The sequence below is a fragment of the Chelonia mydas genome, chromosome 15, assembly GCF_015237465.2.
Source record: "Chelonia mydas isolate rCheMyd1 chromosome 15, rCheMyd1.pri.v2, whole genome shotgun sequence".
Lineage (NCBI taxonomy): Eukaryota > Metazoa > Chordata > Testudines > Cheloniidae > Chelonia > Chelonia mydas.
Window position 1 is genome coordinate 14,677,698 of NC_057856.1, and position 288,358 is coordinate 14,966,055.

The 288,358-nt window shown below is 42.2% G+C and overlaps 4 protein-coding genes across 16 annotated transcripts; 1 reads left to right on the forward strand and 3 right to left on the reverse strand.

The window, feature by feature from the left end:
* Nucleotides 1–8,126: 8,126 nt before the first annotated feature.
* On the reverse strand, nt 8,127–66,957 carry LOC102941617 (clathrin heavy chain 2). 4 transcript variants are annotated; one of them, XM_037878736.2, is made up of 34 exons: nt 66,472–66,677; nt 50,140–50,347; nt 49,249–49,251; nt 44,708–44,976; nt 44,123–44,284; nt 42,870–42,983; nt 40,266–40,439; nt 38,655–38,852; nt 37,986–38,186; nt 37,679–37,831; nt 36,809–36,931; nt 35,782–35,919; nt 35,248–35,412; nt 34,046–34,226; nt 33,445–33,608; nt 31,778–31,903; nt 31,155–31,297; nt 29,155–29,389; nt 26,986–27,108; nt 25,559–25,704; nt 24,835–25,018; nt 24,102–24,294; nt 23,391–23,548; nt 23,058–23,222; nt 22,398–22,505; nt 21,821–21,988; nt 21,584–21,733; nt 21,010–21,141; nt 20,450–20,560; nt 19,476–19,646; nt 14,879–15,100; nt 13,296–13,316; nt 11,139–11,214; nt 8,127–9,542 (listed from the first exon to the last, which is right to left on the reverse strand). In XM_037878736.2, the coding sequence occupies exons 1-34, from the start codon at nt 66,511–66,513 to the stop codon at nt 9,427–9,429; spliced, it is 5,043 nt and encodes a 1,680-aa protein (XP_037734664.1). In that variant the 5' UTR covers nt 66,514–66,677; the 3' UTR covers nt 8,127–9,426. The 4 variants fall into 4 exon arrangements, with proteins under 4 accessions (XP_037734664.1, XP_037734665.1, XP_037734666.1 ...); XM_037878737.2 differs by lacking the exon at nt 49,249–49,251 and having other exon boundaries at nt 66,472–66,703; XM_037878738.2 differs by lacking the exon at nt 13,296–13,316.
* A 9,193-nt stretch (nt 66,958–76,150) lies between these two features.
* Nucleotides 76,151–101,377, reverse strand: SNAP29 (synaptosome associated protein 29). 5 transcript variants are annotated; one of them, XM_037878721.2, is made up of 7 exons: nt 101,060–101,314; nt 99,459–99,846; nt 95,000–95,196; nt 92,908–92,993; nt 88,948–89,052; nt 86,805–86,990; nt 76,151–77,856 (listed from the first exon to the last, which is right to left on the reverse strand). In XM_037878721.2, exons 2-6 carry the CDS (start codon nt 99,705–99,707, stop codon nt 86,833–86,835), a joined length of 795 nt encoding a protein of 264 aa, XP_037734649.1. In that variant the 5' UTR covers nt 99,708–99,846; nt 101,060–101,314; the 3' UTR covers nt 76,151–77,856; nt 86,805–86,832. The 5 variants fall into 5 exon arrangements, with proteins under 5 accessions (XP_037734649.1, XP_037734648.1, XP_043385709.1 ...); XM_037878720.2 differs by lacking the exon at nt 76,151–77,856 and adding an exon at nt 82,598–85,811 and having other exon boundaries at nt 101,060–101,375; XM_043529774.1 differs by lacking the exons at nt 76,151–77,856; nt 101,060–101,314 and adding exons at nt 82,598–85,811; nt 100,627–101,005.
* PI4KA (phosphatidylinositol 4-kinase alpha) lies at nt 101,375–196,671 on the forward strand. 6 transcript variants are annotated; one of them, XM_007054925.4, is made up of 55 exons: nt 101,375–101,660; nt 109,242–109,358; nt 111,435–111,528; nt 113,197–113,285; nt 113,830–113,902; nt 114,304–114,563; nt 115,290–115,356; nt 117,484–117,632; nt 118,351–118,416; nt 120,629–120,725; nt 121,136–121,327; nt 122,545–122,645; nt 123,807–123,936; nt 125,586–125,718; nt 127,358–127,453; nt 128,256–128,439; nt 128,984–129,087; nt 131,889–132,057; nt 137,445–137,495; nt 152,949–153,057; nt 153,752–153,888; nt 154,791–154,924; nt 157,538–157,620; nt 159,372–159,442; nt 159,554–159,678; nt 160,439–160,520; nt 161,393–161,476; nt 161,843–161,932; nt 163,174–163,293; nt 165,329–165,421; nt 165,885–166,041; nt 166,335–166,462; nt 167,523–167,681; nt 167,940–168,091; nt 170,010–170,117; nt 170,871–170,998; nt 171,084–171,203; nt 171,853–171,932; nt 172,098–172,291; nt 173,025–173,115; nt 173,784–173,951; nt 174,516–174,569; nt 175,483–175,603; nt 175,891–176,020; nt 184,513–184,583; nt 185,379–185,451; nt 185,829–185,899; nt 186,538–186,647; nt 187,330–187,434; nt 187,863–187,988; nt 188,286–188,406; nt 189,566–189,725; nt 192,283–192,372; nt 193,755–193,838; nt 195,995–196,671. In XM_007054925.4, the coding sequence occupies exons 1-55, from the start codon at nt 101,520–101,522 to the stop codon at nt 196,044–196,046; spliced, it is 6,294 nt and encodes a 2,097-aa protein (XP_007054987.2). In that variant the 5' UTR covers nt 101,375–101,519; the 3' UTR covers nt 196,047–196,671. The 6 variants fall into 6 exon arrangements, with proteins under 6 accessions (XP_007054987.2, XP_037734646.1, XP_027673103.2 ...); XM_037878718.2 differs by having other exon boundaries at nt 101,425–101,660; nt 125,589–125,718; XM_043529769.1 differs by lacking the exon at nt 101,375–101,660 and adding an exon at nt 102,026–102,133.
* Nucleotides 140,008–152,093, reverse strand: SERPIND1 (serpin family D member 1). Its single transcript, XM_007054923.3, has 5 exons — nt 151,830–152,093; nt 148,123–148,991; nt 144,775–145,048; nt 142,755–142,899; nt 140,008–141,925 (listed from the first exon to the last, which is right to left on the reverse strand). The coding sequence occupies exons 2-5, from the start codon at nt 148,973–148,975 to the stop codon at nt 141,734–141,736; spliced, it is 1,464 nt and encodes a 487-aa protein (XP_007054985.1). The 5' UTR covers nt 148,976–148,991; nt 151,830–152,093; the 3' UTR covers nt 140,008–141,733.
* Nucleotides 196,672–288,358: the final 91,687 nt, after the last annotated feature.

Here is a 288,358-nt window from a genome sequence, read left to right on the forward strand (position 1 = left end):
ATGGCATAATCTATGTTGTTGCTTTAAAAAAAAAAAAAAAAAAAGTTAAAGTTGACCAACCCAGGATTGAATTTACCCTAAACATGTCCATTTGTACCATCTGACTCAGAAGAGGGGTAGGGTGGGGAGGGGAATCTCTTTCAAAATAACAGCATTCCAAAAGATTAAAAACCCTCAAGTTGTCAGATGGGCAACCCTCCTGCATACTCCCCCAATCCAGAATCTTGGGTTTCTTTGCAGTCATACATTGTAATGACTCAGAACCTTGCCACTGGGCTAACGTACATGCCAGAGGCTCTGCTAGTCCTTTCTGGTTGCCCTTTTCCCACAAAGGGTTACAAACGTGATCTTAGAATAAGAGATTTTAAATCTTTATTAAGAGTCCACAAAATATTTCTCAGCTGGGACAATGAAACACCGCAGGAGAAGATTTGATAGATAAAAATTAGAATTTAAAAATGGAATGGGAACATTTCTAGTGGTTTAAGGTTTTTTTTAAAAAGTTACTACATTTTACAAAACTAATTCTAGGTCAACTGGTTTAAGCATCTCTTTAAGAGCAGGTAGGCTATGAATGTATGCAAACCTGATTTTCAGGAATTCCAAGTACCAATAACGCCCAAAGAAGTCAATGCATCTTTATACCTTGGGGCGGGGATGTGTGTGGGGGGAGGGAGCAGGGGAGCCAACACAGTGCCCCTAAATTGCCCAGTTAAGTTAAGGAAGCTTTCTTCTGCTCTATTCCTTTCAACTGCCCAATACTGCAAGGGTCTTTGTTCTTAAAGGCAAAGTGTTCAGTACTTTAAATGGATCAGAACATCTCATTCCAGATGTAATCTCACTGAGATTTTGCTACACAGTTTTTCTAACTCCCCAATTTCATTAATTCTCTTGTGCACAAAGAGATTGTCTTCCACCAGCCCTGGTCAAAAGCTAAACACAGAATGCAGCATTGAGCTGTTCGAACTTGACTGATAACAGATCGGTTCAGTTTAAAGAAAAAGCTCCTAAGGCGATGCCTACATCATGAGCTAGGGGTGTGGTTCCTGAGCTCACGTACACATGAGAGCTAAGGCAAGTATACACAGCTGTGTAACTGCAGTCGTACGCGCAGCAGCAGCGTGGCTTAGCTGTGCTAAGTACAAACACTCCTGAAATGAGAGGAGATATGTACCCAGTCCAGCTAAGCTGTGCCACCACTGTGACTGCAAATGCTATCATGACTACACCACTAGGTTACACCACTATTTATACTTGTGCTAGCTCTCCTTGAGCTACTGCAGGATGAGTGTGTAAGCTGGGAAAATCACACCCCCTAGTTCATAGTATAGATGTAGCCTCACAATCAATCATACAGGTAGGAGTTCAAATCAGTTATCACTACTGTATTCGTCTGCATTTCATATTTGGGGAAAGGATATGCCAGGAGAAAGTCATGCTCCTGCTTGTGGCCTTTTTTGCTAAGAGTTTGCCCTTCCCACCTTCATCTTCCTTCCCTCTCACCATGAAAAAATTGTTAAAATGTCCATTTCAGGCTCCAAATTCAAGTTTGTTAAGAAAGCAATGTTTTACAGACATCAGGGCAAAGGAAATGTTTCCATTATTTCAGCTGTTTGTAAAAAATCCAATTAAAACTTTTGTTTGGATTTAAACATTCCCAGTGCAGAGTTAGCAACCCAAAACACCTCAGCTATGTGCCAGTGTGAGAATGATAGTGAAACTGACTAGAAACAGAAGTGAAACTAAATGGGCTGTTTCTTCACCCATGTTAAAATTTAATTATCAGAACTTTTAAAAAGAACAGCTAAAATGTTTAAAAAAATAAGTCCTGAACTTTTCAGTGTAAACTGACACAGTCCCCTTCATTCGTATTACATGCGTGGCATCTTTTCCCCAGGATCCCAGACAAATATTCTCAATCCATCTCTGCGAGGTATTTTGGGGAAGTATCCTCATCACATCCGTCTTCAGTAACCACCCCAAGCCAAAGTCACTGAGTAGCTCGTCTGTGATGAGCTGGCAGCTTGCTCCATTAGGCAGGATTACGAGGAATACCATGAACACGTCACGTACACTTAGGAGTCCTAATGTCTTCTATTATGGCTCTGAGCTTTGTTGTGCAGCTGAATCTGCAGAATGTTGTATTGCACCTTAGAATGCTGGTAGTTAGGTGGGTGCTACACAAATGGCTGACGTGACATATTGTATTGTCAAGTTCATCAGGTCATACACATGCAACTTCCCATCAGCCTTCGGAGCTAATTGTTCAGGAAGGAGAGCCGTAGTACATCTCCTTTCACAAACACGCTCACAATGCTCCCCAAACATGAAGTCTGCTTTCACATTCAGGACACACAATGAAGCACAAAGAGAGGCAGCGAGGGCTGACAAACCAGTTATGTGCCTTTTCTTTGTGCGGACTTCAGCACCCAAATTAGGTCATCTTGCTATGAACAACCTTTTTACCACCACCACAACCGCTGATTCCTCCCAGGGGCAACTCTGCCAAATTTATCAAGAATCTTGTGCTATTTGGTATTTTTCTTGAAGCTCCAGGTCCTGGAGTCTTTTGGTTAGATGAGGCTCTTGCTTTCATTTAATAAGATTCTAGGCCTCTTGGTGGAGGAAAGTTTGGAAAACACAAAATCAAACCCTAAAGGCTCAAAAATCAGGAGACAGAGAATCCGAAGTGCATTTGTTTTAAAAAAAAATCTCATGATTTTTAAGCTAATCTCATAGTTTTCTGGGGCATGACTTGTGATTTTTGACAGTTTGCAGCTGGCAATACTGTTAATACTTGCTTCAAAAAAGCATAACTCCTGACTGTTTCATTCAAATATTTAACAGGCTGCAACACTAAAGTTCAAGGTAGGAATGGTCCTGTCTAGAAGAGTTTAAATCTTGCTTTTATGTTCATTGAGGCAGGATCCATGTCTGCCTCATGAGCACACAGCACATTATGAGCACTGACAGAAACTAACAAATAAGACCACTAGCTCACATCCATTATACTTAAACCTTTTCTGAAAGACTGAAAGTTTGCTGCAGGGTAAGGTACAACAACAGAGACAGTAGGTAGAATTACCATGCATTATGCTAGAATGATGCCCCTGCAGCTTGCAATAGCAAGTACAAAGCCACCCCATGTTACACAATTTAAAGATATATTCCAGTGTTATAAAGAATACTCCCATTGTTCCCACACAGCTGTGATGAAGCACTTCTCATATATAGTTCACAGGATTTTGTTACAGCTTCAAAATGCCCTAAAACTCCACTCCCTGTGGGAACTAATGGGATTCAAGCAAGCATTCTCCCGGGGTGTGTTCTAGGGTGAGCATACAAACACATTTAGATTAGGAGCAAAGTGATGACTCAAGCTATATATAGCAGAATATTGAGATTACAGCAATGTAGTATCAGAGTAGCAGCCGTGTTAGTCTGTATTCACAAAAAGAAAAGGAGTACTAGTGGCACCTTAGAGACTAACCAATTTATTTGAGCATGAGCTTTTGTGAGCTACAGCTCACTTCATCGGAATGCATCCGATGAAGTGAGCTGTAGCTCACGAAAGCTTATGCTCAAATAAATTGGTTAGTCTCTAAGGTGCCACTAGTACTCCTTTTCTTTTAGCAATGTAGTAGAAAATGCTATAAATGAGAAGGGCATTACATTGCCTAACAGTTTCCACTAACCTTCAGAACTGCTAGTTGTATGTGACCTGCTGCATGCAGGTCTAAAACCTCCAAGATCAGGTTGTTTTCTAACCTGTCATTTTGGGTCAGATAGCCTTTTCAATGCAACTTGGACTCACTGAAGTGCTCTGTTTTAGGAATGTGGTTTTAGCATTTCTAACACTCTTAATCAGCAAGTCAGATGTGGTCAGACATAAGGGTTAGCTATTTAGTTATTTTAGTTTTCCTAACTGGCTATACTCAGCTATCAGTTATAAAGAGATACAGACAATTTTAAAATTATCTACATCATATAAAAAGTAGCAGAGGACATAAGAATGGTAAACGACTCTTTCCTTTTTCCCCCCTTTCGATACAACAAATACAGGTCAAGGATTTGTCAAGCTGTTTTTGACATACCTTACAAAATGCCTGTTGCCAACTGGCTAGGAAAGGACAGCAAGCTGTCTTTGGCAGGGTTATTTGCACAGACAAAGTTGCATATTGGGCTAAATACTAGCTGTTTATATGTTAGGACTGCAGTGGCTAAAGATGACATTTTATAGAGAATATATTAAACAGACTGAAATGAACTCTGGTACCCGGGGGTAATTACTCCCATTTTATACCATGTGCACTTGGAACACTGCCATAACAATATCGTAAATCAAACAGATCTTGCCTGGCTGGAGTTCTTCAGTACTGTATGTACATTCTGCATTCCCCACTAGAAATGGGACTGAAGCACTTTAGAGCATTCTGGCAGGGCTTCTGCAGGACTGATATTCAGTGGTGCTGCTACAGTTGTACAACCCTGGAAAAGGTAAGTAAGCAGAACAGCTCCTGAAATAAACATTTTTTCTGTATAGCCAAGAAAATGGAGCTTACTGTTGAGAAATGGTCTTCCTGGGTTTTCTGGCTTAGCCCACGGGTTTGATACCAGAGCAGAGAGCTGGGTCTTAGAAAAGCCAGCCATCAGGAGCAACTTTGTTTCTGTGCAAGAGGCATCCTTCCACCTTCTACCTCCAGACTTGGCAGAGCATCACTTGGAACCAGTCAACCAACCTTCATTGGAGGGAACAGAGGATAGTGATGGTAGCTTCTATGCAAGTAGATACCCAACTAGCCCACCCCAAAAGGATTTCTATCAAGAGTACAAAGAACAGTACACATACCTTTCCACCCGCACAGGTGCCTTATAGGCTTGAGAGTTAAGCCATCTATTTCCATCTAGCCTGGTGAGTCACTTAACAGCCAAGATACAATGCTTGCAGAATCCCAATACCTTGGGCTAGGCTTTCCCTGCTGAGTGGGAGTAGAGAAAGTTTAATATTCTCCCAGGGCATATTAAGTGGAGAGGGAAACAAAGACCCCATGTGGACTGACGTATAGCCAAGGCTAATTGTAAAGAATGAAGCCCATTCTCAGACAGCGGAAGGACAAGGTGACAGACATGTATGTGAGCCCTCTATTATGCATCCTTTTCTCATATCCTTCCTGAAACAGCTTTCCCCCCACATGAATTATTCGTTACCCTAATGTGAATGGATATTCCCCTACAGCAGTAACTGCTGATGGGCTGCCTTAGTTACATGAAATGGATGAAGAGTCCTGACCAACAAGGATTGTTACCCTGTTAGAAGAGCAGAGAACTTCACACCCTCCTTTGCCAGAACATTATACATCACAGCATTTTTGGTGCAATTGTTGTATGGAAACTCGTCATTACTTTCTCAGTAGGAGCACTCTTCCCCAATACAAGTGAGGCAAGACTGGGAACAAGAAGACTGACTGGCTTAGTTTCCACTTTCCTACCCTTAAATAAGCTTGATTTTAAGTCTAAAGCAGGTGATCAGTTCAATTTCCTGCAGTGCAGCCTCTTTAGGGCTTATGGGGGAAGTCTATTATACTGGAACATGCATGTGACACTTGATTAAACAAAAGACTTGACTGTTCTATTGCTGGCACAGACGGCTTTAGAAACCTGCATTTTTATCGCAGAGAAGTTTGAGGTGCAGGTAGTGAAACAGTAACCCTAAAGCATGCAGGGCTGTCATATTTACACTGAATGTACAATTATAGTGGCTGCATCTGAAGAGTAACCCATTCCATATCAGCTACCTTCCAACAACAGCAAGAGATGGTCAGTTTTATGTTGAAAAGAAGTGCATCTAGGGGGCTATACTAGAAACATGACATTTTGGTCCTTCCTCCTATGCCTAAACACCTGTTGGTAATTTAAAAAGCAAGTACTTGCCAGAATTGCATTTAAGAGATTACAAATAACCCAGGGGTTTGCAAAGTGGAGGTTGGGAGCCCGGGGGGGGCGGGGGGGAGGCAGGGGGTCATGAGCTGACAACCTCCACCCCAAACCCTGCTTTGCCTCCAGCATTTATAATGGTGTTAAATATATTTTTTAAAAAGTGTTTTTAATTTATAAGGGGGGTTTCACTCAGACTTGGTATGTGAAAGGGGGCACCAGTAAAAAAGTTTTGAGAGCCACTGAAAAAACCCCTTTCATTTACATCTACAGACCCTTTAAACGGAGTACTTGTGGCACCTTAGAGACGAACTAATTTGAGCATAAGCTTTCGTGAGCTACAGCTCACTTCATCGGAATGTAGCTCAAATAAATTGGTTAGTCTCTAAGGTGCCACTAGTACTCCTTTTCTTTTTGCGACTACAGACTAACACGGCTGCTACTCTGAAACTTTTAAATTAAGGTTCTCTGGCTTAGGTGCTTGCACTGAAATTTTTGCCATAGCAGCATGGTAGGAGCTTTATTCCCTGCAATTGTTTCAGCTCCTTAAAGTATCATAGCTCTTGCTGGAGAAAAACAAATTTTTATATACCTGCCAAGGTCCAAATTAGGCTACAGTTAGGTTTAAGTCTATGTTACTAGTTGAAAATCTTACAGGTTTTTGGCACTTGTTTAAAAGTAGAATTCTTCTCTCCATCTCCCTTCCCCCATGATCTACACTGGTTACCTACATTTCATCTGATATTTATGCCAATAGTAAGTTAATGGGAAACTATCCCAAACAAAGTATGATTATAGCAACTCTCTCTATTTGGTTTTCAAGCCTTCTTTCCTTCCTCCCACTGCTAAAGCAAAGCCAGAAGCCATGACATCCTACAAACAGGAACTGTCACAATCAATACACCATATGAAGCTGGGGTCCCACTCTAAAGCCTGACGAGGTCAGTATCATTGCTCTCCTGAGCTAGCCAAGTCACATACGGACCGGCGACAGAAAACACTTATATTATGGTATATCTGAGTTTTCTAAAAATCTTAGTTTTAGGATTCAGTGTTTGTGATGGCTTTCACTGAAAAGTGAGATCTGGTTTGTTCACCACCCTAGAATTGATCCAGTAACAGCTGATGGCAAGACTTCTTTATAGGAGAATAGTGACTTACTGAAGAGTGTCTCCAAGTTATCTGCTCTAATAGTTTCCTCTTCAAGTTCCTGATGAGGAACTGAAGGCATATTTTATTAACCTATACATTTTTCTGTAAGCAGGATATACAAGTTAGAACAGTGGTTGTGCAACACCAGAGTGCTAGAATGGGGGGGAAGACACCTACAGTACCCTTATCAGCAAGGTTGTGAATTTGAGCTTGCCTATACCATTAGCCATCTTAAACAGCCCTTGATGAGAAATGTGGCTATTGATGGTTTGAATGCTTAAAGCCTATTACTTTCAGCCTTTCCAAATATGGCTGCTAGTTTCACATGCAGGTGTAGAGTTTTCCTACTCTAACATGCTCCTGTTTTGAAGGAGGCAGTTGTGTGCATTGTGTTCTGTTCTTGAATACTGGAGTGTGTAGAAGTGATGGGGAGGCAGTGCTCCAAGATGCACTGAACGATTTATAGCAGAGGATGTTTTACTAGTTCTTTTGGTAGCTTCCAGGGGTTGAGTTTCTCCTTTACTTAGCTCTGCTTAGTTTACATAGCTCCACTTTTGGGAAAGGCCCCACAAAAGACTAGTCTAGTATTAAGCTAGGCTACAGTACAACTGAAGTAAAGGATGCAAGTCTAGACTGGGCACTTCATGAAGCCCATGACTAAGTTTGTTCCCAAGATGAGAATGGATAAACAAATGCATCTAAAAGGTATATAGTGGAGACCCCAGAAGAATAAAAAGTTTAGGGCACTGTGTTCATAGCATAAAAGTTAGTTTCACCTGGGACTTGCAAGACACTCTGCAAGTGGTAGAAGAACTGCCTGATACTAGTATTTTCCTCATTCACTCCTCAGAATAGCTACAGGGGGAAAAGTACAGTGTAAGTATTTAGTCCAAAGTGCTCTGGACCTACTACAGTGCAGGTAACAGAGGGGAGGGCAGTGATCAAAGGCCTAGTCTAGCTTTGACAGTTGACATTTTGGTATCATCACTGTTGGTAGATGCAACTCCCCCTGCCAAAAAAATAAGACTACAACCACAGTGTACACCAGTTTTACATTTATAATTGGACTTTTATAATATTCATGATTAGCACAAAGTTCATAACCATAAATTATACATTGTTATCTAATTTCAGTACATAAAACGTTAATGATATATGTATTTGAAGAGTGGCACAAAGGAATACAGCTCTGTTGGCATTCTCAAAGAAAAAGGTGAGCGGTGGATGTGCCATTTATACTACTACAGCACAGCAAAACCAAGATTTGCCAAACCCTATCAGATCAGATGACACTGCTTCTAGTTGCCAGTCAGGGTCAGGAATTTGAGTCAGCCCAAGATGGTGGAGCAGAAAACCTTGACTCCAGCATCAGAGTTAATAAAGGTGCAAAACCAGGATTATATCCCTTTCCACTACCTCAAATATTTTAGCACTATATCCCTCCCCCATCCTGACACTGCACTCTTTGAATCATTGTTACCTTAGCATATGCTCATAGTACTCTGGCAGCCCACACGCACACATTCCTGCTCCGTTCAACTTGCCATACATATAGCTGAGATTTCCTTTTGTACCATTTAATGTCAAATGAGTAACATGCTCTCCCATCTTGTTAAACAAAAAAGCATCTGGGAAGTTTGCTTGCTCTCTGGTATGATCAGATTTATTCTCTTTCAGTAATTAAGACTCAAACCTACCCCAGATGGTACAGAACAGGCTCAATCTGCCCCCCCAAGAACTTTCTGCAAAAAATTTCCCCCATGTTCCTCCAAACAATTTGCAGAGTACTTTAAGAAATATTCTATAGCCCATTCTCCTTTTTGCATACAACATTGCAAACAAAAGGGGGTAGTCAGATTTAAGCAAACTTCTAACAGTCCACCAGTAAGAAGATGCTGAACTCAATTCTGAACATCCATGCTACCTACTTAGTAGCTTCAGCTACAGTACTTTAAAGCTTTAACGACTTGGTGCCAGGTGATTCCCCAGCACAACCACTGCTGGCAATGGGTTTGCAGCAAGGAACATGCACTCCCTCTTCCCCCTGGCCCCAAGTAGTTATTGCTGTATTCGGAGTTTTAGATAAATAGTGCCTTGACTTCAGTCAAGAGTCTTGCAACATAATTAACAAAAGCTGCCTTTGGAGGTTGAAATGTAACTGGACAATAGCAATAAATAATGGTAACAGGTATCCTCTGGAAATCTTCTCACTGAGTGGGACAGCAAGTATTCAACCAACCGAGGGGTCATCTGTGCCTTTAGGACCATTGTAAACTTCTCCAAGAAGTTAGCAGGACAGGAAGGGAGAAAAAACAGACTGTAGATCTGTCAAAGAGCTAGTTACATATTGAAACCATAAACAGGTGGCTGGGTGAATCCTGGAGCTGTGTATCCATACGGGAAGTTGGCCTGGGGAGGTACTGCGCTGGGGCCTGCTGTTAACATTAGCTGCTGGCCTGGAAAGGGAAGAAGGAGTTTGTTTAAACAAAGCTTTGCAAATGCCTGGAATAAAAAAAGAGATGAGGTGGTGTTAAACTGCCCAGACTTTAGAATGACTATATAGCTGGTTAACAAGCACATTTGTATTCTAACGAACAAGATGGGAGAACCTAAAACTATACCTCCTCCACTGAGGAGAGGACACAATGATGTGAAAAACAGGCCATCTAGCTTTTCTTGCCAGACAGATTTAGAGCAATTCACAGTACCTAGAGCTCGGTGAAATTCTGACTAAGACTTTAAGGTTTTTTATTTTGGTTGGGGGCTTGATGACTCCAAAACATGTTATGAATGTGTGTCCATTTAGAAAAAGCCTACAAGAATTTAAAAAACCAAATACAGAAAGTGTCTTGTTTCAACATTTCAGAAGGAAATGTTGAGAAATGGAAAAACCAAAAGAGTTTCAAAATTTGCTTTTTAAAATAAAATGTTTAAAATGCTCAAAATCAGAACAAAGCGTCTTGTTTTGGGTCAAAGTGTTAGACCCAAAGAGAATTTTGGGTTTTTGAAATTGCCAATGTAATGAAAAATACATTATCTGCCCACCAATGCCAGTGCAAGGTGAGGTAGGAGGTGCGGGTGGGAAAAAAAGGGTATCAATTTAGTTTGAAACAGCTACACAGCCTCCCAATAATACAGATTGATTCCTTGAAACACAAAAACAATGTATATTGTTAGGACTCATGCATGGTCAAAATTTTGACCAAAGCAATTCAAGCTATTGAATTTTCAGCAGCTTGTGTACGTGTACCACCACAGATTGCAAACGCATCTTATGAACGCCAATAGCGCACATGCCTCATGCAGATAAATCAACGCAGTGATAACCTTTCCATTAGAGAGTGGACCACAGAGCTTTCCCTGCCTCGGAGCTGCTTCAAGTCAGTGCTAGTGAGCAGAATCTATCTTGTCACAAAAACAGCCTATGAAGCAGCCTTCTGCAGAGTCCATTGTGAAAGAGACCTTCCATTTACCTGCTCAACATAAGGTCTTTCTAGACCAGGCCATTTAAAAAAAAATCCATTCACTGCTTGATTTGTCAAGTGGAAAGGCAGACTTCCAATCTCTTCGAAAGGTATCAGACAGGAAGTACAAGGAAGAACTGGTTTCTTCTGGAAATCCAGAGAGACTCTGGGAACCCAAGAGCCATGTGTATTTGCATTCACCCAATGGCTCCTTCTCCCTTCCCCCACCACTGAAAGACTTGGGATTTATGCTTTGTCTAAAGGAGTGGTATGGTAAAGGGTGGAATAAGCCAAGTTGGATTGTTTCAGCTAAAGTACTGCTACTCATTCAAATGTTTAAGCTGTAAGTGTTGCACAAAACTTTCCAGCATATTAATTAAGTACAACTAGACAGTTATCCAGGATAAGGGCTCCAAGTTGTGTTCCCTAGCTGGGAGAAGACAAACTGCTTCAAGTTGACTGGAGGTGGAGGATATCCATACTACAGACAGGCCACAGGAAAGTGACGAAAGCCCAGCATGAGGAGACCTAACTGTTATTATCTTGCTAGCAATAAAATAAAAATAAGACACCAAGTCTTTCACCTACCAAATACTATTGGAGTGGGTTCAGCTACTTGTTCCTCTTCTTTCCTTAGGCTTTCAGAAGCATCAAGTTTATCCACCTATGTTATAAAGTGAACAGGAGAGGCGTATGAAGGCCTTGCCTAAGTTATGTGCCACCTCTTAGTGGTAGGTCTCATACCAAATGCTTCAAGTATTAAAGGGTTGCCCTTGCAAGTCTTATTCTGAAGCCAATAGAACATACTTGTGTGTTCCAAGTTGTCCATGGGGTCTAAAACCCAAAAGGAGGGGAGACTAGTTCTGAAATAAGCATCAATATTTGCTTAGCTAAATACAACGAAGTCCACTATCTGAAGTACAGGTGTAATGCTTAGTAGCACTTGCTCTCCATCCATTGATAATGTGTTGCAGGACACAACAAGCTGCCAATTTCCATTTCAGAGATTCAGTGTCAAGTCTGCAGGAAGAACTGTCTGGCAGACAGCTGACTAACCACATCTTCAATAAGAAATTCTGAAAAACACACGCCTACAGTTTGCCTCTGGAAACCATACATCATGAAGCATGGTTTGACTAATCAATGCTGTATCTTATGTAAAGTGAAGAGATCTAGTACAGCAAATAGTAAGCTCTGTTCCTAAAAGTTATCTGGTGTGCCAATAAGTTGTGAATAGGCTACAGAGCCAATATTATAGGTATATTGATTTAAAATATTCTCACTAATTTAGAGGTAGTTTATTTTCTTTTAGATAGCAATGCAATCTCCTAGGACTTCAATGGGAAGACAGTTTGATGTGGTCTTACAGGGGGAAGTGGCTGAAGCTACAGGTACAGCACAAAGTCTTTATTTTGCTCTATACACACCTAGTTTAGTCTTTGATATCTTAGACAGCCACTGCTTACCACCACAATAAAACTACTAGCACTAAAATCCCTAGCTATGAATTCGGGGGGGGGGGGGGGGGGGGGAGGAGTTCCTAGTAGCAGGTCCTCTGCTCTGGAACTCCTTTTTACCCGATAGATTCATTTACATGTGCTATGACAAGGGAAGCATGTCTGGAATGGCCTGGTCAGCTAGCACCCATGCCCCCCCAAATCTGATGCTTACTGAAGTATCACACTTTCAGAGTTGCCAACTTGGGACTGAAAAAATATGACCTTTGTTAAATAAGATGGATGCTTATAACTTTTTAAGTGCAATCCACAGCATAACTAACATCTATCCAGAAATAGCAGATACTACTCCCTCTAGAGGGAAGCAACAGTATTCAGCCTATGTGACAGGAAGTACAGAATTTATCAAATTTAAGTAAAGGAAGCCCATTTTCTAATTCCACAAACTAAATTAGTTTCACTGCACATCAGACTCACCATGCACATTTCACCTTTTTTTTTTTTTTTTGGGGGGGGGGGGGGGGAGGAGGAGGAATCTAGCATTTAGTAGATAATGGTCACCTGTAAATCCAGCCAGCAGTTTAAAGTTACTATTTAAGCCTCATTTCTTATTTGAGAAATCCACTGCCCAACTTTTACATGCAAGTGGCATAGACTTAGTTTTATTTGAAGCTATTGTGCTGAAATTCTAAGATTTTGCATACAAAAGATCAGTCCAAAGCCGCTTCTGAGCATGCAGACAAGAGTCTCTGCTGGGAAGCTTTGTCCTGCCAAGTCAGGGGCCATCACTTCTCTAAAGAGATCATACTACTTTGTATGGTAAGCTGCTAGACTTGTTTACATGTAGCCTGAGTAAAGCAGAACACTTGGGAATCAGTTATCTAGATATTTCCTCCTCCTTCACAACTGATCTTGCAGCATAGTAAACCAGAAGGTCACAGGATTCCGATAATGGGCTATCTACAACAACAAAAAGAATGTAGTACATCAGACAGGAGTTAAGGATGGACTCATGGCAAAAAATCTATTTCTTTTTTGAATCATTAGCCCAAATGCTTATTAACAGTGTTCAGTGATTAGTTTTCCCGAGCTGAAAGTGAGCTAAGTCTGGCTGGATTCCCAAGTTGCATGTGAGAAGCTGTCTTTCTACAGCATTAGAAGTTAATAGGAAACAGACAAAGATTATGCTGCTCTTCTGGCAGAAGCTACAACTAGGTTCCAGTAAGAATCCTAGGATATATATTAAGGGACACAAATGAACACAAAGTTTAAAATCAGAGACTGTCACCTTATTAAACAGCCCATCAACCTGCAAGAAAGTTCAGAAGGGAATACTTATCAAGTGAGTATTCAAAAAAAAAACACAAATCTGAAGCAAAAAAGCCACAATCAAAACATTGGGACAATAAAGGCAAGAGATATTTAGAGCTCAGAAAATCATTTCGTCACTATTTTACAGTGCACAAGTTACGTATATGGATTATATATTACATCTTACTTACAATTGCAGACAGCTTATTTTGGCAGGTTATTTGGTAATTAAACAGCATACACAGACTTACCATATATAACTTGCATTTATCATGTAAATGGCATGTCTTAAACCACAGCAACTCCACCATTACATAGTATGCCATGTACTTAAATCATGAATTTCCATGTATGACAGTATTTGCACATTTGTGCACTGTAAAACAAAATGTTACCCATGTTAAGAAGGTAGAAAAGTGACTTCCACCTTGTGTTGATGTGGAGCCATGTATCCTCAGTATCTACAGGAAAGTAGCACTTATTTTCTTCTAGCTTTACATTTGTGATAAGTCAGTTTTGTTTCATTCTGTGGGATTTAGCAACTCCATATTTGCAGACAGATGGTTATGACTACTAAGGGCAAGATCCCCCTGCCTCCCCAGTATAGCTCTATTGAAGTGGTGCAACTATGATTTACATCAGCTGAGGCTCTTGCCCCAAGGAGATAAAGCCTGAAGTTGCATTCATGTTGACAGTGGCTCCTTCCCCTCTGGACATGTCACACAAACATGACCTGAACTACTGAAATGTCTCAGTAACACTGATGCTACAATTTCAGCAGAATGCAGAAAGCTTACAAGATTGGCAATGAAAGTTAAATATGAATCCACTGTGTATATATTAGCCTGAAACATTCTGTAGTCCCATAGGTCTACAACTATAGAGTCTATGTAGATGTATTCCCATAGTTCCTGATGTGGGAGGGCTTCAGAAGGCTAGCTGCTTCATGAAGTACTACCCCACTATTCCCATGAAGAGAACTAGTTAGGTCTCAGGCAAGATGACTGTGGCATCCTAAAATTAAGTTGGTAGAAGGCAGAGGAATGGTAAGAGACATCACATTTTGAAAGCTCCTGAGCCTAGGTTTTAAGAAAAAACTAACCCTCGTAGTTTTATGTAAAAGCTGGAAGGCAAAAGTAGTCAAGTAAATGGTTGGAACACTATGGAGAAATAGACTGCCCTTGTATTCAAGAAAGCAGCATGCACAGTATTAGCCCTTTTTGCTCGGAGTCTCGATTCACAGTTCCTAGAAGAATAGATAGCAGCTAGAGAAACAGTTCAGTTTAGTCTTATCAATTAACAGTTATAGCCTCAAAGCATCAGGTTTAATTCTGATTGGTTCATTATTATGTACTATGTAGCATGATCACTGAGGTGTGCTGAAGTTTATGTACCTCCACCTCAAACTGGTCTTTCTGGAACAGTTCAGTATCTCAACAATCCATGAGCACGGTCTTACCTAGCTCAGTTTGGACAATGCTAAAACGTGCAAGAAACTAGTACAAAGTACTCCTTTTCTTTTTACAAAGTAGTGAGTCTTTCAACAGAAGCAATACTCACTTTGGTAAGGTACTCCCTCATCACCTGGATGAAATAAGGCATTGCAAAGTCCATGATGTTATGCCTCCATGCCAGCTCAAGGACCACATCCGGGTGCAGCAAGTCATAGCATGCAAAGAGAGAGGCTGCAAAACACTCCTGTTTGCCTTCCTCCAGGAACCACTGGAGCAGTTTCTCTGCCAGCTCTGCATCTTTGGATTCTGCAGCATACTGCATGGCATCCTACAAGTGAAATGCCACATACTTTAAGAGTTGCCACCTGGCCACCTCAAAACTACTCCACCCCCCCTTAGCAAATTCTGCAGACAGGTTTCCCCAAGTGAAGTAGTTTGCAGCCTTTGGCATTCTCCTGCCTTAAGGTCAGCCAAAGGCTAATGTAATTGGTTTCCAAGTGAGTATTTTTAAATTCAGGCCACTGGTTGTGTGCACTAGTAGTCAATGCCTGCAGTATTGATCATTGGCTGATGTCAGTTAAACTAAACTAAAGCAGTGGCTCAACCTTTCCAGATTACTGTACTCCTTTCAGGAGGCTGTTTTGTGAGACGTGAGGTAAGTGCTTGCTTACAAAATCAAAAACCAAAAGTGTCACACACTATTACTGAAATAGCTTATTTTCTCATATTATAAAATATGATTGGAATATATACACACCAGACCCTCGCTAGAATGTGGGATTTGGGATCCATGCCAAGTACTGTGTTATTGCAGGGACAGTGTTAAAATGAAATTAAATTAAATTACTGTACGCAGTAAATGTCACATCCATAAAGTATAGAAAACTTTAGAAAATAAACTCCTACTTGAAGGAAACAATAAATGAGAAAAAATCTGCTTTATTAGAGATTTAAAGTAGACATTACAATAAACTAGTCTAGTTCTTAAAGTCAGAGTTGCTTTTGTTTCTTGCTGCTATGCTGCTTCCACTTAGCGGACTGCAAAAGACTATGTAGCTGCATAATTTTTATAGGCTCAACGTCTTGCCTCTCGAACCATCTCAAAGCAGTCTAAGCCAGCTACAGTCGAAGTTGACACTGGAACGTCTACTTCATCTTCCTCCTCTTCTTCCACAGCAAAGGCCAATTCTTCAGCTTTTGGACTGTTTAGTCATACTGCCTGAAGAATTTGGTCATCCATCCGTCTTTCAGCAACGGGACAAAATTCTTCTGCTTCATCATAGCCTCTTATCCAGGACTTTATATTGTGACAGAACAGTTACCCTGAGCCTGGACAGTTGCTGGCACAGCTCCTGCATCCACTCCATGTCTGTTCTTCCAACTTCCTTTTCTGTAAATCCCTCAGACTGATCTGCTTTCTTCATTTTATTCCAGGAGCAGGTGGCCAAACGACTCAGTCCCACCATCCAAAAGCGGTTTATTGTTTAGGTGTGTAATAAATTCCAGGAATCACCAATGTAAAAGTCTTTTATAGTCAACTTCAGGAAAAAAAAAAAGAGAGAGACAACTCATCATTTGTCATACCAAGTTCTGTCGATAGTGTTGCTTAAAAATGGCGATAACACCTTGATCAAGCGGCTGGATTTTGGAAGTAGTGTTTTTAGGTAAGTATTCAACCCAGATTCTACCATCACAGGTTCGAGTCTTTCAGCCGGAGGATGTGCTGGACAGTTGTCGAGCAAAAGAAAGGCCTTTTCTTCTAAGCATTTTTCCTGCAAATGCTTTTGCACAGAAGGGACAAGTTTGGTGAAGAACCATTGTTCAAAAATATCTTTTTGTCATCCAGGAATTTTTGGAGTTCTTGTACGAAAACAGCAGGCAATTCATTTACATGATGAAAGCACCGAGGCATGCAAGACTTTCCAATGCACAATGGTTTTAATTTATGCTTTCCTGTTGCATTCATGCAAAACAATAAAGTAAGGTGATCTTTTGCCTGTTTATATCCTTCTTACGTTCACCTGTTCTGACAGCCAGGGTTTTATCGGGCTACATTTTATAATAAATTCCTGTTTTGTCTGCATTGTAAACTTGTTCCTCCGAGTAACCCTCTGCCTGTACAATTTCCCTGAGCTTCGCAAGGTACAATTGCACAGCATCGGCATCAGAGCGTTTTTCTCCCGAAATGGCAATCTGAGAGATTCTGTATCTTTTCTGAAATCTCTGTAGCCAACCTACACTCGCCTTAAAATTGCTGAATTCACCATTAAGTTCCCGGTTGAATTTTTCCGCTTGCATCTCTATAAACAGACCAGAGATCAGAATGCCTTTCTGCTGTTCTTGCACAAGTCGCATGTACACTGGCATCATTTTCTAAACACGCTTGTTTTCTTTGAAGGACATCATCCAGGTTATGAATGTAAGAGTAAGTTCTGAGCTGGTTAGCATTCTTTAGCCATCCATGAAAGGTGGACTCGTTAAGAGCCACTGAACTAAAGCATTTACAGGAGAACCCAAGAATGGCCAGCACAGCTTCATGTACAAGATGCCAGGTAGTCCATGGATTATACAAAAGCAATAGATGGTCATGGAGATGCTCCATTCGACCTGGCATAGGATCATAGAATATGCTTAGACCATAGATTAGCTAGAGAGTTATCAGTATCCATTTTAAAAATCAGATTTGGTTTGTCAACTTGACCTTTCATCAGTTAATGGGATTTATAACAATAAATACCAGTTGCTGGCATTAAAGCAAGCAAGTCAGATGAGATTAAGACACTTCCTCCAAGAACTGAAAGTGAGGTTGTGATGTTGCACTCTATAGGATTTTATGAAAATATGCTAATGAGTGAATAGAATGTAACTGAAATATGCTTCAGGCAAAAGCTTATAATCTACTGACTGGTCATCCTATTTGTATAGATGTATCATTCTTGTATCTGAAACTAGAAATATGAAATATAACTGAGGTCCTATTGTAATTATGCAAAGTGTGGACCATTAATGGTGGTTTGGAATCTTGATGGCTCCTGTCAACTAGGACAATTGGTTGCAAGTAAACAGCCATTTACAAGCCTTCCTGTGAGTCAGGCCAGGAAGAATGAAGGCTTGGGGGTCTCACATGTCCTGTGAGACATGACCATGTCACCTGGTACCAGAATCCATCTTAAACCTGGTGCTTTTCCATTTAGAAGGAGGGGTGGGGACAGAGACAAAACTCCTGCCTTGTGCCAAAGCTATATAAAGGGAGTGGAACAGAAAAAGGACGCTCCAGTTATGAGAAATCCCCTAGTTACCACCTGAGCTGGAGCTAAAAAACTACCAGCTGAAAGGATTGGGCCCAGACTAGGAAGAAGTCTAGTCTGAAAGCAGCTTATTTGAACATCTGAGAGTGAGATTTTATCTGTAATCAGTTTCTTATTGTGTTTTATTTTGCTTGGTAACTTACTCTGTTCTGTTACTTGGAACCACTTAAATCCTACTTTTTACATTTAATAAAATCACTTTTGCTTATTAACTAACCCAGAGTAGGTAATTAATACCTGGGGAGCAAACAGCTGTGTATCTCTGTATCTGTGTTTTAGAGGATCGACAATTTATGAGTTTACCCTGTATAAGCTTTATACAGAGAAATACATTTGGGGTTTGGATCCCATTGGGAGCTGGATGTCTGGGTGCTGGAGACAGGAGCACTTCAGCTGTTTTCAGTTAAGTCTGCAGCTTTGGGGCATGTGGTTCAGACCCTGGGTCTGTGTTGGAGCAGACTGGTCTGTCTGGCTTGACAAGGCATGGTTCTGGAGGCCCAAACTGGCAAAGAAAACTGGCTCAGAGGTAGTCTCATCACATCAAGTGACAGTTCCAAGGGGGTTTCTGTGATTGAACCAGTCACAGAAGTCTCTGTCCAAGACAGATTGTGTATGGGTGCGAGTAAGGTGTTTTAAAAAAAAGCAGTAAGCCTTAGTTTCTGGCATCTGAGTGCAGTCTTTGTACTGACATTTTAAAATAGGGATGATGCCAATATGCAAAGTCACTATTAGAGAGTCTTCAACACAAAAATCAGAAGTGGCTTAGGCTAACCTATCATTACGGTTGGTAGGTTTACAGGGCCTTCAAGTGCTTCTCTACAATGTCTTGCCCCAAAGAGGTTGGCAAAGGCAGAGCCATTAGTTCCATCTTGGGTTCAAGTCTCAGAAGACAAAAGGTGTGTTCAGACTTGCGCATATGAGACGAACTAGTGTTTTTTGCTTCAGGTACCTACAGTGCTTGTGCTGTACCTCCACAGAATATAACTATCCACATCACGTACTGTTTTGCACTTAAGTTTTAATGGAGGCTAGAGCCTCAGTAATTGCACACTGATTCCACTGCACCAGGGCTCCCCATCTGAAGTACAATTTTACAAGATTTTTTGGTAAACACAGAAAGTGTACTCCTGTCAAGTGAGCATCCTAATCAGCACTAGTTTGTTACAAGATAACCACCTATGGAAAAAAAGGCAGGTGTGTGAAAAGGAATTTAGTTTTATTGACATGGCCTCTTAGATTAGTTCTAATCCTAGATTTGTAGCAATTTTGCAAAGGCAGGTGCAATCCATGCTACAGTGACAGTGCAGAAAGCTCACTGCTGCTTAGTTTGGAGATGCCTTTTAGAATAACCTCTTCCATACCATTAAAAAAGGGAAATGTTCAATGTTAACTGACCTTGTAGAGACGATCCTTCTTGCAGAGCTCCACACTCTGTTTCCAACGATTATTACCCTTGTACAAGTAGGCTGCAATACGCCTAAATTCAATCAACTCATGTTTCTCCAAGCGCTGAGCTAGTGTGATGTTATCAAAGTTATCATATGCATCAATAGATGCTCTCAACCCCTATTAGAGAAAAATTCTGTTAGCTATCAGAACAGCAAGTAAGTTTGACCACCACTGGAGAAACAAAAAACAAAAAATAACTAGAGAAGTATGGCTAGCATGAATTAACTTCGGTTTTGGGGACTGCTAGTTCTAGGTTACTGCAGTACGGACATGGCTGCATTCTAGCTGTTCAGATTAGAAAATTTCTAAAGAGAGGTGTTTGCTCCAAAGGAGTCAGTCCCCCAGGCTTAAAGAAAGCCATGATGCTGGTTTTGCCTAAAGGGATTACTGAAGTACAGAAACATTGATACAAGTGCTAAGTGTCCCATTAGCAGTGGACAAGTTATGCAGGCTTAAGTAACTGGTCTGTCTCCCTAGTCCACTTAACACAGAAGCCTGCAACCTGTCACATACACAAGGTGTTTTCTTTTTAACTAGACCCCCATACAGCAGCATACATAGTGTGCCAAGATGTAACAACTCTATTCTAATGCTGTCTAGAGAGAAGTAACCTGCTATTTATGTGAGAAGCGTTGTAGGGTATTTCTACTTATCACATGTAGAGAGCATTTACCTCATCCCGACCCTTGAAATATTTGGCCATGGCTGCTATTCCTCCAGAAGAGGTGGACTTACCCCGTCCCCTTTACATTCCAGCCAATACCTTTCAATCAAGTCAGTTTGAGACCAAGGTGAATAATTCTTACAATGTACGAAATGTGGCCGATTAACAAAGAGCAGGCATGTAAAGAGAAGGGAGAGTAAATTTGCACACCAAGGTGTTGTAGACCTGCTGTAACTCAACTGTATGGGAGACTCACCTGATAATCCTCCTCCTCTGTCAGGAGATTGTTTAGAGCCTCATTGACTCCTTTGTTGTTGTGGTTCTGGACTGAACGCAGGTAAGGCTTCACTAGAGGCAGCTGATTAACCTGGAAGCAGAACAGCAGTAAGAACATGTTAGATTAAGAGTACTGCTTTGAAGGAAATGAAATACTCTAGAGAGGCAGGCTCCCCAGTTTAGCCCTAGACTGGTTTTAAGCCAGCCCCAAAAAAGTCTAGTATAGCTGCCAGTGGCTCAGATATTAGGCCAATTTTATCCTTTAATTGCTGGCATAGAAGAGCTAGACAGTCAGGATTTAAATTTACAGAAGATATTTGGACCCATTTCCCATAACCATGTGGCCTACATAGACTGTGGAACAGCCCTATTCCAAGTGATTTGATGAGCAGCAGCAGCATGCTTGCTACTGCAAGAGGCGGATACATCTTCTAGACCCCAAAGTCTTCATCTGAGGGCAAGGACAAGAATGCACTAAGAAATCCTGAGGAACAGAGTGTAGTTTCTATACCTGATCCATTTATGACGACTATAGCTCACCTTTGAGAAAAAGCTTACTGTCCTGGTATGATCCAGCCGTGGAGATAATACGAGCAGAAGATCATTGATCAACAGAGGTTTGTAGTCCAAATAGAACTGCAGGGCTTTGTAATATAGCTCCACATTGGCCACCTGGATAGGGAAAACACTGATTTGATCAAAGGCTGCCTCTGCATCTGAAAGTTTAACTATATTGCAGGGAAAGTGAAATATCAGATAAAAGTGTCAACTCTGCAAAGTCTAAATGTCAGATTTCTGTTCGAGTGCTGGCCATGTACACAACTACAATATGAAAGCAAACTTCTCACTTAGATGGCTAGTACTGGTCAGCTTCCTGCTCTGCCTGATTCCAAGAATCTGTACAAGATTCAGATCCCAACGAGAGTGAGAGTGAGAAAGAGCTAGGCACAGGAAGCCCAGAAAAAGAGAGTTCAGCAGCTTCCTGCTTATTTCAGGAGTTTGTTGAACAGATACTTGAACCTTCGAGCTGTAAGATTAAAGCTCTTATCACTTCAATTTTTGCTTTGTAGTAACAATTTTCACAAAAAGTCCAGTAATTAGATCAGCTATTTACCTTAGCAATTATGTCTTTGAACTGCCCTTCTTTCCAGGCATCGGTGGGATGGTTCATCATTGTAATTATTGCATTGTCATACTCTTCATACTTGTCATAAAGGAAGACCAGTTCTCCCCAGAGGTGAGCTTGTTCTGCTGCTCTGAGCACCTAGGGATAGGAAAAGGATAATTAGGAGTTGCATGTTGCTCAACACTTGCCTAGGTGCATAACAGTTTAATGCAGCAAGATACCTACCTTTGGAATGTTGACTCTGGACCAGAAGAGCTCCAGATGTTCCCTCATCTTCTGAGGTTTGAATTTGGAGTACAAGATGGCGAGTTCTGTGAACATTCCCATGTGAGCACGCTCCAGGCCCAAAGCTGCTTCCAAGAGGGCAATCAGTTCTTCAAAGTAGCCGCGATCCTAAGATGAAGATGGCCAAGGTTATTGGTTGAACATCATCCCTTTTCAAAGATCCCTTAGCAGCACAGTAGGGGACAACATAGCAGGAACAGTGATTTGAAGTTTTAAGTTTGAGACAGGAGTTACAAGGTTGAAGTTTCTGAGAAGTACTGACCTTTTTACTTACTCCATTGCACATTGAAGATGCTCTCCAGTTTAAACCCAGCTCCCTGTTTAAAATGAGCTTGTTTCACTAGTGGTTAAAAAAATCCTTGAAAAGATTTGTTTAAGTACTGGGAATGACAACTGTTACCATGGCACTGTTGAGGGTAGTGTAGTTGCTGCCATCTCTGATTTTAAGGAACACTATATTAACAAATCCTGCAAAATCGGGAGCAATTATTCCCTTAGATCATTAAAACAAACTAACCTGGTAATAGCTAATCAGCTCTTCAAGCTCATCTGCATGGATTACTATGTGCAAGCCGCATATCTGTGCTAGGCGGAACTCCTTTCCATCCACACATGCAAAGCACACCTGTAACAAAAGAAGATTTTAGTCATACTGATGTTAGACACCACATTACCCAAAATGAATCAGATAACTGCAAGACTAAAAAGGGTTCCTTCTATACATTAGATCAAAGGACACGATCAGATGTAGGACAAATAATCAAGGTGCTTCAAAGTAGAGACTGGAAGCAGTACCAATTAAAAATCATGCACCATTAGGAGTAAGAATTATCCCATTTAAAACCAAGGTTCTAAAATGGCCATTGAGGCTTTGACTGGCAAAGTGTGGACCATATCTTGTACATATTGCTCTTGCGAAACCTCATCTCCTATTTGTGATTGCGTAACATATCAACTAAGAAGTTGCTCACATGGAAGAGTAATATTGAGAAAGCGTATTTGAGTATCTTGATGTGATCTAGTAGCTGGAAGCATGGCAAAACAGCATTACATGACCAGCAAGCGCTCTGAAGGCTAGTAGTCCACAGATTTGTTTAGAAATAAGATACCATTTCAAGCGAATATGAATGACACCCTTCTGGGAAAAGGAGCACATAGCTTTGGCAAGATGAACTACCTCTTTCCAGGTCCTGGTGCTGTTTGCTTTGCGGCCACTGTCTACTGCCGCCTGGTACTCTCCAAGATGCACCAAGGTAGATGCCAGGCGTGCAAAGTTAGATACATTGTTGTAGAGCAACTTTGCTGCATCATACATTCCCTCCTCATAGCAGCGATCTCCAACCTAGAGAGAAAACCAGAATAAACCGAGTTGAACTGATGGGGGCAGGAAAGGGGAATGAGCAAACTTTGAAAGCCTGTCCTGTTTTCTTTGAGCGTGCATCTGGAAATTTCTGACTTGACAAAGCTATTTGTCAAGGCCTTCCTATTTTATTAGGAACATAAGACATACCTGCTGAATGTGGGCATTGTTAGGGCCACTGACAAACTCTTCCAGCTCTGAGAGGCGATTGGTTTTTGCCAAAGCAAAGATCAGTTCAGTCTCTACGTAGGACTCTCTGGCCTTTTTTCTGGCCATTTGCAAGAATTTAACCAGATCCTCCCAGTTATCTTAAATAGAGGAGAAAAAAAAAAGTTTCCCATTCCACTCCTTTCATTCTGAAGTATTTCCCATTGTCTAAACTATGTTCAAGACAGTCAGTTAAGCAGTGAGCTACTCTGCAGAAACTGACACTGAAGAGCCATACTGCCCAGCTGGGACTAGCTGATCCCACATCCAAACAAAACTACACTAGGTACCATTCCCTGAGCCGATCAACTCTTAACATTCATACATCTCTTCTGGATCATGATTACTCAAGAATGAGTTGTGTGCCATTAGTATTTATGGTTCTCATTTTATGTAGAGATTTGAGAATGTAAGTCAGTGAAAGCACTTACAAATGGATCCAATGCTGAAACACTGGATCTGAAGACTTCATATATATCAATCAGTATTTTTATATTTATTAACTTTGAACTCCTTTGTTAATCTGGCTCAGTCCTCCTACCCATTGCTAATCCTTTAAAAAAAATTTCCCCAAGAATTTCTGTTATACTTGGTAAACCATATTCTCATTAACAAGCCATGCCTAACTACAGAACTGATGAGGCCTTAGCTTACTGTTTCTACCAGCTGCTTGAACAACCTCCATGTAAGCAGAGGGATCATCAGCTTTGATATAGGAGTCAATAGCTTCCTTCACCAGGTCCTTCTGGAGCTGTGCTCTGGCCAGTTGGCTCCATACAGCTGGTTCATTACATCTCTCTGCAAATTCATAGGCACGGTCCAGGTTGCCAATGTGCTCTATCAGCACCTGTGATATTAAGAGATAAGAACAGTTGCCAAGTATTAAGTGTGACCATCCAGTCCTTCAATCTTCAAACGCCTAGAGCTCGTCCCCACACCTGAGGATGAGCAACAACCACATATTCTGGATTTAAAGCAGCCCTTTCAAACTCATCTATATAAATGGTTGTGTTTCAGGGTGAGAATGTCCTTGGGGCAGAGACAACACTGATTAAATTTACTCATGTAAACTCTGAAGAGATTGGTGTCTGAATTACTTCATTTGGATGCTGAATAGTTATGTTCCCTATATTCAGATTCAGGATTTGTCTCCCCCACCCCATGCCCAACTTTCAAGTGCTCAAAGAGCAGCTTTTTCCCCACAGAATATTTACAATATATTGCATTGGTGGTAGGTTGACTGTAGTTTTATCTACATGTACAGTTTAGACTTTTCTAGAAAGGTCTACCAGCCACTCTAGAGTTACTTACCTGTTTTTTCCACCTGTTTTATGAACTGTACACCCATAGTAGGAAGCATGAGCTGGTAGCCATGACTGCACCTCACCTGTATTGCAGAAGTATTAACATCAAATTTCCTGAAGATAGCAAAGGCTTCTTCATATAGCTCATTACTGATGGCTATGTTTGCAATATCTGGGGCATCATAGTTATCCAGACGATTGATATACTCCATTACACGAGTGCGATCAGCTTTAATGGCAGTCAGAATCAGAAGATTCTGCAGGTTCCTGTAAATAGGATAAGCAGGACAAAAGTGATCTATAAAAAGGAGGCATTAGGTGCTACCTACTATTTGACCCAAAAATGCCACCGACAGGCAGTAAAGTCCAAAATTAAGGTTTTAAAATGAGTTTTACAGAAGTCTAGCAGATTGTCTGAAGCAATCTACTGTTTCTCCTGCAATAGAGAACTGACTAGCCTGTTTTTATAGACAAAATGGAAAGTACAATAAGATTTAGTTACTCGTTACAAAGGAATGCTAACTCTTATTACGCGTGAACTGATAGTATTAGTACACTGGCTGCACTACTTCAATTGCATTCAAGCATTTTAATTTTATCACTTCAGTGACTGCTCACCTTCTCTAGCAGGACACATCACCTAATGCTGCAAGATCAAATTTTGCACACCCAAAAAGAGGATATCCATTTAAAGACTGTATAGAGTGCAGAGCAGTCAGCTGTTTCAGAAGTTTAGGGGACAACCTAAAAAAGTCACAAAACACTTCAATATTTCTTCCAACAGAAGGGGTACCATCTTCCACCTACCTATGCTCGCTGAACACAGAGTTGTCCAAGACTATCTTCTCAAGAAGCTCAATTAGTTCATTGGGCAGATCAGCAGTCATGAAAGCTTTCACAGTAACAGAAACCTCTTCAGGATCTTGTGTTTCAGATAAGGCTGTCTGGACAACCTAATTTTGAAGATATTTGGAAGGAGTAGTTGAAAGGGCTTTTCTTAGTCTTAATTTAGCGATTCATAAAACAAGGTTATCAGCTCACTGAAGTAGGACACACATTAAGTCAGGAACCTCACAAGGTTCTGAAACATCGAACCAACCCAACACTGCAACTGTCAGAAGATTCTGGCTACCAAAGATTCCTTTTATTCTGTCAATTAGATGGCATTGAAATATTGATTCAGCAGTATTATTGTGAGATACTGGGCATTTCACAACCATTTAATAAAGCATACCACCATACTAGCCTTACAGTATGAGCAGTCTCCCAGATAAGATTCAAGATTAAGATTAAAGGATAGATACAACTACTTTTACAGCTAGTATTGCATTAGAGAAACCAGACAAGTGCTAGCTATACTGGACCCTGTCTGTGATGAAACAATCTGGACACTGTATAGAACGGGGTGGGCAAAATATGGCCTGAATCCAGCCTGCTTAACATTTCTGTCTGGTCCACCAGGCTCTTTTAGCAGCCCAGAGATAGCAAGGAAGCAGCCAAAGTCCTGCAGCACAGCAAGGCACTTGGGCAGGCTACCTGCCTGCTGTGGCCCCATGCTGCTCCTGGCCGGCTGCTGCTGGCATGTCTCTGTGCACCCCTGGCTGAGGAAGGAGGGGGGGGCGGGGAAAGAGAAGGCAGCTTCATGTGCTGCCCCTGTCCCTAGCACCGGTCTCACTGCAGGGGTGGTGCTTGCAGGCATGGGCAGCACCTGGATACCTGCTACCCCCTCCCCACAAAGGGTCATGCAGAGATGTGCCACAATGCCAGCCGCCAGCTGCTTCCGGGGAGTGATGTGGGGCCATGGCAAGTACCCTGCCTGAGTGCCCTGCTGGTCAGGAGTCATGTGTGGTAAGTGCCTCCTGGCCAGAGCCTGCTTTTCTCACCCTCTCCCACACTACAATCCCCTGCCCCAGGTCAGTACCCCCTCCTGCACCCAAACTCTGTCCCAGACCCTGCACCCCAATCCCCTGCCCCCAAACTCCCTGCACCCCCTCCATTATAGTAGAAATTTGCAACCCATGACAACTTACCAAAATTCATGGAGTGGCCCCCCCAGTGAAAATTATTGCCCACCCTGGTATAGAAAGATAAGTAGACACTGAAATAGAGAGGCTAATAGGGTGGGCACAAGTATTGGGAGGGTGTGCGCAAGGGATTCTGGAGTCATTCTGAAGTCAGAAGATACTGGATAACAGCTTTCATTTCTAATTGTATAGCCAGTTACTTCACTGTACCTGGTCGATGAGCTGTCGTCTGAATGGACTATTTTCCTCAAGGACATTTGCCCAAAGTTCTGGATCCTTTCTGCGTACCAAATAGCGAGCCTCACTCTTGAACAAGGAGTTCTCATTGCAAACCTGAAGAGAGAAAACCATCACCACATGTATAGTTAAGGGAACACTTACAATGAGATCCCACCCAAACACAAGTTTGGCTTTTGACATTAATGAGCCATGCTCAACGGACAATAGCTTCCAAATACAACTAGTTGTTGGCCATCACTAAGTGCCACACAGACTCAAGTTTGGATTCTTTCCTAGCCTCTGATCTAAAAGGCTCTCGGCAGACAGGATCTCTTGCAAAGTTTGAGCTTTTCTTGCTTTTGTCCAATAGAAGTGTTATGACAACTTCTCATGGTAATATTTCTATGGCTCTCTGAAGCCATGAACTACACAGGCTTTGACAAATTTCAGACCTAGAAGGGGATTCATTTTGGAGGGAAGGAAGTTCAGGTCAGTTTTATTTTATCTGAATCCTTCACTCAGCTTCATTGTCAAGGTCTTAAGAGGAGCATCAAGAAAACAGCATCAGGATGTTTCATTTCATACAATGTTTCCACAACTATAGGCTTCTAACTGTTTGTGGGCTACAGTTTTGTCTAATGGAAACATTTTGTGCAGCAGCTTATCAATTATACAGCAGAGGAAGTAAATTCTCACAATGGCTTTGTATTTGACTGATTCTAATTGCAGTTTGAGTCTTGTGACTCAACGTAACTTGGTTACATTTTGTCAGTGCCAGCTTCAATGGACAGCAAGGTAGGTTTTGTTTTTCAAACCATTTTAATAGGAGCCTACAGTCCAATTCTTCTTTCCATTACTGCTTAAGACTAGGCTGGGTACCAAGGTTAGCACTGCCTGACAGTTGGTGTTATACTCAGTCCATAAAGTTATATTTAAAATGGTTCGGTGTCTGAAGTCTGACCAGAGCTGGTCTCATATCATGTAAATGCAGATACAGCCTGGCAACCTCCCCTCCTGTCAAGAAGATATGTGCACTGAAGTTAAAGGCTGCAGTTCTCATAGCAGTGATCTGCACAGGTAACAGGTGGCCAAAGTAAGATTCCCAGTTCACCCTAGGAAAGGGCCTATGCCAAGAGGAGAGCCTTCAATTCTTGGGGGAGGAGAGGAATATCAGTTTCTGTAGTAGAAAATTTGGCTGTTGGAAGACAAAAAGCCCTTTGTGGAGCACCTTGGTTAGGAGAAAGCAAGTACCACAGAACTCACTCCCCAAGAAGGGAGCATCGAACAGTCAATCTGTCTATCTACTTCCAAGAGTGGAACCTGGAAAACTGTTTCTAACTTAAAAAAACTTTACTGTAAGCTACTCTTGATTCAATCTATTAAGACCACCACTTTTGTGGCTATATTCTCCCTTTCACACTTCTATAAGACAGCATGGGAAGACTAGACTCAACTGCTGCAGTGGACACAGCCAAGCTTTTCATGCTGAATCATTAAATTAGTGCAGTGTAACACTGATCAGAAGGGTAATCCCTTAAGGAACCACACCATGTTCCAGCAGGCAGCGATTCCAGGCTGGCACTGGTTGTGGAAGTGTGGACTATAGGGTGCTCCATATGCTGATACTACTCAGCAGTTTCCACCATAGTCTTGGCTTGTGCACTGGAATAAGTGATCAACTGTTGATGAAGTTGAGTTTGTTGAGGCTTATGTTGACCAGTTGGCAGAAGCAATGGGAAGAGCTGGCAAGGCATACATGGTAGAGGGAGTCCATTCCCATTTGGGATTCTGGAAACCAAGACAACCTATCCAAGGCTACTAATACTAGAATCAAATGTGTTCAGAGGCTTTTTTCCAGTTGCACCTGGTACCTTCTTTCTATTATGGACTCTAAGACTACTGTAATAGCTTTTATTCAGGGCTATTTAAACATAAATCCCACATCAGCTTAAAAAACTTAATGTACATAAATATAATCCCATTGAAGCTAGCAAGATTTGGCTAAATTAAGGCATGTAGGACTTGGTCAGTGTTAGAAAGGCTCACGCTTAAAATCTAATCAGAACATTGGTTACACCAATATTGACATCTGAAAACCCACCACCACTCAAACATTAGACTACAGCAGATATTTGTAAATACAAAACAAGTTTTGCTAACCTTGATGAGTTCAAGGTCACATTGCCCTCTCTCATAAGCAACACAGGCCAAATGAGGGTCCCTTTTTTCACAGTATTTGCCTACAACACAGCTGTCATAGTATGGGTTCTCCCGGAGAAACCGCTCAGGATTATTGTTACTGTCAATGTAGATTTTAGCCAGAGCGTTGTGGGTGGCAGGTTCTTCACAGCCTTCATGAATTCTAGATTCCAGCCATGGCAGCAGCAACTTAAGCCTTTTGGGGAAAATAAAGTTTGTTAAGTTTGCAGACCAAATGTGCTATTAAAGTGTTCAATTCTATTCCTTAATTTGAGAGGAGTGCCAGCAAACTTTAAGGTCAAGGTTGTTCCCCAGAAAGGCTGTGGTCCTAGTATAATCAGTCTTCTGGATCAAATCATTCTTACCTTGAATGACTTACAAAATAACCCCATTTAAGATTTAAAATACCCTTAAGCTTATTATTGAGGGGCATGCAGACAGACAATTTGGAGTTTCTCTGATCCTTTTAAAGGAAAAAAATCTCCCCTCTGTCCTTTCTATAAAGATTAGGAGAAACCTAGTCATGGCTCAAATAAAGAATGCTTCTGGAGCCATAAGTTACTCAAGAATGCTTGTTTAGAGTACAATTTAAACTCATGAAAGCAGTGTCAGTGTACAGGTGATCTGTGCAGAGTAAGTCCCTTTAAGGAGACTTCACTTTAAAAATATTGTGCTCATTTAACAAGTTGAGAGTAGGGCATGTGGAACATGCTATACATCAACTGGGAAACTGCTCCAAGCAAAGTGTGATGTTATAGCAGCTGTACTGGGAGAGGGCAGAGTCTGAAAAGCATTGATCAGTCAGGAAGCAGGAGTTTAAACTCACAGTTTAAAAGAGGGGAATTAGAGCAGAAACTTGGTGGCAGGGGAAGAAAAACCCCACCCTTAAAAGCAGTAGGAAAAAAAGAGTTTTAGCAACTGACTTTTAGGTTAATGACTACAATAACCTTCTGCTTAGGTAAAGGACAGAATTACCCAGACCACAGATATTTTCAGTAGGGCAAGACAGGAACAAAATGAATTTTGGAAGTGTTAAGAATGGCAAGGTTTAGTAGGAGAGAAGAGTGATTTAGGCTTTATGTTTAAATGATATAGTGACAGGATACTTCATGGATTATATACTTCGAGCACTGTAGAAATATAGTTTGTGGAAGTTTTCAGAACAAGATGATTTAGCAAATTCTTGCTTGTGATTAAGTGTCCACTGGGCTCAAAATAATATTTTCATAGCTAGTACACCCTATATGGTATTAGTTTCCTGGTCCCACTACTTGCAGAAAAACTGCAGCAAAAACCAAGTCCTTCAGCTGACAGACAATGCTCTGCGATGGCTTAGTAGACCTCCCTTTGTTATTTCTTTCCTTCCCTGAATTTGGGACGCAGGAGAGAGGAACCACATTGCCCCAACGTTTGCAATATGTTGCCCCTTCTCCATTCTTGTTCTACTAACCTAGTCACAGTCATTGTGTATTTCATATGTGTACACACACAGCCCCCCCCCGGATCTACCTGTATACTTGCATACAATAGCTACTGGTTTGTTCTAGTCAACCGTGTCAAAACTCAAGTCTAGACACAGGGTTGTTTCTTCTCCCATTACACAAGGCTGGGGTGATTTTCCAAGTTCCCATATTCATGAATGGGACCAAAACTCTATTCTCAGAATTGAAGACTGCCATACATGATCTGAATTATCAATAAATGAGATACTCTGACACCCTCTTACATGCCATACTCATGTTCTTGAAACTCCACATACAGAATTCCTTTGCTTACTCAAGAGAACTGCCTCACATTAGCGAGCACCAAATTAATTGCTTTAAATCATTTTTACTTTGATCTTTCAAAATGGGATTGACTTAGAGCAATGGATGCAACTCCTATATACCAAGGGGGAAGCCTTTTACTGGAGCCAAATGGAATGACTGTTTACACTGAGTACCTTTATATTCTATTCTTACCTATTTCTTTTTTCCACTTCAGCCACCAGCTCATCCGTTGAGAACTGGCCTCTAACCACCATGATCAAGTTCTTAATAACATCTTCAGAACAATCCACATCAAGCAGCCCTCCAATCACTGCTGGTATACGACTTGGATTCACCTAGAATAAACCCCCATAAGAATGGTTTTTTGGGCTATGCCATAACTGGAGAATTTTTAAAAAAATTTAATGTTTAGAAATGTAAGAAACAGGACCACCTCAATTAGTTATCTGAAGTGTTCTTAAGTGAGACTTAGCAAGTACAAGTTAATCACTAAATTGCTGTTAACTAGCAATATTCTACAAAAACCACCAAAAGAAGAGTCATAAGTTATGAGACTGACCCCTTCTCCCCCCTAAAAAAAAAAATCTAATCAAGAACATACTTTAGTGACAAGGTGGTGGGAGTGCTGGGGGATGAATTAAGTGACACTTTATTGAAATCTTGGTGTTTCATTCTGCTCTATTATCCAGTAAACAAGGTTTAAGTCTTATGGGGCTGAACCACTTCTGAACTACAGAACCTTAGGTAAACCAAAGCTCCCACTGTACATACTGGTCCCTTTCTAAGTTTATTCCTTAGAAGAGATTGCATTTTACCTTCTGAACATAGATCTCTATGTACTTCTGCAGGTTGTTGCGGTATAAGTAGAGAACCAGATCATGAACAAAGTCAAATCTGTCACAAACAATGATCAGAGGAAGCTGGTCTGTGAGCTTGGCCTCCTGAATGTTTGGGGAAGGGAAATAGAAAGGAGTTGAAAAGGAAGAAAAAAAAAAAAAAAAAAAAAAAAAAGAGTCACTATCTTTACAAATTATGCAGAGACATCAGCAGAGAGCCTTAACTGTTCTCCTAATTTCGGACCAGCAAAAGGCTACCATTCAGAAAAATGCTGACTCTAAATTGATTGCAGTCTCATCCTTTGATACCAATATTCGAGAGCCCATTGTATTCCATCACAAACAGCCAGCCAAATCAGGTGTATTTCTACTTTAAAGGGCAAGGGCTTTATTTTTGTTTTTTAAATTAGTGACTAGCAAATCCTGGATGCACATAGGTATCTACCACCTTTAAAGGTCTTGGCGGAGAGTGGATGCTTAGCACTTTGAGAGTCAGGCCCCTTAAAAAGGAGTCAAGTTGGACATCCAAAAAAAAAAAAAACCACACTTAAACCAAGGTTAAGAATCTAGAAGGCCATGCACCTGGGCTAAGCTGCATAAACTTCACACTTTTTTCCCATTCTTGTAGAATGGCCAGTAAAAGCAGCCTGATTTTACTAATAAGGTGAGTCACTGGAAAGAATGCTTGCTTCCCCACATCCAGAGCTGGAAGTAACTTTCCCCTGAAACTGAGGTAATCATAACACAGAAACTTCCTTGAGTTCTGCTAAAAAGGATCTGTGGGGTATAGTGGATCACAAATTGAATATGAGCTAACTGTGATGCAGTTGCAAAAAACTAATGCCATTCTTGGGTGTAATGACAGCAGAGTGGCATGCAAGACATGGATAGTTGTTCTGCTGTATTTGGCACTGGTGAAGTCTGGGCTGGCATAGAGTGTCCAGTTTTGGGCACTGAACTTTAGGAAAAGGTGGACAAAAAAATCGGAGACAGTCCAGAGGCGAGCAACAAATCTAGTCAGGAGGTCTAGAAAAATCTAGACTTCAGGAAAGGTTAACATACATCTGGGCACGCTTAGTCTTGAGAAAAGACTGGGGGGTACCTTAGAACAGTCTATAATCTGGCTACTACACATTCAGCAACCAATATAAAGGCTAAATATTTACAAACTGTTTTATTAGTTTTTATGGCAGACCAAAATTTGGTCACACTGGAATCAGTATACAGCCCAAGATAATATGCAGCTACTTTGTCTGAACTAATACTGCCTTATCTGTACAATTAGCCCAGGACCACCTTTTGGGCTTTAACGCTTCATATTTCATCTAAAAAGAAATGAAATTAGTTTTTACAGCATTTAGTGCCTAAGTCTACAGTAATACAAATTACAAGTTAGAGCTCAGCTATCTCTGGTAATGATACTGGCTAGACATCTAGCATCTCACTGCTGTGTAGAATTTGCACAACTAAGAGTTCGGTACTCCTTGTGAAAGGGAACTATTTGAGAGCCAAGACTGATACAGAATTAAGTGCAAATACAAGAGATGCAAGCACTGTATGATTCCTTAAGACCAATACCTGTACTTTTAGCTAATATTTTGGTCCCTCTATGCACTACTATTCTAGCCTCCAGTCAGGAAAGTTACCTTGAGAAAATTCTTCACTCGTTCAGGGTTATAGCAGTTACTTTCACGGCAGATCCTTTCCACCTCTTTAATTTGACCCGTCTTGCAGGCTGCCTGGATATATTTGAAGTGGACATCTGGATCCTGGCTGAAGTTCACAATAGAACCCAGGAAATAAAACAATCCTAGAAAGAAGCAGAGAGATTACCTACTTATAGCCATGAACATTTAGAGTTCAACTCATCACCTAGGTGAGGAGTTACATGCTTTGATAATTTATTATGAATAAGGAACAAAGCCACTAATAAGTGGTGAGACAGGATAGGTGAATTTAAATAGTCCCACAACAGTCTCCAAGGAAAGCTGCCAAAAGGAACACTCAGACTATTAGGTATATGGTTGCCCTCCTCAACCCAGATAGCGTATGATCTCCAGGAGATCATACACACTAACTAGGTATCTTCTGCAAAATAGCTGCAAGCACCAGACTACAGTAAATCTCATGCTCAGTTCCAACTGAAAGGCTGTGTACTAGTTCAGAGCTAGTACCCCACTCAACTCTTCTTCCATCTCAAAACAGTTTGAAAGGAAGTACCTCCCTCAGAACATAAGGGCACCTCACCTTCATAACTTTTGAAAGATTCAAAGAGCTCCACGAGAGACTGGGTGCCAAGCTGCTCATGGTATTTAGAAGCTACTTGCACACAGAGCTGTAGATTTTGTCGGATGTTGGCTGATAGCATCGCACGGAGACATTCCACAGAGTCCTCAACTGACAGGGAGCCAAAGAAGTTTACAAGCCACTAAGAACAGAAGTTAAAATGGTTTTAGTAGTTGTATACATACCTCACTGAAGTTCAGCAGGGAAGTGGAAGTTACATTCTGCACTGTTAGCAGGTGAAAACATATGTGCATGTCCTAGATGTGCAACAGGAAGGAGAGCGTACTTGGAAGAATTTGGGCATGACAATAGTGCTGATATGTTTAACCTGCCTCAAAATTGATAACAAGGACTCTGCAACACATTACCTCAATAGTTCATCAAGTCAAATACTTTTATTGTTTTGAACACCCACATGATGTTTGTTGTGGGCAAGAATTAGTTTCACCAGGTAGGTGTTTGAGCTGCCAAGAGACCAATTTCAGGTTTAGAATTGCCACTGGCAATATAGACTGAGTTTGAATGATTAAGGTTTTCCTGAAGTTAATTACAGATGCATGGCTGAATACCTACTGGCCAGTCACTGAAGGTGCTCATTTGAGCTGGTTGAGAGTCACTGCCCTAGACCTTTCCAGACTGTACCCCTTTCAGGAGTCTGATTTGTCTTGTACACCAAGTTTCACTTCGCTTAAAAGCTACTTGCTTACAAAAAAAAAAAAAAAAAGATACAGAAATGTTACAGCACCCTATTAGTAAAAAATTGCTTACTTTCTCTTTACCATATTATAATAAAAATTGGTATGTAAATATTGTACTTACATTTCAGTGTATCGTATATAGAGCAGTATAAACAAGCCATTGTCTGTATGAAGTTTTAGTTTGTACTGACTGCTATTGCTTTGTGTAGCCTGTTGTAAAACTAGGCAAATATCTAGATAAGTTGCTGTGCCCTGTGGAGCACCTCTGAATATCTCCAGGGATACACATACCCCTGGTTGAGAACCACTGGTCTAGGGGATTTCGTTATGTGTGCTTGCAAAGCTATGTATTACTTTAAGCTTTCCCTCTGAAAAGTGAATTAGTTTATGGATAGTTAAGTGACAGCACAAGAAATGTAGTTACATTTAACGCACAAAGTAAAATTCAGCTGAAGCCAGTCTTACCTCAGGGTTCAAGAGGTGAGTGTGAACTACAGCACGCTTTATATCGTAGAGATCAGTGTAGTGCTCCAATGCTCTCTGTAGCAAGCCTGCCTTTTCACATAACTGGGCAATGTGAGCACGATCATAGTGTGTAAACATCTGGTTTCCAAGAATGGCATCAGCAACCTAAAAGGGGATACAATTTTTTCTTGAACTTTAAGCCTCCAGTATCCATCCACAGTCAAGGAATATCATGATGCAAGGAAAACTACATAAAGAGAGTTACTGGGAACAGACCACACTGAGTAACAATTAAAGTCAGTCAATTGCACTGCACTTCTACAGATGTTTATTTAAAAAAACCACTCTATGACACCCTTACAATAGGTATCTCCATAGTAATGCTGTGTCTCAATGCTTTTGGTGGTAGCAATCTCCAGTTACAGGCATTTAAAAAACTGCCTGGAGTTCTAAAAATATGCTTTTTTTCAAGAAAAGGGTGAAGGAAATGGTGAATGAGACTTATTTTAAGAAGACTAGGTTGAGGAATCTTACCTGTGGTGCATGAATCAGATTCATTTCCAGCAGACGTGTCTGAAGGTGTCCTTCAGCAGGGCGATTATTCTTCAAAGCATCCAACAAAAAGGAAGTGCACTGCTGAATGAGACTGTTCTCCATGAATACATCTACAATCTGAAGTAGACAGTAATAAAAAAAGTCACTCACCCACATAAAGTTCTTATACAATTTTGAGTATAAGTCAGGAGTCTTGCAGCTGATTCTCAAAAAGGAGCCACCATGACATATGCAGCACCTCTATGTAATCAACTTGTTAACTTAGATTAAAGCTTCCAGCATTGTACTTCTGCAACAGTAGTGTTTCTACTTTACATTTTACCTTTTGAGAGAGAGAGAGAGAGAGAGAGAGAGAGAGAGAGAGAGAGAGTTCTCACAAACTGACTTACCTTAAAGTGTTTATTCACTCTATACCAGGGAGAATTCAGACCTGTACTTTTTCTGTCTGAATTTGATGACACGTCATTTTGGCTGATGTATCAAACAAGTATTTGATAACCAGTAAGTGGAGCAACTTTGACAGATTTACGTACAAGTTATAATATTCTACTGCATAAGAGTTAGACTATTTCCCTAAAGAAAAAGGGTTTCAGTGTCCAGTGCCCATTTGTTTTTACAATAAAGACCTCAAAAGTTATAATCTAGATTAGTCTTTGGGGACTAGTTTGCCCATTGAATGGAAGTCTTTCCCTTCTCCTGCCAATTAGGGCTAACAGCAGCAGCAGCCTTCCTGACTGAAGCTTGGCAGTCCCCATCAATCAGCATAGCAAACTTGCTATGTAAGACATGCTGTTCTCCTTGCGAAAGCCAAGAAGATCCACAGAACTCAATCTACAGCCATTTCTGAAGTTAGTGTTACTAGAGACACTGTATGCCCATAGGCCAGCCCAAATCAAGCTAATTCAAATCCTAGGAGTATAGCAAAGTTCACTGGATTGGACTTTATTTTACAAACACACCACTACATGTCCATTAAACTAAGTCATTACCAGCTTCACATTTTTACCTGGTTAATATTAGCCAGGGGCTCCTCATCCTGCACCAGCATCTGAGAGAACTGCAGTCCCTGTTCTGGGCTGACTCTCATCACACTTCTCAACAAGAAGATCCAGTCTGGTGTGTAGCCAACCTAGAACAATTACACACAATTTTAGTAGTCAAAGCTCCCTGGAAATGCTTAGGAGTTTACAAGATTCTGCTCACAATTCATACTGTAGTTCAGTGACACCTGTTGCAGACATGTTTATTCCCCGCACAATGCAACCTAGTCACACAAGACTATCACATCCCAAGCTGTGAAAGGAGTATTTAAAGTTTCCACATACACTAATAACTAAGACAGATTTTAAAAGCTTGTGCTAGTCTACATGATTATGTTTCCAGCTGGGGAAGAGATGCTCAGTCTCTACACTTGAAGACTAGTCTGTGGGGAATGCTTTAGACCAACTGCTGTCCAAAGTTTAAGGTGGGGAGACAAAGGACAAGTTACTGTATTTGTGATCACAAATGAAACTGCAGATATTATCTTCCCAGTTCAGTCTCCATTATATAGCTGGTTTCTAAGGCCATGTTCTCCAGTGTTCCAAAATAGAGAGTTTGAGAGTTCAGATTCTTCATGGGCTAAGCTGATGCTTAGTCCTGCTACATGACAGAACTGCATCAGGATTCATTTAGAAATGAGTGTCAACATGAAAATTGAGCAAGGCAGCTCTCAACTGATTATCAGCTTTACAGACTCTGAAATGTTTAAGTCCTTGTCTTATCTCATGAAAGATATCCAGAGTACGTAGAGGTTAGAGTACTGCACACAGATATGTACTAGGAGTCTAACAGTAGAGGTATTACACAATCTTACTCCTTTAACAAAAACATTTACCTTTTTGGCATAGAGCACTATTTTCTGGAATTGACCAGTTTCTGCAAAGCACTGAATGACTTTGTTTGGCACATTAGCACGAAGGTAAACACTGAGTGCAAGGGTTGGATCAGCTGTCTTCACCAGGTCTCCTAGCTCCTCAGAGCACTCCAGCTGAAAGCAGAAGTAGCATTTGATGATTAGGCAGAAAGAGAGATGAGATAGTGAAGATGAACCAAGTACTAACCCACTAAGTACATAAACATGTAACAGTCTACTGGCACAAGACACATACTGCAGCAAAGTTTAAACCAAAACATTTGCCTACCTTATCTTCCTTCAGCCATTTCTCCAGGAGCTGCTTGCGCCCTTGTTGCAGGACTGGACGGCAGAGTTCTAAAGATTCAAATTTGTTAAGTTGCCCTTGATCAAGCAAGATACCAAAATACTGCAGCAAAGGAGAGGCCTGCCCAGGCTGGGCTGGTACACTCTGGAACTTCCTGATAGTATCACTGGTACGCAGGATTCCCTGAAAGATACCGGGAAGGAGAAGAGAGCCATGATTTAAAAAGGGTTTCAGTTACATCCATCTGAATAACCCTTGCCTTTTTCTGTACCTGAACTATTTGTGTAGTAACCAACTCAAAACATGATGTCTTGGGTATTTTTAAATTTGCCATCAGTTTTGATCCAACAACGAGAGGCTTTTGATTATGCTCTTCTCTATATACTATGCCCAACCTAGAACAGAGCTGTTAGTGAAAAGCTACTTGTCTTCTGTAGGGTCCACAACAAGCTACATTCTTCAACTAGAAACATATTGGTATCAATTTACTTTGTACATTAAGTTAACCCAAATTTATCTTTAACTCAAAGATAAAAAGACACATTTGACTGAAAGTGCAGTAACTGCCAAGTGGCAGAGTTAGTTGTGTATTTAGGATGTTAGAATAATCACCACCTTTAATCCTTAGCCTTCATCTTTGAAAGCACTCACCTTTGGTGCAGATGCTGCCACTTTAGCAGCTTCTGCATAGCTTCCTTGTGCAAAGAGCGTATTGAACTTTCTGGCAAACAGTTCCTCTGCCCCAGCCAGGTTACTGCGGATAGCCATACGCAGACCCAGGTCTGGATTCTGGAGAACATTTGTAGCATAGTTCACGATGTTATCTTCTTCAACACAAACTGAAAGCACCTGGAAAGGACAAAAAAGCCTTAACAGGAGCATCCTGCTGAAAATAGCAGCTCAAAGTAATAGAGCAAAGGAATTAAGAGTCCAAGCAGCTCATCAATAGAGAACTATAGCTTTGTTTTGTGCCTCAGAACTCAGCTTGTCAGTCTACCCCAGGAGTTCTCAAACTGGGAGTTGGGACCCCTCAGGGGGTTGTGAGTTATTACATGGTGGGGGGTTCTGAGCGGTCAGCCTCCACCCCAAACCCTGCTTTGCCTCCAGCATCTATAACAGTCTTTAATATATTAAAGAGAGTTTAATTTATAAGAGGGGGGTAAATTGCACTCAGAGGCTTGCTATGTGAAACGGGTCACCAGTACAAAAGTCAGAGAACCGCTGGTCTTCCCACAGTCTAAAAGACAAAACCTGTAACGGAGGGCAATTTCACCATATTGTTTCTCCTTACTACTCTAAAGTTTTGTAGGCTTTAAGGCTAGATAATCTCTTTGAGGAAAGGGCATTCTGTTATGTTTGTACAGTGCCCATCACAATTGGGCTGAGGCCTCTACTATTACACACTGCAGTATGTAATGCTAATCTGAAGTTTGTGGAGTGCCCAATGGCTCACTTTACTGGATACATGCCAGCAATGAATACATCAATCAGCAACACTATCATGGCAAATAAGTGTTAAAACAGTTCCAGGTGCCAGATTTCCTTTGAGATTTAATTAAGGAAAGTTTTACATCGTAAGTCTGGAGAGGCACGTTCTCTAAGCAGCTATTCAGTGGCACACCTTTTGCACATTAAAAGGAACTTTTCTATTCCAAGTACATGCTAGTGTTGCAAGTTGGCATGCTGAGTGTCTTGAATTGTGGTAACAATTTTCTACACATGCATTATTTAGACCACGTATAGAGTCAACTGAAGTCACAGCAAGTTTCCTTGCCATTTCCCATCAGACTAAAAAGGAGAGGAAGGTGGAGAAGGGATTGTCAAACCACACAAGAAATAAGTGGCCAGATACAAGGAAGCCTGTTATTGTATTCACTAAACAATGAACAAACCATAACAAGCTTGAGCTGCTTGCCATATGCACTATATAGTTGCCTTTTAAAACAATCTTGCTCAAAACTGGGAGAGCAGTTTTCTCAAGTTCAGTAAGGAACTGTGGGAACAGAATGTTCGACTGAGTTTGAAGATTGTTCTCCTGTGCTCCTCCTTACACTACAAAACACTTTCCTGTACAGTTGTGGCAGTGTAAATCAGAGGTCTGATATCTTAACTAATCCTTGGTATATTATTATCTAAACAAGTGTGTGGTACTCTTGATTAGATAAATGGTATTGACTATGCCTTTAGTTGTCCTGCGCAGAAGTCACTAGAGTATTCCTATGCTCAGTTAAGAGGCTCAAGAGCCGACAGGACCCAATTTACCTGTCCTTTTTTATTCACACCAATAATGCCAGAGGAAGGTTCATGAGGAGCAGTTACAAAGATTGTGTCAGCACTAATACGGTTCATGTAAATACACACTCCAGATTCCAAGTCATACATGTGAATGTATCCATACTTTGTGATCAGGTAGATAACGCCATGCTTAGTTCCAATCTGCCAAAAGGGAAAAACAATTGGGAACATTTGAATATACAGTTTCAGTGAGCTGTCAAAATACAAGCTACAAGAAACCTAAGGCAGTGCTGTGTAGAAGGAAAGTATTTTCATTACATTGTTTGGTTGGCAAAAGATGAAGATGCAGCTGTAAGCTCTCAGCTTGCAAGGAAGGAGTGTAACTATCCTGCTGGTCACTTACAGAACTGCAATTCCATACTAGTGGCAGGTAGGAGACAAGACATCTGTCTCCAAGGCAGAAGTTAAGATATCCCAGGTGTGGCTAAGCTAGGATGTCGCATGGCTAAGCTTTAATATCTGCATTAAGAGTTTCAGTTAATGTTAACACTAGTACTACAATCCCATTGTTCTCTATTCAAATCTGGTTGGCCTTCGTAGAAAAGAAGTCGGTCAACTAACCTAAAACCTAAATATTTCAATGTAGTTGTAACATTATGCAAGTCTCACTTTTGGACATTAATTCAACGGAGACATGTTAAGCAGTGGTGTTGAGAGATGGCTTTATGACTGAAAGCCTCAAATGGAAGTAAAGCCACCAGTATACAACTGCTTGTGAAATTTTTTAATCCACTGATACTGTTAGGTTAAGAGGCAGCTGTCTATTGTTACCCAAGATCATAGCGCCAAATTTGCTCACTATAGCTAGTCACCTAAAATTAAACAAGCATCTTCCGCTAAAAAGTTGTACTATGCTAGCTGGCAATTTCACATCTGACAGCCAAAGATGTTATTTTGGCACTTTTGCAACTTCTAGTGGAAAACTACAAAAATTCAGAGACAAATCTGGTCAAGAGATAAATTTGACTCCTTATGCTAGTTCTCAAATCATGAGAGCTGAACAAAGGAAGTGGGAATTACATCCAGTAAGGAGCGGAGATATTGAATGACACCATCTAGAAAAATCTAGGACTCAAACGCAATGGCTTATTTGTTTTCTTGCACCATCATGTGCCTATCAAATCTAAGTGCAGATGTATGTATTTGCCCTGTCAAGACACACTAAGCAGCCAAGATCTTCTCATTAACTTAAAATCTCTGCTATGATCATTGTTTACTATACAGTTCATAATCTCTTGTCATATGCTTGGATTGCAAGCTCTTTGAGCAGAAGCTAGCACCTAACACAATGGGGCCCTGACCTAGGATTTTGATCCCTAGATGTTACTGTAGTACAGAGAGCAATTCTCAGGCTGTCACTGAAAGTAGTCAAGGTAAAGTCCGATACACCATTATACCTAACCTAAAAAATGAAATCCAATGTCAAGCTGTTAAAGTTGACTATTCTGCTAAGAGTTAGATTCCCCATCCGTATAAACAATTTAGTTTTGAGATTATTCCTCAAAGTGAATTTTTGGAGTAATATAGCACTAGGCTTGTCACATGTATGTTCAACATACATAGCTTAACATAGTCCTTTGGGTTGACAGGACTTCATGAGTTACTAAGCAATCCCAACAGATATGCAGGTGCAGGAACAGTACTTGTCTCCCCATCTTAGATGAGTAAGCATGACTTGACCAAGGAGAAATTCTGCAGTTCTTATTGCCAGCTTTATCCCTAAGTCACAAAACTACAGCTCATTTCAGCAGACTTTAAAGTTTGTATTTGGATAGGTAGGAGAATTTCTGAAATAGAACGCACGTGTGTAACGGCAACTTGAGGTTTCTATATCCAGTGAGGTGCTTTTTATTGCAAGTTCAATTTTTACAGAAGTAGATTAGAAGCAGTTTTGGAGTACTACATTTGAGAAGTAGGACTTATGTTGAGTGGTCTTCCTCAGGCTGCACTTCAGATCTCTACCTTTAGTGAGAGCCAGGCTTCCAGCATTGGTTGTGTTACAGAAGAATAAATCCACAGCTGATTCAACAGTGACTTCTATGAAGCAATGGTGAAGTCACTTTACAGGGAAGGCTCTGACTGATACTGTTTAACTCAGTTAAGTGAGGTTTGATTCCTAAAGGACTCCCAGCTAGTTCATAAAATGGAGAATTAGGTTTTTCTACACAGATTTTTTTGGCTAAAATTTCAATCAAGAGCGTGGTCAAAGTCTGTTCTTGTTTTGGTCCAAGTTCTTGTTTTTGGGCATCTGAAAGCCCAAACACAGTCTCCTAAAATTCCCAAACTTTTAATTCCCCATGAAAAGTGCTGGTATTTTTCAGTCAGCTCTCCATGTGCAACTCTACATAAAAAAGTGGATATCCCCACTGAAAACATGGCCTGAAGTGAATGCACCTTCTTGGGCTCAAGAAGAACAGAGGTCACTTACTCTAGGATTCTATTCAGAGATGTGCCATATACATATTACAACATATCCTCCACCACACATGTGAAATGCTATTATACATGCCTATGTTGGCCAGTTCGGGAGAAGCTTGACATGGGTTTCATGTGCCCTCTTGTATACCTTACCTGCATTGCCACAGGGAAGTCTGTCTGAGCCTCAGGAGGGAAAAACACATCGACAGCTTTCTTTACAAAGGGCTGGTTTCCAGCAGCAGGTTGACCTACTTCAATTACATGCAGCTGGGAAGAAGGAATTGCATGTCACCAAGACAAAGTTTGTAAGCAAAATCCTGCTAGGAAACAAGTTGTAGTTTCTATCCAACTATAGCTTCCCAAACAAGCTACAGACCAGGCAATTAACTGTTTCAATACCTTTTGTGCAATTTACCCATGAAGATTTTCAGCCAATATTCATGATTTTAGAACTCTAAAGTTGTCCAAAATGCTTGGTTTAATAACTTTTAGAAGAGGGTGAGAAGCTCTGTGCTTTTGACAAAACCATTTCTCATTTTCTAAATCATTAGTCAAGCACTGCCCAGACACATATTAAAAGTGGACCAGCCTTGTTCTAAGACACCATCGCTGCCATCTCTTGGATTAGGCAGTTTCAGTTGTACTCCGTCTTGACCAGTTCAATACAGGAACAAAAGGTTTGCCATGAACAGGGGTTGTCAAGATTTCAGTCCAAAAGCAATTTTTTGTTTTTTCCAGGGATGTTGCATCTTGTAAGCAGCTAATGATATGTTACTCAACCCATTAAAACCAAGTAGTTGTTCTCCACACTACAGGAGAGTTTAGCAAGTGTGGCACATCTATTGTATTCTGTGGTTTTGGAAAGTTTGATCAGAACTCCATCAACTTTTAATTTAAGGCACAAGGATCTAATTTCTTCAGAGTCATAATATCTGAGACTCAGTTAGGCCTTAAATTGATGGCAATTATAATTATTCCACAACGCTGCTAAAGCCTACAAGAGGCAGAGCGAGCTTGTTCAGCTGAGAATCATGCTACAAGATGTGACAGCTTTATTCAGATTGAGAGTAAAGGCACCTTTAGATTCAGGTATTTCACTGCCTTCAATATTTACATTAATTTTATGAAGTTCCTTAGAAAAGTGGAAGACTGTTCAGTCAAGGCTTTGTTTTACTGTGAAGTAAACAGCACCCACTTTAACAGCCACCATTCCTCAAAAAACAAGGGGTCAACTTTGTTTAATTTAGTCAGTGCAGCCCTAGTGAAGTCAATTGCATTAAATTAACACAATTAGAAGTATTTAACAACTGGTCTTAATTTGAAAAGCTTCTAGTAGTAACTAAGACATAAGGTTACTGATCATTTACATTAGCTTGAAAGTGGTCAGTATGGTTTAGAGATTTTACCTTGCCTCCTGCTGGGCTCCGCACAGCAAAACAGAAGAGCGTGGAAGGTTTGGAGTTTCCTTCTATTTTGAATTCTGCAAAGGCTGCTGCATGACCCTCTATAGGTTGGGAAACCTTCCTATCAACTGAGTACAATTGCATTGCACCAACCACACGATTTTGCTAATGGATTCGGGGGGGGGGGGGGGGGGGGGGAGGGGAGAGAGAGGAGAGGGGAAGAGAAAAGAGGGAAAAAAAATTTAAGCTGACATCTCCAAGTATTTAAGAGTTGCCCATGCATCAAGAGCATAGGAATTGAACCACTAAATACCTTCAGCACAATAGAAGCAAAAACAAAAAAATTTTTTTACTGTGTTGTATATCCTTCTGAAAGGCTGGAAAACATTTATGGAAAAAGGTCTCCCACCTACTGCAGAACACTCTTGAAAAAAGGGTTAAAAGTTTTGTTTAACGTAAGAAACTACAGTCAGTATGAGATGCAAACAAGTGCTTTTTCCAATTTGATCCTATTTTCCTGCATGGTCCTCTGATTTATACCTGCATTCATAATGCACTTTCTGTATACTATTCTGAAGAGTCCCTTACCTGGGCTGAAATTCCTATTAGGAGTAGCCATTTTTGGTGTTCATCTGTCCTGTAGTTGATGATTTGGCAGCCTGCAAGACTAGCATGCCTGTCAAACATCTTTTGGGGCTGAGATTCTCCCTCCATGCTCCAATGAAAGACTGCCGTCTCTGTCACCAAGGCAACTGTGTTTACCGATATCCACTTCCAAAAGATCACTTCCTCTGCCATAGTATGGGCTTTCATTTTACTTTTCATCTCAATGTTAAAGATCTGAAGCGTCTTCCCCGCTGGTGTGGGAGATACAAAAGAATCAGACCTCTGGACATTATACTCAGCCCTATAATTTGCATGTACTGGGAGGTATGCTTAGAAAGTTGAGCTACAATAAGCTAGTTTTCCAGTTTAAACATTCCAATAAAGATGAGTAGAATAAAGATAGTTAAGTTGCCATAGTTTTGCCCCAACAGAATGAGTTCAGCTACAGCATAAGCCATTTCAATGACCTTGTGACAGATGCTGCACCACACAGATTTAACATTAATTTCTGCACAGGCAATGAACACTTTATGGCAACATGTTTTACATTTAAATGCATGCAAAAAAAGTGTAAGTTTCCTCTTTATTGGGTCCTAGAGAAGGGAGTCAATGGACACAGACAAGTCCTGACTTAGAGGTAAGACTGGACTGACCAGGTAACACTTTACTCCAAGTCACAAGTAACTGCCCCATCAAGATTAAACTATAGTGAAGTGCCTACAGCTACACAGATATGAAGTTGCACTCAAAAGGAAATATGCACACACAAAGGGGTGTGGTAGAATAGTCAGTGAGCAAGTAGCACTGGCATATTTATGTGGACTATCTTGATAAGTGGTTCAATACTAAAGTTAGAGATCAAAGATATAGGTCATAGTTCATAATGTCTAGTGAAATTATGTACAGCATTCCAATTAGCATGCCTCTGCTTATTTTGGTATTTATCAGCTCACATTTGGAAAGTCCAAAGTTTATAGTAGTGTCAGAACCTAACATCTGCTTCAAAGGAGTTTTACTTTAAGACAACCTAGGCAGGCTCTCCGTCATACCATTTAAGTGGACTAATTAAAGATACTAGTGTCGTATATAAGTTGGAGAAACTGGGTGTCTGCCCATATTCCCCACTTAACAGGAAAAGGTACAGGTTCTGTAGTCACTTTTATAGACCCAGCTCTGCTCCAAAAACACCTATTTACAAGAGAGCACAATAGTTGGATGGGCTGCAATTAGCAGTTTGGAGGGCAAATATATTAGCTTCTACCAAGTAACAACAAACAAAAACATTGCCAGTTTAGGGGACAAGATTTCCAGGGATGAATCTACCATGCTAAATAGATGGGAGGGGCTTAGATTTTTAGGAAAATGCCTTGTTACCTTCCATGCAGAAGCCCCTGTAAGCTTGGTTTTAACTTCATTCCTTTCATCCAAGAGAAGTCAAATGTGAAATTAATTTCACATTTGTTTTAATTCCTAAAGGCCTAGCCTGACTTTTAGCTCCATAGCCATATCTAACCACTGTAAGTTGATTTCCATTCCAATAAGAGGGTTAGTAATATTTAACTATGATAGTGGGCAGCAATTAAACAGTAATTTAAGTAGAGATTTTCCTTTAATGTGGGGTGGGAAAGAGTAAACTGGAGCCATGACTGTTGCATGAGTGTGGGTCTCTTGGGAACAGAATACCAGATAGGACTATCCAGGGACTAGCAGTTATAGTTTAATAACTGGTGGAGTTATTTTTCCCCAAAACGAGTAAAGTGGACTTCGCTTTAATGAAACTGATACTCAAACACACATTACCCAAATGGCAGCTTATAATTGACAAAGCACCCCTAACCATCTAGAAGGGAAGGTATTTGAAAGAATATTGTCAAACAAGGCATTACCCAGAAAGACTTGCCTTTTTACTACAAAGGCTGAAGATTTGTTTCAAAGTCTTCTGCATAGCTATATACTAAAAGCCCTACACATGACATCAAGACCAAGTCACTATATCACTGAAGATATCAGAAGCCATATGAGTACAGAGACTTCAAGAAGCAGAACACTGCTACATTATCTCCTCTGGCAGAAGCTGCTAAGTGATTATGAAAGCATCCTACTCTCACCAGCCCCCTCTGTAAGCTTTAGTTTCAAATTTAGGAGGGCTACAGATATTTATAAATTGCTATATCCTCAACTGACGATATTAGCAGGATTAAGGCAAGCTGATTTTGCTCATGGAGTCTTTATGTATCATGTATATAAAGGAAGGACACGAAGACTGTGTCTTTGGGCTTAAGTTCCCAGCTCAAGTCATCCTGGCATCACTAATTCAGGATGGAGGATCTGGATCAGCCATGCCTAGAGTGCATATTTAATGTCTAATTTAGAAGCAATTCCAACTACTATGCTTGAATATCTGAAAAAGTACTTGTTTTAGAAATGCAGAATACTCAGCTAATTGATCCCTAGATCTAGTGAACAAGATGAGCAGTGGCAAACATGGTATTTCTTAAAAGGAAACTGTCAGACCTATAGTACAGTTTTTTCCCCCACAGACCCTAATCACCAGGTAACAGACTTGTTTAGGAGAGTCTTCTTCTCTTATATCCAGCACTGCATTAAGGGGCAGGTTGTAGTATGGTGTTATAGTTTTCATCTATTATCCAAGTAACATTTATTGGAATGGTTAATGTTCTGCTACAAGGAGTTAGGGTAGAGGCAAGCGTCATCACAAGGTTTTTGCTCTTCTACCCCCAATATCCCATTATCTTACTTGTCTAAAGACTTACAATGGATAGTATCCTTGAAGCCAAAACTCAAGTGTTTTGTTTTTAAACACTTCAGTTGCACTTTCAATGCAAGTCTGAATTTCATTAGTCTACTTATAGGAAAAGTTTTCTACTAGAGGTGGAAGAATGTAAATTTCTGTAAGACTAGAGCATGAAATTGCATTTTTACATTCCCATGATCAATGTATGGAAATGCAGTCTGAAAACATGGCATTCCCCACTTGTTGGGTGCTTTTTTGGTACAGAACATAGCAAGAGAAATACATGGATACAAGGACAAAAAAGTGTCAGAACACTAGGGGAATGTTACATGCAATCCAGAAATGCAATTTTTATGCATGTATACCACACCCCATAATAGTTGCTAATTTTAGAAATATTTCATTTCCCATTGGAGATTGAGATTGTACATTCTGTTGCTCATAATTTGAGCATTAGTGAGCAACTCTCAGTCATGGTGCATACTTTTATAAAAAAGGCACAGTATGTAACAGCTTAGACTGCTGTCTTCACAATCCATCAGCAGGGAAAGTTTGGCATGCTCCACCCTTTAGCCAGGCAGCCAAGTATTAAATGCTAGAGAAAGTCTGACCTAGTCTACATTTTTGGGAAACTGGATTTTTATGAAAGATTCACATGGTTGTAGTTCCATAATTTATGTACCATTGTCCAATGATAGCTAAGCAAGTGACAGTATCCCTGGTCTTTAAACACCAATTTTTCTTCTCCCCCTTCGCCCACATCCATTCTGGAGATACTGTATCGCCTGTGTCACCCCACAGGTTTGTGGGACCTTGATAAAACATTTTTATTCACACATTGTCTAATGACATCTCTGGCAAGACTACATTAGCTCATTCACACTGTAGCAGCAGGACAATATTGCTTCTGACTAAGTCTAATGTTGGTAAAAAATAAAGCTAGATTGTTAGAAGCTGGATGACACTAAACTCATTTTATAGTTAGTAGGTTAGTTTCAGTTCAGGGCAGGCTAAGTTTTCCATTTAAGTACTGGATGAAGTTTTACTAGTACACAGGATGCACTTTCCTTGCCAACAGGTTGCTTTACAGGGGTCCAAGACTACAATTAAGGAGAGTGGAGGCCAATCAAGGTGGTATTGAACCTCAAGGTAATACCAATAAAAAGATTAAGTGTATTGTTCAGCACCTCTGCCCACCTCTCATACATGGAGGCGGTTCTTAGTAGTAGTCTGAAGGAAATGCATGCAACAGCTGAAATACAATTTGAGTTTGAGTCAAAACATTGACTTGTTTATTTGCTTTAACAGCCTTGACCTCAAATCTAGGCTGATATGTTTGAGGTTTTCTATTCCAGTTTTGAAAACTAGATTTTAGACAGATTTCTTGGACCCCTAGATAATATCACCATGACTTCAGACTATATAGCACACTTAGGCAGAAATGACTGGCACACAAGACGTCATGCTAGCAAAGGTCTCTCATAAAAGTATTGCGACTCAGTTTTGTCTACCAACTGTACTACAATTACATACATATTGTCTTTAGTTGGTACAGTCAATAGTCAAAGCAACCAAATGGTCAATAGCACATCAATAAAGGGAGAAGGTTTTCTTCCCGCTGCAGTTACCAAGTTGAGGATTCAAATTCTCAATTAGCTGTAAAGTAAATAAGATACCAAATGGCTATTTGTAAATATTTTAGTACTTTTTATGAGATTAGACCATTTTGTACCACTAAAACGTGAAATGTCAGGACAAGTTAACTCACCATCTGTTTAAGACAAGAATGCAGGAAGAAAAGTACACAGTCAGTAATAGAGTGAAGCATTTATTTCAAGATTAAACACCAGCTAGCTTGCAAGTTACTCTGCTTTTCTGAAAGGCTGGGAAGCCTTTATTCCATGGCGCTCGGGTAGCTCATGAAGCAACTTAACTAGCTTAAAGTTACTGCAAAAACCCCTTTCCCAAGTTTATTATATATTCTGCATTCACAAGTTTTAGCACCAGAGACAATCTCCACTTTAAGTTGTGTGACCTCAACTAACTTTTAGGTATAAAATGTTTATTTAGACAATTATTTCAGCTTACAATAAGCTACTGGCTGTCCTTATGTGATTTCAACATTAGGATCTTTCCAGACACATTTTAAGTATTATATTTTAAGGTTAAGGACATTAATACATATTTAGACTTAGAATACATTTTAAGAAGCTGTACAGTGGCCTTCATTCTCGCATTCGTTACCGTGCAACAGTAGTCTGATGTGTTCTCTATACATGTTCTGCAAAGCTCACTCAGCACGCTGGTCTTGGCACTTAGAGGTCTTTTCAAAGACCTCTTCAGCAAATTTGTTTAAATAGGAGAGTCCAAAGTTTATGGACTCTCCATAGCCAATTCCCTCCCAGTTTCAGGATGGAATGCAGTCATGCATTTCTACAGGGGTTTTGGCTTACTACCTCTGTATTCACATGCTAAGCTCAACCGCTTAAATCCAAGCCAAAGAGTAGATACTATAACCAAGACCATACAGTCAAGAAACTTATGAGAAACTCAAGTCCTGCATAAAACTAAGTTGCACTACAGACTCAGAGCTGCCTTTTGGCTGAATGTTGCTCTATGTTTGGTTGCATTGTAGATATTACTGAAAACATCAACTCACCTTTTAGAGCAATGACTTTAGAAGCGGGATTCATGATGGCACTTTCTGCAGAAATTGGACGTCTGATGGGTGTAGTTGGATCACTCATGTCGATTATCACTACCTGTGCTTGTTCCCCTACTTTCTCTCTGATGCAGATGAATTTATCAGATTCCATTGTCAGGGTGCTAAATCCAATGTTTGCTGGGTTAATTCCCAAGTTTTGGAGCTAAATAAAAAAAAGAAAGAAAAGTAGTTTATGCTTTGACAAGGACTGTTTAATAAGTTGATGGCTTGTATAAGCTTATTTGGAAGGGAGGCATTTCTCCTTACTCAAAGAATCTGAATGCAAGCACAAAAAAAAAAACAAATAGAACACTGGCAGGTTGAAGAGAATCCCCATTAGGAAGCGTGGTTTTGTTGGCCTTCCACAGGGGAAAAAAGACTGACCACCACTTCAAATAGATTTTTTTTTTTTAAATAAATCAGTCAGTCATCTAAATTGGTTTCACTGTTTTTCCTATTTTGATTTTTTCCATCCCAATTTGGGATAAAAAGATTGAAGTGTTGGAATTTCCTACAAGAGAGACTTATGAACAGTTCTATTGGACAATATGAACCAAGGTACCAGATGTTTGGTAGTAAGCAATCAGTATTTTTAATTGGACTATGATTGTGCAATAGGTAACTGTCAGTGTACCATGTCTGACATTCTCCAATACAATACTCAGACACTCTGCTTCCTTCCCTAGACCTGAAGAGCTCAGTTTAGCTCAAAAGCTTGTAATTCCACCAACAGAAGCTGGTCCAATAAAAATCTCTCTCTCTCCACCTACCTGGTCTCATTCTCTAATAGTAACAGAGGAAGAACACCACAAATCCAAAACAGAACAACTCCAACAAAAGAACAGAAGTAGCTAGACTGCACGTCAAATTGCATGGTCTTAGTTCAGGATTTAGAAACTGGGATAAAATGCTAGTTAAGATGCTTAACCCCAGCTATAGGTGATATCCTACCTTAATGCCTATTTAATGGAGAGCTTCTACTAGCAGCTTGATAACAGACCTAGTAGTGCAATAATCTTGTGTATAGAAGATCTATCCTGGACTAGATTTTGGGGACTGGCAAATATCCGGGAAGTAACATTAGTATGGAGACTGAAGTGTCTACTAGCAGAAAGTTATGTCATGTAGTTTTAGAGTCTTTCTGGAATACTGTTTTTGGTACTAGGCTCCTAGGTACCAGAATGACAAATATGAAGGTGCTGAGAAGAGCAACAAGTTAGGAATTGGAGAGAGACTTTTATAAATAAGCGAAGGACAGAATAGAATTACTGAATATTCAAAGTGGAATTTTAGAATGGTAAAGATACAAGGTAGTACAACAGGATTAAGCCAAAGAGAAGTTTCAACTGAAATGGGGGGGGGGGTGGGAATTTGAGTGATCTCCATTCCTGAATAATCTAAGGGAATCAGAAGCTTCTGCACTTCTATTCCAACCTAGACTGAATAATGCACTTGGAACTGCACTGGGCAAGATTGAGTCAGTGTCAATCAATGGACTGTGTGTTTAAGGCAAGGCATGTGTGCTTGAGGAAAATCCCAGTCCAAATCTGAAGAAAGGAACAGCTGCTCACTCCCTCCCTCCCCAGCCCCCCCATTACATTTTCAGGCAAGTATCAGCACTAAAAAGCCTATAGTCAGGCTCTGAAGTGAAGTTGCCAAACACAGGTGACAACTGCTTGTGTCACTGAAATTCAGTTATGCCCAGCTCTGGTTCAGTTTGAGAACATCCATAAAAACCTCCACTGGGGGATGAACCAAATCCAGAAAAGCAATAACTGCAGTCATTCTGGTCAGTTACTTGATTACTACATACAAATTCATCTCCATGCTATTTAGTCTCCTATTGCTCAAGTAAAGCACATCTCTAGATAGGTTAACCTATCATCTGCTTAAAAAGTTGAACCTAGAGGCTGGGAGCCAAGAACTAGCGATGGCTTGGTTAAAGAAATTCCAATTTCAGTGGTTGTTCTAGCACAGCAGAAAGCACCACCTATAATTAAGGTTCAATCAGTCACGGTAAAAAAGGAGCCATTTCGATACTATATCTATTTAATACTCCTTTTACGATTCTCCTTCTAATGACTCAAGTTACTATAAACTTGGGGCATCTCCTGTAGATTTTAGCCCTTTAGGTTTAGTTTATAATTTGATTCCTTCTACTGTTTTCTACTTCAGAGCCCATCTTTTGGGGAGAGGTAGCCTTAAGCAAGTTCTAATTTTAATTAATATGTGAACAGTCAAATTTAGATACAGAGCCAAATGTAGCAAACTGCAAGTCTCATTTTGTCTCAACTAATAGCTTTGCTTATGGAGTTTTTGAATCTTATTGCTAATCTCTTAAAAGCTTCAACTAAAACTAATACGATTCCCTTTCTGACTGAATGAGATTGACACTAACACCCCATTCTGATTGTACTAGAAGTAAATAAAAACTGCCCTGAAGCCAAAGCATCATGGATACCACAACTGACATTATTACAATCCATTCCAGCAGTGCTTTTAAAGGGGAGACTGAAGTCACTAAGGCAATGAACAGCTCACATAGGTTTTGATCTGGTTGATCAGAGCTGGCTACAATTGAAGAGACACTCACTAAGCCATACATTAGTTATGTAATTGGTAACATTACATTTGTTGTTGGTCCAGTCCTTTTAGCTGTGATCTCTAAAGATGCCTCAGGGATCACTTCTGTACTCCCTATTAAATTGTTACTAATGCAATGCTGAAGCGCACTACTGTAATTCTGGGCTAGTCCTGACAGACCCATGTTTGCTTCAGAAGACTGAAGCTGTAAAGCAGAAAGCGAACGGGTGTAAAGCCATCTGGGAAGTCATTGAGACAGACTGGCACTAGCAGCAGTTTAAGGGAGGACCCCATCCCCACATTCTATACACGAAAGCATAATATCTAAATATGTCCAGGTAACTAACATATGCATCATGGGTCATTCATTCCAAAAAAGGTGTTTATGCAGAGTTTAAGTACTGGGAGCCTCTTCACTATGGAGTTTTGGAAATTAAGAGCTGTAAAAGTAGTTAGCATAAAAAAATTTATGCATGCATTAAAGTCAGATTTCAGGATTCTGAATCTGAGTTTTGATAAGACTTCTAATTTTGTATTTAGTCAGTATACTTTGCCAAGTATAAGATTGTAAATGGCAATCAGCCCCCAGTGTAATATGCTAAGGCCATTTACTACCTCTAGTAGAGATAAATAAAATTCAAATAGTTAATGCTATAGTTGCAATTCACATAATACTTCACAAGGCTATTGTAAGAAGTGGTGTTGGAAGCACATGGAGTGTAAAGTATTATCACCCTTTAATAAGTGAAGTTACACAGCTTGCCCAAGGCCACCAGGGCAGGGATTAGAACTCAGGAGTTCTGCTCCACGTCACATGCTCTGACTCGGAACTGTGCTCCCCTAGTGTACAGGGAGTGGGACAGAAGGAATCATTTGTCATTCTACATAAATATCCAGTTAAGCGCTTTCTTAGTTTGTAGTTTAGCCATCACATAGATTATGAAACTGACTATTTGTGCACACAGAATCTCTAAAACACATTTGCTTATTTGGAAGTAATAGTGTTTTTTCTCTTGGGCATTTTACCTCAACCCTCCATACTTAGCCAGAAGGGTTCAGAAGGGTTCAGGCCAAGTCAGGCGCCAGCTTTAAAAAGAATGGGAGGGCAGAGCAGAGCTGTTTTGCTTGGACTTCATTTGTTATAATTTCTATAAATGTTCACTGTAACAGTAAACCAGCACTGAACTTCATGTTCCCCTATATTCCCCTTCTTCCCATCCTCTATATTTGCTTTGTATCTTGTGAAATTACTATTCACTTCGACACCATTCTTCACAATGATTTACACACTGCTGCCCTCCTCCCCCCGCCACTTTCAGCATATTCTTCATGAGATGCCTCCCATTAACAATATAACCTTCAAGAGTCATTTTTAGTATCTAGAATTATGCAAGCTTAAATATGTTGTAAGAACCATTCCCATGGTGTTGACAAAATGCAGCACTCTAAATGCTGATTTAACTACTGTTACTCAGTAATCATACCACCAATTATGTATTCCCTCCCACACTGCATACCCCTGTACCTCATTTGTTCCCCAATAGCCCTCCCTTAAGCCACATACACCAGCAAGTGAGCTTTGAGAAGTTTTTGTCAGTGTTGGAGTTCAATTAGCCCCTTCCCCACTCTTTCAAGATATTTTATCCTCTAGATACGATTACATTATCCTGCAGACTCTCATGGAACCTGCAATCCTGAGTCATTATGGTATATCTTCCTTAATTTTCAACATAGTTTGAGTCTAAGTTATTAATATTAATTTTAGTCCTTAGGAATCCAATTGAGGTTTTAGAATTTAGAAATATCAATTTCTACTCCTCTCAAAAGAAGCCGGGAGGCCCTTATCTACTCTTTACAATATATATTTACTGCCTAGCAATAAGCAACAACCTCTTGGGACCTGCATCCTCTTTACAGTAGGAGATAGCAGTGAACTACTGCTAGATCTATCCCTTCTTTACCCAGGATATTTTAGCAGGCCAGTTTTCATTTTAGGCTCATTAAGAATCTTTGAGAGAATATTCAATTAGCATTTGATTTTCTTTTTTGCTCTACTTCTATTCACCCCACTTATACTCTAAAATGATGGTAAGAGTCCCTCCTGACTTATTACTCTTTCCTTTAGCATGTCACCCTCCTCCCTGATTAGACTTCAGTGATGTCATTTATATAGCTTCCCCCTCACTTAGTATAATTTCAGATACAGGATAAAGACTCCTGAAGACTTTGCTGACTTTTTCAAGTCAGCTTTCTGCCATCCAAATCCCCCCCCCCCCCCAGTTTCAAATGAAAAGCAATACTCAGAGGCACGTTCTCCCCTGTTCCATGTGTAGGTGTCAAGTTTCATGGTCACATTAACTGTTGCTCACTCTCTGCTATTAGGTTGCTTGGTATTGTCCAGCTAAGCTTTCCCATTCTATAAAGCATTTAGTCAGTGACCTGACGAGTTGAGCTATAAAGTCAAGTTATTCTGCACCCAACTCTAGAAACAGTTTTCTGAAGTTTCACCCTCCCCCCTCCATATTGATCAAGGAAGTTAAAATCCCCAGCAAATCAAAACTTTGGCAAACCTTAATGCTAAAGAGCCTTGTAGCAACGCTGATGATCAGTCTATCATTTCAAGCACAACATAAATACAAAGTTGTCTGAGCCAGAACTGTTTCAAGGTTCTCATTTGAATGCCCTTCCTTGGGCAGCTGAAGCAAGATAAAAATATATGGGAGTCTAAACCGTTCTTTGCCACGAATTACATTTAGGAACATAATCCTCATGTCCCCAACCTACTCAAAGGAAGAACTGTAGAAGTAATCTTCCATTATCCAAGGTAGAGTGGAAAGCTGTTTCTTTAGGTATGCTAGACAGCTTTCAAAGTATTTTCTAGCGTATGACCTTGGTACTTCTACAGCCATTTACTCCATCCAGTATGGTATGTTAGGCTGATGGGGTAGCTGCATCTTTCCAACACCTGCAGTACCACAGTAGAACCTCTGTTCCAAATGAAGGGTGTGGTTGACCCGTCAGTTTGTAACTGGAAATATGCAATCAGACAGCAGAGACAAAAAAAAGCACACACAATACTGTATTAAACTACTAAAAAAGGGAAAGCTTAAAAAATTAGACAAGGTAAGGAAACTTTCTGCTTGTTTCATTTAAATTAAAATGGTTAAAAGCAGCATTTTTCTTCTGTATAATAAAGCTTTGAAATGTTACTATGTCAATTTTCAGTTGTAAACTTTTGAAAGAACAGCCAGAACATTTTGTTCAGAGTTAAACCTCCATTCCTGAGGTGGTCATAACTCTGTATTGGCTCTTAGTTACAGTAGAACTCCAAAAAGTTTAGAGCAGACAATGTTCTGTTAGGACTGTTTACTAGCTTCCCACGCACCCACAACCAACACGTTTTATCATATTGTTCTCCCATGGGAGGAACCACCATCTCAAAGTAACTCACCAAAAGCTATCTGTCATAACTGACCCTATGTGTGGTCCGCAAGGCCAACTGAACAGTTAAAATTTGTATGCAATATGCAGAATATAAATAGTTATATTTAGAACACTAGCATTTTAATGTTGCCTCCTTCAGAGCCTGATAAGTCTGGTAGAGAAGCCAGCAAGAACCTACAGTTCAGAGAGAGCAAAACTATCATTCTGTTCTACATTTCTATTCTCAGGTCTGGTCTTTTTTTCCTTTTTTTTGGGGGGGGGGGGGGGAGGAGAGGGTCTAACCTAAGGTGGTGTGAATTTAAGACAATATAAATTGGGATAATCTCTGTAGAGGCCCTTATTTCAGTCCAAAAAAAGGGTTTGGGTTTAAACTACATTCAAAAATTGTACTGGAATAAGTGTTTCCACACCGGTATACCAGTATTTTTAAACTACTGAACTGTCCCCACATAGAAACCATTTAACCCCTTTGTTTATACTATTTGTCAGAATAACCTCACAAATTTGCAGTTCAGTTTTCTAAAAAAATCTTGTGGTGATGGTGGCAGCAAGTGCCTCCAGTGGTGAATACTGTACCAGTTGTATTTAATAAGCAATTCTTTTTTGGATTTGTACAGAAGAGTTTAGCCTTTGCAGTTCACTTTTACCTGCCATCTGAAGTAAATCTGGAGTGCAAAGAAAGCAATTACTACATTAAATAAGAAGCCAGATAGCACAGTAGGCTCATTTGGCTCCTGACAGATGGAGGAATACATTGGTCTCATAGCCTAGCAGCAAGTATCAGCAAATCAAGACTGCAATTGCACATAATTGACCCAAATGGGAATGGCCAGAGATTTGAGATATAATATTAGAATTTTAATACATTGTTATGTATAGGAAGTCTTGACATATCCTATTTTAAAATTAGGATTAGCCCTCAGTGAGCACCACAGCCCGCTGAACTAACAGATTATGTTTGGATGTGTTAAAGTACATCAGTAATACCCGTTTTGGAGCATGCACCTCTGAATAGAAAGTGGACATGTTTAGTAATGCTAACTGCTAGTTTGAATACAGAATTATGCTACACTGAAGTAGCTGTCAACTCTCCACAAAAAGTTACACTTGTGTGCTATTTCCTGAAGTTGCACTTATCCTTTTACAGATTATTCTGGTAGAAAATTAGCAGTGAAATTTCTACATGAAGTTTTGTTTTTGGAGTGATGACAATGACCTCTAAACAAATTTGTTAGAAGACAAATATGCTGAAGTTATGATTGGTATAATCTTCTCAATTCTGAAATTAGAAGACTTCCACATCTATTCAAGTTGGGGAAACTCCTAACTTGAGGCTATTTTGCTGAAGGCAAAGGACTTGTTTTTTACAATAGGTTTGTGAATATTTGAGCAGCCTTTATCTAGTGCCAACAGACCCAATGCAAGCCAGCCTACATCATTCTGCTACTGGCTCCAACCCACTATATATTCAATCCTAAACCTCTTCTGTAAGATGAGCAGTCTACTAAAATGCAGTATTTGTTATAAATTGATGCAGGAACTTCTACCTGATGGTACCAAGTTCACTAATTTAGTTCACTTGTGGCAAAACATCCCACTTGACTTATGTGGTAAGAAGCAAGGATAAGCTTTATTCAGCAGAACACGGTTCTTCCATGGGACACCCAAATCTAATTCTAAATATCGTTTTGATCTACTAGCAAATCTTTGTTTGCTGGTAAAACTCAGATGTACATTTCAGACATACTGAAGTCATTAGATTAGAACTGTTCTTCTGATAACAGAGCATGTTTTTTGCGGGACAGAATTACTATTCTAGATAACACTAGGCTTCTTCTCCATAGCTTTCTTTTAGAAGGGCAAAATTCAGAATATTAAGATGGGATATACAGTCAACATGCAGCAAGCCTGGAGATCAGCTCATGTTTGAGTCAGTTACATTCTAGAGCTTTTTAAATCTAAGCCTTCCATCCCCAACATAGATACAGAATATCTTTTACAGTATACCTCAAGTTGATCATAGCATTTTCAGTTTAAGGTGAAGTCAGTGAGGTAATGACCATCAGAACACGTTTAGCTGCTACATGTAAGGAACACAGCTTCCTATTTTGTAGAAGAGTACATTAATATATACCAGTTAAATAGTGGCAGTTTGTGCATCTAAGTTACAAAGTTCACTTTCAGGGGAAAAAAGTTATTTGAACTACTCCAGCTGGTAAACCTCCTCTAACATGTACCATGTTTTGTAAATGGGATTGTCATTGCGGGAGGACAAGTCACATGCCATCTATATGCTACCACCCAAGGCACCATGCATTTTTTAACCACAGAACTGACATGGCTAAAAGGCAACAAAAGGCATCACTTGGCAGACTTCATAAATGGTATCAAGTAATCCAGACCCTAGACTAGGCTCTTAACAGTCCTTCTTGCCAATTGTAAACCAAGTTACCTGGGGTTTCAGAGTCAAATTCTGGCTTCAGTCTATACCCTGCACTAAGTTCCTGCAGACAGCTATTCTGTCCTAGAATGTGATACAGCTACAGGTGAATGCCTAGAGTTTCATTGTATACTGTGAATAATTTGAGAAATTATGTAGTTTATTTTGTGTAGTGAGAAGTGTCAGGTTTGATGAACTCACCTGCTAAGTTATATTAATTCAGCTTTTTCCTGCTTCTTACAGCGCCAGCCCTGGAAGTTGTTTTTGTATGATCCAAGTACCTTTATTCAATATTACTTCCCCTCTATTATGCTAGACAGGATGCACACAGTTTAGCAGCAAATCACATTTATCAAAAAATATTTGTCATAGCCTAACTTCACGACACAGCATGATAGAAATAAAGGTCTTACATAATATTTAGCTATGAAGTGTAGCGACAGGGAAAAAATGTCTTAGACTATATCTGTTGTGTCTATTCTTGCTTAATTTCATGTATGTAAAATATTTGAGCTAAACTAGCCAGCATGAGCTACCTTCACTGTAGACAAAAATAAGAATTAGTTCCTAAAAGCTACAAGGCTACACTGGAGTGCTTGACTATGCTTTTTCCATCCTTATCTGTTTAAATAATCTCAGCATGGTGTCAAAGACTTATAAAGTTTACCCAATACCTAGTTAATATTGCATCTGACTTGCAGAACCCCTGTTATTTCAGTCCTAGGTCACTATGTGCTCTGCCAAACTTTACTTTTAATAGTCACTGGGTTTGATCATGTGGATTAAGGTCCCTTATTGGCAAAGCTGAGACCAACCACACAATAGCACCATATGTAGATCAGATTAGTCTAGAGATGGGCAAACTAAGGCCCACGGACCACCCTCCTGCCCAGCCCCTGAGCTCCTGGCACAGGAGGCTAGCCCCCGGCCCCTCCCCTGCTGTCCCCTCCCCTGCCGCCTCAGCACACCATGCTGCCAGTGTAGCGTATTAAACTGCTGCATGTAGGAATGTGCTACTGGTAGCAGTTACGGAGAGCAATTTACTACACTACACCGGCGCAATGCTCTGGGCAGCCGGGCAACGCTCTGGGCAGCGCGGCTATAGTGCTGCCAGCCACCAGTGCTCTGTGCTGAGCGGTAAGGGAGCAGAGGGGGTTGGATAGAGGGCAGGGGAGTTTGGGGTGGTGGTTAGGGGTGTGGACAGGGTTGGAGCGGTCAGAGGTTCTGGAGGCAGTCAGGGAGCATGGGGGGGAGGGGAAGGGAAGGGGCTGTCAGGGGGTAAGAAGCAAGGGGGGCTGGATAGGGGGCGTGGGCACAGCCTTCCCTAACCAGCCCTCCATACAATTTCTGAAACCCGATGTGGCCCTCAGGCCAAAAAGTTTGCCCACCCCTGGATTAGTCTGTTACCTAGAGACAAAATGCAACTGTTAGGTCCCAAAAGGAAAGTCTGAGAACCTGTGGGTTACTCTAAGGTCTAGGCATGTGCCATGAACTATTTAGAAAACTCTTGTGGGTCATTCCCAATCCCAGTTCTACTTCCACACCTTTTGCACTACACTTTAACGTGAGAGGGTGCAGGTTGTTAGAGTTGAGTGAAGGCACAGCATATGTGCGCTCTTTTGTAAAGGTTTTTTGAATACTGCTTTCAGCCCCTACCACTGACAAGTCCATTTTTGTTAATTTAATTTCATTCCATTCCATCATAAAGCTACTGTATGCCATAGAACCAAAGCAGTTAGTGTCCAGTAACTTTTCTGCACTTCAAACTACTTCCTATTATGTTGGCTGATCCTAATCAGGTCAGTTTATTTGCCCAGAGGATGTTTAAATCTAAATTAATGGTAGGACTAATACTTGCCCCCAGAAACTACCAGTAATAGTCAGCTAAATCTGAATGTCTACAGCCATAAAGTTTTTATTGGGTTATTGCCAAATGGGCTACTGGAGGGTCAGGAAACAGTGGGGGTGATTCTAAACTAAGAGCCTACAAGCATTTCAATTATAACCTTTAGATATGGTAGAGTACTTCCTCTGTAGGCATAACTTATAGTATGGTGATTCAAGATTCTAAAACCCTTAAATATTTGGACAGTAGAGCTAGCTCCCACCAAATACAGTGCGTAGCAGTTGTACAGAAGTGTAAGTTTTTAGTACTGTTTGCATACAACATGAGACTAATTACAATAGACGCTTAAGTCCATACTCACCCTCCTGCCTCAAAAAAGGAAGTTATGCAGAACTGTCAGACTCCATCATGCTGTGCTCTGACAGCTTAAGGCAACAGCCCTATGAACCACCACCAAAATAGATAAGAATGCTGCCTCTTGATTTCTGACAAGGCATCCAATCTCTATACATTTGTTATTGCTCAGTGTTAAGTGACAATTGCATAGGAGAGGAGACTGAACTGAAACCAAAACCCAATGCTACTGTCAGAAAACTGAACCTGTTTACTTGTTAAGTAGAGAGAGGTGTTCTCTTTATTATGCTTCACACACACTTTTCTATCCACTACAGAACAATTCACTCAGCAATCGTGACCTCTTGGACAGCCCAAAGTGCTTAAGATCAGAAGTATGAAAGTCAGAACTACATTTACGATAGAGTAACATTTAGTTTGTCATGTTTCCAAGTAACATGGATGTACAATTTGCAAATATTCTATGGATACTTTCCTCAGAGGTCAAATATTTAGCTATAGTAGATTCATGAAAGCCTTGCTCAGTCTAGTGCCACTACTGTTCATCTTGAGTCACAGGCCTGTTGCCCAACTGACAGTAATTCCTGCAGAGAGAGACTCTGGTCAGACAATTGTAATTTTCAGCCTACTTGTTCAGAAAAGTGTGCAGGCATGTTGGTGGTGTACTATTGCTTTATAATGAGAACAGGGGAACTTCAGAATCTTATAATGGTATGTGTCAAGATCCTCCAGCATAAGAGTCCAACAAAGCTCATGTATAAGATTAGGTTCAGTTCTCTAGTAGAAAACTGATTTGTTACTAGCCAATAGGTTAACAGATCTTAGTTTAAGTTAAGCTACTTCCTTACCAGACACGGAGCTTGCCAAGCCAATTTGTGGCAGCATCACCACCTAAATACAGAGCTCTCAGACCACCATCAAATCTGCTCAGAGGGCAATTGTTAGCAATGCAAGATAGTATATCTTTGACCACACTTGCATGTAGGATCCTCTCACTGGCCTCAGGTATGAAGGCTTCCTGCACATTGACCTTGTCCCCTTCAAAACTGAAGTGTCCATGAGTAGCATGGCAAATCAAAGATGGGTACACGCATGGTTGGGTCAGCTATAAGAGGTCTCTGACACCAGCTGCAAACCATTCTTCATGACACAGCTATGTTGCAAAGAAAGCTGGGTAGGGCAAGTGTGCCCATGACTGGTGCCTCGTATGACAAGAGTGCTCTTGGGTGACTGAAGAGGTCTGTGTATAGTGGTAGGCTTGGGGCCTGATCTTCTCAACCATTCTGGCTGTAGCAGCCTCAGAACAGATGTGTGGAAGAGTGATGTTGCTTAACACAGGGAATCATGTACTGGTGTGGGCTGGATCATCTCAGTTACAATGCACATGGTTAACAGCTGTGTGCCAAATGACTTGACATGTGATAATGAAGCCAGAACAGCGCATAGTATTCTGCTGCAGAGTAACAGAGAGCTAAACCAGATGATCATGGGGAGCAAACTCTGAAGTGCTCCTGATTTTGCGATTTGTTACGTGACAACCTTTGCCAGTTTTCACTATCCACTAAAATGGCTTTAAATCCAAAACAAGTTTACAGGACGATCAGTTAATTTGTTCAGACAGTTAAATCCCTGAAACAGAGCTCGTGTCTTGTTTTTTTTATAGCACTGATCATACCATTAATTCACTAAATATTGATTTTCTTCATTGCATTCACTCCCTCACAAGACCGTGTCAGTTTATACTACACTGTGGGAGCCACACTTGTGAACTATAGATATTTTTCACATTTAGTTTGCATTGTTTGTAGTTCAGCATGCACATGGTGTTTTAGACCAATGAATGTAGTGTGTTGAACAATATTAACCATTGCCTGAATGATCACTAGAATCCTCCATTAGATTGCTTTAGGTGTATTATATGTATATGATGCATCTGGGTAATGGGATACAGAACCTCCTGCTGTCAACAAAATATGTCACACAGCAGAATGTATCAATGGCATTTCAGCATCTTCAGAGGCCTGTTTGGGCAGTAGGATAGCTATGTGACAACTAAGATACAAGTGTTCAATACAATAGTGATGACAACTTACATGGAGCAGAAACATGGCAATTTAACAGCTCAGGAGAGGAAATTAAACAGTTCTCAGTGTCAAGAGTTAGAGAAAACTGATTTGTGATGAAATCAAACTAGTGAGAAGATATTTTGATAATCCAACAAATCACAGTTTTACACCAGTTGAGAATAAGACAACCACAACGGTGAGATCATGTCTAATGTGCAGAAGGTGGCAGATATGCTTTTATAGAACGTTTAATAGACCTAAGGTTGAAGAAAGCAGTTCAAGAGGCAGATCACAAATGAGGTTGGAAGATGTTATTTTGAGGGATTTAAGAAGCCTCCCCCAACCAATTCTTGAAGGAAGATGATGATTTGCAAGATACTGTTTGATATGGAAGTCCATTCAACAGGCCACCATGGCTACATCATAGCCACTTGAATCTGCTGCTGCATTTATTCAAAAGCAGAAGACATATTATTGAACTATTTTTGACCTGGCCCATTTCCTTCATTTTTCCTATTTATCCATTTCTAGCCACGTACAATTCCCTTTACAATGTTTTCATTAACTTTGATTAGCTAGTTTACACAATCTCTTAAAGCTTGTAATATTTCAAAGTTTCTCTAGAGATACATCTTTTCACCTATATTTTATCACTGTTCAAGAATAATGTTTTCTTTAAGCAGGATTACAGTTATATAGACTAACCCCATACTAGAAACGCACTGAGGCAAGTTAAAGCTATGTTTTGCTAACATTAAGCATGGTTTAGTCATCTTTTAGAATTACTCATGCCTGAAGTGTTACATCAATCATTTAATGTTTCAGAGTAGCAGCTGTGTTAGCCTGTATCCGCAAAAAACAGGAGTACTTGTGGCACCTTAGAGACTAAAATTTATTTGAGCACAAGCTTTCGTGGGCTACAGCTATATCCGACAAAGTGGGCTGTAGCCCACAAAAGCTTGTGCTCAAATAAATTTGTTAGTCTCTAAGGTGCCACAAGTACTCCTGTTCTTTTTATTAATCATTTAAATGGCCAAGTGTAAGAAGTCAGAAACATCTAGCAATAATGCAAAGTAAAATGTATAATTACAGATACTTTTTTTTTTTTTATGGTAGACTGGAAGAAAGTTTAGTACTATACAACTGCCCTATACATTTAAAAAAATTCAAGCAGCTATCAAAAATAGTATTTTACACCATGTCACAATATCCACTGCCACAAGTCTTTCACGCATTTTGTTTTGGTATTAGGAGGACAGTTAGTGAATTGACTAGCCAGCTCACTTCTTTTGCCAGAATTTGTAAATTTATGTAAGTTCACGATCCAACTTGGCAAAAGGATTTTAATCCAGTTTTGAGTGAAGTTAACAAAATAGGAGCAGAGGCTTCATTTTCTCCAATGAAATTGCCCCTTTTATCAATAGCCAATTTTACTTCAATTATTTAAAAAGCTACTCATTAAGCTCTGACTTTCAAATTAATGCCTCTAACAACCCTTTTCTTTTTATAAACCATATATGAAGTTACATCTACAGTGTACTTCAAAGTTGAAATGGTTGATTATTCAGAAACAGTTTAATATTGTTCTCACTCAATCCTGTCCCCACAGCAATGATTGGTTATCTAAAAAGGGCTGGCAATAACAGAAAGGGAGCCAGAGTCATTCAGGAAGGAGAGGTAATTTGAGATAAGTGTGCTTGCACACAAATTTTAAACACTTTCCTCCTGAATTAAAAAAGTAAGCCATTCAGGAGCACCTTCTAGTTTAGCTTGCTCAAATAGTTAAGTAACAGCAGACAAGAAGCTGCATATAGAGGCACACTTATATGTGTCCCTAATTTAGGGAAAGTTGTGTTTAATCATAATTTGTCCATACCAGCCCATTCGCACTTCCTGCCTCAGTATTATGTTCAAGTGTTCATGAACACAAACCATGAGGAGCTGGTTGGGATGGAAAGGGTTTGCTCCCTTAATGTTAAGCAAGGAAAAAAAGGGATAGAGTCTGAAGGAAGTTAGTCAGTTTCTGACCCATCCTTCCTGTTTTAACAATAAAAATCTCAAAAGATGACACAATATTAACAGTAAATAAAGTGTTTCTAGAGCTCAGTAGGGGGAAAACAAAAAATGCAAGTTTAAACACAAGTAGACAGGGGGAGGGTCATGTAATAAAGTTGAAAGATGCTGTAGAGAACAAGTAAATAAACCTGCACTGTGACAGACAATTGACATTTTGAAATGGATGCTAATTTGACAGCGACAGTGCAAAGACAAGAGCACTTGCCAAGTCCATTTCCTGTTCTCATTCGTTTAGTGAATTCCTGCCTTGAACTGCCTGTTCAGAAGCAGCTATTTTCCCCTCAGTTTTAGTTTACAAACACCATCCTCCCCAATCACCAATTCATAGAAAAATGTTAATCTATACATCACTGCTGTAGCTTATTCTCATCGTTCAAGCATGTTTGCTCTGTTATATTCATGGATATTTTCCAATGCTGCCATTATTCCTTAAGCAGGAAAAAGAAAATAGCTACAGATCATTTATAGGGAGGGTTTGAATGTTACTTTGTAGGAAGGTGGGCAGCTTCCAAATCCAGATTTTATTTTTTTCCTCCTTATTTTACAAAAATCCCTCCCAATTTGCAGCACAGGCTGCAAGATCCCCCAGGAATCCCTGCAACCTGGGACAGATGGTCATTTGTGAAACAGAGGGGCAAAATTAGGGAGCCCACCTAAACTAAAGCTCTTGCCCACAGCTCCAGAGACAAATAATGCCAATCCCTGTTCCTCACACTCTCCATTGCTGGAGTAAAGCCGACAAGCAGCTCTGAGACCTCCCCCTTCAGCCCTAAAAAGAGAGTCACTCAAGCAGCGAGTGACTCTGCACAAATAGCACAGGCTGCAACAAAAAGAGAGAGAAAGGGGAATGAATGAGGGGGCCAGTCCCAGAGCCCGCACCTGAAGCTGACTTGACTCCCACTCCCCATAAACCAGCTTCAACCCAAGCCCTCCCCTGCACTGGTCTCAAGCAGGGATATTTGGGCAACGACGTGGGAAAGTCAAGCCAAGAGGCAGGCGCATTCTGTGTGTATCATCCACATGGTCCCTCCCGCAGAGGGGGAGCCTGAAGGAATTGCAGAGAGGCCACCCCCCCCCCGCCCCCAACAGCTACTGGCCCCTCCACGGGGGGGGGGGGGGCGGGGTCGCTTCTCCCCATTCCCTCCCCCCCGCTACACTGGCCCCTCCACGGGGGAAGAAGAGGGTGTCGCTGCTCCCAATTGCCTCCCTTCCCCCCGCCCTACACTGGCCCCTCCACCAGGGGAGCTCTCCGCTCCCCATTTCCTCCCTCCCCCCCACACTGGCCCCTCCACAGGGGGGGTCTCCGCTCCCCATTCCCCCCCCCCCCCAACTGATTTTCTCCTCCATACAGCCCTGACCCCTGAGAGCAGCCTCGGCCGCCGCCGCCCCACCTCTCCGGCCCGCAGCCCCCACCCCCGGCGCCGGGCAGAGGAAGCTCGGGCGCTCCCCGCCCGAGCCCGGCAGGCCCCGCCGCTCACCTGGAAGTGCTCCTGGAAGCGAATGGGCAGGATCTGGGCCATGGCTGCGAGCAGCCCGTGGAGGGCGCCCAGGGCAGAGGCGCAGGACCCGGCCGCGGCAGGCAGAGGGGCAGGCGCTGCTGCACCCCACACACACACAGGCAGGCAGGGAAGAGGTGGCGCAGGCGCAGAGCGGCGTTCAAGGATCCCGTCTCCAGCCCCCTCAGCTCCTTTTCTGACTCAGACCTCGGGCCCACTCACCCTGTTCGGGATCCCTCCGCCCCTCAGCTTGCCGGGGTCTCTAAAAAAATAGTCCCTTCGCTAGCCTCACACCTCCGCCACCTTGTCACTCCATCTCCCATTCCCACTGGAGGGGGGAGACGGCATCACCGCGTTCATAACGGAACTGTGGAGGGGCTTCGTCCCATAAAGAGATGCACGACCCAGAAGAGAGGCAAAGTCACTCGAGAAGCCCTAGGTATCCTTCCGCAAGAGCCTGGGTCCTGTCCTGCCACAAGGTGTCACGTGACTTGACCCCCCGCCCCCGCCATCCTCCACCTAGCTGGTCCAGGATCCCTACAGTGGAACCAGCCCCAGGGATGCTGCCCAGGGCAGGGCTCTCACTCCAGCAGAGCTGCCAAGGCTCCCTCGTTTTGGGGGCAGAGAGGCTCCCTTCTTTTCCATGAATATTGATTACCTCTATGGTAGGGCACAGGTTGCATTAGCCTTTATTGTAAGGCAGTTTTCAGAAGCTGCACCTGTCCCATCCCATCCCTGTGTATTTCATGGAGACCTTTAAAATCGTACTGGCCCCTTTCTCTTTAAATCTCCCTTATTGTCACAGCTGATCCGTCAGTAGCAGCAAGAGGGTTTCCCTTGTGATTTCTTACTTAGGCAGTTAATTTCACACACACCCCCACTGCCAAAAAGAAAGGAAAAGCTTGGGGTTGGCAAAACACACCCCCATCCCGATCAAATTCTACAGAGTGGGTGATCAAATTGTTCACAAGCAGAATTCCCTCTGCTACCCCATAAATCTTTCTCATAATATCTACATCCTGTGCCGTACAAACGCCAAAACAAAAATCCCTGCCAGCAAACTGTTAATTTCCACCAGCCCCTATTTTTTTCAGATTTCAGGCAAACAGCTTGTTTTTCAAAGATACTGACCCCAACTCTGGTTGAAGTCAATGAGCACTAATAGCACTTAGTGTCTGTGAAAATCATGCCAAAAACTGGGTGTATCCCATTCAGTATGGCACGTTGTTCCCTTTTTGTGGTGGCTAGGCTACAGATAATGTTTCATGAGCTTGGTACAGCGTTAGCTAACAGAGCTGGGTTATTTCGCTCAGCTAGTAGTGGCTTTGGCTATTAAAAGTAGAGGTTGAGTCATAGTTGGAATCCCTGGTGCCCGCAACCTACCTTAGGGCAGGGTAATTACATTGGTGGCATGCTATCCAGAGGTGAAAGTAAGCCAGTACGTCCAGGTACGGCGTACCGGTAAGAGCCGGTGCACCGTACCAGGACCAGCTTTCCGAGAGGGCAATTAAAAGCTCTGGGGTAGCGGCGGCAGGGCTGCAGAGGGGATTTAAAGAGCCCCGGAGCTCCAGCTGCTGCTACCCCCCCCCTCCCCGGGGCCTTTAAATCCTGGTCTGAGCCCTGCTGCCCAGGCCCTGGGGTAGCAGCGGTGAGGCTCTGGCGGGGATTGCATTGCTATGTCAAATAATGATGCTGCATTAAAAATGTGGCTCAATAGTTTTATGACCAATTATTATTTATGTGAAGCACTGGGTGCATAAGCATTTTCTTTCTCTTTCCCTCTCTCCCTCAGTTGGTGGATTATCATCAGCTGGTAGAGAGGTGAAGAATAACATTGATCGCTGTAGTATTCATGCTCAACTGCAGTAATCAATTTTTATGCTTTGGGATGAAAGCTGATCGCTTAAGGCAGGGGTGATCAACCTGAGCCTGAGAAGGAGCCAGCATTTACCAATGTACATTGCCAAAGAGCCACAGTAATATGTCAGCAGCCCCCCATTAGCTTCCCCCCCTCCTTCTCCCAGCGCCTCCCACCCACCGGCAGCCCTGCCGATCAACGCCTCCCCCTCCCTCCTCGCACCTCCCAATCAGCTGTTTCGTGGCATGCAGGAGGCTCTGGGGGGGAGGGGGAGGAGCGAGGGCATGGCAGGCTCAGGGGAGGGGGCAGGAAGGAATGGAGTGGGGGCAGGGCCTGTGGCAGAGCCAGGGGTTGAGCAGTGAGCACCCCCCGGTACATTGGAAAGTTGGTGCCTGTAGCTCCAGCCCTGGAGTCGGTGCCTATACAAGGAGCCGCATATTAACTTCTGAAGAGCCGCATGTGGCTCCGGAGCCACAGATTGGCCACCCCTAGCTTAAGGGTTCTAAACTGATACAGTTAAATAGGTCCAAAAACTGTGTGTAGACAAATCCACTTGCAGGACATAGTCTATTGATTCACATGCATTACATATTCCTAATTGTATCTGTCTGACCACCTCCCGCACATTCAAACTGTTGATGGTGATTGCCAAAATCTAAGGGCTGGTGCTCCCACCTCTGTTTCGTACTTGGCAATTTTGGAGGGTGCCCACTCCTGTCCCCTAAATTTGAAGCTAGCCAGCTCTGGTAAAAAATGATTATTATTTTTTAATAGGAATTCTTTAGTTCACTAAAGTGGCACAGTCATGGCTGCTGCATGATCAGCAAGTTTAATTTCTTTTGGACTCCCTGATTGCACAGTCAAACTGAATGGAATCAAGGGGCCTGTGATTTATCATTTACAGAGAACAATATTTGAAAGGGTTGGAATCATAGGCTTGCAACATCAGCCATTTTACAAATCGAGTAGGGACTTGACTCATTTTAAATATTACATTTTAAAGAAACTAGTAACAAAGACAAACTTGATCAAATTTGTCTTTGGGAGCTTTATAAATACTCTCCAAAATGCAAGCAAGTCCAAAATATGCAGTAATGTAACTTCTTCTAGAGTCTACTTTTAAAACTGCATACTATACCCAATGCTGATTATGGTGCTATGACTCCTGAGGACTGATACAGGGAATGTAAATCAGGGGCTCAAAAATTTGGGGAAGCTCAAAGTATTGGAAGGACACAGAATCTCAAGCTTTACAGGCAGAAATAACTTTATGAGCAAAGATTACAAATAAGCAAATATTTACACTTTTAATGACAAAGACTTAAAATAAGTGGGCTCTTTTAGTCTCTTTCTGCTCTCCAATCCAGGTTCCCAAATCCAGGAATTACCTAATGCCCAATACCGATGGACACTACCAATTAGCCAAGTCCTCCCGATTCCAGCATTGCATTCTTTTTCTTGTTAAATGGACACCACCTAAAACATCGTGCTCAGTGTTTACTAATCAAGAGAAAAACCACCTTTCTTCATGTGTGCTCTGTTGCACATCTCTCTCTAAGTCTATTACCCTTCCTACTGGGCTGCTGCTTTGTTGGGGGGACTTAATAGTCTTAAGCATCTGATTTTTAAATACATAGACGCTCTAGCTACAGGGGTTTGATTCTTGACAGAATTGACCCAGCTCTTCTTCCTTCCAGGTAGAACTGTCTGAAAGTTTCTGAAATTTTAACAAAAAATAACCTTGACATTTTGTGATTTGTTTTCTAAATTTTTCAACTTCCTGGACTTTTCTCAGGTAGATACATTGAGTTCCACACAGCCTACTGTATATGGGCATTTCAGATGAGACTTTGAGAATTGAGGTCTGGTCTGCTCTGTGTGGACATTATAGATCCTATGCTACTTTTTATAAGGGTAAGGATTTACCCTGGTGTCTCTGGCTAGAATTTCCTGTCCTCCCAATCCCTGTGCATTATGCTGTTGTGTTGGTGGTCTGCCGAGTGCCCTTCCACTCCAGAGATGGTGGCATTTCAGAGATGAGGACAGCGATTCTGGTGTGTATGTAATTTGGGATCCTTTAGGAGAAAAGCATGATCCAAAGTCTATTGAAGTTTGCGGGAGACTTTCCATTTACCACAATGCAATGGGGTAGTCTTGCCTATCATTCACCAAACTGCTTCCCCCTCCAATTTGGGGCATCTGCTCTCCTCTGAATGCTACTTGTTCTTTGGCCTGTAGGGTGCCAATCTTTCACAGCCCTTAGAAGAACAGCATTTATTCCTTGGAAAAGCTTTTATTTAAATGGAGAAACTAATAGCACTAAAAAACACCTCACCCTTCTTCCCAAAAAATCAGCCAAGTCTCTCTTCAGAAGATTCATATGCCCCTTTAAAGTGCTCCTTCTTGAGTCCCCACTTCACCACAACACTTCAGGGTCGCTTTGTAGCTAGAAACTGTTTAATTTGCAGATCTCTAGTCCCCTTTGCTAGTTTGATGACATATATAGCACTCAGAAATGTCCCGGGTAGTGTGTATGATTGCCAGTGCCTTCTACTGGACAGAACAGAAATGTCAAAATCTCAGGAAAGTAAAGTGTGCCAGTGCTTCATGGTACTGACATGTTATGATACAGCAAGGATCAATAACATTATAATAGTTCCAAAGTCCCTGTTCTAACACATGCAAGAAACATGACACCCTGTCCCACTTAAGGAGGTCCACCATTCATTTCAGGATCCAGTTCAAAATTGCCTTGCTTGTTCTTAAAATCACCTCCCGCTCTGAAAAGACTTATTTCCAGCCTATGTCCTGGAGACTTGGGAGCCCTCCCCTTTTCTTCCACTTGTCTAGCACTGGCCTCTTCTCTAGGGTGTCCAGAGGGCAAGTGTGAAAAATCGGGACGGGGGTGAGGGGTAACAGGTGCCTATATAAGAAAAAGCTCCCAAAATCGGGACTGTCCTTATAAAATCGGGATATCTGGTCACCCTACTCTTCTCTCTCCTTCTCCAGAAACTCATTACTACTGGTTCAAGGACTTTCTTCTCTGTATATCTCCTGCTATCCAGAAACTTTGTGCCTGTTTTTTCCCTTAGTGGCTCTCCAATTAATTGCAAACCTCCACTGGAAACTTATTTTTCTCCCTTGCTTCTACTTCTCTCCACCTCTGCTATTATTTGTTACTATTATTGAAGTGTTATAATTTTGTCTTACCATTGAAGGCAGTAATACTCAAGCCATGGCTCTGGAGACCTGTAAGGCATTTCAGGAGCCTGTGAGGCTCTCTTCTGAGGTTTCTAGAAAGCATTGTGCACAATCCTGACAACTAACTGTTAGTTTAATGCTCTAAAAACAATTTGGAAATTAAAGATACTCTGATAGGATAAAAGCAAACATGCATTCTCTCCCTCTCTGTGTCAGACATATACACACACACACACGTATATGTTTAAATAAATAAATTACAAACATATGCTAGTGTGCTCACTCTCTTTTTTTTAAGTTTAATTCCAAGCATAATATTGGTATAGCTCACTTTATGAATTGATACCATTACATTTTTTCAGGTGCAGTCCTTACTCAGTTAGGCAAAGCTCCGGCTCAAAAATATTCATAACTATCCCTGACATATTTGACAAACTTTGATGGCATTTAAAGTCTAAGCAAATAGTAATATCTCTAGAGCCGGTCACAATGCAGGCAGCAGCTATGTAAGCATCCCCCACAGAGCTGGCTCCATGATGGTATGTAATTCACTCATGACTTGCAAGCAATATCCCTGACTTTTCTCCCAGAAGTGTTACCACTTAATGAACACATATTCATCCTGCTTTGTACAATGCACTGACATGCAGGCCCTCTGTAGTATTTGCACTATAGTTTGGTAATTTGTCACTAGACACTAAACTACTTACATTCTCGAGGGCTTGCAGCACAGATCCTGAATTACTTGCATGGCTGTGTATTAGGCTGCTGAAATTGCAGCTTCTGTGTCCTGACCTTATAAAACAGAGGTCGACTGAACAGTGATGCAAAACAGAGTGAAGGACATGCATGGGAGTCAACGTCTGTGTTCAAAATCACAACAGATGGGTCATGGCCGCTCCCTACGTCAATCCTTTTAGAAACTGGATTCCTCCAGAGTATTTGCTGCGGCAACCCATCCCTCAGAAGGATAGATGTTAAACCTGCCTTTTGAACAAATAACTAATGAAAAAAAATATGAAGTAGCTAATATATCTCAAGCATGCAGCTCTAGCTAATTCTTCTAGATCTAGAACAACAGAATGCTAGCTCTACTTACAACAGACTAGGTGAAGAGCCAGCAAAAAGCTGAGGAGTTAAATACAGCTCAGGAAAAAAAGGGGAAGTATGCATCGAAGCAGTCGCTGTTTTCTACCATAGATAAATAGGTGATTTGTGAAATAATATATATTAGGAGTTTGGCTTGTGGGAGCCTGGGTGTGGCTGGTGTTTGCTGACAGGATGTTGGAATCAGAGGTTCTGGACCAAGGCTGTAGCTGCACACAGACACTTGGGGAGTGAATTACATGCCAGCAGGCTGTTTGTGAGCAATTCAGGGGAGAGCTGCAAACAGCAAGGCATCGTAAGGCACCCCATGTTTCAGGGCAGGTGGCGACAGCACCTCACTGTTCTGGATTGCACCGTGGAAGGTCACAAGTACATCTTCTATCTTCCATTATAAGATGCATAGAAAATTATGATGGTTAAAAGAACCTGGGTGACTTCTACATTTTGCCATGTCTCCAAACAGGATGGAACCCTCCAAGCTAATGGGAAGAAACAAGACCTCACCATAAGCGGAGTCCACATTTCTTTTCCCTTTCTCCAACATCATTTGTGGAATAGCATTCAGTGTCACTTCTCACTATACCTCCTCCATACCATGCATCTTAATGAAACACATGGTCTAGCTATAGTATGGAATCTCTTTTCTATAACTTAGCTCCGAGCTGGGATTCTCAGGACTAGTGTCTCTCACAGAGATTATTCTCAAGGAGGCTCAGCAGCTAGGAAACTGTTACTGAGTTTTGATTTTGAAGAAGTTTCAAGCCAAACTGCTAAGCAAGAATAAAATCAAGTTAAGCACAGATGTGTGACAAACATCCCCACACAGGCCTGGCCTATACACTCTTTTAAAAAATGCCCTACTGATTCTCACACCAGGGATAGAGATACAATGGACAAAGCATAAGCAGTTTAGCTACTGTGCATCTAGAGCTGCTTTGAGCACATATAGATGACCGTGATTAAAATGTCTCTGCCCCATCGATACTAGTGTTTTCAGTATTAATATTGCTGATAGAAGTAGCACAAAAAGGAAAAAAAATATTTAGTGCAGACACAGCCTAACCAAGATATTGAGGCAATTTGCTACAGAAGTCTCTTTAAAAATATTTTTCCCTTCTACAAGAGTTTTTGGCAATTCCTGCTTTTTGAAGAAATCACAGAAGGTATCGTTTTGTGACATCAGACATGCAAGAAGTCTTATTGCAAACCTCGTTATTTGGGATGTTTCAGAATAGGCAGGGCTTCAGCAAGCAAGGATGTGCAATGCTAATTTCAGAAAGGGGAAAACATTTTTAAAGGGCTAGTTAAAACATTTATTTGATGAACACCCTCCAAAGCCTGGTGAATGGAGCAGTACAGAAATCTGTACTTACCTCAGTCTTCATTTTTGCTTTGTAGATCACCTTTAAGGATGTGGTTTGGCTGTTGCCTGAGCTAGCTTACCCTTACTTTTCCAACTCTCCACTCAAGATGTCCAGGTAGGTGGCTACATGGCCAGGGTTTCAGGCTTATTTCCACTCTCCCTCATGGAAGATGGATCTGAGAACTATTTGTTTCAAAAGATTTTTAGGGCTGCCAAGCGATTAAAAAACATTACTTGCAATTAATTGCAGTGTTAATAATAGAATACCATTTATTTAAATATTTTTGGATGTTTTCTACATTTTCAGATACATTGATATCAATTACAACACAGAATACAAAAAGTGTACAGTGCTCAGTTTAAATTTATTTTTGATTACAAATATTTGCCCTATATAAAACAAAAGAAATAGTATTTATCAGTTCACTTAATACAAGTACTATAGTGCAATCTCTTTATCATGAAAGATGAATTTACAAATGTAGAATTTGGTTAAAAAAACCTACATTCAAAAATTAAAATGTAAAACTTTAGAGCCTACAAGTCCACTCAGTCATACTTCTTGTTAAGCCAATCACTCAAACAAGTTTGTTTACGTTTGCAGGAAATAATGCTGTCTGCTTCTTGTTTACGTCACCTGAAAGTGAGAACAGGCGTTCACATGGCATTGTTGTAGCCAGTGTCACAAGATATTTATGTGCCAAATGCACTAAAGATTCATATGTCCCTTCATGCTTCAAACACCATTCCAGAGGACATGCGTCCATTCTGATGATGAGTTCTGCTCGATAACGATCCAAAGCAGTGCAGACCGACGCATGTTCATTTTCATCATCTGAGTCGGATACCACCCAGCAGAAGGCTTATTTTCTCTTTTGGTGGTTTGGGTTCTGTAGTTTCTGTATCAAAGTGCTGCTTTTTTAAGACTTCTGAAAGCATGCTCCACACCTCGTCCCTCTCAGATTTAGGAAGGCACTTCCGATTCTTAAACCTTGGGTCCAGTGCCATCGCTATCTTTAGAAATCTCACATTGGTACCTTCTTTGCGTTTTGTCAGATCTGCAGTGAAAATGTTCTTAAAACAAACAACATGTGCTGGGTCATCATCTGAGACTGCTAAAACATGAACTATATGGTAGAATTCAGGTAAAGCAGAGCATGAGACATACAATTCTCCCCCAAAGAGTTCACAAATGTAATTAACTGATTTTTTTTTTTTAACAAGCGTCATCAGCATGGAAGCATGTCCTCTGGAATGGTGGCCAAAGCATTAAGGTGCATACGAATGTTTAGCGTATCTGGCATGTAAATACCTTGCAATGCCAGCTGCAAAAGTGCCATGCAAATGCCTGTTCTCACTTTCAGGTGACATTGCAAATAATAAGCAGACAGCATTATGTCCCGTAAATACAAACAAACTTGTTAGTCTTCGTGATTGGCTGAATGAGAAGTAGGACTGAGTGGACTTGTAGGCTCTAAAGCAGGGGTGGCCAACCTGAGCCTGAGAAGGAGCCAGAATTTAACAATGTGCATTGCCAAAGAGACACAGTAACACGTCAGCAGCCCCGCATCAGCTCTCCCCATCCAGTGTTTCCCACCCACCAGCAGCACCGCCGATCAGCCCCTAACCCTCCATCCCTGCGCCTCCAACCCACCAAAATCAGCTGTTTTGTGGTGCGCAGGAGGCTCGGGCCAGGGGGAGGAAGTGGAGCAAGGGTGCAGCAGACTCAGGGGAAGGAGTGGAGTGGGGGTGGGGCCTGAGGCAGAGCCAGGGGTTGAGCAGTGAGCACCCGCCGGCACACTGGAAAGTTGGCACCTCTAGCTCCAGCCCTGGAGTTGGCGCCTATGCAAGGAGCCGCATATTAACCTCTGAAGAGCTGCATGTGGCTCCGGAGCCACAGGTTGGCCACCCCTGCTCTTAAAGTTTTACATTGTTTTGTTTTCAAGTGCAGTTATGTAACAACAACAGCAAAAAATGTACATTTGTAAGTTGCACTTTCACACTAAAGATATTACACTACAGTACTTGTATGAGGTGAAATGAGAAATACTATTTCTTTTATCATTTTTAGAGTGCAAATATTAGTAATTGAAAATAATATAAAAAAGTGAGCACTGGACACTTTGTATTCTGTGTTGTAATTGAAATCAATATATTTGAAAATGTAGAAAAACATCCAAAAATATTTAATGCATTTCCGTTAGAATTCTATTGTTAACAGTGCAATTAAAACTGCAATTAATTGCAATTAATTTTTTTTAACCGCGATTAATTTTTGAGTTAATCGTATGAATTAACTGCGATTAATCGACAGCCCTAAAGATTTTACATAGGTCCTCTGGTGAGGCGGCTTGCAGTTGAGCCACCATCTGTCAGCACTGAGCCGTGCCGCACTCAAGAGCGAAAGGAAAGTGGGGAGAAAATGTTCTTGAGTCCGACTTTGACCTTTCAGAATTCCATCTGTTCTGTTATGACCTTCCACACATCACTCTCTGATTCAACAATATCTTAATGTGAGCATATGAAAAAAAAAACAACTGCATCAAGTGAAATTGTGTAGCCAGTGTCAGAAATGAATCTGCTCCGTTTTGTGTCAGGCTCTGCTTATTTTCATTTTATGAAGGCTGAAATTTAACTGTTAGTAGTAAACAATTCTTCCTATTCTACTAGGGAGCCTCCGTTCTTAAACTGATATTTGGTTGCCTTTGAAGAGGAGAAGGGGTGTGTGAAAGGAGGAAATTAATTTTGACACGGATAGTTATTTTTAGAATAAATTATTTTCATGGGTCCTCCCAAAGATACCTCAATAACATCCAGATCTTCTTCTAGCAACCCTGAACACGAATGGCCCTGCTTAAGATGTGGCTCCTGACAGTTTGACTGCTACTTCTAGTTACTACATACTGGTAAGCCTTGATTAGGTAGTGAAGTGAGCAAAGCCTGGGCTGTGATTGACCATACTCATTCACAAAGAGAAAGAACAGAGGTAATTTCCTGGGAATTGGGGAGGGGAAGTTTATTGCACTTTTAAACCCATTCTACCCTTGGATTAAAACAGGGATGGCAAAATACAGCTCACAGACTTAAAACAGAGCCTGAATTTATCCTTGTATTACAAATGAGGACAGTCAGTCAAGGCTACAGATCCCAGAATGCTCTGTTCCATCCTGACCAACATCATAATCTTAAAAATGAGGCAGATGCAATATGATCCATTTTGTACAACTTGCTGGGCCCTCATGAACCTGGCAAATTGCCAATGTGGCCCTCAGTTGACTAGCGTGGGTTACTTGGTTAGTCTCATGGGAATGTTATCCTTTCATTTACTGTGTTAGGAAGAAATAAGCTAGTATGTACTAAAGTGCTTGTCTCAGCTGTCATTGTCTGCTCATATCTACTCACGATCATATATTACAAGCAAAATTGTTTTCAGTTATATTTGACCTACATTGAGGCTAACTTTTCTGCTCTGTATTATAAAAATATGAGAGTGCATAGATGCTTTTAATCTCCTTATTTTAGGGAAAAGATATTTTGAACATCAATATGGACACGTTCCTGAAGATCAGACTCCAATTTGTCAGTCTGCTCACACATTTCACAGTCCATCTGTTTTATTTTGATGATAGCTGTGCAAAGCACCAGAGAAATTCACTTCAGAGACACGACGGTAGCTGATATTTATTTTGATACTTCTGGCGAGTTTCATCATTTTCCATCTTTCACTATATCCCAACATTGCCTTTAATTGCTTCTTGTCAGCAAATTTTCAAGTTATCCCTCTTGGCTGTTCTCTCCCAGCTCCTTCATTATTTGACAACACTCCAGTCATGATATACTGCAGAAAGAGATATCAAAATGGGAAAGCAGTTGATGAAATTCAGAATAAAACAAAGTCAGGTAGGGCTATGATAGTACATGGCCAATGGCTGACTGAATAGTTTAAAAATCATCACAGAAAGAGGGTAAGATATATCTCAAGAATGAATCTCTTTTCTCTGCTAAGACATCTCATTTTATATACAGCCCCAACAAAAGTACTCAACAATTTCACAAAGCTTCTCAAGTTTCAGTCCAAATCTTTGAACTGTTCAAATTCCATTATATGAAAGAGAACCACAAAAGGTCAAAAAACAACAAAAATATGTTCTCACAAGAACTGTCTCCACAGTACTGACACCCACCAAGCCTGGGGGAGAAAAAAGTTTCCTTTGAAATTATTGAAGATGCTCCAAGATACCAACACACACAGGTCCTGAGTGACTCAGCAAGTATGTAACCATGTGTCTGACTAAGGATGCGAATAACCCCATTGACTTGTATTGTACTATCCACATGGTGAAAGTTAGGCACATGCCTTGCTGAATTAGGGTGATAGGTTGCTGCCTCCTTCATCTCTGTTAAAAGGGCACAGTCCAGAACAGAGCATTATTCCATCTTAACCAGAGTGGGCTTTGTTATTGCCTGGTAGAAGCCTAAGGTTTCAGCTGAAACCATGTGCTACATATGGGGAGGGGTTATGCTCACCTCCCTTGGACACATGTGAAACCTTCAGGCTCCTGAGAGCTTGCCAACGTAAACCCAGCACTGGAGCACACTAGCTGGAGTGGGAAATGTACAGTTTAGATGCAGATCAGTAAAACAAACATTTTTTTTTAAATCGTTTATTTAGCTTATGGAGATTGTTGAAAGGAAATGCCTCTCCAGAAATGCTAACCTAGAAATGCTAGGAAAGCCAGTGTAGCCAGAGTTTCTAAGCATTTGTGAATCATCTTCATCTCCTTTGCTTTCAGCTTGTGATGAAAGCACCACTACAGTATTGGTCTGCCTCAAAAGAACAGCTCGGCAGCAATTGTGGCTGAAGAACTTTTCCCCCCCAGACACCACAACCCAACCACCAACTGTTCAATGAGCTAAAACAGCACAGGGCTCATCGAGAAGGGATCAATCCAACCAATAACAGATCAGCATCTAGCATGGACAGCTTTCTAGCTAGCTATGGCCCCCATCACAATAGCATCCAAGCACCTCCCGATCATAGGTTAATTGAACCTGACACGACCCCTGTGAAATAGGGGAATATTACAATCCCCATTTTACAGAAAGGGAATTAAGGCACAGGATTTGTCCAAGGTTACACAAAGAAACTGACAGAACCAGGATCTGAACCCCATGTCTCCTGAATTCCAGCCCACTACCTGGGCTGAGAAGAATTTGGACTCAAGGGAGGGGCAAAGGGAAGAGAGGTCTACTTATCAACAATCAGCAGAACCCCTTTCTTTTCCACTGGGGTAAGGTGGGTAGGTACAATGAAAGGAAGGAGATAAATACTGGGATGGAGGAATAGGGAGGAAGCTGGGGGGAAAGTTAAGGATCCCAGTGCCGAGACACGGGGAAGGGAAAGTGGGGTATAGGGACAGGATTAAGTTAGAGGAGGAGAATACAGAATTAAAATGACCATAGGAAGGGAGTAAATAGATTGGTATTGGTGAAACAAAAACAAAATACATAAACATTAATCCTTCTCTGTTTTACTTAAACACATCTGATAACAAGTCTGGGTACAGCTTTATATAAATAAAGGCAAACGATAAACATTTTTAAATGAGAGTTTCAAAACATCTCATGCAACATCCTCTCTTTCACCTACTGCTGCGTGCATGCATGTTGTTTATGTAGATTATAAACTCTTAAGGCAATGTCCAGCACATTCTAGGGACAATGGACATTTTGGTTACGTTATTTATAAATTCCAACCCCTCTCCAAATCCCTTCCTTGCCACAATGAAGGAAAAAGAAACCCAAAGTGTCTCTGTCAAGGATCCTTCCCCAGTCTGAACTCTAGGGTATAGATGTGGGGACCTGCATGAAAACCTCTTAAGTTTACTTTTACCAGCTTAGGTTAAAACTTCCCCAAGGTACAAACTATTTTACCCTTTGCCCTTGGACTTCCACTGCCACCACCAAACATTTATCTGGGTTTATTTTTATTAGGAAAGCGTCGTTTGGAAACATCTTTCCCCCCCAAATCCTCCCAACCCTTGCACCCCACTTCCTGGGGAAGGTTTGGTAAAAATCCTCACCAATTTGCATAGGTGACCACAGACCCAAACCCTTGGATCTTAGAACAATGAAAAAAGCATTCAATTCTTGAAAAGAAACATTTTAATAGAAGAAACAGTAAAAAGAATCACCTCTGTAAAATCAGGATGGTAAATACCTTACAGGGTAATTAGATTCAAAACATAGAGAATCCCTCTAGGCAAAACCTTAAGTTACAAAAAAGACACACAGACAGGAATATTCATTCTATTCAGCACAGCTATTTTCTCAGCCATTTAAAGAAATCATAGTCTAACGCATATCTAGCTAGATTACTTACTAAATTCTAAGACTCCATTCCTGTTCTGTCCCCGGCAAAAGCATCACACAGACAGACACAGACCCTTTGTTTTTCTCCCTCCTCCCAGCTTTTGAAAGTATCTTGTCTCCTCATTGGTCATTTTGGTCAGGCGCCAGTGAGGTTACCTTTAGCTTCTTAACCCTTTACAGATGAAAGGATTTTTCCTCTGGCCAGGAGGGCTTTTAAAGGTGATTACCCTTCCCTTTATATTTATGACAGTCTCAGTAGCACATATCACATCTCTGTTGCCCCAATTGCTGTGAAAAACAGAAGGATGCCAGGCGCACTGACAAGACCAACCAAACACTGTTGGAGGCAGAATGTAACCTGCTTATATAGAGTGCTGGGCTCATCTTTGGATAGAACTGATTTTCCATAAACAGGAAAATCATATTTACAAATAAACTAAATTAAAAAAGCTATACAAACCAAGAAAAACAGAATTAGGATGTCAATGAGGTCAGTTCTCCCACGAGGCATCAATGCACAGCAATGGGAATCTGTTTGCTAGGGACGTCCACTTGGTCTCTGGTGTAGTCACAGCCTGATTGTTTTCCAGCTAGGCTCTTTATAGCTGGTGCAGAGCTACCAAGTTATTGTATTTAGACAACCCCTGCCCCTAGTGAGACATCTAGACAGCTTCCTAGTAATAGTTTGGGAGCCATCTTATTTTGGGGCCAACTGTACCTTTCTTTCAGCCCCAGGATTCTATAAATCTTTTGTTCCCTTGGGGAAAAGGCACACTGAAGGAAATGAAAAATGGGAGAATTCCCTCCTTCCTGGAGGTTTGTGTGGTGGAAGGGGGGAGAAAGGGGTTGTGGAGGACGAGAAAGAAGAAGGAGCGGCGGGGAGGAAAAGAGACAGACAGCGGAGGTTAGGGTATCTGTTTCTTCCAAAAAGGACAATCATTCCATTTTTTTGCCTACATAACTGCATGAGCATCTCTCCTTCACCTCCCTTTCCCTTTCTCACTTCCAAGAAAGCCAAGGATTCAGTTGTGGTCAAGGAAACCCTTTAAGAGAGCATAAAAGGGAGAAAATACCTGGCTAGCCATAAAGAAAATACCCTCGTATCTTCACATGAAGCCAGATAGATTTTTTCCACAATTGCTAGAATTAAGTTTGCACATAAGTACAGTGAGCTGAGACCCAGAAGAGACTAGAGTACAGAGTGCTTCTAACTTCTCTCCAACATCTCTGCTGTACTCCTTAGGAATTGTCTGCCCCATTTACTAGGTGGGAGGAGAGGGGCTCTCACCTCCTACTTGTAGGAGATCCATGCTGAGGGACACAAGTGGCAGCTAGAATTGCAGTAGATACTTCAATTCTAAGCACCATTCTGATTCCTCTAAGAACTAGCTCCTCATTTCTACTGAGAATTTCTTGCAATAAGACCTTCAAAGGCTCTTTCCTGTGGCACTAACTTGCACTGAGGTATTTAAATCCCTATCATACAGAGATTTCCAAACACCACATTACTCTCCCCAAACACAAGTACTATCACCACCATGGTTACAGGCACCTTGGAAAATACTGGTATGACCAGACTGGGGACCATGCGCTAAACTACATTCCTGCTGGTTTAAAGCTTGCAGCACACTGCATAATTTGATTGCCTTATTCTCTAAGCGTTGTCCCTTACACAGAATGTAGCCAACCTGTGATATTCACTGCTAGAGTCAAATACTGTGGCAGGATTTTGATGTTTTGAAATAAAGTCTACATTTTATTACCAACAATTAAAGCTATGCATGTTAATTGAGGGCATGCCAAACCCCAAGATTCAGGGTGTAAAGTGACCACCACAGGATCAGGCAGAAATTCAACTCTTTCACCCCACTCTCAAAAACATCTGCTACCAGTCACAGCAATCCCAACAGGCCCATGCATTGGAAATCCTAGTTTTCCTATATAGTATTAAGGGTTGTCGTTCAGCAGCAAATGACTGGTGAAGTTACATGATTTGCTAAAGCATCTCCTTCCAGAGTTGTAGCTCCTAAGAATGACACCACACTATAGCAACTTTTGGGAGTGGACAGGATTTTATTTATAATGGAAATATCCTCAGTTAAAGAATATACTTTTACTGGAAAAAATCCAATCATTATACTTTGATGGTTTCCAGCATCTGGTAACGATACTTTCACCCTGGAAATAAAATGCAACAAGTCTTCATGTACAATAAGCACCTTTATTAAGCATCTCACCATTCAATATAGATTCCATTTGACATCTTAAATTGCTGAATTATAATCCAGTTTAATCCTTCATTAAAGAAAGACAGACTTCAATTTTGCTTGTATAAAAAAAAAAAAGTATTAAATCTGTGTGGTGTATGTTACTATTTAAAAAAAAGCCAGTTCTGTAGTCAAATCATCACTACCTGTAATGCTGATGTCACACAAATTTCAAAGCCAAAATCATTCTCTTTCCTATGGACGTATCCATGTAAAAGGAACGACAAAAGTCAGTTTGTTTTGAAGGCTGAATGGCTGGAAAAAGTATTTTCTATTTCTTAGTTTTACATAAGGTGAACATTCACAAAAGCTATTAGACAGCAAAATATTTTACATTTCAATCATGTAAAAAACTGAAATTTTAGACAAACAAGCTAAATTTTCAGAGTACTGTTTGCATACAATCTAAATACAGTAGCCTCAATACAGCCAAAGAGTTTCTTCTAGACATTCTGTATGCACACACAAAGTCGTAGGCCACGATCCTGCATGGAGTACCATGCAGAGCCCTGTGCCCAGGCAGAGCCCCAGTGATTTCAGTCAGACTCAGCCCGTGCAGTTCCCAGTGCAAGAACTGGGCCTTAGAGCCTATATCTTGGCTGCCCTAGGTTATTTAGTGCAGTTTTGGTTCAATGCTCAAGAACAGTTTTATAGGTACAATTTATTACAAACCAATAGCCACATTTAATTTTTTAAAAGAGGGTTGTTTATTGTCAAATCTGTGGTCAGAAAGAAAAAAATTCTGAATTGTAATACCCCTAACCTCATTTAAAGAAATAAATCTTCCTATGAGGGAGCCTGTCTTACTTTGTAAAGATGCCTGCATAGAAGTTTTTGCAACCTTATTTAGATATTTAACACTAACTGCCACTCAAGCCATTAAACGTTGCCTAGTCTACAGTATCACCAGTGATGCTCTGCTGTAAAGAAAGGGAGCTACCCTGCTAACAGGCACACTTAAGCAGAATAGCTGGTTGAACTGGCACTCAAGGGTAAGCTTGCAGAATCATTTTTAAAAAGCTTAAGCCAACACGAGAGGATAAGTTTCTCAATGGTACCTGAAAGAAAGATGAAATGGTATTTTAGACAGGATCTAAAAGACTAGTTACAAAAATTAAGCCTTCAGCAGCATGGGAAGGCAGAAATTTCTAGGAAAGAAAGAAAAAAGTCAGCTTTTCAGTTATTTCCTCTTTTTGCAAAATAGTTTTTAATCAGCAAGAGTTTCATCACTGTATTACAAAACACAGCATTGCTCTCTTCCCATTGTGAACATTTTATGTTTTTTAGCAGCAGACAGTGTAAAGCATTTTCTATGAAAGCTAGGAAAGGAGTTCGGCTTGCAGCAGATTTTAATTTATGCTTAAACACAACTGTCATCCCCACAAAAGAGCCCGAATGTGGAAAGCAATCCTTTAAAACAGGACCACAGAAGTTAGTAGAGCAGGAAGCCCGTAAACAATGAGGAAATAGCAGATGTCACCGACTGGCAAGGGTGAACGGGGTTGAGTAAAGAGATGAGAAATTAGGCCTTTGTAGAACTCCCACGTAATTCTGAGTTCTGATTTGAAATGTGTAATGATCAAAATGTTTTAAAAGCCAAAGTAGATTTCTTATAGCAAAGATCTCCCCTAAGGACACAAGCAGCTTTTAGCAAGGCTGATAAAACTACATTATTAAAAAAAGTCTGGTCTGTTTTGTGAAATAAATTCTTCTATTTCTTCTTAAACTAAATTATGTCAGAAAGGCATCCCTGTTAAACTAACAAATCTATTGCCATCACTGTTCGTATCCAAGTCTCATCTTCCTCTCGTTTTTCAACATACATGACCACATAGCTGGATCTTCTAGCTACATTTCTTCTCCATTAGCTACAACTCAATGGAGAAAACTATTCAGCCTGCACACTGATTACCAAGGTCTTATTTTAGGAAAAGTCTAGTTGTGGGGTAAGCATATACACGTGAAGGCAGATTTCAAATAAGTTAATCGTGTTACTAACTGGTAGTGGAATTTTCCACAATTTTTAAACTTGGGATAGAATACAGACACACAGCTTGGACCCAGAAAAGAAAGATGCCTCTGTCAATCAGCACTGTGTTCTGGAAGTTCCTATAGCAAGAAAACAAAGCACTTCCCCCCTCCAACCGCTATTTTTTCTGACGAGTACTTAAATAAGCCATCAAAGGTAGGTAGGACAAACGTTTCAGTCTTCCTTCCCCTCACATGCTTTCAGCTTTTTACAAGTTCAAGATATGTTACTTTCTAAATAAATGCCTTAACATTAAAATGAGACAGCTAATCACTCATGAATACCCTGGCAATGGGGAAAAAGCGCTAGTAATGGTATGTATACACAAGGGCAGAAGATGTGTAGGTAGTAACAGGCTTTTTCAAACTTTCAGGTGGGAGATAACAAGAAAATTAAAAGGTAATGAAGATCTATGGCAGAATACTCTCATAATTGGCACCTGTGTGTTTCCTGCTGGTGGCAGCCACTTTCTTTGCAAAGTGATATTTGTGACACCAGCAGGGCAGCATGCAGCATACACTAGTTTTCAAATGGTTTCACATCAGAGAAATGTAATTGCCAGGAGCACTAGAGGAGTTATTTTCCAGTAACATTGCCCCCAACAGCAAGGAAGTTCAGATGATTTAATGCTTTACTTTCCTACACAGACTGTATAGAGAATTTTCAACCCTCTTGTTCTAAGTCCTTTATGCGCCAGAGGGAGTATGTTCACACCAAGTCAGAAGATGGGATTTTTAAGTGTTTGAACAAGCCTTTTTTTAAAAAAGGGAAAAATGTGTGAATTTAGCGATTATGAAAGGTGCTGAATCAACAGACCTAGACACCAAAGTTTTCCATTTATCAGCACACCATGCAGCATAGGCAGCTCTATGCAATGCAAGCTTCTCCACAGTGCTCATCGATGTGCCAGGACAATCTGGAGGGACCAGCTGCAGTGACCAGGGTTTTAATTTGCTGGCCTCTCTGCTGGAACTGCCAACTAGGTTCTTACTGTCAAATGTAGTGGTGAATTTTGCGATATGGACACTTGTCCAGTAAGATCTGAATTGTTATTATCGGCTCGTTTTAGAGACGTCACCAACCAGGCAGATAGATGATGATCGTTTGGTTGTTACCTTCCCACAGCTGTAGAATAAAATAAGTTTTGTTTAACAGTGTTATTTACAAAGACATAAGGGGGAAAAAAAAAAACACAACAAAAAACTAGTAGGTGGATTCCAGTTTGGATTTTGAAAACTGGAAATAATTAAAACATTTGTCATCTGTAGGAACTAAAAACTGCAAAGCCAGAAAGCTGGAGAGCATGTAGGTATAGGTGCAAGTTTAATTTCTCAACAATGGTGTTGTGGGTGGAAGAAATAGTTATCACATAAGACTATGGCATGAACTCCCCCACTCCACCTTTCCTATTTGAAAAAATTAAAATTTTTAAAATTGAAATACTAGTCCAAATCTCCATTTTTAGGAGAGATGCTGCTGTTCAAATAGCCACCTACTCAGTTGGCTGGCAAAAAGCAGCACATAAAGGACAACCATTACCATCAGTGGAGGATTTTTGAGCATGCAGCATCTCTTCCCCCCTAGGCAGAAGGGGACCAACACAGTTTTAGTAGCAGCATCATTGCATTTCACATTTGACAGCTATTCCAGTTGTTTGGAAACCTCTGAGATTCCCTAGGAGCGAACACAGAAATGCTAGGGGATAGCATTCAGAATTATTTTTACAGCTGGTAATCTGTATGTTTATATATAGCTATTTTTAAATTCTTAAACAATTCCTTGCAAAACAGGTGCAAAATTTAGTTATTTTCTTTGCCACAGTTCTAAGGATAAGGGCATTGAAACATGTAGACTGAAAATTCCTATATGCACATGGCACATAATATAAATGAGCAGGAATCCAGAGTGAAGGATTGCAACCAGATGCAGAAAGATGTGCTGTCCAATGTACACATATGTATATATTAAGAAGTGTTTTAAGATCCTATGCTGCACTTAAGATTCTGCAATTTTAATGAAGCTAAGCCACTGACAAAGTAAGAAATGGATATTGTCCAAGATTTACAACAAAAAAACAAAGGAAACCCCCAGCAAGATAAACACCCAGGAAGATCTTACACTGAAGGAAAGAATTTCTGAGAAGTCTTTACAGTTGTCGGACTTTTCTTTCAGTGCTTGTAATATTGACATCCAGTTTGTCTACTTTTCCGGTTAGCCGGTCAAGAATGTCATCCTGCTCATCAATTTCTGTCTGCAGACCCAGAGCCAGGTTTTTCAGACGGCCAAGCCCAGAAGACATGTCATCTGCCAATGGAGAGAGAGGGAGTATGAAGGTTCAAAACAGCAGGAATTACAAGATATAGGGTGCCATTTAAATGGGTGCTGTCAAAATTCCCCCAATTTCCCCCAAAACCTTAAATTAAACCAAGTGTCAGTGAAAGCTGCTTAACTATCCCCCTACAATATTTGCAATACAAATGTTATAACACTGGCAGTGCATTAGTACCAGAAAAGTGACTTATCAGTTTTCGTTGCTCAAAGTGAGTACACTGTAAAGTAAAAGACACAATAAATGGTGAAAACTAAATTTGATCTTTATAAACTAACGTATTTGTCGGGTCTAAAATATATTTAGACATGTTAACTTTCTCCCTTTACTTTAAGGATGGATATATATTTTTTCTTGCCTCTGTACATTTGACACCCTAACATGAGCAGTCTCTCAACACAGTTTGTTCTTTAAACTGATATTATCAAGAAAGATCAAAATACACAGGCGTAAAAACGGTTAATTCTATAAAGCTCCAATCCTTGCAATACACCCCCTTTCTGTACATGGATTTTTAGAGCATTTCCTTCCATAAGGTACAAGTTTGTTTAATGTGGATGAACAGGTTTATTTGTTCCTATATCCTAGAATGTGTTCTTTGAAGTAGTTAGCTGCAGAAAAGAAGTCTACTGCACAATTGGCTGGCATCAATGTTTTGGAAACTAACAAGTTCAGAATGGAGTGGGAGTAGAACAGTTGTTATATCTATCGTAACACTTATGGCTCAGCATCCTGATTCTTCACGTATTTGTTTTCTTCCATATCACTCTTTCCAGGTCAGACAGAGCAGACAAGAGGCATACAGAGGCATTTTATACAGAATAAAACAGATTACGATTGTATTTTCTTCAGAAGTACTAACATATGCAGAAAGAGGAAAAAATCCACACCTTAAGGATTTCATTCCTTCCAATTTTTTCCATTTTCTTCAGAACTTTAAGCTCATTAAAATAAAGTTTTAAGCATTTGTTTACGAAGGCTTCAGAATCCAAACTGATGCACTACTGACATTCACATAAACCAAACATACTATGCAAAATAAATGGTACTTTCTACATTACAGGAGACTATGGTATTCATATTTTTGATATTTAAATGCTAAAATGGATATTTCCTTACTGGTATCATCATCAGTAATACCCAGCAATGTGCTTTTTCAGCATAGCTGGATGATCCTGCTTGACCCTGTTCCATCCATTTGGAGATGTTGCCTAGGAATGTCTGCACAGTGACTGGTTAAACATGCAGCAGATATTATTTTGATGTAGTCAAAGGCAAGATATTTAAATTACGCAAAGTGGCAATTGGTATCAGGTTAAAAAGTTTTAGGATAACTGTGGTGTGGTTTTCTTTAAAAAATATATTGTTCAGCAGTTCAGTAACCAAAACATCTTTGAATAATTGTTTTTGTCTCAGTGGAGTCCAATATTGAAACAAAAGCCATAGGAGCACAGAGAAAAGAAAATACTGAGACCCAGCAGGGATACCCCATTGCAGATGTTAGCTTCCATACAGATTTATATTATTGCAATAATCTTAGCCAGTTTCAATCTATAGCTGGTTTTACATTAAAAGCATTTTTAACTCAGATCTATTACTAAACTGTGTCTTCTGTCCTACAACAGTCCGCCATCTGGTCAAAATCCATTTTGGACAAGAAGTGGACTACTAAATTCATAGTATGTGTGAAACATGATGGGACTTAATCATGAAGACTGGCCTAAAGCATGTAGCAGATCTACCAGGCGGAAGCTTTTGAAACAGAAACTGCATACACAGAGGAGCTTTTATAATCAAAGGTCTGTGTATGAACTAAACGCAAAGTTTTAAGGACACAGCTAGTTGGGAACAGACTGCTCTGAATTCTCTCAGGCTATAAATAGCAAGATATGGAAATCATGTTAAGTCACATAGCTTCAATTTCTAACTCACCCAAGTTGCTGTCAATTTTCTGGTGGTAAGCTCGGAGATGTTGATTCTTTGGATAAACATCGGGTTGGACAGAAGATTCTGAATTGGTTCCACTGAAATCGTAATCTGTTAACAACATAAGACATTTTTAGTCCTCATAAACAAACAAACGATTCAGAACTATTAAGAATTGCTCTAGCTGACTGACAGCTGGCTTTCTGTCATCTGACTCTGTCAGTGAGACCGAATAGATTCAATCCAACATCACTATCAATAGGTCTGGCTTTACGATATGCAGAAATCCATGTTTGCAAGTGGATTTCCTGGTTGTAAATTAAAGCAGTAACTAAAGTTATGTGTCAGGTTTCGGAGTAGCAGCCACCTTAGTCTGTATCTGCAAAAAGAAAAGGAGTACTTGTGGCACCTTAGAGACTAACAAATTTATTTGAGCATAACTTTCGTGAGCTACAGCTCACTTCATCAGATGCATGCAGTAGAAAACACAGTGGGGAGATTTTATATACACAGAGAACATGAAACAATGGGTGTTCATACACATTGTAAGAGTGATCAGGTAAGGTGAGCTATTACCAGCGGGGGGAGGGGAGGGCAAAAACAAAACAAACCAAACAAACAAAAAACACCTTTTGTAGTGATAATCAAGGTGGGCCATTTCCAGCAGTTGACAAGACCCTGTGAGGAACAGTGGGGTGGGGGGAAATACCCATGGGGAAATAGTTTTACTTCGTGTAATGACACATCCACTCCCAGTCTCTATTCAAGTCTAAGTTAATTGTGTCCAGTTTGCAAATTAATTCCAATTCAGCAGTCTCTCGTTGGAGTCTGTTTTTGAAGTTTTTTTGTTGAAGAATTGCTGCTTTTAGGTCTGTAGTCGAGTGACCAAAGAGATTGAAGTGTTCTCCGACTGGTTTTTGAATGTTATAATTCTTGACGTCTGATTTGTGTCTATTTATTCTTTTACGTAGAGACTGTCCAGTTTGGCCAATGTACATGGCAGAGGGGCATTGCTGGCACATGATGGCATATATCACATTGGTAGATGTGCAGGTGAACGAGCCTCTGACAGTGTGGCTGATGTGATTAGGCCCTATGATGGTGTCCTCTGAATAGACATGTGGACACAGTTGGCAATGGGCTTTGTTGCAAGGACAGGTTCCTGGGTTAGTGTTTTTGTTGTGTGGTGTGTGGTTGTGGTGAGTATATGCTTCAGGTTGGGGGGCTGTCTGTAAGCAAGGACTGGCCTGTCTCCCAAGATCTGTGGGAGTGATGGGTCGTCCTTCAGGATAGGTTGTAGATCCTTGATGATGCGATGGAGAGGTTTTAGTTGGGGGCTGACGGTGACGTTCTGTTATTTTCTTTGTTGGGCCTGTCCTGTAGTAGGTAACTTCTGGGTACTCTTCTGGCTCTGTCAGTCTGTTTCTTCACTTCAGCAGGTGGGCATTGTAGTTGTAAGAACACTTGATAGAGATCTTGTAGGTGTTTGTCTCTGTCTGAGGGGTTGGAGCAAATGCGGTTGTATCGTAGAGCTTGGCTGTAGACAATGGACCGTGTGGTGTGGTCTGGATGAAAGCTGAAGGCATGTAGGTAGGAATAGCGGTCAGTAGGTTTCCGATATAGGGTGGTGTTTATGTGACCATCGCTTATTAGCACCGTAGTGTCCAGGAAGTGGATCTCTTGTGTGGACTGGTCCAGCTGAGGTTGATGGTGGGATAGAAATTGTTGAAATCCTGGTGGAATTCCTCAAGGGCTTCTTTTCCATGGGTCCAGATGATGAAGATGTCATCAATGTAGCGCGAGTAGAGTAGGGGCATTAGGGGACGAGAGCTGAGGAAGCGCTGTTCTAAGTCAGCCATAAAAACGTTGGCATACTATGGGGCCATGCGGGTACCCACAGCAGTGCTGCTGATTTGAAGGTATACATCGTCCCCAAATGTGAAATAGTTATGAGTGAGGACAAAGTGACAAAGTTCAGCCGCCAGGTTTGCCGTGACATTATCGGGGATACTGTTCCTGACGGCTTGTAGTCCATCTTTGTGTGGAATGTTGGTGTAGAGGGCTTCTACATCCATAGTGGCTAAGATGGTGTTTTCAGGAAGATCACCGGTGGATTGTAGTCCACATATCTATTCAGGGGACACCATCATAGGGCCTAATCACATCAGCCATGCTATCAGAGGCTCGTTCACCTGCACATCTACCAATGTGATATATGCCATCATGTGCGAGCGATGCCCCTCTGCCATGTACATTGGTCAAACTGGACAGTCTCTACGTAAAAGAATAAACAGATACAAATCAGACGTCAAGAATTATAACATTCAAAAACCAGTCGGAGAACACTTCAATCTCTTTGGTCACTCGACTACAGACCTAAAAGTGGCAATTCTTCAACAAAAAAACTTCAAAAACAGACGCCAACGAGAGACTGCTGAATTGGAATTAATTTGCAAACTGCAAACAATTAACTTAGGCTTGAATAAAGACTGGGAGTGGATGTGTCATTACACAAAGTAAAACTATTTCCCCATGTTTATTCCCCTTCCCCTTCCCCCCCCCGCCTCTCCCCAGCCCCCCCCCCCCCGGTTCCTCACATGTTCTTGTCAACTGCTGGAAATGGCCCAGCTTGATTATCACTACAAAAGGCTGCTCCCCGCCCCCACCTCCGCCAGTAATAGCTCACCTTACCTGGTTTCAGAGTAGAAGCTGTGTTAGTCTGTATTCGCAAAAAGAAAAGGAGTACTTGTGACACCTTAGAGACTAACCAATTTATTTGAGCATAAGCTTTCGTGAGCTACAGCTCACTTCATCGGATGCCTTACCTGATCACTCTCGTTACAGTGTGTATGGTAACACCCATTGTTTCATGTTCTCTGTGTATTTAAAATTTCCCCACTCTTTTCTACTGCATGCATCCGATGAAGTGAGCTGTAGCTCACGAAAGCTTATGCTCAAATAAATTTGTTAGTCTCTAAGGTGCCACAAGTCATGCGTGTTGCTTTCTGTCGTTCTGCTACTTAGCTGGGAAAAAAACTGGGCCAAAGCCACGAAAGCCGAACAGTGCCCCTTCCGGGCAAGTCATAAGGAAGCTCTTGTGCCTTCTAGTGGTCAGCTTCCATATGTTGCCAGTGGAGATCTATTTAGACGTTTTAACACAAGAAATTCCAAGTTTTGTGTTTCTTTTTAATTAATTGAAAAGCTTCTAGCCTTCTTGTTGTAAATTAATGGTTTGCTATTTTCAGAGTGAAGCTCTCTAATCTGTTGGCAGACAAACAATACAGAGCCAGAAGTATCATTTCTGCACCCTATATAACAGGGTAAATGCGAAGTGGTGAAATTAACCATTTAAGTGCCAAACACCAAGCTCACACAATTATACTCAATTGTTACATTTTCAGCATGCATTAGATCAGTAAGGTATAGTGTTGCTTTATTTATAGATCTATTTCAAAGACAACAGTATTTTCTAACCCTCACAAATATAAATGAAGACTAGTTATAAAATGGGCCCTTATTTAAAGCAGGCTATGGCCATTCAGCACCAACCAACATTAGCTGAAGTTTGCTTAATACAAAAGCTAGGGAAAGAACAAAAGCCTACATGCTATTTTGTATGAATAAGACACGTGTCTCCTGGACCAGGGTTAGCTACATCTATATTGATAAGGGAGTCAGCCATGTTTGAAAGCAGTAGAAACACAGGGTTCAAAAGTGCTCCTTCTGAACCATTTTTAATCATTTGACATACACAGGATATGGCTATACTTGAAAACATTAGGTAGGTTCTTGTACACTGCTTAGGTTGCATCTGCATGAGGAAGGAAAGGTGCTGAATCTTGCAAGCCTCTTTATTGTTAGCGTCTATATGTGATGATACTCTTTCCAGGAAGGCTAAACAGACACAGCTCTAAGCTATGTAAAGTACACCCAAAGTGACAGGCAACATCAAATAAATTAACAAACCAGAATTACGCAGCTTCCTTAAATTTGGATGACTCTCCTGGTACCTTGATTCCTGTTCTTTACTAAAGACCATGGCTTCTTTTAATCTGGTGAGAGAGAAAAAAAAAAAATAGAGGAAATATTCTTGGTGCCCATTGGTTGAATTCTGTAACGACTGAATAGGATTAGGCCCCAAATTCCTTTAAGGATAGCGAATTGCTTCTTACTTAGAACCAGTTCCCCTTCTCTTGACATTCATTTTTAATCTTACAGGGCTCAATCATGCTCCCACTGAAGTCAACAGCAAAATTCTTATAAACTTCTGTGGGAACAGAATCAAGCCCCCAGTCTTTACCAGTAGAGGCACTCGCCAAGACATATAGCCAAATACTGTACAGTAACCTGCCCTCTCCCCTGAAACAACAATACACATACAATGTTGCTGTGTTATTCACACATTGCTGCACTGAAGGTGAATGTCACATGGTTCTGCTCTAAGAAGTCAGTTTGCTTAACTTTTGTTTGTTTTTATTCAGAGTTGTTAGTAAATTGGAAAGAGAAAGAGTATAAGACCACAGGATAAATAGGACGGAGTTTTTCAGTATGCTTGATTATGGCAGGGGTCCAGCTCTGGATTTCCTAATGTATTTATTTATTTTTTTTTAAAGCTGGTACACAAATTTACAAGGCTGTACAGCTACAAACCTCTACACAGTTCTCATTAAACTATCTAGATAATATGAAATTATTCTTACCACAAGTACCAAAACAAAAGAAAAAAAAAATTTTAGCAAAAGCATCAGAGAAGAAAATAGTCCCCATCTTGCAAGTTTAGAACATACAATTGAAAGAACCTGCTTTCCCATTACAAGTCACTGAAAAATTGGAACATTTCAGAATAAAAGTTATTCAATTTTAGACCAGTCATATTTAATATAGTTTCTTACCATCCTGTGATACTGATTTTCTCTAGAGATCACGAAAAACACTTAGCTCAGATTCAGCGCTTTTGTCTTCAAATGCTTTGAATATTAACGTCCTTATTACCCCATGAAATATAGCTGCACGTACCAGTACAAACTCACAGCAATATAATTTCCACGACTAAGGCTTAAAAACATTCTTTCAAATTTTGAAATCAAGTTAGAAAATTAAAGATTTAGCTGCCTTTAACATATAACCAACTAGTTATTTTGCAAATATTTTTTGCAATATTTGACTGATTGACCATTTAAGTATCAAAAGACTTTTCATGTTGAGTGGGCAGAAACGCATGCTGGTTTGATCAAAATTCCAGAGGCTTATATTTATTAGTATAGAGTACTGAAATATGTGCTAGGGGATCACAATACAGATGAAATACTTGGTCCTTGACCTGAGGAGCTTACAAACTAAAGCCTCAACGCTGCAGTCTGGTCTGTGCTGACTCTAGTGGCTATGCAGACTCAAGAGCAGAACTGGGGTTCAATATCAGACATAGCACAACAGAGTAGAAGTCAGTAAGATGACCATTACTCAGGCTAGTACACAGCATGGAATAAAGGAGAATGGAGGTTATGTTATTTAAACTAAAATGTGTTGGCTACTTCTAAATTGTGTAAGTAGAAGATTTTAAGAAGGGATCGGAATAGAGAAGGGGATAGCGGCCTTGCAGACCATCTCAAGAAAGCTATTCCAGCCATAGGGGTGGCATGATGGAGTAGTGTTCTTTTTGTCTACATCCTGCAGTGCATGGGATCAGTTTGCAAGACTTCTCTGCTAAGAGGCAGGTCTCCCTGCCAACCATAGATGACTCGTGCCTCCCCATACTGGGCGAACGGTGGGGGGGGGGCACAATTGAAAGAGGAGGACACATGACCACCCCACGTGTCTCCTTTGCCCAGGGGACTCCCCCCGCGTGTTACATATGGGGCTGCCAGGGACAGGGGTAAAGGGTGCTTGGGGGCAGGTGCAGTGGAACAATAGAGCCCTTTCTCCCTCCTCTGCAAGCCAATCTATGGCAATGGCAATTGTGAAAAAGGATTAATAAAACCCGACATGCCCCACCTATGCGTCGCCTCTGCTGCCAACTCCAACTGACCACTACCACTCTTAAAATTCTCTTTCTACTCACCTGCTGTTTCCTTGGTACTCAGGGGCTCCATTCTGCTCAGGCTTGGTCTCTGGAGGTTTCGATTTGAAGTAGTTTACAAAACCACCGAAGACACTCTTAATGCTGTTTATGTGTCTTTGACTAATCTTTAAATCCTGGTCCATTTTATCCACCATTCGTTCAGTGCGCTTTAGTGCCTCACCCTGACGTACAAGTTCCTAAAGGGAAATTAACAGAAAAATGGAAGTTAGTCAAGTCAAGGGATAGATTGTGATGTCAATGGTTTTAACATTTAGGAATAAGATTTCAAAAGCTGCATTTCCCCTTTTCAGTCTGTAGTGGGCTGTGTTTTATGGATAATTATATAGAATTGCTATACGACTCCTTAGCATAAGAAAGATCCTCTTTGTTTATCGTATATGCATTTGAAATGTCACAGCTTTAAGATATTGCTCTTACTCAGGAGATCCAGTTAGATGGAAACAGGAAGCCAGAATACTGAATCCTTCCTGAAATTTGAGTTAAGCCCTCCTTGCTTACATATGTCTAGATTACTGGACAAGTTATATTCACCCCTCTCCATGACATGCTACTTCCAATATTTTGTAACCTTATCTTTTTTCCTCTAATTTATATTATATATGTGGAAATTTTATATAAAATTTCAATTTCCTGGCCCATCAATAACTCTTAAACACCCCTTTTTGACTACTACTATATACCACAGATTTGTGAAATACATGTAGATTTAACAAGTTTATTTGAGCATAAACTTTCGTGAGCTACAGAAGTAGCAGAGTAGCAGCCACCTTAGTCTGTATCTGCAAAAAGAGAAGGAGTACTTGTGGCACCTTAGAGACTAACAAATTTATTTGAGCATAAGCTTTCGTGAGCTACAGCTCACTTCATCAGATGCATGCAGTAGAAAACACAGTGGGGAGATTTTATATACACAGAGAACATGAAACAATGGTGTTACCATACACACTGTAACAAGAGTGATCAGGTAAGGTGAGCTATTACCAGCAGGAGAGCGGGGGAAGGAAGGGGGAGAGATGGATCTTTTTTAGTGATAATCAAGGTGGGCCATTTCCAGCAGTTGACAAGAGCGTGTGAGGAACAGTGGGGTGGGAGAAAATAAACATGGGGAAATAGTTTTACTTTGTGTAATGACACATCCACTCCCAGTCTCTATTCAAGCTTTTTTGTTGAAGAATTGCCACTTTTAGGTCTGTAATTGAGTGACCAAAGAGATTGAAGTGTTCTCCGACTGGTTTTTGAATGTTATAATTCTTGACGTCTATTTCCCCATGTTTATTCCCTTCGCCACTGTTCCTCACACGCTCTTGTCAACTGCTGGAAATGGCCCACCTTGATCATCACTACAAAAGGTCCCCTCTGCCCCCCGCTGGTAATAGCTCACCTTACCTGATCACTCTCGTTACAGTGTGTATGGTAACACCCATTGTTTCATGTTCTCTGTGTATATAAAATCTCCCCACTGTATTTTCCACTACATGCATCCGATGAAGTGAGCTGTAGCTCATGAAAGCTTATGCTCAAATAAATTTGTTAGTCTCTAAGGTGCCACAAGTACTCCTTTTCTTTTTGCAGATACAGACTAACATAGTCGTTACTCTGAAACATGTAGATTTAAGAAGCTATCTTATTCTCATTCTACCTGCAGAATTTTCATTAATGTCAATGGGAGATTTTCACAAGAATCAAGGATAAATATACTGTAAGTTTTCTTACATTTTAAACCCATTGTTCTCCAGGCTCTAACTTTCCTTTATGTAATTGTTATTTATTATTTTTTATGCTAGTGCCTAGAGGCCTCAGCTGACCTTGAGGCCCACTGCACAAGGCACTGTTTGAAGTCCCTGAAGAGATTACAGTCTAAAAGAGACAAAGGGTAGATGGAAAACAGAGGCACAAAAAGAAGTGACTTGGGCAAGATCACACAGCAGATCACTGGCAGAGCCAAGAACAGAACAGAGCTCTCCTAGGTACCAGCCTAGTGTTATATCCACTAGACCATGCTGCCTCATACCACATTTAATTATGCATGCAGCTATTTCTAATGTGGAAGATGAAAGTGACAAATAGAAATGGTTCAGATTTGAACCACTCTACCTGTTAATACAAATGTTTGTAAATCTTTACCCTGCAGTTGTAAGCAGTAATCAAACCAGCATCTTGCTAAGCTCTCTGGCCCTCCACCCAAAGGGACTGCTTCTTATTGCTTCATGAAAATGGAGAAGCAGAATTAGTTTCACTTTCCTATTCCTTAATACAAGCTCAGTAGAAAAGTGGAAACAAGATTCCTTATTAATTTAATTTTGTTTTCAGCATTAGATGCATGCAAACAAAAGTGACAAGAACTTGACAATTACATTTCAGGGTGGTGGCAATTGTAAAAAAGGATGATTAAAAGCTTCCAGGAAGAGGAGGAGAACCAATAAAAGAGAAAGCAAAAAATGCAAAGAAGGCAACAGGCATGCTTGAACAAAAAAGTGCCTCTTTCTCCCTGAGATATTTCTAAGGTGTCTAGCCCTGTGGCACTAAAATCAATAACTGCCAACTCCAGCTCAAGGCAACTGTAGCCTTCATTAGCTCTACAGTTCTTAATAAGAAATGCCAACTTCCTGCCACCTATTGTGAACAAGATCTAGAAACTTGTTAGTCACCATTTTTATCAGGTCTTAACACCTTTATCTGCCCTTGCTAAGGTATGTTACATTTTACCATGGAAGTATAGAGATGAAAAGAGATTACCATTGCAGAATCTACACAAGTGAGGCAAGTAATGCTGTTAGAATTATTTCAGTTCCACATTTTCACTAACAAAGGGTATCATTCTCACACGAATAGTCTGCACTAGGTCATTCAGAAAGCATCCACTGATAGAAAAATGTTAGTGCTATTTTCTTATAAGAGTCTTTTCTGCATTAACTGATTCCTACAGCCTATAGTTTTAAAATTCTAAAGCACACAGGTATGCAGTTTAAGACATTGAAATATCAAAGATAATCAGCCAGAATCCATCTGCTTGCAGTTGCATTAATGAAAAATAGAACTGCTGTCCATATTCTTTCCTAGATTTACTAAATTTTAGATAAGCAGTCTTGCAGTCTCTCTTTTTACTTTATGTTTCCCCACTCAAGCAACCAGTTCTGTGCCATTCAGACTCTACCATTAACACTAAATCAGGCCTACACTGCAAATTTCTTTCAGATTTTCAGTAACAGACCAAACTGTTTTGTGATAAAGGTTGGATTTTTCCTTCCACTATTAGAGAACATTTATTACCACCTCTCAAAGTGCGTATATTGAAGAGTTTACTATCTAAATAAAGTTACTCATGAAAGTTATTATAGACAATTATATGACTTGTGTCTATGCATTCCCTCAGAATTATATACGCAAACCAATTACTACCATTTGAACAAACATCCTCCCTCAACAGATGATGCAGCCCGGAAGACCAAATGAGTGACTCTAGATACATTTGTAATAGGTCTCATCATCACCTATTCTGAAACATCCCCATCAGACTAAGGGAAATGATTAACAGAGATGAGCCTGAACACATTGGATAGTGTGCTATATTAATTGCAGGCCACAATTTAACAGGAAAAAGAAGGTCTATCAGACTTTACACAGTTAGAACAATCATTTTCATTAAACAATTGTGGTAACAGAATACCTACACAGGCTTTGCTAATTTTTAATTGGCATTTTTATGAAAATACAGTTACACATCAGATTAATGTTATCAGAGTCTTAATCAGACCCTATAAAGGAAAGGTTTATTGCGAGAACTCAGATACACTCTCCTCAAGACTTTAAGGCAGCCAAGGAAGCTGCTACTTGGATTTAAAAACAAACAAAAACAAATTAACTAACAGCTTCATTGCCAGTATCACCTCCCAGCCCCTGCAACAATGAACAGTTTCTACAGACTACCAAGATAAACTAATAGGAGTGTTTGATAAAAGACTTCTAAAAGTTTTCAGTTTAAATCCCCTGAAATACAGTTTATAAAGCAGTTCACCATGACAGCATGCAAAATATCAGCAGGCACTTTTAGTTAAGGCTTTTTAAGGTATTGAACTAGATTTTTTTCCTGGTTTCAGGTGTTTTTGAAGTTTATGTAGACAACTCAGACATTTAATAAGACCAGTAGGCCAATATGGACCTTTTTTATATGGTTAGTTAAAAACTGAAGGCACTCAGCATGAAAATATTATCACAATCAAACTTGTCTCCTGATCATGCACTCATTTAGCCTCATGCTACTCTACTGAGGAAAGTTACACACACGTTTACAAGATCTGGGCCTTACCGATCTCTTTATGTTTAGTGTTAACATTGCTGAGTCAGTTTAATAATGTGACTAAATAAACCAAAAAGGCACTTATGTAAAGTTTTGATTATATCTTGAAAAAAACCAGTATTACGGTCATTAAGAACTTACCTCTGATGTGGCTACTCCAATTTGCTCAGATTCATAAATAAGGGAAAGAGATCTATTAGTGCTGTCCTCTGTGGCCTGAGCCCGCCTCAGAACTTCCTGCTGAAGATACCTCTGTTTATTTGTAGCCTCCCTATGTTGCCTGTCAGTAGGGTCATCAAAGATATCATTTCCATTGTTCCACTTGACTGGCTTCAAACCATCATCATCATCATCATCAAAGGGATTATAGTTTTTTGTGTAAGATGACATAATGCCAGTGTGTGTTTTCTCCCTTTGCTATAGCGTGAGTGAAACTAGAGAAAAGTGAGGTTGGAGTCACACGGGCATTCCCAGGGCCTACAGCAATTGTTCAGAGGGATTGAACCGCAACAGAATGAAAAATCTTTACCTGTAAAGGAAACAGTTTTTATTTATCTTTAGAACACTGAGTTAAGAAAAACTGTTCACTAAGGTATAAAAATATAAGCTGTGATATGAACCACAGAAGATACATAAGGGAGAGAGGAGCAAATACATTTTTATATCTGGGTGGGAAATTGCATCTTGGTATTTCAGTTCTTTTCCCCCCGTATAACAAACTCTGCTTCTGGGACACAATGGATCTCTCCATTGCACGGTAAAACTCATCTGTGCAGGCAACTGCAAATTCTCAAGGGCTAGTTCAAGACTGTGGAACAGACTCCCACAGGATCTACAAGCCATCATAGATCGCACTACCTTCTGTTTCAAGCGTCACAGGTACTTATTTAACATTGCTTTTGCTAATACTTACTCACAGCACAGCGTACGTATCATTTATCAAACAAAACATTACACTGCACATTTAATTTTCCCCTGGGAAAGAGGATGAGAGAAAGAATGAGCCACACATGACAGATATTAGTCACGTTGCTCAATACATTACTACAGGGTGCTCGGATACTATGGTGAGGAGGCAGTATAGGAAGCTGTAGGGAATAGACTAGACAATTCACTGTAGATTTAACTCTCCGTTGCGAGGAGGGGGAGGGCGGGGAAAGGAGTCAGCATTCCCCTTCGACAATCATTCAAGTAATTCCAGACACAAAGCTACTGCAGCTGCACGGGCATTCACCCCTCGTTTTAATGGATATACGAGACAGCTAAAGCCCCCCCGCCCATATGGAGCCTCCTGCTCTCTAGCCCTTGCCTTCTCCTCCCGGGCCTGCCGCAGGGCAGATGGGAGAGCCTCCTCCTCGGCAGCTTCCCGGTCGCGGCCCAGATCCCCCGCCCTGCCGCGCCGCGGGCCGCTCTCAGGCATGACGCCGCAGGGGGACACACTCCGCAGGACCGGGCCGCCCCCGGGGTGTGGGTGTATCCTCGCCCCGCGCCGCTAGGGACCGGGCCTGAGCGGGGGGGCCTGAGCCCCGGACAGACGCGGCGGGGTCCCCCCCGTCTCCCATCGGCGGAACCCAACGCCTCTTCCGTCTCCGAGACGCCCCCACTCCTGTCGCTGCGGGGAGCCGGGACACCGCCCCTCGCAGGGGCCAGCGAGCCGCTCCCCCGAGGGGCCCCGGGACCTCCTGGCCTCGCTCCCGCGCTGCGGGGCCGGAGCCGCGCCGCGCGCGCCAGTCCCCACTCACCAGCTGCCGCCCGCCAGCGACCCCGACGCCCGCCTGAGCGGTGCCAGCACCCGCCGGGCTCCTCCACCCCGTGACTACTGGCTTAAACCATCGCTGCCCCCTGCGCAGGGGAAGCGGCTGGGAGAAACTATCATGACTCGCTGTTGAGGGGGTGTGTGTGTGCGTGTCTGTGACGGAGAAGCGGGCCGCTATGGAACCTTCAGGCCGGGGCTAGGATAATCCATTTCCAGCACTCGAGTGGGGGGTATGGTTTGAGAGTTGGGATAATCCATTGCCCGTGAGAGGATGGGTACCCAGCCCGGAAGTGAAGTCAACGTAGGCGCCGCCATATGTGTTACCTGATTGGAGCCCGGCGCTCCTGCGGGGAGTGGGGGATGCTCGCGAGAGGAGCGGTGAGGGAGCGAGGGAGAGGATAACATCGTCGGGTGCGCTCCGCCCTGCCCTGCGGCGCGCCCGCAACATGTCGGCCCCGGCGGTGGCGGCTCCTGCCGCGTCTGCCGGGCGGGGAAGCGGCTCCGGCTCCTCGCGGGGCTTTTACTTCAACACGGTGCTGTCGCTGTCCCGCTCGCTGGCCGTGCAGAGACCCGCTCCCCTGGAGAAGGTAACGGGGTCGCCTTTGCGCCTCCCATCCCCCTTGGGGCGGCAGGTGTCCTGCCGGTGGGGCGCCAGGGCGTGTCCCGTATGTGAGATGTACGTCATGCCTGTGGGGTAGCGTGTGCCCCTTGTGGGGGGCCCGTGTCCTGCGTGGAGCGCGGTGCGCGCCCGGTGGTAGGTGTTTCATGCCTGGGGGTGTCTTACGTGTGGGGGACGTGTGAGGCAGCGGGTGTGTCATGCCTGGGGGTGGAGCCCGTGTGTCGCGAAGGCGGAGTGTCAAGGTTTATGTGTGTGGACGCTGGATCTATGCGTGATGTTTGTGTGGCTCACCAGTAGGGAAACCAAGCTAAGAGCTTGACTGACATTGGTTTCAGGTTATGAACGTTGATGAATGTTCAAGAAGATTTTAAAAATATCCCGGTGGTTTTGTTTTTGAAGAACACTTGTCCTAACAACCTGCTGAGAGAAAGTTTTCCCCAGGTACCTAAGGAACCTAGTTTTTTAGGGGGAATTAGTATAACAATAATTAGGTCTGTTTTTATGGTATGTATAAGAATCAAGTTCTTTTCCCCTGTGTCATGTCAAGTTAAAGCAACGCTCTTTGTTTAGGTTTCAGAGTAGCAGCCATGTTAGGAAACGCAGTGGATCTAATTTACCTAGATTTCAGTAAGGCGTTTGATACCGTGCCATATGGGGAATTATTAGTTAAATTGGAAAAGATGGGGATCAATATGGAAATTGAAAGGTGGATAAGGAATTGGTTAAAGGGGAGAGACTACAATGGGTCATATTGAAAGGTGAACTGTCAGGCTGGAAGGAGGTTACCAGTGGAGTTTCTCAAGGATCAGTTTTGGGACCAATCTTATTTAATCTTTTTATTACTGACCTCAGCACAAAAAGTGGGAGTGTGCTAATAAAGTTTGCGGATGATACAAAGCTGGGAGTTATTGCCAATTTAGAGAAGGACCGGGATATCATACAGGAGGATCTGGATGACTTTGTAAACTGGAGTAATAGTAATAGGATGCAATTTAATAGTGAGAAGTGTAAAGTTATGCATTTATGGATTAATAACAAGAATTTTAGTCATAAACTGGGGACGCATCAATTAGAAGTAATGGAGGAGGAGAAGGACCTTGGAGTATTGGTTGATCATAGGTGACTATGAGCCTCCAATGTGATGTGGCTGTGAAAAAAGCTAATGCGGTCTTGGGATGCATCAGGCGAGGTATTTCCAATAGAGATAAGGAGGTTTAGTACCGTTATACAAGGCACTGGTGAGACCTCATCTGGAATACTGTGTGCAGTTCTCATCTCCCATGTTTAAGAAGGATGAATTCAAACTGGAACAGGTACAAAGAAGGGCTACTAGGATGATCCGAGGAATGGAAAACTTGTCTTATGAAAGGAGACTCACGGAGCTTGGCTTGTTTAGCCTAACTAAAAGAAGGTTGAGGGGAGATATGATTGCTCTCTATAAACATATCCGAGGGGTAAATACCGGAGAGGAAGAGGAATTATTTAAGCTCAGTACCAATGTGGACACAAGAACAAATGGATATAAACTGATCATTGGGAAGTTCAGACTTGAAATTAGATGAAGGTTTCTAACCATCAGAGGAGTGAAGTTTTGGAATAGCCTTCCAAGGGAAGCAGTGGGGGTAAAAGATCTATCTGGCTTCAAGATTAAACTCGATAAGTTTATGGAGGAGATGGTATGATGGGATAACATGATTTTGGTAATTAATTGATCTTTAAATATTCATGGTAAATAGGCCTAATGGCCTGTGATGGGATGTTAGATGGGGTGGGATCTGAGTTACTACAGAACATTCTTTCCTGGGTATCTGGCTGGTGAATCTTGCCCATATGCTCAGGGTTTAGCTGATCACCATATTTGGGGTCGGGAAGGAATTTTCCTCCAGGGGAGACTGAAAGAGGCCCTGGAGGTTTTTCGCCTTCCTCTGTAACATGGGGCATGGGTCACTTGCTGGAGGATTCTCTGCTCCTTGAAGTCTTTAAACCACAATATGAGGACTTCAGTCGCTCAGACATAGGTGAGAGGTTTTTCGCAGGAGTGGGTGGGTGAGATTCTGTGGCCTGCGTTGAGCAGGTGTTTGGACTAGATGATCATAATGGTCGCTTCTGACCTTAGTATCTATGAATCTGTATCCGCAAAAAGAAAAGGAGGTCTTGTGGCACCTTAGAGACTAACAAATTTATTTGAGCATAACCCTTTCGTGAGCTACAGCTCACTTCATTGGATGCAAATAAATTTGTTAGCCTCTAAGGTGCCACAAGTACTCCTTTTCTTTTTACTCTTTGTTTAATGCATGGTACTGATATGTAATGGAGGTAGGAATGTGTAAGGCTAGGTTGATGGCAAGTGTGCTGTTACAGCAGGTTTTAGCATAGTTGGACTACACATAGGACATCTCCCAAGGGTGCTGGGTAGGACATGGTACCTGCAGATCATCAGTTTGGTCTAGGCCTTTAGGCCTCTGGGTATGTCTGTGTTAGGCTTCTTACCTTGAGTTAATTAGCAGTCAGTTTAAAAATGTTTAGTGAAAGCAAGCCTATGAGAGCAAAGCCTACATATGTGAATGTTAGGTCCTTAACGCGGGTGTTTAATGCTCACAAAGAACAGTTAGCTCGTCAGAGCTCTTTTTCTTTTGTAGTACATAACAATGATAAAATGAGAAGTTATAATTTACTAGATTATTACTGCACATAAAGCTAAACTAAAATAAATTAATGGGTAGTTGAATTTTCCAAAATGAAAATTCTGCATTAATGTAAACAGTATCTGACTTGTCCCTAGCCAATACTTGTACATTTTTAGAATTAATTTTGTTTGATGGACCACCAAGATGTCTATCTCTGATGTGGTAATCCACTAAAAATAAAGTCCTCTCATTACAGATTCACCGGTATTTAAAGTATTTTATGGGAACCTGAGTTAGGGTTATTATTTGATTTTAAGGGATACTGTCAGATTATTTATCGGTGAATACATTTCTTGTGTTGTTAAAAACTACCGAGATTATTAAAAATAAAAGAAAATAACTAAATTTATTTTTTTACTATTTGAACAATTTTATGTGATGCAGAAGATTAACTGTGAGTACGCTACGAATAATGTAATTAGGAGAAAAGGCTGTGTTTGTAGGATCACTGGCAGTATTGTGATGGTTAAGGTTCCCAGAATTAGATCAGTTTGTGGATGACAGGGGATGGATCACTGGAGAATTGCCATGTTCTGTTCATTCCCTCTGAAGAAAGTGGCATTCGCCACGGTCGGAAGACTGGATACTGGGCTAGATGGACCATTAGCCTGACCCAGTATGGCCGTTTGTATGTTACAATGAACAACAGGTGGCAGTCATAAGATACAATGCATAACTTCTTTCAAAAAAACAATTTAAAATGCAGGCACTTCGTTAATATAACAAAATTTTACATTTATGCCTGGCTTCAGAGTAGCAGCCGTGTTAGTCTGCATCCGCAAAAAGAAAAGGAGTACTTGTGGCACCTTAGAGACTAACAAATTTATTAGAGAATAAGCTTTCGTGAGCTACAGCTTACTTCATTGGATGCATGCAGTGGAAAATACAGTGGGGAGATTTTATATACACAGAGAACATGAAACAATGGGTGTTACCATACACACTGGGGAGGGAGCGCGCGCGGAACCTTTTGTAGTGATAATCAAGGTGGACCGTTACCAGCAGTTGACAAGAACGCGTGAGGAACAGTGGGATGGGGGGAAATAAACATGGGGAAATAGTTTTACTTTGTGTAATGACACATCCACTCCCAGTCTTTATTCAAGCCTAAGTTAATTGTGTCCAGTTTGCAAATTAATTCCAATTCAGCAGTCTCTCGTTGGAGTCTGTTTTTGAAGTTTTTTTGTTGAAGAATTGCTGCTTTTAGGTCTGTAGTCGAGTGACCAAAGAGATTGAAGTGTTCTCCGACTGGTTTTGAATGTTATAATTCTTGACGTCTGATTTGTGTCTATTTATTCTTTTACGTAGAGACTGTCCAGTTTGACCAATGTACATGGCAGAGGGGCATTGCTGGCACATGATGGCATATATCACATTGGTAGATGTGCAGGTGAATGAGCCTCTGATAGTGTGGCTGATGTGATTAGGCCCTGTGATGTTGTCCCCTGAACACATATGTGGACACAGTTGGCAACGGGCTTTGTTGCAAGGATAGGTTCCTGGGTTAGTGTTTTTGTTGTGTGGTGTGTGGTTGTGGTGAGTATTTGCTTCAGGTTGGGGGGCTGTCTGTAAGCAAGGACTGGCCTGTCTCCCAAGATCTGTGAGAGTGATGGGTCATCTTTCGGGTTAGGTTGTAGATCCTTGATGATGCGTTGGAGAGGTTTTAGTTGGGGGCTGAAGGTGATGGCTAGTGGCATTCTGTTATTTTCTTTGTTGGGCCTGTCCTGTAGTAGGTGACTTCTGGGTACCCTTCTGGCTCTGTCAGTCTGTTTCTTCACTTCAGCAGGTGGGCATTGTAGTTGTAAGAACGCTTGATAGAGATCTTGTAGGTGTTTGTCTCTGTCTGAGAGGTTGGAGCAAATGCGGTTGTATCGTAGAGCTTGGCTGTAGACAATGGACCATGTGGTGTGGTCTGGATGAAAGCTGAAGGCATGTAGGTAGGCATAGCCGTCAGTAGGTTTCCGTGTTATGTGACCATCGCTTATTAGCACCATAGTGTCCAGGAAGTGGATCTCTTGTGTGGACTGGACCAGGCTGAGGTTGATGGTGGGATGGAAATTGTTGAAATCCTGGTGGAATTCCTCAAGGGTTTCTTTTCCATGGGTCCAGATGATGAAGATGTCATCAATGTAGCGCAAGTACAGTAGGGGCATTAGGGGACGAGAGCTGAGGAAGCGTTGTTCTAAGTCAGCCATAAAAATGTTGGCATACTGTGAATACCCCATCAATGACTGTGAAGTCTTATGATAAATCGGAAGCCCCAGCATGCAATATAGTTCTGTGCAGAGGACCAAACACACTGAAACTACCAGGCACAGAGTTTACTAATGTGAATGCTTACTTCTCATTTACGTAAACTACTCAGAATATGAAGCAATATGCCTGATGTTAACTGTTGGCAGGGACACTCTTAGACTGTAAGCCCAGTGGAGTAAATTTCAAGCCCCCCCCCCGCCCCCCGTTTTCTTTACAGCACCAAACACACAAATGGTGCTTACCTGACAATGTCACCTTCAATTTTGACCCAAAATAAAAATAAATATTTTCCCGAAGTGCTTGAGACCAGAACTATAACAACTAAAGAATCTGAAAGTGAAATTCAGTGGGGGGAGGAAAGAAGAGTGAAACTGATTTATTTTCTGTTGTCCTTAAATTGTGGGAAATGCAAAAAGTAAACAAAGAGCATAAAAATAACAAACTGGATTTTTTTAATTTCACATAATAACCTATGGTGTTCTTTTAATGACATCAGTCAAAACAATGTCATTTGTGTGGATATGATAAAATATTTTAACAGTAAGCAATGCTCAACCTTAACCATAACACCTGAGTGGTGTGGAGAAAGCGTTTTTGGTGGTCACTGCACATTGAGCAGATGTTACCAGACAACTATCGACGATGACTCCAAGATCTTTCTGGTTTGATAACAGCTAATTTAGACCCCATCATTTTACATGTATAGTTGGGATTATGTTTTCCAGTGTGCATTACTTTGCACTTATCAACACTGAATTTCATTTGCTATTTTGTCACCCAGTCATCCAGTTTTGTGAGATCCCTTTGTAAGTCTTAGCTAAATCCAAAGTGGACTGCAATCTTGAGTAATTTTAGCTTGTCTGCAAATTTGCCACCTCACTGTTCCCCCCCTTTTTCAGATTTTTTTATCAATATGTTGAACAGCAAAAGATCCTTGGGGGATGCTGCTTTTATGTTTCTGTATTATAAATTAATGCATATTGTTTGTGAACCTGTTCAGTGTTAGAGAAGTTTGGATGAGAGAACCATGAAACACAGTGCTTTGAAAATCTGAATTGCAAATGAAATGACACTTATCCAGTAAGACATATTGAGAACTCTTATATAATAGTTCATAATAAAAATAACTGTTTTTTCCTTTCTGATCTTACAATAGAAAATACTCCTTTTCGGATATTAAAAGACTTGGTCAACATTTTTTCAACCTGACTGCCTAAAGTTAGGCATTTAAATAAGAAGTGACCTGACAGACAAAGGTTCTGAGCACCCCTTTTCAATAGCATCAGTGGGATCTGTGGATGCTCAACACCTTTGAAAGTCAGGCCATTTTGATGACTTGTCTTTACATGTTTCTCCTTTTAAATAATGTCTCCTTTCAGTACGTAAAGCAGACATCTGCGAGATTTGATATATTCTGTGATTGCATATTCAGTAGATATGGAAGCAGATACTACAGTAGTAGGCAAGGTAATGGTAGAATAATACTTAGGTCTAGCAACTTATTCTGTTACATGGTTACAAGGATTTGAACAATCCGTCCCACCCAGCTAGGCAATACAGCTTGCTTTGGCAATACTGTGTATGAAGAAAGCATCTCTGTCGCAATGACAACATCTACTTACACCCATGGTTAAGAAAAGGTTTCTGTATTCAAGGGAGATGAGCAAATATAGTGATATATAGCCCTATTGTGCATTTATTGCACATCCAGAAACCCAGTGAATTCAGTGGAAGGGAGTTTTCAGTGCACAAGGAATGCAGGATTGGGCCCTGTCATATACTGTGTGATGTTTATGCAAAGTTTCAACATTTCCAGAAAGACTTCTTGGAGACCTAAAGACTATACAATTGTAGAAGAAAATTGTTAATTTACCCTAAGTATAAAAGTGGACAGTAGACATCCATTCTTTCCTTCCTTACTAAACATCATTCTTCCCTTCCACTGGAACCTGGTTATTTTCATTAAAAGGCTGAATAATAAAGGACATTTGGTGTGGAATTGACTCTTTGAATTGACATGATGCAGTAAACTCAGTGTTCTGCTCTGAAAAACATTAGCGATGGCACTGGGGGCTACCCAGAGGAAATTGTGGAAGCCCCATGGCCCGGTATGTTTAAAAGACTAGAGAATGTACTGTATGGAAGAATCCTGCTTTGGCAGGGGAATGGCACAATGACCTTTTAGGTCTCTTCCATCTCTGATTTCTAAGAATGAAAAGCCAGGGCTTTTAATTTGGTTTTCTTAGGCTAGGTCTGCATTACAGATGAGAGGGGTCATTCCTGTGCTTGTGTACACATACTCAAAGTAATTCAATGAGAGCTAGCCGACATATAAAGAGCGGTAGCCCCATGGGCAGTGGCAATGGAGGCAGTTTCAGGTGGGTTTGTACTTTGCACAGCTCAGCCAGGCCTTTGCTGTTGCTGCCCATACTACTGCAGCTATGCTTTCCCATGGAACTAGTGCGAGACTGTGTACGTGAGCTAGTTCAAAGTGTAGACATAGCCATAGGATCGCTTGTGGGTATTGGCAGTCATAGTTTTAATGTGTGCATTATGCTTTCCTCAATGCGATGTTTTAACATTCCATTTTTTTTTTCTTTCTGCAGGTGCAGAAGCTGCTATGTATGTGCCCTGTGGATTTCCATGGGATTTTCCAGCTAGATGAGCGCCGCAGAGATGCTGTGATTGCTTTGGGAATTTTTCTCATTGAGTCTGACCTTCAGGTACAACTTTCCCTCATTTTAATTTTCTTCAGCTGAAGTACTTTTGAATAAATCTTTAAATGGGGTTGGTTGGTGAATGAAATGTTAGGTATGGATGTTTCTTGCTTGAAATAAGACATGGCAAAGTATGAAAGTGAATGTAGCCTCTATCTAGGCCTACGGGACCTGACATTTAGAAGGGTTTGCACAAAAATGTAATGTGTAATTGCTTGCTTAAATTTTCACACACATTATGTTTAAACATATACCTACATCTGACAATCAGGCCCATAATTTCCTTTTTATGCATGGGAGGGATTAGGATGAAAACCTATACACATAGTGCTGTTTATGTTCTTCACGAACATTCATCTTAAACATCTGGCCTCTCTGGGACAGGCAGCCATGATGTTTCCATGAGCTGATGCGAAGGCTTCAGCATGCCCTAAAGGTGGTATCATCTCTAGAAGGAGGGAGATGTGATGCCGTAAGTGCCTGATCCAAAATCCATTGAACTCAATGTGAATCTTTTAATTGGCTTCTGTGGGTTTTGGATCAGGCCATAAGACACTTTTGTTTCAGCCTCCCAGTTGATCTAGATCAGAGGTGGGCAATCTACGGCCCGCGGGACTGTCCTGCCCGGCCCTTAAGCTCCTGGCCCCTCCCCTGCTGTGGCTCCTCCCCCACAGCCTCAGGTTGCCGTGACGCCAGTGCTCTGGGTGGCGGGACTGCGAGCTCCTGCCGGGCTGCGCAGTTGCGAGAGCTGCCGGCCTGCTCCGGTGCTCTTGACTGCGCTGCAGCATGGCTGGCTCTGGCTGGGCAGCACGGCTACCAGTCCTGGTGCTCTGAGCGGCATGGTAAGGGGGTGGGGAACGGGGGGGTTGGATAAGGGGCAGGAGGTCCTGGGGGGCAGTCAGGGGACAGGGGGCGGTTGGATAGGCGTGGGAGTCCCGGGGGGCCTGTCAGGGGGCGGGAGTGTGGATAGGGGTCTGGGCAGTCAGGGGACAGGGAGCAGGGGGGGTTGGATAAGGAGTGGGGTTCCAGGGGGGCATTTGCGGGAGGGGACAAGGAGTCCTGGGAGGGGGCGGTCAGGGGACAAGGAGTGGGGAGGGGTTTGGGTGGTTAGGGGTTCTGAGGGGGGCAGTCAGGGGGTGGTAAGTGGGAGGGGGCAGATAGGGGTAGAGGGCCAGGCTGTTTGGGGATGCACAGCCTTCCCTACCTGGCCCTCCAGACAGTTTCAGAACCCCAATGTGGCCCTCAGGCCAAAAGGTTTGCCCACCCCGATCTAGATGAATGCAATATTATTAACAGCTTTGCTGTTTTAATTTTGTGATGTGAACTCATTACCAAGAACTGGGCAAACCACATCACTTGTAATGGAACTTGGCATTTATATGATGCTTTATGTATTCAAAGCATTGAACAAGTGTTAATCCACCCCTGTGGGGGAAGTTAGCACTGTCCCCAATTTATACATTAGGAAACTGAGCGCCTGTACTGAGAGGTTAAGTGATTTGCTCAAGGCTATGGAGTGCGACAGAGGCATGGCTGGCATTAGAATTTGGGAATTTCTACTCTGTTTTAGGTTTTAGAGTAACAGCCGTGTTAATCTGTATTCACAAAAAGAAAAGGAGGACTAGTGGCACCTTAGAGACTAACCAATTTATTTGAGCATAAGTTTTCGTGAGCTACAGCTCACTGCATCCGATGAAGTGAGCTGTAGCTCACGAAAGCTTACACTCTGTTTTAGCAATCTAGCAAAATGATTTTCTGCTTCTTGTTAGACTCAAATCAACATACTAGAGACAAAATATCAAGACATATAATCATCTCCAAATTGCATGATAGACCAACAGTGTCCTGTCTCATTTAGCAATTGGTAGGATGGAACAATTTTATTTATAGCATTGAACTAGTTACATGATTTACCTTATCTGTATTAAATCAGTTATGCGATATTTAGGAAGCCTGTAAGTAATCATTAGATGACTTGAGTTCTATATATAGTCACTATACCCTTCCTCTGCATGACTCAAGTATATTGAAACTGTTACTCAATTTTTATCCTCCATTTCAAACAAATGTTTTCTCTTTCAGCACAAAGATAGTGTGGTCCCTTATCTTCTCCGGCTTCTGAGGGGTCTTCCCAAAGTACAGTGGATAGAAGAAAGCACTGCACGAAAAGGCAGAGGTGGTTTTAAGTTTTACTCTTCAGAGTATGTGCTTGGGAAATAGAATTAAGTTCTGGGCTGAGGACGAAAGGATGTGATTAGCCCCCTTGTGTTTTTAGCTGTTGACATAACTGCCTCTATTGGAAAGATACAGCAGTAAAATTGATTCTTCTTGAGAGGCCAGAAAGGAAGTTGAATAGCTCACACCTTTCCTGATGTCAGCTTAGCTGCTTTCCAAATAATTCAATACCAGTCAGTCACATCTTCAGGGCTAAGTTGTTAGGAGACAGTATAATGACTAGAGTGGAGAGTGATGGTCAAGATTCTTGGGGGCTATTCCCAGCTTTGCCACTGGTTTGTTGTTCAATCTTGGGTAAAACACTAAACTTCTTGGAGTCTTAATGTACCTATCTTTAAAATGGTAGAGAGAGTACTTCTCTACCATGTAGGGGTATGTAAGGTTTAGTTTGCTAATGTTTGTAAAAGTATTTTGAAATCCTGAAAAGCTCCAAATTAGAGTGCATGCTGTTGTTCGTTTGTTTATTTTTATTAAATTATGCTTGACATATTTAGGATTTTCCCTTTTCACAGCACGGCTATAGAGACTGGAAACTCCTGTTTTTCCCTTCTTCAGGAAAGACTAACCCCACCTGTCTGATATGTTTTTCTTAGGGCATTTGGCTCTCCTCTCGAATCTCACTTTCGTACCAGGGAACAACTCTGAACTTCATAGTTTGCAATTTTCTGACGTCAGCTGGTTTTTGTACTTTCCTCTCCTGCTGAGAATGTCCAGCCTTCTCTGTTTAAATCCTCTTAGAATGAGTTACGCAGGTTCTTTTCAGATTCAAGCTTAGTTTCAGCAAGGATTGGTCGGAGTCATTTATTAAAATCTTTGCCACCTGAAAGGCGCATTTACTCAAACACCGTTGGCTTTTTTTGTCCAAGAGATTCAAATGATGCTATTGTCTTGTCTGCACTCCAGTCTATTATTGGCACCAGTGGATAACCTGTCAGGGTATAATGTGGCAGTTAAGTTGTTACTTGTCAACATATCCTGCCTTGCAGCGTATGTCAGTCTTCTCCTAGGGCCTGATCCTTCAGCCTTATGATTATTAAACAATAGGGTTTCTCCTGCATGTTGGGAAGACACTGTTTTTTCTGAAACAGCTACACTAGCTTTATAGGTTGTTGCAACAATGACTATTCCATATTAGCAAATCTGTCCGCTTCTGTTGTGCTTGCTTGTTTTTCTTTATTGCATCTTTCATTAGTTCTCAGACTTGGAATCAGTATGCCTTTCTTGCTTTCTTTCTCGCTTTTTTTCAACACTTGAATTTGTTTATTGTGTGAATGTTAATGCCAAATGACTACTTTCTTTTCAGTCTTTGTCTTCTGCCATGACTTATATATGAAACAAGAAACATGTATTATTCCCTCTAAAGCAACATATTTCTCTTGTTTTTCGCTAATTACTGGCTCAAGGGTATGATTTAAATCTTTGTGTATATGTCAGTTACTCAGCCGCTGACTTGCTTGATTTAGCTGTGCCATGGGGCATTGCTGAAAGGATGCCTTATGATTTCTTGTGACAATAATAAAATACTACTTCTTATTTTCAAATGGCTGACCCAAGTACTATTGTAATGTTGTCTCTCCTCTCTCCACCCTTTCCCTCCCCACTTCTGTAGGCATGCTTCCAGTTGCAGAAAACTTCAGCTTCTGCTTGGTGACTTTGTTGTCAGATGTTGCCTATAGGGATGCCACTCTTAGAGAACAGGTAGAGTTAACTGAAATATTTTGATGTGCACTCTTAGATCTCTGCTGCTTAAATAACTATCTCAAAAAGGTGAAAAAAGGGTTTAAAATAAAGAATACCATGGCAGCTTTTCTTCACAAAGAATGCGATCACATAAACACTGCAGTTGAATAACTTTACTTCTGTGAATAGTCCTGTTGTGCTCAAAAGTTACTCACACGTGTCTTTTGAGGTTTGAGCCCAAAAACATTGCCCATAACAAAGTCAAGTGACTTAAAATTAATGTGTTTGATACCAGAGTTGGAGATATTGCTTTCTCAAAATGCTAATACTTATGAGTTTATTTAGGATATTACTTTAGCTAAGGAGGCTTCTTCAGTTAAATGAATTAGAGAGAAATATATCTTTGTTTCATACAGTATCAAAAACCCATTCAATTTAAAATATGTGAAGTTCAAAATTAATATTCGCAAGTTTCATTTGACGTAATGTAATGATCTGGCATGTGCTAGCTTTAAAGTGTTCACTGAAGAATGTTTTTGTATGTCTGTCTTGGTTGTTTTAGGTTTTAGAGGCAATTCTGCAAGTGATGCAGTTCCTGCTGGGAATGTGCCAGTCCCCACAAAACCAGGAGAAAGGTATTAGGACAGTTCTTTAAATTGGTGTTTCATCTTTATTGTAGCTTCATCTGAACTTCACTTACTCTCTAACCTTCGCCACAATTCTGTTTAAAAAGTGTATTATATAACTAGCATTCACCATTGGGTCTGTAATTGATGACAGAATGCCATAATTGGTGAGAGTATTCTGACTTTTGTTTGTATGCTGACCGGTAAATTTTGAGCTAAGCTGGAAAAACATACTTACATATATGACATAAATTAGCTATTCTTCCCCTAATAATGCAAGTCTGGCTTTGTGAAGTATATTGTGCTGTAATGCTTTTAGTGAGCTTGTAGCAAAGCTGGCAACTGGAAGTCAAAAACTGCTAGTAGCATACTGCAGTAAGAAAGAGATATGGCCTAATTTTGTTTTCCAGAATACTTGTGCAAATATGCAGTGCCGTGTCTGATTGGAATTTCACGAGCATTTGGTCGCTACAGCAATTCAGAAGAGTCTCTCCTCTCAAAGCTTTTCCCTAAAGCTCCTCCACATTCCCAGAAAGTCCCAGAAGAACTTGAAGGAATTCGCAGACGTTCTTTTAATGATTTTAGATCAATTCTTCCCAGCTCTCTTCTCACTGTCTGTCAAGAAGGATCCTTAAAGAGAAAGACCAGCAGTGTGTCCAGCATCTCACAGGTTTGTGTGGCCACCTTTAAAATGAAGACAGCACTTAAGCCCTTTTCTGTTCTTTGGTGGAATTAAGAGATGCTCAAACTTATGTCCACTGACAGTCATTCAATGTTATACTTGAACAGATTCAAAGCTTTCTCCCTGAACCACAGAATAATTGATGACAGTTAAGCTAGTTACCTCCATATTAATAGTTTTCACTTGGAAGATCTCAAAGAACTTGCAATCATTAAGCCTCACGCTATCCCTGTGTAGCAGGTATAATAAGGCATACCTGTTTAGCAGATGGGAAAGTTAGAGAAGTTAACAGTTTGAGTTTTCAGAGGTGATGAGCACCAACAATGCCCTCTAAGTGTGCACCCCCTTTGGAAAATCAGACTTCAGATGACCTGCGCAGAATCACAGAATGAAGCCTTAACAGAGTTGGGCATAGACCCCAGGAATCCTGATAACTCCTGCATTCCCTTAACCAGGACACTCATTCCCTTCTTCATCCGTGCCCCTTTGTTTGAAGTTGTGGCCTGACTCAAGCCTGATTCTGAGAGTTACTGAACACTCAAAACTCCCATTGACTTCAGTAGGCATTGGGGACTCATCAGCACCTTTCTGGATATATTAATGATGATATGCATTTTTTAAAAGAGAAAATATATTTGAGTCCACATCATCTTAAAGTTCTCAAGGCTTCACCAGCCTTTAATGATAAAATACAACTATTGCCTTGTGTTTCAGGTCAGTCCTGAACGTGGAATTCCCCCTCCCAGCTCCCCTGGAGGATCTGCCATTCATTACTTTGAAGGTAAAGCTGAAGCTTCCAGTCTTTACTATTTTGCCAAGGAGCAGTGTGTTTTTTGTCACTCTTTACCAATAGGAAGGCTAGGGAACCCAAACCTCCATGCATTTTCTTTGCCTTCAAGGTTGCTGGTAGTAATTCTTTGGCATGTAAGTGGTAGAGTTCTGATACATTTTTGCATTAACAAGTTGTTGGATAATCTTTATTTCCAGCAACAGTGGTTTCCAACAACAATGTTTTTTTGTCTAGCTTCCAAGAGAGACGTTATTTTCTGACTGCTAAGTAGTCTATGCCTAGTCCTAGAGAGCTTAATCGCACTGGGGCAAAACATAGTTTAGAAGATTAGGCAGCATAACTTTACATAACAAATGTTTTATATTGTACAGCTAAAATGGCAGACTGAGGATTGGAATCTTGAATCCTGTTTGATGGCAGGTTGCATAAGCCCAAAGTAACGTACCTTACTTGAAGTAAATTTGGTATGTGTAGGTTATAGGAAGTCTTACTTTGTCATGGAAAAGTCAAAGGTAAAACTCACAAAAGGGAGATTTTAAAAGGCTATACTGACTATGTATGTACTCATTGCTATGGATTCTAAAATCAAATGGTAGAATTCCAGCTGCGAATGAGATGAGCCTGTCACCTTTCAGTGGGCCACTTGCTGGGCTGAAAAAATAAATTGGTACCCTTGATGAAATGGGAGGAGAGTGAGCTCTGTACTTATTGGATCTTTCATTGTCTTTTGGCTTTGTTTAGCCCTTTTGGGGGCCTTATTGCTTGGGTTCTTCCCAGCCTTTGACTGAATGGTGTTCTCCCTCTCCTGGGCAACTGTGGCTTAGGTTTGTCTCCTCCCTTTTATTTCTTATCTGTCCTTCCTATTAATAATTTCTGGAGGACCCTCCCTTCAGGATCAATAGATTGGACAGGGGTTTCAGAGGAAGGCTGGCCTAATTACCTGGTCATGGGGCAGTTCATTTAATTCCTTCCTGTCTTAGGTCAGCCTGTATAACCCGTCATACCCACCTACCCCTCTTCAGCTCAGGCATTCTCATTTGGATTAAAAAAATAATAGGAAAGGGAGAGATAGAGAACTCTTCTGCCGTTAATGAAAAATGTAGATAAATGGGGTATACTATGGATTAGGCCATATGTATCTGGAACTTCTTAGGGGCTCTCTTTCTGAACCATAGGAACTATAATACTGGAACAGGTCAATAGTGCCTCTACTTAGGTATTTTGCTTTCACCACTAGCTTCTATCAAATGCTTTAAAGGCAGATAAACCTTGCATTATTCCCCATAATGCACCTGGACAATTACACACCTGTATATTATGTTTTTACCGACCCGGGTTTGTGGTAGTCTTACTTTCTGGTGCAAGAGAATTGATGGCCTTTGTTGTTCTATCCAAGACACAGGAGTTGGAAAAAAAATACTTTTTTTTTTTTTTTTTTTTTTTTTAAAGTTCATCAGTACATTTTGAGAGTCTGTTAATCACAAGAAAAACACTGCATTAACTCACACAGCTGAGGGGTTACAAAAAGCAAGATTGTGATGCCAGAAAGGGAATGGAGTGCCAAAAGTTCATACCTGGCTTCTTGATGAACAGTGTACTCTAGTAATAAAACTATATATTAATGTCTCTTGTACCTTCAAATTGTAACAGTATCTTGGTTTCTATTTAAGATGGAAGGTGTAGTATGACTTTAAACTTGTGTAGTTTTGCAAGATTTGTTAACCAGTATTTTTACATTTCCATGCAAAATCATGTGCACACAGGGTTTTTTGAGGTAAACATATTACAGAAGTTGAGCAAAAGTCCTACCAAATGCTATTTACAAAATGAATGCAAATATTTTTAACAGAATTTCTTCTCTAACCTTGTATGTATTAAATGGCTGAATCTGTAGTTCTAGTTTACATTAGATTATAGATTGATTCAGCTTCTGTGGGAACTGGATTAAGCCCTTCATGGTTTATCAGGGATAGATCGTTACCGTATTGAAAGTTAAGATCAAAATATCTTCTCTTTTCATAGTTTTGCCCCAGAGTCTTCCTTCATATTTAACAAAGAACACAATAAACATTTTGAATTACCTAATGTTATAGTGTTCTCGTCTGTTCTTGTCTGCAGGGTCCTACCTACCTGATGGGAGTGCATTGGACCCTGATTATTACTTCTCTACAATCAGCTCTAGCTTCTCAGTTTCTCCTCTCTTTAATGGTATTAGTAACAAGGAATTTGATATTCCACTGGAAATGCTCCGCCAGCTGCTGCTCATGGTACAGTATGAGCTGCTTTAAAGATGACATTAAGGTCTGGGTTTTATATGCTCATGTTAGACACAGCAGTTGAGGGTATTTTGTGTAAGCTGCAGGGTGAGCCCCTTTCAGGTGTGTAAGAGGAGATGCCTTGTGTAATTAGGCAATATAAGGGGTGGGTGGGTGGGTGTGTGTGTATGTGTGTATATATATATATATATATATATATAGGTTGTGTGCATGCTGTGTTTACCTTAACATATAAATGGAAGGATATTTTTTCTATGCTATTATTAACATCAGGCCTTAATGGTTAATACTGGTGATTAATATTAATATTGCTCATGAAATGTTAGTAATTTAAAGTAATAAAGTTAGTATTGAAACGTTTGCATTGGCAAAGCCGTCTAGTTTGCACCTGACAGGCAAATTAATCGATGTAACTTGAGAACCGTGCCATTTTCTAATGGGGATGGTTTATTGGGACTGCATCTGATGGCAGAGCCTGGTGCCTCTTCTAGGCACATTCTGTGTTATTGCTCAGGGCCTCTTTGCACCATGGTAATACAAATGATGATAATAGAAATTACTATATAACTTTTCATTGTCTTAATTTAGTCTGATGTTTAATATTCAAATGATTGAGTGCTTTCTTTGGCCAGCCTAAATTGTGATTGTAAAACAAACCCTCTACCAAGATAATGCCAATGATAACACCTGACTTCTATTTTCTGTGTAGGTGAAACAGATTGTTGGGGATTCTGTTCTCAAAACCTTAGATGCAGTTGTAGATGAAGTTGCAGAGGTACGTCTTAATTTAATTTACCATTTGAAATGTTTAAAAACCACCTGGGATTCTTTTTAAAGTCCTAACTATTGTGAAATTAAAGGTAAGAGATGACTAAAAATAAAATGAATAAAAATAGGGGATGTAATAAGGGACACTCAACTAATATTTGGTTTATGCTTTTGATTGATAAGAATTTGTTTTTTCAAAGCCTAAGACCAGTAGAAATATTTAATAGATTCATAGATATTAAGGTCAGAAGGGACCATTATGATCATCTAGTCTGACCTCCTGCACAACGCAGGCCACAGAGTCTCACCCACCCACTCCTGCAAAAACCTCTCACCTATGTCTGAGCGACTGAAGTTCTCAAATCGTGGTTTAAAGACTTCAAGGAGCAGAGAATCCTCCAGCAAGTGACCCGTGCCCCATGCTACAGAGGAAGGCGAAAAACCTCCAGGGCCTCTTCCAATCTGCCCTGGAGGAAAATCCAATCTGCCCTGGAGGACTGTTGTTATAGCAACAGTCACTAATGTCATACACATTGTGAGTCACTGATGTTTGATCATTCAGGATGAAACTAATTTCCATTAATTTATGAGAAATCTGTGGAAATATTTTGTTTTTAAACACACATTCCCCTCTAGCATTGGTATCCTAAGCACTTGAGCATGGAGAATTTCCAACTAGTTATTAAAATTCTTTGGAAAGAGATTTTATGCTTATGTCCAGTCATTAGAGAGTATTGAGATGCATTTTGTAACCAAATATCACAAATTGTTGGATATATATTACCAAATGATCCCTTGGTAATCCTCCTGGGGCTTCCCAGTGGAAGTGGTCACACAAAAGAAAAAAAATTATTAATCTCCCATCTGCTAGTAGCTGCTAGGCTACTCAGAGCTTCTCATTGGAAAAAGAAAAGTAGTCCACCTATAGAAGAATGGTTAACAAATATGGGAGATGGCACTAATGGAATAATTAGTGCAACAATTATGTACCCAGCAAAACAGACTGAGGACAAATAGATACTTAGATATTTGGATACTATTTATTCAGTACCCAGACAAAGTATGTTCATCTGCAATAAAAAAAAAAGAAGAAGAAAAACTCCAGCACACCTGTCCATTTTTTTTTGAATATTAACATTTGGTAGACATTTAAATATGCATAATCAGATATTTCACTCAAGTTTAATAAAATCATTAGAAATTACATGTCATAGTTGTTGTAATCATGCTCATCCTGTAATATGTAATACCCTGTTAAATAGAGAGAGCAGATGATTATAATACTTTATAATGTCTCTTAAAAAAAAAACAAACAAACCCTCACCATTGTAATTATTGCTTTGTTTCCGATATTTACATGGCAAGGATGTGTAAGCCTGTTAATACTTCCTAAATAGAGTAAACCAAAAGATTTTTTTTTAAAAAGGTATAACTTAGGTAAAGGCCTTTAATTTAATTCCCATGTATTTCATTCTCGCTTCCTGAAAAAACAAAAATGTGTTGCCATTCGTTTGCTCTTCACTGTTTTCAGCTTGGAAGTTCTTGATACTATTGTATTTTAAAGATGTCCTCCTTAAAGTTTAGCTGCTTCTGACCTACTTTCAGTGAACATATTTTGCATGGAATATAAGTCCTTATGGGGCCAAATGATTGCTCACGCTGTTTACAATTGCACAGCATCCTCTATCAACATCACCTCTCGTGGGTCTCAGAAATTTTAGACATAGAGCTGTTCTGAACTAAGTATGGTCAGAACTATAGCCAACTCATATATTTTCATCTGTGGAAAAGAACTAGGCTCTTGTCTACAGCCTTTCTTGCTAGTGCAAAATGTAAGTTTTGATGGAAACAGCTGTAGTCTCTGTTCCTGCTTTTCCAATTAAAAATGATTTTGGATTCTCTCATTAGACAGAATTTTGTTACAGTATGTGGTGTTTAAATAAAGGGGATAGCTAAGTACTATTTAATGCATTGAACAGGTATAGTTTGCATCTTGATTAACTGTGAAGACAAAACAACAACAACCCCAAAACCCTTTCCATATGGTGTGCGATTATAATGTAAACAGTACCAGTTATCACAATTACATCTCTAGTATAGAAAATGACAGTTACCTGATCTGAATAAGGGGTTTTATTTGTTCTTCAGTTTACTATTTCATAAGAAAACGTTGTTTTTTGTTTCCTTTTGAAACGTATAGCTGTTCTTTACCTTTACAGATAAGTCCTAATGCAGATCTCTATTATAAAACATTCAGTGACCCTCTTTACCTTGCCCAGTTTAAAATGTTAAGAGACACGTTATACTACATGAAAGGTACAGTACTTATATTAATATAACTTTCTACTAAGTAATATGATGGGGGAGAATATAAAGCACTGTGTGCATTGTTTGCTGTGTTCCAAGTGGCTGGGAAGGGTGCAGTGTTTCATGGGTGCTGAATGTATGCTATACAGTTTGTGAAGCACTTCGGTATGAAAGTTGCCCTATAAAATTTAATTATTTAGTCTGTTGTCCTCTGCCCGAGGGAGGGACAATCAGCATCCAACTTGTTAATTTCCCAGTGGTCTTTGCTATGAAATTATTCAACTTCTCATTTGGAAAGAAATCTTTTTATGAATAATGTTTTATATTTAATATAAAAATGGATTGATCTTATGTATATGCTATCTGGGGCACAGCTACTTTCTTTCTGCTAGAATATATTTTCCCTCTTATTCCTGCAGATCTTCCAAACTCATTTGTTAAGGAAATCCATGATTTTGTGTTGGAACAGTTCAACAGCAGCCAGTCAGAGCTTCAGAAAATCCTGCATGATGTAGATCGGCTACACAATGAACTGAGCCCTCTGAAATTGCGTTGCCAGGCTAATGCAGCCTGTGTAGATCTCATGGTGTGGGCTGTGAAAGATGAGCAAGGTGAAAAATACATACTTCTGTCTCTTCAGAATCTTTTGTCTTGCAGAAGTGTTTTGTACAACTCATTCTCCATTGTCAGTAGTTGATGGAGGGTCATTTCTATTACATGACGCTTGTCATAAAATGCATTTAATTATAAACTTCAGGAATTTTTTTGCTAGAGAAAGCCAAAGAAAGTCAACGTTTTCAGAAAAATGCACGGGTCGTTTTAAAATGCTTGTAACTCATAAACTGGTTAACTGACTTAAAGTTCTCAGAAAATCCCTTCTGAATTCAGAGAATAAGTTCTGTAAGTTTGGGGAGAATGCACTATGTTATTGCACCATGAAGTGCAAATTTGAATTCATCCTTGCCTACAGAGAGGCTTTGACATCTCCATAATGCAGAATCTGTTAACAGTAGTTGCTATAAGTCATTCTGAATATCTCTTTAATATAGACCTGATTCAGAAAAGCACCTAATCACGTGCTTTAAACTAAGAAAGTGCTTTCCTGAATAGGGATTTTTCTTGACTTAGGCTCATACTGTGTTTGATTCCTCTAGAAGTGATATTTGCATTAAATCTGACACATACTGCATATATTGCCTTTAAATATAACTTTACAGTATCAGAACTATAGGCAGGGACATGCAAGATCTTCTAAAAATCTTGCAAAATTACTGATAGAAATCATGTAGAAAAGGCCCATTAGTTCATCCACACCATGAATGTCTCAAAAAGATGCTTCCACTTTTTCATAGATATCATTGTCAGGAAGCTTTTCCTGATATTTACCAGAGTTTTCCTCCTTTCTTTAAATTTAAACTTCTACCTACTAATCTATTAAACATTTGTTTAAATATTTTAAAATAGTTGTAGATGGCTATCAAATAAAACAAACAAACCCACAGCTGTCTTTGACACCTGTAGCTATCTCAGTTCAGAATATTTGAAAGAACTGTTTATTGCAGATATTAATAAGATTCCCAAACTTTTTACCAAAATGTTACCAACAAAGTTCAAATAAACCCTTCAAGCCAAATCAACCAAATCAAAACACCATGGATAACATTCTGTAAAACTTAAACCATTCGGCGTCTCTGTACTCTGAAGTAGGTGAATCCTGCAAATTCTCTACCTGTTTGATGGTCTTCAGTAAGCACATTGTACTAGGTAGGCTAATAAATTCATATACATTCTTCAGATCTATTATTGATTTCTTTCTTTTGGAACAAAGGTGCAGAAAACCTGTGCATCAAACTGTCGGAGAAGCTGCAGTCCAAGACCTCCAGCAAAGTCATCATTGCTCACTTGCCGCTGCTGATCTGCTGCTTGCAGGTCTGTCTTTAAAGGATTGAAAAGGAGTGTTTTGATTTCAGCAAGTCACTTAGTAAAATTGCTTGCGGGTTTACAGACTAATTTAGCAGTTTTCTCATCTTCTGGTTATATTACTCTTGCCTGTGTCCTCTGCATCTGCATTTTAGGGGCTTGAAACCACAGTGAGGTGGTGCTTCCCAGAATCTACTTGTCTCAGATTTTCTTTGTGGGATGCAATCAACAGGTTATTGTACCAGCCATTTATTTCCGTCAACCCTGGGTTCCTGCTTGTTTTACCTGACCAATTTAAAAAAAAGTAGTGGGACTGGTTGGCTCCTGGGATTAGTCCAGATATGAAACCTTTCATCTCTTGTTCACCAATTGAAATCCAACACAGGTTAGTAGTGATCAAAACCTGAGGCCATCTGATGATGTTTCAGTAGCCTGTGTGAAATTAATTAAATAGGATGCAAACCAGCCTGGAAGGTAAGGTGTCCCATTCACAAAGACCCTACCACATTTGGAACTAATTAACCTCTTTGTTGGCAGTCTGTGTAGAGGGCAATGTGGAAAAAGTCATGGAGACTGACCTTCCTTCTCATTGCTATGGTGGTTTCTTTTCAGGTCAGGGTTGATTCGTATTGGCAGGTTTAATGTGCAGAAACTTGCCCAGGCTGCACATGATCTGTCAATAAATGTACATGATCCTTTAGGATTATCAATGTGGTGTTATCTTGGAGTAGAAAATTCATTTTTAAAAGGGAAAAAGGAACGTGGTGTTATCAGCGCCATTCTAGTTGGACACTTATCCACTTTGCAAAACCAGTCCACAGTTGTCATTCTGTAATCAAGACCAGAATAGTAAAGACATGTTACTCCTCAGGGCTCTTTAAAATGTGTTTATCCCATAACTTCACTTCCAGGGAAGGCTGTTCGTTAGGTATACTAAATGCTATCTTCTGCAAAACCCCTGGGAAGAAAAGGGCAAGAAATTGCTTACTTGTCATGCTGTCAGTGTGATCCTTTAGATCAGAGGTTTGAAACATTCTTTCACTGGAGTACAAATCCCTCAGCAATGATTTATTTTTTTTTAAAGCCATGAGCGCACAGTTGAAATAAAAATAGGTCTGCTTATGCAGCAGGAAAGTTAGAAGTTGTAATGTGTCAATTATTTCCTTTTAGGGTCTAGGTCGTTTGTGTGAGAGGTTCCCTGTTGTGGTTCATTCTGTGACTCCATCTTTGAGGGACTTCCTCGTTATTCCTTCCCCAGTGCTGGTAAAACTTTACAAGTACCACAGCCAATATCACACAGGTAAATGAAAGCAATATTAGCTCCAGCTATGGTCCAGTCATGTGGTGGACCACAAACAACACTAATTTGCTCTTAAATTTCCTTTTATTATTGCAACTTACTTCTTAAAGGTTTTTTCATTTTCTACCAAGTTATTTATTTGTGGTTTGGGTTTGTTTGTTTTATTTTGGAGGAAGAGAGGGAATGCAAAAAAAAATTCATGCAAATATACACCCTGATGTCTTGGTGCTACCAATAACCGTACAAAAATAACCAAGTCCATAGCATCCTACTCTCTCAACCCTGCAAAGTCAGTTTTGCCTAATACTGTCATATTTTATAATTTCAGTAACTTTCATTCTTTTAAATGGTTAGTGTCCCCCAGCAAAAGGAGGGTTGAAATCCCACCACTACTTATATACAATATGTGTGCAGCATGAGTTGCCAGCAAGCTGTCTTGGGCTGCTTTCAGTCTGTGTTAGGTAGATGAAATAGACCAATAAGGTAGGGATGGGTTGGGAGGATGAGAACCACAAATCACAGTTTAGATGGAAAGCAGAAGTGTATGCTCATTGCTGCATGCTTGTATGTTTAAAGGCACACTTAGACCATTTGGCGTATAGACGAATGAGCCAGAGTTATGACTCATAAGTTCCCTGACAACCAAAAATTTAATCATAAACTTTTGGTTTTTTTTTTTACATATTGGATATTGCTGTGATTACTTTCAGAAAAGCAACTCACTGACGACATGGAGTTCCATTTTTATTTGTTCTCCAGGATTTCTATATTGAAGTTTTCAATTTCAAATTGAATGTTGATTTTTTTTTTTTTCCTAACTGCTAGTCCTGCAGAATATCCCTGGGTCTGAATGTGAATCTGTGTTCCTTCTCCCTCTTACAGTGACACAACTAGTAAAGAGTCGGCAGCTAAAATTTAGATGGCAATTTTGTTAGTGATGCCCAAAGCAGAATAGCTTGCTTTTCCACAGCCTTATTGTCTATGCAGTGTTCAAAGGAGTGAAAACTTGTTTTGTCAAGAAAAATAGATAGCTTGGACTTGAAGGTGAACAGGGAGCAGGTATGTCAAGTAGGAGACTTCATTTTTACCCGATAGTTCTTTTATGTTCTAACCATGCTTTAAAACACACTAAGGGAAATGAATCCCTCCTGTAGCTCTGTTTACTTCAGAGGTGCACCAGGAATGAATCTGGCTTAAGGTATTTCAGAGTGTTAGCGATACTAAGGTAGATGCAAATATTAAAAGTAAGGCAATGTAAAAATCCGTTTAATAAATTGTTTACTGATTAGTCACATCCAGCAGATTTGATTTGAAAAATCCTAATGTTAAGTTTGAGTATTCTGCTTTGAGACTGCCAATTAAATGATTTTAGCTAATACCAAAGCAATATTCAAAACTATGCAAAGTGAGAAGGGTGGAGGTTTCTGAAAACGAATTGAGTAATGAAATAAATTTATAGCTCACATTGGTAGCCAAGCTTCACATGGTACCAAAGTTCTTCAGAGCACCTGTCTCTCTCCCTCTCCCTCTCTCCTGTGTCCTAGTCTGTTTTGCATTCACTTGCCAGGTATTTCTCTACCTATGTATACACAATTCAAGGAAAGATATAGCAAAAGACACTGTCTCTTACGCTCCATCTCTGTTCTTAGTAGGTGGCAATGACATCAAAATCAGCGTAACAAATGAGCATTCAGAGTCCACTCTAAATGTAACGCCCGGCAAGAAAAGTCAACCATCCATGTATGAACAGCTTCGAGACATTGCCATAGACAACATCTGCAGGTAAGAATTGTACTTAGAAACACTCAAGGACTATCAAAAATGCAGTTTAAGGAGACAGGCGCTGATCTCACTGAAGTGGACAAACATTACGATCCATTAAATGGAGAAGCTGTGTAACGCAGAGTGTTTTAGATGGCCCCTGCTACCTTTTGTACAGCTGGAAAGTATTTGTCTAGCCACTGGGCCACTTGCTTTACGTACCCTTAACTCCACCTGGTGACCTCCAGAGTGCTCAGTAGCTCTCTGTTGCTTCTGGAGGTTTGCACAGTAAGCTCTTCTGGAGCAGATGCACTGGTAAACGCTCGTAACCTCGGGCAATGGAAAGTCACCCCCTTCCCATTTTTCTAAACCATTACACTAGACCATCTGCCCCTGCAGTCTGGAGTAGCTGCTGATTGGATGGATGGAGAGAGGAAGGCTCCAGCAGGAGCAGGACAGCCTAATCCCATTCGCTTCCTAAAAGATACTTCTCCTGAGCCCTGTTGGGTGCTTATAAAAGACCTTGTTTACCTCCCTCCCCATCCACCATCTGGTGCTTGGGAGGACGGTGAGCTGGGCCAACCTGTCAAGGATATTTAAAATGCCATGGAAGGTACACTCCATACAGCCTTTCTCAGTCCTTTTGCCTCCATTTGGAAGAAAGAGGGTTGAGGTAATTCCAGCTCTGCAGATACAAACACTGGAGGGCAGAGAATCAGCTACGAACTACAGGAGTGTCCGAGAAGTGTTCATTGTTGCTTGTATTTCAATTATGATTTAAACTGGCAAGTAGGAAAGCTTGATTTAAATAACGGATTTTAATTTTGTTTTGCATTTGTACTTCTGTTCTTTTCCTTTTACAAAAAAAATTGATTCTCGTTGGTTGGTAACCATTGCAGATCAACGTATTTTAACTAAATATAACATTAACATTTACGCTTACTTTGGCACACAATGTCTATTCAAATTCCAGTTGGTTTCTTAACTTTGAATGAACTAGTCATTGAACTGCACTAGCTGAATAAATGGAAAATATTTTCTTCGTACCTGCCAAAGAGGCTACCGCTGTCAAAAACTTCTTTAGCATTTCAGCCAACTGTGGTTCCAGGTGCTTAGCCACCAGTTCAGTCATTTGTCTTTCTTTAAAACTTTGGCAGCAAACTTACTGGTTAAATATTTTTTTTATTTAAATGATTTTAATAAATCATATTAAATTTAGGCCTTCATATAGCTTGTCATAATTTCAATTTTAATTTTAAATAGGTTTATTTTTAAAAGAAAAATGTATTTAATTTAAATAACAAATCAATATTTCGTTTTTTAAAAAATCATCAATGTTTGTCCACCCTGCTTATATTTCATATGTAAATAAGCATGAACATGTAAAGAATGCTGAACTCGTGAAATAAATGTGAAATAATTGAACAGCATCTTCTGAATGCCAGGGTCTCATGAATATTTTAGGGGATGCCAAATATGTGCTAATGTGAATATATTTTTTTTTCATGAGAATCATTTTCTGACTGAACACAATTCCGACTGTATCAATTTTATGTGTAGGGGTTTTGGTATTGGATCCTTTCTCTCCCATAGTGAGGTGTGAAAATATAACTCTTGCTGTTTGGCTGTCCTGGCAAGTTTTGTGTTTAATGTTCTGTAGGTGCTTGAAAGCTGGCCTGACTATAGACCCGGTGATTGTTGAGGCTTTCCTAGCCAGTTTGTCTAACCGTCTGTACATCTCACAGGAGAGTGACAAGTAAGTTGTTAGGCATAATATTAATTCTGTTCTGCCTTCAGTCAATTTAACTTAAGACCCACTCCTGTTAAGACATTCAAGCATGAGGAGCCTTTCTCCTGTGTGAAACGCTGCTGACATCAGTAAGAATACATGTGGGAATATGCATCAGATCATGCAGATTTCTTTGTGGGATTGGGCCTTTATTTCAGTATTGATGGGCCTACATACTTTACTGGATAAAAACACTGCTTTCCTGTCTGCAGTGAGTATTAAAGTCTATTTGAAGTACTAAGTGAAATGAGGTGTCCTCTGCTAAGTCTTCAGTGGGCTGTACAAGCCCATCACTTAATGTTTGGCACAATTGATTACTGCTTGTGGAATCTGAATTGCCTCTCTCCTATTGAGAGGTTGGTTTGCCAAGGCAGAGCTAAGATAGTTGACAAGGCATCTCCAACGGAAACTCCCACTACGTTTACCCCACTGTACTGGGACTGTTTTAAAAAAATAAAAATAAAAATGGAAAGTCGTTCCAGACAAGCCTTTTATCTTTTTCTACTGATTCTACCATAGTGATTGGTTAACAGATCAGTGTTGGTACTATAAAAGCAATTGCTTTTAGTTCCTGTACTAAGTATGCTTTTGATTATAATAGAAGGGAAAAAGAGCATTAAGGGGTTAAAATGAAATTAAGTGATATTACAGTTTACTGGATGCATCAGTGTAAGTTGTTTCTCAGGCAGATTGTAGTTCAACTTGTAGAACTAGATGTGTAATTGTTTCTGGATGTTTATATGAATGTGGCTTGTTTATTTTTTGTTAGGGAAGCCCATTTGATTCCTGACCACACAATTCGAGCTCTGGGGCACATTGCAGTGGCACTTAGGGACACTCCCAAAGTGATGGAACCTATCCTGCAGATCCTGCAGCAGAAGTTCTGCCAGCCACCATCTCCACTTGACGTACTCATCATTGACCAGCTGGGCTGCTTAGTTATCACTGGAAACGTAAGGAGAGAAGAGCTGGCCAAGAGAACAAACCAGACTAGAGAGACCCCTAAATTACAGTTGTCTATTTCCTTCAGTTAAAGTATTGCTGTCAACTTTGTTTAAGCCCGAAAAATGTTTCCTTAAATGCAGCATTTCAGCATTTATCCTGTCTTCATAGCATACACACACTTATACAATCATTTGTTTGCATGTACCTTTTTGTACAATGTCACTAGTAACTAGCAAAGCCACGCCTCTCCAGCAAACCTTAGTTCCCACAGATATATACTAAAAGAATTAATGTAGAGGAAAAAATGTGAAGGTAACGCTTACAAAAGCTCCTAAGTGACTTAGGACACCCAGGTCCTATTTAGGCCTGAGGAACCTAAATCCTTTTTGAAAATGGGATTTATGTTCCTAAGTCACTTAGGTCCAGATTTTTAAAGATACTTAGGCATTCTATATAAGATTTTTATTTAGTTGGATAGAATTTATTTTTACAGGTTTATTCCTTTAAGAGGTGTTGTATTCAATGTACTCCACTTAGTTTGTTTTCTTACAGCAATATATTTACCAGGAGGTATGGAATCTATTCCAGCAAATCAGTGTAAAGGCAAGCTCAGTTGTTTACTCTGCCACTAAAGATCACAAGGATCATGGATACAGGTAACATAGATATAAGTGCCTCCTTAGAATTCATGACTATTTAAATCAAACATCTTCCTTTAAGCATGGTTATGCACTTTCACTTTTTTCCAACAGACATAACAGCTTTATTTCTTTCGATCTTTCTTTGTTGTATTCCAGAGGTTTGTTAATGTTAATTGTCCATTTCTGAGAGGGTGGGTGTTTTGAATATATGCAGATCTCATATAGTCTCCTATTCCTGTATTGTTTAGAGTAACACTTTTTAATATTTAAAAACGACTGGTGTGTATGTCTCACTTCCATTAGTTGGATTTAAGAATGAACAATGTGCTTGTGATTTTATTTTTCTCTTGATGAGCTGCTGGCAATTATTTCTTCACAGTGATGCAATGATGCCTTAGCCAAAAGGTGCTAGAAGTTGGCACTGAATAATAATGGAGACTCCTAGATCTCTTTCAGAAACTGTGTTAGCATCAGGCAGTACCAACTTCTGTCACAAAAGATTTGTAGCCGTATCAGTCCCAGGACATTAGAGAGACAAGGTGAGTAAGGTAATATCTTTGATTGGACCAACTTCTGTTGGTTAGAGAGACAAGCTTTTATGTTTACACAGCGCTCTTCTTCAGATGTGGGAAATTTAATCAGAGTGTCACATGCAAGATGGAACAAATTGTTTAGCATGAGTAGTTACCACATATATCAAAGGACCATTCTAAGGAAAAGGTCAGGATATACACCTTAACACACTGAAAACTGCCTTCACCAAACAAGAACACTCCACCAGAGAAATGGATCACATCATGGAACAGCCACCGAGATACCCTGAGAAAATCTGCTTCAATACAGAAATAACGCCCCCACCCCCCACTGCACATCCCTAGTTGTCACCTGCCATCCCATACTTGATGGGGACCCCATCCTGAAAGAAATCTTTTCTGAATCCCCTCTTCTGGCCTTCAAACAATGCTCCAGCCTCTCCACACTCATCGTCAGAAGTAAGCCCCGCACAGACCAGGACACCAGCTCAAAACAACCCCAGACCCTGCCAGAAAAACAGATGCAAAACCTGCAGATATGTCTCCACTGCTACAATGATCAACACCCCCAAACAACACACCTTTCAAGATCCATGGGTCCTAAACATGCATACCACAACGTGTGGTATACCTTTCCTGTGTGCTAAATGCCCCAACTGCAACTATGTGAGTGAAACCAGACAGTCACTATGCTCTCGAATGAACTCACGCAGGAAATTGGTAAGACAAAATATCATATCGCCTGTGGGGGGAACACTTTTCACAAAGTGATCACTCTATATTTGACCTATCAGTCTCATCCTCAAAGAAAACCTGTTGAACACTTTCAAAAGATGAGCCTGGGAGCTTAACTTCATAACACTTTTTTAGACACTAAAATTCAAGGACTGAATAGAGACACTGACTTTATCGTTTATTACAAGAATCTGTAATCCACTAACAAATCTCCCACAGCGGCTTCCTCCCCACTTCTCCTTCCTTTCTTCCCTGTAACTGAACAGGTGTGAAGGGGCCACTTCACCTCGAATAGTTCCTTGAAATATATGTTAACTGCTTGTGCTAAACAATCTGTACCATCTTGTATTTAGCTGTGACACTCTGAGTAAATATCCCAGACTGAAGAAGAGCTCTTTCTAAGCTTGAAAGCTTGTAAAAGATATTACCCCTCCCCCTTGTCTCTCTAAAAGATTGATTGATTGGCAAATTCTAGTTGGTGTCAAAAACTTCTAATGCATTAGCTGTAGTTGCAAGCTATCCTCTTAATAGGCCTGATCCACAGCCCAGTGAAGTCAAAAATTTTCATTGGCTTCATTAGGTTTTGGATTGGGCCCAGTACTCTTAAGAAGTATTGAATTCCTTAAGAATAATTTATCGAAGAATGCTTCATAACTAGGCACTCCATCCAATTCCTATTACAACTAATAGAAAATATTCCAGTGACTTCACTGGGAGTTGAATCAGGCCCTATTTGAGTAAGGTATTGAAGTATAAAACTGCATAGCACAGAATTCCTGCTGTATTCATCATGTCATATGATGAGTTAATTATTTCTTTTAAGTATTCAGGAATGTGAAATGGTCGTTTGTATCAGAGTTATGTTGCATTATAATTTTAACCTTTAAAATATGCTTGAATTCAGTTCTAACGAGGGTGAAGGATTGACAATAACTACAAACGAGCTTACTGGTACACCCTCATTATACAGGCTTTCACTCACTGTCCTGCCCAGTGCACGCCAGTAATTAATTGCAGCTGTTAATTTGAATTTCTCTGCCACCCTACAACTTTTCCAATCCAGAAATACAATATGTTTCTTCTGGTTTAGGTTTAGGTTTTCCATGCCAAAAATGGTCAGTCCTGGTGAATTGATGATGGTGGCAGCACAGACAAAACATTCTCTAGAGCCGAAATTGAGACCATGAATTACATTGCATTTCATTCTTTACACACCAATGTTGGCGCAGAGGGTGGAAATTAGTTTATTCCATTCCTCTCTGTCCTTTGGTGCTGCTTCCATCTGCTCTCTGTTGCTGAGACCACTAAATGCATTTTAATTATGATTCAAGCAATATTTAATTGGCTTTTTGAATTGGAACGCTAATGCATTAACCCAGCGTGCCATCCATTCTCACTAAATCCTTGATGTACAAAATGTGCCTGCCACTGTCAGTATTATGCAGATTTGCTGTTGAACAGTGTTAGTGAGAAACCGTTATAAAATAAATACAAACCTTTTCATCAAAGAGTTGGTTGTTTCTAATTTCTCTCTTTCTTTCTTGTCAGACACTGTTCCTTAGCTGTCATTAATGCCTTGGCTAACATAGCTGCTAACATTCAGGGAGAACACCTTGTGGATGAATTACTAATGAATTTGCTGGAACTGTTTGTACAGCTTGGACTGGAAGGAAAGAGAGCCAGTGAGAGAGCAAGTGAAAAGGGCCCAGCACTCAAGGTAAGGAATGATATAAAATGTGTGGGTTTTAATTCCATACCTCTTTGCACTGATATGGCTAATGTAAACGTATTATTCTGATCTCCTCTGAACCAAGTGTATACACTTAAAAATTGCACATGTAACTACTGAAACAAATGAGAAACGTGTGTGTGTTATGGTGCCTATTAATAATATAGAGCCTACATAACTTTTTACATATCAATTAAGCCTCACATAATATCTGTAAGCTTAGGTAATTAGTAGTGGTGTACCCATTTTTCAGATAGGTTAATTGAGACATGGTAGATATTAAGTGAATTGTCCAAGGCACAAAGCAGACTGGTGACAGAGCTGGAAACAGAAACAGGAAGTCCTGACTTCTAGGCTCCTGCTATTACCACTTCTTAAGAAATAGTGAAGTGTTATAAACTTGCAGTTCTAATCTCAGCTACCCCAGATGTTAATTTATCCTGAATAACTACTATTGTGATTACACATATGTGGATTTTCCAATATTAGAATTGATGGAGGCCTACATAACTAAATTTACAATAGACTCCATAAAATGGAACAGTCTGGTGTGAACTACAGATGTAGTGAGATCAGTGCAGATTACCCTGACTGAATAAGCATTAATTGGAATTGGTTGTAAAAGAGAAACTGACGGACGTTCTCACATGAATGATAGAGAAACCATAATGCTTTGCTGATTAGAAGTGCAATCTCATATGCATTGCAAGTGTAAGAACTGCAAAGCAAAACTGAGCAGTACAAATTCTTACAGCTGGAGATTACATTTAACAAGATATCTGTCCATACCTACAAATCCTTGTGATCATTGTATTCTCGCTAATGTTACAGGAATTTCACTAGTATGTTACCCTACTGTGTGGGGGGGCTGCGGGGGGGGGAGGTAGCAAATCAGTACAGCTGATTTACATTCTGAGAGTGCAAGGTGACACAGGAAAAGAAGTGCTGGACATGGCTGGGAAATCAGAAATGTTAATTGACTGGTGGTGTCAGTGATCTCTAACAGAAAAGCAGAGTGGGAGTGCTGGTTTTCTTTAGTGTTGGGAAGGAATGTGAAAAAGTTCAGTGACCTGTTTTCCAGGGGCCATTACTTGTATTGCTGATAAATTAAAATGAGAGATTAATGCTGATGTTATAATCTGGATCTCCAGCTTCCAAGTAAGTGCTCTGTTGTATTTTAAGATCTTGACGACGCACAAACTATCCGTTATCCTCAAACTGGTTAAGTTAAATTGGTGCGGACCCCTGTGTGGGCACTCTTTTATTTTGATTTAAGAGCAGATTGTTTAGGCATAGCTTAAACTTGTTCCTGAGTGATTTAAGCTAAGTTACTCCTGGGGGAATTCTGCACCACTGTGCATGCGCAGAATTTATGTCCCCCGCCAATTTCTTTGCTTCCTCACAGAAAAATGACTTTCTGTTGGGGAAGCAAAGGGAAGCCACAAGAGCAGCCATGCGATCCTCCCCAGCAGTATGTTTTGGGTGCCCAGGGCAGCCAGCAGAGAGGTAAATCACTATGCGGCAGGGGACAGGACTGTGGAAAACCTGGCTGATGGCTCCTACCCTGTGCCAGGCTCAGCTGCTAGTCCCAGCTGGGCTGAAGAGGACAGGACTTCCTCTTCCCCTGCACAGCATCCGGGGCTGGGTCAAAACCAGCCCAACATTTCTCCCCCAAATTCAGGAAGCTCTGCAACTCCTTTTCCCCTCACCCCCCGCTTCCTGCACCCATCGCTCTTCAGCTGCAGGGGGAGGGATCCCTGTATAGGGAGCTGCTCCCCCATCTGCCCAACCGCTGTGCATCCAGACCCCCTCATACCGAGAGCCTCCTGCCAAGCCTCACCCCCTGCCCCTCCCACACACGCTCAGAACTCCCCCAAAGAGCCCTACTCCCCTGGCACCTTGGCACCCTGACGAGCCACCTGCACCTGGATCCCTACCCCACCGAGCCCCAACCAGCTGCACCTGGGTCCCCACCCCACTGATCCCCACTCCCTCTGCTTCTGGATCCCCCCACTGCACCTCCCACACCCAGACCCCCCTGCTGAGCTCTATTCCTCCTGATACCCAGACCCTCCCTCCAGAGCCCTGACCACCTTCACTTGGATCCCTCTGCATAGTCCCATTACCGTTGCACCCAGAACCCCCCAACAAGCCCCTGTGCATCCAGATCCTGCCCCTGTACCCAGATCTCCCACTGAGCATCCTGCACCCAGATAGCCCCACACTAAGCCCCTCCACACTCGGATCCTGCCTTGCTGAGCCTGCCTGCCCATACTTGGTGCACCTGGCACAGAGGGGCACGGCCCTGGGGTGTTTCTGAGTCTGGCCTGGTCCTTGTGCTATATCAGGATTGGGTGCAGCCTCACCACTGAATCAGTGTCCCATTGGGGAGCTGCACAGTGATCTCCAACCTCTGTGCAGCTGGTGGTCCATGGTCGCCAATGCCATGCTGGAGCCTCCACATTTATTTGACAAATAAAACTTGCAAAATTTTAAAATATCGTGCACAGAATTTATATTTTTTGGTGCAGAATTTTAATTTTTTTGGTGCAGAATGCCCTCAGGAGCAGCTAAATCAAAATAAACCTGGATTAAATTGAAACTAAAGTGTGTACACAGACTTTTGCACTGATCTGACTGAATTGGTTTAAGATCACATCTTAAGTAAACTGCTGCAAGCAGACTGCTTCCAGATCTTTATGATCAGCTGCCTGTATAATGTAAACTAATCCTTAAAGAAATACATGCAAAGGGTCTAGAAACTCCCATTCACTTCAGTGTGTTCTGGTGGAATGCAAGACTGGGTCTATAATGTATTAGATTTGTGTTATGACATGAAAGGGTTGTAGACTATAAGTCTGTCCAGCAGTTGACTCTTATTAAATAGCTGCAATATTTTAATTTAGGAGTAGTTCCAAAAAACCTTAAAATAGATGTTTTTAAACATACATATGTACATTTCAATTTTGTTTGAATACTCTACCATAAGATTTCTTTCCTGATTGTTTTACAATCTCACCTAGTATTTACGGGATAGATTTCCAAAGGTGAGGTGAATACAGTTTACGTCACTTATTGCCTGTTCCTAAAGTGCTGTGCTCCAGAAAGTCCCACTAAAATCAAACTGACACCACTCAGGATTAGGCATTTAGTGACATATGAATAGTTTTATTGACATGACAGCTAGGTGCTAGTTACAAAGATATCGAGGGAGACCATGTTAACTTATACCTCTAAGTGTGAAAATGAGGAACAATAAATGAGAACAATGTTTCTCTTCAAATGGGTGGGAGGATATAAAAATATGTTACAAGTTATGAATTTGGTTTGGCTGTGAACTGAATTGCAACACCTTCATTTTGGAGGCAGGGGGGAAGGAGGGAGAAATCCTACTTTCGATTATAGACCATCACATTCACTGCTCAAGAATGAAGAGTGAAGTTAATTGAACGTTTTGCTTGTCGGGGATGAACTAACACTTCACCATTTGTGATTTTATATGGCTATTCCAGACACTCAAACCTCCCAGATGTTGATGTGGAGTGACTTTGTAATTAAAAAAAAAAAAAAAAAAGAAAAAATTATTGTGAAAAGTTGAATTTCTTTCCATACCGTGTATGTCTATATTAGTGCCATGTTTGTGGCTAAAATTATAGCTAAAGCTGTGCTAGCAATTCAGTAAGAGTTGTTTTTCTCTTTTTAACATCCCCAACACAACACCCGCCCACCTCCCACACACACACTTCAAATTTTAATAGCGCAAAGTTCCTTTCTTATCCATTTATGGGATTGGTGAACTCTCTTGGCAAATCTCTTTGAAATGAATAGAATCTCTGTTTGCTTTGAAGATAAACTGCATCTGTAACCAGTAAATGCCTTTTATGTCACTGACCAACTCAGTAAAGCTGCTGGGTTACTTGTTTCATAAGGATAAGAGTTTCTAATCTGGGGTGCCAGCTCAGCTCCTGTGTGGGAAACCAGATGAATTCACAGTTTGTTTGTTATTTCAGCAAACCCAATGAATGCCATCATGAAAAATCCTGCCTGTGTCCAGGTTTTTTAGATTCTGGTCTCACAGATAAGTGACTGTGATGCTTATAAATATAACTGTTCTAAAACAACACCTTTATACTGGATTTCATCATCCTCATCTACGTCATAACCCAGCAATTTCTGTGTCTCTCCCATGTTCCACCTCTCAGTAACTAATATCTGAGCTGAATTCACACCCTGGCAAATCCACTTTAAGCTTCATCTGTGCTAGAAAACAATGTTCCTTTATTTTAAAAGTATTAAATGGTTTGGGTTCTAGTACAATCTTGACCCCAGTGTTCAGGGAATAATTTGCTCAATATGATTCTGAAAATCGTTCTTAAGACTGTTTCTTCTTACCCTTGAATGTTTTTAAAAATAATTTATACTAAATTAGGCCCTGTCCATGCTGGGGTCCAAACTGTGTTGCTGAACCATTTCTATATTTAGGTTTTAAAAGCAGAATTCTCACTTTTTTGATAGCATTGACAGGACTTTAATGTTCTATTATTTGTTAAGTCTCCTGTGCTTCTTAACAGGCTTTTTATTATTCCAGATCTGTTTACCTGACTGTTAAACCACTTTGCATTGATTCTTTTTGCTTAATTAGTTGTCAGCAGATTTTGCAGCCAGGCAAAATTTGTTTTTTGTTAGAAAAGGAAATTAACTTGTTAGGATTAAGTTGGATGGACAGTGTTTTCTGTTGGTGTGAGTCCCTTAAATTCCTTATCCTTTACAGATTCATAATCTTGGCTTTAGTTCAAAAGTAAAATCTGATTTCTGCAAATATTTGACAGCTAGCTTTGGGCATGTAGAGTAATAGGAGACTTTTCAGTTTCTGGATGTTTCGGAATACAGATGACAACTGATATGTTTTTCTCCCCTGAACTGAAAGTGTGATGTTTGATTTGCAGTTATGACAGAGCTGTGTCTGTGGAAGAAAGCCCCTCAGCTCATCCATTTGATTAAAAATAGTGTTTTTCTTTCCAACAGTAACACCCTGAGGGGGGAAAGTGTGCATATTGTCAAGTTCTAGATCCTGATCCGGCTGCTGGATCGATGTGGGCAGACTTTTTCCCTGTTTAGAACCCCATTAGGGATTCATGTAGACTTGAGCCCTGTGCTTATGCATAGCCCACTGGTTTCAGTGGTGCTCAGGTTGGGTGACACAGTGGTTTTGTAGGCTCAGGGCTGTGGTCTGCGATGTATTCGTATTTATGCATATGTACAAGTAGCTAAAGCACATGAACCATTGGAAGTGAGCTTTGTAGTAAATATTACTTCAGATTGCTGTGTGTTTCTTTGACATTTTCACATCTTTTAAAACCTCTCTTCTTTTTCAGGCCTCCAGTAGTGCAGGGAACCTGGGAGTGCTTATTCCTGTTATTGCTGTGGTGAGTGTTGATAGACGGGGCATTTGTGAGCTGAATGATGATTTCCCCAAAAGCTCAAGTATCTGTGCGGGGGCGGGGAGGGGAGGGGCAGCAGATGGGACTGATAAGTAGCCATGAAAGACAAATACATGTTATAACTTCTTACTTGCTAGAAGTTTAAAAACAAATGGGCATTTGTTGATGATGACATCTCTCTTAAAGCAGCTAATCTTTTGTTATTCACTGAGAGTGTCTGTTGTTAGTCATGAGTTCAAGAAATTCGTGATCCATATTAATACCAGAGGGGATATTATACTGACTAATATTTGGCAGCCAATGTAGTAAGAGATATGTAACTGGAAAACAACAGCGCCTGGGGAGAGGACTGAAAAACAAAAGTTATTAAAAAAAAAAAAAAAAGTTAAAAATAAATTTCAGAAGGCAGCATAACAGAGTCTGTAAAGCAGATTAATTATAATAAAGGAGACAGGAAAGACTCCATATCTTTCGTGGATATTAATTAGCTTTCGTGATATACGCATTTTGTGAAATGTTCACGTGTGCTGAGGTTTGAAGACCATTCTAAACAAAAGTAGCGCAAAATAGGAGTGTGTGTGTGTATCTACAGTTTGCCCTCTTAGACTGAGAGGATTTTTCGAGCCAGAACAACTTCTAAACCTAGTCCAACAAGTAGTCCAGCCAAAGACTGAATTGATTCATGGCGTTTCTAGGTGAGCAGCTGCAAATTTAATAGTCTAGGCTGGGATTGAAAAGCAGTGGGAAGAGTTGCGTGCCTAACTCAGTTAGGCCGTTTTGAAATCTGAGCCTTAATATGCTAATGGCCAGATTCACGGGAGTACCAGAAATGACTGTGACTGCCTTCCCCTCTCCTGTTGTTGAATTCTCTGGGTTCAGAAAGATTATTTTATACAGCTAGTGAGAAAAAAGGAGATCGTGTCAAATATTTGGAGACCGATGCTGCCACGACTAGTTGTTGCAGCTCTAACACATTAGGACACATTTTGTTATTGTCCTGGCTTTAGAGTTGCCAACTTTCTAATCACACAAAACCGAAAACCCTTGCCCCACCCCTCGTTTCATGAGGCCCTTCCCCTGCCCCACCCCGCCCCTTCTCTGAGGCCCCACCCCCTGCTGTCTCCACCCCCTGCTCTCTCCGTCGCTCACTCTCTCCCACCCTCACTCATTTTCACTGGGCTGGGACAGGGGGTTGGGGTGCAGGGTGGGTGAGGGCTCCGGTTGGGGGTGTGGGCTCTGGGGTTGGGGGGCAGGTGGTTTCAGGCTCCGGGAGGGAGTTTGTGTGCCGGAGGGGACTCTAGGCTGGGGCCGGGGGTTCGAGTGCAGGAGGGGGTTCAGGGTGTGGGATCCTGGTGGCGTTTACCATGGCTCAAAGGAAACAGCCATGAGGTCCCTGCAGCCGCTAAGCACATGGGCAGTCAGAGAGACTCCACGCACTGCCTTCGCGCCCGCAGGCACTGCCCCCACAGCTCCCACCGTCGTGGTTCCTGGCAAATGGGAGCTGCGGAGCCGACACGGTCCCTTTTCGACCGGGCGTCTGGCAACCCTACCTGGCTTTACAAACTTCTTGGCTCAGATCTCAAAAAAAATAAGAACGTAAAATTAGGCTCCTAAATCTGTCTTTCAGCACCCGCCTGACTTTCAAAAGTGCTGAGCACCCAACATCAGCTCCCACTGAATTCATCCATGATTATAAAGGCTAGATCCAGAGGTTACTGGAACATTTACATAAATATCTTGGGCCCCTACTAATATAGAAGCTATTGCTACAAAAGGTAGCTTGCTCAAAAATAGCAACTTTTAAATGGACTAATTGTAGTCCTAATTGAGGCCTGTAGTCCAATGGTGACTGGTGTGTTGCTTTGCCCTTTCAGGTCCTGCTCCATCTCCTATTGAAATCAATGGGAATTTTGGCATTGACTTCAAAGGGAGTAAGATCAGGCCTTTAAAAATGATCTTTCATTTGTGACATACTGCAAGGGGCTGTTTTCTGTTTCACATGTTGGTTGACAAAATGCATTTGATTTGAATATTTGATGTATACTGCATTTTTCTTAACCAATGTGACCTTTACATGGAGTAAAATAAACAGTGTCAGAAGCTGTAGCAAGAGTTAATGGTTACATTATGGGTGCAGAAGCAAATATTTGATAGTCTTGCACAATGCATAAAGATCATGAGTTCTGAGCTGCAGCTACATTTGCTTTTCTGTTTGTCCTCTTTCCCTGATTACAGGAATTGGTCTTGGCCTCAAAAATAACTTTTAGAACTTTGTTTCCAGCTAATGTAGGCTTTGATAAACTCATTCTTGATTGCCAAAGGTTTCTTTCAACTTCTTGATTTGATTATTTTCTTTAATGTGTGTTGTGAAGAATAAGATAACCTTCCCATACTTGCATTTATTCTTTAATGTTTTCTTTGGCAAAGCTTTTTAACACTGAAAAAGTATGTGTGCGCAAAAAAGTTTTGAACAAGGACTGTATATGAAGTCGGAATATTGAAAAGGGAAAGGCTTTATTGAGTTGAATAATTTTTTGATATCAGCTCTTCACCATGCTATTTCCTATACAATAGGTATTTTTCACTTACTTGAATGTTTAAACAGCTTCATTGATGGTTGGGCACAAAATTCAAAATGACACATGCTGTATAAAAGCAAAACAGGATCAACTACAGATTGCATTTTAAAGACTTCATTAAAGACTTGTAAATCCATCAAAGTACTATTGTTTTTTCTTATGCTACCAGAGAAAATATGCAAAGGAAAGTTTAATATTGAAAACATTTAGATTTTGTCTAATATTAGATATTCCCAATAATACAGTAAACTTGTGAGAGTACAATATGAATTCTTGAAAAGGGAAGTTTTGAAATGTGAATACATGTGGTGTTAGTACTTATTTGACAGTTGGTAGAAAAAGTGTAAATTTGTTCCTCCTGTCAAATGGTAGCATTTTAGAATGGAAGTATGTTGCATCTACGTGGATGTTGAGAATAATAAGACAGTGTTTCTCTTCCTATTATAAAGTCTGAAAAAGTTACCAGTAGTTTATTATTTATCAAGTTTTTCCCACTAAATTTTATTAGATTGAGCCTGAGATGAGCTTTAGTGCCCCTATTTTCTGCCTAAATGCTTTGTTTATATAAATGTTTTTCTGTAAAGAAATGGAGAAAATGTGGCAGAAAATGTAGCTTTGGGTATTTGAGGATATGGTGTGGGGGAGAGTATTTACCTGTCTACTTCATTTATATAAAATGCCTTTTTGTATATAAGCTGTGTTATGGATCTTATGCTCCCCACAGATGTGTGTCTATACCTGATAGCTAAATTTGGTGACAGTTTACAGTGGTATAAATTACCCATTTGGACTGACTCTGATTTCACACTACTGGAAATCAGGAGTAACTGTTGAAATCATTGGTGTTATGCCAGTGTAGAACTGGTATGAAATCAAAACCAGACCTAATGGTATCTTACTTTTCCTAAGTGGTTTTTCCTACAATCCCTCTTTTCTGCCTCATTGGTTTGTAAATTTCATGTTTTATAAACCTGTTGAATGTGAAATCAGTACAAGTTTCTCTACTTCATGATTTATACCTCTATTTAGATTGCTGCTGGATTTGGCTGAGACTTCCCTGGGATCTATGAATTGTGCCAGTTTCCCCTAGGATGAATTTGGCCTATGAGGTTGATCAGAGGGCAGAATCAGGCTCTGAGGGCAAGATTTTCAAAAATGGGCACCTAACGTTAGGTCCCTAATTCTATATTTAGGTACCTGGAAAGATAACCTCAGAACTGCAACGTGTTCAGCACTTCCTGAGGTCTGCCTGTTTGTAGGTGTCTAAATACAGATTTAAGAAATTAACTTAAAACATTAGACCAGGATTTTTAAAAGTGGATGTCTAATTTGCTGGTTAAGTTCCATACATTGAATACAACACCGTGTAAGTCATTTAATGAGATTTTTAGTACAGATATCAGTGCCTGGCATTAATCTTTATAAATTGCAGTCAAATCATCTACTGCTGTGAGTCCATTCATATATATACACTGATATATATCCACATGAATGGTCTCATATATATTGCATTTTCCACTGATAAATGGTGAGTCGTGTAATGACAGTAACCTCTGACTAATGTGATAAGTAAAATCTTCCTTTCAAAAATTGCTATACTAAAATGTAATCCTACAACCTGGATATGAGAGCACTCCTCTGTTTTTAAAACTTGCTGGGGTTGGCGACTCTGCCCAGGAACAGCAGGCAGCTGGTACGATGCTCGTAGATGAGAAACAGAAAGGGGCGGTCAACGACAAAGCGAATCTGAGTGGAAAGGGGCATGAACCCTACTGTGGTCACAGCTGCAGCCTCTGTGCCTTCCTCGTTCACAGTAATCGTGCCTTGGTGATTGAACTGTAAAAAAGAAAAAAAGGGACAGAAAATGCAGAATCCCTTTGGTTAGACTTTGAAGTCTTAGTATTTTGTCTTAGGTGAATTGCACTAGAATTAATTTGCTGAAAGCATGGGGAACTTTAATTACAACATCACATCTTTTGTATCCTGCACGTGGCTTTCTTGTGTTTTCACTGGTAGCTCCTATAAGGCATCAGTCCTCTGGTTTTGGCAAATCCCTTTCCTGACTAGTCATGACCTGACCCCTCCCAGAAATGTATAGTCTACCACCAGTGGTTCTCAACCAAGGGTACGTTTACCCCTGGGGGTACACACAGGTCTTCCAGGGGGTACATCAACTCATCTAGATATTTGTCTAGTTTACTGCAGCCTGCGTAAAAAGCACTATCGAAGTCAGTACAAACTAAAATTTTACACAGACAATGACTTGTTTATACTGCACTATATACTATACACTGAAATGTAAGTACAAGATTTATATTCCAGTTGATTTTATAATTATATGGTAAAAATGAGAACATAAGCATTTTTTCAGTAATAGCGTGCTGTGGTACTTATATTTTTGTAAGCACGTAGTTTAAGTGAGCTGAAACTTGGGGGTACGCAAGACAAATCAGACTCCTGAAAGGGGTACAATAGTCTGGAAAGATTGAGAGCCACTGGTCTACCACTATGTACGGAAAAAAAACACAGACTCCCTATGTTCCAGGAGAGGCAGGTATATTGTGTTATTTGCTTAGGTAAGCTGTGAATTATTGTCCTTTGTTGCCACACTTCAGATGACAGGAAATAATAAGTAGAAGAATGAGTGTAGAAGGGGAAAAATTACCATATCAATGATGACTTTCTCATCTGATATTCCAGAATAGTCGCCATTGTTGCCAAACAGTGTTTCTATTCCCATGGATTTCAGATAATCCGTCAGGTCATAGCTCTTCTCCAGCTTAAATTTAGGCAGAACTACCTCTCTTGTTCTAGTTAGAAACAGAAATATTAAAGGTCTTAGAGAAATATACATCACATCCCTTAACTATGCATGTCAGTTCCATTCTTATCAAGCAGGCATGACACTGACATATACAGGAGTCCTGCTCTATGTTCTCCCAGGCTTAACTTACTAAAAGGTAGGGCATTGTCTGTCTAAGCAGTTTTTCTAAATCTAAGGTCAAAAAAAAACAAAAAACCCAAAACCCTATTAATGTATTACGTGCTTATAATGCTTAAAAGACTTATCAGTTGTATTTCTACAGTACATAGTTCATGTTGAGATGACATAGGTATTATAAACATATGCATCTATCTGTTATGGAACTCCCTGGCACAATAGGTTAGAGTTTTACCAAGTACATACAACAGAGGTAATTTAAAAAAAGAGAGAGAGTTCATTGTTTGTTCATAGATTATAAGGCCAGAAGGAACCATTATGATCATCTAGTCTGACCTCCCACATAACACAGAACATAGTTTCGCCAAGTTATTCCTGCATCAGTCCATAACTTCTGGCTGAGCTAGATTAGTGGTTCTCAAACTGTGGATCAGGACCCCAAAGTCGGGGGAGTGGCTTAGGCTTGCTGGGGCCCAGGGCCGAAGCCCCAGCGCCTGAGGCCGAAGCCAAAGCCTGAGGGCGGCGGGGCTTGGACTTTGCCCCCCTTGCTTGAAGCGGTGAGGCTCTGACAGGCTCAGGCTTAAGTCCCTCTTCTTGAGGTTGTAGTAATTTTTGTTGTCAGAAGAGGGTCATGGTGCAATGAAGTTTGATAACCCCTGAGCTCGACTATATCTTCTAGAAAGACATCCAGTCTTGCTTTAAAGACTTCAAGTGATGTAAAATCCACCGCATCTCTAGGTAGGTTGTTCTAATGGTTAATTACCCTCACTGTGGAAAAAAATGTGCCCCTCTTTACTATTCTGAACTTGTCCAGTTTCAGCTCTCCACCATTGGATCTCATTTATGCCTTTGTCCACTAGATTGAAGAGCCCTCTGCGATCAGAAATCTCTCCATGTAGGTAGCTATAGACTGCAGTGAGATCACTTCTTAACCTTCTCTTTAAGCTAAATAGATTGAGTTTCTTTAGTCATTCTTGTGTCCCTTCTGAACCCTTTCCATTTTGTCAACATCTTTATGAAGTGTCAACATCAAAAATGGACACGCTGTTCCAGTAATGGTCTCCCTAATGCTTTATATAGTGGTAACACACTGTACAAGCTCTACTCTACATCCCCCTGCTTATGCATCGAGGTATCACACTTGCTTTCTTACCCACCACAAAGCATTATGAGTTTATGTTCAGTTGGTTATCTATCATGACTCTGAAGTCCTTTTCTAGGTCATTGCTTTCTAAAATACAGTCCCCCCCCCCCCCTTCCTATAACTATGACCTACATTGTTGGTTGCTAGATGTATAACCTTGCATTTAACTATATTAAAATGCATATTGTTCAAGTGAACCCAGCTTAGCATGTGATCCAGATTATTCTGTAGAATACTCTTGTCGGTATTATTTATCCCACACCAATTCTTATGTCGTTTGTAATCTCTACCACCTACTATTTTTGTTTTCTTCTGGATCATTGGTAAAGAGATTGAATAGCTTTGGGTCAAGAACAGATTCTTATGGGATCCCACTGGGAATTCTCCCACTGGATGATTTTTCTTCCTTACAATTATTCTTTGAGATCTATCTATTTAATATAGACAACACTGATCTTTGTTTAATGCTAAGTTTTTAAAATCAGAATGTAGTTCAGTACTAAGTTAAATATCTTCCAGAAGTCTATTATGTCACTGTTACTTTTATCAATTTAAACGTCAAGAAACTATATCAAGCTTGTTTGACAAGACCTATTTTACCTGTTTGTCATGCTCTTTTGCCATCTCTCCACCACCTGAGGGGTCAGTTGCTTTTCCAGTGCTTTCATGCCAGATAGTTTGTTTGGAAGCACAATCAGCATGCTGATGTTCCCCACATATGGCAGCTGGAGCACACCACAGTCTAGCTCATGGTCTGCAGCAGCCAGGAAGTTTCCTTTGGTCTGCATCATAGGAACCTTTATTGTTTCTCTCTCATTCAGTCGGAAGGTCCGTTTGTTTGTCATTTCCACTGGAAACTTGTTTTCCCAAGTTCCTGTTAATATAGCAGAAAACCTCATCCTTATTTCTCTATATAATTGTAGTTTGTAAATGAAAGATGTTAAAATATAATTTTAGTGATGAAGGCTTATTTGCAGATATCATTGCAAAATGTAGCCTGGCTGATCATTTTAAGTTGTGGGTGGAATGAGAGAATTTGTTGTGGCAACTTTAGAAGTAAAAGCCTACTTTTTAAAAAATGAACATGGAAAAATGTAAGCACATGATTTGCAATTGTGTGTAGATGCCCGATTTAGATGTTTGTCTGACTTCACTGTACACATTTAAAGAAGTTCAAATGCACATGCTGGTCTCAAAAAAAATCACTCTAAAATATAAAGTGGAAATCATGTCAAAGATATCGGGGAGAAAATGTAATTCTCTGATTACGAGCTTTAAAAGCAGATTGAGCTTTAAAAGATCTGATGCTGATGTTTGCAGATCAGTGTAATTCTGCTCAAAATTAGAGTTCATCTTATAATATACTGTCTCATCAACATAACTAAATACAGCTACATTTTAATTTCCATGTGAAACAAAACATTTACATTTTGCATATCAAAGCTTTGACTTCATTAAACTGAGAACTTTTAAACAAATATGCTACTGCCCGGACCGTCACTGGGGTTAGACTACCCAGTTCTGTGAGGTGCTGCTCACTCTTGGCTCCAGTGAAGCTGAGGAAGTTCAGCACCTGGCAGGATCAGACCCGAAGGACCTGATCCAACTCCCGTTAAAGTTAGAGGAAGTCTTCCTATCGAGTTCCAGGGGATTTGGATCAGGGCTGGTGAAGACACTCTTAGGGTCCCAAGTGTGCATGAATAGTCCAGTGAAGGTATGATATTAAAAGAATATAGTTGATGATCTGCCTTTTTAATGTAATGTTGTATTCATAATGATGGCTCTGGAAGGAGTTCGTCTTGTTTCTTTGTAGATGGACAGGCACAGTTAGAATTTTATATATTACATTTATTTTGGCTATTGGTATCTCCTTTTAAAATCAGGGGCATTAGATGTAAGTGAGCAAATAAGTGTAGAGCACAACAGTAAGTGCATGGAGAAGCTAATACTGTAGAACCTTTTTAATAACCTTGTAATGGTGTGCAGTGTTAGGAAGTTGGTACCTTAATTTCGCTGCTGAAATTCCACCCACTAAACACATTTTCTATAACATGCATCCCATGTGATTAAGGAAGTCTGTCTGTCACCTTTGATCTTCACCTAGAAAGGCTTGGATAAGTCTGCCATTGTGATTGCTTTTGGATGGCTAGTAATGTGGAGGGGATCAGATGCCTCACCTTTCATCCCAAAGTGTGTAATCATGTTGCCAGAGAGAACCTGGGGCTGTTTGCGTAATTTTTAATCAGCAGAGTAATAATGCATTGTGCAACAGGCATCATTAGTTAAGTTTTGTGTTCTAATATTTATACTAAAACTTTTCTGTAGCTCCTCCCCATCTATGGGTTTGTACTAGAGTTGTAGAATGTCTAACAAAAATTGTATGAGACAAGCCACATTACAGTTCAGTTTTATTTTTAAAAGCCCTTCAGGTGGATGGGTCTCAAAGGTGAAGAAACGGGAAGTATTGGGCCAGTAGTAGTTAGATTTAAAATTTAAAAAAAACAAACTCACTCCCCTTTTGGGAGGACTTTTTTTTTTTTTTTTTTTTTAAGATTTTTTTAAAGAACAGGGGGATGTCAAAGGGAAGCAGTGTGCTAACGCTAGGACTCATTCTAGGAAAGGCATGATAGCTTGCTGACCTAATACAGGGTGGTGGATTCACTGAAGGGCCGGGGTGTGAATGAACGAACTTCAGGATAGGGCTTAAGAAAGAAGCCCCAGACTTCTGTTACACCTTTCAAAGGGTTTAAAAACCAGCTGTGTAGCAACTTAGTCAGTTTGCCGCTATAGAGGCGCCCACTGTAAAGAGGGTAGGGTGGGTGTGATGAGTCCTGCCTGTCCCCACTGACTCCTTGCCCCATTCCTGTCTTTCCCCACTGGCCGTTTGCCCCAGTCTCTTCCTCCGTTCCCCCCACCCCTTTCCCACCCCTTCCCAGTCTCTCTCCCCAGGTTCTTCATGCTAGTCTCTTTCCTCTCTGCCCCTCCCCTGCACCAGTCCCAGTATTTTTAACATGGCCAAAACCATCATATTTCCTCTTAATTTTCTTCCTGAGACAGCTGAACCATTTTTGCTGAAATTCCCTTCCCCCAAAGTAGCCTGCATCAGATACCCAACATTGAAAAGTTGCCAAACTTTGTTTGGGCTGAAAGTTATAAGAAACTGAAAACCATTTCTAATGTGAGGTTTCGGGTAGTTTAACTCCAGGCAGCACTACCAGCTCTACCCATAATTAAAAACCGTACAAGAGACCACCTTACAAAACCACTACCCCCCAGTTCACCCAAGGTATTCCAACCATAATGAATGCTGTTCTGCTCTACCTTTTATTAGAAGACCACTTTTGTTAAGCTTGTAACTTTTGTCAGGCCCTTGAGTAGACCCTGGGTACAGATCACACTCTGCATACATTAAGCTCAGAGTCTTTGACCCTGGCTGATTCTCTGGATTCTGAATACTTTAAAATTCTTTATAAATGTGTGGGACTGAATTCAACCCACTTGTATCTCCCTTGAAGTTAGTGGAGTTGCACCTGCTTACAGTAGGACTGAATTTGACCGTTATAACACACACTGCAGTGATTCTTCCTGCGAGAATAGTTTTGCATAGAGTCCCTCAGCTATGACTGTTTTTCCTGAGGTGATGGATACAAACCATATATTGCCTCCTTGTATTATATTTGGATTGTAAGCTCCTTGGGGAAGGGACCGTCTTTTTGTTCTGTGTCTGTAGAGTGCCTGACACAGTGAGGTCATGGTCCATTGTAGTAGTGGTAATTAATTAATTCATACAGATTCTTAATACCTAGTAGGACTATGAAATAAAAACAATTATTGTGGCCTAAGCTGTAGTCTAGGTTTTTGGTTCATTCTTGGTTCCTCAGATTGGTGTGCTGCAAAACATAAGTTAAATTAACCCATTGCTGAAAACTGAAATAATGATTTTTTTACCTTTAAAGTAAATACAGTTGAGAATCATCATCATCGTTGTCGGGTTGATGTTCACCAGAGCTTCTTTTATTAACCCTTTGGTCCGTTTCAGGATGCGCTCATTGGTTTTAGTGATGAAGGCAGGGTCTGAGAAGTCAGATGATTGGGCCTCAGCAAAGTAGTAATTTTTCGTGTTGTTTCTGAAATCGTCCATAATGGAAAATTGCTTCCGAATATAAAGATCATTAACTGACCGCAGTGTGTAACCGAAATTGCGTCTGAAGAGCCGGTGAGTTAGTTTACGAAAGAGGTTGTGAATTGTCATAATCTCATACTTGGAGCTCGCGTTAATGAAATCTCTGAAGCCTAGAACAGACAGTACCTCCTGGTGTGTTTGTCCCTTCAGCCCTAATGAAATCATAGCCATTGCAGTGGAAATACCAACAGGAGCCATCAGAATGTTATCTGAAGAATTGGCTCTGTCCTTCAGACTCCGATAAAGGTTGAAGCCAAAGTTTGCATTGAGGATATTAAGACGCTGGATTCTGGTTTTACCGTGGAATAGCTCAAGAATATTTCCTTGCTGAATTTCAGAAACTGGATACGGATACGGAGAAGCATCAATTATGTCACCATAATCATAATCACCAAATATCTTTTCCCAATCTAGGTAGTCTTCCTCCTCTTCTTCCTCAGCAATCAAGTCATTGGTTATAGTGTTTTCCTTATGGAACTCTGGTGGAAAATTAGGCATATCGTGGGTTTCATTTTCACGGGGATTTATAGTTCCAAAGTGCTTATTAAAGTCTTTGATCCCACAAAACGCAGATGTTATGATGAGAGAGAGAACAAACAAACGAAACAGGAGCTTCATTGTGACAGGTCAGAAGCTGGAAGACAATATATCATAGTGAGAAACTGTATAGTATCTGAGCTTTAAGAGGTTACCCTTTTCTTCAGTAGGTTGTTTAAATTAATGTTGAGTCCTACATTGGATAGTTGGCTGGCTCCTGCAAAGATTTTTTTGGTGTGTGTAGCAAAGTTGAGACTCACCGCTGTGGCGCCTCCTGCTGGTCATCTTGAGAATTAGCTCTCCAGCATACAGCGCGCCTCCTCCTGGCCGGTGTCTTGCCTGCTGCTGGCCCCGTGTCCCTCCCGGACCCCGGTGCCTGTTGTCTCGGGGTTCTGCCCCAGTAGTACCCCTTTGCTCTGGGTCTCCCCTCCCAGAGGAACCCCCCAACCCTCTAAACCCACCTTGCCTCAGTGGCTACTGCCAGTCATCATCTAGCCCCCGCTCTCTGGGGCAGACTGTAGTCTGTCATGGGCACTTATCATTGACAAGGGGGTAGCACCTGCTGCCTTTTCCTATCCCTGGTCTGTATCTCTGCAGCCCCAGTACCTTTAATAGGCCTACAACAAGGCCTGCAGCCTGGGGGTTTACCAGGCTGGAGCTCCCTTTGCCCTTCCCCAGCACTGCTCCACTTCTGGTACCTTGCTCCCAGGTCCTTCCCACTCCCTGGCTAGAGTGAGACTCCTTCAGCTCCTGGCCCTCAGCCCTCTTATAAGGGTCAGCTGGGCCCCAATTGAGCTGGCCACAGCTGTGGCTGCTTCCCCAATCAGCCTAGCTTGGCTGCTTTTACCCCTGTTCCCCAGGAGTGGGGCAGCCACTCTGCTACAGTGTGTGATAGCCTTTCCATTTTAGTGGTGCCTAGTATAATTAATTCTTGCTCATGTAATATCTCAAGCCTGGACCTGTCCTGGTCTGAGACCTTCAAGTTCATTAAACAGCAGTTGATTTCTGTCTATGGAGAAAGTGTCATTGCTTTCCAGCTTGTTTTACACACAGTTAGCTCAGGTCTCTACTAAAATGCCCAGGTCTCTTGTATATTATAAAGCTTTAAGCTGTAAGAGTATGTGTACTTAAAAAAATTTAAAAAGCTGAAGTCTGATAGACAATAGCTTCCAAATGTTTGAATTTAGTAGGAAATCATTAATTTAGAGCACATCAGAGAGATGCAAAGAAAACATGACAAATGTTTTATATTTGTAAAACATACTTTAAACATAAACCAAATGGGATTTTTATGGGCAGTTTCTTTGAAAGGATGGAATTGAATGAGGATGGAATAAAAGAGATCTATGGACATAGCACAGTCCCTCAAGACATACACATTTGTTTAACTTTATTTACTAAGATTAGTGTCATTGGGACATGCATGTGACTTTGCCAGAGCAGGGCCATATTTAGGTGCATGGTTCCGTAATTGTACTGGCTTTTCTGTTCCAGTCAGCTTCATCATTTACCCTTTTTTTGCCTAGATTTTTGAGGGAATTGTTTGGTTTTAATTTTTGGTTTTCTGGGCATTGTACCTATTATTTATTTGATTTATGTGTAGGATTATACAATATATGATACTCCTTTTCCAAAGGTGGGATCACTATATAATTAAAACTAGAGCAGCAATAGTTTTTGTAATTATTAGAAATGCCAATGTTTTTCTTAGAAGAAAGGGTTTAGGATCAAATTAAAATGAAAGTAGCCTCGGTTATTTCCTCAGGGAAGGTGCTTTGGTAGAATCTGTTTTTCTTATGGAAGATTGTTCCTCAGTTATATGCACGCAACTCTTGTTGATCCCACTGAGTAGCATGAATGTCTCAGAGGGTAGAATTTGGCCTTATGGCTTTAAAATCAAGAGCTGCGCTTATATACATATTGTGTGAAGAGACTAGAAACCTGGCTTGCCAAGATGCCGGGTACCCACAGCTCCCAGAAACAGTCCCTAGATGTTTAAGCACATGATCATATTGATTGTCTTGGTTAGTGACCTAAAATACATGCAAAAGCTGTAATTCACTGCTGTGATATCAACTAAGGATGGAATGCAAGGATTTGATAATATGCGATTCTATGACAGAAAGGGGTGAAAGCAGTTTGAAAGTCAAACTCAGGATTTCTAAACCAGTATCCCATGGCTACACAAATTAACTCAGATTTTGTTAAAATTAATTATTTTTCTTGTTCCAGATAGGATTTATTTAGTTAAAGGTAAATGTTTAGAACCTGCAATGTAGGATAGTACCATTGAATGCCATTATTTCAAAGACCCTTATTTAAAACAGACAAAATGTTAAAAAACAAAACAAAGAGTGGGGGGAAAAACCCTTGGAAGAGGTTTTGAAAGAAGAGAATGTAAAGCTGTTCTTAAACAATGAAATAGAGAACTAAGAGGGAGGTGGAAAGAGAAATATTTAAACATTTTTGTAGCATCCAGGTAATATCAGTCTCTCCTTTTCCCGTCTGTTGATGTACATAAAGAATGAAAATGAATTATTGACACATTGGGAACCTTAAAACCATTTGAGATGAATATTCTAGATTGAAACTGAACATTGTACAGTACTAAAACCTGTGCTATATAGTGAGTGAAGTACTGTAGTCTTAATAGCTCACTTTTTTAATTATTATTATTTTTAAAGAGACTGATGGCTACATTTTTTGTTCCATACTGTTAGAGGTTAAGGTACTTCTCTGGAAAACCACTTCTGTGCAATAATCGCTAACAAAAGACAATGCTGTCTGTGGTTCCTAGTTTTATAGTCTCACCTTTTCCATAGACTAATGTATTGTTTACCCTCATCTTATTGTGGGCAAAGCATTTCCCCCGCTATTGGAATATATTTTTCTTTAAGATTTTAAATCCAGTTCAAACGATAATAATGTTCCTTACCTCCAAGCCACTGTGAAGAGAGGGATACGTTGAATAGCTAGAATAAGGCGAATTGCTGGGTTTAAATCTGAACTTTGATGCTAGTAAATTGTATGGCTCCCAAAGTAAACAGGCTCTAAATCAAACACTGCTAAATTTGCTTTGTCAGCCAAAACCCCTTTACTTGCTTAGTAGTCTCTGCCAAGTGATTTGTTGCTTCTTCCATGGATCTTTTGTTGAGGTTTTTATGGTTTTGTGGAGTGCTTACTTGCTTTTGCTCTGTCTGTGGGCTTGCAGGATGTGAAAGATTTTCTTCAAAAATTGTGTGTAAGAATGTGTATACTTTTGGATGATATAGCTAGCTCTCTTTCTGTAGCTGTGCACTGTATATATGCATATGACACATACAAAACAAAGTTAAAATAACATTATTAAGGTTTCAATGTCAGTCACTTGAAAGTGACTGCTGTTTATTACACTGGTCATAATTGTTTCACAGTGACTTTCTTCTCTCTCCATCTATTAGTTGTGTCGACCTGTTGTCTTGTCTCTTCTTAGATTGTAAGTTCCTTGAGGCAGGGACCATCTTTTTGGGACTGTGGGAGTGTGTGTGGATGTGTGTAGTGCTTGATCCCTGATTGGGTTCTCTAGGTACTACTACAAAACAAATAATAAACAATTATAGTAATACTTTGATAGAGGACTAGAAATTGCTGCTTGTTCGAGTTCATCAGCAATAAAGTAAGCTGAACAGCACTGTCTGCACCTTACAGGTTGCAGGAGGTGGTGATCAGAATCTGCATTTAATCCTTAAGCCACACGTTCTGCAACTCTAAATTATCTTTTCTGTTATAGTGAGTCTATAGCTCTACAGTATTTTATCTGTAGCAGAAAGTGAGATGCTGTTAAATCAGCTTTGAAAATTAGTATTGCCAAGGCAGTGTAACACAATCAAATGGTTTTTCTTCCAATATCAGTAATTTTAACAGTAACTACGTTATTATTAATATATTGAAACAGATGGAGAAACTAAATTCTGAAATGCTAGAACCACATCAGAATATGAGGCTATATTGACTGACTCTTAACAAGTGATTAAATTATTGAAATCGCCTAATTATTTTTTCCTTTTCACGTTAGCTCACCAGACGTTTACCACCCATCAAGGAGGCCAAACCCAGGTTACAGAAGCTCTTCCGTGATTTTTGGCTGTATTCGGTGCTTATGGGATTTGCTGTGGAGGGATCAGGTAGTATACTGTCCAGTGGGAAAAGATGCATTAATGGTAGACCTAGGTTTATATCGTGTGTAAGTGCAAATCAGCTGTTTAGCACAGACTACAGAGATCTAGAAGGACTAGGGGTAACTGGGAATGGACCACAAGGCAGGTGTCTTACCAGGCACTCCTCTGATGACAGATTGCATTGTGTCCAAAGTGCCCTACTTTGCCGTGGACTAGACTACAGAAGCGTACAATTTATTATTGTTTACATCCTCAGTTCACAAGTGGCACGGGCTAGTTGGACTGTGCATGAAAATATAAGTGTGTGATGGCTCTGATCTAGCATGGGAGGGTCAGGGATGACACACAGGCAAAGTAGAAACTGCTTATACGTTGAGAGGTTTCACCTGCAGCCATCTGAACAGGTTTATTACATGTTTGGAAAGTGGGACATTAGTTTGAATGTATATACCTGAATGTGTGAAAAGATGGTTTAAAGAGGTAGCACAAAACTTGGTGATACTTATTTTCATGGATTGAATCTCTTAATATCTGTTGGCGATAACCAACTGAGGATCAGTAGAAAAATCACTGCACTAATTTTAGGTTTCTATAGTAGCCTCATCAGTTGACCCAATATAATGGGAGTATATTAGGATGTTTCTCCTAGACATGGTTTGTCTTTCTCTCCCCTCCCTGCGCCTCCAAATTTCTACTACAGGTCTTTGGCCAGAAGAGTGGTATGAAGGGGTATGTGAGATAGCCACTAAGTCTCCACTGCTCACATTTCCCAGCAAAGAACCTCTTCGATCTGTCCTTCAGTACAACTCTGCCATGAAAAATGACACAGTGACTTCTGTAAGAAACTGTTTCTTCCATTATGCCCCTTCAGACTTTAAATAATATATTGGATAGTAACCAGCAGATGCTGCTTAGGACAGCAATATAATGTTTTCATAATATAATGTTAAATAACAGCAGCTTTCCAAATGCACTGCTGCATCCTGTAAGCTGTGCATGACTTAACAGAACGAAAAGCAAGAGTATTAAGTAGTACAAGTGTGTTTTTGTTAGCGGCAGCAATCCTCTGTTGGCTAAATCAGGTCTTTGTGGGAAGGGAAACCTAATGATGTTTTTGTGTTTTCTCCTTTTGTGTCTGGCAGATGAAATCTGCAGAACAGTGATGGGATGAATTTGGTTTTGGAGTAAAATGACATTCTGTAGTTCTCTCTATTAAAGTGGCTCCTAGCTGAGCCTTCATCTTTTGCCATTGCCTATGGCTTTGTACTTGTCCGCTTTTTTCTCCCTATGTTTGCATGATAGACTGTAACAGAAATATGTGAGTTATTGTTTACAATGCAAGATAAAAAAGTCAAGGATGAATGACAAGTGTAAAACAGAGTCAAATTCTTTGCTGGTATAACTTCATTCGTTACTCCAGTAGACGGTTTGTCCCTCACTTTTAATGAACTGTGTTGAGCTCTTGAACTTGACTTCTTCTGAGTAAGAGCATTGATGTTTCCTGCTGCCACACGAATGCATCTTATGCACTATTCCAGTACTTCACTGTGTGCCACCAATAAGTGCTATGTGCCTTTTTTATCTCTTCTTTACTTGGATGCAAATGAGCGTGAAGGCTTTTTGTTTTTAAAGGCATGGTATAATCAGTAGTGTGACCTAAATTAAACCTTTTCAGAATGCAAATAAAGAGAGTGCCACCACATTTGCTCGCTCCTTATTCTGAAGTTGCTTACCTTTAGGCTGAACTGAATGAGTTACGGAGCACCATCATAAATCTCTTGGATCCTCCTCCAGAAGTGTCTGCTCTGATCAATAAGCTGGACTTCGCTATGTCTACCTATCTACTGTCTGTTTACCGTCTAGAGTATATGAGGTATATTTTTATTACTACAGGTTGGTTTTCTAATCTTTGGTTTCTGGCATTTCATGAACCCTTCGGCCAAACTTGGGGACACAGGGTGAAATTCTGATTCTGTTTGAGTCAATGGGAGTTTTATCTTTATTTATCCGGGAGTGAAATCTTCATCTCTGCCCAGGCCCCTTTAGGGCAGGCAAAAGGGCTGCAGTGACATAAAGCGACCCAAAACCCCCAAGCCCCTGGTGCAGGAACAATGGAAGGCAGCTATAACGCTGTCTTCTGAGGAACCTCTTGCGAGTTTAAAACATCCTCAGCTCTGTCTCCCCTGGACTGCGAGTCCTGTACTGAACCTCTTGGAGGCATAGCACAGACTGTCATCCATGATGCTTCAAAGTTATCATGGTTACGGAATCAGTAGATCCGATATACAGTTGTTGCTCTTGACTGGTGCATTTCGGCATTGCAAATAAAAATACACAGAAATGGACACTGGCAAGTCAGTACATTAAATGGATACAAAATTCCTAATGACTAAAGAATGACTGTGGGTGAGAGCTAAAGAGGGCTCTTACTGGAGAAGGTGGGAACAACCGCTAAGTTGTATGCCTGTTTGGCATTAAACAATAAGGACAAATACTTTTATTCACAAAAGCCTTTCAGACATACTGTAAGTGCAGTTTTTTAAATACTGGTAAGCATTGCCATATTGAGCAAATGCAGCATGTAAAGAAGAGTGGGGTCTCTGTTTGTTTGTAGAAATACACCAGAAACAACTCCCCAAATTGGTGAACTTTGTGCAAGTTTTCCCATTTCCAACAGCAATGTGAATTGCTTGCCTAGTAGCAAAAAATGTTTCCCCCAAACCCTTGTTAATTGAAAATAGACCCAAAGGCTCAGGTGTTAAATCTTATTGTAATTTAGTTTCTTGATGTGTGGGTATGTACTATAGCAGTGTTTCTCAAACTGGGGTCCCCAAGGGTATTCCAGGGTGTCCGCGGGCCCCGCTGATCAATTCCTCCCGCTGCCTCCCAGCGCCTCCTGAACGCTAAAAGTCCGGCGGCTCAGCGGGGCTAAGGCAGGCTTCCTACCTGCCCTGGCTCCTGGAAGCGGCTGACATATCCCTGTGGCCATGGGTGGGGGCGGGGGTCTCTGCTTGCTGCCCCCACCCTGAGTGCTAACTCTACAGCTCCCATTGACCAGGAACTGCATCCAGTGGGAGCTGTGGGGGCGGTGTCTGCAGGCAGGGGCAGCACGGAGACCCCCTGGCTCCCCTGCCTAGAAGCTGTTGCCAGAGGGATGTGCACCCAAACTCTTTCCCTCCCAGAGTCTGAACCCTGAACCCCCTCCCACACCCCTACCCCCTGCCCCAGCCCAGAGCCTGCACCCAAAATCCCTCCAGAGGCTGCACCCCCTCCCGCACCCAAACTCCCTGCCCAAGCCTGGTGAAAGTGAGTGAGGGTGGGGGAGAGCGAGCAATGAAAGGCGGGGGAATGGACAGAGTGGAGACGGGGCCTCGGAGAAAGGGTGGGGTGGGGACTCGGGGAAGGGGGCAGGGGAGTGGAGAGGCATGGGGGTCCCTGAAAAATTTTAAATCAAAATGAGGGTCCTTGGGTTGCTAAAGTTTGAGAGGTTTCAGAGTAGCAGCCGTGTTAGTCTGTATTCGCAAAAAGAAAAGGAGTACTTGTGGCACCTTAGAGACTGACAAATTTATTTGAGCATAAGCTTTCGTGAGCTGCAGCTCACTTCATCGGATGCATTCAGTAGAAAATACAGTGGGGAGATTTATATACATAGAGAACATGAAACAATGGGTGTTACCATACACACTGTAATGAGAGTGATCACTTAAGGTGAGGTTTCAGAGTAACAGCCGTGTTAGTCTGTATTCGTAAAAAGAAAAGGAGTACTTGTGGCACCTTAGAGACTAACCAGTTTATTTGAGCATGAGCTTTCGTGAGCTACAGCTCACTTCATCGGATGCATAGCATATCGTGGAAACTGCAGAAGACATTATATACACACAGAGACCATGAAACAAAACTTTGGTCTCTGTGTGTATATAATGTCTTCTGCAGTTTCCACGATATGCTATGCATCCGATGAAGTGAGCTGTAGCTCACGAAAGCTCATGCTCAAATAAACTGGTTAGTCTCTAAGGTGCCACAAGTACTCCTTTTCTTTTCACTTAAGGTGAGCTATTACCAGCGGGGGAGGGGGGGGGGAAGAGACCTTTTGTAGTGATAATCAAGTTGTCAACTGCTGGAAATGGCCCACCTTGATTATCACTACAAAAGGTGTCCCGTGGTCTCTAACCCCCCCCCCCCCCCCCCCGCTCTCCTGCTGGTAATAGCTCACCTTAAGTGATCACTCACGTTACAGTGTATATGGTAACACCCATTGTTTCATGTTCTTTATGTATATAAATCTCTCCGCTGTATTTTCCACTGAATGCATCCGATGAAGTGAGCTGTAGCTCACGAAAGCTTATGCTCAAATAAATTTGTCAGTCTCTAAGGTGCCACAAGTACTCCTTTTCTTTTTAAAGTTTGAGAATCGCTGCACTATAGGGATGAGGCATGGTTTCCATGTTTAGTTTTGTCTGATTGTGTTAAATTATCCTCCTCCTAGGGTATTGCGTTCAACAGACCAAGATCGCTTCCAAGTGATGTTTTGCTATTTTGAGGATAAAGCTATTCAAAAAGACAAATCTGGTAAGATTACCTCAGCTATATGCTACCTGAGAAAGTAAAATTTGTCTGGCTAATATCTTTTAGAACAAAATTAATGGAATTAGGTCAATTTTAAGTGAACCTGCATTACATGGATATGCTTTAAAGTATGAAGTATTTTGAATTGTGCATGTCAGAGATAGTCTTTGACTTTATCAGAAGTGGACCGTACATTTTGGCTTGGTGGCCAGAAAGCCATTGCAAATGAACTCTTTTTAGATCACAGCTGACTGCTAACTGCTTATTTCTCTTACAACATAGCATGTAGGCAATATCTGCTTGTGCTCTCATTTCTTACTAACACTTACTCCCTTTGGGGGCAAAACACTCTGTTACATACTTTCTGTTGCGCTAACCTCCTGTCTCTTAACCTGTAATAAGGCCAGATGTGAAATGGAAAAAAAGTGGTCTAGCTGCTTTGCTCCAGGGTAGGGTTGTTGCACAGTGTGCACCTGTTTCAGGAGGCATGTTAGGCTATGTCTACACTACACAGCTTTTAGCGATATGGCTGTGTCCCTACAGCTGTGTCTCTACAGCCGAGCCGCTAAAAGTTGTGCAGCACAGCTGCTGTTTGTCGGGTCTCCTGCCGACAAAAAATGCCCCCCCCCCCCCCCCCCCCAACGAGCCGCGTTTGTGTTGTTGGCAGGGTGGTGTTAACACCGACAAAAGACACAAATTTTGTCATTCAGTTGCCAGTATAGACATAGCCTTAGAGAATTGCAAGTCACCTTTATGTTTAGAGTAGTCTGGTCATTATTAAAAGTTTTGACTTGAGTCAGTGCAGTGTGTGCATACCCAATGACATAGTCCTAGTAAAAATAGCCGTATGGAGTAGGTATACTCAGTGTTTCAGTCAAATTTCCTATAAATTGTGTCAGCGTAAACTTTAAGCAAATAAAAAATATCCATCAGCTGATACTAGCTGAAAACCGTGAGGAGAAGAGGACTAAATCAGACAGGACAGTCTTCTCCATTAAAATTTCACTGATGAAACAGCATTATGGTCACTTGTGATTATATGCATAAAGAGGTTTGATTGCAATTTATGGAACTAGTTTCTGGTTCTCAACATATTTTGGGTAGTCCATTGAATCAAAACCATTGCCAAAGATTTGTATTCAGAGTGAGGTTTTGTAGCAACTCCTGCCCAAGTGCTTTTTTCTGAAACTCCTGAAGTTGATAGTTGGTCCCATCAACACTCTTTGTTGTTGGGTTATTAATAGCTCTAACTTAGTATGCAAACGTGATTGCAATTACACTTCCTCCCCAGCTGCCACTGAGAAATGTACATGTTTATCTCTTGTCATTTCGTCTGGATTATATAGAACTGCAGCAAGTGTAAGGTAGTAAATTTGTAGGAAGAGTCCCTTGAGTATAAATGCCCCCTATTAAACTACAGTATAACCTGTAGAAACCACTCTTACCAAATAGCTAAACTATTCATGTTTTAATTTGAGATATTCTATTGATAAACAAAGTGACTATTTTGCAGAGCTGTGGCATATAAGAGGAGGAGGATACTGCTAAATGCTATTTTCAACTGGTGGTGGCTTATTTTCAACTTTAAAAAAAAAACTTGCTCTTGCTGGAATGAACATTATTTAGAATTGTAAAGCAGCTTGATTCAGTGTTGGCTGAGTACAAATAAACATGTTTAACTGTTAATGGTGCAGTATCCAAGGAAAAGTTAATTCTTATAACAGAGCACAAAATTTTTCTTGATTCTTCTCCAGGGATGATGCAGTGTGTGATAGCTGTTGCAGATAAGGTGTTTGAAGCTTTCCTTACAATGATGGCTGATAAAGTAAGCTACGTGGGAAGGAGAACTGCAGTGTAAAGTGTGTGTGTGTGTGTTTATTTTGTGAAAGTCTTTTTAAAAACACAGAAGTGTCATGCCTCTCTTTGGAATATCTAGGCTAAAACTAAAGAGAATGAAGAGGAGCTGGAGCGACATGCTCACTTTCTCCTAGTGAATTTTAACCACATTCACAAGAGGATCAGGAGGGTTGCAGACAAATACTTATCTGGTCTTGTAGATAAGTGAGTATAGACATCCCTGCTATATTACCTTTTTCACACTGCCTACTTGGTTATCAAGAAGAAGAATGCATTTGTATAGGGCATTCATTTAGATTTCGTGACTGCCAGTTCTGTCAAACAGTCATTTTGTACATAGCAAAGATGAAAATTTCTGATGATTAAAAAAGGCCTAGAGGGCTACTAAAATGTTATCCTGGTTCTGAAATCCTTGCTTAGTTACTATTGCAATCCTCTTCCTAGTATCCACACAAGATGATCCACATCGCAGAATGTTAAATAAATGCAAAACTATATTCTGCTTTATCATGCTGTGTGTAATTCAACTAAGCTTTCAGTGCCCTCTGCTGGCCAGTAGTGTGTAGTGCATTTAGTATGTGTGTGGACAGAAAATACTGAAAATCAAGAACAAAACAAAATGTAGGTTAAAATGGTAATCTGCTCTTTAGTTCCCTTTCCTTTCCTCCTTGGCACACATGGGTGATATGGAGCTGAAGTCATGTAGCCTGACGTTATTGCCTTGATTTTCAATGGGAGTTGTGTACCCGATTGCCTCTGTGCCCTTGGAAATCTCCCCTCTGAGTCTGCCTTCAAAGAGAGCTTTTGACAACTCCAATCTGTTGTGAGCCATGATCAACTTAATCCCTTATGTTTGGTATAGGTTTACACATAGAGACATTGCTCTGTGTGTATCTTCTGCGCCTTTTGGTGAAGGCATAATTTTTTTCACCTGTCTATTCAGTGTGAACTTGTTTTATTTTAGGTTCCCTCATTTACTGTGGAGTGGAACTGTGCTCAAGACCATGTTAGATATTCTCCAGACGCTGTCACTCTCTCTCAGTGCGGTGAGTACTTTATTAAGTACTTTATTATTACTTTTATTGCTGATAGAAAGTGCATGTATATTGACCAAAGTTTTCATAACAGTGGAACAGAGATACCAGATACAACTGAAGGTGCATGTTTGCAAAACATACCTTATGCATCATTCAACAATGAAGTGGCTAAGTGGTGTAGTGTTACCCTCTCCCCCCCCCCCCCCCTTTTTTTCTTTGAGTTAAATTATTCATTTCACATTGATAACGATTTTGCCTGAAGATCTGCTTATTTGGAGTTTTAAGTTGCTTGATAATATCCAAGAAAAGACACCTTTCATAGTAAAAAGAAAAGGAGTATTTGTGGCACCTTAGAGACTAACCAATTTATTTGAGCATAAGCTCAAATAAATCGGTTAGTCTCTAAGGTGCCACAAATACTCCTTTTCTTTTTGCGAATACAGACTAACACAGCTGTTACTCTGAAACCTTTCATAGTAACTTACATTTCTGAAATCACCTTAAATCCAAAGATCATAAATTATGTTACAAACATTATTGATCAGTTAAAACTCAGAATTCCTATGCGAGGTAAGAAGTGTGCAGTTTGATTATTTTAATTTAGGATTAATGCATTATTGTATGTAAAGTGTTTTGAAGAAAGAAAAGTTCTATAGAAGTACTATTTTATTTATTTTCTCATGTTTCGTTTTAAACCATAAGATAGTTTATAGTTATGGTCATGTTGAAAACAAAACCAAAATGCAAGAGTCTGCTTTGTGGGATGGATAGTGTCACTAGCAAACTGACTTAACAAAGCAAAAAGTGTAGCCTGTAATGAACAAGTCAATCAGACATGGGTGAATTGCTTCTTTTTGAGACTTTAACATACTTTATTTTAGGACATTCACAAGGACCAACCATACTATGACATTCCAGACACCCCGTATAGAATCACTGTCCCTGATACATATGAATCAAGAGAGGTAAGTGGTGTCTCTTGGTGAGGTGGTCAAAAGTAGTTTAATTGACTTGTCTCAGTCAGCTACTCTGAACAGTGTTGTTTTGAAGGTGCCTTCTAAGGTAAGGCTCATGAGCTGTAATTTAGCTACCAGACATTTTGAAGTTCATTCTGAATTTCCCTGTTTCAGAATTGCACCTTACTAAAGCATAACAGTTCTCTGCCTCCCAGAACACACTTTTTGTAAATAGGCTGCAATATCCTAATGCCATTAAAAGTCTCTTGAGCTGTCTCTGGCTGGTGCCCTTAATGTTGCTTACTATGCCACTAAGCACAATGCTGTTTGTGGATTATTGGCTGGCTGACTGGTGTATCAATGCACTTTTCCTAGAGTATAGTGAAGGACTTTGCTGCCCGGTGTGGGATGATTCTTCAAGAAGCAATGAAATGGGCTCCTTCTGTCACAAAGTCCCACCTTCAGGTAACTAACTTGAATTTGTGAAGAAATAATTTGTGATCCTCAGAAATGTACAAAGTTCACCTACCTTGAAATCACAGTATATCATTCGACTGAATGCATTTATACTTATTTTGTAACTTTTTGGCTATTCTGATTCCTTATTTTGCCCTGCCCCCCACAATAATGGAAGCATCACTAAAATCAGTAGCAATTTAATTTTGTTTTTGAAGTAGTCTTCAAACAATATCTTTGCTAAGTTGTTCAAATTAATGTTCAGTACTTCAGCCATTCTGTTCCGCTTTGATTCTATGTTAAGAATGCAGAATGTTGCGGAGGTTTAATTACTCTCTGATTCAGTGTTATGCGAGTGATACATTCTGATTAATGTGCATAAAAATTCATGCATTTTTAAATTCTCAGCAGGTGATCAGAATGCAACATCTTTGCTGCTTTGCTATTAGAGAGCGGTTTTCTCAGACTTTTAATTCTCTTTCAAATACAGTAGAACCTTTGCTAACTTAAAAGACCATGGTAAACTACTGAATTTTGTGACTTAGCAAGTAAGGACTTTATCCTGCTGCTAATACCTTTTGCTGAGTCGTGGTAGCATGGGAGCAGGATAACATGTCTGTTAACCCTGTCCTGGGAGGTGGGGGTTAATCTTTAGTGCAGGTTAGAGTTTCTAGAGTAACCTGCTTTCTGTTACCTCTCTTCCTCCCTCAGCACTGATGTGGCAGTTTCTGGAGAGGCTCAAGAATAGTTTTTAGTACTTCAGATCTACGTGTTACATTTGTATTCCCGCCTGTAAAAGAAGAGTGGACACTAGTTTTTCAATCTTCATTCTAGCAGAGCAAGACAGTTAGTGTTTCCATCTCACTTCATCTTACATGGAGTGTAACATGCCTCTTTTTGCAGAACATTTGTGCTTGGTTTTCAAAATCACGATCTTTGCTTCAGACTTTAGATCCCTATTAGGTTTGCTTCATCCTCTGTACAAAAGAGAGAAAAATCCCTTTTTATTTTAGGCTTCTAGGATGAGAGTTTCAAAAGGGCCTAACGTCTTAGGAACAAAAGTCCTGCTTTCCTAGTGCTGAGGGAGCAATATTTAGAAAGGAAAACAAGGACTCAACCTAATTAAATAGATTGTCAGATGTGTGTATAATAAATCTTTTGGTAGTTTAATGTGTGTAATACTTGAAATGAGCTAGCTGCTCTTGAAAATTACAGTGCTCTTTGAAAGAATCTGATTCCTTGTCTCTTAGGAGTATCTAAACAAACATCAGAATTGGGTGTCAGGCTTGTCTCAGCACACCGGGCTGGCTATGGCTACAGAAAGCATTCTCCACTTTGCAGGCTACAACAGACAAAACACCACCCTGGGGGTGAGTATCGGGCATCAACAAAGTAATCCTATATGCTGTAAGTCATGCATATCATAAATAACATACCAGGTGTCCATTCTGGAGCATCCCTTGTTTTGAAATGAAGAGGAATGTGTCTTTTAAGCATGTTCTTCCTCCTTTGAATGGTTGGGAGGTAAGAGATACTACAAGTTAAACTGTAAATCTTGTGTGTTTAAGCACAAAACTGTATATTAAAGTCTTTGATGTACTTTTAGCAAGGGTTTAGTATTACATATGTCATTTTTAAGTGATAGCGCATTTCCATTTATATAACTATTTGTAGAGTCTGAAAAGGCCCGTGTGCATGTACGTATGTGGACTTTGTTACATTACACTACTTCATGTGTACTGTTAAGCTGCATTAGATGTTTATGCTCTGACAATATACTTTCTCAAATCAATAGATGAAAGTCTTCCTTTAATGATCATCTGAGTGAGTAAGGCCCTGCACATCAAAATGAAAATAAAACCCTTTCATTGTTAATCAGAAAGGCAGACTGTCTTTTCCTCATCTCTTGTTTTATTACTTTGGACCTCAGTTCGCTGCTGTAAGCAAAACCATGGTTATTACACAAGCATGACATCCGAAGTATGTAGTACAAATAGTTGTGACAAGTTTATCTATCTGCCAGTGAACTGAGCAAGCCCTAGGCAGGACTGCGGAAGACTGTTATTAGCTGAATGCTGGATTTTCAGTGTTCTTGCTGAGCCATGTGGATTTTCCGTTGAGACTCAATATCAGGGTGGTGATTTTAAAATAGAAATTAGATGATTCTTGCCTGATTGCACCTAGCTAATCCACACTGATTTGTAATCCATAGGAATTTTGGCCCTTTTGAGAAGGGGAATGTAGAGAAGTAATTGTATTTTTGCTTATTTGTTTTGAAATTGCAATACAAGTAGTTCTGAAATTTTGGCTGTATCAAACTTGTCCTGAGTTTGGGGCATAGATGTACTACCCCAGGAGATCCCAAACAGAGTAGTGACTCGGAGTCATATTTCTCAGGAGCCCTTATGTTATGCAAAGGGGTAGGGGGATGGTGAGTGCATGACAGTCTATTGTCAGAGGCAGAATGCTCCCTCCTTTGCACCTAGACAGCTCTGCAAGCTGGCACATGAGGAGGGCTCAGCCATGGTTCTGCATGCTCCTTGCCCCTTTCCCCCTCTTTGACGCTATTCATCAGAATAGGAGTCACAGCCTCATGGAGGCTGCTCTTCCCTATACCTAGGGCCCTGCCAAATTCAGGTCCATTTTGGTCAATTTCACGGTCATAGGATTTTAAAAATCGTAAATGTCATGATTTTAGCTATTTAAATCTGAAATTTCACAGTGTTGTAATTGTAGGGGTCCTGACCCCAAAAGGAGTTGCGGGGGGTGTCACAAGGTTGGCGGGGGGCACGGTATTGCTACCCTTATTTCTACACTGCTGTTGGTGGTAGCGCTGCCTTCAGAGCAGGGTAGCTGGAGAGCGGCGGTTGCTGGCCGGGAGCCCAGCTCTGAAGGTAGAGCTGCTGCATGCAGAGCTGGGCACTCAATCAGCAGCCACCACTCTCCGGCCACACAGCTCTGAAGGCAGCAGCGCAGAAGTAAGGGTGGCATGGTATGAAATCTGTATAGTACAGGGTAAAAGCATACAAAAGTCCAGATTTCATGTGGGGGGAGACCAGATTTCACGTTCCGTGACGCATTTTCATAGCTCTGAATTTGGTAGGGCACTACCTATACCTGAACTCCTGATCCAGCGAAGCCCTGCGTGGCTGCAGGTGTTGGGGAAGGAGCTTTGTCACAACCGATTCCTTTATTTCCTCATTAACACCAGCATGACGCAGTATTAGGGAGATCAACCTGTATGCTCTTTGATACTGTTCTGGTAGCCATGGTGGTAATCCAGCTGTTAGTGTTCTCAGTTTTTGATACTGAATGGATGATCTGTTTAAAAGTCCAGACAGTGTATATGGATAACACAATATTTGTATATTAACAGTTGATAACCATTACAACTGTTGTTTATAGGCAACCCAGCTAACTGAAAGACCAGCCTGTGTGAAGAAAGATTACTCCAACTTTATGTCTTCTCTTAACTTGCGCAATCGCTACGCAGGAGAGGTAACTATAGAATTTTTCCTGAACTCATGGAGTTCCCCAGTTGGCCATGTTGCTTTTCTCACTTGTACTTGCTTTCAAATGGAGGATTAAGTAGAATGCAGCTATAATAGCAAAGAGGCATCATCCTGTACATCTAAACAAGGACTCTAATGAACATTATCTTTTCTAGTTTTAGGGCATAATAGACACAGTTCATTGAGGAGATCATTTCACTTCTGGTCTTGTAAAGATTTTTTGATATTTCAGTTGCAAATAAAACCCTTGTTCTTCTTTGAGTTTACTCAGTAATGTTAGCAAAATGTAGTATCAAGAAACCATCACGAGGCCTGCATTGGATCTCCATGCTGAGTTGTGAATACTCCCAGACTCCAGCATGTGCCAAACAGTTTAAAAAAAAAAAAAAAAAAGTCAGCCATGTAGAGATTTTTCTCATCGCCACTGACCAAAGAAATATGTTTTACAGGTGGCTGGAATGATTCATTTCTCAAATGCTACAGGTCGGGTATCTGACCTGAATAAACTGATGATCAAGCAACTAAATGATGCACTAGAACCAGGCCAGCCTCAAGTCTACACCCAGGCCATGTTTATGTTGACTGCAATGCTAATAAGTAGCAAAGGTAATAAAACAAATGGAACTTTGTTTTGTACTTCTGAGTGCTGATGCTCTTAGCACTAAGTTACAATTATAGATGCTTTATACACAAATCCAGTGAGTATAAACTGAAGCAGAATGGTGTTATATCTAGTAAACTTAATTCAGGGAAAACCTCTTGAAGTCACAGCTAGACGTTATTTGTTTGGAGTTGATTGTCACAAATTGTGCAGACCAATTTCCTGCTGACTTGAAAACTTTTTCCTATTTTCTCTGTTAAAGAAATCTGTATGAATGTTTGTTTGTTTGTTTTTTCAGACTGTGACCCTCAGCTCCTGCATCACTTGTGCTGGGGCCCCCTGCGAATGTTCACTGAACATGGCATGGAAACAGCAATTGCTTGCTGGGAGTGGCTACTTGCTGCTAAGAATGGAATAGAAGTACCGGTAGGGAGCTTCAGTCAATGTTTCAGGTTTTTCTTCAAGAAAAAAAGAGAGGAGTGAAATCTCATTTAGAATAAATCCATGCAAAATAGGCATGTTAAAAACAACTGTTGATCTCTTGAGTCAAGATTTCGCAGTGTGCTAATGAGTTGATGTTGTCATGTGGATAATCTCACTCTCTGGCTGTACTGCTGGACGTGGATTTTATTTACACATCGCCTGCTGTACTTTCAGCCAGTTCAGTTGAGAAGCTTTATCACTTTCAGAATACATTATGTGCTGGCAATTTTCCCTTATATAGCATTAGTTATGGACTCGAGATATATACCTTCAGGCTCACGTCATATCTGCACACAGAAGTCACACCAGTTTAATTTAATTAGGTTTTTAAACCAATGTAATTAAACTGTTGCAAACCCCAGTATGGACACTCTTATTTTGGTTTCAAAGTATCTGATTTCAGTTTAGCTTAAGTAAATCTGGTTTAAACTGAAATAAAAGTGTCTGCTAAATCAGTGCAAAACGGTTGTACAAACTGGTACAACTTTTGTACATACGAGGCCTGAATTTTTCTTTTTCCTGCTTTGCCAGAACACCTCTTCTGAGGAGTGAAAGGAATTTGGCTAGCAATGCCATTTAGTTTCTGGCATTAATACCCTGAATGACGAGCTATGTGTGTTAGAACTATTATTGTCCTGTAATGGGCTAAACAGCTGTACTTCCTGAAATGTGACTAAATCTAGCAGTAATGATGTGGTAACTGCTGCGGTATAGTGGCTGAAACCACTGCATGTCGAAATGGCTACAATGACGGAAAACCAGCACTTTCTCTCAGGTAATTTAGGGAGAAGTTCCCAATATGTGCAGGGAGTTATGCTGAAATGGAGAAGTAGGCTTAGTCACAGTGATGATTAGCCCCAGACCTTTCTAATGAGTTTCAAAGTTTCAGATATTGTGGGGTGTTCAGAACTAGTGTGCTCCATGCTAATATAAAGAAGGAGGTTAGGTCCTGCAAACAAGTTAACGCACTTGGAGCAACAAACACTAATCTTTATTTTCACAGTTCATGCGAGAAATGGCAGGAGCCTGGCAAATGACAGTGGAGCAGAAATTTGGCCTGTTTTCCGCTGAGCAGAAAGAAGCAGATCCATTAGCTGCTTCAGAAGAGAGTCAGCCAAGGCCTTGCCCTCCAGAGGTCACACCACATTACATCTGGATAGATGCAAGTACCCCCTTTCCGCATTGTTACACTTAAGATAATGATGGGATGGGAGGATGCAGGCAACAGGCGCCAAGACTGAGCTGCTCTGTGCCTTTGGACTTCTGTTTTTGGACCAGTAGCACTGTTCATGGTTGTAGTACTTTTGTGCCTAGTGTAGGGTGATGTTTTCATGTTTGCAGAGGTGCATAAGAATGGGAGAAATGCAAGGTTCTGGTTTTGTTGAGCTACATTTTCCTTTGTTTTTTTTTGTTTCCTCAGTTTCTGGTGCAGAGATTTGAAATAGCCAAGTACTGTAGTTCTGATCAGGTCGAGATCTTCTCCAGCCTGCTGCAGCGATCCCTGTCTCTGAATATTGGAGGGGCAAAGAGCAGTTTGAACCGACACGTGGCAGCTATTGGACCCCGTTTCAAGTGAGTGATATTTGTTCTCTTAGAAGGAGCGTGGGGTAGGAGGACAAAGAGCTAAATGCTGAGTATAGGAATTGTTCTTCATCTCAAAGGATAAAACTTTCAGAAGTGCCAAGAATGACATAGTAATCTAAGTCCCATTTTCAAAAGTGACTCAAGCACGTAGGAGGCTAAATCCATTAAAAGTCAATGTGACTTAGCGTCTTAAGTCATTCTAGGCACTTCTGAAAGTTTTTTTTTTTTTTTTTTACCATAAATACCAGTTTTGCATCAGTCTCTGGTGTAATTCATACATCACCCCAGAGATCATCTAGTAGAACCATTGTATCCATTTTTCTGGATTACTAGCTTGAAGACTTTCATGTCCCATTGTTTTCCAGCCGTAGTTTCAGGTTGATGGTGAAGGAAATGCAGTTTGCCCAGAGCGTCTGAATGAGAGAGATCTGGCCCCCATCTCTTCAGATAATTCATCCTGCATCAATGCCAGTGAAATACGAAAACCTACCACCGCATTCCAATTATGAGAGAATAGAACGATAACGTAATAAAGCACTATCTTTGACTAGTGCTGCCTTCATTCCAGCAAAACAAATTGGCAGCCTTTATGTAATATGTATGTCACATGCCTTGGCCAGGAAGTGCGATACTAAGCAAACATTGCAGAGTAAAAATGTTTCAGGATTTTGTTTTCTGCTTTTTTAAAAATAAGGATTTTTTCCCCTCTTTTAGTTCAAATTTGCATTGCTCTGAAGTACTCTACAGATAAATATGTAATGTCTGAATTTGGCTCTAACTATCCCTAGACCTGGTAGAAGTAACTCAACTCTGAAGAGAATTGAGTTGCACGCACATACACCAGATTTCTGTTCAGCCCATGATATGTAGTTTTATTTTACTTTGTATCCTGACATAGTCCATCTTTTGCTTAAAAAAATCTGTTCGTGTTTGGCTTGGGCAGAGCCATGGTTATTAGTATGGTCCGACATCCACTCCATGTACAGCGGCAGTTAAAAAAGCAAACAGAATGTTGGGAATCATTAAGAAAGGGATAAATAATAAGACCGAAAATATCATATTGCCTCTATATAAATCCATGAGACGCCCACATCTTGAATACAACATGCAGATGTGGTTGCCTAGGGTGACCAGACATCCCGTTTTTAAAGGGACAGTCCTGTTTTTTGGGACTTTTTCTTATATAGGCACCTATTACCCTCTACCCCCGTCCTGTTTTTTCACAGTTGCTATCTGGTCACCCTATGGTTGCCCCATCTCAAAAAAGATATATTGGAATTGAAAAAGGTTCAGAAAAGGGCAACAAAAATAATAGGGGTATGGAATGGCTGCCATATGAGGAGAGATTAATAAGACTGGGACTTTTCAGCTTGGCAAGGAGATGATTAAGGGGAGATATGAGAGAGGTCTATAAAATCATGATTGGTGTGGAGAAAGTAAATAAGGAACTGTTTTTTACTCCTCCTCATAACACAAGAACTAAGGGTCACCAAATGAAATTAATAGGCAGCATATTTAAAACAAACAAAAGGAAGTATTTTTTCACACAACGCACAGTCACCCTGTGGAACTCCTTGCCAGAGGATGTTGTGAAGGCCAAGACTACAAGAGAGTTAAAAAAGAACTAGATAAGTTCATGGAGGATAGGTCCATCAATGGCTATTAGCCAGGATGGCCAGGGATGGTGTCCCTAGCCTCTGTTTGCCAGAAGCTGGGAATGGGCAATAAGGAATGGATCACTTTGTGCTTGCCTGTTCTGTTCATTCCCTCTGGGGCACCTGGCATTGGCCACTGTTGGAAGGCAGGATACTGGGCTAGATGGACCTTTGGTCTGACCCAGTATGGCCGTTCTTATGTTCTTAGCAATTTAAAGTGCAATATATGTTCTGTATATATTGAACTTTAGGTTGCTGACACTCGGGTTGTTTCTGCTGCATGCTGATGTCGTTCCAAATGCAACCATTCGCAATGTCTTGAGAGAGAAGATTTATTCTACTGCCTTTGATTACTTCAGGTACTATTTATTTTCTTTTCACCAATTCCTCAAGAAAAGTGTGGGGGGTTCTTTGGATCTTTTTTTTTTTTTAAACCTCCAAGAATACTTCACAATAGGAGCTGTTTTTATTCTGATATTTAACTTAATTCTTTTCTCTGTTTATCTATTAATATAAAAAAGCCACTTTCCATTTCACCTGTGCTTCTATGCTGTTCATTATATATACCCAAGAAGTCAAAAAGGAATTAATGGTTTGATGTGCTTTGTACCTTGTTACTAGGGAAAATCCAAATTTCTTTTAATCTATTTGGTTATGAAGATTACAGACCCTACTGGGATAAATTTTTTAAGTGTTTCAAAGGATTTTAGACATGAAATTCCTGTGAAAGCCATTGAGAGTGTGTGGCTGAAATTTATACTCCGATTTGAAAATGTACCCCTACACAATATGTGGGCAAATGTTCCCTTTTAGTATCTGGCCTGGGTGCAATCTAAAGTAATATAAGTGATAGCAGCATGTGACAGTGTTAGGATGTTGAGAAGTATATCAAAGTTTTTAATTCTGCATTATTCATAGACACCAAGAGGCTGCTTTTTCACTCTTCAGAAGTTGATAGGAGGGCTGCACATCCCAGTGCAATAGATTTAAGGTGTAAGGATAAAACATAATGAGACTTATACTGTGCTCACTCATTGCCCCTGGTCTGAAATAAAAACATAAAGCTTCTTTTAGTATCTTGCATTATAATTATTTACATATATATTTTTAAGTTATCCCCCAAAATTCCCCACACAAGGGGAGAAGAGGCTACGTGAGGATATCAGCATATTGATCAAGTTTTGGACTGCCATGTTCTCCGATAAGAAGTATTTAACAGCCAGCCAGCTGGTGCCTCCTGGTGAGTTCCTTATGTGCAGTCTCAAAACCCCTTTTTGTTTCTTTGATTATTTGGTTCTGCCTCTAAACATTTTGTTTTATTTTAGATAATCAAGACACCCGGAGTAACCTGGATATCACCATTGGATCTCGGCAGCAGGCCACACAGGGATGGATAAATACTTACCCATTGTCCAGTGGCATGTCAACCATCTCCAAAAAATCAGGTCTCTTTCTTTAATTGTCACTAGCTACTTGTCTGACGATAAAATACACATCCATTCAATGTCATTTAAGGCCAATATTTGCCGTTAACATTTTGGGTCAGGTTTTACTGATGTTACACTTGACTGTTATTGCAAAAGGCTGAGGAAAGACGTGCCTCACTCAGAGAAAAGAGCAAGGTTTTGAAACTAGCAAATTTTTTTTCCTCCAGACCATTTAGTTGTATAATGCAGATAATGTAAGACCAGGGGCTATGGTAGCTTAAATTCCTGAGAGGAAATTGCTTATTCTTCATCCATGTGCCAGAGCTCTTGGACAGCAAAGTGGACATGAGCTTGTGAGGTGCCTGAATGTACGTTTGTACAGTTGCAGGCTGCAGGTTATTATTTTTATAAGTTATTAAAGTGAATGTAATGCTGGTGAAGGTGCCAGATTGATAGTCCTGTAGACTTAAGTACTTGGCATATTCATAGAACAAGCACTGCTTCCTCCCATCACCCTGCCAGTGTACTCAGTCTCGTCTTAGGAGCATTCCATGCCATTTCAGTCCTCCTCCTGTCTGCTGAGACTGCCAGTAAGGGGACAATTTGAAAGCTGCATTTAATGTATTTGTAGAAAAGCAACTGATTGCATTTTCTCCCCCTTCTCAAGGGATGTCTAAGAAGACTAACAGAGGTACTCAGCTACACAAGTACTACATGAAACGGAGGACACTGCTGCTCTCGTTGCTGGTAGGTCATCCTTTGTTTCACAAGAGCATGGATGTGAAGTGGATTTCTAACATTTTGTAGTTGTTGCAGTACAAATAGACTAGACTAGACTAGACGAGCATTTGAGAAAAACCTGGAATGTTTTATCTACGTCCAGAAAGCAATTTGTTTTCGTGTTGTCCTCAGGCTACTGAGATTGAGCGTTTGATCACCTGGTACAACCCGCTCTCCTCCCCTGAACTGGAGTTGGATCAAACTGCAGAGAACACCGTGGCAAATTGGAGATCTAAGTACATCACTCTAACTGAGAAACAGTGGAAGGATAATGTGAATTTGGCTTGGAACATTTCCCCTCATCTTGCTGTGCAACTGCCTACCAGGTGAGATGCAACTCAAAACAAAGAACCAATATAATTCCCTCTGCTGCATAGTAAATACTCAAGGCAGGCATTCACATTTACCATCTCCTTACCCCTCTTGCATCCCTGCACTGCTGGCTGAGACCATTAAACAATAAGAATTAATCTACTGAAGATTGTAACCCATTTCAGTAGTAATTAGGAGGCTTTAATGGAGCCTGAGTTCAATTCTTTTACCATAAAGCCCAGATGTAATGTTTGAAGACCATTCCAACTAAACCAACTTCAAACTGTTTCACTGGCCAGTGGGCATAGAGTTAAAACTGTATTAGAAACCTCTTTGAAAAGAGTGTTCTAGCCTTAAATTGGTTTGAGCCTTAAAACAAGTAAGATAACAGAAGTAGCTTGCTTAGCCCCTGAAGGAAAAGGAAGTACTTTGCCTCTTGCAATATAAGCAAAGCTGTGGAGACAGGCTTCCATAGTTCCACAGAGAATTCTTCATCCAGGAAGTTTGTAACTGGCTGAGCCAACTAGTGGTGTGAAGAGAAGCACTAGCAGAATGAGGTTAGATGTTTCCGACCAACTTGTAAGTTTTGCCAGCATGTTTGTCTCTTATTGTACATGGATTTTATGTGGGGTATTTCTGTTAAAGCATGTGTGTTCCTGTTTCTAGCTGTTCTCTTCACATAAATAGAAGTGAGAATTGAAGCTCACCTTGATCTACTAACACATACACATTCCTGGTTACACTTAGATTTAAAAACACTGAAGCTATTGGAACAGAAGTGACCCGCCTGGTTCGGCTGGACCCAGGAGCTGTTAGTGATGTACCTGAAGCAATAAAGGTAATTAATTTTAAGAGTAATTTATATTACAGCAGTGCCCAAATTCTGCTAAGATCTGCACAGACATACAGAAACGCACAGTCCTTACTCTGAAAAACTCACATTGTAATTGTGAATATGATTCAGGAAGTGAGAGCTGCAGCCATAGGTAGGGAAATAGGATGTGCAGATGAGGGTTACGGAAACAAGGTTATGTGGGTGCTGAGTTGTGCTCAGATCTTGTTACAAAGTATGTTCCCCAATGTGTATGAAACTCCCCACAATACACTAAAATTCATTCATAAGTGATATAGCCAATGGACCAGCTACAGTGCGGCGGTGGAGATTTGATTAGACAGCTGTATCAGTGCTTTTGTTGACCTGAACTCCAGTTCAATATGTGTAAATTACTGCACCTGGTGATTTTCAACCTGAGACCAGTTAGTGGTTAAATGGTACAATGTTTGTGCCTGAAAATTAAATGCCTTATACTGTTCAATACAGCATCTAAAGATGTAGAACATTTAATTTGCACAAATAGATTCATGCATCACTTTTTTTCTCTATTGTAGCAGGCTAGGTTATGGGTTTATAATTATACATTGCGAGCCAAATTTATCCCTAGTGTGTGTTGCACCAGAAATTATTTTGGGCCTGTAAATTCATACTGCTCCTTGTTCTGCTTACAGTACCTGGTTACATGGCACACAATTGATGCAGATGCACCTGAGCTCAGCCATGTTCTGTGCTGGGCACCAACAGATCCACCTACTGGCCTTTCCTATTTTTCAAGCATGTACCCACCTCATCCTCTAACAGCTCAGTATGGAGTTAAAGTCCTGCGGTCCTTCCCTCCGGTAAGAGACTATGTTCCAGGAGAGATCTGGAGAGAACACACTCATGCTCAGTTAGGACTTTGGGTTTTTATGCCCACATGTCTTAATTTCATTTGTGTGAAGAAATAAAAGAAATTTGTTAAATTGACTCATTATATTGGGAAGATAAAGTAGATGAAGCTGCATTTGGAAATCAGCATTGATTGTCCTATATAATCTTGGTTCAGTTGTTTTGCAATGTGTTTGCTGTCAGTCATTGTTCTGTGCTGGAGTACTTGGTCTGTTTCTTTAAAGACTCTGTGTGTCTCAAACTGCTCCTATGAGTAAAACTGCTTTCTTTCAGTGAAAGGTGTTTCTGGAACTGTGTAAAGCTGGGGTTTTTGAATACTTGTCAGAGTAGTTACAAGGGTCTGTAAAATACATCAGCCCTGTTAATAGCATTTCTGCCGGAGCTGTGTGGGCAGATGGAAATGGGCACGCACTTTCAGTTGAATGAAGAATGAAATTCCTGATGCCAATGCATTTTTAAAAAAACATTTTTTCCTTGACACTGGCAAAAAACTAACTGATTTCTCTTTTTTCTAGGATGCCATTTTATTCTACATTCCACAGATTGTGCAAGCCCTTCGCTACGATAAGGTGAGAGCGTATAAATACTGCATGATCCAGACATTTTGTTCAGAATGTTTTCAAAAGATGTTTTATTAGCTCTGAATTAAGAGACAGGTGTGTTTGTTTCACTGCTTAGCTCATGTATATTAAACTTATAAGTAGCCCTCAATAGATGTGAGGCTCTTTTGTATCGCTAACCCATTATAGAATCTGTGGAGTCTGCATGAGAAAGCTTTCTGTACCCCTGCATGTAGTTGGCAATAGCTATTACGAACAACAGAGAGGAGCTAGAGGTTTAAAAAAATGCAGTCTTCTGTTCCATTGCAAAGTGATATGTACACAGATGCACTACATCGATACCAGGTCATATCCTGTTCATGTCAGAGCTCCATGGTAGACCCAGGAAGGCAAGCATTCCCATCCACCCACAAACTATTCATAGTTTGGTCCATGCAATGTCCTTAAACCAGTAGTTTCGGTGACCATGTGTAGTTGTTCTCCAAGTTTAGTGCCAGTGGGTCCAGATGTCCTATTGTCATTGATTGTGCTGTGGTTTGCATTAATGCATCGTATCAGGAAGTCTTGCCCACTGAAGTCATAAGACTCAAGCCACAGAAAGCACTTTAGAAGGGACTGAGTTAACCCCTCTCCTGAACGGAGGAAGGGAAACAGGCACAGAGATTGAAGTGACTCTTCCAAAAAAACAGGTCAGTGACAGAGCCAAGAGTAGAATCTAGGCCTCCTGACTCCTAGTGCAGTGCCCTGTCCGCCAGATCATGGTGCCACCTTTCATGTTCCTAGAAAAGCACTCAAAGACATCGCCATTGTCTTCTTTTTCCAGTCTCTAAATATATTCAGATGTGAAGGTTAGCCACTGGTGCTGATGGGATTAAGTTGTGGCACTAGTCTTCTGGGTGATGGTGAATTTGTACTGTTACAGATGGGCTATGTCAGGGAATACATCCTGTGGGCGGCTGCCAAATCCCAGCTTTTGGCTCACCAGTTTATCTGGAACATGAAAACGAATATCTTCCTGGATGAAGAGGGACACCAGAAAGATCGTGAGTACTGCATGCTTGGGCCCATTAGCCTAATCTCTCCTATTCCTTATTTCACAGATTGAATCCCCTCATCTTTTTTTCCTCGGGAGTTATGAACCTTCTATTTGTGCATATAAGACCCATTTTGTTGAGGGGTTTTTCCTTGTGGAATTCCATGAAGTAGGTCCATGCATGCTTGTGTTTGTGATTCAAAGGAAAATCTCCCTTTTTCCCTCTTATTAGTTGTGTCTTTCTGGGTAGGTGCCCAAGATTTTATTCAGGCTTGCTTCTTTTGGTTACATATGCAGCTGACATCGGGGAACTGCTGGAGCAGCTAGTAGAAGAGATGACCAGTTCATTATCTGGGCCAGCCAAGGAGTTCTACCAACGGGAATTTGATTTCTTTAATAAAATCACCAATGTTTCAGCCATTATCAAGTAAGTGTGGGAGTTCGGGAGAATGAGCTGTTGTATAGCTCCCTATTCTGCAAATAACTGTTGTCCTGAATAGGAAGTTTTGCTTTGCATGGGATCTGAGACCATGAATTCCCAGAAAGATTAAAAAAAAAAAATACTGGTGTATCAAAAGCTAAATACATTTTCCCAACAGATTATGGATCTGTGCTAGTGAGATACAAAAGCTTGTTTTGCTTTATATTTCTATAGATTAGTATCTAGTCAGACCTGGGTAAACTATAAGTGAGCAGTGACTGTTTTACTGACCCCACCATCTGAAATATGCATTGCAGTTTGGGCCATAAAGAAATGGTGATAGATTGAACTTTGGTTTTAAATTAATCTGATTTATCTTGGTTTTGCAAGCAAGCACTGGGAGTTCAGTGTTGGTGGAATGACGTTGCATAGGAAAGTGCAGCTAGGCAGGAATGAAAATGGTAAAACAACCAATGCTTTTGCGCCAGTAGAACCAGTCCCACAGGCCTAGTTAGTGTCACCTGCCTCATTAAAATGGGCATTTGGAGAGGTTAGAGGCATTCTTCTGGAAAGTTAGCAGGAAAGTCGCTTCACGCAGGAAAAGCAGCACTGAAGTATGTAGGTATGTCAGGGTTTTCCATTATTTTCTGCAAATTACAACTTGCTGGAAACATTTTGTTTTGGATTTAAAGAACCTCAGATGTGCTCCAGCAAATGATACACGTTATATTTTACTAAAATCTCCATGAAAATGTCTGTTTTCACAAAGGCATTTCTGTGTGTACTGTAAATAGAAGCTTTATCCTGAATACGTAGCCGTGTTCTGTCTTACTCATAAAGTGCTGTTATAATTCGTTGTTTCTGGAGCAGCAGACCAGCTTTAATGGAGATAGATGGTGATGTCCCACACTGGATTTTGTTATCACTTAATGAACGTGAAGCTTCTGTTCAGAGGTTCTGGAAACCAGTAGTAACAATAGGAAGGAAGTGCAGCGAAAGTACCTAACGTAACTTTTTTTTAAAGTTTGCCAGAGGATGGCAGTGGCTTAGCACGCAAGCTTGTAACCTAAGCGTGCGCTTTTGTTAAACATTTTAAAACATTCTCAGACATAGAAAATAGCAAAAGTAATGAAGAGTATCTTCCCTGTAAATGAATTGGTTTAACTTTTTAAAATATTGCTAATTGTTAATCAACATTAACATTTGTTAATACAGGAAGTTCAGGCCAAGTGGTACAGCTGTCGCAGGAGTCACCAGACATTAGGAGACTTTTGTGTGTGTGTTGAAAGGTTGGATACGTTGGGATGGCTTAAAGGGGCCATTTCTGTCTTAGCTCCTGAAAGCTTTGGTGCCTGAGTGAATGTCCCACTCATTTTTATTGTTTTAAAGTTATGAGTAAATAGCTTAATAGCACTGGCTTTAACCAGGTAGGCGTTTTGCAGGCACTTCCATCTTCTACTCCATTCCAGGCACCTCTTGAGCAAAGAGTTCAGATAATGTTATGGATCACGTGGGGGGAGGGGGGTTGTAAAGGGCACAAATGTGAATGAAGATGTGACCTCGAATGATTTGAATGTCCTAAGTGCTATACTCTGGTCTCCAGAAATGAAAAGCTGGTGCAGTAACCCACTGTACCACCTAGCTGAATACCATAAAGAATGCCTTTCAAGTGCTTGACTTCTACATCATTTTATGTGTGCAATTTCATGCCTAATGTCCACAGACATTTGCTATGACTGCATGTGCAAAAATTGGGAAATTTCCATGCTAATTTATAATTGTTTTCAGTTATCCAGTTTTCACCTCCAGTTGTGGTAACTGTGTGAACAAATTAGGATAAATTACACAGACATTTTGCCTGTGTGTCACTTTGAAAGTGGTCTAAACTAAACCAGAAAAAGGTGCTCTTATTCTGGAATAAATGCCCATAAGGGAAGTTATAGTGGTTGAACTATAAGGGGTATAATTATACTGGTAAATTTCCCTGAATAGACAAGCCTGAACTTGTTTAATTCAGGCCTTTGATGCTATTTTGCTATTTACATAGCTTACAACCTGTCAACACACAGGTTTTGTATCACTTTAACTATCTTGGTTTAGACAGCAATATAGATAAAGCACTACAATTCCCGAGTGCAGATGCAGTTATTCTGGTAAGAAGGTCCTTATGCTGGATATATCTTATTCTAGTACATTTATAGAGTAAGCGATGCCAATAAAAGACCTTTTTTCTCCTTCAAGTGATTGCGCACATATGCCTTCCACTGCGGGTGTATCTACGCCCAGTGCACTTGAGTCAGAGACTTTTGCCAGCAGGTGGTGCATAAGCCCCTACTTTCCTCATCCTCTCAGAGGAGGACATAAAAGAGGTGTATTCACTTCCTCCCTCTTAGTTCCTTTTCACCATCTGTTGTGAGAGTTGGGGCTTCCTATAACATTTGCTTCAGTTAGCAAGTGTTTCAAAATTCCTATAGTGTACATATTTCAGAGTAGCAGCCATGTTAGTCTGTATCCGCAAAAAGAAAAGGAGTACTTGTGGCACCTTAGAGACTAACAAATTTATTTGAGCATAAGCTTTCGTGAGCTACAGCTCACTTCATCGGATGCATTCAGTAGTTCAGTTATAGTGTTTGGTATAGGTACCTAATGGACTTTATTACAAAAATATCCCCAGGTTTCAAGCAGCGTGCAATGTGCAGGGCTGTTTTCCCTGTTATGGATAGGCACAAGAGTGGCCTGATTTGCCTTGGTGAGGGCCTTGTGAGAGACGAATGCCCCATTTGTACCTCCTTCCCCACCAGCACAAAAAAAAAAGAAAGAGGGCTTTCTACCTCAAAGTTCACTTTATGAAGGAGGTGATGCACCCAGCGTCAGAACCAAGCCCCGACTGCCAAGTAGCAGATTCAGAGTCCATGGGGAGCGTCCTTCCAGCTGCCCATGATTCGACGTGCAAGTCTGGTTAGAAACGTCACCCTTTGCCCTCACCATTAGCCTCTTATAAGTGCTCAAAATCTAGGTCTTCTCCTGAAAAGACTTCCAGTAAGTCCTCTGGTACTGGTTCAAGCCACCACAAATCTAGACAACCACCGGCTCTGTCTGAGGTGGCACCATTGACTCTTGCCCCTCTGGGGCTGTTAAGACTGGTGTCTTCACCCTTACTGTCTTCCTTTTCAAAATTCCAACGTATCCTGTCTATCTCAGCACTGCCGGACAAACACTTACTTGGTTCGGTATCCCCTGGTCCGCTGGCCGCCTTGTCGGCAAGGGATGTTCTCTGTCTCCCCCTACTGGACCCTCCTTTACTACCATCTGCTCCGCTTAAAGTATCTTAGGCACTGGTGGTCCACTTGGTTTCATCAGTACAACACGGCTGCTACTCTGAAACCTATCAGTATTGCTGACACCCTCAGCACTGCTGGTGTACTTAGCATCATCAGTACAGTGGTTCATTCAGAACACCTGACTCCTCCGAAGACAGCACAGTCTCTTCGACCGATTATGCCAGCCCCGATCATTTTGTTGGCATTCCAGGCACCTCAAACCTAAGTTTTGTTGGATCCCCAGGTGCCGCCCATACCCAGACCACTTCGAACCCCAATGGGGACCGCTCCTCCCTATTCTGAAGAAATCTACACTTATTCTTTGGACTCCGCACTGGGGGAGGAGGAGACTTCCCCCGTGCAGGAAACCTCTCCCCAGAATATTGCTACCATCCCTCTACCCACTGTACTAGACCCTATAGAGGAAGGAGAAATAATAGAGGAACCTCTGGATGTTCTCCCTCCATATTTCATCATCCTCTCCAGATGAAGAAGCTATTTCAGAGTCAGCGTCTCCCTGCCAGAGGACTGTAAGATCTTCTAGGACTCGGGAGGAGGGTAGTTACTTCCGTAGTAGTGCAGGTGGTACTTGTGTAAGGAAAACCCACGCGCACTCTGTGGTATTTTACAGACTCCTGCCCCGGGAAGGGTTGCCTTGCCCATCAATGAAGCCTTGCTGGAGCCAACGAAAACCTTTGTGACAGACCCTAACCTCTACACCAGCCGTTCTCAACAGGGGGTCCACAAAGCAGGGCCAGCATTAGACTGGCTGGGGCCCAGGGCAGAAAGCTCAGAGCCTCGGCATCCCGGAGGGGGGGAGAAGCCCTGGGGTCCCACTGAAGCCCTGAGCACCCCCTCCCCCTGTGCTGGGCCCTGGAGTTTTTATGTCATATTGGGGAGGGAGGGCCTCAGAAAGAAAAATGTTGAGAAGCCCTGCTGTATACCATCTGTGGCCAAGGGAGTGGACAGATGATATCAAATCCCTCAACAAGATTTTGATTATTTTTTTAACCGACCCAGTTCCCAGTTCCTTGTGGTCATGGCTGCTAATGAGTAGTCTCGTCAGTCCCATCCTAAAGCCACTCCCGAAGACCAAGAATTCAAGAGACTGGATTTATAGGGTCGAAAGGCTTATTCCATCATTGCTCTTCCAAAAACGGGTGGCTAACTGTCAGGCTTTTATCTAAATACATTTTTTTTTCTGTAATTTCTAAGTTTGCTGACAAGTTGCCAGAGGAATATAAGGGGCAGTTTGAGGCTTTAGTTTGAGGCCACTTCACGGTCTGAACATTCCTTCAAGCAGCTGTTGACGTTGCTGATACGAATTCATGGTCAGTGGCCACTGTGATTTCCATTAGGCGCTCTTCCTGGCTGCAGTCTTCTGGCATTCCAAAGGAGTTGCAAAATGCAACAGAAGATTTACTCCTCAAAGGATCTTAAACCATCTCCCAACAAAACGGACCAGGCTGTGCGCACCCTGAGAGACTCTTGTGCAACAGTGGTGGTAGCGGCTTACCAGTGCTGTTTAACCACTCGGAAATTTCCTTACCTGGATGATTGGCTAGTTTGTGGAACATTTAGTGACCAGGTCCAAAACAGCATCCATGTCATCAGACAGGTGTTCTTTCGTCTGGGCCTGAAAAGAAAAAAAAGGACAAATTACAATTACAGTCAACACAGTGTATAACCTTCATGGGTGCAGACCTTGATGCCATGAACCCCCTGGCTAACCGTCTTAGGGGAAAGGTTTCGCTCTGTAGCCTTTCTTGAAAGGCCCAACATCATCCGCGTGTGCCTGCCTACAGCTCCTGGGCCACATGACCTCATGCACTGAGCAAACTTCACATGTCAGACTTCACCTTCGCTGTCTGCAGTCCTGGCTCCATTCAGTGTATCATCCTTCTAGTCACCCTCTGAACACGCGGATTTGTGTACCTGCTCAAGTGCTTCAGACTCTGAATTGGTGGTTAGATCCACAGAATGTATGCAAAGGAGTTTCGTCTCTGTCCCCAGAACCAATTATGACTCTGGTAATGAATGGATCTACCAAAGACTGGGAGACCCATCTCAGTCAGCTTCAGGCACAAGCTCTTTGGTCACCCCAGGAAGTTTCTTTCCATTTAAATGTACTGGAACTCAGAGCTGTTCATCAAGCCTGTGAGATGTTTGTCCACCATCAAGACCCAGGTGATCGAAGTTTTTTGTGGACAACGCCGCCATGTTTTATCTGAACAAGCAGAAAGGTGCAAGATCATCTCAGCTATGCCAGGATGCCATCCTCCTATGGAACCTGTGTATAAGAAACTGCGTCTCCCTGAAGCTGTTCTCCTTCTAGGAGTGAGAGAAACAACTGGGCATTCCCTCATCAGGGATTTCATAGCCCAACACAAGTGGTCAGTCAGAAAGGACATTCTCCTCTAGATTTTCTCCCCGTGAGTACCCAGTAATAGACTTGTTCGCCACCAACCTGAACAACAGGTGGAGGAGATTTTGCCCCATGGCGGGCCACAGCCTGGGCTCCATCACAGATGCTTTCCTTCTCCCTCGGTCCAGTCAATTTCAGTATGCTTTCCTCCTGGTTCCTCTCTTTCCAGGGATACTCAGGAAGCTGAAAAGAGACAAATCAACATTAATCCTCCTGCCACTGGCATGGCCCTGGATCTACATCACCTCTCCATCTGGTCACTGATAACTTTTCCTCTAGTCGAGGATCTCCTCTCTCAGAACCAGGGCAGGTCTCTTCATCCCAACCTCCAGTCTCTCCACTTCACAACATGGATGATCTCTGGTTAAATTCTAATGAGAAATCATGCTTCCAAGACATTCAGACCATCTTGATGAACAGCAGAAAATATTCCACTACAGCCACATACACAGCAAAGAGGAAGAGATTTTTAATTTGGGCACAATCTCAACACTTACTGCTCCATCACCCAGAGGTTAGACATGCTGGACTATCTGTTGCACCTGATATCATCAGGCCTTTCGATTAGTTCTGTGAGAGTTCTCCTGGCTTCCATATCTACATTACATCCACCAGGGTTTTCCATTTTCTCTCACCCTCTGGTTTCCTGATACTTGAAAGGTTTACTCAACACTTACCCTCCTGTGTCTGATCCTGGACCTATATGGGATCTCAGACTAGTCCTCTCCAAACAGATAGGATCCTCCTTTGGACTTATGGTGACAGCCTCATTACCTTTACTGTCTATGAGGACCGTGTTTCTAGGTGGCAATCACTTCTGCATTCGATTTACTCTTGTGCGTCGGGTGCACATATACCTTCAGAGGAATATACATCTGCATAACACATCTCTAAGAACAACATTTACTTTACAGGTAAGAAACTTTTTTTTATATCCATATACAGTAATCACATCCACGCTAGGGGATGCTTCACCTATATCTATCGTATAAAATCATTCCAGCCCCCCACCACCGGCACAACCAAAATACTTAAAGTGCTACAAAATCTGTGTATAGACCAGGTCTTCATTAGTTCCTTGAGCAAGGAAAGAAACATCAGAACTTCTGCTATTTATCTTAATCCTCTATGTAACATCCAAACCAAGAAAAAAAATCTTTCATTAATCAAAGTTTTCAGTCTCCTGCTGTTCAGATTGAGATTTCACACATTAAGCAAAAAATAATTACAGTGAACAATGGAATATTCCAAAACCTTGGCTTCAGTTCTGTTGGTACCAACCTTTTCTATGTTTTTGGCATTTTACTGTTAAAACAGGAGACAATTTTAAGGTCATATCACCTTTTGTACTATATGTTGTAACTCAAACTGTTTAGCCATTTGCTATGTGGAATTCCTATGAATAATCATAGTAATTTATCTACTTACAGGAGTTGTTTCTATAAAGAATCATTCTCCTTATCATGCTCTGAAAAAAAAATTGAACTTTGACCATGTTTTTTAAAAAAAATGCCAGAATTTAATCTTTACCATTATATAATACCTATAACCTCTATAATCTATAATACCTCTAACCCAAAACTTTCCCTCCCCTTCTTTCCCCATACAACCACAATTCCTGCACGGTAGGACATATGTAATATTTTCACATCCTTCACCTTTCCCCAGTTGCAATACTTAAAAGTTTACCCTATGGCTTATGTGGATGGATTGTGGAAACTCCTGGGATGTTCAGAAATGTTTTGTCATCTTAGATGTGCAACACTGTCTGAGCCAAGGTTCTGCAGAAGGGGATGAAATGTTTTTCATGGGGAGGGTGAAATCAGCAGTCTTATCAGAGATTGTGCATCTCCTCCAGTTTTCCCCATGTTAAGCCTTATTACTCTTCTTGCCTCAAATCACAGCTGTGATCATCCGTGGCTGAACAGAACTCTGGAGCTTATAAATTCATTGTTTGATCAACCAGAGTCGCTGTTAAGTGTTGCAAAGTACTTGCTTCCCCTTGTGCTGAATGGGAGCCTGGATTGAGAATTCAAGAATCTTGGTTTAGAGTGTATGTATTATTTGGCATACAGGCAGATTTCCTGTTTTGTCTGGGCAGCTTCACATTAATCACGTTAAGTTGTTCTATAGAGCTTTTCTATGACTGCCAGGGAAAGGCCATTTATAATTGCGCACAGTTTGGTACTGTATAAACTACGAGCACTGAGAAGGGCTGCAGGCCTTTGAGAGGGCTTTGAATCCAAGGATTTCCTGGGCAGTTCTGAAAAGGACTTGGAGCCTGCGCATATAAGAAGCTGTTCCTCCTGTGATCATGTATTGTGGGCATGTAGCTCAGCCATTTAAGGATCTGTTTTATATCGTATGCTTGACAAACATGCAGTGCATTTGCCATCAGATTGCTAGGGTGCTAGCTTCGCCCGCCCACACAAACTTAGAAAATAAAATTATAGTCCAGGCGGCCTTTCAACCGGGGAGAGAAGGGAAATAGACTACTAAGGCTTGTTGCCAGCTACTATACAGTACGTGACTACCTTTCCTATCCAGTGTTCTGCACAGAGGTAAGAAAAGAGTTTTTAGAAAGGAAAAGGCTTTAAAAAGGAAAAGGTTCAGACTCGATACTGAATTAGTGTGTATAAAGCTGCAGCAGTGTAGTAAGAGATTGTTTGTTTGTTTCACATTTAAACAAACAAAAAGTTTCTTCCTAGAATAACGGCAGACTTCAGTAAGTAAAATAAATTCTTTCTTCCCAGGCCATTCCCTAAAGGAGATGAAAGAAAGAAAGCTTGTTTGAGTGCTCTATCTGAGGTGAAAGTACAGCCTGGTAAGAAGTGGTCTAATCATATTGTACGTTCCTTTTGCATTTAGCATGAATACTGTACTTTGTAGGAGTGATTCATGGGAATTTCATAACAAATGGGCTCTTCTCTGCCTCTTTTTTTTTAAATATTTTTGCTGCCTGGGGCTAAGAGGTGACTTGTTCTGTTGTTGTTCCTTGTCAAGCTAAGCATGAACATGATAGCACAAATATTTGTATAGTACCAACAGTGTGCATGGCATGTCACAATCCAGATATGAAGATCCCTGCCCCAAAGAGCATGAAGGGAGCAGTACAATTGAAGAGCAAGGTTAAGAAAACCTTTTGCTTTGTGTCATATGTTTTTGGTAGATGATGGGCGGGCAGGCTATGCATGTGAAGAAATAAGTTTTCAGGGATGAGACACAACCATCTAACTGCCCTTCCCTCTCCGTGTCCTCTGTCCATATCCCATGCTTTGAAAGTCTCTACTGCTCCAAGACCCTTTTTTTTTCCCCCTCTGAATCTGACCTTTAAAACTTATTCGGGATTTTTGAGGGATAAGTTTTATCTGTGTCTTTCTGTAATCTGTTTTCTCTGGCAATTAATGACCAATCTAAAAGGTATCCTGTGACCTTTACAGGCTACAGCCTATAGACTATCTTATGGTGGTAGACCGTAATGTATCCATTTCTAACTTCAATATAGATTTTAAAATTACATGAATCAATGTATTATCAAACTTCTAGAACTTCACTCTGTCACGCCAGCTGGTGAATTCACTTCATGTCTATCAAGTTCTCTTCTCCCCTTTTGTTGTAGGCTGTTACTTGCCCAGCAATCCTGAAGCGATTGTTTTGGATATTGACTACAAGTCTGGAACTCCTATGCAGAGGTAACTTGCAGTGTTGTTGTAGCCTTGTTGGTCCCAAGATATGAAAGAGACGAGGTACGTGAGGTAATATCTTTTATTGGACCAACTTTTTTGCTAGTGGAAGGTACAAGCTTTCATGCTACACGGAGCTCTTCCTCTGGTCTGGGAAAGGAAGCAGTGTGTCACAGGTGTAGCTCGTGCTTGTACCTACCACCAACAGAAGTTGGTCCAATAAAAGATATTGCCTCGTCTGTCTTGCCTCTTTCCTGTGCAGAGGCAACATCATGTTGTTTTATACCTCAGATAATCTTAGTTACAATATTTAGGTCTTTTCTAGGACGTTTTGTTGGTTGGAAACCTCAAACTCAACTTCCTTATGTGTGTGTTTGTACTTTCAGTGCTGCAAAAGCACCATACTTGGCCAAGTTCAAGGTTAAATGGTGTGGAGTCAGTGAACTTGAAAAAGAAGGTCAGTAATATAGTTCTTAATCATTTATACTACTAATTAACAGTCAGTGACTCATTGCAGTTTCATGCTTTTGGTGGATGGTATCGTTCCAGTAAAACTGGGTTCAAATTTTAACGTAAGGCATGTTAATTCAACCCAGAAATTGAATTCTGTAAATTGTGGGGGGGGGGAATAAGCTTGTTGTTTGAGTTTTAAGAGGCAAATCAGATCTTGTAAAAACAGAGCAGATATTTGTGTACTAAAGAAATTTTGCCAATGACTTTAAATCCAGCATGTAAATTAGGTATATTTGGGTAGTTTAGAAAACAAGGAAACTCAGGTTAATGCAGCTGTGCAATGCTTTTTTAAATCATAAATTTCAGAAGGATTTTTAGCTCCTGGGCTTGATTTGTACATGTAATTTTCCGGCAGACCATGAGGGCTATTTTGGAATCTAATTTGTATGTATAAATGCCACCTGTACTGCAGGAAACATAACGTCTTCAGGAATTCAGTGTTACTCAGTGCAATTCACCCTGCAATGCAGAAAATCTCCTGTAGACAAGTGAAGGGTTAAGTTTCCAGTACTGTCATTTATTGTGATTCAAGGCTGCTAATTAAGCTCCATGTTCAAGTTTTGCTTTTTGCTCTATTTGCAGGTCTGCGTTGTCGCTCTGACTCCATAGACGAAAGTGGAGAAGAAGGGGTTGACCGTAAGAAAATCTGTTGGCAAGCAGCTATCTTTAAAGTGGGCGATGACTGCAGACAGGTAAAAAGCTTCTATAGTAATTGAAAATTGATTGACAGAGGTTGTGTTTTAAAGGGGAGTAAAAATCACACTGGAGTACCCTTCTCTCTGGAGCTCCTCGGGACAATGTTTAGCTTATTACAGAGACATAGTGAAAGGGGAGAACTACATTACCCACTCCTGGAAAAGTGGTGGAAAGAAAATCTCATACGTTCAAGACACAGCTTTACCCAGTGCCAAAAATGCCTGTTAAAGCCTCACACTCCAAACAGCAAACTTTATTTTAAAAAAAAGTGTAGCTAATGGTAGTTCAGCAGTGGCTTCCAAAGTGATGTGTGTTATGGATTCAAACCGGTTTCTTTTTAACTGAGAAGGGGAATATTGGCTACGATGTTGGAGTTACTCTTACTCCTCTCCTCAAGGAATGCCAAGGATTTTCATATCCGTCAGAGGCAAGCAGATAAGTCTTCAGTGTTAACACCTTATCTGAATGACATCTGTGTACATTGACTTCCTGCCCACCCAAACTACATTTTCCATCTGTTTTTCCTCTATAGATATAGTGAGTGCAACACTAAGTACACATCTGCTAACTTTCTGTGGGGTGTTTGTTTGCTCTGTTGTTCTTCAGACCACTTTCATAACCAGTTGGATCTTGTTGCATGACCTCTCTAATACTTATGCCCCTTTTGTTGTTAAACAGGACATGTTAGCTTTACAAATCATTGATCTCTTCAAGAATATATTTCAGCTGGTAGGCCTGGACCTGTTTGTGTTCCCCTATAGAGTGGTGGCCACAGCCCCAGGGGTAAGTGGATGATAAACTATTCAGACTGTGAACAGAATTAAGCACTGTTGAAAGGGGCATCTCTCTGTCAGCCCATATTCCTCTAGAGCAGGGAATTTTTATCCCCAGATCACCTTCCCCTAAGCTTCTGACTGGGCACTTGCCATCTGTGACACTCCTATCCCCTCTCCCTTGAGAATATGTTGTCTGAGCAGCAGAAAGCGCCAGAGAGAAGTACCTCTGGGAAGCAGTCATGAATCTCCTCTTCAGTTAGTTATAGGAAAGGTGGAAAGTTTGGGACATTCTTTTTAATGAATAAATGGGAAATGTATATTCAGTGTTCTAGACATTTTTACCCATATGTCCCATGGGATCTGTATAGCTGCCATCAGCCATGAAAAATGTATGTTGGGAACGTGCTTTGCAGTCTTGTTTGTCTTCCCCTTCAGTGTGGTGTTATTGAATGCATTCCTGACTGCACCTCCCGTGACCAGCTGGGCAGGCAGACAGACTTCGGAATGTATGATTACTTTACAAGGCAATATGGAGATGAGTCAACCCTTGCTTTCCAAAAGGTAACATACCAACTGGCCAAACATAGCAAAATATTGACTTGAGAAGCATTCTGGCTATAAGAAATACCGTGACACTATATTGTATAATTATTACCATAATACGGTACCTGGTGTCGGATGCAGATAATCCTGTGAGCAGGCTATGCACAGAAGCTGTTGCAGGACTGGAGAATGTCATTCATTTAAAATAGTGTAAACATGAATGGAAGAAATTCTTTCAGATTATATCTGCTCTTGGGATGGTGTAGCACACTAGCCCTCCTCTTCTGAATTTGCTCTAATTTCTCATTTATGCAGGCTCGATATAATTTCATCCGCAGTATGGCTGCCTATAGCCTCCTGCTGTTTCTGCTCCAGATTAAAGACAGACACAATGGCAACATCATGCTGGACAAAAAGGGGCACATCATTCATATTGGTCAGTTGTGTCCCCTTGGCCTTCTGTATGTCTCTGCCGTTTCATTCTGCTGCAAGATATTGTTTAAAAAAATTAAAAAGCCAGTTCTCCTCCTCTGAAGTCATTCTCTGTTCAGTGATTTCAAGATTTCCAAAAGGATGGGAAGATTTCCTGATGTGTGAAAGAAGTGTGCATTTCCATACAGTATGTGTGATTGTGTGCTGCTTTGTAATCCAGACTTGCAAATTTCTACCTGCCTTAAGCAAGTACTTGTTTGTTTGTTTTTAATTTTAGATATGCTAGTGAAGTATCATTTCATTTCTTTCATCACTGTATGGGTGCATTTTAGATTTTGTGCTTTAGCTGGTAAGTTTACGTAACCAAGTCGATGTAACCTCTGCACAGAATTTGCATTTATGGAAATCCACTAATGCGTCAGTGAGAAGCTTACTTATGTAGTGAGTTGTGAAACACCTCACATTAAGTTTCATCTTTACTTTTGTATTTGTGCAGTCCAAGTTCATCTGCAAACACGCTTCAGAGGAGGGCAATAGGAGTGCATACAATATGTAGTCATAATGTGAGGTCTTGGGCCCACCTCTGTTATCCCTTTCAGCTGTTACTCTCACTGGTAGGGGAGCCAGATTGGAACAGCTCTATGACTGGTATCCTCATGGGCAGAGAAACCATGGATTTTTGTGCCATACTTTGGGGACAGTACCAGGAAGGACAAAGAGTATTTCCGGGAGAGGTGGGATACTGAGGGGAATTTTGCACTAATTAGAGATTCTGGGCGGTCTTGAAGGTAGCCCTTAGAGGTGTGCATTACATAGTCTAGCCTGGAGGGATGGAAGTGGTCTGAGGTCTGCATGGGAGAGGAATGGTCACAGTCTCTGGTCAAATATGGGTAATGAAAGGGACACGATCTGTCACCACTAGCTAGGCTATTGTCACATAAGGCTTGAAACCACAGAGAAACTCCAGGCTGTACAGAAGACAGCCGGCCCTTCTTTAGGGGGTGAGCCATGATAGGCTGACTCCATTTACTCTCAAGTCTCCACATGGATTCCTGGTCTCTCTTTGGATGTAATTGAGCATTTAGTTTCTACAGCAATCAGTGCCCTATTAACCAGTACAGTACATTCACTGGTTTATTATATGTTTGTATGTGTGTATGCAGATTTTGGTTTCATGTTTGAAAGCTCACCTGGTGGAAATCTGGGCTGGGAACCAGACATCAAGCTGACCGATGAGATGGTGATGATAATGGGAGGAAAAATGGAGGCCACCCCTTTCAAGTGGTTCATGGAGATGTGTGTCAGGGGGTACCTAGCAGTCAGGTGAGAAGGCTTTGCATCTCTCCTCGTTTGTTCACAGCCAGGAGTGCTTCCACATCTAATAACTGATATTTAGTGGATAATCAGCAATTAGCTTTCTTTACTACTTAGTGCATTTGAATCTCATGCTTATCTGAAGGCTGTGTCCTGTGCAAATGGAATCATTGCTCCCCAAAATAGTGAGAACTTCCCTTAGATAATAAACAGGACTCTAGAATCTGAGACCTTGCTTTGAAGTATGAAGAACTGTGAAAACTCTGCCCTTACCAAAAGGCATCATCCTGTATTCAGCAGACAATGGATATGATCTAAAATCTGGGAAGGGAAGAGTACTCTATCATGGGCCTGAGCCTATCCCAACATGCATTCCTCTTCTCTAATAATGCCAGAGTGTGAGGCAAGGTGGCTTCTTACAAAGTTTGCATTGACTTCATATTCTGATTGAGCTTCCTGGTTTCTTGTTCATTTCATACTTGTACGTCACATGGGGGAATTTCTTGCATGTTGATCTTTAAGTTTAGCCCTTTCCTTGCTTCGCTGTACTTCGTGTGTATGGTGTTAATAATCTGGAGTATGGAGAAAACTTTTGAATTCCTCTAGAACCTCTGCCATCAGCACTAATAGGACAACCACATTGAGCTCCAGCTGATATGATGCTTATCAGGTGGGGCCAGAACTTCCATTGTAAACCACGTAAGCAGTTTGAGCCCAGCAATCCAACTTGCAGCAAGGCAGTCACAATGAAGATTTCTTAAATCTTTACTTTGGTGCTAGCACGAGTCCAGCACCATCTAACTTGGGCTAGGGAGGCAGTCTTGCTTACTGAATAGGGCATTAGGCACTGGCGGTTAAGAGAACTATATTCTGTTCCCCCTTCTGCCACTCTCTCTCAGAGCTTGTCTATACTTACAGCTAAATCGGCACTGTTGCGATCGATGCAGCGGTGTCGATTTAGTGGGTCTGGTGAAGACAAGCTAAATCAATGACAGAGCACTCTCCCATCGATGTCTGTACTCGCCTTCTGGGGAGGTGAAGTCGGCGGGAGAGCGTCTCCTAAGTTACGTCGACTTGAGTTATGTAACGTAGGTAACTGAAGTAGCATAACTTAGGTCGACTTACAGCTTTAGTATAGACCAGCCCTTACTGTGTATCTTTTGGGTAAATCATTAAAGGTATATTTTCAGACAGGTTGAGGCCACTCTGATGAAGATTTACCCTTTAATCTCTCTCTCTGTCAGATTTTTTCTGTCTAAAATGTGGCTGATATTTCCCACCTTTAGTAGAACGTGTTTGAGATGCTTCAGTGGGAAGCCCTCTGTGGATATGTCTTCAATGTAGAGTTTTCTCAGGTGATTGGCACCTGGCTAGCCTACCCCAAGCCTGAGCTGCTGCACTCACTCATGGGTGTCGCTAGGACTTCTGATGGCATATGCTGTTGTTTTCTGTGCTGCACTAAGTGGAGCCAATTCTTATTCATTTAATTGTGAGAAACTTGCCTGCCTTCTAGGCACATTGGGGGAATTGAGGGAAGGCACTGGAGGATCATCAGCACTTGAGTGATTTAACCTGCGTCCTAATTTCAAAGTGGGAAGGTTACCAGCCAAAGTGAAAGCCAACCCGAGGATTAGTCTGTCGTCCCAGGTTAGCCAGGTAGCCTGGTTTGAAAGCACCACCCCACTTGGGTGAGAGTGTTTCATGTGTGGACAGGAGGCGGGTTAGGGGCAACACCCAAGTAAAATAGCCTAAGTTAACTATGCAGTGAAGATGTACTCTATAAGTGCTAAGTATTATTGATGCTAACTTAAAAAAATCAAAGCTTCCTCAGTTAGTAGCCCAACCTGTGTCTGTCTGGGAGCACTCGTCATGTCAGCAGAGTTCAGTGTGTTAATTTTGGCAGGCCTGGGAAGGCACTGAAATGGAGGCAAAAATATTATCTGAATGTTGGGAGTATTCACATCGTGGATGGTGGGTAGGGTTGCCAACCCCCCATGATTGTCCTGGAGTCTCCAGGAATTAAAGCTTCATCTTTAATTAAAGATTATGTCGTATGATGAAACCTCCAGGAATACCTCCAACCAAAATTGGCAAACCTAATGGTGGGGGGTAAGTAATGGTATAGTCGTAGAGGGCTACATGGAGGCGTTAGGAAATAGTACCACGCTAAGGGATTTCCCATGCTGTTTGCTTAAGAGCAGAGTGCTGTTGGATCCAGCTGATTACATTTTTACTATTGCCAAAAGAATGTTACTTTGCCCAAATACTGTTTAGTACCATTCTCCCCAAGGTTGTTATCCATCTCACACCCTTCTGCTTATCTGGCTGCCAAACACAGGGGAGCGAAATGGCCTTTGTCGCAGTAATTTAATTAGGGCGACAGACTGTGAACAGCAGTACAGCTCCATCAGCAAACATAAGAGGATTAAACTGTGTAGATTAAATTACAATAAAAGGTGTGATCCAGTCCCCAGCTGAATTCCTCAGTTTATGCTCTGTACCCAGCAAAGGCAGGAAAAGTTTGAGAACTCTAATTGCCTTTTGCCATCTCTTTCTCTCTCTCTAGACCCTACATGGATGCTGTAGTCTCTCTGGTTACCTTGATGTTGGATACAGGGCTCCCCTGTTTCCGAGGGCAGACAATCAAGTTGTTGAAGTAAGTCATGCAGATATCTGTTAACCCTTTCCTTATTTTTTCACCATAGGAGCATTGCCTCTACTGTTTGTCTTAACGTAGCAGCAGGTGTAGTTTGACCCTAGCCAAATATGGCCTAATAAATGTTTTGAAGGAGAATTTGATTGTTTTATAGCGTCTCTCATACAATAGGGATTTCAAAGCACTGTGCGCAAACTGAGTTAAATTCAACTAGTGCTGTGACTGTGCAGGTAAATAGAGTAGTTTTTAACTGCTCAGCATAGGTGCCGACTCTGTGGGTGCTCCGGGCTGGAGCACCCACGGGGAAAAAAATAGTGTGAGCTCAGCATCCATCGGTGGCCCTGCCAATCAGCTCCTCCCCCACCCTCACCGCAGTGCTTCCTGTCCACTGGCAGGCCCCAGCGATCAGCTACTCCCCTCCCCCCAGCACCTCCTGCCCACTGGTGATCAGCTGTGTGCAGGAGGCCAGGGGGGTTGGGGAAGGAGCAGGGGCAGGAATAGGTGGAGCAAGAATGGATGTGCTCAGGGGAGGGGGCAGAAAGAGGCGGGGGTGGGTCCCTGGGGGAAGGTGTGGAGTGGCGGCGGGGCCTGGGATGGAGCCGGGGTTGAGCACTCCTGGGGAAATTAGAAAGTCAACGCCTCCACTGCTCAGCATTGGCAAACGCATAACCATAGAGGAGAGAACCTGTTTGAAGAAGAGGGATGTTGTCCAGGATCTAAGATGATCCTCTGCACTCTTCTCAAATGCCATTGAGATCTTTAACATTCACCAGGACAGGCACTGAATGATTTAACCTGCATCCTAATTGCTAAGTGGGAAGGTTACCAGCCAAAGTGAAAGCCAACCTGAGGATTAGTACCAAGGATTGTTCCTTGGTCGTTCTTACAGTACAGCACTCCCCTAATACTGCATTGCAACATCAGTAGTTTGGTGTACGTCCAGCTCCTGGTGTGGCACTTAAATCAAACCCACAACCTTCTGACTCTTGCGTTAGCTCTGTAGTCACCACTTCCTACAGTCATTCATTCATTCCGTGTGGTGGGGAGGTGACCGTCTGAGCCCCAACTTACACTATCTCCAAAGTATAGATATTTGAAGGGCAGGAGCTGCAAGAGAAAGGGTGTTTGATTAGGTCTCTCCTCTTCCTAGAGTTCTTGCTGGAAATCCAGCCACAGTTTTACAGTATTGATGTCTTCTCTTGTGAGTACCAATACTCAGGTGATTCTTCAAGTGTCACTGTCTGTGGAGTACACTGGGTGCTAATAATTACTACAGGAGAAAAGCTGTACAGAACTAATATGCAACTCTTCGTTTTTTTCCACTGTAAGAACCAGAGGAGCACAGCTAATGTGTGTGCTTTTTCCCCCCCCCCCCGATACAGGCATAGGTTCAGCCCCAACATGACGGAGCGGGAGGCAGCAAACTTCATCATTAAGATCATTCAGAACTGCTTCCTCAGTAACAGGTCTGGCATCTTCTGTCTGTCTTCTCCCGGTCTCTTCCCTAGACTGGACACTAGTTGGTTAGTCTTTTGAGGGGGTTAAAGATCTTGTGCCATAGGTGGCATAAAGCTCGGTAGTTGTTGACCTCACGGTAATGCAAGATAGCGGCCCTAGCTTGTGACCATACTATACCTTACCATATATTCCCTTTTGTGGGAGTAGAGTATTGCTAAGCTGAGGCAGCTTTTTCTGTTGCCTGGTCTAAAGAACATGGGATTTTCCGTGCCATCGTAGACAACGGCCTAATCAAGTTCAGCATTTTGCCTCCAGCAGTGACTTATGCCTGATGGCTTCCCAAAGCAGCCCAGCACCCCACCCCTATTATTGCATCTAGCTAATTGTGCTATGCTGTTTGAGGGTTGGGAATCCTTTCTGATTTATGCAGGGATAACGTTGCCAAAGAATGGTATTGGCTGGCAATAGGGATCTCTTGCCTACTTTTCTGAATGAAGAGAGATTGTGACCTTCGTGCTCTTTGCCTTTTAGAAAGCTGGGAATATATATGCAGAGGAAGCTGCATGTACAGCCTACTGGACTGAGCATGAGGCTTAGGGACAAGAATGCTGGGATTTAAAATAATTTTTGCAACCGATTTGCTGTGTTGCCTTGCCCAGTCACTTAATCTCTGCAGAAGACGGAGTAGAACCTGCTGTCGGCACAGCAGTTTGAAGATGTAAAGCACTAAATAAGTGCTAAATTATTATTTGTGGAGAAAAGTATAACCTACCCTTCTCTGTGATGACCGTTCCTCTCTTTCCAATCAAACTTCTCTTCATACCTGTGTATCACATTGATGCATTAGTCATCCGACTACTTGACATGACATTGCATAATGCACAATGGTTCAGAAAGAGAACAGCACCTTGGGGAGCAAAGACAGCAGTTTGGCAGCTTGGCTCGCCCAAGCCAGTCTGGATGGGCTTCGTTCTCTTGGGATGTGGTATTTAGTGTACTGAATAGAATAAAGCACTGCATTGGCTTCACAATAAGCCCCAAAAAACCTTGTTAGCTAATTACCCAGTGGTAACTGTGTTCATGCCTCCTGATACAGAAATAGTTTTACAGTGTCCTATGAAAGATTTGAACAGAAAATGAAATTAAATGCAAAACATATATTTTAAATATTAGGTTTAGCTCCTATTGTAAAAGCTGATATTGTCATTTACTCACCCTTGGCCTCCTCAGCTCCTTCTACGATGGCATAAGATACAAGATCATGTCAGTTTCATGTGTGTCACAGACATAAAAGTAATATTTAGGTTTGCTTGTTAATATTTCCACTACTGCCACTCTGGTTACTTCTATTTCCATTGTTGTTCCTGTTCTATTTTAGGTTACTTGGATTTTTATGTGACCCTGCCCTTGTGCAATACTCTGAATACTACTTAAATGAATTATGTATTTCTTTCCCCTAAACAGAAGAGTTGAATCGATCTAATTTGCCTAAGGTGCCTCTTGCAAGTCTAAGCACTGAAAGTTTGTTTCCTGCTATTGCATAAAATAGTAAAAGAACTGCAGACTTTGCCCCCTTTTTCTTGCCTTAGTAAAGTGCAAAGAAGTTATTCTCTTTAGCCTAGCAATAGTGGAAGGTTAGTCAGAGCCATGCTTAGCCAGTCCAGTTAGTGAGGATGTAACTCTTACTAAGTTATAAGTCAGTCTCTCTTTTGATGTTGCTGCACAAGTCCTAGTGTCAGTGACAAAGCGTCTCTCAGGTTAGCCTTATAGTCACTAACGTGCCCAACTGTAATATAGTACTGTAGCATAGTTTCCACTTAATGGAATTCAGCTCAGGATTAAGAACTGGAGAGGGAAGTAGTATGAATTTATTTTTTAACAAAGGACCTGCTGATTTAATCATGAAATTATTGAATGATTTCTCTATGTACTCTCAGCTGACTGGCGTCAGGGCCAAATGAGCTCTGCTAGTTTAAACTGGAGCAGACTGATGCGTTACTCGTCATGACGCTGCTTTCACAGTGCCTTCAAAGTGGAGGTTTAAGTTTGATTACAGGTTATCATCCGTGCATCTTCATTTCTTTGAGATTTCATTTTTGCAGTTGATCTGCTGATGCATTTCTATAGCCCCTCATTCACCCATGATTCTTCTGTTGTTTTGTAGGAGTAGGACATATGACATGATCCAGTACTACCAGAATGATATCCCATACTGAGAGACAAGGAAGATTAGTCTGGGGAAAATGATACTCGTCACATCCCAATGCCTTTTCTCCAGACTAGTAATAGGAACTGTTCAATCACGCTTCACTGTCTCCAGTCTCTCGTGTGCATGTACACATTTTACTGGACCCTGCAACAATCAACAAATCCAATTAGTTCCTCTCTCCACTGGGATGTATATTTTTTTCCTGTGGTTTTCTTGGAGTTGGCTGCAATCATAAATGAACATCCTCCTCTGGTTATGAATGTGTAAATTCTCAGAGGTAAAGCTGGGACGTACAGGAGTTTTTGTGCAATGCAAGGATTTTATAGTGAGTTTAAAAACCCTTAACGCACCATCCAGTAGAATCCCCTGAAAGTGAAGGGTTTGAGGTTGGAGCGATGAAGAAGTGTTGATTTGCTCTAATTATACTGTAGAAAAGTAATGATAATCGTCCAAGGTGGTGATGTCTCTGCATCTGTGTTAAGACTTTGCACTGTCTGTGGTCCCTGCTACATGGTCAGTATTTCATATGTACATGAAGAATGTATTTTTTTCCCTTTTGTGTTTAAAAAAAAAAAAAAACTCTACTGAAGATATATTTAATCTATAAAATGTAATAAAGATCTTAGACTTTATTGTGCCTGTATTACAAATCCTTTGAAATATACTCTTCTTTCACCCAAGGGTTGTAAGCTGCTTGGGTTTGGTCCAGCACATCATTTTGCAAGTTCACGCAGTGACTAGTGTTCATGTTCATTGTGGGTTTTTCCACCACCTATCTATAAGAGGAGTCTCAACCCTTCTTCAGCCTTGGGCATATTCACTTTTAAATGGTAGATTATTATTTCTGTAAAGGTATTTTCTGTGCAGGTTTCTCGCACCTGGATTCAACTCTGTAGATTGACATAAGCAGAGCTCCTGACATGCTTAAGGATTTTTGGTCCCCGAGGGCAGCAGTAGTATGTGTCATGAACCAGGACACAAGAATGGCCATACTGGGTCAGACCAAAGGTCCAGCTAGCCCAGTATCCTGTCTTCCGACAGTGGCCAATGCCAGGTGCTTCAGAGGGAATGAACAGAACAGGTAATCATCAAATGATCCATCCAGGATGTGGGTGGTCAGGCTTAATAGAGAAGAGGCAGTCAGGCCAGGAACAATGCTGAAGGTCAGAGCCAGAGTCCGGTACCAAAAATCAGAGCCAAAGGTCACAACCGGAGTCAGGAGTGGAGCGGGAGGGACAGGACAGTAGCATGGCTGTGAACAAGGCCGGATCAGGCCTGAAGCAAGATTAGGAACAGGCAGGCACTGGTGAGATTGTAGCTGCGGGAAAGAGCATTGAGCTGCCAGAGATCAGTTGTTGCTGTTGGACCTAAGAACAGGTTTGCTGACTTCCTCAACCAGTCAAGTGGAGTGGTCAATCAAGTGGCTCTCATGAACTGCCCGGAGACTGGGCAGCTGCAGCAGCAAGTCCTCATTCTGACAGTATCTACGTTCGCCAATCACCACTTTTTCCCCCTATGGCCACCACGGAACTTAACTGTGACCTTGGAAACTTCCAGTAGGTCCTTTCTTTACCTCCCGTTTGAGTTCAGCAAAACAGCTGCCATCTCAGCTTGCTCAGGGTCAGTCCTGCCTTGAGTAGCTGATCAACCTGCGTCCCTTCCTGCTTCCAAGTCAGGTCTGAGTGGTAGTTAAGGCCTACCCTCAGAAACTAGCAGTGCTTGTGATCCTCCGTTCCCTAGGTAAATGATTGGCTGATCAAGGACACTGCTCTGCAGGGTGTCAGAAGATCAATCGGCCTTCTTACCAGGGTGTTGGCATTACCAGCGTTTGTGGTAATATACCCAGTGTCCCAACAGACAACTAGGGTACACAGGAGCCCAGCTACATGTAACTCAATTAAAACCTCGAGGTAGGGTGCAGGTCATCGCTAGTCTGGCAGAAAGAGTATGCAAGGGCCAACAGGTGAAAGCTGAAACCATGCTACATCTATTGTGTCTCGTGGCTGCAGCCGTGTTTTTACCCATGGGGTTTTGTGGACCTCTTATCTTTCCCTTGTTTAAAAACAAAAAAGCATGTTCACATTTTGGCATGGGTCTTGTTCTTTCCACTAGCTGTGGTTCTATTTTCCTTTTTTTCTGAGATTCCTTGAACGACCAGCTTTGCAGCAGTGAGAAACCTGCACAGATGGTACTTATCGAGAAGAGATAATTATTTACCTGACATCCTACTTCACTGAAGATACTGAGCCGGATCCTCTAGTCCTGCGGAGCACATCTCATCTAGAAGGCCACAATTGGCTTTCAGCCACCTGTACGCTCTCCTGATCCAGACCCTGGTTCAAATTGAATGCTGCTCTCATTTATGTGTTACTACCCACAGCCTCATTCCGGCAGCCAGAGGTTGCTGTGGGATAGAGGCAACCTGCTGCTCACTTCACTGTGAAAGGTATAGATGATGCCACAGTAACTCATGAGTCTTCAGGGGACCAGATTTGCTTTTTTTATGGCCACTTTGCACCACTGGAGTAGGGCTCAGAATTTGGCCATCATATTTTAGGATTTGCACTCACTTCCCCATACATCTCTCCTCAGAGTTTGCAGGGGAACTTTATTCAAGTGCTGTTCATCTTTATACTTTTTCTAATCTATCTTTTTGAGGCATTGTCTCTTTCAAGCATTTTGGCTTACTTTCCCTTGGGGAGTCTTCACTTTCTGCTATGTCAGGAAGGATCCAAGGGAAGTGGTTACACTCTATGGTGACATACAACCACCAGTGGGTCTCACACGAAGGAGACATATTAGGGCAGGGGTGGGCAAACTTTTTGGCCCGAGGGCCACATCAGGTACAGAAATTGTATGGAGGGCCAGGTAGGAAAGGCTGGGGGAGGCTATGTCTCCCAAAACAGCGAGGCGTGGCATGGCCCTGCCTCCATTCCAGCCCCACGGAACTCCCACCCCCATCCAATCCTCCCTGCTCCCCACTCCTGACTGCCCCCCGGGACACCTGCATCCTATCCAAACACCCCTGCTCTCTGCCCCCTGGCCGTCCCCCTGAGATCCCCGTCCCCTATCCAATCTCCCCTGCTCCTCACCCCCTGACCACCCCCTCTAGGGTCCCCCCCACCCCCTATCCAACCCTCCCTGCTCTCCCCGCCCCACATTACCTGTGGGGTCGGAGGAAGGGGGGACTCAGTCCTTTCCCTGTGCATTTCCCCTGCTTGTTTGGCTGCTGTCCCTGGCAGTCAGACAGGACTCGCTCCCTGTCTGGGCTTGGCTGCTGGGGACAGGGGCCAAGCATGCTGGAGGTGGAGGGGGGCCCTGGCTTGCTCTGTCTCTGTCCCTGTCCCCGGCAGCAGGGCCCAGGCCCCTTGACCACCCCCCCCCCCCCCACAACCCTCCCCTGCTACTAAGGGTCCTAAGATCTCCTTCAGTCAGATGTTGGACTTGGGTGTGACATGGGCAGTACTAATTTGGCTGGTGTTGAGTAAAGCTCTGTTGACATGCCAGCTGTCCCATCACCATTGCTCTGATCCGCCTGGGGTGGTTGCTTGGCTTTCCTGGTGCCTGGCCGGAATCAAAGCTTGGATGGGAGCCAAGGCAGACGCTATGGTCTTTCCAGCTAGGCAGAAAGGAGGAGGTATCTGATCCTTTGGCGGCATTCACACTCACTCGCTTTGGGGATCCTGGTTCTTCAGGATACCCCAGATAGCAATTGTTGTCCAGACTTTTTTATCATTTGCCTCCATCTCCACTTGGCTAGGACGCTTGCTGCTGCTGTTGGAAATGAAGACTTTGACCCAGTGTCCTGTGCGTTCGCTATCTAGTGGGAATTACTGCAACACGCTCCCTGTGGAGCTGCTGTTGAAGACCATGTGGAAGCTGTAGTTCATGCAAAATGAGGCTACTTCGTGGTGTCTGTTGTGGAGAGAACACTAAGCCTGTGCTATATACACTGCAATTTAAGGTACTGGCTTGAATCTGCAAAGGGCTTCGTGGGATGGATATTTTAAAACACACACTTCTACCTGGCTTAGCTCAACAGTAAATTCAGCTGGGCTGTGACAGGCCTTAAATTAGCATACCCTGGAGCTGAGGCAGGGCATTCCCACTGACATCCCTAGCCTCTACAGTTTGTTTCCCATGGCTGAGTAGGAGTTGATTGACCTTTGCAGCAAAATCTGTTTGTTCAGGCTTTTTTGAGGAGCTGGATTGACAAGGGAAAGACTTGGATTTCCTTTTTTTAGGGGATCAGGGAGTTCTGCGAGAGTTAATTGTGGTTTTATTTTTATTGCTTATGTGTGTGCATTTTCCTCTCCTGCACCTTGGATGATTAAGAAATGCACTGTGTAAACTGAAAGTTTTTAAATAAAAATGCCTCAAGCAAGGATACAAAGAGGGAGAAGCAACTGTTTTAAAAGAAAGCAAGGAAAGTTTGGGCTAATGAAGAAGAAAAAAGCCCTGACTGAAGACAATTAGACAATAGAAGAAGCTATCCTAAACTAGTGGAATTATTATTAGAGAGATTTAAAGCTAGACACAACAAACAACTGCTGGGAATTCAGTCAGGAATAATGAATACGGTCCTGCCATGTAGAAGGTAGATTAGCTTAAAAGGTCACTTCCAATCACGTAGTTGAACCCAAAGATGTGAGAATGCAAGTAGAGCATTCAGTGGTGTTGCTCAGAAGGAAAATGAGCAATTAATTTTACCAGTTTTGGTAACACTAGCAAGTAAATGATTGATCAGTCTGCCCTGAAATCTGGCAGGCTCCTTTTGTGTTGTTTTTTGGTCAAATGCAGACAGAAAAATAAAATCTGTTGGAACACAATGCATTCTCAAGGACATCTGTTGTCTTCATTCAGTTCACTCATATGTGCACTATATTTAAAAACAGAAAAGGACCTGTGTTTAGGGTCACTCCGATGTAGTTTTATTTGCTGGCATGAAATCTGGTGAACACAATGAACTCCTCTTCTTTAATAGGAAGTTGCAGGAGTGTTTTTTCTTTTCTCCCCACCCCCATTTTCCAAGCCCCAGTGCATTCCAGCTGCAGATCTCATTTTCATAAGTCAAGTGTGCATCCCTCTGAAAGGGTAACTGCCCATAGCAGTGTCTTTGGTCATTTCTCTGGCTTAAACTGACAGCAATGAGATGTGAAATGGAGAGAATTACTCCGAACTGAATCCCCTCCAAGAAGTGGAGAGGATTAACTAGTTTGCATTTGATCATGCAAATCAGCACACTAGTGCCAAATCTTTCTAACTCTGTCACATTCTGTACCTTCACTTTCAGACTCTGCTAGGTTGAGGAGAGAAGGAGAGGAAAATGGGGAGATGCCTAAGAATATTCCAGACACTTTCGAGGCATTGAATCAGCAGTCAGGCCGGATAGTTTCTGAGTGCATCTACCTGCCCCAGCAGGATGTAGCAGCCTAAGGGACTATGTGGGTAAAATTCTGAAAAGTGCTTAAATCCTGTTTTCAAAAGGGACTAAGGTGGTGAAGCCTCAGTGACTTCGTCTCCTAAGTGCCTAAATCAGTTTTGAAAAAGAGACTTAGTTGAATTTTGGGTAAAATTTTCAAAAGTGCCTATGTTCTAGTGCTTCAGTTGTGTTGGGATAGAGGTATTAAAATTATATATCTATTCCATCCAGGCAAAGATGCCCCTCCCCCACCCTCAGGAATTCTAGGTCCCAGTGAGACCTGAGTTTCAGGGTCAGAGTCAGCTGCAGTTCAGTCTGTGTTTGCAGTGCAGGAGAAAGGAACAAAATTTATAGCCACTCATTTGCATCTGCTGGACCCAGGGTTTCGTGCTGCTGGTAACTAGATGGGCACTCTTCAAATGCGTGTGTGTGTGTGAGAGAGAGAGAGAGACTGAAACAGAGCAATCTGGCTGTGTAATGTTGTGGCTGGTATGCGGTGTCGGAGTACCCCCTTCGGATAATCAGCACATGCTGCAGCTTGTCCAGAAAATGCCTGGAGCCAGCTGAGGTTGATCTGCTAGGAGAATAAGGATCCATGGGTCATCGAAGAAGCTGAGGAGCTGGATTCCACTTCGTAAAGTGTTCAGAGGAAATTCTGGCTGTGTTGCTGGCAGCGTGGTTTGGATTATATCCCTAGTAAATTGGTGCTGCTGTGTGTGTGGGGAAGGTGTTTCACCACAGATTTACACATGCATTTTTACTCCCCCCCTCCCCAACACACTCACACACACCCCCTTATAAAATCACCATTGTCAAAGTGGGTCAAAACAAGTGTAATAAAAGGATGCTCCTAACTGCAGGCTGAGCTTGGAATCATTTATAATGATGAGGTTTGACCTGTAAAGGAAAAGATGCAGCCCCAGATTCTGATCTCAGGCTGCACTATCTCCACATATCTGTACATACACTGGTATGCTGGAGCTCAGAATCTGCCCCACACTGCATTTCATTCCAAGCTAGCCTCAAACTGAGCGCGCATAACACCACTGCTAGAGTAGAGTGGCAACGGACCAGTACAAAAGAGTGTAGAGGGGAAGCTCATGGCGAAAGGCCCTGGGGCAAACCCCTGTTGTTCAAAGGGCCCTAAGATCTTTAATGTCTGTGTATAGCAGACAACCTGTGTTTCCAAGGTGTCAAAGGGCCCCACCCCAGCACTATTTGCTTGCTGTACTGGCACTCCGTTCTAGTGGCTCCAGTCACTTTCCCCTGAATGCTGCATTTTCATGGCGAGGTGAAAGTGAAAGCTTTGCATCGCTATAACTTGTAGTCCTGTGGTGACTGTTGTGAACAATGCCCTATAGCAGCTACTGCACTTTGGTCAGGGGCCTATCACCTTTGTCATTCCAATACTGTCAGAGCCATCCCAATGTGCTTTTTATCTGAATCCTCATGCCCGTGGTGCGGTAAACCTCTTTCATGCTGCCAGACAGGCTAGGTCCATCCAGGAAACACGCTCCTTGAAGGATATCTAAAAAGCATCCTACATTCCATTCATTTGAATCTCTCCCCCATTTTAGAGCTGCAGTTCCAGTACTGCCAACTTCAAGCTTTCAAAAATTGTGAGTCAGGCCCCAAAATCATGAGATGGCTTTAAAATGTATGAGATTTTTTTAAAAATAAAGAATACATTTGGGTTCTTTTTATTCACTTTTTCTGCATTCTGAGCCTTTAGGTCATACTTACTCCACATTTTGGTGGGTTAGAAACGTGGAGTTTTTTTGGTTGTTCTTTTTTTTTTTTTTTTAAATGAAAGCGGAGGTTCTCATACAGTCCCCAGATTCCAGAAGCTGAGGCTTTAAGAAAAACAACCGACTTGTTATAAAATTGCAAGAGTTGGCAACGCGGCAGGCAGCTCCCAAGACAAATGCATGGCAAGGCAGCAGGGAAGGAGCAATGGGCTGAGAAGACTCCAAAGCAAAATCTCATGCCTTCGACTTGACAGACAAGCAAGGACAGGTATGAAATGGGAGTTCCAGCGCTTTGCTACGGAGTAGCTCGCTTTCTCTAGCCAGGGCTCAGTTGGATGGTATTTCATTAACAACTTTCAAATCAGGCATCTTCAGAGCCTCTGTGTTTCCAGGTGATGAGTCATGAATAGGAATTAGGCGGTGGTACTATTCTGAACAATAATCCAACTGCTCCACAATGCCCAAGTGAAAGTGAATCCTACACACATCATAAAGCTGTTTCCAGCCCATGGCTGCGCTGTGCATGCATGGCAGCCAGGTGTAAATTAACCAGTAATCTAAGTACATGATGGTATTTATGGGTGTTCTCTTAGAAGTATTTTTATTATTTTAATTAAGTAACAAATTTACAAGAACAGCTTGTGCTCTGAGCAGAGGCTTCAGGAGCCCTGAACTCCTGAGTTCTGATCCTAGTTTTAATTAACACTGGCTGTCTGTGCCAATCTCTCGGGCAAGTCACTTAACCATTTGGCCTCGTTTTGCCTATGTGTTAAATGAGGATAATGCTTGCCTGTCTGATCGCAGGTTAGTGGTTGTAAGACTATGGAAGGTTCCTGTGTTTTCTGATATACCACCACACAGGTGGAAACTGTGTCCAGCTGTCTGAGTACTCTGCAAGGGATTCCTGACTCTCTGCCCAGTGTGCAGGGACAGGATGAATGTCCACTCCCGTCTGAGGAATAGGGGTTACTGTTTATGGCTCCTCCACAGCACAAAGTCAGGAGAGGGAAGAAAACAAACTCCACATGAGAGGAAGTGCAGCGGCCTCAGGGAAATAGCAACTGGATGCCCATCTCCTACCAGGCCAAAAAGGGGCACGAGGAAACGAACATGCTGAGGAGTTGCCGGGGGAGTGGAGGCGACGGTCAGATCAAATTGCTCGTTTGATCTGCTGCTTGAAGAAGGCTCCCACTGTACCACCTGTGACTCAGCCTGGCAGGATTCCCAGCCTGGCTGCAAATAAGGGTAAACCTGGCTCGTGCAGCCATTATGGAAGTGCCTTTGCGCAGGGATGACCCTTCTGTCTAGAATTCCAACAGGAGAAGTGAGAGGAACTGGGAGAGGCTTAGTAGGCCATACATCAGGCTACTGTTCCTCCAGGGATCTGAAGAGAGGAGACGGAGACCAATCATCCCGCAACAGGTGACTAAGCTCCCCAGAGATACAAGGGTTTGGAGAATTGAATTTGGGTCTCCTACCTAGCAGCACAGACTACTAGCACAGGGCCAACCTATGAAAGCATTGCTTGTCCATTAACTGCTGCCTGGCTTTATATGGATCTAGCAAATTTCCTCAGCCTTGTTGATTGTAACCTCATAGCAGCGACACAAAGCTGCCAGTAGAGGACACTCCACAACAAGCTATAATGGATGTGAAGGAAGGCTGTTAAGGGGGGAACAGAATCTCTGGCTTTACTGGGACCAGTGGGGGAGCCTGCGACCTTCAGCGCGACACACCTGCCAGACAGGGCATCAAGCTGGTGGTACTTAGACCCCTAAGCTGTCCCCCAGGTTTGGCATCACTGGACACTCTCACATCACAGAGGTCCTATCCTGGCATGGTCAGATGGGCTTGTTGACCTTCCAAGCTAAATCCATGCAGCTGACTCTTGTGTTTTCTCAGAGGAGACCTTTAAAAACATGGGTCCTGTCTGCCCTGTGTGAATAATAAAGAGTCTAAAGCACATTTACAAAGAGCAGGGGTTGAATTTAAGAATATAAGAATGGCCATACTGGGTCAGACCAAAGGTCCATCTAGCCCAGCATCCTGTCTTCCGACAGTGGCCAATGTCTTGGATATTGTGGCCAAAATCTCCCTCTCGCTTGTGCTGGGTGCTGGTTGTCTGTCTAGCAATTGCCCTCCACTACAAAGGTGGCTGGATTTCAATGGTACTATACATATGTATTTTGTAAGTGCCTTGGGATGAAACGTGCTCTATAAATGTAAGGTGGCATTTGCTTTCTTTAATCCTGCTCCCTGTAATACTGCTACCATTATCAGCTGAGAGGGCATCTTCTCAATGCTATACCCTGTGTGGTGACCCTGCTGTGGAAGGGATGAGACCGGCTTATGAAATCCAGAACACCCTGTCGTAAATAGAGCAAAGGCTATAGGATGGGGGAGAAAACAACTCTATGGGTCACAGGAGAGATGGAAACCCTTTGAATGAACCCAGCTCTGAAGAGCTCTCAGACTCAATGCAGGGAGATTTCCCCATGTTATAAAGAGTATATTAAAGGCACAGAACTACTTCAAATCCAGGCATGAAGGGGTTAAGTCTCTCCTCTCCAATTTTATATAATATGGTTGAGATCAGATGTTTGGAATTGCCTGACACGAACATGACACCTGATCAGTGCTATTATCATGCTTAATACCTTCATCTAGGGATGGGCCCCAACAACAACCTTGGGGTTAGGCAGACCCTATTCCCACCCCTGCATGCCTACCCCCAAAACCTTTGGGCAAGTTTGGATCTAAATTTATGAATTTTGTGCCTTCGGCCTGTCTCTGTTTTCATCATCAAGCCCTACACCTACACTGTGACAATGATTGATAAAGGGGAGGCAAGTACTATCGTAACCTGCCAGTTGTGTCTAGCTAGACAGCTAAGAGCTACAGGGAGAGAGGTTCATTGCAGAAAGTGTATGGGAGCATGCAAAGGGTAGTCTACCCCTTGGCAGGCAGATATGACTGTGAAGAGAATCAGACTGGATTAGAAGGGAAGGTTAAGCCTCAGATAGGAAGACTGAATCAGAAAAGTTTCAAAGGGTTAGCTGTGTTAGTCTGTATCAGCAAAAACAACGAGGAGTCCTTGTGGCACCTTGGAGACTAACAAATTTATTTGGGCATAAGCTTTTGTGAGCTATAACCCACTTCATCAGATGCATGGAGTGAAAAATTCAGTAGGCAGGTATAAATATACAGCCCATGAAAGGATGGGAGTTGCCTTGCCAAGTGGGGGGTCAGTGCTAACGAGGCCAATTCAATTAGGGTGCATGTGGCCCATTCCCAACAGTTGACAAGAAGAGGTGAATATCAACAGAGGGAAAATTACTTTTTGTAGTGACCCAGCCACCCCCAGTCTTTATTCAGGCCTAATTTAATGGGGTCAAGTTCGCAAATTAATTCCAGTTCTGCAGTTTCTCATTGAAGTCTGTTTTTGAAGGTGTTTTGTTGAAGAATGGGCATCTTTAAGTCTGTTATTGAGTGTCCAGAGAGATTGAAGTGCTCTCCTACCCACTTGATAAGGCAACTCCCATCTTTTCATGGGCTGTATATTTATACCTGCCTACTGAATTTTTCACTCCATGCATCTGATGAAGTGGGTTATAGCCCACGAAAGCTTATGCCCTAATAAATTTGTTAGAATCAGAAAAGAAACACCTAAGACAGCTCCATGATGACACCTTAAAGGGACACCAGGACCCTGAAATCCTAGTTAGATTCAAATACCAAGCTGACCTTGCAGGTTCTCCCCCTGGTTCCCAGCCCCTCTGGCAATGTGGTGGTTTTCCAATCATGTTTTTCTGTCTTTCACTGCATTTTTCTTTCCCCTGTTGCTGTGTGGGAGACCCATACCAACCACAGGGGAAAGTGACTAAGGCCAATGTTTTCAGAAATGCCCAACCTGGGGCACCTTGATTTTCAGAAGAGCTGAAGTAAATTCAACAAAGTTGAAATAAATTGGAACTGTGACTTTCGGTGCTTATTCAAATCAGGTCCAAAGTCCTCCAAAAATCAGCAACTACCTTTGAAAATTGGCGTATCTGTTTGACTGCACCGCGGAAGTCATCGAAGTACAGAGTGCAAACAGAAAGATTCATTTTTCCTCTAATATCTCTGTTATAGGGTTTTTAGGTGTCACTTGTAACAATAGAAGTAAATACAAACGTTCAGACAAGTTGTGACTTTAAAGCTGATGTTGACCCTTTAAAACGGATTTCAGATAGAGTTCGATGCCGGCTGCTTTCCTTCAAAGCTACTGTAGTTAGCTCTTTCCCCAGGAGACCGTGTATGCTAATTTCATGAAAATGACAGGGAAAGCAGAGTCTGCCCTGACTTTATTAGTGAGCACTGAATGATTTTCACGGGGACTGGAAAGCTGTGCCATCTCTCGAATAATTCATGCACCACTGGAGAGATTTATTGACTAACAGTGCAATTACAGCCCAGTCACGATTTATGCAGGGTGTGTAGGGGGCAGCATACATGTGGCATGTGTGCTTACACAAGCCAGTGCGGTCTGTCACCACTAGGTGACACCATGGGCCTATTAACTAGATCCATATTAAAGCTTTGTAAAGCACCCTAAAACCAACAAGGTTTTGCCTAGTTTGGGGTTTTGTTACAAACCCAGAACGCCGGCTGGATTTACAAACCTTTCAGTGAACCTAGGTCAAGTTTCCCATGAACGCAGGCTGAGGTTTGGCCATGTTTGGGCTAAATTCCAGGTGACAGGGTGGGATTTATGATTTGGGGTGGAAGCCATGTGAACATTGGACTTGAAACAAGGCTGATTGTGGCTGTGGTTTGCTTGCAGGGCCTGCATGCGGTTGAAACAAAATCTCATGCTGAGATTCAGGCAATATGAAGCCAGGAGCAAAAAACCAGGAAAGGGTTTGTACAACCCTACTGTGAAATGCAGCAATGAGGTGCCATGTGACTCTCCTATTAACAAAAGGTGGCCCTAGTCTTGAACCCAACCCCCTGATCCAAATGTGCAGCTTTGGGCCCCACTTTACTGTTAATCAATTTTCTAACACTCCTTCTACGAATATCTTCTCTTTGCCATAGCTCCTCAGATTAAGGGGGAGTTTTGTTCCCTTTGGAAAGAAAAAGTAACGGACTTAGGGCCTATTCTGCCCCTCTGCTCACGCTGAGTAGTAGTTTCTTCTGTGAATAGTTCCATTAATTTCAGTTAGACTACTAGACAGCAAAGCACACAAATATAGGTCACAGAATGGGGCCCTTACCAATTAGAAGAAGAGGCCAGCAGAGTGTCAAACATATTCTGCAGAATCTGTAAGAAGATAAAGAGGTATCCACCCTATATGAATGGGTTGTCTAATTGAGTATGGATGTACATCATCAAATTGCCTTACAGGGATACTTTAGAGGGAAGTGAAACTGGACAGACCCTCCCCTCACTGACTAGAGATCAAATTCACTACCTCCTGTCCTCAGGAAAACACTGGGAGCAACCTCAGACAGGCAGCGAGCAGGTCTGACTCCACCGATGATGCACCCATTCTAAAGTCGGCCCTGGCTCTTTGCAGCCTTCTAGAGTAAGAGCTGCAGTCTCAGAAAACTCACATGTATCTCGAGCACCCAAATGGGTCTGTAAGATTGAGGGACGTCCTATCCATGGAGAGATCTAGCTTCCTGCTGGCAGATAGCCATGCTCCCGTTCCTGAGAAAGATGCTCCTGCCATGAGAGCAAAGCCACCTCGTTCTCGAGGATCCTTGCCAGCAACCCAAGCTCATACATTAGAAGGCTTTAGAGTCAGTGCAGAGAGGCTTGTAGCTGGATGATGTGCCATATACTGAGGCTGGTTTAGAATTTATACTGACAAGATTATCTGCTGAACCTAGCAACCTTCTCTGGTCTTTACAGTAAACATGGAATAGCAAGTAGCAAGGGATAGGAAGGAAGAACATTGCATCCATGCAGCTTTGCCAAGTGCATTATGGGAGGTCATCTTCCTGTGAAGCATCCAGTCTTCGTTACTGCTGCCACACTTGATGAACTAGTTCTGTGATCCACTAAGAAATCAGCCAGCCCCTCTTTGTCAACCAACCATAGCTGAGAGCACCATCTCTAACTGACCACACCATTGTGGCACAAAGGTGGTTCATACAATGCAGGAGCAGCACCGTCCCCAGGAGCACTGTGCTTTGTAACTATCTGGTTCCTACCAGCTCTCCCCACATGCTTTCCCCCCAGCATGCCTTTCTGGGTTCTGGCCCTTTAAATTTGGCAAAGGCAAGCAGTTGCAACCCAAAAATGCCCATTTGGTAGCTGGCTGCTGCTTGTTGCTCTGTCTTCCTCTTTTCTAGCTGGGTAAATGTTTTTAGCTGTTGTACTGTTTGCCCTTTCTCATTCCTGGAGCGTGGCCTGTTCTCACAGCCACTCTGTACATACAGCTCACGTCTCTGTTATTTCACTTCCCCTTCCAGAATAACTTCTAGGATTCTCTTGATAGAAACATGTGACATGCTAAGAGGACTGTTAGGAAAGTGAGCCATGACCATCCTTAGTGTTTGCAGGGCGGATTCCAGCTTCCAAGAGATTTGCAAACACTAGCTGCTGGCTTAGCTTCCTGGCAGGGCTGTACTGATAAGGATTCCCCAAGATAGTCTTGCGCTCCCTTTTCTCCCACTGTGTCCCCAACAACAGCCCTCCTGCCCAAACCAACATAATAAGGAGCCAGCTTCATGTATGTCGTTTGATATAGGCATTTCCAAAATGACTGCATTCTGAGCCTCCCCCACATCTTGCTACCCATGTGTCTACCTCAACACGAGGCAGAGGGCTAACAGCAGCAGACGACACAACCAGTTCGTTTCAGCAATCCCCTATAGCCAACGAGCCAGCCTGCTGATGAGTGGCAAAGTGCTCTGTGCTTTCAGTGTAATCTCTTGCTCTCAGCCTTGATTCAGTGCCCACTAAAGTCAATAGGAGTTTCAGGGGGCATTGAATCAGAGCCCACAAGAACAGGAAGGACTGTTCCTTCCCCAAGTCCCCACACAGCTCTCTAGTTGCTATCTGTTCTGTCCTTGTCTGTGACTTTTGAATGTAAGCTCTTGGGAGCAGAGATGTGGGTGAGGTTTTGTTTTTGTTGCATAGGGTGTCCCACCTGTTGTAAAGTCTTGTGGATGGTTACAGTGCTGTGCAAAAAATAAATAATGCGCGATTTACCACCTATGTGTACCATATTGTTCACAGCAGGAAAAAGGGACGCAAGTTCAGAAAGTGGCCCAAAATGTGCTCCCTGTTTATCTAAAATCTGAATCTAACCCGTCACAAAGCCATCTAGTTTTCATGACTCTTGTGAATTGTGTGCCCATTTTCACAATGTGCAGGATGCCCGATGAGGGTGACCTGGTGGCAGAATCTTAGGTAGATTTGTGGCCTTTAAACCATCTACATTAATATACTCAACTGTGACGGTGATGCTCGGATACTGCTGTCATAAATTTTGGCTTGGAAAGATAGCCAATCAACAGGGTGCTCTTGTGAGTTAGACACCAGAGGGGGAGTCAGGAGACAAAGGGTCCTCTTGCTGACTCACGTAACTGTGTGAACTTGGGCAAATCACATTGCTGCTCCATACCTCAGTTTCCCCATCTGTAATATTGGGCATAGTGATAGTTACCCCCTTTTGTAAAGAGCATGGATGGAAGGTGACATGTAAGGGCTTAAGTTTATTACTATGGTCAGTGTTTGAACTTCTAATGGTTATGAATATTTCCAAAGTTCTTGCTTAATGAGCGTGTGGATAAAGATTTCCTTATAGCAAGTACTCTCTGCACCCCCTCTTGCTGGTGACATTGGAGCCCCTGTCCTTTTACAGGCTCGTGCTAACTGAGGCACACTGGGAGATGCAACAATTAACATGAGGCCAATTCAGTCTCTAAAAATGTACAACATCCTCATTAACCCCGCGCAGCAAAACAACAACTGAAAACTAGGAACGGGCGAGGAGCTGACAAAGCGGAGGGAAGTTGCAGCGTGACAGCCCTGCCATACCCCAGTTTGTCGACCTGACACTTGTGAGAGATGAAGGCATCTCCCAGCTGTGGGGCCTGCGCTGGGCTCAGAATAGCAGCAGCAGAGAGCGAGTGCTCTGATGCTCAGCTGACACTTCAGCTGAGCACTTGGCTTGCCTCTGCCCCGATTCCATGGTGACAGAGGAGCGATCCCTCCACAAGGCTTTGCCTGGAAGGGGTTTGTGCATTTAATTAAGCCCTGTGTAGCAAACCCTTCCCCCACCCACCCCTTCTCTGCTCCTTCTTGCTGGCACAGTCTCAGGTGGGATTCACACGCCTGCCTTTGCCACTTCTCAATTCAACAAGGCTGGTAAATAATTCAGCAGGCGCACGGCCAACGAACAGGCATGCAGGAATGCTGGCCGGAAAGGGGAATGGAAGGTAGATAGGGAAGGAGAAAGATCAAGTGAAGAGGAATAGGGTATGCAGGGGCTTCTCCTCATACGTGATTCCAGTGTTTCTCCAACTAAGAACCCACTCTAGCCTAGTGCATCCCCTCCAGCAATACCCCCATTCCACCTGTGTCCCAGGGACCAGCGCAGGTAACCCACCTTAGTTGATCACTAGTTAAGGACTCTTTTCAAAGAGGCCCTCAGCCTTCTGCTGAGCCTTCAGTGAAGTGCAGATGTCCCCTGCTGCTTCAGAGCCCCTGCTGGAATAGGCACTATATACTGGTGGCTGTGGGCTAGAGGCTGCAGCAGGGCACTCGGATTCAGGAGAAGTGGGTTCTGACCCGGCTCTGCCATGGATTTGCTAAGGTACTGAGGCAAGTCTCGTTGTTTCCCTGTCTGTAAAAGGAGGGTGATAATCTGTCCCCACCAGCGTCTTACAGGGCATTGTGGGTGTTACTGTATGTCCAGTTCTCCCATATGAAATAACAGTAATTAACACTTAGCACTGACATGGTGTTTTTTGTCCCTAATAAAGTGCTTTGTGAACAAGGGTGGGCTAGTAACTTTATCCCCATTTTACAGCTGGGAAACTGGACACAAAGGGTTTCAGAAACTGGCCCTAGGTCACACAGCAAGTCAGTGCCAGAGCTGGCAACAGAATCCATCTCTCTTGTCTTCCAGCCTGGTCTCTGTTCCCTGGACGAAAGGCAGTACACTATTGCAAAGGGGTGGTGTTTTATTCTCCAACAGCCTCTCTGGAGCACTTCCCACCAGCAGGGAACCCTCCTCTTGAAGATGGAAGCTCTATGATACTACATTCACAGAAATGAAAGAGGCACATAGATGGTTAGGAGGATATTTGCCAAATCCTGATTTAACCGAAGGAAACAGTGCCCTCTTTGTCTCAATGGCAGATTTACTACTGTTGTGGATCCTTGAGTGCCAGGTTCCTATTCCACATGTGGCTCAAGTTATGGTTAGGTACAGATGGCTTGGAGGGATGTTCCAGAGTAGCCATAAGATTACAGTGATAATCAGACCACAACTACCTTAGGGCAGCTTTCCGGAGTCTGTATCTTTCTCGTGTCTGCTAGAGGCTTGCTTGGTGCACATAGGTACCATATACTGGTATGCCTTGTCATGACACTGGCAGAGTAAAAGGATGGCAGTGAACAGGGTAATGGCTCATTGTTTGGATCTCTAGCAGCCCAAATGGGTTTGCCTAGTTTAGTTTCCTACCACAACTGTCGGGGGCTTAGAACTACCTAAGTCAGAGAGTGAAGTGGCTGAAGGCACTAGTGTGCTGATGTGTCAGTTCTCATGCATGGTTCCATCCCCAACCAAGCAGAAAGTAGTCAGATTCATGACATGACATGACAACTGGTGGAACAGCTCCAACTGGGCTTGCTGAAATGACATCTCACCCTACTAGGCAGCATTGTTGGGGCTACCTCCAGGACTCTCTGGGTAAGGGACAGTCTGTCCAAAGAAGCCCTAGAAATACTAAACCAGGCCTCTTACTAAAAGTCAGTCGCCATGTGACTGAAATCCATGTTTGCAACAGCTGCTGGCTTTGCAACAACGTTGTTTGTCTATCAGGGATTGCCAATAAGTTTGTGGTAGCTGTGAGTCTGTGCTTAAAGCAAGACAGCATCATTGAAGTGTACAGTCCACAGTGCCAGTGGAGGGGCTTTTCTGCTTCCAGACACTGGGTAAAGCTGGCTTAGCCGTCTGTGAACCTGAGAGATGTCTTTCCCTTTCTCCCTCCTGCTCTGTGTTGTGTGTGAGACAGGGAAGGGCAAGAGAGGAGGAGCTACACTTAACATTCACAGAGACCTCCATGGCCTATTAATTCTGGAGCAAACAAAGCTGAGCAGAGCCCTTGAGGGTGCTTGTGGCTTCTTTATTTGGCTCCCTTCCCCTCTGTTCCAGAGGTATTGCAGGGGCAGTGCCTTGGGTTTGGCCCTCATCTTGTTGCACCCCCACCCTCTCTGCTCAAGGATTTCATAACTGTACCAATTATAGCTTGTAGCTCTAAGGGAGAGAGAGAAAGAGCAGGGATTCTCAGTGAGAGAGCACATAACACAGGAAGTGGCTTCTGAGATAATAGGAAACTTTGCACAGGCTTTGTATGATAAACATCTCTGGTGCTGGTTTGGGAAGAGTCCAGATGGCTCAGTCTTTCATCAGGGGATGCGTAATGCACTATTATTGCAGTCACTGCCTTACTGCTAGGAGCTGTATGGCCTGAAACTGATAGAGACCAGGAACAAGAATGATAGGAACATGGAAAAAAAAATTCACATGTAGAGGGACTGAAATGATTGGGACCATTTACCTTAAAGTGGAGACTAATAAGAAGAGGGACCGTCATAAAAGGATACAAAATAATGAATGGTCTAGAAAACATAGATCAGGAACTACTATTCCCCCATCTCATAATTAAAGAAAAATGGGCCACTGAAAGGTGGCAAATTCTAAACAGATAAATTCTTTTCATACATTGCACAATTCACCTGTGGAACTCATTCTCACAGGATATGGTTGAGGCCAAGAGCTGAGCAGGATTCAAAAGAAGGATTAGATATTGTTATAGATAACGAGACTATCCAGCTACAACAGGAAATATTTTTGAAAAACCAAGAGTTTTGGAAGGGATATAAAGCCTCAAGCTACATGGCATAAGACAATCTCTATCGAAAGGGGGTTAGGTTAGGAATTATTGCATAACTGCCTCCTGCATGGTTTCTGACCCTTCTTCTGAAGTACCTGGTTCTGACCATGGCCTGAGACAAGACATTGATGGATCTTGGGTCTGATCCACTATTGCAATTCCTATCGTCCTATGACCATGACACTCATTTCACATGTCACCTGATTTGGGGCAAGGTTCGCACAGGTAAAAAATCTACTAACATTACTTCTTGGTATTTCCTTCCACACATTGGTCCAGTTGCCCCCCCTGAATTCTCTAGGGCTGGCAAATTGCAAAAATGAAGACCACAAGCAATCATGAAAATCTTTACAAAAGACATATCACCTAAAAAATTTCCCAAATCCAGAAAAAACTTCATCCCACCTCCCAGTAACTCATTCCTGTAGCAAAATCCCAGAATAACAGGCAAGTCTTACAACATGCCCTAAAGGTCAGTCACCGAATTCAGACTCTGGCAAACCAAAGGGAAAGAACACCCTGGAACCTCCCCTCCCTATTTAAATCAAGAGACTGTTAGTTCAAGTCACTCGAATAATCACAACTATCATGGTATCATGCAGGGAGAAAGATATCAATTATATCCAGTGCAGATCATGGGGCTTGGGTGTAATGCACTTTCTGGGCAAAAATACTTAATGAGAGGGCATCAGCATTCCTGCACTACCTACACTTTCCAAGTGGTTTGGAGGCATAGCCCCATACAGACCTTCAGTGAAATAATCCAACCCCTGATTAGGGCAGGAAGGCTGCTGGTTGGGGTTTTTTTTTGGGGGGGGGGGGAGGGGGCAGGGGGGGATGTGTGTGGTAAATATAGCTTTTCAGTTTCCAAATAAACTCTAGCCTTATTTTAAACACTTAAGTCAAGTCCCATGAAAATATATTCCACTCAAGATGTCAAAACTCAGTGATGATCCAAGGTAAATACTCCACTGTTTAGTTTTAAAACACTTAAATACTAAAACAAAACATTGGCATCCGGGACTTTTGCAGTGTTAAACTTTCAAGAGTGATGAACCTCATCGGTGTTTTTTTGTAAAAGCTCTTACACAAGTGTTGTGGAAATAAATTAGCATAGGATAACTGTATTAATGTGACTGGTTTATTGTTTCAGCAAGTCTGCTGGTCACCTGACATTCCTGACTCTGGGAAAGCACTAGACTGTGGAGTTAATAAATCTGATAGCCTTGACGCAGCAAATGTATTTACAAAATACAAATCCAATGAGAAATAACACAGGATCTACATGAAGCCATCAGTGAAGGCTGCTCCTCTGTTATGCCTGGGAATGGGTTGGAGGCTCAGGAGGGGAATGAATCTTCCATCCTTAAAAGCAGCACTACTTAGGTACACAGGGCTTTATCCTGCAAGCTGCTGAATTGGGCTGGGGGTCAATAGAAGATGAGTTGACAGCTCTCAACTCCTCAGACCTGGGTCCACAATGAGGTGTTCTATAAATGGAAGTAGAACTTGGCAGCCTTAATTCTACAAGCAAGCCAGATGGTCACTAAAAATCTGAATCTGAGTGTGAAAGATTCCAGGCTGCTAAACTGTGCCCTGACAAGAGATAATCAGATGCTTTTCTATGTCTGCTGGAGCAAGAGAAGACCATCACGGAAATATGCCCTCCAGAAAGATTCAGTTTTCCCAGACTCCTTGGTTCAACAGAAGATACACCTGAACTGAAATATCTCTGGAAGCAACCACCCGTATTTAACCAAAGGTCACAGCTTTTGTGGGGTTAAGGCATGTCCATTACAATGGGATCCTGGATGGATGAATGCAGACAGCTTCATCTCCTCCCTTCTCTGGCTTTAGGTGTATATGAGTCACATGCCCTTTTTCCTCTCCGTATAGAACTTGTAGCCATGATAAGGATAGGGAGGGAGAGACGGAGTTGAGAATTGAGAGCCTGATCTAACTCCCATTTAAGTTAATGGGAGTCACTTATTCCACTGACTTCAGTGGAAGTTGGTTTGAGTTCCTTTATAAAAATTCTGACAGTGTGTTACGGACTGTGCAAGCATTTGGAAGGCATTCCCTGTCCCAAGAAGCTTACAAAGACAATAGAGTTAAACCAGTGGTTCTCAACCCACAGCGTGCTTGCAGCCCAATCAACACACAGCTGTGGCCCAAGTGACAGCCTCAGGGCCATACAGGTATTATATATATTGTGTGGCCCATGTAACACATAGAGAGCTGCATATATGGCCCACAATGGTGAATAAATTGAGAACCACTGAGTTGGACACTTAACTGTAAGATGTCAGGTACTGGAACAAGTTCAAATGGGTGTAGGAATTTAAAAGCGTCTTTACAGGTCCACAGGAATTAGAACTATGCAAAACTGAACATGAGTGCACATATGTCTGCAGTTTTTGCAGCTAATTGAAATTCTTTCCCCTCAGTCAAAATTCTGCTTTGACAATTAAGCATGTTGCAAAATTTAATGCATTTTGTAAAAATAGTACAAAATTTCTGCATGACCTTCTGTTTCTCGTCCTGACTCATGGCTGGTTTGTGAACTTTGCATGTGTGTAACAAATCCTGGAGGTAAGCTTGATGTTTTCTCCCTAGAAATCTTTACTTCTGGTGAACACTGATGAACTTGCCCCAGTGAGTTGGGATATTTACTCTTGCCTTTATCTTGCAAAGCTGCATAGAAATCTATATTTCTGTGTCTCTGAGGTCATGCTCATCTCACCCTTCTGATCACATAATGGTTTGTCATTTGCCGCTTCCATAGAGAATAATAATATACTTATTGCTCTAATGAGTTAACCCAAACACTCTGAGATGTGGATGAGTAAGCGTTATTATATCCATTATGCAGATGGGCAAAACTGATGCTGAGTGATTACGTTTTCATCCAAGGTCAGACAGCAAGTTAGTGGTAGATGTCATATTCAAGCTGACAGCCTCTTGATTCTCAGCCTGGTGCTTAGTCTTTCAGACCACGCTGCTGTTTGTAAGCTCCAGAGACACCCTAGCACAGCAGTGAAGGGAATCTGAAGAGACCCTATGAAAGGCCTCTCTTGGTATAATTGACAGGAAACACTTCCTCTCTTCATTATCACCTGTGACTACAGCCTCTGTGCACTGGAGGAGCCTTCCCAGGCTTTGTTACTCCCTCCTACAGCATTCAGCCTCCATGGGATGGTTCAGGAAATCTTGTTCCCTGCTTACCAGGGCTAAGGGGAGGGACTGAGAGAGGCACGGGCCTAAGGAGCCTAATTTGCTGAGAGTTTGTAGTACAGCGAGTGTCCTTGTTGCCCTGTGGTTTATTTTTATTTTGCTTCCCAGACAGGGGGAGGGATGAAGCTAGGGTGACCAGATAGCAAGTGTAAAAAATCGGGACAGAGGGTGGGGGGTAATAGGCATCTATGTAAGAAAAGGTCCCAAATATCTGGACTGTCCCTATAAAATCGGGACATCTGGTCACTCTAGATGAAGCAGAACTTAATTTCTCATTCCATTTCCTGCACCTTAGTTTGCCTTTTATCTCCTCTCCCTTCTTGGCAGGAGGTATACTGACAGCGCTGCAGAGATCCCTGCATTCTCCAACCAAAAGCCATATTAACCTGCATTAAGCAGTTCCAGCAGGGAGTTCCTTGATGACTGCAGTGGGGATAGGGCATGTAAGTGTGCATGGCACACACGCTATGCTCTCTTTAACACTCACTGCTCTGCTTATTTTCTAAGTGCTAGGTGCTGTGCAAGGATCAAGGCAGCCCCTGTGCTGCGGAGTTTGTAGTCTAGTAGGCAGACAAGGAGCCCAGGGGGACCCAGAGTAAGGAGTCACATTGGATGTCTCCCCGTATACAGTCTACTGACACACCCTTATATAACATAGTCCTGTTGCTTAGAGATGTGCACAGGAAATTGAGGTTATTCTGCCATTCTATAGCAGCTGGAGAAGCCAAGGATTGCAAAGCACTTTAAAAACTCTAAGGGTTAGATTTTCAAAAGAACCCCAGGCACTCAGTGCCGGTCTCCAATGTAAGGGCTGAGCACATGAAAATCTGATCCTAGTTATTTAAATCTCTCTGCATCTCTGTGAGGCCAGGAACGATCATGATCACAGCCCATGGCTGGGGAAGCAGACACTGAGGTTTACGTGTCACGCAGCAGAGCCAGGCTCAGATCTCCTGGCTCAGTCCCATGCGTTAGCTGCAAGACCTTCCTTTCCTCCCCTGACACCTATTTGAAATGAGAGGTGGGGGAATCAGCTTGGGAAACTGCCCACCCTGGGACATTACGTTGGTCTACGATCCCCAGAAAGAGCCTCTTCCTCTGTGACCGCCACCATAGGGTTGCCCTCTTATAGAACCTTCATTTTTTCCCAGCATGCCTTTCTGGGGCTGGTTCTTTAAATATGGCAGAGCCAAGCAGCTGCACTCCTGAGGTGGCCATTTTGTAGCGCTTGCTGCGCCCCCCTTCCCTCCCGGCCGGTGAGTCTCCTTTACCTCCTCCCACGTCTCCCTCTTTCCTGAGGAGCGAGCATGTTCTTCCCCTCCCCCAAGCCCATTTCTGGAAATGCCTGAAGATTCCACATCACTGAGGGAGGGTTGTTTTCCCTCCCTTTCCCCAGGTCTGGGGTCCTGTCGGGAGTGAAAGGGGAAGTGCGGGACACCCCCCCCCCCCCGAGCCCCATCTCCTCTCCCTCATTACCTGATGGCCAGTAGGGTGCTGCACCAGCTGCGAGCCCGTTCCTTGCGGAGGGTCTCTATCTATTGCAGTAGCCAGCCCAGGCTGACAGATGGGGCTCTGCCGCCCATGCAACAATGATTCATACGCAGCCAGTCCCTGGCATTAGAGCTGATCTCATCTTCCTCTCATGGTTGTTGTTCGTTTCCAGTAGTGGCCACAAGGCACTGGGTATGTTGCTACCCTCAGGAGCAAGCAGACTAAAGACAGAGAGACGGTGGGTAGGGGGAAACGGTACAACACAGACCCAGAGAGGTTGAGGAGGCAATCGGGTTAGGTCACCACAACAGTGTTACCAAAACCACATATTCAAAAATCATGAGATTGGATTAAAACGCAGCTTTTTAAAAAAAATCAATAACAAATTTTGGGTTCTTTTTAGAGGCTGTTTTGTCTCTGAGCCCTTTAGGTTGCCCTCAGGCCACATTTACAAGCTTTTCTCCCCAAACATGGGGGATAGAAACTTCATTTCTTGATTTTTTTAAAAATTTATTTTTAAAGAAAGCTGAAATTTTCACTTAATCCCATTCCTCCAGAAGATGAGGCTCTATGAAAACCCCTAAATATTGCAAGGCTCATGATAAAAATCACAGGAGCTGGTAGTGCGGTCACAATGGTTATGTTGTGTTTCAACAGTGTGTGTCTAATCACAATCGCCCCTTGCACTTGCTATTGTCGGCCACCTGGTTTCCCATAGATATTGCACAGCAGTTGGTCTTTGGGGAGGTGGGACTTGAATGTGGAGAGAGCAGCAGCCTTGCAGATGAGCATGGGAAGGGCATGCGGGCACTGTGGCAAGAGAGCTACACGTGAGAAGAGCTGACAGACGGCTGAGACTGAGGTCAGCGGCAGAGGAGAAGGAGGCAAGACTGGATGAGCAGAGTGCAGTTATGTAGAAGATAGTGACAGGAACTTGGTGCAGTGGGGGAGGAGGTGCCAGTATGGAGCCATTCAAAGTGTGTGTTTGTGTTGTGTTATCTTGGCAGCAGAGTTTTGTATAGACCACAAAAGGGAGATGTGGGTGTTGGGAGGCTGAAGAGCAGTAAGTTGTGGTAATCAGAGGACATAATGAGGGTCTGGGACAAGAGTTTTAGCTGCGGGGGTAGAAGGGAAAGGCGGGGTCATAGAGATATAGGGAAGGAAGGAGTGAGCCTTGGACACAGCTTGGATGGGTGGGGCAGGGAGAGGGGAGTAGTCCTTTATTTAAACATAGGGGGGCTAAATGCCATGGGCAAGTGTCAGGCAGGGCATGCAGCAAGAACTGTCTCCAGCTCGCCCCTCACCACTGCTCCCCTGAGACACCTCAGTACAGAGATGCAGCACCCCTTTTTGTTTAGTCTTGGGCCCACATGTCCAGCTTTGTCAAAGCACATCCATTCCGATCTGCAGCTTCCCAGCGGTTCCAGCCATGGAGCAGGTCCGTGGCTGTATCTTATACCTCGCCCGCAGCATCCCTGTTGTCCCCATGCTAGTTCTGCACATGACTCAGTCCAGGCTACATCCCCTAATATTCCAGCCTTAAGTTTCTCCTGGATATGGGCTGTACGCCTCCCTGAAGCTCTGGTGTGACAAACAGCCACAGGGAAGTTACATAAAGCTTGCTCAACTTTTGTCATTTGTGACTTAAACCTTCCACTAACCCATTATACCACTTAAAGCCACATGCTCTGTTTTCTTCCTCCCATTCCGTCTTCTCTAAAGTTCACAGCCTCTAGGATTTGAATCTAAACCACCATCTTACCCAAGCAAGCAATAAGCACAATGCTGTCACTGAGCTATTTGTAACACTGGGACAATTCAGTTGCATGTTTCTACTGCGGAACCTCTTGGTTTGGAGTCAGCTGGCTGAGAAGCCCCCTTCCACACAACAGAGGAAGTTTTAAATCCCAGTTCCATAATTCCTATCAACAGAGGATCCCTTTTTAATCTTCCCAAATTCTGATTTTTTTTTTCCAGATTTCAGTTCACTTCCTGAATGTGGCATGTCAGAAAGGGCAGCTGATGCTGAATAGTCATTATTATCTACAGCATCAGTTTACCGTGCGGGGTAGAAAATCAGCTCTGGAAGCTGAATAGTGAACTGGAAGCAGCAAGACACTAAAGGAGTTCTTTGCGATCAAAAGCACCCAGCTCATGAATTTATCATGAACTAACTCCTGTGAGACTCTTGCTACATAAATGACTGATAACACAATGTAAAAAATCATGTACAGCAATTCATAATTTCCTTCCCATTTGTGCTGTTTCCCCATTTTGGAAGCATGCTTTACAATCAAGGTAAACACTGTGCACATGTATGCTGCTCAGCTGTACGTGTTGTGACAAAGTTCCTGCGCTACCTTGGTGGGTCTTGGGCTTATTGGCGGATTTGCTCATCTTGGAGATTCACGGCAGCCCTCAGCTTGGCCATTTTTCTGAATTCACAGTCCAGGTCGACTTCTCCTGTGTCTGACCAGGAGTTGGGAGGATTTGGGGGGAACCCGGGCCCGCCCTCTACTCCGGGTTCCAGCCCAGGGCCTGTGGAATGCAGCTGTCTAGAGTGCCTCCTGGAACAGCTGTGCGACAGCTACAACTCCCTGGGCTACTTCCCCATGGCCTCCTCCCAACACCTTCTTTATCCTCACCATAGGACCTTCCTCCTGGTGTCTGATAATGCTTGTACACCTCAGTCCTCCAACAATCCACGTTCTCACTCTCAGCTCCTAGTGCCTCTTGCTCCCAGCTCCTCACACGCACACCACAAACTGAAGTGAGCTCCTTTTTTAAAACCCAGATTAGCCTGCGTTAATTGATTCTAGCAGCTTCTTGATTGGCTGCAGGTGTTCTAATCAGCCTGTCTTAATTGTCTCCAGAAAGTTCCTGATTGTTCTGGAACCTTCCCTGTTACCTTACCCAGGGAAAAGGGACCTACTTAACCTGGGGCTAATATATCTGCCTTCTGTTACTCTCCTATAGCCATCTGGCCCGACCCTGTCACAGTGTGTATATCTATCTATCTATCTATGTTACATATCAAGGATATGGATTTTCTTGAATAACCAGAGCAAGTTGCTTGGTGTTTTGCATCAACAGAAAGACATTTCATGTTGCATAAGGCAGGGAATTTAAAGGAGTCATTGATCCCCTCTGGCTTTATTCCACATGGGGGGTTGGGCATTATGTTACCTCTTTGACTGTTTCCATTGCAGCCATTCCTCCCCTTTATATTGCAGTCAGTGCACAGAGCCAAACTCCCCCAACCAAAGGTCGCTAAAAGCCAGATTTTCCCTGGGCTTCCTTAACCATCCCCGCACAATGTGCAAGTGCCTTCGTTTTGCACATATTATGAACATAGATGCACTGGGCTAGAAATTGTTGTTGGCACAAGCTGAGCCTGTGACATTTCTAGGGCCCAAACCACAAATGTAGGGGCTGCATTTTCCCTGAATACAGGGGTGTTCAGATGCAGGGATCCAGTTTGTCCCATTACAGAAGGACTGAACTTTCAAGTTTGGATTTGGATCAGAGCTTTCCCAGAGGCTGTGTGTGCAGAGTCAGATCTGGAGTTCTGGTGGGGTTCATCTCTAATTGCTAGCTCAGATACTCTCTTGAGGAAGTACTCCTGGGACTGATGTCACACATGCAGTGAGTTAGGATGACATAGTACACTGTGTGGATAAAGAGGATGGGGTGCAGGTATCATCAGCCCAGCACTTCTCTATTAAATACTTTTGCTTCTCTAAGGGCCTGTGAGTTTTAGTTCTGACTGCAATCCTAATCCTGACCTAAAAGTAAATTAAAGTATTCTAGCGCTTCAAAGTCATCCATGCAGGACGCCTTCAGCAGTCAGGCGAACAGGGAGGGGAGCACTCAGTTACCTTTGAACAAACTTTTTTGTCTCCCTCTTTAGTCCTAGAACATTGTTCTCACCTTGTGTAACTGGATCCACACACTGGAGCATGGAGGCAGCCGAAGGATAAGGCGTCAGATCAGAAATCTCTTGTGTGGTTGTGAAGTGACCGCAGGGATGGGTGTTTTACAAATACCGAGATGGTCAGCTGGAAAGATTTTTTTTTTAAAAATACTCTTTCTGCCTCCCCAGGATACCACATATACATTATTATATACATTAACACTGTATATTGTTAGGGACAAAGAGGTGTTTTGATTTAACTGTGGATTATTGGATTATGGCTTTTGAATTGTCCATTAGATCTATTCTATCTTGCTCCCTCAGGTAGAGAGCAGTGTTAGTGTGCAGTGAACTCTTTTTGGGGTTGTGAAGGCTGCATTAAGAATATCTTTGTGAGCTCTGGGCTTCTTCAACGGACCTTGAATATCAGTGGCTTTTGTTGTGTTTTGAAAAGTCAGGGCACTCCTGCCCCTGTTTTTTTTTTTTTTTTAACCCCTGCTTCTTTTCCTTGGTTCTTTAATTCTGGTTCTGTAGAGAATTCTCAGGCACAGGACTCAGTTATATGGGATGCTGTTATATGGGGACTTCTCTCTGGTTTAGATTTGCACTGGGCATAAACCATTCCCCCAACCCTGAAGGCACTTATTTGCTGGCTGTTTCTTTGAAGGTTTGTATTTGCTGATGTAGCAAACAAAGCTCTAAAGCAAGTTCAGCGCTGGTCAAGAGAAGCAATGTCTTTGTGAGTGGGGGTAAATAGATGGGATTATCGGGGCTTTGTGGATGTGGGAAATGAATGGGAGGTGAAGCCACATGAGGCCCAAGGCTCCCAGTGGTGCAGAGAAGAGCATCTCTCTCCAGGATTCTGGAATTAATCTGCCATCACTGGCATGGTGAGGAACAGGCTGTTCACCAGCCCCTGAGGATGGTAAGAGGGTTGCCCTTGGCAATGAGGAACAAGGGAGGGCACCTACTTGCCATTCCATCTCCTCCATCCTGTTGCTTTCTCATCCCTTGTCTGTTTTGCCTTCTCATTCCTTCCTTTCATTTCCCCTCCGTGCATTTTTCTCTTAGTCCCTAGTGTGGTACAAGTTTCATGGGAACTGATCAAACTGTTTTGGAACAACAAATCCTTACAGGATCTGACCAGTGGCCCAGCCAGCAGGGGATCCAATTTCTGCCAGAGGACAATCCTGGGTGGTTCAGCATCCAATAAATTCCCAATAAAGCATCTGTTTGCACCTCTTCGTAATGCACGTTTCTCTCTGGACCCAGCAGGTTCACCCAATGGGCGGAATATGGTGTTGTGCTTGGAACATCATGCTGCAAATCCCAAGTTTTGGGTTCTGTTCCTAGCTCTGCATGTGACCTAGTTTAACTGAGGGCTGGTCTACACTACAAAGTTAGGTCGACTTAACTACATCGCTCAGGACTGTGAAAAATTTCATACTCTATGCAATGTAATTAAGCCAACCTAAGCCCCAGTGTAGACACCACTAGGCAAACAGAAGATTTCTTCTGTCGACCTAGATATCGCCTCTTGGAGAGGTGGATTTACCATAGCAAACCCTTCCATTGCTGCAGTAAATGTCTACACTACAGCTCTACAGTGGCAGAGCTGCAGCTGTCCCGCTGTAGCGTTTCTAGTGTAGGCATGCCCTGAGAGTCTGTGCCAGTGACTTTAAAATTAGGTTTATATTGGATGGATAAATTTCTACAGTGATATTAGAGGTGATGGGACTAATATCCATGCTCTATAATAGTTTGATTGTTTGTGAAGTACCATCTCCCAGCTATTATTGGCTGTGGCACTCTCGATTTCCTCACTATCAAGATAATTAATTCATTGCTGCGTTACTCCAGAATGATTGCAAGCCAACATCATGTCCCTGGTCTGATGATCTTGAAGTGCAGTTTACAGTACGGGATGCTTGTACCTTGGCATGCACTCCAGTGCATATGGAAACAAGCAGTTTGGGGACCGCTCATCTCATCGTCCCAAGGTGTACACTGGAAATATTTTCACTTTGTAGAAACTGTCCATGCCCAAACAGTGATTTGGATCCCACATCCTGCTCATCATATGTGGGAGTTCCTCTCATTTCATGTGGAAGGGCAGGGCTGTGAAAGAGGGACATAAATTATGCCCCATCCTTCACATGAGCATTTAGGTGGAGCAGGTCTGAACTATTTTCCTTCAAGGGAAATCTTCCAAGGGACATTAGCAGCAAAACTGAAAGTCATAACTGCACTCTCTCATGCAGCTGGGAAACATCTGCAGGCACTTGGGGTGGGTGACAGGTTGATGAGGGTAAGGTCAGTAGAGACCAGCAGCCAGATGTACACGGGTCTCGAGGACAAAGAGCTATGGCTCCATTCTTCTGTTGGACGCGAAAGCCCAGTTATGGTCAGAAAAATGACTGTAAATCATGGCAGCCCGTTGGTGATGGAAAGCATTGGGCTGCGGTTCTAGCAATGTCAAGTGGAAAAATTCACAAGAGCTAATTTACCTGACAGCTCATGACAAGTGATAACTCCATGAGCAGGAAACTATCTGGGAGCTGATTGTGTTCTCCTTGACTCTATTCATTATTCAAAAGTAGCTAGTTTCCATGCAATATTTTTTAACATTATGGATTGATTGTGAGAAATTCCTTATAGCCAATAACTGCTATTCAAGCTGTGTTGATTGGTTATGATTGGCTAGGCAAGTCATATGATGGTGGTGGTGTTCACTGACAGGATGAGCACACAAAGAACATTCTGGTGTTTTAATGTAGTATTTGGTTTCTTTGAATACTTATGCAGATGGCTTTGAGATGTGCTTTCCACAATAGATCATACTAGTAGACCTCAATCATTTGAATGTTTGCAGAAAGTGAACTTGCAAGGGCCACAAGCAAGGCCAAAGAGAATTGTTGCCACTTTTTGACCCAAGCAGCTAGTCAAATTTTGGAGCCAAAATGTTGTTCCAGTTGGAACTAGAAATTGATGGAGCCTGGTATTTTCTTTGATGCCATCTTGTTTATTTACAGGGAATGTACAAAGTTTTGCTTCTCAAATGCAGAAGGAACCAAAAACCAAGAGGAGCAGTTTCTTGGCTTGTAGCCCCAAGTCTCTTTAGCCAACGCCATGCCAGACCCAAAAGCTCTCTCCTTAGTTTTTTCCAGGGTAACACAGTGCTCACAGGCTAGTCTGGGATTTCTTGCCCTTTTATTTATTTAATTTATTTTTTGCCTCTGCTGCTCTATCTGCCCTTGTCTGTTCTCTGTTTCTGCGTGTTCTCCATTTCTGTGTGTTCTGCTTACACCCTACCCCACCCCCAAACAATACTCAGCAAAAGCCCTTTGCCCATGCAGTCCAAACTCCTGGGCGGGTTCACAATCCTCTTTTGTCTTCAGCGGGGAGGGGGGCTGTTCTCATTAACTCATCCTGAGAGTTACATTAATTGAAGGGTGCATTCATACTCAATCTCAATGAAGCTTTAATTCAACCTATAACAAGGTTTCACCCAGTTCATAACAGAATGTCTCCTAAAATCCAAGTGAATATTCATGGTGATGCCTTTGCCAGATTTGCTCTGAGGATCAAGTGTGGGGCTAGGATGTTATAATTTTTAAGTTGTTGCCATTGTTGTTTCCTATTTGTAGCACAATTAGTTAGCGCCTAGAAGCACCAACTGGGGATTGGGGCCCCATTGTGCTAGGCACTGTATACACATAGAATGAAAGGCAGTCCCTGCCCCAAAGATTTTATAATCTAAATAAAAGTTACCTTCTTCATTACTAGTGCCACAATATTAACATTAATTTGGATTTGGGGGCTGGTTGTCAAAGACTAAGATGGACATCTAAATACTGAGGCACCCAAAATCACTAATCATTTTTGGAAATCTTGGTCAAAACCTTCAGGAAATCTCATAACTTTGATCTTTTTAGGCTCACTGACAATAATTCCTGCACCCATAAGGCATTTTCTACCAGTGCATTAGCTTTTTTTCCCATTTGCTTATTGTTTCTCTTAATCATTTTAATCAAAATTGTGTATTATGTGCATTTGGTGGGTGAGGGCTCTTCCTGGTCACTGCTGAGCCATGGAGCAGCACTGCAAGTGCAATGCAATATTACCCCAGACTTATATGGGCCCTGGTCCTTTTCTTTCCAGAACCTTCTTGGAAGGCCCCACAGAGCCAGATCACAGGATTAACCAGACACTCTAATAGTTGGAGCAGCTCCTAAGTATAAAAAGATTTAGAAAGCAAAATGCCATTTCTTCAGCCAAGGGTCAAGGCATCTCCCAGACTTGTGCCAGACTAAACTTTTGCCCACCTGGTTCAAACTGCTGCTAGATAAGGTATCGACTGGACAAGCTCTGGGTTTGTGGGCCTCCCATTCTAATTTTACTAGGTACCTTTTGTGCAGAATAAGTAACATGGACCTGGCCGAAAGATCTTGAAACAAATTCTATGTCTGCACAGTAATTTATGCTCTGGAGATTATTTCATAGAATCAGGATATACCAAGACGACTTTGCATAAGAAGGGGGATAATTTTTTTTTTTTAAAGTTAACGTGAACCATCAACTTTATCATCCTTTTGTCTGTAAAATTTTTACCTAAGAACACTCATACTAAAGAGGAAAAAAATATATTTCCCCTATCTTCTTCTTCTTCGTCAGTGTACTTTCAGCATGTGACAATGCTTTGTGTAGTCAGTTTCAGTGTTTTCTCTGTATAATCAGTCAGCAGGAGCTCAGCTATGAAAAGACTTATGTGGGTAGGTAGTCCCATTGAACCTAATGGGAATCTCATAGGAGTTAAGGTACTCAGGTATATAAGCCTTTGCAGGATCAAGGCTTTAGTCAGTCCTCCCAGTTGCTGCTTGTGTGGATGTTTCACCTAGCAACAGAGAGAAGGGGAAAAATAACATGGTAAACCTGGAAAATGTAATTCTAAAACCAGAAGAGTAGATCCAAAAATCGTCCACTCACTCACACCAGTTTCACATTGTAACTCTGTTGCCTTCCAAGATGCTGCTACTCACTTATGCTGAAGTAAATGAGAAGAATCAGGCCCCAAATGCAGGAACTTTTTAGTCAGGCACTTAAAAAGCTTTGATTTTGTTAACACCTGAGTATTAAACTCCTGGCAAAGGCTTGAGAGGAAAGATTCAACAGCCTCACCCTTCTGGGTCGAGAAAGTTCCCACTCCAAATTTCTGGTTCTTCAGGGAGTCCTTCAGCAAAAACCAGAAAGACAAGACTTGATAGTCCTGATACTTCTAAGACCAGATCTACACCCAGTTTTTTGTACTGGTATAACTGTCAGTTTAGGGGTGTGACTCTGTACCAATATAGTTAACCCCATACAGCCCCTAATGTGGATGCAGTTATACCAGTATTAAGGTACTTTTCCTAGTATAACTTACTCCCCTTCCCCTAAGGGAATAGCTATACCAGTTTAAAGCACCTTTTTACTAATATAACTGCATGAACACTAGGGACGTTGTACTGCTTTAACTATTTCTCTGTAGTTACAAGTACAATTTTTGTATCCAGACAAGCAGTTTAATAAAAAAAAAAAAGCAAAATTTCAGCAAAACTTTCAATCTTCTTTATCCATCATAAAGAAAGCAAAGAAGGGCACAGTCCAATTTTATTTTATTGATCTCCATTTTCATTTTTTTAAATTTAATTTTTAAGCAACTTGCCCAAGTTCACACAGCAAGTCAGTAGCAGGGCCAGAAATAGACCCCAGGAGTGCTGGCTTCTAATTATCTGCACTAACCCTGACACACTTCCTCAGACGTTTCAGCAAATGGTTCTATAAAACGTTTATGAAGTTGTTGTTCAATCACTGTTCCTTTGCCTCTTTGCCACAGGGCTGTTTGCCACTATGTTTTTAATGTCATTGCTTTGAAGAACTATAGCAAGGCATGACAGTGCCAGAAATATATTATTATTAATAATCTGCAAAGCGCAACAAGCATTTTACAGGCGGGTAGGAAGACAAAGGTCCCTATGTGTTTCATATTAACAAACTGAAAGAGTCTTATTGAATTTAAATGAAATGCATAGGTGGGAACCTTAACCCTTCCAATGCTGAAAAGAAAATGTACACAGACCTGTAGGGTGGGTTCAGTGAATACAGTGTATGAGTTTCATCCCCAGAGCTGTGCTTTCTAGGGCACGCAGGACATCATGCCTCAACAGCACTAGTATGGATCAAATATCCACTTGGCATCAGAGTCGTTCATTTTAAGTACTTTTCCAGTTTCTTTAGTCTTCTGTATTTGGAATAGACCGTAAAAAGACACAGAGAGAAAAAACTTAACCCAAACCCTAAACTTTTTTCCCCTCTTAAAGCTACATGCACACGTCTGCCATGGCCCATGTTCAAAAACCCAACCATTAAACATGCAGCTGTGACATAGGGGAATTGTCGAAAAAGGATGAAGTCTGAAGGTTTATGATTTGGTTTTATATCCCCTCTGTCTACAGAGCAGCACTTCCTGCATGTTTCTGTGGTGGGAATGGCATCCCAGCCATTTCCCCTTGTGGATGAGGGTGTAATTAGAGCTGTAAAGAAAGAACCCATGACACTAAAAGGCTGTAAGTGCTGCAGATTTAGGACAAGAGGTTGCTATGGAAACTGAAGTGAAAATAGGACCTTAAATGGGCGAAAAATGACAATACAGAATTCTCAGGTTGGATGAGACTGTTGGTTCTCCTAAAGTATGCTCTGCCTTTCTGACAATTGTTGGTATATCCTTACCCAGGATGCTTTTCTCAGGAACCTTATTTTACTTTCTGTGTAGAGCAATCTTTTTTGAAAGCAAGGCTCAGGAACTTCCAGTGGATACCATGTACCTGTTTGTACATGGCATCAAAATCATTCCAGCTTAATACAAGAAAATGACTAGTGTACTAAAAGAAGAGGGTTAAAATTCATCATTCTGTGACATTGCTAATTCTATTGCCCTGCCTCTGCAGTTGGACCCATGCAGATGGACTCTTCCTAACTACCCATGAGCAGACTCACATGAGCTAAACCCTTCTTTGCTGCGTGACATCCCCTTGTTCAATGAAAATATCTTGGAATAGGACATCAGATACCAGAAATCCCTTTGCAGACCCATGCATGCCCATGTAGATCACTGTATTCTGGAGCTCAAGAATACAGATTTTTTTAGTTCTAGACTGACATTTGTCTCCTGGGATTTTGCTTCATTCTATCAGAATAAATGTTTTATAATCTGAAGCTAATGCCAGAGTCTGTGGTCTGAATTTCCCCTTTCCCACAGGATCTATAGCTGCCAGTGAAATCAGGAATCTTCTGTTCCTGGCTGCGGAGACCACTGGCAAGGTCCCCATAGTATAAATCTGAACAATTCATTCCAGTTCCTTGGCCATGCTCCATCCTGCATACACCCAACATCTAAAATTGCTACTGTCATAAACATTCCAGGAAAAAACACCGGGCTGGTTGGCATCCTTTCTACCAGGCTCTCTCAGGGTGAGCGCTTAATAACAATGGAAACAATGAAACTGCAGTCAGGGAAAAATCTAGGTGCCAGTGAGGGAAAGACTGTCATGGCAGATTGTGGTCCCATAGGCTTCTGTAGAAGCTACTTAAACTTTGTTCATAGTGATAAATATCCTGGAGTTAGTTTATTTAGGGGAAGGGCCCTCTAGCCTATTGGAGACGATGGATTTTGCCATCTCTAATATCTGTGGGCTAAATTTTGCTCCTAGGTGTGTACATGTTGAAGTCAATGGGAGCCGCACATGTATTTGAGAGCAGGATTTGGCCCTATGAGTCTGCAGAAGCAACGTATTGGGGGGGCATGAGGGAGTCATGTCCTCTGCCCCAGATTTGCTGCTTGTACTGAGCATGCTCAGTAACACTGCTGAAGCTGGCTGCCTTCACTCAGCCCTCCCCCCCCCCCCGAACCTCACCCCCACGCTGCCACCAGACACACACACACACACACACACTCTATCGGCAGGCACAGGTTGTCTCTGTGAGTCTGTACGCTCTGGTTGGATCCATTTATCTGCAGCCTGTAATTAGAATTTACTTTGGTAGCAATGGCTCAAAATCACATGAACCTCAGTTTAATGGTCTGTGTCAATGGGTTGAACTTCAGAAATCGGACCCCTTAGGATCAGGTTGTCTCTGGAATCTGATGATAGAATAGTCTTGAGCCTATTCCTGTGTTTACACTGGGATTTCCTTCCCACAAAACAGTACCTACAAGAGTTACAGTGAGATCCGCTTCTGATGAACTTGATCAAACTGCACCTATAGTGAGGTAGAATCTAAGTCCTGCCTTGTGAGAGATAGGCCTACAACAATACTCTGGATCCATATACCCAAAAGCCATGGGTGTACACTGACTTCATGTAGTTACTCTGGATTTACACTGGCGTAACTGAGATCGGAAACTGTCTGTATGTATGTGTGCGCGCATGCAAGATCCCACATTGTGTGGGAGCTGGCAAAATGGGCAAATTTGTGACTCCTGGCTGCTCTGTTGGTGCAAACTCAGGCCAGCATCCAGATGCTGAGATGCTGGCTCCAGACTGTCTCCCTGCTGAATAAATGCTGTTAAAGTCCTGATCTGATTGGCAGCCCTGGGAATTCAATTCAAGTCCCCAGGGAGAGCCAGGAGAGCGTCTCTTTCTCCATGGCTATTGTCATGAAAATGAATAAACGTCTCCCCTTCTCCACTCCCTCGCCATCTTCAGGTTGTCACCAGCCTGGATTAATTTTGTATAAATTTTCTGTATTCCTGCCCTTGTTTTAGGGAGGGAGTCATTTAAACCTATTTTGCTGCTTGGTGTTACACCGAATCCAAACAGCTCTGTAGCTGTGAATCCTGGGAAAGGGGGTGGCAGAGAAATCTATAATAAACCTGGCTTAAATGACTACAGTGTGATCACTAGATAAATGCAGGGCACATTGTTCTCTGTGCCCCTAATGGAGAGAGAATCCCAATGCTGATGGCAGGGGAGGCAGGTCATGCTGTCTGTTTCCTCTTGCACTTCTCATCATTATTATCTCCTCTTTAAGATATTACTTAACTATTAGGCAAGGGCTGTTTTGCCCATCATTCCAGGCACATGTAAATTATTCAGAGTTGTGCTGGGGCCTGGTGTGCTACCCCTGCCTTGTCGCCTGTTCATCTGCATGACATCTAACATGCAATAGTAGCTTGCAGGACTCACCACTGCACAGTGCAAACCCCCAAGCTGCAATGTGGGTGAGGTCAAGCACAAAGGAATTGGAGGTGGGCAGTAGCTGGGGCCAGGTCTGCATAGTTACCATTAATCAGGTACCCGTGGCATGTTTCAGCTGAGACTGCCAACACATACAATATCAGGGACTTAGCTACCGATTTAGCCCCCAATTCAGCAAAGTATTTAAACATGTCTGTAACTTTTTAAACATGTGGGTTTTCCTATTGGATTCAATGGAAGAACTCACATAGAATCATGGAAATGTTGGTCTAGAAGGGACCTTGGGAGGTCATCAAGTCCACGCCCTGTACTGAGGCAGGACCAGGTATACCCCTAGACCATCTCTGATAGATGTTTGTCCAATCTCTTCTTAAAAACCTCAAGTGATGGGAATTCCACAACCTCCCTTGGAAGACTAGTCCAGATCTTAACTATCCTTAGTGTTGGAAAGATTTCCCTCATATCTAACCTAAAACTCTCTTGCTGTAGATTAAGCCATGAAGAGATGGTTACAATATTTTTTTAATTGAAATAATTACTTCTGCACTGAATTTGAATTTGGTTGAACTTTTCTGGTTTTTAAATGAGAAAAGGAAAACAAAAATGATTTGGGGGTAGAATTTTCAATTTTTGAAAAAACAGGTTTTTTTCAGTTTTATTTTTGTTTATTTTTGTTCAAAAATCAAAATATTTTCAGAGAAAATTTATGAAAAAAACCCCAAAAACAAAAACCAAAAACATTCAAAATTTCTTTCAAAAAACAACTGGTATTTTTCAACCATCTCTACTCACATGTCTAAAATTACACGTATGCTAAGTACTTTGCTGAATCAGGGCCTGAAAGGGCAGGCCCTTACACAGCTCGGCAAAAGCAAAGAGGTTGAATTTATTGAGGACATTAAATGTAATTGTTATTTGCGCTCTGTTTTATCATATAATTATAGGCGGTAATGAGTTTAAATGTTACATTTTTTAGTTTTTAAAAAGTATGTCTAATTACGTATTATTGAGGCTTTCATCTTTACATGTTCAAACAATCCTGTCCAGAAAAAAAAGAAAAAAAAAAGTCAGATGTATTCATAGAACATGGGGCTATATGGTGCTTCTTGGGGCACCCAGAGTTGTGTGTCACCTTGCTGCCACCTGCCTCCAGCGTGAAGGAGTCTTGCCTGTGCCAGCTGGGTGTTAGCTCCCTAACATAACACAGCCTGTAAGCCACTGAAGCACTCTCCTCTAGGCTACTCCAGCCATGCCTTTGCCTTGCAGGTTGACGATGGATGCACCCCAGTCCCTGAATCTCTTTAAAGTGTCCCCCTGTGGTACCCAGTCCCTGATCATTGGATACCACAGAAATCCCAGATCCTTCGCTCCCAAAGGAACAACGTAACCCAGTTTACCAGTTTTACCCTAGAGTACTGCTCCTGTATCTCACACAGCACTTGAGTTCCATGATAGTAAAACAAAAGGAAATTTATTTAAGAAAGAACAGAGATGCAAACAGAAACAAATGTGTGTGTGATGGAAACACATGGTTACCTATAAAACAAACTCATAAAATGCGAACTAGGGCCTACACTTATTAATAGTTGCCCATCCTATCTAACAGAGTAGATTCTCACTCCAAAATTCAGTCTTTTGCAGCATTTGCTGGTCCCAAGGAGCCTGGACACAGTCTTCCATGAAGCACCCCTGCTCATAACGGTACCTCCTCAGTGAATGGATCCAGAGTGTCTTTCTCCACCCTGTGCTATACTGAATCAGTGTTTTGTCTTTATTCACAGACAGGACGCACCCCTCACTGTCGTGTTGTCCTTTCTACTACTATGTGCTTTTGATGTTTATAGTTTGTCTGTGATGGTTTTCCATTGATTTTTTCCGGGTTGGTCCAATGGTAGACAGTTGAGCAATAGATTACATAATTGGCTAGCCAGGGCAGGATGACAACTCCCTTCAGCTTGAATGGGCCATCACCAAAACACATTATTCCATGGTGACTCTCTTTACTCCAAGACCATAAGGGCATAACTTTCAATATAGTTACATTATTCCTTAAATATTATCCATACATACATCTATCAATGATTAGGGGTATCAATAAGTTACAAGCTTTCAGTAGAGACCTCACATGCTATATTTTAGGGATAAATACCTTGAAAGTGGTGTATTAGGCGTAGTGAGTTTGTCAAGTCTGAGACAGGAGTTGCCTGTAAAGAACAGTGAACCCTCTGCCAGTTAGCACCAATGTCCCTCTGCGTCACAGGCTAGTGGAAGTGAAATAGAATTTCTCCAGGGTCATGGGCCAAATTAATCCCTGATGTAACTGAAGTCAGGGCTCAGCCTGGAAAAACAAAAGTGGTGGTACTTCAGCTCTGCCCATGATAGCAAAATAGCTTGATGCTTTTACAAATGATCACTATGAGAACAAGTTCAAAAGGCTGACATTCATGTTGCCATCATTAAGGTGCAGCATTAACATCCTATTGAGCTGAATGGGGAAGTCCACCCTCTATTGATTGAGTCCCTATCAGCAGTCCTGGGCAGGCAGCACTGCTTTGGGTCAAAATCTATGTATTTCTTTACATAATGTGATGATACTGTACGAATGGATGAATGATATGCCCTCACCTGGAGTAGTGTGTTCATTTTGGATCATCCTGTCTTGAGAAAGATACTGCAAAAATAGAAGGGATTCAGAGACAGGTGATAAAAATTATTAGACATACAGGAGGGCTTCCATGTGAAGATAGAGTAAAAAGACTGTACGTGTTTAGTTTAGAGAGGAGAATAATAATAAAAGGACATGCTAGAGGTATAGAAAGTAATGAACAATATGGAGAAGGTCAACCAGGCACTCTTCTTATTCTTAACATAAGAGGAAGGGAACATTCAATGAAATTGAAAGGGAGCATGTGTAAGCTGGTTAAAGGAAATTGTTTGTTTAATTATGCTTAATTAGCCTGTGGAACTCACTGACACAAGTTCTCACTGAGGCCAGGAACTTAATAGGATTAAAAAAAGAACTAGGGTGAGGTGTGGAATTTTCAAAGACACAGTAGGCGGCGAGGCTCCTAACTCCCAGTGAACGTCAGTTTGGTGCCTAACTCCCATAAGTGTATATCTTAATATGGATAATGAGAACATCCACAGTTGCACTGAAAAGGCTAAAAAAGAAACCACAAAGGCTATAACCCCTCATGCTTCAGGGCATAAACTAACCTCTAACTGACAGGGTTAGGAAGGAACTTCCCCTGTGGGCAGGTTATTCCACAGTTTGGCTGCTGTGGTGTTTCTCACACCTATACTAGAGGAATTTTAACACAGAGAAAGGGAAACACAAATACCCCATAGCTTGTGGGCATCATCAGATCTGCTCTTGGAACCTCAGAGAAAATGTCTCCGATGGTACCAGGTCTTGTGCTAATGATTGACATTTATATCATTCCAGCCAATGACTGACTCAGTGGGTCAGAGTGTGCTCTCACTTACGTGGTGCAACCCCATTGAAATCAGCAGGGGCTAGCTCCTAACCCACAGCGATTTAGAACAGAAGGTGCTGCTATTAACAGATGATGCATCTGAAGAAAGGGGGGGCTTTACCCACGAAAGCTTATGCCCAAATAAATCTGTTAGTCTTTAAGGTGCCGGACTCCTTGTTGTTTTTGCTATTAACAGAAAGAAAAGGAGTACTTGTGGCACCTTAGAGACTAACAAATTTATTTGTTAGTCTCTATGGTGCCACAAGTACTCCTTTTCTTTTTGCGAATACAGACTAACACGGCTGCTACTCTGAAACCTGCTATTAACAGAGTTATTCTTACTATACACTGGCTGGACTGTTCAATTTTGTTAAATTTGGGGGAGGGGAGGAGGAGGTTGTTAATTGTATTTTAAATGGCAGTGATTTTTCTGAACTCTTGTCTGAGTTTACAGTTAATTTTTCATGCTTCCTAATAAATGTATAAGCGCCTCAGTGATTTACTTCTCTCAGAATTGGAGTCTAATGAGTGTGCAGCTACAAAGAAAAACATGCCCGCCAGCTAAATCACGCACATGTGGCATTGCTGATGGAATGCAGGCTTTTCTGCTCCCAAAGCTCCGGCTTCACTGGTGCTAAATGAGGATCTCCTTCAACCCAAATGGGGTAATTTACCCTTGATATGACTCAGCTGGAGTGAATGGAGTTACACTGGGAATGAATTTGGCCCAGTAGTATTAGAACTTGTATCCTGTGTGGTCTGTGTGGCACAAGAGGGCATTATAATCACATGCATTTGATCAGATCTGTCCTTCCATCTAAAACAGGGAGGGCAGCGGTGCATACACATGCTAGCCAGCGTACTACATGATGCGTACAGAAACTATGTCAGAGTTGCTGAGCCCAGCCACTTTTCCTTTACAAAATGGCACTGTCTGCTCATTCCAATAGAGGAAACGTTCCAGTGATTTATAAACTTTTAATCTAGTCATGTTCTAGGATGGAAACAGACCATTGTCTTAGTTTTGCCCACCTATCTCTGTAAAATTAATCCATCTAACATCTTACAGTTCATTTAAAAAATACCGGAAAGCAGGGTCATTTTGGCTAGACTAATACACAAAGGATAACCTTTGTCCAAGTGTGAGACATTCAAGGTGATTTTAGCACCAAGTTCTGGTAGCGCGTGTCATTTGAACCATGACTTAAAAGCTAGCTTTAGAATATGGTCTGTTTGGGCACATGTCGTTGGCCTACTTGGGTGCAATCAAAACCCCACCTAATGAAAAACTTAGCCAAGATGTTCAGGGATGCAACCCCCTGCTCTAGATGTCCCTAAGCCTCTGACTGCCAGAAGCTGGGACTTGACGACGGGGGACAGATCTCTCAATAATTGACATGTTCTGCTCATTCCCTCTGAGGCATCTGGCATCAGTCACTGTCTGAAGAAAGGCTACTGGGCTAGATGGACCACGGGCCTGACCGAGCATGGTCATTCTTATGTTCTTAACATCTTTATTCAAACGTGTATAGCATTTCTTTTCTGTGTCTTTGATTCACATTTGTTTCTTCTATTTTGTCCACTGAACAGTGAGCCCAAGTCCTTGTCTACACAGGAAAGATTTTTTTGGAATGTACTTTTTCCACTATAACTAAAGCAGATTAACTATAGGGAAAGTGTGCATCCACACTGCTCTGCTTATACCTGCTTGAGCTACTTCCCTTGTGAATCATTGTGTCCAAACAGCTCTGCACTTTTTGAAAATAATGGCACAGCATGCTGAGCAGATATTCCATGGTCCAATATTCCTATGTTAGGCTCTATGCATTCTCAGATTTTTTTTTTCTCGTTGTGCATTGTGGGATGCTTACTGGAACCTACTGGAATTCTGGGCTTTGGGGTCAAACTAAACAAACTCTCATTATTCCTTTCCTATCATCCCATAATTTATCTATTGGTTTTGAGTTTTTTTGCTAGTGAGAGACGAATTTGAATTTCTGTCAGGCAACATGGAGAGAAGACTTCTGAGCACCATGATTCTGACGGTCATTCATACAATAGGAACAGGATGATGCACTGTGTACTGATGGTCATGCAGCTTTGGATGGGTTGGGAGACAGACATGGCAATTCTGTGGAAATGAATGATGAAATCGAGCAGTTACTTCTGCAGGACATTTTCCTGGAGCAGCTTCACTCAACAGAGTGCCACTTCTGGGCTCGGCCAACTAGTAGTTACTGGTGGGAAAGGTTGTGACGCAGACCTGGGGTGACCAGCAGCGAGAGGAAAACTTCAAGATAATGACCGCTACTTTCCTAGCAATCTGTGCAGCGCTCATCTTGGAGCTGCAGCGGTGGAATGCCAACAGCAGAGGTCTCCTCCGCAGGGAGGTGTGTGGGGCTGTCACCTTCGAGAAGCTTGCCATCCCCGATGGCTACGAGACAGTAGCTAGCCAATTTGGTGTTGGTAGGTCAGCTGACAGGGCTTTTCTCGTGGAGATATGCGCGGCTATTGAGATGGTGCTGCTGTACAGGTCATAAAGCTTGGCAGCCTGCATGCAGTTATTGATGGATTTGCACAGTTGGAGTTTGAGAACTGTCCTGTGGCCGGGAGTGGGCCAAATATCTATTCTTTGCCCCAGACCTCATCATTCATCAACAGAAAGGGGTATTTCTCCATGGTGTTGCATGGCCTGGTCAGTTACCACAGTGTGTTCATGTATATTAGAGGGGGGTGGTCTGGAAAGGTCCATGCTACCAGGTTCTTTAGAAACTCAGCCCTGTTTACTGCGATGACAAAAGGGAAGTTTTGCTCCCAGGACGCTATGGACATTAATGGTGGTGTGATTCCTCCTATCATTCTGGGAGACCTAGATTACTCTCTGCTTCACTTGCTTCTGAAGCCTTTTACTGGACACTTGGACTGGAGAAAGGAGCTGTTTAACTATACCCTGAGTAGCTGCAGAATGACAGCAGAGCGTGCGCTGAGAATGTGGAAGAGCTGTACGACAATGCTGGATGCTTGTGAACCATGTCTGCCTTGTGTGATAGGTGCTTGCTGTGTATTGCACCAAGGGATGGATCCTCTCCAGTGGAGGTGGAGAGGCTTTCCGGTCAATATGAACAGCTAGAGAGGGTGTCTCTGCAGGGTGTCCTAACTGGTCAGGGAAACAAGGTCAGGCCAGGGGTACATTGTTCTCCTCTAAAGTCAGGGTGTAGTGATGGAAAATGAACTTATCAGAACCAAGCAAATTAATGAAATGTGTTGTTGTGTTAGGAATTGGTGGTGGAAGGGGGCAGCTGAACCTCAAAGATGTTTTTCAGCTGAGTTTTCCATAATAAAAACCTTCATTGATTCAGCATAACAGCACAAACTGAAACCTCTGGAACTGTGGCAGAAGATGCCTAAAGTGCGGTGTGCTCATGTGTTTAGGGTGATGGGCTCACAAAAATGTGTAGGGGGCGGATTTGGAAACTGTTTTCCTTGTCCTGGGGGGTGAATGGGAAGGGCCTGACATTTGGGGAACTAGAAGGGAGCTTGGATACTTCTGGGAATTAAACCCTTCAGAGTTTAAAGTCTCTGGCCTGGGTGCCATTTTGAGCACCCTAAGGATGTGGGGGACCATGCAGGTGGAGAGAGGCTTCATGGCGATGTCCTGACGGCACCTAGAACAAAGTTGTATAATTCTCTATACAGTGGTGTGTAATACTGCACTGTGATGGGGTCTATAAACCTCACATTGGTTGACAAGGAGTTAATGGGAGCCTGTGAGCTCAGTTAGCCCATGTTGTTTGTACCTGGAGAGGTGTCAGACTCAACTCCTTATCAGACCCTGCTGGGGGGTAGAGCTGCTCTATAAAGCAAGGAGTGGAGACCAGCAGGGTGGAGACCTAGGAGAAAACAAGGGGTCTAAAATGCCCTTTCCCTGCGAAAAGAACCACAGAGTGGGGCCAGCCCTGTGGTCGGCCCTGAAACCGGAGCAAGGCCCCAGGGAGGTAGCCCTGTGGGTTGGTGTTCTGGGAGCTTTGGGAAAACCCAGAGGGACTACAAACTCAAGTCCAGATGGGCAGAAGTGGCTTCAGCTGTATTTTGGTTTCGTTTGGGATTGAGCCCTGTTGGGGACGCTGGGAAGAAACCTGGGAACCTGCTACTCTGAAAGAAGAGTGAGGCTTGCTGAGGAGTCCAGGAGGGGTGGAAGATGTGGAATGCATGAGGAGTATGGGTTGGATGCTGCTTTATGTGGGATGTTGATACCCTGGAAGCGGGGAGATTGTAAGTGACCTCAAGCCCATGGAAAAACCAGACCACCACAGGGCCTGAACTGCTGTCAGAAGGAAGCCCCCAAGGGTGAAGGACCTGCAATGCCATGCTCAGCCACCTGGGGGTGTGCCGACCGGTAAGTCATTTTTCTACGAGCACGTTGGCCCGGCTTTTTAAAGCTACTTAGGCGTTGCTGAGCTCAGTGTTGCAATGCCTAACTGATTTAGGAGTCTAAATCTCATTCCCCTAAGTGCCTAAATCCCTTTTGAAAATGAGCTTTAGACTCCTAAATCAGTGAGGCGTTGCGACGCTGTGCTCTGTAGCGCCTACATAGCTTTAAAAAGCTGGGCCAGGATGCTTCCTAAGAGCACAGCTTCAGAGTGGCTCTCTGCCTGGGTTTCGGAGGGCATTTCTAGTGCCTGAATCTCCGGCTCAGGGTTGGCTGTGCTGAAAGAATATTGGTAGTCTGAGGGAACCCCCTCCTGGTTGGGCAGTCTGTGGTCACTGGGTTGCCTTCCACAGTCAGGTCCAAACTGGCCAGAACCTCGTGCTCCGGTTTGGTGGTGTCCTCCCTTGCAAAAATCCACTCCTGCTCTTTGTAATATGGGCATGTAGTGGGAGCATTAGCAGAGGTCCTGTTCTTGTCCCTTGCTTTCTCATAGTTCTGTGCCGCTCCTTTGCTTTGAAGCGGCACTGGTCTTTGTGCTGGAAGTACCCCCTTCTTCATTTGTTCTGCCAGATGTGTGTATCGACTGTTTTTTTTAAATAGACTTGCACATTTTCCCCTCTGGGGAGAGGCATGAAGCAGGGGACCTCATGATGAGTCCTCATGGAAGGACAGGGCATAGCTGTTATAATGGGTGTGAATTCGCCACCAGCTGGAATTTCAAATGACACACCTGGCTGCATGCCAGCATTTAAATGAGGAGGTGACATCCGGTCAAGATGAGCTTAGAGCACTAGAAGGCAACATAGGTAAACAGATAAGCCAACCCCAATGTGAAGCAATGTAGTGTGGGGCAGAGTGGAATAGCTAATCGAAAAGTGTCCACACAAACCTTACACTGAAAAAACTCTTTCCAGAACAGAATTATTTCACCTCCAAAGCAGATTGATTCGTGCAGGATAAGACGCCAGATAATTTGAGAAAAGAACTTTTGTGGGTGTACACAGGGTAGTTTATCAAAACAAAGAAAAAATCCCTAAAATTATTCTGGAAAACCTTTCCTGTGTCGACAAGGTCTATGTACCTTTGAAAAACATTTTGGAAACCCCAGCAGACTATGCTGCAGAAAATTCATATCATGACACAGAGAGACAGACAGACAGAATGGGGGGTGACCAACTTCTGTTCTGTTAATTCAACTTCCACTGATGTCAGTGGGTGTGATTTTGCTCTCTCTGACACTGGTGTAAATCCAGAATTTGCCCCAGTGGTGCCTGTGGAGTTGCTCTGATGTAAAACTGGTGCAAGTGAGAGGACAATCTTGCCCAGTGAGTCTCTCACCTGTGAAGGTGATGGTAGAATCAGGCCCATTGTGTATTTGGAGGTGGGTGCTGTTATTGCTTGCAGCAACACAGAGCAGGGAGTATATTGCAAGGAAATGTGTTGAAACTAGTGATTATACTGATTTGTACAGCGACCGTAGATCATTGCTAGCTCCTGCAGTATACTGTGGAGAGAATCTACAGATACCATACAGATGCATTTTATATTGCTTTATAGCACGGTGCATAGAGTCTGCTACATAATTACTAACTACTGTCACCATACTTTAGTCTGGATAGTTATATTAATGTGCTGTAACACAGCACAGCATAGTGTAGATTATACTGATCTGTAGATGAGCAGATTGCAATATGCTGCAGGACACTGCATGGAGACAGCACCTGTACAGAGATTATGGGCCTGACTGGTCAGTTGTTACACCATTGTAAAGCTGAAGTAATCAAACTGATTTCAGTTGAGTTACTCTGGATTTCCACTGTTGTGACTGAGGGGAGTATTTGACCTTGTTCTTTTTTGTTATATATAGAGCATGATATTGCAAAGAATCTATTTGTAATTACAGTAGGTGGATTTGTATAGCAGAAGGCTGAATTCTGCAATATGGCGCTGAGATATGGAAGAAGTGTTTAAATCTCCTACCCTGGTTTGAAAATCTCAGTCATGGCCTATGAGATGCAGATTATATTGATATGCTGTAGCCCAGTGCAATATATTACTGCTATGAGAATGCATTGCAGTTAGTCTATACTGTTGTGTATACCAGGAGTGTGATGCATTCTGCAGAATGTTGTGAAAAGACTGTATGATGTGTAGGGTGCTGGTTATACAATATTGATGTGCTGTAGCATGGAGCAGTATACTGCGCATAAAACATACATGGATATACTTGATCTCATTTCCACCGAGGTCCCTGAGAAAGCTCCAGTTGACTTCACTGGGAGCAGCCTCAAGCCCTCCTGCTACAGCCGTGCAGTGCTGCATTCTGCAAGGTGTAATGCGGGTTATATTGGTTTGCGACACGTGAGGGAATGTCCCAGTGGCGCTCACTGCCTAACCTGTTTATAAACACGAGGGGGCTATTTGAAGGGTACTACTTTCCTTAAATTCACAACTGCTAAAAAGACAAAATAGTCCTGAAGGGCAGGACAGAACCAGCCTTTTGCAAATGTGTATGGCAGGTTGCTGATTTTGATGGTTATTCCTTAAAGTAAATTTTGTTCTTAAATTTATTTTGCCCAGGAGCAGCAGCAGCAGCTTTCTCAGCGATGCCTCGGGATCACACAGGAATGCATTGGTGTTGGAACTTGAAGTGGATTCCATTATGTACAGGGTTTACAATTTGGTTCAGTGGTTCTCAGCACCCGCAGTATAAAAATTGTTCCAGCATTGCTGGAATGACCTAGTGGGTATGACACTCTAGGCCAGGGGCTCTGTGCTTTTCAGTGCAGCTCTGCCTTCTGCTCTCCTTTGTCATGGTGCAAAAGCCAGGGCTGCTCGTGCATCTGTTTCTGCTCCTGCTGCTAGCAGGAACTGGAAAGGGAGCCGGGGGGGAAAACCCCACGCGGGGTTGCGGGTGCTTCTGTCTCGCAGCCTGCCTGCCTGCCTGCATGTCGGTGCAGGGCTGGGCAGCCTGCCAAGGGAAGCTTTCGCCAGGGTCTTCCCGGCTGGCAGCGGGCCCAGAACTGCTCCATAATCAGGGGCATTCAGCGCCTTGCGAGAATGCGGCTGTGTTTACATGCCTGGGGTCAGAGAACAGGCAACAACATGGGGCTCTCGGCCCCACGTGAGCGCACCGCAGCCACTGGGGAGTCTCTCATAGCTTTGCCTCCTCTTAACCAGTGAAGCGCCAGGCTGGGGCAGACAGGGGCTGGAAAGAGAAATTCCTGCAAATCCAGCCACTTTAGGGAAGCTGCCTGCCATGCAGAGCCGGCACTAGGCAGAAGGGGAGAAGCAATGATTTAGGGCCTGGAGAAGCTCAATTATTAGTATGTATGGGGGAAGGGGTGTGGACACAAAAATATTCCTGCTTAGGGCGAGGGTTACCACCTGGCCGGTGTTTGAACGGCTGGGCTGATTTTTGTATGGAGTTGCCGGAGAAGTAACTTAATCTGTGGTGGGTTTTTTCACTCAAGATTTGCATTATTGTCACAATGCACTGGGATATCTAATGTTAAACGTTTGTGTCCAGCTAAAAAGACTGCAGTGTTCCCACTTCCGCAGTTTAAGTGATAACCGATCAAAACAGTTGAAAATACAGCAGTTGTCTGCCCACCAACATGCAAGCGCACCACACACATGTGCATGTGAGAGAGGGCTTGAGTCACTCGCATGAGGGGGCCTGCAATGGTATCAATCTTACCTATATGTGTTATCTCTCTAGATAGTATAAGTGGCTGTCGAAGGGAGGGATTGCAGAGTTGCCTTGTGGTTGGGGGTGGGGGTTGGGGTTGTGGCGGGCTTGTGTGGGGAGGGTGGCTGTGTTGGTTTTTTCATTTCAAAGGCAGTACCCCGACTTAGGGTCCCCCATGGGGTAGCACCGGCACTGCTGCCATGTAGCCATGTACTCCCAGCCCCAGGCTGCTTGGCTGGCTGGCTGCCTGCCTGCCTTTAAACAGCAGTATGCCAGGAGCGGTTATGGACAAGGCATTGGGCAGCTCTCGTTGAGAGGCTCTAGGCAGGCCCAGGTGTCTCTGCTAAACTCCCTTGTTTTCAGGGCTCTCCCCTGCCTTGTTGCAAAAGTTGCAGTGCATTGGGGCAGCCGCTCCAGTCCTCGCAGTTACTTTACAGGGACCATGTCGCTGTGCATTTGCTGTTCACTTAAAGCGCAGACATGCCAGGCACAGATTAGCTCTGGAAAGCAGCAGCTAGGGGTCTCTGTGTAGCTACCTCTGGGGAGCCAAGTGCGAAAGCATCTTAGATCCAAATCCTCCCACCTTTAACTCTCTCCTTGCCCGAACGACGGCTTTGATGCTGGCATCACAGTTGGGAGGGTTGTGGGGGTGGGGCAGTGTGGTCTGGGGGCTGAGTGCAGGACTGCTGGAAGCCAGCAAACTCCCTACTTCTAATCCTGGCTGGCTGTGCTGCTTTGAGTAAATCACGGAACCTCTCCTGGGCCCCTCTGGTTTCTCCATCTGCAGAGTGGGGAGGGCCCCCCGCTCTGGAACTCTTGCCCCCTGTGGTCAGATGGAAGCTGGCTTTGTTGCCCTGTCAGGTCAGAGTATGGTACAGTGCTACTCTGCTTTCTCAGGCACTGTGCAAATCTAGGGATCGCTCTCAGATCAGCTCCCCTGCAGCAGAGTATAAAGGCACAAGAGATAGCAGGGACCTAAATTCGTTAGGGCTTAATGCACAGAAGAATTTAGAGATCATGACAATGAGGGACTCCTGACACTGGCTATAATCAAGCACTTCTGTGGGCAGGTGCTTTTTCACATTTCCTGCATGCACGGTGTCTCTCCTCCCCTTCCCCTCCCCCGACTACAATGCGTCTTCCCAATCCTCAGCCCCACCACTCCAGTGCCTATTTGAGATCATATGCAGTATACATAGAACTGGGAAAGCCTGATGGGGAAATGCCTAACAGCCACTGACTTACTAATGATCTCCATAAATAATGTAGATGCTGGAGTCTATTTGACTGGCTACTGGGCACTATTTATCTGACCCTTCCAGGACACATGCTCTCTTTGAGCCTTGTGGTGTCTTGCTCTTTGGATTTTAGGGTCACATCAGCTTCAGGCTCTTCCGTGGAACTTGCTGCTTACAGAGATAACCAGGTATCAAAAAATGATTCAGGGTAGTGTTAATTGTTTGTCTAACACTGCATCGCAGGAAGCAAATAACTACTCCCTTCCCATATACTAAAGACATACTCTGAGACAGTATAGGATTACAGAAGGAAATACAGGACAGAGAGTGGTGAGGGATAGTCACTAAATCTGGGATACCTCCTGGGGCAAATAGGAGTTAAAGAGTGATTGAGAGGCCGCATAGTCTAGTGGGTAGAGCACTGGGCTGGGACTCAAGGCTTGGGTTCTGTTCTCAGTTCTGCCACTGACCCATTGCATGACCTTGTGCAAGTTACTTCAACTCTCTTGTTCCCATTTTCCCTCCCTGTCTTGTCTGTTTAGATTGCAAGCTCTCTGGCGCAGGAACGGCATGATATGTTTGTACAGTATCTAACATAGTCTTGCCCTTGTCTTAGCTGGAGCCTTTTAGTATTACTGTACTATAAATACAAATAAAGAATAGGTTCTACTGTGAAAAGGGGCTGTGTGGAAATGGTCTTTTCTACTCCCCGTCTGCATTCAGATGGGGTGTTGGAAACTGAGGTTGCTGCTTATTATTCCGTACGCTGTCTTCTCTCTTTCCTCCTCCTTTGTTCCATCCACCTGTTGTATCTTGTCATTAACTGAGATTGTAAACTCTTCAGGGCAGGGACTGCCTTTTTGTAATGACATGGTGGTTGTAGTTCCTGGCACAAGAGACCCCTTATTTTTTTTATCGGTTTACCAAGTTCCATTCAGTTAGACCTGCGTGTTCTCATTGAAATGGCATTAGTGACGTAACTTGGTCTGTAGAATCTTTATTGCTGGACAGGATCCATAACAAGGAAAGAACCTAGCATAACTCTTGGAGCCCAGGATTGAGTTTGCCTCACTGACTGAAAAAAACATCTCTTTATATTCGAACTGAGCACAACTTGACCTCAAGTTACTTGCAGATAATAAATATGGAGTTCCACAAAAATGCATTTTGAGTCCCATTTGAAAGTAGGACCAACCCTGGAGGGAACAGAATGAGGTAGCTTTGCCTATGTTGAATGATAGGCTGTTGTAGTTCTAAAAGACATTAAAATGAGAATAAAGTTAAAAGAATAAGACTGACACAGTTTGGAAGTCCAGAGATATGTATCAATGAGCTATTCCCCAGCTGCTTTTGTTTATTCCTGTTAAAATTTCTAGTGCCTACTTGTGGCATCACACATCACATTCTTTAAACCACAGCATTCAATACGAACATTTAAATTACAGTTCAAGTCATTTTCTTCCTCGACTATCCCATAATAATGGCACAGCGCCAGTTCCAAACCCATTAGTCCTTTAAGCCCTCAACCCATCAATTTACCTCTGGTCCAAATGCCCACAAAAAAGATGGGCGTTGCAGTGTGTTAGGGAGGCTGATAAATCTTCTGTAGAAGTAGATGGATTTGTGTGCCGTTACTTTGCTCCAGACTCATTATAGGTATTGCTGTAGCACCTGGAGACTCCAGCCCCACTGTAGACACTACGCGCACATAGCAAAGAGGTGGTCCCTACCCCAAAGAGCTGTCACTCTTATATAAGGTGAAAGCCACACAGATGGGCAGGGTGCGTGTCCAGGGTCACTGTGAGATGACTGTAAGTAAAGCAGTGGATATACCTCTCCAGTATCACTCTAGGTTTCTAGTCCCTGGGCTATCCAAGCTATAATGCATTGGCCTCATGTGTATGTTCAGGTCTGCCTTCTCCTGGATGGAATATGACAGATTTGCTTGTATGATTATCAGTTTATAAAGGTGCCATCCTCTTTGTGTCTGGCCTGAAAGCCACAAGAAGCCTGAGATCATTAGAGATCAGGGGCCCACCATATCCCAGATAGAGATGGGCAAATACTGACAAATGGATGTTCAGCGGCATGTACAGCCTCTTCATTGTCTGTATAATCTAATGTTAAAATTAAGGTATTTATACTTCACTCATCACCATGGTATATCAGATCCCCATTTGCTTTCCCCAAATACTGCTACATGCACAGTTCTGTTCACAGCTATTGTGGGCCAGGGGGGAAAGAGCGAGTGCTGCTGACCCACGTTCACGTGAGTGTCTGTAAAAGTGTTCACGGTAGAAGGGTTTAGCAACCGTTTTGAAGGCTGGTTTTGATTTTGAGTGTCATCCAGTCAGGGAGCAGTAACAGTACACTGTGATTTAGGTGACCAGTCACACAGCATGGATAATGAATTTCAATAGTCATAACAAAGAGATTGCAATTATTCCAGATGCTAAAATATGCTTGCATAAACCATGCATCGGATAAGCTTGAGTAATGAACACATGAGCTGTTAAAATGGTGATTGTCAGTGGGTATTTATTTTTTTAAATAATTTGACTTAGGTCTGGTTTATACTTACATACACCTTAAAGTGGTATAAAGTGTCAGTTAGGGGTGGGGCTGTTGTTGTTTGAGGGTTGTTGTTTTCTTTTTTTTAACACTTGTAAAAGCCATAGGGCTGGTCTACATTAAAAACACTAGCATCTGGTGAAGATGCTCATTGCTGACGGGAGAGAGCTTTCCCATCGGCAAAATAAAACTGCCTCCCTGAGAGGTGGTAGCTATGTCAGTGGGAGAGAAGCTCTCCCGCTGTCATAGTGCTGTCCACACTGGAGCTTAGGTCGGTGTAACTTATAGCACTCAGAGGGGTGGCTTATTCAACTTATTCACACAAGTGTAGGCGCTGGCTTCCTCTGGGTCCGGGGGGAGCTCAACCCCTGCTCCGCCCCAGGTCCTTCCCCCAAGCTCCCCACCCCATCTCGCCTCTTCCCGCCGCCACTCCGACCCAGGCCCTGCCCCACCCCACCTCTTCTCCCAAGTCCCCACCTCTTCCCGCCCAGTTCCGCCCCCTCTCCTGAGCATGCCCCGTCCCCACTCCTCCTCCTCCCTCCCAGCGCCTCCTGCATGCTGCAGAACAGCTGCTTGCGGTGGGCTGGAGGTGCTTGGAGGGAGGAGGAGGAGTTGATTGGCAGGGTCGCCGGTGGGTGGGAGGTACTGAGGGGAGGGGGAAGCTGGCTGCCAGTGGGTGCTAAGCACCTGCTAATTTTTTTCCATGGATGCTCCAGCCCTGGACACCCACGGAGTCAGCGCCTATGGACACAAGTCCTTAGTGTGGACACAGTTATATTGGCATAAAGGTGACTAATAACGGTATAGTTCTCCTCTTCCTGTACAGGAATAGCTGTACCTATATAATGCTCCTTTAAACTGATGTCTGTCCACACTTGGGGAGGGTTGTATATTGGTATAATTAAAACAATACAAGTTTCTAGTATAGACAAGCACTTAGCGTTAACATTCAAACATTTGTAGGGTTCCTATTTGATGCAGCATAACTCATGTTTTACTGGGGCATTGTATGTAAGTTTCTTTCCTTAAAAATCTAATGTATGTGTGACATCTACAAACAGGGTTAATACAGCCTGAGATGTTACTATGCATGTGTTGGTCCCTCAAGGCACTGAAATCTAATCAGAGCAAATGCTCATGATGTAATAATACTTGTCTATTGATAATCTTGTTGAAGTCTGGTGGGAAGAGTTTTTGTCCAACTGATCTGAACAGAAACTGTCTCTCCTGCTTACTTAGTTCAATTCAGCTCTTAATAAAAAGCAGGGTATTTTCCTACACCATTGCCAGACTTCAAAGTATAATTATTCCAAACACACCATCCAGGACTGGTGTCCAGTCCTGCAAGCTCTTACCCAGGTTAGCAGTCCTTACAGGAGCTTATTTATGTCAGTAAGGCTTGCAAGACCGGGCTGTTTGTCACCATTTGTATTAAACAGATGAACTTTTGCTGAAGTGCAGCAAGCGGTAAGAGCATAGGGTTAGAGTCTGTCTTGGGGTAGGTGTCCCTTCCTCCGCCACTAGTTCAAGTTTCGGGGTGGGGGGGTGAGGTTGCCATCATCAGCAAGAAAAAGCTCCTTTGATATAATGTTTAGACAGACAAACCAAGCAGGCCCTTACCACCAATATTCAGATTGAGTTCCTCCATGTAAGCCAGTGTCTGTGTTACTTTTGGGATGCACTCATGGAACAATTACAAATACAGTTCCTCCGAGGGGTGCAGCTAAGGCAGAAACTTTCCTTCTTCGAAGAAACAGTGCAGATCTTTCCAGATCCACCCGCCTTTTTCCCCATCACCTAGGCCTCCTCTGTCCTGCTACTTTTATGTTGTTTTCTTAAATCCTCTTTGCTGACACTAAATTTTAGATAAAGTCTGCTCTTGAAACACCAGATTTTACTCATTTTGCTCTGTCCTCTGTGTTGTGGCTTTCCTATTATTCATGGCTTTCCTGACTTCTTTTTCATCTGCCTGTTTTCAATGGAGCTCTTTTTCCCAAGGCTCATTTATATGTGCTGCCTGATACATTTTAAGAGAGTCTCTGTGGAACAACACACAGTAGGAAATCTAGAAAGAGCCAAAGCTTACCTAGCAGGGGTGTGTGTTTGTGTGTGTGTGTGTAGGGCTGCAATTCTCAGGGAGGTTGTGGGGCATAGGGAGGATGGATTCCTGAGTAGCTAGGATTTTAATGCTGTTGCAGTCCTTGCTGCAGAATGGTTGATAAATAATTCTGTATTAGAGGAACATATGCAACAGTTATGCATAGCAGGGCTAGATTTTGCCACCCTTATTCATATGGAGCCATACCAGTCTAACTAAAATCTATGGAACAGCTGGTGCAGGAAGGGTGGCCGCACTGGGGCCATAACTTTTAGGAAAGGAAGTGGTGTAACATTTGGACACAATCTCTTTACAAATGTTCCTTTCAGGTGATCCTGTGAGCAGTGGCAGGTGGGGATGGTGATCTTACCTATTTCTATTTCCACGTGGCAGAGATTGTCTGGTGTGGGTTTTTCCTTTGCCCATTTCCCCCCTGCCTTAGCAACCCAGCCTTGTGTTTTGAATGTAGCTGAAATTAACGTGGCTCTTTCTGTTTAGTCACAACATGAGTAACTTCCACATATACACTGCCCTGCCTTGCCAGAAAGCTTGACTGATGTCAGCAGAACCTTGCCACCACAATCTGTAAGAATACAATGCTGCCACCAAACCCCATGCAGGGAGTGCAAAGTACTGGTTTTGTGCTCCGCTACCAACAAAACAGTGAGTGGATTCCTTTCTCCTGCTTTCTCAAGGATGCACAGGTATTAGGTTTTAAAGGGGGGCACTTCGGGTCTGGAGTACTCTCTCCACCTGTTTGAGAATGGTCAGACTGGGGTCTCAAAACCTTGGTCCCTTTAGGATTCCTGACAGGATACGATAAATAAACTGTTTCCCTTAAATAGTTAACCAATAAGGCACAGCATAGAAATAAGCTGGAGGAGTGTAACTATCCTGGGGTAAGCAAGTGATTAGAGTGTTATGATGCTCAAAGTATAGCCCTCGAGTCAGGTGCTTAATTATTAATATTATTATTCATGGATGGGTCTTTATGATGTGGGAAATGAATATTTCTTGCACTGGAAGATGTAGTAAGACACCAGTTTAATATGCTGAGCAGGGCTTACAACTGAGTAAGGAGCTTCTGATAAATTTAAATCTCCCCTTTAGCAACATGCCAGCCATTGGGGCTCTCCCCTCCATCTATTCATTTGTGCAGACTGATTAGACAATGTGAATAAAACAATTATTTGCTCCTTTAACATTTTTGCAGGAAAATGTACATGTCTAAACCTGGAGAAAACTGGGGAGGAAGGAAGAGAAGAAATAGATGAAAATTCTCCTAGATGGAGCAGGGCTGGGAGCCACCTCCTGGCAAAGCAGTCAGGTCCTGTTCTCAAAGCAGTTTTGGCTTGATTCTCCTCTCGCTGGTGTAACTTCACTGACAGCAGAGTTGCTCCTGATTTACAATGATATGAGTGAGCGCAGAACTGGGCCCTGAGAAACTAGAGGGATTGAACATATCTGAAGCTGTAGGCTGTGGACTTCTTAAACTTCTGTTATCAAAAATCATTCATCAGATGACAAGGAAGGTGTGACAAGTACCTAGGGTGTACTGTCAATGGGGGATAGGCAGAGTTAAGGTTATTAGGAGATGGTAACTGCATATTTCCATACACTCTAATGTTTGGGCTTTTTTATTTTTGAAATTTTGCTTTATATTGAAAAAACTACAAATCTCAGTTCAGGTTTATTTCCTCTTCAGTGAGTCACTGATATTTGCAGACTTTGCTCCAGTTTAACAAAGTACTTTTATGCCTGGGAATATAATTTTAAAATGAATAAAGGGGCTCTTACAATCCTAGTGCTCAGTTTATCTGAAGGGTATTCTTCTGGTAGGAAAGCACAACATGATTGCAACCTCCAGAAATGTCAGTGAGTAGCAATGCATGTGCATCTCTCATTGAGATCTGGTGCAATGGGGAGGAGGGGAGCAAAAAAGGGGAAGAACTTGTATCTCAGTAAAGAGCTTTTTAGGAAATATTCACATCACACCTTATGCTTGCTAAATTTTTTCCCCTGCAAGAACAGAAGGTTTGTAGTAGAAACAGCTGGCTGCTCTTAGCTCAGGGGACGAAAGCCGCTCCTGTCTCTGGAGGAGTTAGTGGGGGGCGGGAGGTAAAGAGGTGACCCTCTCCTATGACGCACATTAAGAGTGTCTCAGACCTTGTTAGGATATTACAGTGGAGTTCTTCCTAACCTTTCTTTGGCACTCCTGAGTCCCAACTTTGCACCCCTAACTAAAGATGAACAATAGAATAGAGGCAGTGTCATCCATACAGCATGGGCTGGCTAGGGTTTCTGCCCACCCTTAGCTTTCACCACCTGTCAGCCCACAGCAAACGAGTCTCGCCTGTTTGCCAAATATATCTTGGCATGTGCACAGACTGCATTGCTGACATTCTCATTATTGCACCAACGGGACCCTTACACTTAGTCTGCAGGTGGATTGGTCTAATATCAGCCTGGATGTCCCCTCAGCCCATGCGCTTCTGGTCCTTGCTTTGGAAGTGAAATCCTCTAGGATGGTGTGGTGCTTGGTGGCCGGGCTGCTCAGCCACGCAGCTCCTTTGTGGTAGAGGTTCATTCATCTCCGTCCCCTCACCAGACATGGTGGTTTCTTTGGTTTACACTTGTGGGCCATAGAAGCGTAGGACTGGAAGGGACCTTGAGAGCTCGTCTAGTCCAGTCCTCTCCACTCATGGCAGGATGAAGTATTATCTAGACCAGTGTTCTCTCTAATTTTTTCCCACCCATGTGTGGAATGAATTTTGTTATGTGCACCAATATGGAGGTGAAAAATCACCTTCATATTGGTGCACATAACAAAATTCATGTGGTGAGGGTGGGGCCGAGGAGTTTGGAGTATGGGAGGGGGCTCAGGGCTGGGGCAGAGGGTTGGGGTGCAGGGGGTTGAGGGCTCCGGCTGGGGGTGTGGGCTCTGGGGTAGGGTCGGGGATGAGGGGCTCAGGGCTGGGGCAGAGAGTTGGGTACTGGGAGTGTGGGCTCTGGGGTGGGGGCAGGAGCACCTGGGCTCGGGGGGAGAGGGACCTCTCCCAGCCATGGTAACTCCAGGGCTGGGGCTACAGGATAGATGCCCCTCCCCTGGCAGGTCCGGGCCAGGGCTAGGTTTGGGCTGGGGGAGGGGCACCATGGCTGGGTCTGGGCCTCGCTGCTGTTGGTTCCAGGCCACGGCTGGGTCCGGACCAGGGTATGTTGAGGCAGGAGAGGGGAGCCCCTCACCTGGCCATGGCAGGTCCCCGGGGCAGGTTCCCTGAGCACCTGCACAGCTAACAGGTAACTTAGGTCTAGACCATCCCTGACAGGTGTTTGTCTAACCTGCTCTTAAAAATCTCCAATGATGGAGATTCCACAACCTCCCTGGGCAATGTGTTCCAGTGCTTAACCACCCTGACAGTTAAGAATGTTTTCCTAATGTCCAGCCTAAACCACCCTTGCTGCAGTTTAAGCCCATTGCTTCTTGTCCTATCCTCAGAGATTAAGGAGGATAATTTTTCTCCCTCCTCATTGTAACAACCTCTTATGTATTTGAAAGCTGTTATCATGTCCCCTCTCAGTCTTCTCTTCTCCAGATTGAACAAACCCAGTTTTTTCAATCTTGCCTCATAAGTCATGTTTTCTAGACCATTAATCATTTTTGTTGCTCTTCTCTGGACTTTCTCCAATTTGTCCACATCCTTTCCTGAAACGTGGTGCCCAGAACTGAACACAATACTCCGGTTGAGGCCTAATCAGCATGGAGTAGAGTGGAAGAATTACTTCTTGTGTCCTGCTTACAACTCTCCTGCTAATACATCCCAGAATGATGTTTACTTTTTTTGCAACAGTACTCCTTCCTAGGCAGTCAATTCCCATTTTGTATTCGTGCAACGGATTGTTCCTTCCTAAGTGGAGTACTTTGCATTTGTCTTTATTGAATTTCATCCTGTTTACTTCCGACCATTTCTCCAGTTTGTCCAGATCATTCTGAATTTTAATTCCATCTTCCAAAGCACATGCAACCCCTGCCAGGTAGGTATTGTCCGCAATCTTTATAAGTGTACTCTCTATGCCATTTTCATCCTTGGCCTCAGACAATGCAACAAAGTAGGTGGCCATTGGGAAATAAAGGGAGGAGAAGGGTCCAGCCTTCAGCTAATGAGAACTCTTGCCAGCCTCTGAAATTTCTGTTTAGTCACTTGCTCCTTTGGGGTTGAGGGAAGCGACGTATATAAATGTGCACCTGGTACTTGGTGTAGGGGAAGTGGGGATTGTGCAACAGGTGTTTTGGGGAAAGGGCATACAGGTAGGGAGGGAGCCCAATATATAAATGGGTGGGGGAGGAGGGGCAAGCTGTGTCTATAAATGGGCGCTGGGTAAGTATTATGGACAGAGAGGAATTGCACACTAGGTATAAACATCCGCCTGGTGGTTTGGGTGCAGAGGCAGCGTGTGTACACACTGCCCTGCTTGGGAATGAATAATGATTGTTTTCTGGGTAGTTAGTGTTTTTGGCAGCCTGTCGGGCTGAGGTTGTGCTCCATCTTTAATACAAGTCCAGCGAAAGCTACGCTCTTGGGAAGTAGGGGTGGGGGGTGGGCTGGGAGGGATGCATTTTTTTTGCTTTATTACAATCCAGTCGTCTTGATCTTGCTTCATGTGGCATTATGAAGACTCCAATGCATTGCTATGGCAACTGGCCAACCCGGCCTGCATACTAAATGGAGACGCCTCCACTAGAGCTCGCAGAGGAAGGAGATAAAAGTGTTAATAATGCAAACAAACAGAACTATATGTTTGTACCCACAATAACAACACCCAGCTACACTGCAGGGGGCAGGGAAGGGAGGCTGTGGGGGGAGAAAACACTGCTGGCAGCCTTGGGGGAGAACTTTCTATAGCATACCAGGAATAGAAACCATCACCCCTTCCTCTGCGGCCTCTACTCACAAACAAGTATCTGGCAGGCATGTTGAAATGTAAATAAAGGTGGGCTGTTAATTCACAGAGGGGAGGGGGTGGGGAATGGCTGTGTGCATGGAATCAGGGATGCAAATACTTAATTACTACAGCCTGACAGTGATGAATTGGGGGGGAGGGGGCTCTGCGGCTGGGTTTTTCTTCTTGGTGCTTCTGTTCTAGTTGGCTTGAGCTGAATTCCTGCCCCTCTGCAGGCAGCTGCAGCAGGGAAGTGCTGGGGGGAGCTGTAAACTAACACAGCTGAGATGTGGTGAAGGGGAATGCCTCTGGAGGCTAGGCCAGGGGAACTGGGAAGGAGGAGCCCTCCAGATTTACTGCGGAGGGTGTTTGTTTTTTCTCTGCCTGCCCATCTTTCTCTCTTTCTCATCTGCCTGCCCTATTTGGTGTATCTCCTCTCCGATCCACAGGCCCAGATGGCACTCTCCCCTTCCCAGCAGCCAGGGGATGAGGCCAGCCCCTCTGCCAGAAATGGGAGTGGTGGCTGGTGCTGCTCTTGGGACCAGATGGCCCCCAAAGGGCTGTTCAGCAGCCTGAGGTGGCTCATTGTATGCTGCTTTTCTCTCTCAGACTTTTGCAGTGTCTTTATCTCTGCTTCCTCCTCCTAGGCCAATGCCTGATATAGCAGAACCTGTTACTGCGGTTAAAAGCCAACTGGCACATTCACCCACAGAGATTTGGAATACTTTTGGCTCTCAGGCACTCATGCGCCCATGGGAGAAGAGAGCATTTTCCCTTGCCACACTGAATTTAGCATGTCCAAATGTACCTGCACTGGAGGAGACGGGGGTAGAGGGTTGTATGATGGGCTCAGATATCTAGTTCAAATCCTTCTCACAGTCTGCGGGCTCTCAGTGCTAATCACAGTAATTAAAATAGCTGGGGCTTCTGCAGGACTTCTCATCCAGAGAATTCAAAGCACTTTACTGAGATTAAATCCCTACTTTACTAGCCACAAAGCTCCCTTTGACTTCAATGAGGTTGCATCAGTGTCGCTTGGATGAGAATTTTGCCCTCTAACAGCAGCGGAGCTCAGGCCAAACGAAACATCTACAGAAGTGCTGGGCAACTTTTTACACTGGATACTATGGCGTATGGTGAGGAAACTAACTAACTCAAAGGTTAGAATTCCAGCATGCTGAAAAGGTGATGATGGAGTAAATGGAGAAAGAGGGAGATCTGCTCTTCCGTAAAACATGGCCACGTGTATAAATGAATGAATCCCAAGGAAGAGCCAGTTTGCTATGAACAGAGTGTGCGTTTAACTGTGCTTCGCTTTGTTTCAATGGCTGGAGCGCAGCTAAGGCACTTAAGTGTTACTGACTAGGACCCAGATTTTGGCTCATGCTGCTCATAGGCCCATGCTTAACCTACCGCCTGCAGAGGAAGTGACTCACCTCTGCAGAACTTTGTGGACAGCTTTGGGCCCTAGGGTGACCAGCAATCTTGATATTAGGGGCTTTGTCTTATACATGCAACTATATCCTCCGTCCCCCCACCCCAAAAAAAGTGTCCTGATTTTTCACACTTGCTATCTGGTCACCTCACCTGGGCAAAGGTCTGCATATTTGTGTGTCATTTTACACACAGTCCCTGCACAGATTACCTTACTTCTAGGGCATGTCTTCATTGCAGAGTGAGTCTGGATGATTGACTCAGTCTGGGGCTAAGCGCTGAGGTTAGCTTAGCCTTGGTGTGAGCAGCTGCACTGCACAGCCGTACCAGAGTGAGCGTGTCCTCATTGGTGTTGCACTCACCCACGTGCATCGTTAGGCCATCTGGGGCCTATCCAATGGATTGTGCTGAAGGAAGTGGAGCTGTGCTATGCTTTCCCAGCCAATTGCAGTGCATTATTGGCTTCTGTATCTGCCAGAATGGCATATAAAAGCAAATGCAGGGGATGGAATCTGTCCCCTCTGACTCAATTTCCCCACCAGTAATATCAAGGCTGTCCTAACAGCAAGAAAGGAGCTCAGATACTCTGCTCATGGTATTTGTAAAGTGCCTTGAAGAGGGAAGTACTCCACATTACTCCTATTATTATTATTACACACAATTGTTATTACACACTTCAGTATGCTAGTTATGTAGAACTATTAGACCTAGACCTGAACTCCCTCAAAGTTTGGGGGGTGGCTGGATCCAAGGCTTTAGTTTCAGGCCGTCTGTGGGAACAAGACCTTGCTTGCTGAGGGATGATTTCCATGAAATTGTGCATCCATACAGAAGACGGTTTGAACTCTGGGCCCTTCCACAAAATGTTTAGTTTTCCTTTGCCAGTTTCAATACGTTGCTATTATATTTGCTGGGCTGTACCAGGCTCCCTGCAGTGTCTCATTAAACACATAGGAAATTCTTGCGCTTTCATTTAAACCAAAGACCCTAGACAGCCTGGGGCAGAAGGATAAGGTTTGCTGATTTTGGTGTAGGAGGCAGCAGGTTCAGATTCTCTTTTCCTTCTCAACACTTTCTCTTTCTAAAGAAAACAAAGAGGAGCAATATCTGATCAAAAAGCATTTGAGAAGTACAAAAATATTGGAAATGGAGGGTGCCGGGAAATCAACAACATAAAGGTGTGATCTTTGCAAAAATGGAGCATGTTGATCAAGGCTGGACTTGCAGTCGGCCAAATTAAATAAAATGCAAGTACTAATAACGTGGTCCCTTTTCTAAGGTTTAAACAGCCATACATGGACTTCAGAGGGTGAGACAATGTAGCCCTAAGTGGATCGTATTTATTTTGGCCATGTAAATGGCTCACCCAGCTCTAACATGGCCCTTTTCACAAAGATCACACCTTTATCCAGTTGACATTTCCCCCCCCCCCCATTTTTTTTCTACATGCTCTGAGTTTTCATGTCATCAAATTATCTGAACGCTAGTAGGCTTTAAGGATAAGACTTCATCCATTTGTGGCAATGGGGATCTTTCTCCAGGGCTGCGGATAGGTTAGAGGAACCGGATGAACATAGATACATTTGCTGATGTCGCTCTCCATTTTCTGAGTTGTGTTTCATGGTGATAATTCGTGTAGCCTTGGGTTAGCTTGTTTTATAAATTATGATTTCTCCCCTCCCTGCTCCTCCCAACCATTCTCTTTTCATTATTGTCCTAAAAATCAGTCTTAAAACTTCATTTTCTTGGAAGGTTTTTTCCAACATTAGGAACATAAAGGTGGTTTTTTTTTGTTTTGTTTTTTTTGGTATATTTGAAGAATGTGGCCTGATGGTTTGACTAAGCCAGGAGGAGTTCTGGGTTCTATCACAGCTTTGCCACTGACTTGCAGAATGACCTCAGGCAAGTTAATATTGGGAGGTGTCCTGTACAGGACACCCTTACAGACTGTTGATGTCTGGAAACATGTGGACAGGATTGCCCTGGTAGGAAGAGCTGGCTCCTAGCTCTGGGGACAGCCTCCCCTGACTCATCCTAGTCTTATTATTTATATTAAGAGAGCACATAGACCAAACTGAGATTGGGGTCCCGCTGTGCTAGGCACTGGACAAAGGCATAGTGGAAGAGAGTCCCTGCCCATCTCAATAAGCGAGGGTGGGGGAAAGGAATATTAACATCCCATTTTACATATGAGGAACCGAGGCACAGAGAAACTAGGGTCACCCAGAGTCTGTGCAGAGCCAGGCACTGAGCCCAGGCCTCCAACCGATGCCTTAACCACAAGGCCACCCTGGGGTCTGACTGCAGCTTCCTGTCTCTGTGCACACTGCTCAGCTTGGTCTGTGCTAGGCTATAAACCCCTTCCCCCATCCCTGTTCTCCTCTGGCCCCACAGTCCCAGCTGGACTAGCCCAGAAGACAGGCAGCGTTCCAGAAACAGGGCACCAAATGTGCTCTGAATGAGAGAGCGGGAGAAGGTGATCTTCCACAGGATGGGGCCACCACCCTCACCCCAAAGGGATTTAAGGGAAGGGAGAGGATTTTGCTGGCTGCCTTTCAGAAGGTGCATCTCTCCCTAGCTTTAGGAGCCATTTCAAGCTTGTCCTGCTTCCTGTTAGATCCCAATGCCTTGAAAGGCCCACAGGCTGAAACCGGAACACTGCTGAGCATCAGCCATGCCCAGTGAAGCCAAGGAGAGTTTCTGGTGTTCAGCCTCTTTCAGGAATTGGCTCTGCTTATTTATTTGGGAGGTGACCAGTGGCACTTAATGTGGGTCAAGCCTGGCAAACAGGTCTCCATGGCAACCCTTAATGAATGCCATTGGCTCAGTGGTTCCATCCCTGCATCTCATTAAATTTCAATCACTTTCATGGGGCTCGGACTTGTAATTAATATCAAACACATGGTATCCAGCAGGATAAAGTTTAACAACGGGCAGTGTGTAAAGAGCAGGAGAGTGATGGGGAGGGGAGGGGGTTGGGATCAGTCCTCAAGCATCACAGGAACAAACAGCCCATGAAAACCAGAGGAGGCAGGAGCCTGGCTGGCTGGCTGCTGCTCAGACCCTAGCAGAGGCAGACGTGGACTTCACAGGCTAGAACAGAATTTTTTTTTCCTGAGCATCCTCTTTCTGCTCAGGGGAGGTTTCCCAAAGCCTGGGAGGTGGGAAGCTTTCTGTGACCTGGGTCTGACACTGTTCTTAGGGATGATTCTTCTCGGCTGCCCTCTGGGTGGCAGCCATCTTGCTGAAAGTGCATAGTTTGGGGAACTGTCAATGTATAGTGGGGCAGAGCTGTGCTATATATATATGGGGGGGTCACTCCCATACAGGCCATCTTTAAAGCGACCAAATGAATCAATATAGGGTCAGCTCCAGGCAGGATCAGACCCTATATTGATCTTATTTTGATTCATTTGGTCGCTTTAAAGATCGATTCTACAGGTCTCTAATATTCTTCCCAGATTCCACAAAGTGTGGCAAACTCTTATTTCTCATGTAGCAGTCCTGCCTAAAAGCTGCCAGAGTCACTAACAGAAACCTGCCTGGAGACTCTGAGGAGTCTCGTGTTATAACTAGGGCTGGGTAAAATCCGAGCCTATTCCAAAACCAGACATTCGGAGCTCAGGTTGACAGGAACTATGGCAAATGCTATGGCATTTGCATGGGGATCATACAACACAAACACACCATCCAGCTGGTTTGCTGGCGCCAAAGAGTCCTGTTCTCAAGATGCAGGGATGGGGAGACTTGTCCCAGAGCACAGGGAAGAAATGTGGAGGTTTGATCCCCCCCTCCCCCCACCCCTTGTCGAGCTTTGTGGTTAACACCCAAACCTGAATTTCCTGGATTTGCCTGCCTCTAATGAAGACCTCACCTTGTTCACTTCAGTTACAGGCTGTCAGCCAGCTTCCTCCAGGTCTAAAAAATGCACCTTATCTCCCACAGAACAGTGTTATCAGCCACAAAACTATATGGTCAGGGGAGGGGAACTTCTGCTAATTACTAATACGCAAAATGAGTAGTGAGATGAAGGAATAATGCGCTATAGGATACAATCCTTGGGTTTTAAAAACAAATTATTTCATCTTCAGTGGCATTGCAACCATTCCCTGGGGAATAATATACAATCCCCACAAGGATATGAGAGTATAATTTAGTGGCAGCTCTAGCGAAGTTATATTCAGTTTAATGAACGTCGGTGGGAAGCTAAGATTGAATTATTGCCTGAGTGCTCTGTCAGGTTGCCTCATGTTGTTATGCAGGATATAAAGAAAATTATTATTGACAATACTAAGGAGATTCATTTTGTCTGAGTGAAGGAAGTAAAGGGGGTGTATTGAATATGTGACGTAGCAGGAGAAGGTTAATCATGACTGTAATGCGGTATGGGGAGATCAATCATGCGTGGATCACAGGGATGGATATTTAATGCATATGTGACACAGCAGGGGAAGTTTTACTGACTAGGCTGCGCTGAGGGGACAGAATCTGAGGTAATAACAATGACTTATGTATGAATAGTAAATAACAGTGGTTCTCTTGCATTCCTGGCTCTGTGCGCTCACTGAAATGTGCAGCAGCCGCAGGTGGAGAAAGGGATTTCCTGAAGAGCAGCATTAACTCAAATTCAAGGTGCTTTCAAGCAATCAGATGCCTGCAAGCAGACCACAGGTCTCACAAAGTGTCTGAAAATGTTACTCAGCCATATTTACTCAGTTGCTGCTTGTACCATGTTGCCACTCGGTGGCAGCATAGCAAGGCATCAAGTAAAAGTGCTTACTTTGCATTTCTATGGCAGCCTTTTGTCTGAGGATCTCAATGCACTTTCCAAAGTGTTAATGAATTAAGCTTCTCAACACCCCCTTGTCAGGCAGGGAAGTATTATGCTCATGTAACTGATAGAGAAACAGAGATTAAGTGACTTGCTCAAGGTCACACAGGAAGGTTGTGGCAGAGATGGAAACTAAACCCAGATTACGTGGGTTCCAATGCTGTGTCTTACTCACCAGGCTAACCTTGACCCCTGCATTAGAGATGTGAAGTGCAGCACTTTTGATCAAACTGGTGACCTTTACTGACTTGCTTGTCCAAGTACCTTATATGATCTGTGGGCTTACAGGATGGATCGTCTTTTGAAATTCTCTGAACTTACTCTACCAACTGTTTAATCTCTGAGTGTTACCTCTTGTGTTGATAGTTGTGCCCAGATCTTGAGTACAAGTTAAATCTCATTTCAAATGAAAAGACTTGTGCACCGGGAACATGATTATCATTTTCTCATGTGTTTTTTTACATCACTGTCTCCAAACTCTGCACTTGAAGTTATATACAGCATAGAGCCTGTTCAGTGATTCTCTCTCTCCAGCAATGTGAGAATGGTAACCAGACTGTGTGTCCTGTCTTCTAATCTTTCCTCTGCTTCCTTTCTGTCCAGGTCCCTTTTTCTCTTGTATTTTCCCATCCCCTGCATTTTATTCTTCTTTGCCCACCCTATCTATCACCCATGGCAGGATACAAGTAGAGATGGGTGACCGTCAAAGGTTCAAATGCTTGATTTTAAATTAGCACAAGAACCCAGGTTCAGGTACATATCCAGCACCCTTGGGTCTGCAAGAGTGGGCAGAAAGTACCATTAGGCCTAACTTGCTTTCTCATCCAGTCTTGACCTGAACCAGGAAATATAGATGGGCACAAAAATGAAAAATAAGTGGGAAGGGAAGAGTTGCCTAGACTCTTTTGAAACTCCAAAAAGTTTTTATTTCAATTTTGGGCAAAGATGTTTTCTTATAATCAGACGTCTTTCTTACCTTGCCCATCATTAGACATGAGGCTCTTCATATAGATGGGTTTAAGCTACTAATCTGACCAGAACCTGAATTTGGAACATCCTAAAGATTGCAGTGTCTGAATCAGTTTTGGTTTGGTTCATTTATAAAGGCCAGGGCCATCTGCAAAATTTGAACTCAGATTTTCAACATATCCAAAGTGCAGGCATATTTAGATCTGGAGTTTTGGTTCAGGCCCATCCTTTAGTGTGGAATGGAGTCCATAGCTTTTAGAGGGGAAAGGAATGTATTGGATCCTACTGCAAAAATAATACAAGCAAAACAGCTGGTGGTCTTGTTTCAGCAAATTCCATGAGCTTGGCAGAATGAAAGGAGAGCTGTCCAAAAATCCATTTCACATTTATTCTTGCCATCTACCAACAACTTCAAAAGAAGATTAAATTCAGTCTCCTTGGACCTGTCCACCACATTTCACTTTCATATTTTCTCAGGGAAAAAAAACATCCTCCAACAAAATATGGAGATGATTCAGTTACATTTTCTCAACCTGTCACTCAAAGCATTTGATCTGCCAGTTCAAAGTGGAGCCAGTTGCAGTCAGCATGTTTCCATTAAAGATGGGAGTGTCAGTAAAGTTGGTTCAGAGCCACCTAGAACTTCTTCAGTGTGAGTAGTAAAAAATATATGAAACTTTTTAACTTAATTGGGTCGTATTCTGTTGCAGTGAGGAGGGAAGGAGAGAGGAAGGGGGAGGGGGACAGGCAGACTTGAGCATTTTTTTTAAAACTAAAGTTTAAAACATTTCCCCAAACTTCTGAGTTTTCATTTCCCAAATTTGAATGGGATACTCTGGTGCAGTCTACTTCAAGGTCTGCCGAAGCCTTTTGTGAAACTTTCTAGCAGGAGCCAGTCGTGCTTATATTATTGACATCTCTTTCCTCTGTTATTTCCTCTGTCTTTTCATTCCCAAAGACAAGAGATGGGCTCTAGATGCTAAGTTTGGCTCTGCATCCAGAACTGAATGTATCTGTTCCTCTCTCTTTGGTAGCCCAGTCGGTTGCCCTGGAGATGGTCATTTTCATCTCCAAATGGAAAATTACAGTAGGATGATAAGGGCAGCAAGAGGGAAAACAGTGGGGGAATCTGCTCAACATCTTAGGGTATGTCTATGGTACAGATGCTACAATAGCACAGCTGCAGAGGTGCAGCTGTGCCGCAGTAGTGCTACCGTGCAGACACTTGTTACAGTGACAGAAGTGGTTTTTTCATCCCTATAGTAAAACCACTTCTCCAAGAGGCAGTAATGAGGTGTCTGTGCTGGCTTAGTTGGGCTTAACTATGTCTCTCAGTGGTGTGACTTTATCACACTCCTGAGCAACGTAGCTAGGTCGATCTAAGTTTCAGGTGTAGATCAGGCCTTAAATGTCTATACACAAATGCAAGGAGTGTGGGGAATAAGCAGGAAGAACTGGAAGTATTAATCCATAAGTAAATTATGACTTAATTGGCGTCACAGTATAAATCTCATGACTAGAATATTGGTAGAGAGAGGTATAGCTTGTTCAGGAAGGAGAGGCAGGAGAAGAAGAGAAGAGAGGTTGCTTTATACGTTGAGTATATACATGCCTACTGTGGTTCAGAAGGAGGTGAGAGGCAGAGCAGTTGAAAGTCTCGGGGTGTAGATAAAAGGGCTAAACAGAGATGATGTTATGGTTGGGGTCTACTATATATCACAAAATTAGGACAAAGAGGTGGATGAGGCTTTCTAGAACAAATAACAGAGGTATCTAAAACACAAGATCTGGTGGTAATGGGGGACCGCTACCCAGACATCTTTTGGAAAGGTAATATGGCAAAACACAAAATGTCCAACAAGTTCGTACAATGTATTGGGGACAACTTTTTGTTTCAGAAAGTGGAGGAAGTGACCATGGAGACAACCATTTTAGACTTGATTCTGACTAACATGAGGACAAGTTTGTGAATCTGAAGGTGAGAGGCAATTTGGGTGACAGTGATGATGAAATGATAGATTTAATGATTCTAAGGAAAGGAAGAAATGAGACCAGCAGAATAAGGACAATGGACTTCAAAAAAGCAGACTTTAACACACTTTAAGGTCCCATGGGAAGAAAATGCAAAGGATAAAGGAGTTCAGGAGAGCTGGCAGTTTCTCAAGGAGACTATATTAAAGGTGCAACAGCAAACTATCCTGATATGAAGGAAAGATAGGGAAAAGTAGTAAAAGCCAATATGGTTCCATCAGGAGCTCTTTAGTGACCTGAAAATCAAAAACGAATTCCACAAAAAGTGGAAACCTGGACCAATTGCTAAGGAGGACTGCAGAAGAATAGCAAAGCATGTAGAGACAAAATCAGAAAGACTAAAGGCACAAAATGAGTTACACCTAGCAAGGGACATAAAGGGTAATAAGAAAAGGTTCTAGAAGTACATTAGGTGTAAGAGAAAAATGAAGTGGAGGCTCTCTACTTAATGGGGAAGGAGAACTATAATAGACAGGACCAAGAAGGCTGAGGTGTTTAATGCCTGCTTTGCTTCAGTCTTCACTAAAAAGGTAAATTGTGACCAGATACTTAACACAAGTAATATGAACAAAAACGGAAAATGAACGCAAGCCAAAGCAAGGAAAGAACAGGTTAGAAATATTTAAATAAATTAGATGTATTCAGTTTGCACCCTAGGGTACTTAAGTAACTACCTGAAACAGTCTTGGAAAAATTAGCGGTTATCTTTGACAAGTCATGGGGGACATCCCAGAGGGCCGGAGACCAACAAACATAGTACAAGTCTTTAAAAGGGGGATCAAAGAGGACCCCGGGGAATTAGAGACCAGTAAGCCTAACTTTGATACCTGGAAAGATACTTGAACAGATGATTAAACAATCAATTTGTAAGCACCTACAGGATTATTGGGTTATCCAAAGTAGCCAACAAGGATTAGTCAAGGACAAATAACGCCTAACCAACCCAATAGCCTTCTTGGACAGGGTTACCAGGGAAGCAGATGATGTGATATCTCTTGATTTTACTGAGGCTTTCGATACAGTCCCACATGACATTCTCATAAGCAATCTAGGGAAATTACTGTAAGGGAGGTACAAAACTGGTTGGAAAGACTGTAAGAGTAATTATCAATGGTTCACTATCAAACCGGGGGGAATGTATCTATTGGTCTTGCTGGAGTCTGTCCTTGGTTTGGTACTAGTTAATATTTTCATTAATGATTTGGATAATGAAGTGGAGAGTATGCTTATAAAATTTGCAGATGATGCCAAACTGGGAGGAGTTGCAAGCACTTTTGGAGGATAAGGTTATAATTAAAAATGACCTTGACAAATTGGAGAAATCAACATGTTTAAATTCAATAAAGACAATTGCCAAGTACTATACTTGGGAAAGATAAATCAAATGTACTGCTGAAAAGGATCTGAGTCTTATACTGGATCACAAATTACACACGAGTCAACAATGTGATGCAGTTGCAAAAAAGGCTAATATAATTCTGGAGTGTATTACTAGGAGAGTTCTGTGTGAGATACAGGAGGTAATTGTTCCATTCTGCTTGGCACTGGCGAGGCCTCAGCTAGAATACTCTGTTCAGGTCTGGGTGCCATACTCTAAGAAAGATGTGGACAGAGGAAAGCAACAAAAATAATAAAAGCTTTAGAAAACCTGACCTATGAGGAAAAGTTTAAAAAACTGGGAATGTTTCGTTTTGAGAAAAGAAGACTTGAGGGGGGAGCTTATTATAGCCTTTAACATATTTGAAGACTGCTGTTGTTAAAAGGGCAGTGATCAATTGTTCTCCAAGTCCACTGGAGGTAGGACCAGATGTAATTGGCTTAATCTGCAGCAAGGGATATTTAGTTTAGATATTAGGAAAAACTAATTATTGGGATAGTTAAGCATTGGAATACGCTACCAAGGGAGTTTGTGAAATCTGTCATTTAGAGGTTTTTAAGAACAGGTTAGACAAACATCTGTCAGGGATGGTCTAGGAATACTTGGTTATGCCTCAGCAGAGGGGCCTGGACTAGATGCCCTCTCAAGATCCCTTCCAGCCCTACATTTCTATGATGTCAGGAGAGGAGTAAGCAGCAGGAAACTTTCCCTACCTGATTTGAAACGCACAGTTGAGAGGGAATGCCCTGTGCCACCGTACTTGACTCCCAGCTTCAAAAACCCAATATAACCTGATGTGGGTGTGTTCAGGCTAGTCTTGACATACACGGCACCACATAGGTGTGATAGGTGACAGTGGGTATGTGTCTGTTGCAGTCTGAGGTGTGATTGCAGCACAGCTAGACATACCCACGCTAGCTTTACTTTTGTTAACGCCGCTAAAAATAGCAGTGCAGACATGGGGGCATAGGTTAGCTTGAGTACGGACCCAGGCACAGGGAAAACACTTCAACTGGCAGTGCAAGCTCTCCCATTCTCCATTTCCCTCCCCTTCTCCAAGCTTGGGTCATGCAGCCCCACCCTGCTCCCATTAACGTCAATGGCAAAGCTCCCATTGGAACGGGCAGGTGGTCTGGGCTGTTTTTCCTTTGTATGGGGGCAGGGGAGCGGCGGGGGGGGGGGGGGCGTGTGGAAAAAGAGGTCTACAGAAGTGCTGCCCTCCAAGTGAATAGCTCCTCTTTCAATCTAAAACTGCTGCTTCACATCAGGCTCCATAAGGGAAACTCCTTTGCTTAAAGGTGGACCTCCCTAAGCGAGGCCAGATAAGTGTTAGCTAACACAAATGAGTTGCAAATGCTCCCACCACATCCTCCTGCAAAAGGCTACTGTAGGTATTAATGTGCAAAATCAGTGGGCTCGCGGGAGCGACAGGCCATAGGAGAGAGAAACGTAATGGAAGATGCAACCTGCAAAGGCTCATTACCCTTTCGCTTTGCTTCAAGTCAATGCTGAGTGGGATTTTAATTCTCTTGCGGCTGCTGAATGATGCCTGTCCTCTTCCTCTGTTGTCTCTGCAGGAAGCCAGAATGTTGGGCTGTGCCCAGCATGGAAACTCTCTGCTGGCATGAAGCGTTACAGTTGTTAATCTGCAGGAAAAGAGTGCTGTAGGGCCAGACCCTGCAATTATATCCTGCAACCGGTGGTCATAACCCCAAATTCAGCACCTATTCCATTCCTTTGCCAGGAGGCAGTGCCCTCGTCTTTCTGTCACTTTTGTGTGGGCATGCAGAATGCTTAACAACTCACAGATTCAGGGAGGAGAGTGCACTGGGTACTGTGTGGCTGAGAGGAGATTGCTCTTCTGTGAGAGACCCTTATGTGTCTGTCTCACTTATCATGAGATGAGCACCTAAATCCACTGGTCCAGATTTAAAACACAGAGGTCACGTAGGCAGCCTATAGCAGAGCCAGGACTCAAACCCTGGTCCCATGAGTCCCAATCCAGTGCCTTAACCACAAAACTATCCTCCTTCCCTCTCTGTGGAGTGACTCGCTGGAACTTAGGACAGAGGAGGAGGAGAAGAGTCATAAGAGCTGTGGCCAGTAAGAGAAATCAAGGGGTCCAGTTCTCCCACCACTGGACATATGCAATTCCCAGTCAAGTTACTGGCATCATGGCCCAAGGAGTTATCTGAATTCAAATAAAAAGTTACTCAACCCTCCTGAGATATATAGAGAGAAAGACACACACACACACACACACAAAATCTCTAGCAAATCAGCCTCCTTACTGAAATATAATTCTAGCTTCATGCTAAGAAAACTGGCACGGTCCTTTTGTTACGTATTGATTTCCTGACAGTCTGCAGCAGTTCCTCAGTCAGAAAGCTGACAAGAGGCAGCAGAGATTTGGGAAATGAACTCGGATGTATTTTCATGGGCTTCCTCTCCTGGGAAAGAGGGGGAAAAAGCATGCCCGGGGTGAGAGGTGCCACTGGGTGAATGCACTTGCCACTCACCCTTGGAGTCCCTGGTTCAAATCTGGATTAAATCATAAGTGAAACGAGTGTGGTGGTTTCAGCCCAGTTTCTCCCTAGTGAATGCTTGTCCACGTCATAAAAAACAGAATATAGTTTGTCATGATTGGAAGCGTCTGCTTAGGAAAAGTCCAGGACAGGAACAGCAAGAGTAAGGTGCATTGGAAGAGCCTAGAACTGTAATAACGAGCTCATGGCTAGCAAGGATCGAAGTGCATTGCTAGAGCTATTTAGGAGACCCAGAATGGAATTGCAGGTCAAACAAGGTTCGTTGGCAGGGCTGGAATTGGGGATCAGGACTAGCATACTAAGTGTTGGTAAGATTCTCTCCAAAGCAACTCCTCAGGACTGGAATAGCAGCAGGTGTTGCAGGTCCTTTTTCTGAAGAACCTTAAGACAGTTATGTACAAGCCCAGCTTCTACAGTGCAGGAGCTTCTTGCAGGTCATAGAGGAGTTGCTTTGGCAAGGCTGCGTGCGTGGTGTTGCAATTGTTAACGTTCCAACTGTTTGAGTTCATCCATCTACAGTAAAGGACAGACCCCTGCTTTGAGCTGCTGGCAGTACCACTGCCCTCTCATTCCTGCATATTCACCCCATCTCTGTGGCGTGTGGAGTTGATTCACACCACCCGTTGCAGCCAGGCTTCTAGCAGGAGGGGCAAGAGAATGTGCTGCCCGCTTTCCCCACCAGCACTATGCAGCTGGTGTGCTCTGCACTTCAGCAGTTTGATAACATCATCTTTTTTTTTTTTAAGCACATTATCCACTCAGCGTGTTTGGGGTTCTGTGCATTAAATAGATTTATGGGTTTAATAATTATTAGTTTCAAAGATTTACAATGCACGGCTGCTGCTGCTGCTGCGACTGCACCTCCCAGGGGGGTTGAGGAAGTGAAAAATCCTTCATCAAGGGAAGGAAAAAATTAGAAACTTTAAATCTTCCTTCAGTTTGAAAGTGGGCCAAGGTTAGAGTAAATGTGTGTGTGCGCTGAATGTAACTCTGTGCTGGGTGTCTGCATACAGTGAAGTCGCATCATACGTGCATTTAACTTACGCGAATGCAACTGTACGCGCTCGGCCAAAAAAAAGAAAAATAACAATAACTTGCGGCGGTGGAGTACTGTACAGGAGTCGACGGGAGAGCACTTGGTGGTCAATTTATCGTGTCTAGACTAAATGCGATAAATCGACCCCTGCTGGATCGACCGCTGCCTGCCGATCCGGTGAGCATCTCACTGCGCTGAGTGTGATTCTAGTGTTTAAAGACTTGTATTTTTCTTACAACATGGCCCCTAAATGCAAGCCAACTACTTCATCTGGTGCTCAACCAAAGAAACAGCAATCTGTTCCAACGCTGGAGGAAAAACTGGCTGTGTTGGACTTACTGAGAGACGGTATGTCAGTCTCCAGTGTGGCGCATAAATATGGCTGCAACGAATCTAGCATCCGTGCCATAAAGATTCGAGAGAGAGAAATTCATCAAGCCGTTAAGTGCTCCAATAACTGCTAAGGTGACGAGCCAGGTGCATGATAAGACTTTAGTGAAGACTGAAGAGGCATTAAACTTATGGCTGGAAGACATGAACTGTAAGCGTGTGCCTATCAATGGCAACACATTGCGAGAAAAGGCTCTTAGCCTCTACGCGCTGTTCAAACCTCCCGCCGAAGAGGGACAGCCTTCTGATGAGAAGGAATTCAAAGCCAGCCATGGTTGGCTTAACAGTTTTAGGAACCGTTTCAACCTCAAAAACGTGCAGACTACTGGTGAAGCTGCATCTGCCAATGAAGAGGCAGCAAAAGCCTACCCCAAACAATTAAAGAAAATCGTAGAAGAAAAGGGCTATCTTCCGGAACAAGTTTTTAATGCTGACGAGACTGGGCTCTTCTGGAAAAAAATGCCCAACCGCACTTACACTTCGAAATCAGAAAGACAAGCCCCTAGCTTCAAAGCAGCTAAAGACCATGTGACTATGTTTTTTTGTGGCAATGAGGCTGGGCATTTAATAAAGCCGGGCTTGCTCTACAGGGCTGCAAATCCCCGTGCCCTAAAAGACAAGAACAAAGATCTCCTGCCTGTGTTCTGGCAATCCAATAAAAAGTCTTGGGTGACGGCTGCATTATTTCTGGTTTGATTCCCCAAGTGTTTCATTCTGGAGGTCAAGCGGTACCTCGGAGAGAAAGGACTTGACTTTAAAGTGTTGCTGATCGTAGACAATGCTCCTGGCCACCCTGCGGCACTCCGGTTTGCACATAACAACGTTGAAGTCGTCCTTCTCCCTTTTTTATTCTTTCATTCTTCCGGCTCTCTCTCTCTTTTTGACTATACGCAATTTTCGCCTTACGCGCTGACTTTAGAATCCCGACTCCACTGTATTGTGTTAAGTTGGTGTATTGGGCACATTGTACATGTGTTTGTGGGATGTGTGTCTTTAAAAGTCTGGGTATGTTTCTCTCTTTATTCCTTGCTTTAAAAGGCATATTAAGTCAGTTTAGCGGTTATGAACAGCTGTCTCTCCACCGCCAGCATGATCATGATTTCATAGAAAGAGGAGGCTTAAATCTTTTGGGCCATTCCCTTGTTGTTCATAGAAAGTAGGGATGAGCCAGAACCAAAGCCTGCGTACCCCGCGTCTTTGAGAAACTTTGGCTCTGAACTTCTGGCTTGGGCCCATATCTAAATAAAAAGGAAGTTAACAGTGGGCAGCCATTTTGATCTCAAGAAATAAGGAGTGCTATGGGGATTTACCTATGTGAAAGGTACAAGAGTCTATCAGTGCAGCACCTCTGGCTTTACAGCATCTCGACAGCTGTCACTAGGCCTGTGCTTGTGCAAAAGCCAGTACAAATGATGCTGTAAAAACTGACTTTATTCATCTTTACAATGTGTAGTGACAGCAGTGATCAAAAAGGCAAAAGGGGGCACAGATGACAATATGGAGACTACCGACATGCCATTACATGAGAGTTAATAGCACATCCCTAGCTGGTATACTGCACAAAAGGGTAATCAAAAATATTCAACATACAGGATACGACATGTGAGGCTAGATTAAAAACATTCAAGTTACAAAAGGAGCAGAACTGTTTAGAAAGGAGAGGGGAGATGAGGTGGAGGCATTTGGAATAGGGACTGGGCTAGTGAGGGCCTATCAGGTAGTCCTCTTTTGCTCTAAAACAACAATGGGGGGGGGGGGGTAACACAAAAAAGAAAGGGCATTGGGGAAATAGCATAAAGCCTGCAAGCAATGCTGCTATGGGAATAAAATCCTAGAGAAACCAGCTGCCCAGTAGCCTTCAGAGGGATTCATAGAATCATAGAACTGGAAGGGACCTCGAGAGGTCATCTAGTCCAGTCCCCTGCACTCAAGGCAGGACTTAGTATTCTCTTTTAGACCATCCCTGACAGGTGTTTGTCCAAACTGCTCTTAAAAATCCCCAATGATGGAGATTCTCCAACCTCCCTAGGCAATTTATTCCAGTGCTTAACCACTCTGACTAGTGCTGTGCATCAAAGCAGAAAGGTGTGTCAGGAAAGGGGGAAGGCTTTGGGGTTTCAAGAGTCCCAAAAGAATGTGGAAAATGTGTAGAATACAACCATGGATTCCTGCCACAAAACAAACCTATGAATCCTAGGAATGATGGACTCCTGATAAGGAGAGAGTCATGTTACAGGGAGCATACCTTGAGAATGCAAAGGGAAAGCACCCTGTAAAATGAACTTACATCTGTTATTGAAAAAGGCTAATAATGCTCAGTGAAATGGTGAGCCCTTGGAGATATGCAAGTGTCATCTGGGCACCTGGCTCTGAACAGCTGCTCTCGTCCTTCCCCCAGCACTCGGTCATCTATCAGCTGTTTGGGACTGGGGCGGGGCGCTTGTCATCCACCACCTGAACACTTCCAGCAGTCCCTGAAGAAGAGAGCTAGAAACAGCTGCCCTTGCCTGTGCAGTCAAGGGTGCATTCTGTAGTCTTGCCACCCGAGAGCCTGACAGAGACCCCTTTGGAGCAGTGTTGGCGCCTTGAACCTCTGCAGCACAGAGAAGGGGAGAGCACAGAAACTCTGCTCAAGAGTTGGCTGTGGTTGGCTGACGAGCAGCCAAAGGCAGGCATATCAGACTCTTAAGGAGCTTAGCAAACTGCTGTATTCTGAGGGGTATGTTACATTTTGTTTGTGAACTTGTTTGGAGGTCTTTGGGAAAATCCCTTTTGCTCTAGCCTTTCAGCCCTACACTGGCATGTTTAAATTCAATCAGTGTTTCTAAGTTTTAGAGAAAGGATGCTTTTATGGCGTAAGGACGGGGACTCAGGAGATCCTGTTCCCAGACCTGCCACACAACTCTGGGGTGATGGTGGGCAGGTCATGTGATTTCCCTAATGCAGTTTCTGCAAATGGGTCCTACTTTCAAATATATGAGTTAAAGCTTCTGTTGCTGCTGTCAGATACTCTCCCAGCACTGCTGCACAATGTACTTTTTTGTATAGCACGCATACAGGACAGATCACTTTCTCTGTGGCCCCCACCTCCTCTCTTGTACCCAATAGCTACTTCCTGCCTGCTACTTGGAGGGTGTGCACTGCTGGAGAGCACCTTAGGGCAATGCACATGAGCATACACTTTTCCTATGATGTGGTATGTCAAGTTTTAACCTCGTTAAACTCTTGGTCATCATATTGATCAGGACGCAGAATGGCCATTTAGTTTTTTGCCTGGGATCCTAAGAAGCAGGAGGAAGGGGGTGGGGGGAAAAGATGATGAGAAAAGAGAATAAAGATTTTGTACTTGGAGTTTGTTTTTTTGAGTGCTCACATTTATTACTCTGGAGCTGACAGTTCAGTCTCTCCCAGCTGCTGTCAGCTGCTGCCTTAAAAGCTTTCTATGCACAGAATATGCTATTAAATGTCCCTGTTGATGTAAGCTGTATGCAGGCACTTTGGTTTGCATCACAGTCTTATAATGATATGTCAGTGGCAGAGCTTTCTGCTTACTTTGCTATGGACTGTTTGCTTTCTTAAAATAATTTGATTTTATTCTTGGAATTAACGCTCATTGGACAGTTGTGTGCCAGCCCACTTGCAGTTTAAATTGCCATAACTGTGGAGCTTGCCACCCCCACTACTAGATAGATGTGTGCATGAAGGCAGAAGAGAAAAGGAGGAGCAGAGAGATGAGGGGGAGAGAGAATGATGGATTGCTCTCCTCATCCACAGATACGCCTCAAATGATCCTGTCTAAGCATCCTTCTAGCAGCTCTCCAATCAGTGGTGGACAAATTGACTTGAGTTTCCCAAGGCCACGTTAACCCTCAAGTACTACGTTGCTGTGTGCGTGCAGGAGACCAGACACCTCTGTGAACACGGCACCACACAGGGCAAGCAGGTTTCAATTCATCTCCTCCTCCAGCATTTTTCTGACTTTGTCACTCATCCATGTATGACGCATCCTGGTCACAGATTTTTTTCTTTCTGATAATTCTTGTGGAGATACAGATGATCCCCTTTTAGGTAGTCATCAGGGTGCTTGTTTTGCCAGAACAACGAGGAGTCCGGTGGCATTAACACGGCTACCCCGCTGTTTTGCAAGAGCAGCCCTGGGAAGACACTACAGGAATAGCAGTTCTAGAGAATGAGCCCATTTAAAGAGGGAAAGGAGTCATTTAGCTGGTGGTTATGAAGCTTTGAGACTTTACCTACTCCTAATATCTCCCCTTTCCAGCAAATCAATTCTAAACAATTTAACTTACATACCAACTGTTTCTCTACAAACACTGTAACATAACCAACTTTGTTAGCAATGTTCAATTAGCCTTTCAGGGGCTCTGTGTGGTCTGTTAGATCTACGAGGCATCCCTTCAGTCCTTGCACTCGCTGAATCAGGAGACTGCTTCACTTGCTGATCTGAAGGATCCTCAGTGGTTTCCTCAGTGCTTTATCCTGTAGCTGCCAGGGAAGTATCTGCCTCCTTATCCCTCTCTTCTTCAAGAAGATGCTGCAGATGTCTCCTGCTCCTTCAAAACACATGTCCTGCAGGAGTCCGTACTTCATGAGATTGTGCAGCGACCTCATGAGTCACTACTGCCCTCTGAGCCCAGCAAGTACCATCATGAATCCACAAAGGCTCTAACACACTGGGCCCTCTGCCATAATGCACTTTATAAATGACATGACAGGTGTAAACACTACACATCTAAGTCTGTAGTGCCACTAAGGTCAAATGGGCCATCTTGATTATCACTACAAGTTTTTTTCTCCTGCTGATAATAGCTCATCTTAATTAATTAGCCTCTTACAGTTTGTATGGCAACTTCCACCTTCTGTGTGTGTGTGTGTGTGTGTGTCTATATCTATCTTCTTACTATATGTTCCATTCTGTGCATCCGATGAATTGGGCTGTAGCCCACGAAAGCTTATGTTCTAATAAATTTGTTAGTCTCTAAGGTGCCACAAGTACTCCTGTTCTTTTTTTAAGGTCACTATTAAGTTAGTGTGCTTTGTTCTCAACTTCCTGCTAAACAATATCTCTGTAGGTGACAGTCCATGATTCAGTATAGCATGCCCTATAATTCAGTATAGCAAAATATATATCTGTACCTGAGTCACTGGCTTTTTTCAAAAGTTGTTGAACAATTTTTACATTATTCTCTACAAAACCGTTGGATTGAGGACACATGTTTAACTTCACATTCTCTAGCAATTTTTTTAAAAATCATGTCCTTCAAACTACAGACAGTTACCAGACCATGATAATTTCAGGGATTCCATGGTTGGAAAATATGGATTTCCATGTGCATTGTTACATGTTTGGATGTAGTATTTTTCTAATAAAACAACCTCTGGATTGAGAGAATCATAATCCAAAATCAAAACATAGTCTTTACCTGCATATATAAATAAATCCATACCAACTTTAGATCATGCCCTTAATAGTTCACTGTTTATCAGCATAGGCTCTTTTCTCAATTTTTTGGTATTTTTGACAGGTTTCACACATTTTATCAGTTTTCTCTCTCTTTGTTCATTGTGGCCAGTACAGTATCTCTGACTCTATTTACATTTCTCCATGCCCAGCTGTTCTTCATGTATTCTTGTAAGCATGTCCACTTGTAACATCTGAGGCACTTCTATTCTGTTTCCTCTAAACAATATCCCATCAATGACAGACAGTTCTGCTTCGAAATGGACATATGGACTTGGTATGTAATGTCCTGTGGCAATAGCCTTAATTACCCTCGGTAAAGTCTCATCATTAGCTATCGCCTCAGCAAATTCATTCCACTTCCTTTCTGAGGCTGGACAGTTTTTTTTTTTTTATCATCAGTCTGACATGCACTCTATTTCTACTACAGTTTTATCAAATGCTCTCGACAATGTGTCTGTTACCTCCTCTACTATGAGCACTCTTTGTATCAGCCCAAGGGCGTGGCATATTTTTAAGACCAATATAGGTGCTTCATTCCTTCTAACTGTCACCATGTTTATCTATTTGATCTTTTACCTTCATTTCTAAGACACATCTACCTCTGGTAGGAATGAGTTCCTTATAAGCTTTCAATTTAACCTGTTTGCTCACCGTGTTCCCTATTTTTTTGCATCAGCCTTTCAATTCTAATATCTGAAACAACATTTCCCTGAGCACCAATATCCAGTTTGTACGTTCTAAGAGTTCCATTAGTCTCTAAAGAAATTGTCCATTCATCAGTTCCTTCCCCTTGAGCTACAGCTCCCAAAGAGAACTCCTCTTCTGTGCTGCTGTCTGTGCTCTCTTCCTGGATTACTGAATCAGCATGCAGGCTTTGCTTCCTCTTCTGCAGTTGTTGATCCCAGTTGCAGCCTTTGGCCAAATGGCTGTATTTCTTACAAATGTTGCAGCACTTACCAAAAGCTAGGAATTGCTGAGGTCAGGGTTCATGTCCGCATCTTGTGAAGTCCTTGAAGCTGGCCCTTGCAAAATCTTGTGCTTTGTTTTTGTTTTTTTTCCCCATGCTTCTCTGTGGTTTTTGTTCTATATTACTTACTGGCTGCTTACCAGTTTTTTTTCTGTCTTGGCCCTCTATCCAGAGTGGCAGTATCCTGTTTTCGTTCTATTCTTTTTATTTTGTTAAGAGTGATTTCTGCAGCCTGCCACAGTCTTATTGCTTTATCCAAAGCAAGTTCCATATCTTCCAAAGCTGCATGAAAAACTACTGGATCTTTGATTCCAACTCCAATTTGATCCCATATAATTGAATCTGTTAACTGTCCATAGTTGAAGGTTTGGCTCATTAGCTTCAGTTCTATTAGGAATTCTTCAAAGAACTCTCCTTCCTGTTGTATTCTAAGGTGAAACTTGTACCTTCCCAATGTTTCACTCTTTTAAAGTATGCATTACTCTTCAAATTTCTGCAAAATTGTGTCATAACTTGCTCTCTCTGCCTGACTTAGTTGCATGCTATTATAGATGTCAACTGCCTCAAGTCCTGTAATGTTTAAGAAGATAGCAGAATATATATATATATATATATATATATATATACACACTCTGTTTGAATGTCTTCCAGGAGTCTGGTGTGTCATCAGAGATTTTCAGCTCCTTGGGGGCTTTTAGTTGCTCCATCTGCTAGTCAGTGTTTCTCAAACTTCATTGTCCTGCGACCCCCTTTTGACAACAAAAATTACTACATAATCCCGGGCAGGAGAGCCCAAGCCCCACCACAAAGCCAAAGTTCAAGGGCTTAAGCCCTGGGCAGTGGGGCTCAGACTTTGGCTTCAGCCCTGGCGACCCCATTAAAACAGGACCGCGACCCTCTTTGGGGTCCCGACCAACAGTTTGAGGACCACTGTGCTAGATTCCTTTGCTACCATCCTCTTTTCCCAGTCCTCACTTCTACCTTACTCTGGTACCATGTGTTGTCTTGCGTATTCCTAAAAAGGAAGCACAGTCTGGACTCTTAGAAGTAAGACTTTGTCCTAAAAAACAGAGTTATATAATTCTGATAAAGGAGAGCCATGTGCACTAGCTGTGTACCTGGTGAAGCTGACTTTGGGGCTGCTTCCAACTCTTTCTCGCTATCATGTCCTCTGCTCTTAAAGGTACAGTACCTACTCTTAAGGGCAGTAACTTTGAGAACAAAATGGCTTGTGGTGTTGCCAAAAGTTAGTATTCTCAGAAATTGAAAGGTGCAGTGCGCAGAGGGAAAAATGAGATGCAGCTTATAGCTACTACATACCAAATAGCTGATGCTGCGTAAGCCAGCTTGACTTCTAGAACAGCATCTGGAGGGGAGAAAATAGGTGCCAAGCATAGGCGCCAACTCCGTGGGTGCTCCGGGGCTGGAGACATGGCTGGAGCACCCACAGGGAAAAATTGGTGGATGCTCTGCACCCACCGGCAGCCATGCTCCCCTCCCCCCGCCCCACCTCACCTCCATCTTCTCCCCTGAGCGCGCTGTGTCCCCTCTTCTCCTCCCAGTGCTTGCCGATGCAAAACAGCTGTTTTGCGGCATAACAGGCTCCAGGAGGGACGGGGGAGGAGTGGGAATGTGGCGCGCTTAGGGGAGGAGGCGGGGAAGAGGTGGGGCTGGGGTGGGGATTTGGGGAAGGGGTTGGAATGGGGGTAGGGTGTGGGGGGGGTCAAGCACCCACTGACGCCAGCAGAAGTTGGTGGCTATGGTGCAGAGAGTTCAGTTGAAACAATTTCAATTTATAGCACCAACTTGTACAATGACCCTAGTTGTGGCTCAGTGCTAGAAATGAGCACCGTGCTCAGAAGATTAGAGAGAGCCCTCCCAGCCCCCTTGCACTCTACCTGTCTTTGATAGCTCAACATGGAAAATGTAGTAATACCTAAAGCAGATTAGCCTGCTATTTATCTGTGTGGGTTATTATTCTGTTGCTCCAGATGCAGAGAGAATCACATGCAGGCAGTTTACCAGAGCTGAATTCTTCGCTTGGTCCTTTGTGACAGTGCTAAAAAGTAGTTCACTTGAATTGGTAACAGCCATAATGGATTCACACATCAGCTGGCTGCTCCATAGTGCCCGTAACCTCAGCCTAATATCATAATGGCTCACTCTGGGCACAGTGGAACGTGCCCTTTTGCTAGTGCACATATGCATAGTTCATGTTTCATTTAGAAGGAGAGCAGTGAGACCTTAGAAAACTCTGTGTAGCAAGATATAGCCCATTGTCTGTGTGTGTCACCGTATATCCATATCAGAGGTGGGGCTAAGCCAAAACCTCAGATCCAGATACCTCCCAAACTTTGGGGAAGAGAGTGTGGCCCATAGAAAATGGTGTCAGGTCTGGAACTTAAAGGCACCCATATACCTAAGAATGCATCAGCTGTGAGCCAGCGGCAAACTCTTCATTTTATGTGCTGTCTTGCTACAGAGCATATGTGCTAAAGATGGCTGCTCCAAGGTAGACTACTTATTCTGTGCTATATTTCACAGAATACCGGTACAAACAGTGTGGTATTCTACTCAGGCTCTGCCCACAATCCCAGAATAGCTGGATGTTTCCACTAAAATGTTTGGCAGTGAAATTGTTAACATTCATGGCATGAACTGGCTATCTAGTTAACATCCCTTTGAAATGAATGGGAGGAATTGCAGAGGTGTGTGTATCTGTCTGCAGACTTGGTATCTAGTTCGCACTAGGTTAGTTTTCTCCATAGCCATTAGCGCTAGAAAGTTAATTTAAAGAAACGAAATCTTAAATTTTGCAGAAGCAACTAGAGCCACTATGGTCGTAATGGCCACTAGCAGCTCAGCCCACAGAGAGAGAACAAGAACGATAATGGAGTTTTTTCAGGGAACTGTGTTCATCCTCTGACAGGGCATGATTTAGTTACTCCATAGAGGATAGCATCTCCTCCAGTTATCCACAGAATGTGCCAGGTTAAAAATCCACTTTAGCACCTAATCCCCCACTAGTGAGGAAGAAATGGTTCAGAAACTGGTCAGTTACTGAAGTAAACCCTGATCCACAACCCAAACAAGGGAGTGTCAACTAGCCTGCATGTACCATGCTCCTGTAAATGCAGGGTATGATACAGGCTGCCCAGATTCAAAACAAGGGTGTCACTGGCACCACAAGCCCGTGTTCTGCATCCTTTGTTGTTTGTGTATTACTATAGCTCTGCTAGGCTGCAGCTGAGATCAGGATCTCATTTTGCTAGATGCTGTGTGTACCTTAGCAAAAAAACCCAGCCTATGTGGGAAGAGCTTATTCTATTCCTCATTCTAAAGCTGAGGAAATGAGAACCTAAGTGACATGTTCAGGGTCACACAGGAAGTCTGTGGCAGAACTGGGAACTGAATGGAGACCTTCTGAGTCCCAATCTGGTGTACTAATTTTCCTCCTGGCTCTTCTCACTGGCTGTCAGTGAGCCAGAGCAGTTAACACAAGATGGGCCAATGTGAGAGCCAGAGTCGGTGCATCAGCAGGCTATTACATTCTGGTCATGGACAACACAAGAACTCCCCTCCAGGCCTGGCAGGCCCTGCTGTCACTTCATAGGATAGCATTAGGGCTGTCCATTAATTGCAGTTAACTTTGGGATCAAATCCTGATGCCATTGAAATTGGTGGCAAAACCATCAGCTTCAGGTTTTGGTCCTATAACACTAGTTACAGTCAAGTTTTCCCAACACAGTCCTGCATATGGGAGAAGGGTGACCAGATGACAAGAACAAAATATCAGGACACATGGGGGGCAGCCACAGGCTCACCCCATCCACTGGGGCCAGCTCTAGATTTTTTTGCTGCCACAAGCAAAAAAACCCAAACCAAACAAAAAAACGCCGGAGTGCCGCTGAAGCAAAATATCGGGACAAACGGTGTCCTGACTGTACATCAGGCGGGACGCAGGACAAACAACTAATTATCGGGACATCTGGTCAATCTATGTGGGACAGTCCTCAATTCACAGCTGCAGTACTGCCTGCTAGTCCATTCCTGTACAACAACTGCCGCAAGGGCTGAATTGTTTAAATTATGTGGACAGACACATTCACTAGGAGTGGACTGAGACCAAACTTATTTTCATTGCAAATAGGTCCAGATTCTGTTCCCAGGTCTCTAGACATGAAAAAATTAGCATATTTACAAATCCAGCATGTCTGCATAGGCCCAAGTCTCACCGATTCTCTGTTAACTTCTCTGAACTGACTTGCTATAAACCAGAAAGGGAAGAGGGAGATATCCATGGACTAGCCACAGGTTCCTATGATTTCATTTCCACACTGGTTCAGGAGCTGAACATAACTGAATTGCACCTTACAATGTGTGTGTTCATATGTATGTTATATGTTTGGGCTTTGGAGATGGAAAAAGTTTGAAGAGGCTCAGGGAGGGAGTTATGCCCTACTGACTCTCTCAGCACCAATCAGCAGCAAAATATCATTAATGAAACTCAGTGCCTTTCATTATGAAGCATTTAATAGACAGACACAGCAGTTCTGCTATTAATCTTGTCCTGACATTATTACATTAGGAGCTGTAAACTTTCTTTTCTCTCTACTCATTATGGAAACTGCACAATTCACATCCTCCCAGGAGTGCTCCAATTAGCCAAGACTACATCACTCTCAGCATTCCACCAGTTAGCTGTATTGTACCACACTAGAAAAGCTCACTCTGTACCACAGGTATGCACAGAAACAGCCTGAGGTGGCATCTCTTGGCACCATTTAGAATACATTTTCTCTAAAGCTGCAGATTTAGGTCTCATCAGCATTTCCTGGACACATGTAGGAAGAGCGGGACTCCAACAACAGAGTATTTTTATTCACGAAGGGTCACATACAACTCTTGTTCTGTAGCAGAATGAGGGCAAGGGGAGCTTGGTGAGAAGGTTGAGGGCTATACATGGCCCTAGCTATCTTGCTTTTATCCACCAATCTAGGTTTTGTATCATGTACTTTGTATTACCATGAGCAATATGACATGACTAAAACACACATTATAATCTTAGCAGAGCTAGCCTTATGGTGCATCTCTGCACCAAAGGTGAAAGCTTAGCTTGAGGCTCAACTCAGCCTCGCAAGCCTCAGGACTATAAGGTGGATAGAAAGTTGGCTAGATTGTCGGGCTCAACGGGTAGTGCTCAATGGCTCCATGTCTAGTTGGCAGCCGGTATCAAGTGGAGTGCCCCAAGGGTTGGTCCTCGGGCCGGTTTTGTTCAATATCTTCATAAATGATCTGGAGGATGGTGTGGATTGCATCCTCAGCAAGTTCGCAGATAACACTAAACTGGGAGGAGAGGTAGATATGCTGGAGGGTAGGGATAGGATACAGAGGGCCCTAGACAAATTATTGGATTGGGCCAAAAGAAATGTGATGAGGTTCAACAAGGACAAGTGCAGAGTCCTGCACTTAGGACGGAAGAATCCCGTGCACCACTACAGACTAGGGACCGAATGGCTTGGCAGCAGTTCTGCAGAAAAGGACCTAGGGGTTACAGTGGACGAGAAGCTGGATATGAGTCAACAGTGTGTCCTTGTTGCCAAGAAGGCCAATGGCATTTTGGGATGTATAAGTAGGGGCATCGCCAGCAGATCGAGGGACGTGATCGTTCCCCTCTATTCGACATTGGTGAGGCCTCATCTGGAGTACTGTGTCCAGTTTTGGGCACCACACTACAAGAAGGATGTGGAAAGATTGGAAAGAGTCCAGCGGAGGGCAACAAAAATGATTAGGGGACTGGAACACATGACTTATGAGGAGAGGCTGAGGGAACTGGGATTGTTTAGTCTACAGAAGAGAAGAATGAGGGGGGATTTGATAGCTGCTTTCAACTACCTGAAAGGGGGTTCCAAAGAGGATGGATCTAAACTGTTCTCAGTGGTAGCAGATGACAGAACAAGGAGTAATGGTCTCAAGTTGCAGTGGGGGAGGTTTAGGTTGGATATTAGGAAAAACTTTTTCACTAGGAGGGTGGTGAAACACTGGAATGCGTTACCTAGGGAGGTGGTGGAATCTCCTTCCTTTGAGGTTTTTAAGATCAGGCTTGACAAAGCCCTGGCTGGGATGATTTAGTTGGGGATTGGACTAGATGACCTCCTGAGGTCCCTTCCAACCCTGATATTCTATGAACTAGACAGAGAGGGAAGAATGGTACAAGTCACTTTATTAGTCTTATTAAACTTGTGCCTTTAAAACATGCTTTCCTCTAGCCTCAATGCAGATGGTTTCCCACACATTACTAGGAGCTGCAGAGAATTAATTTTAAATTAAAATCAAGTAATTTCTGTTTAAACTTCCCTTAGAATGACAAGTATGAAGAACTTCTGGATCTTTGGTCTATAATCAATGGCATCAGGATTTGATCACGTAGTTGCTTATGTTCACAAGCACCAAAATCACAAGGGGAAAAAACCTGGGCTGGGGCATTTACTCCTCTGATATTTATTTTGGGCACATGGGGTGAAGCTGTTCCCAGCCACAAAACACCAGCATGGCCCACACTCAGGAAGGCATCGGCCATGCTACTGCTGGTCCTTGGGAAATCTCTTTAAATAATTCTGGAGATAAGGACCATTATGATTTTTAGTGAATTTGTTGGCACAAGCCAGAGCAGGTAACACAAGATGGGCCAACGTGAGAGCCAGAGTCGGTGCATCAGCAGGCTATCACATTCTGGTCATGGGCAACACAAGAACTCCCCTCCAGGCCTGGCAGGCCCTGCTGTCATGCTATAGGATAGCGATAGGGCTGTCCATTAATCGCAGTTAACTCCCACAATTAACTCAAAACATTGTGATTAATCGCAGTTTTAATCACACTCAAACAATAGAATAGGAATTGAAATTTATTAAATATTTTTGGATTTTTGTCTACATTTTCATATATATTAATTTCAGTTACAACCCAGAATACAAAGTGTACAGTGCTCACTTTGTTTTTGATTACAAATATTTGCAGTATAAAAATGATAAACAATTTTCAATTTTTCAATTCACCTAATACCAGTACGGTAGTGTGATCTCTTTATCATGAAAGTGCAATTTAGAAATTTTTTTTGTTATATAACCGTTCTCAAAAACAAAACAATATAAAACTTTAGGACCTACAAGTCCACTCAGTCCTATTTCTTGTTCAGCCAATCGTTAACACAGACAAGTTTGTTTACATTTACGGGCGATAATGCTGCCCACTTCTTATTTACAATATCATCAGAAAGTGAGAACAGGTGTTTACATGGGACTTTTGTAGCCCGTATTGCAAGATATTTACATGCCAGATATGCTTAACATTCGTATGCCCCTTCATGCTTTGGCCACCATTCTAGAGGACATGATTCCATGCTGATGATGCTCATTAAACAAAATGCATTAATTAAATTTGACAGGTTTCAGAGTAACAGCCGTGTTAGTCTGTATTCGCAAAAAGAAAAGGAGTACTTGCGGCACCTTAGAGACTAACCAATTTATTTGAGCATAAGCTTTCGTGAGCTACAGCTCACTTCATCGGATGCATACTGTGGAAAGTGTAGATGATCTTTTTATACACACAAAGCATGAAAAAATACCTCTCCCCACCCCACTCTCCTGCTGGTAATAGCTTATCTAAAGTGATCACTCTCCTTACAATGTGTATGATAATCAAGTTGGGCCATTTCCAGCACAAATCCAGGTTTTCTCCCCCCCCCCACCCCCCAAACCCACTCTCCTGTTGGTAATAGCTTATCTAAAGTGACCACTCTCCTTACAATGTGTATGATAATCAAGGTGGGCCATTTCCAGCACAAATCCAGGGTTTAACAAGAACGTCTTGGGGGGGGGGGTAGGAAAAAACAAGGGGAAATAGGTTACCTTGCATAATGACTTAGCCACTCCCAGTCTCTATTCAAGCCTAAGTTAGTTGTATCCAATTTGCAAATGAATTCCAATTCAGCAGTCTCTCGCTGGAGTCTGGATTCGAAGTTTTTTTGTTGTAATATCACAACTTTCATGTCTGTAATTGCGTGACCAGAAAGATTGAAGTGTTCTCCGACTGGTTTATGAATGTTATAATTCTTGACATCTGATTTGTGTCCATTTATTCTTTTACGTAGAGACTGTCCAGTTTGGCCAATGTACATGGCAGAGGGGCATTGCTGGCACATGATGGCATATATCACATTGGTGATGTGCAGGTGAACGAGCCTCTGATAGTGTGGCTGATGTGATTAGGTCCTATGATGGTGTCCCCTGAATAGATACGTGGGCACAGTCGGCAACGGGCTTTGTTGCAAGGATAGGTTCCTGGGTTAGTGGTTCTGTTGTGTGGCTTGTGATATGTGGTTGCTGGTGAGTATTTGCTTCAGGTTGGTGGGCTGTCTGTAGGCAAGGACTGGCCTGTCTCCCAAGATTTGTGAGAGCGTTGGGTCATCCTTCAGGATAGGTTGTAGATCCTTAATAATGCGTTGGAGGGGTTTAGATAGATAAGCTAATAGATAAGCTATTAGCAACAGGAGAGTGGGTTGGGGGGGGGGAGGGGGAAGGAGAGAAAACCTGGATTTGTGCTGGAAATGGCCCAACTTGATTATCATACACATTGTAAGGAGAGTGATCACTTTAGATAAGCTATTACCAGCAGGAGAGTGGGGAGGTATTTTTTCATGCTTTGTGTGTATAAAAAGATTTTCTACACTTTCCACAGTATGCATCCAATGAAGTGAGCTGTAGCTCACGAAAGCTTATGCTCAAATAAATTGGTTAGTCTCTAAGGTGCCACAAGTACTCCTTTTCTTTTTGCAAATACAGACTAACACGGCTGTTACTCTGAAACCTTTAATAGAACAGAGATTCCAGTAGTAGCAAGGAGAAGTATTAGAAACAAATGTTTACACATAAAATAAAAATCATAACACGTTCTAGAGCTTAGACTTTATTAACAAGATACTCTCAAGTTTTGTCAAGTAATGGTCGCTCAAAATCCTTGCAGCGCTTTACAGCCACATTGGCTATTGACCCTGCTTTCCCAAGACAAGCATGCTGTCCATTTGCCTCCTCAGTGAAGGACCTGGCTGTTTCCTTGCACCCAAAATATACCATGTATACCATAAAAATCCTTTGTCTTTATTCAAGTAGTAGGGGTGTACCTTGTTTATTTCATCTTTAGCAGATTTCACAATCATTTATTCTGCCCTGGACTCCATATGCAAATAGTGATACAGTGTGAGGCATACGATACACAAACGACCAGACAGGGAGATAGGTGTTTGTTACCTCCTGCCTGAAAGGAACATTTGAGGCTTGTCACTTCCTGGTGACCTGCCTTAACTCCAACATCTTCAGATGATTTTTAGTTTAGATACATAACTCCTTAAATATTATATGTACACAAATTTTGCAGTGATTATGATGACCAGTTGGCCACTGGCTCTCAGTAGAGACCTCACATGTCACCCTTTGGTGAACTGTTATGCATATATCTGACCATGTGAAACCTTATGCATCCCCTGTGCCTTCTGCAAGTTGGCACTGGGGGTCCTGGTCACACAAGTTAATGTAAACATATAAGTTTACTAAAGGATAACAAATGCAAAATTATGTACTGTATTTAAAAATCTATGGGTCAAAACCTCCAGTCCTGACTCAGACATTATTCAGACAAAAGTCATTTCAATGGCAATTTTGCTGATGTCCTCTCCAAGGACAGCAGAATTTGACCCATTTTTTAATCTAATAATCATAAATGTCATTATACTAAAAATGAGTTACTATATCATAGCAGTTTCTTAAAACCGTGGTATTAGCAAGTATTCCACACTTACATATTGCTATAGCTGTACTGTACAAACTGCAATTTTACTATTGCACACTTTTCCCTGAGCTGATGGCAGTGCTTCTAGTGGCTTCCATGACCACTCTGCCTCTCAATTCACTGCAGCAACTGCTAACGATGCCAGTTGTGAGGCTGGACCTGTGAGATGAACACTTGTCAGAAACTGGACTGATACCTGCAACTCATCTCACACAGGCCACCAAGGAGTCATCCTAGAGAAACCATCTCCAGGACCAGTTTTTATTTTAATTAATTTTTTTTTTTTAAAGCTGAAGATCTGCCTATAAAAGAGCGCATGCAATCCTGGTGCTAAACTTGTGCCTGCAATTACTATGCCTAGACATGTCAGGTATGGTGTTGATTTTCCAAACTGGTTGGAGGATTTGGACATCCAGATCTCCGATGCAGCTTTGAAAAGTCTCACTGAATATTTGCCTACAAAGATGGCCTGTTGAATACCTGGCCTGACTGACCACTGGTTCACGTGTCTGTTGTAAGTTTGCCTTCTCCACAGATCTTCTCAGTTCATCTGGGAACAGCTGTAAACAGCAACATCTCTCTTTTAAAAACAAACGCTCAATATTTGTTTTACTCAATCTCAATTTAAGAGTAAAAATGTTCATAAATGTTGTTTGCTTTTAATGAATGGATGTATTTTCAGAACAGGCCATGTTCAAAGATGCTCTTAAACAAGGAGAGTGAAGGACTTAATATATTTTAGTCATTAGAAATCGGAGTTGTTTCTCAGGAGAAAAAGCTTCAGGCTTTTCCTAGGAGCAATATGAGCTCAGTGGCTGGCAACTAGCTAGCTCCCCTGCAGTATGAATTAATGATAAAACTGCTTTCGTTCAGAGGGGAATTTTATTGGGCAGGATGCCGGGTACCAACACAATGAGGTCTCAAGGCGCCCCTCCCTCTAGGGGTCTTCAATTACACTTCATAATGAGCATTGTTTCATTAGTGAGGAAAGCAAAAGTCGGCACTAATTAAAATTAAATTAGGATACACTCAAGTTCTGTCACACAGTGCATTGAGATGGTAATAAAAAAATAAAGCTGCCTTGAACAAGTCTGGGCCAGAGGGTCAAGTGATAACAATTAAAATATTGGATGTGGTGATGTCAGCACTGAATTTTGTTACTCCATATTTTGCTTTGTGCGGAGAAGGAGAGTGCAAGGGCTAGTTCCTGAGAGACAGCACAGGTGATTCAGCTGCATCACTCAATGTAATGTCAAATGGGTGCATATTCATATGGCTCACTAGCTCATCACAGCATTGCACAAGTAGTGACTGTGCCCCGACACCCTGATCTGCAGATGTACCGATACACAGGAAATATGCTGTGTTTACCACAGTGCAGCAGCATGCATGGATATACTGACATATAGCCATGAAATGGTGTGTGCAAACCCATGCATATATTGACACACATACAGAGCCTGGTGCATACAGTAGCACATCACTCATGTCAATGTGTGTATCTGTACAAACATTGTGACGGCTAGGAACTGTAGCTGAATGAATAATTGATTTTTTTCAGTTTGGTGGCCGAACTGAAAAGTCCCCCAAAATGGAGTTAGTTTCCAACTGAAACTAAATTTTGGGGGTTTTCTTGAAGAAACAGAAATGGGAAAAAAGTTAATTTGGGCCAAATCTAGCAAATAGTTTCAGCTAATAAAACCTCTGAAAACAACAATTTTGAAAATGTCAAAACAAATAATTTCAAAAGTGTCAATTTGAACCATGCTGATAACTTTCAAAAATTTTGTTTATCAGCATAGTTCAAATTGACACTTTTGAAATTATTTGTTTTGACATTTTCAAAATTGTTTTCAGAGGTTTTATTGGCTGAAACTATTTGCCACATTTCACCCAAATTGAATTCATTCCCTTTTTTTTTTTTTTTTTAAAACAACACACTATTCACTGGGCCGGGGGGGCGGGGGGGAGGGGGGTGAAGAAGAGAATTGCCCAGCTCTATACTACAAACCAGGAACACCTGAGGTCTAATCCCAGCTCTGACAGTTATACCCTGTAGCCCTGACCATCAGATTTTCCCACATCAGTAAAATGGGTAAAAACACTTAACCTTACTACCTATGTTGTGATGATATTGAGCAGGACCCGTTAACTAGCACATTCCATCTAGAAGAGGACGTCAAGGGCTGGGATTTTAGGGATTTTCTGGAGTGGACTTTTTTTTTTTTTTTTTTTAAAACTCGTCCTTCCCGGAACAAGAAAAAGTAGCACTTGATGCCAGGTTCTCTAGCTGAACTGTCAGCTGATTGTTCAAATTAATTTCTGTAAGCATGCCTTGCTCTCCTGAGCCAGGGTTTCTGAGAAGAATTTGGTGCCCAGTTCAATTGTGGCATAAATTCAGACACTTCCAGAGGCATATGGGGAAATGTTAAAATATATTCAATGAACTCTGCAAGGTGCAATGAACATTACATTTACACATTCGTGAAGCTTCTTGTCTGGTGAATGGGTGTGGAATATTCAGTGTAAATAAGTCATTCTAGAAAATAATTTGTTCTTTTAAATTAGTTTTTGTACATTAATTCTTGATAGTGTACATAAAACAGGAAAATTGTATATTTGTTTGCTTGTATTATAACTGTATAGAAATCATTAATACTCATTATATTGGGGTAAAATATGGGGCTATTATGCTGGGGTCAAATATTAGACTTTCCAATGATTTACAGTACATATTTCAAATGTTAGTGGCAGAGGGGGCTCTGACCCTCTGGTGCATCCAGAACACCCACTTTTTGTGTATATATAA

Excerpts from the sequence above, each read along its gene's own strand:
- LOC102941617 (XM_037878736.2), bottom strand. The coding sequence starts at position 66,513 with ATGGCCCAGATCCTGCCCATTCGCTTCCAGGAGCACTTCCAG. Across the intron at positions 35,413-35,781 it reads ATCTGATTCATGCACCACAG|GTTGCTGATGCCATTCTTGG; the intron begins GTAAGATTCCTC and ends ATCCCCTTTTAG. Across the intron at positions 29,390-31,154 it reads GAAGTGGAAAAAAGAAATAG|GCTTAAGTTGCTGCTGCCAT; the intron begins GTAAGAATAGAA and ends TTTCCCCAAAAG.
- SNAP29 (XM_037878721.2), bottom strand. The coding sequence starts at position 99,707 with ATGTCATCTTACACAAAAAACTATAATCCCTTTGATGATGATGATGAT. Across the intron at positions 95,197-99,458 it reads TTGGAGTAGCCACATCAGAG|GAACTTGTACGTCAGGGTGA; the intron begins GTAAGTTCTTAA and ends ATTTCCCTTTAG. Across the intron at positions 89,053-92,907 it reads AAGGAAGCTGCGTAATTCTG|ATTACGATTTCAGTGGAACC; the intron begins GTTTGTTAATTT and ends TGTTGTTAACAG.
- PI4KA (XM_007054925.4), top strand. The coding sequence starts at position 101,520 with ATGTCGGCCCCGGCGGTGGCGGCTCCTGCCGCGTCTGCCGGGCGGGGA. Across the intron at positions 122,646-123,806 it reads TGCTGATCTGCTGCTTGCAG|GGTCTAGGTCGTTTGTGTGA; the intron begins GTCTGTCTTTAA and ends ATTTCCTTTTAG. Across the intron at positions 125,719-127,357 it reads GCCATAGACAACATCTGCAG|GTGCTTGAAAGCTGGCCTGA; the intron begins GTAAGAATTGTA and ends AATGTTCTGTAG.
- SERPIND1 (XM_007054923.3), bottom strand. The coding sequence starts at position 148,975 with ATGAAGCTCCTGTTTCGTTTGTTTGTTCTCTCTCTCATCATAACATCT. Across the intron at positions 145,049-148,122 it reads CAACTGTATTTACTTTAAAG|GAACTTGGGAAAACAAGTTT; the intron begins GTAAAAAAATCA and ends CTATATTAACAG. Across the intron at positions 141,926-142,754 it reads AGAAAGTCATCATTGATATG|TTCAATCACCAAGGCACGAT; the intron begins GTAATTTTTCCC and ends TCTTTTTTACAG.